The sequence below is a fragment of the Vombatus ursinus genome, unplaced genomic scaffold (assembly GCF_900497805.2).
Source record: "Vombatus ursinus unplaced genomic scaffold, bare-nosed wombat genome assembly UNPS02014821.1, whole genome shotgun sequence".
NCBI lineage: Eukaryota > Metazoa > Chordata > Mammalia > Diprotodontia > Vombatidae > Vombatus > Vombatus ursinus.
The window spans coordinates 607,841-896,198 of NW_020954599.1; the positions used below are offsets into that span (position 1 = coordinate 607,841).

Sequence of the window (288,358 nt, forward strand, 5' to 3'; positions counted from 1 at the left end):
GGCCACATGTGGCCTTCTAGGACCTTGGGTGCGACCTTTAGACTGAGTTCAAGTTTTACAGAACAAATCCGTTTATTAAGAGGATTTGTCCTGTGAAGTTTGGATTCGGTCAAAGGGCTGCACTTGAAGACCTAGAGGGCCACACATGGCCTTCAGGTCGCAGTCCAACCCCTGGGTTGGACTAAATGTCCTCTGAGCTCCCTTCCAGCTCTAATCCTATGATTCATTTACCCGCTGGTTTTTCTCTTGAGAACTGCCTCATCTGGCATCGTTGTCATCTAAGGTGTAGGGATGCAGTCTGTGACTATGAATAGAACAGGACTTAAACTGGGGCAGAAGGCTGGACGGAATAGGATGCTGCCTCGATCCTATTTTGGAGCCCCTTAATTTTTCATTAAACTTTGCAGCAGCTGAAAGGCATTCTCAATCCCTCCTCTCTTTTTCCATTCAAAGTACTGAAGAATGAGAGTAGTTCACATAGAAGGATAGATTTAGAGCTGGAAGAGACCCCATGCAATCCCTCTAATTTACAGATGAGGGAACTAGGCAGAGAGGTAATGACTTGCCTATTTATGGTCACACAGACATTAAGTGCCTCAGGCAGAATTTGAACTCATGTCTTCCTGATTCCAAGTCCAATGCCCTTTTCACCAAGTCATTCGGGCTTTGGTAGGGTTGAGGAGTGGGGTGGGTTGTTTCTTATTTCCTCTCAAGCTTCAGACCCTGGGGCCTTTGGCAACAATACCTTTAAAGGTAGAGAAAGTAGGATCAGTGTTATAAGGGAGGCAATCAATAAGGGACCCCAATCAATTTTCCGCCCACCCTTTCTTTTTCTCTAAGAGAATAAACAACAGCATAGCTCAGGGTTTTGGATGACAAATCAGATTCCTTTAAAGACTGCAATGGAGTCCATTCTCAGAGATGCCTCCCCAAAGTTCAGGGAATAGGCAACTTCCTTTCAAACTACCAGGAATCAGTAAGACATCTGGTGCCCTCTGCAGAATCTTTTGCCCTTATTTATTCTTGCCAATTCTCACCTCCTCCCCACCCTTACTCTGGCCCCCCCATTCCTTCATTGGGCTAGCCTATCCATTTCAGGTGATTGTCCAGGACCTTGATCATTTTTTTTCCAGGTGGTAGCATGAAGTCTCTAGGGAGAAAAGCAGCTGGTTACCTGATTTCCTAACAGGGCAGCTCTCTTCCCTCAAGGAGCCCGCTTTCTTCTCAGAGAAGCAAAAGGTCTTTGTCTCTGATTTTCTCTTTGCCTCTAAGTCTCTCCCTCCCCACCTCATCTTTCTCTTTCACGCAAAGTCCACCCACCCTTAAGGCTCGTGGATTTAGAAGTAGAAGAGACACTTAGTCCTACCCTCTCCTTTTAAGATGAGGAAACTGAGGCCTAGAAGGTTAAACAACTTACTCAAAGTTCCACATCCAGTAAACAGCAGAATGGACATTCGAACCCAGGGCCCCCGATTCTAGAGCTAGCTCTCTGGCTCTGCTTTTCGTCCTCCCGGCCTGGGCTGCCGCCTTGCCACCTTAGTATGCATACGACTCGGGCAGAGGCTATGACCAAGGGTGGGTGGGGGTGTGTGTGTGTGTGTGTGTGTGTGCGTGTGCGTGCGTGTGTGTGTCTGTGTGTGTGTGTGCGTGTGCGCGCACACACACACCATTTGGAAAGGTGACCCGCAGGAGGGGTCCCGAAGGCCACGACTCCTCCCTTGGGCTGTGGTTGGGCGGGATCGCAGATGCTGCTGATTTCCATCACTCAGGCTGCTGGCCTCCGTGGAACTCCCCCGCCCCCCTCGGCTCTCTCACCAGCCCCAATTGCAGGGAGATAGGGTCCGTTCCGCCCCGCCCCAGCCCCACCCCCCTCCTCCGAGGGGGCGGGGAGAAAGGCCGCGGGAGGGAGGGCCCAGGCGGCGGTGGGAGGCCGCAGCTCTGGAGGAGGAGGAGGAGGAGGAGGAGGAGGACACGTTATTGTGTCAAAGGGGCTCGGGTGCTCTCCAGTGCCGGAGTGTGGATGCGTGAGTGTGTGCGCGCCGCGCGTGGGTCTCCGTGCATCCCCTCTGCCGCTCCTCGCGGGGGAAGAGCGAGCGCGGGCCAGCCCCGTCCCCACGCAGCATCCTCTGGCCGCGGGCAGGCAGCAGCAGCGGCCGGCCGGCCGGACACACAGCCGGCGGTGGGACCCGTGCGCTCCTAGCCAGAGGGAGCCTTCGCGGCGGCCGCAGCAGCGGCAGCGGCAGCTGCAGAGCCGGAGGCAGGGGCAGGGGCAGGGGCAGGGGCAGGGGTGCTAGCTCGCTGGGGAGCCTGCGATCCGAGCCCTCTTGTCGGTGCGCTCTGCGGAGGCTCGGCTAGGCAGCCGGGGCCTCGGTGCAGGAGAGAGGCGGGCTGGAGAGGGAGAGAGGCAGCCAGCCCAGAGCGGCGCCGCGCCGCGCTCGGAGTCCGCTCCTCGGCGCCCAGCTCGGCCATCGTCCTCCCGCTGCCGCCGCCTCCTCCTCCTCCTCTCCTTCCTCCTCCTCCTCCTCCTCCTCCTCCTCCTGCGGCAGCAGCTGCTGCTGCTGCTGAGTCCGAGGTGGTCGCGGCGGGGGCTGCACCCGCGCCCCTCGTGGACCTGGGGCTGCCGTGCCGCCTGGTGTGGGAAGGTCGCGGTCGTGTCGGGGTGCTCCGGGGGCTCCTAACTCTGGCTGCCCAGGAAAGTGCCTTCATGAACCCAGAGGATGTCCGGGAAGCATTACAAGGGTCCTGAAGTCAGTTGTTGCATCAAATATTTCATATTCGGCTTCAATGTCATTTTCTGGGTAAGTTGTGTCTTTATTATTCTCGGTGCTTTGGTGTCGGTGATTTATTCACGATCATTCCGTCCCCGGTCGCCCCAAGTGCTTTTTTTACTTTTCGCCAAGCCTCTGGGCTTTTGCCTGCTCTTCCCTGAAGCGAGAAAAGGTGCCTTAGTTTTTGGGGTTTTTTTTTTCCCTTTTTCTTTCTTAATTGCTCGTGGTAAGGGGGCTAAGATTTTAATCCTTTGTAGGTTGGGGGGGGGGAGAACTAAGAAAAACTGAGATTGAAAGGCAGCTCCCAGGCCTCAGATTGTCCCTGGAAAAGGAGAAGAGTGAACTATTGTTGGGATAAAAATGAGATCAAGGCTTTGGCAGTTCGGGACAATGAGCAGCGACATGGAATAGATTTGTTCCCATGGGATATTGATGTTGTGCATAGCGTGGGCAATAATAGGGGAGATTAACCATGCAAAACACCCTGCCGAAGTCCACCTTCGTGAGAAGGATTTGATTGGACATGAGGTTGCCACTGCTCTTACGGCTGTATGTTCCAGGCACAGAGGCTAGCTATCTGCCTTCTCCATCACAGGCTTTTGTGTGTGAATGATGCAGCTTGAATGGTATATGGGGTACCGTATGCAATATGTACATAAATAACACTTCTAGCACATTCTTTCCAAGTCTCGTTCCGAAAAGCATTTTGCATAATGGCTCGTCTGTGGGTGTGGATGGTGGGAAGATTTATTTTTGTATCTGTCATTGGCAGAACAATAACTAGTAACCGTCAACATATATTTCAGTCTAGTTCCTCAATTACTAGCCTCATGTCTTTCTCTAAGTGATGAGTTATAGTGGGGTTTTTTTTTGTTTTTGTTTTTTGTTGTTATTGTTGGATGAAGAAATGCAGACCAGAAGGTGGGCTGGCTAGAAAAATAAAGCAAACGCTTGAATGCCACTCAGAAACGTGTCCTTTGTTTTAAACCTCTGTTAAATAATGGCAATGACTTCTATTTTGTTTTATTACGGTTTTTTTTTTCTGAGCTCACTAATGCTTTTCAGCAATCAGACAGAGTTTCTCCGGACCTGGGAGACACAGGTGTTTCAAAGACCTTGATTTCTTCCTCCCCCTCACCTCCTTTCTTCACATTATCCACTCTCCCACTATGAAAAGTAAAAATGGTGGCTCTTGGGGTTTTCAGGCAGTTACTGCTTAGTGTAAGTTTAAAAGTCCCCCTAAAAAGGAGGGGAAGATGATGTAGAATGATCAAATCAAAAGGTCATTAGTAAGCCCAAAGAATCCAAATGTGAGGTATTCATTCAGTGTCTCTTAAAATTTTTTTACATTCACAGGAGCAAACATCAGTCTCTGAGAAATGTTTTTAGAAGAATTCTTTATTGCTGTTTTTTCTACTATATTTTCTTAATAGGGTTATTTTATTTTCATTTCTTTTTTTTAATGTTTTCTTTTTACATGTGTCGCATTGAGAACACATGTTTTGCAGAATGAAACAGGATTGGAGAACACTTTCCGTACCATCTTGCCATCTGCCCTTAGGACTGATGAATAAGATTAGGAGGATGGGTGAATAAATATAATAAACAGTCCAGTACTGCTTTTGTGGATGATTGATGATACATAACTGGTGTTCTTGTCAAACAATCTTCTATTTTCTGTGACTCCAGCCAAGCTTCCAACTTAAACTTCCAGCTGAAAGCTTCCTTGGGAAGAAATATGTTTTCCTCTGCCTTTCACCCTCTTCTTTTCCCTCACACTATTCAGTTTTCTGTCAAAATTGTGTAAAGTGATTGGTAATGACTTTCTTGGACATAGTTTTAATTGGTGGGGACTGGACTTTAGTGGCTTAAGTACCTACAAGATCCCTGGGCTGGTAGTAGGAGTTGATACTCTTGTTTGAATACAATCAAATATAGTTCAGCTACTAGGAAGCAGGAAGGGTCTATTAGGCCTTTATTTTGGTCTCATAGAAAAGGGTAAAAAGGAAATATTGGGATTTGGAGTCTGTTTTCCAGAGAGAATTTGGGTAGTTTTGTTAACTGGCCTCATCTAATACTATACTTTTAGGAAGCCTCATCAAAGTATTTGGGGAGTGGGGAAGGGAGAGGAGTGGTGTGGCATGGAGGGGGGGAGACCATTAAAAAGATTTAGCTTCCTTGTAGGCTTTAGAGTGAGTAACCGAGAATGGAACCTTTCCTTGTTTTGGACTTTACATGAAGAAACTCATCCCTATGGGGTTGAAATTAAGCTACCCATCTGGACATCAGGCAGACTTGTATATGCGGGTGCAATTTGTTTTGGGTAGCCTTTCTACTTGTTATATCCTGTTTTCCCTCTCCACCCTAATATGCTAGCCTCTGACTGACTAAGGCATCACTTTCCTACCTTCCTCCCCAGCTGGGTTCCTGGTTCCAAAATCACCCTACTCTTCTTTTATTAAAATTCTAGTTTCTTAGTTACTGGATCTCTGCTGGTAGCTGCAAACCTCTGGCTTATCTGATGAAAGTAATTCTTAGATCAGATATTCATAGTGTTGGAGCTAGAAGGGAATCTTAGGTGTGAACGATTCCTGGACTTAACTGTACCTGGGGGTATTTGCATTTTAATAGAGTTAGATAATTGGCAAACTGAGAAATCTTTGTGGGTGGAGTATAGGGTGTAGTAGTGGGAGGAGAGGAGGATGGGCAGATAGATCTTTGGAACCTGTGCCTTCCCTATTCTCTCTTTATTCCTGGTGAGTTACTCTCTGCTTTAGTCTGAGTACTACCATTCCCAAAAGAAGATGGGTCTGTACCTTGTAACCTGAATTTTGAAAAATTGTAACATTCTGCACTTTGAAAAGACCTAGGTTCAAACCTTGCCTCTGACACATACCGGCCATTTGACTTTGGTCAAATCATTTATCCTCTCTGTGATCTAGGCACCTTTCTAAGACTATGAGTTGCAGATAATGTGCTAACCAGCATTGAGATCCATGAACTTGGAAGGGAAGCAAATTATATCTTTATCTTCACTAACCTTTTACTGTAGTTATTTAAAAACGTCATTCTGGGAAGGGGTTTATAGTATCCATCAGATTGTAAAGGCGCCGTTGACTCAGGAACTTCCGGGGTACAGGGAATCTTTTACTGGACAGTTCCCAAAACCAAAGTAATCACAGGTCCCACACCTATTCTATATGCTTTTTATTGATTCAAAGACAACATCTGTTCCTTTTGTGGATGGGAAAGGATGATGAATATAATAGAGGAAACATAATCTTTTACTCTTGTGCTGTTAATACTAAAGTGAATTTGAAATAATGAGAGTTCAGAGATAGTATGATTTCTGACAGATTAAGAAAAATGTGAGGTATAGATGGGCGAATTTTAGTTCTGGCTGAGACACCAACTAGTTGTGTGCCTCTGGACAAGCCAGTTAACCTTTTGGGACCTTGGTTTCCTTACTTTAAAAATGATTAGGTTTGAATACTTGTCTAAAGTCTCTTCCAGCTCTCAAACTTACTCTGGTTTGGGACACGTTAGCAGTGAAAAAGGTTTTCTTTTGACCATTTTTCTGCCAAAGAAGTTGAGAAAGACAGGAACTTATATGAAGTTGTAACCCAAGTCAGTCCCACTAGCTGTGCTGGATCATAACCCTTGGGCTGGTTATACTTGGTGTCCAGAATCCACAAAGAGTGAGCTGGACTGACCCAGAGGTTGTTAGAGTTGGAAGAATCCTTAGAAATAATTTGGTACAACCCTTACCCCTTCATTTTACAAATGAGGAAACCAAGGTTAGGGGAGGTCAAAGAGACTTCCCTAAGGTTACTCTGATCACAAGCACCAGTCAGGAGTTGGACCAAGGTCTTCTGGATCTAGATCCAGTGCTCTCTTCTCATTTCTATGGGTACTCTCCAAGGTGTACGTTTAGTACTACCTGTTTGTACACATGTAAGGTATTGCGGCATCACTGGGTTGACACTCCCATGTCACTACACCCTTTTGCCCTCCCGGGACTTAGGAGAACACCCAGCCTCTCTCTCCTACCAGCTGCAAACTGGGGGAATGGATTCAGGTTTGTACTCTACCCAGTAGATATTATTCTTTCCTTGTAACATCCATAAAACCCATATTGTAAGTTTTACATTTTCCAGAAGGTGTGCTTGTATTTCTCTCTTTTACTTGCCTTTACAGAGGCTGCAAGATTGGCATGATTTAGAGAACAGTTTGTTTCATAGACTGTGAAGAGTTGGAAGGAGACTAGTAGGGAAGGGAATAAGTCTTTATTAAGCACTTACTGCATACAAGGTATTGTGCTAAGTATTTTACAAATATTAGTCTCATTTGATCCAGCAACCCTGGGAGGTAGGTGCTATTATTGTCCTCATTTTACAGTTGAGGAAATTGAGATTAAGTGTCTGAGGTCAGATTTGAATTTAGGTCATCCTAATTCCAGGCTCGGTGCTCTATCTATTATGCTACCACCTAGTTTCCTGTCCCTTTTCTCTTCCCCTCCCCCATTTTGTAAAATCCCAAGGGGCTTAAAGAATTTCAATGACACTTGCCAAGTCCATAGAGCCAGGTAGTGGAAGGACCAGAAGCAGTACCCGGTTCCTCTGAGTCTGAACCAGTGTACTTCCCTCCAATGGTTAGAGACTTTTGCCTAAATTTATTTCTCAATTGTATATACAGATCTCATATTGTGCTTGTAGAATGGAAGTACATAACTTGGTGGAGGTGTCATCTTCTACTCCTTAGTCTTCCAATCTACTGCCAAGTCTGGTCATTTTTACCTCCCAAACATCCCTCTTTTAGCCCTTTTCTCTCCTCTGTCATTGCCACCACCCTGGTACAGGCCCTCGTCATCTCATACTTGGACTTTCTGGTTGCTTTTCCTACCTCAGTTTTTCTCTAATCCACCCTAACTATCAAATTGCAGGTCTGATCATGTCACCCCTCCTAGTCAAGAAACCCCAGTGACTCCTCATTGTCTTCAGGATTCATATAAAATCCACTGTTTGGCTTTTAAAACTCTTCATAATGTGTTCCCCTTCTGCCACTATCCTTACATCATAGTCCCTTTCATGTACTCTTCAACTCAGTGACACTGACCTCCTTGCTGTTCCTCACACAAGACATTCTATCTTCTGACTATCTCTTTTCACTGACTATCCCTCATGTCTGGAACTCTCTTCATCCTCATCTCTGCCTCCTAGCATCCTCCAAATTGTAGAGGTCCTCTTCCAAGGTTATCTCCAGTTTATCCTGACTGTCTTGTTTTGACATAATTGTTTGCATGTTGTCTCCACTTTTAGACTGTGAGTTCCTTGAGGGCAGGAACTGTCTTTTGCCTTTGTATGTCCAAGAGCTTAGTAGCACAGAGCTTAGCACATAGTAGGTGCTTGCTTAATCAAAGCTTATTGACTTTAGAGGGCAGAGTTTATCTTTTCATTTTGTTCTCTGGTACTTAAATTCAGAAAACAGGGAAATTTAGGAAACCTTGGGTATATCATACAGGGATATGATTCTTGTGATTCACAATAAATTGCAAAATGTGTTAGAATGATGATACATCAGCATTTTACATGTCATAATTTTTGCCTTAATTTGCTAGGCATCTGTTAGCTTCAGTGGCAACCATATGGGAGTCTAAACTGCCTTTTGAATTTTTACAGGGAGATAGTAGGAGGAAAGCTAAATATGGTTATGTAAATGTCATATGGGAAAAGTGTAAGGAAGGGATATATGGATTTCTCTGTGGAAAAAGAATTGAATACTACCTCGCCTACCCTAGTTGCATGCATTCTGGGTCACTGAGAAGGTACTGCCATGGTTTTCCTTGAGGATGATGCTTTTAGAAGGTTGAATGGAGCAGAAGAAGAAATGTATGAAAACAAATAATGCAACACCCACAATAAATTGCCAAAGTGAGATCATTTAGATGGACCAGCCCATCTTAATATGTCTGTAATATTTTTTTATTCAGTCATTTTTTAGTCATGCCCTCCTCTTTATTACCCCATTTGGGGTTTTCTTGGTAAAAGGATATTGGAGTAACATTTTGCCATTTCCTTCTCTGGCTCATTTTTACAGATGAAGAACTGAGGTTAGGTGACTTGCCCAGGGTCATACAGCTAGAAAGTAGATTTGAACTCATGAAGATGAGTCTTCCTAATTCCAAGCTCAGTGCTCTATCCACTTCGCCATCTAGCTGCCCTCATAATATTTAGTCCCTGGTAAAAAGTGAAAGTAAACTTCTTTTAGGAAGGATGCTTTGTAATTAAGGGGTCTTCGATCTGAAGATTTCAGAGCACTTTAAAAACATATGATCTTTCCTATCTGACAGCACAAGAAATCTAAGCACTTTGAAAACAAAGTTCTCAAGAACCAAAACTAGGATGCTGGATACTTTAAAAGAAAACACCAAGTAAGCTATTTACATCTGACAATATTCCAAAGGGGATCTTGATTTTGTGGACTTGTTTTATTTAACTTAATACTTTAATCTAGCAGAATGACAAAAGGGAAAAAAAAATCACTACTTTTTTGGGGGAAGAGGGCAGAGGAGAAGAGCCTCCAGATAGTGCCTCTTGATTTTTCCCTGGGTATGGAAGATGCCTTCACAAATCATCTGAAAATTGCAGTCTTAGATAATTGCTTGGATGTACTGAGAGTCACCCATTCAGCATATGCTAGAAGTGAGACTTGATCACCAGTTTCACCCTTATCCATTGTGCTACCTTGCCTCTTGAAGACTACAGCAGGATAATAAACCATCATCTATGATGATCTTTTTAAAATCTCTAAGAGTAAATGTATTTTGGAAAGATTATTTTAGTGAGTCACAGGTATTTTACATGTTACTCCTATGACAAACGTCCTGGTGTCTGAATCCTAGAATGGAGACTGGAGAGATAACTGAGTGTAGGAATCTCAAGAAGCTGTTTGCATCCTCTTAAGGTCAATCTTACCATGTTTTTGTCCCCTATTCCATTCAGATGTGTCTGTGTTTGAAGACTATTATTTTGTCCTTCTGCCCACGATATCTAAGCATTGCTGTTTTCCTAAGCAGCTCCTCTAGACAATGCTTTTTGTCTGTGTTGAATTGCTCTGGATGGATCATGGCATAAAGAAAAATTTCAAGGAAATGGAAATGCTTAGCCTGGAAAAGAGAAGACTTGAGAGATGGAAGGATTTTCTCTTGTGGCCACAACTGTACCCTTGGCTCTGAGAGGGGAAAAAGCTTCATGGGGGGGGGGCTTACATTTTTTTCCCCATAAGAGCTGCTCTTTAATGAATCTTTTCCATCCTATGCTTGTGCTCTTGATATTTTGAAACTAAACAAAGGGCATTATTCCTATAATGTTTCATTTTGTTTTAGCCAAAGACCTTGGATAGTTTTTTTGAACCTTGATTTATCTGAAAGTTTTCAAAATCGTTACTTCTGACTCCGTTTATGAACTTCTTGAAATATTGCAACCGTGAAATGCCTTTCCTGTAATAAAAATAAAAACTATCATTTTATATACCACCTAAAGCTAAATCCTTTACAAACATTGTCTCATTTGATTTAAGATATTTCTGCCATCTTACTGTTGCATGGACAATTGCATAATACTGCATGGAATTTGGGGAGGTCTGTATCTCAATATCCTTTTATTTTTCAGTAACCTCACAGCCTAGGGGGAATACTCTCAGCTACATGTACATTTTTATTCAAAGAAGGGAGAGAATCCCAGGAATTCTGGAAATGGGTTGGAGTAGATTGAAGCTTTTAGTGTCTGGGGCTTCCATAATAATAATGATAATAATGATGATAATGGCTAACAGTTATATTGTGCTGACTATGTGCAAGTCACTATGCTAATCGCTTTACAATTATCTAACTCAATCTTCACAACAACCCTGGGTGGTAGGTTACTGCCATTCTAGTTTCTATGCTCTAACTATTGGGCCACCCAACTGCCCCATTAAACACCTTTTGTTCTCTTGTGTGAGCACCTGGCTTTTGTTTTTTTCTTTTAGTGATTTTTTTTTAACTAGTCAAAAAAAAAAGGCTCATTTATTTATAAGAAAAATAAAAATAAATGAGAATGTGACTGGTATAGGGAGACACTAACTCTGAAATTAATGTGCTAAGAAATAAATCTATTTTGGATGTTAGCTGGTAAATTCTTCAGGCTGGGAAGGAAGACTGACTCTTTGCATTCCTTTCCTCTGATGGGGCTGATTTTCCTGCATAGTCAGAACACTCCATGCTCGTTGCGCATACTTTCAGTTTAGTGGACCAGATTTCACAATGTGCAGAAAGACAGACCCTCCTCTCCTCTCTGCTTTAGTCAAGTTGGTGACCATTTCCTCAGGGTTCTGTTGAGTGAAGGAGATTTTCTCTACCTTGTAGTCTTTCCTTTGGCTTCTGACTCCAGGAACACCTCTTCCTTGGGGATGCTTTCTACCACTGAATCTTTATGGTATGTTTGTCAGATAGATAACACATAATAGGTGCCTAATAAATGCTTGTTTAAACAAATTGAATTCTGCAATAATTCTGTAGATGGCAAATTTCTGGGTGAGTTTGCAATAGTAGATCAAAGAAGTTTGCCGTTTTAATGTGAAGGCAGTACTCTTGTATGGATTGGTTATGTCTGTGGGGGAGGGGGACCCTTATGCTATTATATTAAAGAGGCAGCTAGATGGGTTAGTGAATGGAACACTGAGCCTGGAGTCCAGAAGACCTGAGTTCAAATGAGTGCCCTCAGACACTTAGTAGCTATATGACCTTGGGCAAGTCTCCTAATCTCTAGTTTCCCTAGGAGGCAGCTAGATGGCTCAGTGGATAGAATCTGGAGTCAGGAAGACCTGAGTTCCAGTCTAGCCTCAGACACTTACTAGCTATGTGATCTTGGCCAAGTGGCTTAACCTCTGTTTGCCTTAATCCATTGGAGAAGGAAATGGCAAACGTCTCCAGTATTTTTGCCGAGAACGCCCCCCTGGATGGTGTGGCCCACTGAGCCACAAAGAATCTGGACATGACTGAACAATAAATATCCTAAACAGGATTAGGTTTAGACATAATTTAGCTCAGCCTCTTCACCATACAGATGAAGGAATTGAGGCCAAGAGGAATGAAGTGACCTCTCAGTAAGGTCACACAAGTGGTTAACTCCAAAGTTAAAGTTTTTTTCTGCTATCCCACACTTAATATGATCAGGATTCCCACTCTTATCTAGTACGTCGGGTTATTTTTTGCTCTGGGATTCTATAGTATTTCTGTAAATGTAATAATATCTGTAAAGTCACACTAATATTTATTATTTTGTAAAATAAATAATAATAAAGCTAGCATTTATATAGTGCTTTAAGATTTAGAAAGCACTTTACCAATATCTGATTTACTCTTCACAACCATCTGGGGAGGTAGGTGCTACCACTGTCCTCATTTTATAGATGAGGAAACTGAGACAGACAGAGGTTAAGTGCTTTGCCCAGGATCACACAGCTAGCTTCAGAGGGAAAATTTGAATTATACCACCCAGCTGCTTGTAAATAAATGAAAACATAAATGCTTTCTGAGAGATTTCATTGGCTGTAGTCACCATTATTGTTACCTCTGAAAAAGCAATTCAAGGCACTGCTGACATTGTCGGTATTTATACCATGACCATTTGTACACAAAGGACAGTAGTCCTGAATGTAAATGAGTGATGTCAAGATGATCTTGGTTTAAACTCTCTAGTAAGATGAGATTGAAAAACAGGAGGGCGACTGGCAAACATTTGGTTCCTCGCCTATCAAATGCATTGTAAAATTCTATAGCACATCTAATGACTATTTATTGTTTTGAAAAGCAGTAGAAGGCATAGACTTATTTTTTTTTTTTCTGAAAAATCTTTTCTACATTGTGCTTGGCACTGAGGCTAGAATTTCTAAAAATCTGGAGGGAACAGCTGGTGCTCTAATAAATATTCAGGCCAGCCATTTTAATGCTTTGTACTTAATTAACTAGTCCCAGTAAAAGAGAAATACTTGCCTTCAGCATTTCTCTAAGTGTAATATTTTGCTTCCAACTTACATTTCCCCAAACAGCTTTAAAACTTCATTCTGCCAAGTCAGTAGTTCTAATCAAAGGAGAAATCTTGAATGCCATGAAAGAGATCTCTGGCACAAAATACTTTGATATTGATTGAGGTTTTATACACATTCATGCAAATAACGACTCACTCCCTGTAATTTGTCATAATCCAGAACTTCATTAACTTCGTGTAGAAATTATCTGCAGCAGCAAAATCTGTTAAATTGATTCACATGTAGAATGAATTGTCATTTATTCCTCACCTCTCCATATTTTGATTTAGAAGTTTTCTTTGCTTCCTTCTCTATATATGCATGCATATGTATGTATTATATATATATATATATATATATATGTATATATAAAATAAATTCACATCAAGGCATAAGCTTCTTCTTCTCAACTACAGTCTGCCAGTGAAAGTGCATCTAGTAGGAGCATAGATTTAGGGTATTGGGAGGAGCCTCAAAGGCCACAAAATTCAGTTCCACCATCTTCTGGATGAGGAAACTGGATCCCAGAAAGGTCTCTGTGGCCCCTTTTATGTTATTTGTTCTTCCATTAGAATATAAGCTCCTTGAGGTTAGGGACTTTCTTATTTGAATGTATTTGTATTGTCAATGCTTAGCACTATACCTTGCACATAGCCCTTAATGAATGCTCTCCCTCTCCTTCCCTCCCTCTTCCCCCTCTCTTTCCCCCTCTTCCTTACCCCCTCCTGTCTCCCTTCCTTCCCCTGTCTCCCTTCCTTCCCCTGTCTCCCCTCCTTCCCCTGTCTCCCCTCCTTCCCCTGTCTCCCCTCCTTCCCCCCTCCTGTCTCCCTTCCTTCCCCCCTCCTGTCTCCCTTCCTTCCCCCCTCCTGTCTCCCTTCCTTCCCCTCTCTCCCCTTCCCTCCTCCTCCTCCTCCCATCTCCCTCCTCCTCCATTTCCTCCCTCTCTCCCTCCCTCCTTCTCCCTGAGCCAGCATTTCCCCCACCATACCTTGCTGTTCACACTCTTCTTGTCTTTCTAATGACTGGCACAGCCACAAGGTTGCTATCATGAACACCAAAACATAGATTCCCATCTACTGCTATTTGCTAATTACACTTTTATTGTTTTCCTTTCCCTAATCAAACATAATTCAATTCTTCTGCCGAACTGGAGCGTCAGATTACCACGGGCTGAGAAGCCGGGGCTTCTGGTTTCTTTCTCTCTGGCTGTCTGGATGATGCCAGCACTTCAGTGATCTTTAATCTCTGGGGTGTAGATATTCTTCCCACCAATACAGATCATGACCTCCCTAGGACTTAGTTGAGGTAGAGCTTGGGGTTTTAGCTTGAATTGCCCCTTTAAGTGTTGAAATCTTCTCTTTGAAAATGGCATCTTGGCTGGTGTTCCTGGGCATGCCAAGTCTGTCAGTTTTGCTATCTCCCTCCTTGTGTTTCATAGCGATATGTTTATGTAAACTGAGCAACTTCCTTCTGAAATTGTAGGTAGATTTATTAAGGTCAGGGGACCATTTTGGGCAAATGTAGCTAATACCAGGTACTTGAATTGAGACAAAATCAGCCAAATTTTAATGTAATCTTCTAATTGTTTTCTCTGCCTCAAGTCTCTACTCTGTCCAGTTCATTCTTTACCCACTACCTAAACATCCTAAAGCCTGGATTTGACCATGTTATTCCTTGTTTCCTTGTTATTCAACAAACTACTATGGTTCCCTACTGCGTCTCAAAATAAAATATAGAGCCCTCAAATTGGCCCTTTGCAGCTTGACTCTCACCCCTTTTTCTAGACTTCTTTTTTTTTATTTTTATTTTTTCCTTTCTAGACTTCTGAAACATTACTTCCCTTCATGCACTTTCCGTAGTCCAACCGAGGGCATTGCAATCTTCTCACAGACACTTACCTCCCATCACCATTCTTCTGTACAGGTTATCTTTGAGTCTGAAAATTCACACTCTGAGAAAAGAACAAAAAAAGGGGGGAAAAAAAACACAACAACCCATTTCAGAGCTGACCAACACATGAAAAAGTCTGACTTATCTGTAATGGTCCACACCCATGGTTCTCTACCCTTGCAACCCCTCATAGCCTTCTTTGAAGTCAAATTTAGTTATTATAATTTTCTAGCATTCACATTCATTTATTTTCTTATCTTTTCTACTTACATTGTTATAGTCAGGCACACAATAAGCTCTATATAAATGGGAACCAATATCACTATTATTATTAGTCATTATGTTTACTGTTTTTCTGGTTTTGCTTCCTTTACCATCAGTTCATGTACGTTTTTCCATGCTTTTCTGCAATCATTATATTAATCTTAATATGGCACTGGTATTCATGCCCCGCAACTTATTTAGCCCTTCTCCATTGGTAGACGTTTACTTTCTTTCTGGATTTTTCCTACTACAAGAAAATGCTGCTATATATATATATTTGGGTGGATATGGGCCCTTGTTTTTTGTCATTGACCTACTTGGAGCATATGCCTAGTTGTGGAATCCCTGGGTCAGAGTTGTAAGGACGCTTTCTTTACTTTGTTGGAATAATTCCATATTGGTTTCCAGAATGGTTGGAATCATTCAGAGTTCCACCTTTAATGTATCCACCTTTCTCAACTCCTTTAGTACTGACTTTTCCAGTTTATGTCATCTTTACCAAATTTTCTGGTTGTGAGGTAAAACCTAAAGAGTTATTCTGATCTTAATTTTTCTTGTTGGAGCATTAGAATGTGGAGTCCAAAACTGTCCAATCTCCAAGAAAAACCACTGGGGCAGAGCTCCAAGCCATTAACCATTTATTAAAGGAACTGGGCCCCTTCAGTGAATGGGACCTCAGATCTTCCTCATGGTCTGAGATGCCCCTTTCCCACAGGGCCTCATTTTTCTAGAGCTTGATACCCAGACTCTCAGAAGAGGCAAAGTAAAATACATAATCTTATTGGCTGATAGACTTTGCTCATGACCCTCCGGCAGGGTTAGAAATGATGCACCAAGGGGCAGATAGGTGGTGCAGTGGATAAAGCACCAGCCCTGGATTCAGGAGGACCTGAGGTCAAATCTGGCCTCAGACACATAACACTTACTAGCAGTATGACCCGGGGCAAGTCACTTAATCCCATTGCCTAGCCAAAAAAAAAAAAAAAAAAAGATGTACCAGCATGGGTGGTCACAGGATGGGCAAGGCAAGGGTCATCTCTGCCAAGTGATCATAAGATGGGCTCTCCTCATGTTGGGCAAGAGGGTGATCCAGAGATACAAAAATAAGTAGAGTCCTTCCATATCACGTCAAGACATCCCACCCACACTGGGGTTTGGTCACTCATTCAACACCCAAAAGGGTGGAGGCCTCTAGTCAGCATTCTTGTGGTTTAGGCAAGTGAACTTTATAACAGGTTGGTGAATATTGAACAGTAAACTTATAGCTTGCAATTTAAAGTTTGAGGCCTATTAGAAGAAATACTCTATTTTACCTAATTATCTCTAAATATAATATATGTAAAATATGTATTAATATATGTATTTTTTTTTTTGCGAGTGTGTAGGCAATTGGGGTTAAGTGACTTGCCCAGGCTCACACAGCTAGTAAGTGTCTGAGGCTGGATTTGAACTTGGGTCCTCCTTTCCCCAGGGTTGGAGCTCTATCCATTGTACCACTTAGATGCCCCTATGTAATTCTTATGCTAATGTTAGTTAACCAGACTGACTAACTAGATTGGCTAGTATTTTGCTAGATGAATAGATCATTAATAATTGCTAACAATCATTACCCCTATGCAATCACAGTGAACTGATTAATATTGATTGGAATAAAGTAGGGGTCCAATAAATCATTCCTCTCGAGAGCTATTTGTTCGTAATCTTTGAATAAATGCTCAATTCTCTATTAGTGAATGTTTTTGGTTCTCTATTGGTGAATGGCCTTTGGTCTCATATATGGTATTTCTGTTAGTTGTCTCTATTTCTTGGCTATCAGACCCTTCTTGGAAATAATTGAGCAAAGATTTTTTTCCCCAGCTGACTCCCTTCCTCTCCCCACCTTATCCTAGTTGCATTGATTTTGTTCATTCAAAAGCTTTTCAATTTTATGTAATTAAAATAATCTATTTTGTGCATACCTTGTTTCCCTGGATAAGGTCCTTGAGGACAGGCAGGGATAACTTCATTTCTGTCTTTGGATCCTGGGCACCTAGCCTAGTGCTTTGCACTTACTGAGTATTTAGGGAATGTTTGTTTATCAAGCAGAGGGAAAAAAAGGTAAGTGGGATAATTCCTTTATAAGGAAGAGTTTATCACTGTGGTCGAAAATAGGTATTATGCTTTTAGACCTGCCTAAAAAGGAAATATAGGATAGATAGTGTACCACTCCTCTGCAAACTGAACAAAAGCTTTTTTTTTAGTCACATAGGGAGCCATGGATTTTTTTCCTCCTAATTTTAGTTGGTAAAAAGAGTCCAGTGGCAATTAAGGGTTAATGTGCAGGGGTGGGAGTTGTGCATGGGTCTTCAGTCTTCTAAAAGACTTCATGATAGGGTGTGAATCTCACTGAAGTAGGAACAGCCTTCTTAATGTTCGATACTATAGGTGCCTAGCACAAAGTGGGACCTTCTGGAGGATTGTTCCTTTAGTAAACTAAGGCAGGTAATCCAGTCACCAGTAGATTCAGGGCCTTGAAGTACCAGGGCCTCAGGCAAAATGGCAGTTGTTGAAACTTGCTTTGGGTACTGTCCAGCAGCTGAGCCCTGGTTCCTGGGCCCATTTCGTTTTACTGGGGCACCAGCACCTCCTATTGGAATGGGTCCAGAGGATCTTGGCCTTTAGCCTCAGAGCTTTCACCTTGGATAATTTTTAAGCATTTCCTGAGGCACAGAATCTTCTGGACCGCTTGGACCTGGATCCTGTCTGACCTCCTGGGTTCACAGTTCTGCTGCATTGGATCACTAGTTATTCTTTCTTCCTTCGGCACCCACTGCTGTATCTGTATGTCTGATCCTGGAATACACATTTTCTTTCTAATGCCTTTCTCCTACAAATTTCAGACCAGTGGAGTACAGTTTTCTAGATTTTTTTTTTAAAACAAGGGAAAAGATATACAAATTCCTAAATAGATATACCAAGAAGATGGGCATGGAAAGTATGAACAAAATAAAATGGCCTGGAGGCAGATTAAGATTAGGTGGTGTCTAAGACTGCAGACCTAATCTTTAATCAAAGTTCCCCAGGCCTAGTCTGGTCGTTGAACTGGTCCATGCCATCATTGTAGTGCTGAGTGGTTTTATCACTTTCAGACTTAAGAATGGTTGTCCCTCTCTTACCCTATTCCAGTTCTTCCTTTACCTCCCCCAACACTCACCCACCCTGACACATGTAAACTGCCATAAACACTGATTTTTTGATGGACTTTTCTCAGTACTTCAGATAGGAATTATTGTTTACTCTCATCAAGAGATTTCATAATGTATGGTGATGTCTGTTTTTAGGGTAATGTCTTAGCTAATTAGGTATCTCTCTCTTCTCCCAGGAATGCGGGGGGGGGGGGGGGGGGGGGGGGGGGATAGAAAGAGAACCAGTCCAGACCATTGAGGTTTGTCTGGTCAACTCAAAAATAATACAACAAAGGCCTTTCTTTAATCCTCTCCCACTTCTTGGTACCCTTCTTACACCATCTCCCAAAGTGCCTGGGGGTTGTTCAAAGGATTATCCATTCTATTTTCATAACTCCTTCTAGAAAATATCAACATGTTTCAAAATTGTTTTTCTTCAAATGTAGAGAATTGGAAGGGAAACTATATCTGAAGTTAAGTCCTAGGTTCACATTCTAGTTCTATCACTCATGTAAGTCACTTTCACTTTCTGAGCCTCAGTTTCCTCATCTGTAAGAATGAAAGTGTTGGATAAATTCTCTTCAGACTCTAGATCTTAGGTTAGCTTTCTCATTCCTTTTCCTTACATCAGGATCCCACAACCTAATTCTAGATTATCTGGAGGAAAACAACAGGGCATCATATCCACAGTGCATCACAATTAGATACGAATACTGTAGTTGAGCCCTTCTATGAAGTTAAAAGATGTTTTATTGCTTTTTTCACATCATAGCTACTTACCAATAGTCCTTTCCCCCAAAGAAACCCTCCCTTGTAAGAAAAACAGAACGGGTAAGCAAAACAGATGCACTGTGTGTAACAGTGCACACCCACTATAAACCATCTTTTCTTTTAGGGAGGAGGGGAATAGGGTTCATCATCAATCCTCTGGAATCAGGATTGGCCATTAAAGGAATATGACTTCTGATGTCTTTTAGAGGTATTTGCCTTGATGTTGTTATGGTCATTGGGTATAGCATTCTCTTAATTCTGCTTTGCCTCAGTACTAAGGGGAGATTGCTTGTTAACTCAAATAAATCTATGAATGGTAAAATGTGAGGGGACCGTGTGGGTAGCAGGGGGTGGCTCTTAAGAACCATTTGACTCCTGTCTTTCCTCTCCCCTCTTCCCCATCCAGAAGAAGGTAGACCGGTAAGTTACACTTGTCTTTAGTCTTTGTGTCATTGAATAAACTAGGTCATCCGAAACAGGAAAGATATTTGGGAAAACTGCACTCATTCTTACCTCCAGGGTCCCTGATACAAGTATAAGGGAGACCTTGATTCATGATATTTGGACAGATGGATTGCTTAATAAGTACTTTGAGATCCTTATCTAGAGGTAGAACCATAACTGGGAAGTCTTGGATGAATCCAGTTAAGGGAATCAGGCAGCAGAGGACAATATGCCTTGGGGTATAGACTCCTCCCCCCCAAGACTTTGGAGGCCTGGGTCATTCTGGTTGAGGACCATGAGAGTTGTCAGTTGTATCTCAGGATTAGAACTTGAGTTAAATATTTTTGCTATTTTTTTGTTTGTTTAAACATCTATTTTTACATCACCAGTTTCTTCTTTTAATTAATTGTTATTCTTGGAGGCAACCTATAGAAGAGACGCTCTCTACACAAGTTGTCTTGTGAATGAACTATCAATTTCAGCGAACCAGGAGGAAAAAATCAATACATCTCCTTCAGGCAGCTGGGAATCTCTATACTTTCAAAGAAGGATTCATAATTTCAAATGATGTTTTTTTTTAAACAAGGAGCTTGGGTGGATATGCTTTCCAGCATGACCTTGATTAAGGCACTTAGGTGGTACTGGGCATAGAGCACTGGGCTTAGAATTGGGAAGACTCATTTCCATTAGTTCAAATCCATCCTCAGATACTTACTAGCTGTGGGAACCAAGGCAAGTCATTTCACCCTGTTTGCCTCAGTTTCCTCATCTGTAAAGTGAGCTGGAGAAGGAAATGGCAAACCACTCCAGTATCCTGGCCAAGAAAACCCCCAAATGGGCTCATAAAGTGTGGCACATGACTGAACAGCAATAAATTGCCTTGATTCAGATAGATAGAGATTAGTGACTTCTTGAACACCTATTTTTTTTATTTACTTATATCCTTTATTTTCAAAATCTGTCTTAGCTAGAGGATGGTTCTCGACAACTTATGTGAAAAGGATTAGGTTTCTGTTTTTTATTTAATCTCATAACTTGAAGCTTACAGAGGATTTGTACATACTTTGCATCATTCCTACTTAATTGAACCTTTTTTTGAGAGGAGAATATGAGTAAAGGGAAAAGGTAAGTGAATAAAGTAAATAATCTAATTATTGTCATCATTATTTGTTCTATAGAATTGGCTAATTATTTTCAAAGCATTCTTTTTTTTGAATGTAGGTGATATTTTAAAGTTATCCTCAAAAGAGAAGGAAACAGTTAAAGAAAAGTTTGAAAACAGGATTTTACATAGGTTCTTTTGTAGAGAATTTCCGACAAATGATTATGTTAAAAGGAAGGGAATCACTAAACAGAAAACTGAAAAGCACTTTTAGGGGAGACATATTTTTTACATCAGAACGTTTACTAATGTAATGTTAGAGTATAAGGGATCTAAGCAATCAAGTCCATTTTACAGATGGGAAAACTGAGATCTAGCAACATGAAGTAACTTTTTCAAGGCTATCTAGTCACTTAGTGCTAGAGCTGGGACAAGACTTTTTTTCCACCGCATGAGGTCCTTGGAACTATTTCAAGGTAGATGTGTGCATAGTTTGAAAAAAAAATACGCCTATGGGTATCAGAATCTGTAATATTTCTGTATTCTCTGTTTATATTTAAAAAATAGTATATGCAAGCCTGGGTAGAGGGAAGAGACAAGACAGTGCTCTTCTTTCCTTGCAGAGCTCGGGAACTAAGGATGTGGAACTTTGCATATACTTTCAAACTCTGGAGAAGTATCAGTTGGTTTTTCAGAATGGCTTTGTATGAGATGGTTTGCTGGGATGAGAGTAGGGGCAAGGAATATATTCCAAAATACATGGAAGTGATGTGAAAGCATTTCCATTTTCAATATTTTTTTTTTTTAGGAAATGGTATATTGTAGATGCAATTTGCAATATTTTCTTGTTGTTCAGTTGTGTCCAACTCTTTGTAACCACATTTGGGGTTTTCCTGGCAAAGATACTGGAGTGGTTCACCATTTTCTTCTCCAGCTCATTTTGCAGATGAGGAAACTAAGGCAAATAGGGTTAAGTGACTTGCCCAGGGTCCCACAGTTAGTAAGTGTCTGAGACCAGATTTGAACTCGGGTCCTCCTGATTCCAGGCCTGGAGCTCTATCCACTGTGCCACCCAGCTGCCCAATTTGCAATATACCATTTTGAAATTAACTGCACTGGTGTAGCATTGTTTTTTTTATGGACTCGATGGTATGACATCTCCAAAAGAACATGTCCATCTCCTTGTATATAAAATCAAGTTATACTTTCTATGTAGAAATAAAGACAAAGTTTTCTTTCTTAAGCTGTGAAAGTTTCTCAGAAACGATCTATGTACAGTAGTCAATAAATGTAATTTGTTCTTATAGTAGTAATAAACTATAGAGAAAAGGCAGTTTAAGACTAGCATTGTGGCCTCCGAAGCTTTGAAAATTATTCAGGTTTTAGGGTAGGCTGCCCCATTGATCAGTTTTGTGCTAAGAAGTCTACTCAGACTCTGATTTGAGACCAAGACCCAGCAAGGTTCAATGTCTTGCTCCAGGCCACACAGAGGCAGCCTGGAAAGGAGCAAGGAAATGAAGCCCCGGCCAGTGAGCCTTCCACACTGCTGCTGGGCTGTCCTATTGAAAAGAAGCTTCTTCAGGCTTCCTTCAGGAATGAATCCTTTTAGAATGGATGAAATGAATGAAAGAGCATTTATGCAGCATTTACCATGTGCAGAGTACCCATGCTAAGCTCTGAGTGCACAAATATAATATCAAAGACAGTTTTTTGCCTTTCTTTCTTGTCCTTGAACTTCATCTATTCCTCTTCGCCTCTCATCTTTACATAGCCCAGATCTATATTTCTGGTTCTTAAACTTTCTCTATCTCACTTTCATCACCATTTATGATCCACCTTCTAAATTTAAAGCTCTTTTTGTATGTGAGTTCAGTTATCCCTTCCACATTTGAAACTTTCCCCGTCGAGGTTTTGATACATAGTGGCTCAGCATAAGAAATTAAATAGGAATTTTGGGGGAGTTTTGTGGAAGCCAGAGACAATACGTGAAGGTTAGCAGATGAAACAGAAAAAGGTTAGAAACTCAGAAATGCATAAAATACGTGAATAGCATTGTATAATATCAACTTATTTTATCTTCTAATACCATAAATATATACAATTTCTTTTTTAAAGTTAAAATGAATAAAAAGTTTCTATTTCTTTTTCATACAGTATTTTAATTTAACATTGACCTACATATAGCCTATGACAAAATACTTAACCCAGATCTTACAATAAAGTATTGTAAACACCCCATAAAAGAGAAAGAAAAAGTTCAGACTCTTCCTCTGGTTATTGAGAGAGGGCCAAAATACTTTAGGTAAGTTTTCCATATGGTGGGGGTACCGCACCACCAGCACCCATGACGTGGAAAGGATAACTGCATTCCTTCAGTGAATCTTCTGTCTCTTATTTCCTATCCCCTTTCCCTGTTGCTTCTAATATATCCTACATCAAATTTTTTTTTCTGTTGAACTCTTGTTTGGGTCAGATAATAGTAATTAATCAGTCATTAAGTATTTATTAAGTGCCTTCTTTGTGCTAGGCACTAAGAATACAAGCTTACATTCTTTTTTTTTTTCAGAATCAAAATATCTATTATGTGTTCTTTTGCACATGGCACTGTTAGGCACTCCACAGCAATGTGTAACGTGCTGTGTAACAGCAAAACTGCCCTCAAGGAGGTTACAATCTGAAATGGACAATATCCATGTAGACACACTGAATAAGGCATTTTGTAAAATGAAGAATTGAGCTGCATTTTGAAGAGAGGGATTCTATGAGGGGGAAGTGAGAGGGTACATCCCAAGCATGTGGAATGGCCAGTGCAAAGGCAGGTGATGAAGTAGGCGAGGAAGAAAGACAGCCAACATGGCAGAGTCTTGGGGAAAGAGGAGATGTAATGTCCAAATAGCTGGAAGGATAGGGGTTTTAAAAATTAAAAAGAAGAGTACGTTTGATCCTAGAGATAATAGGGAGTTGGTTGAATATGGAATTACATGGTCAGACCTACACTTAAGGAAAATTATTTGGTATCATTGTGTGGTAGACTGGAGTGGGGAGAGATTTGAAGCAAGGAGCCTAATTAGGAGGCTGTTGCAATAATCTAGGTGAGAGGTGAGCGGAGAGAAGGACTCAGATGCAGGGGACTGGCAAGATTGGGCAAACGATTGGTTTTTTTGTAGTGAGGAAGAGTGAGGAGTCCAGGACAATGTCAAGATCATGAAGCTGGGAGACCGGAAGGATGGAGGCTCCGATGATAGGAGGGAAGTGGAAGACGAGGGGGTCGGGAGAAAGGTGACTTCATTTAAGATGTGCCAGGGACATCCAGTTTGAAATGTCTCACAGGCAATCAGTGCAAAGGAATGAAGTTCAGGGGAGAGACTCTTGGTAGTCTCTTGACCCATAGTGTTTCCTTGTTTCAGTGTTTTCTGCTTAGTCCTATCTCCAGTCTCCATTCCTGGTTTGGGTCTTGGTGTCAGGCTCTGCTTCTACTTACTTCCCTATTTTTGGATGGGTTGGGCAAGCCCCGAGTGGTCCTACCCATTATTTCCTGGGTTCCTCCGGTTGGATTCTACTTCCCCTGAGATATGTGTTCAGTGCCCCAGGGGTGAGATCGGCACTCTTCTGCCAGTTGGGATTCTTTAGTTTTCCAGCAGCATCCTCCCAAGGGCATAGAGATGGGTGCTGGCTTCACTGTATGCCAGTGCCTGCAGCTTCTAGCTTGTTTTTAGTGCAGTCTTGGGCTTTTTTGATCATAATTTCATCTTTGCTAGAGTGTATGCGAGGAGGAGGGCTCCTCTGGGACCTTTAGTTGCCATTTTGACTACAAATCCTGTGTACAGATTCTTGAACGTGTTGCTGAGCATGAGGTGGAGGCTAGGCGGTGCTGGTTTCCGTAGCCTTTAGTGAGTATGGTCCAGCCAGCCGTAGTGAATGAAGTTAAGCAATCTCAAAGCTCTTGGGACGTGTGGGGAAGATTACTCGTTCTCTCTGGGAGAATAGAGTCTGGTGAACTCCCGAGCTTGTTAGACCCTCCACTTTGGACAGCTTTGGCAGACTCTCCTTTTTTTTCTGGCTGAAAGATCTAGCCAAGCTGTTGGAAAAATTCTTCTAGGATCCCAGAGTCCCCTGGGGGTGGGATTCAAATTTAAAAAAATGTTTATGCTTGGGTGCAGAATGTGGTGAAGCCCTGGGGAAGACTCAAGGTTTGGATAAGACACGGCGGGGGCTTTTGTAACAACCCTATAGTCTAATAGTAATTTTTTACTGCCCAGTCCCCAGTGGATCCGCACTTCTTTGGAGCGGCGGGGGGAGCAAGGCATTGGAAGCCTTAGGCTTGTCAGCAGCTTTCTTTGTTCACAGTCTCTTGCTTTTCAGGACAGGGTGTGAGTGATGGTCTGTGTTATCTCTCCAAGGTTGTCTTTGACTTATTTGACTTACTGGAGGCCTCCAAAGATGGACTTCTTACAGTTTCCATTCTCCTCGTGAACACGTTGTCCTTTTCCTTCTGTTCCTGCTCACTGTGATGGTGTGTGCTTTTAGGGAGGCGTGGAGGTTACTGTCTCTCTTTCCCTTCTTGGGTCCTGTGCCACGCCTGCTGCCCTCATATCACACACAGTTCAAAGGCCATGTCATTTGGCCTATGGGACGGGTCGGTGTTTTTTCATTTTGGGATCCTTAGGATCCCAATCTCCTCATAGGGGCAGTTTAATAAATGCTTTGTTTAGTTTAGTAACTAATGGATTAGCTACTGGCACCATCTTTGCAGACATGACACAGTGGACAAAGGGCCAGCCTGGAAGGAAGGAAGAAGGAAGGAAGGGAGGAAAGGAAAGAGGAAGGAAGGAAAAGAAGGAAGAAGGAAGGAGAGAAGGGAGGGAGAGAAGGAAAGAGGAAGGAAGGAAAGGAAGAAGGAAGGAAGGGAGGGAAGGAGAGAGGAAGGAAGGAAAGGAAGGAAGAAGGAAAGAAGGAAGGGAAGGAGGGAAGGAAAGAGGGAGGAAGGAAAGAAGGAAGGTAGGGAAAAGGGAAGGAAGGAGGAAATAAACATTAAGCACTTACTATGTGCCAGACACTGTACTTAGCACTTTATAAATATTATCTCATTTGATACTTACAACAACTCTGAAAGGTCAGTACTATTATGATCTCAATTTTACAGTTGAGGAAACTGAGGCAAACAGAGATTAAGTGACTTGCCTGGGCTAAGTCTAAGGCTGCATTTGAACTCAGTTCTGCCTGAATCCAAGCTCAGTGTTCTATCCATTGTGCCATCTGGGTACAAGTCTTGATACATACTAAAGTGTGAGTCACTTTACCACTCAGGGCCCCAGCAACTTTGCAAGAACAGGTGGTGCAGTGGACAGGATGCTCAGGTGGGAGTCAGAGGACCTTGTTCTGAATTGCAGTCCTGCATGACCTGGAGTAAGTAATTTATCTCTCTGGACCTCAGTTTTCCTCATCCATACAGTGGAACTGCTTAACTCCTGTAGCCAAGCTAAGAATATATATATATATAATATTATATATGTATATATACATATATAATATTATATATACATATATATGTGTGTATATATATATATATTGGTGAGGCAATTGGGGTTAAGTGAAAGAATGGTTTTTTACATTTTTTTAAACACGACTTTATTTTAAAATGTAAAAACTGTTCTTAGCTTGTGCTGGATTTGACACCTCCCACCCCAGTGTGGTTTGCTGACCCCTGCACTAGATGGTTTATAAGGCCCTTCCTTTCCAGCTCTAAATCTATGAACCTTTATGTTACAGGAGGTTTAATGATCTACATCAGTGTAGGTAGTCTCACAAATCAGAGTTCTCTGCACCAGTGAAATTATAGGGCTGGTGTCTTCTCCCATTGCCCCCTCCCACCCCAATTCAGACAAAGGTGAATGCATCCAAATGAGACAATATAACTCCAAATGCCTTTTTGCTCTTGGCCACGTACTGACACACGGACACAAACAGGTGGCTTTCTATAAATACCTCACTCTAGTTTGCTTGTGTAGACCGCCTGTGCTGAAGCAAACAGGTCAAACAGCCTAATCCCCGTGGATGCAAACCAGGGTGTATGTGCTGAGGAGGAAAGAGGAGAAGCATCTGTTTTCCATTTACACATATCATTAAGATGAAATCAGTGTTTTGCCTGTGTTATTGGTAAGATGTGTGCACAATGCATTTATTACCTCTGTCTCCAAGTTACAAAGTGTTCTCTCCCATTTGGTTTTACTAAACAGTTTTGGCTCAGCCACTTTGATTAACATCAATGTTACATATGTTAAATAAGTCCTCTGGATATTTGTTATGTATTACTAGTGTGCTTTGGAATGAATAGCCTTAGAATCTATGCCTCATATGGATTCCATATGTGGCTTTTAAGTTAGCAGAGAACATGAAGGCAATTCAATTAATTTGCACGTAAAAATCGCATATTGGATACATTAAGCTGGATGGTATAGGCATTATTTAAAATTTTCAGTCATCTAAAGTACCCTTCATGTTTAATTTTTAAAACCTGCAATCAAGTTTTAGGAGACTCTGTGGTAATTAACTCAATCTACAAATTCACAGACATCATATTTTGAAAAAAAATGTTATTTAATGCTCACGCCTAGGAATTTCTTGCTGCATTGAGACTCAGGTAATATGAGGAAAGCTAAATGGAGTAAGATATTTATTTATTTTTGTATATATATTTTTTGAGGCAATTACGGTTAAGTGACTTGCCCAGGGTCACACACTGAGTAAGTGTCAGAGGCTGGATTTGAACTCAGGTCCTCCTGACTCCACGGTTGGTGCTCTATCCATTGTGCCACCTAGCTGCCCCTAAGATATTTATTTTTTTATTTCTGGCAATTAATTCATGTTTCATAACCAACTTCAGATTATGAAATCTACTGCATACAGGCATGAGTTAGTTGCTGTCTTTAAGTTGTTGACAATCAATTGGTGACCCACTTTTAGAAAAAAAAAAAGATTAAAGATAGGGTGTTACTAGAACCTCTTTTAGTAGACTTAGTAATAGAAGATATAATCTCAGAAAGGATTATAGAAATTGTTTAATCCACCCCTTTCCTGAAGCATTACTATCCTCTACACGACAGGGAATTTACTACTTGTTTGGGCAAACCTTTTTATATTTGAACAGCTCTATTTAGTATGTTCTTCCTTGTATTAAGTTAAAATCTACTTTCCTCAAGATTCCACTTACTGGTTTTCGTTCTGACCTCTGGGGCCAAGAAGAATAAGTTTAAGCCCTTTCTAGATGAAATCCTTTAAATATTTGAAGACTACAGTCATATACTCAACTCCTCCCCTCCATCTCTTCTCCTGACTCACCCCAGGCTTTTCTTCTCTTGGCTAAATATCTGGGATTGCATGGGTTAGTGTCCTCTCACCTTCATGGGCTCTCCTCCGTGTCGCTCGGAAGCCTGCTGGTTCACCTCTTTTGTTCTAGTCCAGACTCCTCTTAATGCAGCCTAATATCATGGTAGCTGTTTTGGCTGTTGACTCAAATTGACCTTTGACAATACTCTGAGCCTCCCCGGGGCTTTTTCAAGTGAACTCCTGTGTGCCACTCCCTTCCACTTTGTATTCATATGGTAGATTTTTTCCCCTTTACATGAAGGGCTTTATGTCCATTCCCTATTAAAAGTCCTCCATTTGACCCAGGGTTACTTGGCATGTGCTTCCCGGTCTTTTAGGATCTATTTCCATCCTAACTAGAAATGATATAGTGCCAACAAAAAAGAGATTTGGCTTTAAGCCTTGGCTTTGACACTTACTAGCTGTGTGACCTTAGACAAGTTACTTTATCTCTCTGAGCCTCAGTTTCCTTATTTGTAAAATGGAGAAAACATTATACTACCTACTATATACTAGTAGGTTTTCATGAGGAAAGTATAAAAATGCAAGTGATTATTATTAATTATCATCCCTCGTATTAGTCAGCTCTGTTTTGTCCACTGATTTAATAAGCGTGCTATAGGCCTTCATGCTAGCCATTGGAAGTGTTGAAGAGGACAGAGCCCTCCTGTGGCATGCCACTAGAGGACTCCCTCTAGATGCTGATGAATTCACTAATCAACACTCTTTGGGCCCCTATTCTACTAATTGCAACTATGATTAACTGTGCTCTAATCCAACCCACCTCTCTATCTTCTACACTTCATAAAATGCCATGCCGAAATCCATGGAGTCAATGTATAGGACTTTTCCCAATTTGCCAGTCCATTTTTACACGTACTAATGTGTAAGAATAGTTTGCAGAAATATCTTGAACTAAATTTTGGTCTGGGGCACCTATGTGGCTCAGTGGATAGAGCACTGGGTTTGGAACCAGGAAGACTTATCTTTCTGAGTTCAAATGTGGCCTCTGACACTTAGTAGCTGTGTGACCTTGAACAAGTCCCTTAACCCTGTTTGTGTCAGTTCTTCATCTGTAAAATGAGCTGCAGAAGGAAACGGCAGACCACTCCAGTATCTCTGCTAAGAAAACTCCAAATGGGGTCACGAAGAGTTCGACATGACTGAAACAGCTTAATAACACAATTTTGGTCAGCAGAATAATTTTATTTGAAAATATTTTTGTCTAAATTAAAATGCTAGCTCTGTGGGCATTTTCCTATGGTAATGTCGTAGAGCAGGGGTGGGGAACCTGTAGCCTCAAAGTCACATGTGGCCCTCTAGGTCCTCAAGTGTGGTCCTTTGACTGAATCAGAGGATTTGTTTTGTGGAATTTGTATTCAGTCAGAGGGCCACACTTGAGGACCTAGAGGGCCTCATGTGACCTCGAGGCCACAAGTTCCCCATTCCTGGTCATAGAGCCAGGAATCAATAATATGGACCAGGGTTGTTTGAAAAGTCTGTCATCAATACTGTAGTGACCATTACTCCTTTGGAGCAAAACTAACATGGTCTGGTGCAAGACTTTGTAGTTCTGAAGGATATTTGCATCTTTTTGTGTCTGGTTTTCTTTTTTTAACCTTTAAAAAACCAAAGCAAAACAAATTTTTGTTAGTGCTGCTTAAAAAAAAAAAAGCTTTGCTATTATTTTCTGACGACTCCCTTCATTCTGACAGAACCCTTCCAGTAAACGATAGTAAAGCAGTACAACTCAACAACTGATTGGGTCTGTGGGCTTCAGTCTCCCCCATCTGCTCCAAGACGTGCTTCACTAAACCCAGCCCTCCCTCCCTCTGATCGAGCTCTGTGGAGATCAGAGTGTTGAAGACTTTCAGTCTTGTTTTCCTTCCCATTATTGGAGTTGTCGTGAACGTTATTCTTCTGCTTCTGCTTATTTCACTCTGCATCAGTTCAGACTTTCCTGGGTTTGCCTGTGTTCTTCATATCCATCAGTACTGGTGCCCAGTAATCTTCCACTGTATTCATAAACTGCAACTTGTGAAGCCATTTCGAAATCCACTGGCACTCACTCTCCTTCCAGCTAGATATCACTTTCAAAAGTGGAACTGTGAATGTATCTGTATAAATGGGACCTTTCCCTCTGTGTTTGACTTCCTTGGGGTATGTGCCAAGGCATTATTGGATCAAAGTGTTCATCCAGTTTAACTACTTTTCTAGGATAATTGCACATTGTTTTCTAGAAAGGCTGGAGAAGTTCACAGCGTCACCAACATGGCACTATTGTAGATGTGACTGTGTCTTAATACTTGGTATTTCCCTTTTTAAAAGTATTGTTGGAAATCTACACAGCACCACTGTGTCATCGGTACTTCAGTCAGATTGCATTTCACATGTCAGGTAAAATAATAGGATTTCTAAAATTATCTAGTCCAGACCCTTCATTTTACAGGGAGGAAAAGGAGACTGAAGAAGGTTAAGGGACTTGCCCAAGGGCTTTTTTTGGGGGAGGGAGTGAGGCAATCTCGGTTAAATGACTTTGCCCAGGGTCACACAGCTAGTCAGTGTCAAGTGTCTGAGGTTGGATTTGAACTCAGGTCCTCTGATTCCAGAGATGATGCCCTTTCCACTGGATTGTGGGACAGATGATTTGCCTTGAAGATGTATTGCTCAGATTCCCCTGTTTTTAACCACTGAACTACCCGATTACTTTTTGGCCAAGAAATTGCCACATTACTTTAAAGCAAAAAACCTTTCTGATGTCTTGCGGTTAGGTTCTGAGGGCTAAAGCACCAGGGGAGCCCTAATGAATGCATTGTAAGAACAGAAGTGCAGCATTACTTAGTACTTTGCTCGTAATAAACTTTGTTGCAGCTCTGTAAGTTGCTGGAGGGATGGATATGGGAGGGGGCAGATATGTAGATTGCAACCAAGAGATAATTTCAGTGTGTGTGGGGGGGGAAACCTCGTTTTTGATTTCCTGCTGTTAAGATGCCTTCCTGGAATCTAATCTTAAAGCCCCAAAGAATAGAGACGTTTAGTAACATTTATAGACTTTGTTTCCAGGCATTTTCTGTTCATGCTCAGTTTGGGTTCGTAGAATATGGTTAGCCCCCTGGAGGATGGTCACTTGTGTTCTAACTCAGATTGCATTTGTCAGCCTGAAGGCACAGAAGAAAATCTTGTTTCACTCTAATTTTCATATCTACTTGTTTCTCCAGCAGCAGTCATGTCTTTCCCTGGTGTGTGGGGGCCCTGCCTGCTTTTCTTGCTGCAGAGAGACCTGGGGAGTTTTGGGCTGCCCTCTCCTTCCTGCTTACACCTTTGCTCCTATTGTCTTTTACATAGTTAGATCTCCAGAGTTCTGGCTTACTAATTTGCCGGCCCTGCCCTGATCCATGGAACCCATATGCACTTCTCCTTCAGGGCATTTAAAAAAAAAATGACATCAACGAAATGAATTAGACGTACTTGACAACTATTGCACTTGAATAAATGGATTTCGGTTTATGAAATGAGACTGCTGGGTGGCTCTATGGGTAAGAAAGAGCTCTGGACTCAGAATATGAAAGACTGAGTTCAAAACCTTCTCAGATACTTGCTAGCTGTGTGGCACTCTGGGCAAGTCACTGAATTCAGCCTCAGTTTTCCCATTTGTAAAGAGGAAGTAATACTAACACCTACCTTCCAAGGCTTTCACAAAAATCAAATAAGATGACATAAAATGCTTTGCAAACCTTCAAGTCCTATGACAATGCTAGCTACTATTATTATTATTATTGACAATAATAACATATCCATAACAATTCATCAGCTATCAGTGAGGTTTTTAAAAATGCTTTATATTGTGTGTATTACATACACACATATGAGAGACAGCACTAATCCACATAGAGAAACCTATAGATTTAGAACAAACAACAAACACACATTTAAACAGTGTTTAAAAAAAAATCCTAGAAGCTAGCTCAGGTACTCTACACCAACCTCATAGGGAGAACTAGTCCAGGTTCCTTGGGAGCCTGGCACCGTGTGTCCTTTCCTGCAGCTCTTGTGCAAGAGTCTTTGTGTCCCAACACATTGCATTCCATTTTTGTTACTTGGGGCTATCTTTCTGGAAATCCCTCTTCCTTTCCAAAAGGCAACCCTAATGGAGTCTGTCTGTCTGTCTGTCTCTCTCTCTCTCCTTCCTCCTCCCTCTCTCTCTGTCCCTCTGCCTTCCCTTCTCTCTCCCTCCCTCCCTCTCTCTCTCTCTTTCCCCTCCCCCTCCCTTTTCCTTCCTTCCTTTCTTCCTTTCTTCCTTCTTTCCTTCAGTGTATTCCACCTGAGACTTAAGGGGAGGTGGAAAGAGCATTGCCTTTGGAATCAGATGACCTAGTTTCAAATCCCAACTCTGACAATTGCGAGACATGGGGCAAGTCACTTTGTCTTCTTTGGTCTCAGTTTCTTCATCTGTAAAATTGAGGGTGGGGTGTTGCACCAGTTGACCTTTGAACCAACTGTGATCTATAATCTATGATCCCACGTGGGCTGTGTCATGGAGATAGCAGAAGGAAGGCTGGCTAGCCCTGCATCATTCAGCATGTTGACAGAAGGAAGGCTGGCTGTCCCTGTGTCACCTGGCTCTGGGTCTCACACCTGCTTATCTGATGGTGATGGATTTGGATGTGATGACTTCTAAAGTCCTTGAACATTTTGTGATTCTATGCCTATCAAAGTGGTTACAAATACAGAAAGCAAATGAGCCTGGGGGAATCCTTCACTTTCATGGACAACACCTACAGAGACCTGTCCGTATCTCCCTCATGCCCCACAATAGAATGAAAGCTCCATGAGATCAGTGACTGCTTAGTGCATAGTATCTGGTGCCCTGAAGGCACTTAATAAATTTGCTTGTTTATTGAATGAATGAATGGATGGATGCAGAAAATATTTCCAATAAAAAACTGGCAACCTTTTGATTGGAAGAGTATGAGGATATTGTGGAATTTTTCTGGGAAGATCCAGAAGTCCTTTCTGTTATCAGTCTAGCTAGCTGCTTAAAGTTGGAATGTCCAGACCTTCACTTTTCAGTCTTTCTAGAAAACACAAAGAATCCAGTGCTTAGAGGAAGGAAGCAAGAACGGTCTTGTTTCACAAAGAAACTCCAAGGAGGTGTGAGCTGGCCTCAGCTTGACCGTCTATTCAAACATGAAACTAACCTGCCTTGTGGGAAGGTCAGAAAGATTGACTGACTGGGGTTCTCTTTTAGTTGGATGGATATTAGTTGGAGTTGAGCTCTTTGAGATGACAAGTCTTGAAATATCTTTTCTGAGCTTTGGGTTTATTCCATAAACCAAAAAACCTACCGAGAAATTAATAAACTGAATGATGGTGACATGGAGGATTTATTAATTTTTGTAATTGATATAATGGCTATCTTGTGGCTATCCATATCAGTCAGTAAGGTTTGTTTGGATGGACCCCTTCTCTATTAACTCAAGCCTATTGGCAACAGTCTCCTAATCGGTCTCTCTCCTCCCTCCCCCTTCTTACTGCAATTCATCATCCAAGTAGCGGCAAAGTGATTTTCCTTACGTACAGATCTAATCATATCACTCCAGTGACTTGATGTTGCCTCTAAGATCCAATATAAACTCTGACTTTTAAAGTCCTACACAACTTGGCTCCAACAGAATTTTCCAGCTTTCTGTATGCTATTTCTTGTCTTACACTTTGCATTGCAGCCCAAATGAGCTTTCTTTCTGTTCCTGATAAACGGCCCTCCATCATCCTTTCTCTGTGCATTCATACTGGCTATTTCACATCCCTGAAATTCACTCCTTTCTCCCTTCTGTCTCCTATCAGGAGGGGTGGGTAGATGGCACAGTGGATAGAGTACTCTTATCTGTAAAATAGGGATGGTAATAGCACCTACTTCCCAGGGTTGTCGTGAGTATAAAATAAGATAAAATACATAAAGCATCTTCAATGTATAATAATACAACATACAATGTGAGAGAAATGATTCTTAATAGCCAATGATTTGGGGAGATCCCGGGTTCCCCCCTTTTTTTCTGAAGTTCTCCTTTTAAAAGCTCAGTCTCTAAAGGTTGAGGGAGCCATCTCCAGTCATCCTGATCTATATCTTGCTACTGGACCCAGATGGCTCTGGAGGAGAGAGTGAGGCTGGTGGTGACTTTGCACAGCCCTGCCTCACTTAAATCCAATTCACTTGAAAGTCATGGTATCACCTTCCTGATATCATAGTCCTCTTCCAGAACAAAGAACAAACCACAAACTACAACAACAAACAACTCTGAAGGTTGAATTAACTTCCTTCTCAGTCGTGTGGTCAGATCCCACCTAACCTTTCCTACACTGGTTTGGGTAGGGATAAGTTCTTTGAATAAATTGCCCAAGGCTGGGGGTAACTTAGAAGTAAATGATGTAATCAGAGGTCATTAGAATAGGTCCAGCCTTATTATAATATTCATTCTTTCATTAATTGTTAACCAGAGTTGATTGCCACCCTCTGGAACACCCACTTTTCCAAAGGCAAATAAAACATGAGCCTGCTGCCATGATTGTCTTTGGCATTCCAGCATGCCACTGATCTCTTTTATTAATAACATGCTAACCTTATCAATAAAATGACTCAATTACCCAGAAACTATGTCTCTCAAACTTTTAAAATGTCAGTAACCTATTAATAGATTTATATTTAATATAAAATACATAATTATATTATGATAAAATATGTAATATAGAATTATATTTATATAAAATATAATAATCCCTTTCTCCCTTCAAGATACAGCTCAAGTACCAGCCCCTGCAAGAAGTCTTTCCTGACTCCTAAAAGCCCACCTATCTACATAACTTATATTTAACTGCCTTCTACTTACTTTGTATTTTTCTGTATATATCTGTTCTGTACACGCGCACACACACACACACACACACACACACACACACAGAGCAATCTTTCCCAATAGAATGTAAGCTCCTTAAAGGGAGGGATTGTTTTATTTTTATATTTGTATTCACCACCTAGCACAGTGCCTGGTATGGTTTGATATGGTAGGTACTCAGTTGATTGTCCTGTATCAAAAATCTAGACCAATAAAGGACCTCAGAGACCAGGGTCCAACTCCCTCATTTTATATATGAGGAAACTGAGGCCTAAAAAAGTTGTGATTTTTTTTTTTCTAGCTCACATATGTAGGAAGTATCAGATGTCACATTTGAACTCCAGACCTCTGTAGAACCAGTGCTCTGGATAAATGATAAGTAGCATTCTCTTAACGACTAATTCCTGTGAATAGACACAACCTAAATCAATATAGAAATAGCATCTTCTAAATCCACACACCCTGGGTCCAATGGGAGACTAAGGCAGTGGGACTGAGGGGGATTTATTTTTTGGAATTTCTGTCTTTTTTTTCCCATGCTTCCTTGGCATAAAGTTTCATGGAAGCTTAAGAAGATGCATGTATCCCCTTAGACCACTAAATCAGATGGACACGTGGGTAGTACTGACTCAAAATTTTCAGGTCTGAAAATTTATTTTTGGAAGGTCTAATGATTTTGGAAAAATATTTGCAAGGCTGCTGTAATGGTTAAATTGCTAACATATGTTGGAATTGGAGCCTCTGAGAGAAAGGTAAAACCAGGTAATCAGAATTATGTGATTGTTTTCTTCTGGCTTCTTGTGTTCCCTGCCAGCCTCAGAAACATTCCAACAGAGCAATTAAAATGCCCTCTGTCCTCTCAGCTTTCCAGATGGCACCTCCTCAGTCAGGGAGCCAGGGTGGTAATAAGACTAAGCACAAATGACGAAGTTGTTTTCTGTCCTTGGTTTGACCTAATGAACTGGTCCTCCTGATCTGTGCCTAAATATTTGTATCTTCCTGTCTGGGTCTAACTCTCTGCACTTTCTCCACTAACCTCCTTAGTTCTGGAGTGCCTTTGAAAATGACTAAGGTATATCTGAAGCCCAATGTCTTCTTCAGACAGAATCCACCATTCTTTGGTCTAAAAGTTGGGGAATTTCTGATAAAAACTGCCCACTAATTTTAAAATACTTTCTTAGAAGCCTTGAAAAAGTAAGTCAGTGGAGGGAGTTCAGTATGGTGGAAAGTGTTCAGAGTCAGAGGATCTGCATTCAAATACCCCTTCAACCCCCTATGTCCCTTAACCTCTTTTGGTCTCAGTTTCCTTATCTGTAGAAAAAATGATTAGAACTAGGTGGTCTCTGGGGAAGGGAGGAAAAGGAAGGGAATATGCATTTATACAGCACTTACTACTGTGCTAAATGTTTTTAGCACTTTAAGCTCTAGGTCTGTGATTTTTGTGACCTTGGAAGAAGGAAGCCTCATGCAGCTATAGAATCACACGATTCTACATCTTTAGCTTAAGGCTTTGTAAGTGGAGTACTGCCCTAAATAGATGCTTCTACTTTTCTACTATTTATAGAAAAAAAAATCAGGGAAAAACCAGCAGTTTTTAACATTCTAAAATAATTGGTTTTTAAAATGCTTTAGGACAAGGCTGAAGTGCACAAATTTCCAAGGAGACTTTGGATAGATTTGGGGGGGGTGGTCTGTGAACTTTGGGAAGGAGGGAACTACTCTCTCTCCTTTCTTCCCTTTCCCTCTTTCTCTTCCCCTTTCTTCCTTCTCTTCCCCTCTTTTCCTTCTTTCTCCCCTTTCTCATTCTTTTTTTTCCCCTTTCTCATTCTTTACACTCCCCTATGTTACCTCTTTCTCCCTGTTCTTAAGGGGCTAATGGTCTGTTTAGAGAGATAAGTCTTAAGCATCAAACAGCTAAGTAATGAGACAAAAGTCAAGTGCCTGACATATCATTATGACTTAGAACATTTGAGGACAGCAGTTTGGAGGAGAAAGGACATGAACCGAACCTTGAAGGATGGGGAATGTCTGGACTAGTAGAAGGGAAAGAAAGGAACAGGCATTAATGGGCTGGGAAAGAGCAAGAGAAAACATCATTCTTAAATGATCAGCCTCCTCTGACTTCTTTAGTCCACACTCATTTCTGAATTTCAGTTCACTTTAAAGTCAATATTTAGTCATTCTGATTGTTCTTGACTTGGTTGTAAACTATGCAAAAGCAGGGACCACCCTTGTCAATCTTCTGTTTCCCTGGCAGCTCTGGGTGCAATACTGGCTATATAGACAATACTCAGGCAATCACTGTTCATCAGATTATTTTTCCATAATTTTTTTTTTACACGAATGTACTTATGGGGGAAAAACAGTTCAAGGTTGATTGTAAACTGTCTTTTTTTTTTTTCCTTTTAGCAGTGGCTATTCTTCCAAGTTTGGATTGGCTGAAATATTTTGTCATGCCACTGAAGTCATGGTTTGGTCCAACCCAATCACTTTACAAATGAAAGAACCAAGGCTTAGAGGGTAAAGTGCTTCCTAACACAACTAGTTTCTGGCAGAATCTGGATGAAATTCAGGCACTTGATAAAACACTAGGCTTACCCTCCTACAAGGATTTTCTACATGTCAAATTCTGCTTTTTCTCCCCTTTGACTCCTTTGCATTTATTTTTATTTTGAAAAATGCCGTTTTGTTTTTACAGGACAGCCATTCCCCAATATCTCCTTGACTGAATGTAATCCAACAAGTATTTATTAGCTGTGCACTCTGTGCCGGGCATTGTACTAGGTGCAGGTCTTCACAAGGAATCTCCACTGCCACTCCTCTTGACTGACAGAAGGGAGGTGTTTTTACAGCACCTGTCCTCTGATCTTGATTGGATATTACAGTCAGTTACTTTTGGTGCTATCTTGGTTTTAATGACTGCCATCATCACATATTTTATTCTCCTGGTTCTACTGCTTTGCTCAGCATTCACTTTGTTTCTAGTTTATTACTACTACAAAAAAATGCTGCTATTAATATTTTGATGTATATGGGTATCTTCTTTCTGTCTTTGACGGTGTTGAGGGTGCCCACTGGGCATCACTCGTCATCATGCTTCTATGTGGCTAATCTTTTTTTTCTTAAGTAGCTTTAATGGGAATGACCATAAACTACGCAAGAAATCAGCTTATTAATGGTTTCTGAAATTTAACATTAACTAGGGTTAAGACTGGATGGAAAATGCCTTGTGAGGAAGGTCATTAACAGTGTTTCCTTGTTACAAAAACAGAGCCAGACATAAGAGGGTTTCTGTGAAAACAGAATAATAGAAACTATTTAGGGCAATGTATCAGTGTATCAAATGACAGGTACCAACCCATGTTTGAAAGAGTATTTGTTGTTATACATTGAAACTCTCTTTAGAAGCTGAAGAAATTCTGACGAAACACTGAGCAAACAAAATTTGGTGTTTTTTCCTGGGAGTCAGTTTATAGGATTATAATGATTACTTGTTTCAAATAAAGAATGCTTTTTGTAGGTCATCTAATGCTGGAAGGGACATTAAGGGTCAATGAATCCAACCTCCTTCTTTTACAGGTGAGGAAACTGAGGCCTATGGGGGTTAGGTGCTTTGCCCCGGGTCATGCAGTTTCTTAGTGCCTGAGGCAGGATTTAAATCCATATCTTTTATTCATTATACCACTCTGTGGGAATTTCTGATAAGATTTAATTATCTACTCACGTTTGGGAGAGTTCTACAGGTGTCGTTTCTTACAAAAACATGTCTATCTGTGAGCTGGTAAAAGACTTTAAAAAAACATTTTAATTCCCTAATGAAGATCTTTAGTTCAATTCAAGAAACATATATTAAATGCCTACCATGTGAAAGGGAGAAGTAGAAATTTTCAAATGATAGTGCCTGCTCCCAAGATATTTACAGTCTAGACACGTGCAGAAGTAACTCTAACGCAAGTGAGAATGTGATTAAGCACTTTGGAGATGTCAGATAGTGACATGAGAATTTAAGGAGGCATCAGGGAAGGCTTAGGGAAGGATGAGGAAGACTCCTGAGCTGGTGTTGGAAGGAGGATTTCAATAGGTAGAGAGATTTGAGGACATCTGTTCCAAGTTTTATGGGGGATGAATGAGTACATGAGTATGCTGAGCAAATGGCCAAAGGTGGAAATAGTCAGCAAGAGGGACAGCATGAGATGGGAGGATGGGGAGGAAGAGTTTATTTTGGCTGGAATTATAAATGACTCTTTTTGGATTTGCCACTTTGAAAAAAAGAAAACAGATTCTAGCTTTTGTTTTTGTTGCTGTTCCAACCTATGACTTCATCTTTCTAGGGAACTCTTCAGGGGGAAACTCCCTCCATCAAAGTTAACCAGCATTTACAGTCATAGAGTTGAACAGAGATGTGAGAGGTCAAGTGACTCACCCATTCACTACATAGCTAATGAATGTCAGTAGCCAAACATGAACCCAAGTCTTGTCTCCAATGCATATTTGTCTCTCAAGGCTTTATCTTCATCAATTTCCTCTTATTCAGCCCACACCCAGTAGTATTACAGAATTGAGATTCAAACCAGGTCTTTTGACTCCAGATTCAGTAGTGTTCTTTTTTTTAATTTAATTTAATTTTAGTTTTAGTTTTCAACATTTACTTCCACAAGATTTTGAGTTCCAAATTTTCACCCCATCTCTCCCCCCTCCAAGATGGCATGCATTCTGAATACCCCTTCTCCTAGTCTGCTTTCCCTGCTATCTCTCCCCCCCCCTTCCCCTTCTATTTTCCTGTAGGGCAGGATAGATTTCTGTATCCCATTTCCTGTATTTCTTATTTCTTAGTTGCATGTGAAAACATTTTTTTAAACGTGTTTTTTTTAAACTTTGGGTTCCAAATTTTCTCCCTTCCTCCCTCCCCACCCACCTTCATTGAAAAGGCAAGCAACTCAATATAGGCTATACTTGTAAAGTTATGTAAAACACTTCCCTAGTAGACATGCTGTGAAAAGCTAACTCTATTTCCTTTAATCTTATCCCACCCCCCCATTTATTCTATTCTTTCTTTTGACCCTGTCCCTCCTCAGAAGTATTTGCTTCTGATTACCCCCTTTCCCAATCTGCCCTCCTCTCTATCATCCCCCTACTCTCTTGTCCCCTTCCCCTCCTATTTTCCTGTATGGTAAGACAGATTTCCATACCCAATTGAGTGTGTATGTTATACCCTCCTTAAGTCAAATCCTATGAGAATAAGATTGACTCATTTCCTCTCACCTTCCCTCGGTTTCCCTCCACTGTAAGAGCCTTTTCTTTTCTGTTTTTTTTTTTGTGAGATAATTTACCCCGTTCTACCTTTCCCTTTCTCCTTCTCGTAGTATAATCCTCTCTCACCCCTTAATTTTTTTCTCCAGATATGACCCCTTCATCTTCAACTCACCCTGTGCCCTCTATCTATCTATAGCTATCTATCTGTCTGTCTATCTATATACCTATGTACATACATATAATTTTTTTCCCTCCAACTACCCTAATACTGACAAAGTTCTCATGAGTTACAAATATCATCTTTCCATGCAGGAATGTAAACAGTTTAACCTTAATAAGTCTCTTATGATCTCTCTTTCCTGTTTACCTCTTTATGCTTCTCTTGAGTCTTGTATCTGAAAGTTGAATTTTCTGTTCAGGTCTGGTCTTTCCATCAAGAATGCTTCAAAGTCCTCTATTTTACTGAATGACCATTTCTTCCCCTGAAGAATTACACTCAGTTTTGCTGGGTAGGTGATTCTTGGTTGTAATCCTATCTCCTTTGCCCTCTGGAATATTATATTCCATGCCCTGCGGTCCCTTAATGTAGAAGCAGCTAAATCTGGTGTTATCCTGATTGTGTTTCCACGATACTTGAATTGTTTCTTTCTGGCTGCTTGTAATATTTTCTCCTTGGCCTGGGAACTCTGGAATTTGGCTACAATATTCCTAGGAGTTTTCTTTTGGGTACCTCTTTCAGGTGGTGATCAGTGGATTCTTTCCATTTCTATTTTGCCCTCTGGTTCTAAAATATCAGGGCAGTTTTCCTTGATAATTTCTTGAAAGATGATGTCTAGGCTCTTTTTTTGATCATGGCTTTCAGATAGTCCAATAATTTTTAAATTCTCTCTCCTGAATCTATTTTCCAGGTCAGTTGTTTTCCCAATGAGATATTTCACATTGTTTTCTAATTTTTCATTGTTTTGGATTTGTTTTACAGTGTCTTGATTTCTCATAAAGTCACTAGCTTCCAACTGCTCTATACTAATTTTTAAGGAAGTATTTTCTTCAGTAATCTTTTGGACTTCCTTTTCCATTTGTCCAATTTTGCTCTTTAGGGCATTCTTTTCTTCATTGGCTTTTTGGACCTCTTTTGCCATTTGGGTTAGGCTATTTTTTAAGGTGTTATTTTCTTCAGTATTTTTTTGGTCTCCTTTAGCAAGCTGTTGACTTGCTTTTCATGATTTTCTTGCATCACTCTCATTTCTCTCCCCAGTTTTTCCTCTACTTCTCTTACTTGCTTCTCAAAATCCCTTTTGAGCTCTTCCAAGGCCTGGGACTGATTTGTATTTTTCTTGGAAGTTTGGATGTAGGGGCTTTGACTTTGTTTTCTTGTTCTGGTTGTATGTTTTGATCTTCTTTGTCACCAAAGTAAGGTAATATAGTCTGAATCTTTTTGCGCTCCTTGCTCATGATCCTAACCAATTACTTGAGTTTTAAACTCTTTGTTAAGGTAAGAGTCTGTTTCCAATGTGGAGAATGTACTGTCCCAAGCTTTGGGAGTTTGTACAGCTGTTGGGACCTGAAAATTTTCAGTTCTTCCAAGGTGTTATGATAAGGGGCGAGGTATTTTCTCTCCACCGCCACAACAAGCTCCACCACACCAGCGTTCCTCCTCGCCGCAGGACCACCCCTCAGAACTGTGACCCAGATCCAAGCACCGGCAAAGCAAGAGATTCCTGCCTTAGCCCTGGCAAAGAGATCCTTGCAATCCCCCTCTGATCAGCCACTTGATTCCCCCTCAATCTGTGGGCTGAAAGCTCAGAAGCCAGCTGCTGCCCTTGGGGCAGCTGAGATCTAGCTTCATCTCTTACCACAGTAACAGACTTTTCCCACTGACCTTCTAAGTTGTCTTTAGCGTTCGTGGGTTGAGAAGTCTGGAAACCACCACAGCTGCCCGTGATTCAGTCCTCTGAGGCCTGTTCCAGGGTCGCTGTGGCCTGTGTGCCCACGCTGAACTGTGCTCTTCTCCCAGCCCAGCATGATATACCTTTCCGATTAGCCTTCCAGGTTGTCTTGGGCTGGAAATTTGTTTTGATCTGTTTTTTTGTGGGTTCTGCTCCTTTAGAATTTGTTTAGAGCCATTTTTTGTAGGTATTTGGAGGGGTTTGGGGGAGAGCTCTAGCAAGTCACTGCTTTCCCTCCACCATCTTGGCTCCGCCCAGTAGTGTTCTTTTAACTAAGCCACACTTGGTTTGCAAGGACAAGAGAAAGCTGCAAGTTTGGGGATAGAAGGAATTTCCTCAAGAAAGCCAAATCACCAGATGGTCTAATATCAAACCCAAAAATTCATACTAGAAAGGATCTTTGAGAGGCTGTAACTTGGCTGTGTCTTACAATGATTGGTCATTTAACATTCCTATTCATATCTCTCATACTTTCTGTTGGTGGAAAGGGGTGGGACCTTTGATAGCTTTTTTTTTTTTTTTTAAGGCAATTGGGGTTAAGTGACTTGCCCATGGTCACACAGCTAGTAAGTGTCAAGTGTTTGGTCTGAGGCTGGATTTGAACTCGAGTCCTCCTGACTTCAGGGCCAGTGCTCTATCCACTGTGCCACCTAGCTGCCCCTCTTTGATAGCTTTGACACAAAGAACTCCCAGTGAGGATATATTTCCTCTCACAATGCAGACCAACTCCTGCCCTGCAATTCTTTGGCTCAGCTGCCTGGGGAATCAAGAGATCAAGCAACTTGTCCAGCATAGGCAAATGATGATAGCCAGAGTGTTCTAGTCATTCCAAGACCAGTTCAGCAGGTAACAAGCATTTATTAAACACTCTGTGTGTACAAGGCACTCTAACAAGTGCTTGAGATACAAAGATAAAACAGCCCCTGGCCTCAAACGGCTCTCATTGTAACGGGGGAGATAACTACACATATACAAGATCCAGAGCTCTCTAGCCATGCCAATCTGCCCTTTAGAACCTGCCTTCTTTTAGTATTTAAAGCATACATGTTTCTCATTTTCTCAAATGATATTTTCTTGTAGAGATATACCTCATTTAAAAAAGACAGTTGCCTCATTTGTGACAACATAGACAGTGTAGTGGACAGACCGTTGGCTGTACTCAGGAGAATCACAAGAAGATGACCTGAGGAGTCCAGAGAGTGCCTTAGTTTACAAACCTCTGCCTTACTTGCCAAATGGAGGTGGCTGCCAAAAGCAACACTGGGTTAGAATATAAACTTGTTTTTATGAGAGGTATCATCTCATAAGGAGAGAAAAGCGGTGGATGATAAAACCAGCTTAAAGAAAGCTTGGCAAGATATACAACTAAACAAAGTCATCCTAAGGGCATTTAAGGATGAAATTGAAAGGAGAAATATGGAAAAGATTTGTAAAAAGCCACTTCCACAAACTATTTTCTCCAAGGATATCAAGGAACTACCATATTTAGATCCTAATTTTACAGTTCCTAAAGTGCTTATAGAGGTGTTAGAAATGGAACTAAATTAAGGATTCTGTACCAGGGCTCCATGGACTGGTTTATGGATAAACTATTTTTTTTTGGTGGGGGGTTAACTTGGATGAGAAAAAAAAACTTATATTTTTATGTCAATGTAACCCGGGTTCCTTAGAAAGCCTATTTGGGCAGCTAGGTGGTGCAGTGGGCAGAGTTCTGGGCTAGAGTCAGGAAGATTCATTTTCATGAGTTCAAATTCAGCTTCCGATACTTCCTAGCTGTGTGACTCTTGGTAAATCACTTAACTCCATTTGCCTCAGTTTCCTCATCTGTAAAATGAGCTGGAGAAGGAAATGGCAAACCATTCCAGTATCTTTGTCAAGAAAACCCCAAATGGGTCATGAAGAGTCAGACATGACTTGAAAAATGACTGAATAACAACAATAAGCCTATATATTTTATGAGAAGGGGTAAAGGGGTAAAGGGTAGCCTTTACCAGACAGAGTAAAGGTTGAGTTTATTCTTGTGGATGGTGAAGTTCTCCAGATGTAGCTGTTTGGAGCTGATTGTATTGAGTCCCAAGAAATAACAAATCCTCCTGGAGGAAATATATAATGCCTCAGAGCAGTTTAGCCTGTCCATCCACACAGAAAAGCCCAAATGGATGAAAAATGTCTGTTGTTCAGATTTCAGCTGCATTTGGATGGACATCCTATAGAGCTTCCCCAATAGTGTTTATATCTAGAACAGACAATATGTATGGAGGGTATAGTAGTATGGCAACAAGACATAGAATAATACTATTGGAGGAACTGAAAAATGAATATCATCCCAGAGAGGACAATGGAAAGGCATGTGGTGGGAGCGAACAGGCTGCAACATGTAACCAAAGAGGAGCTTAGAAGAACAGAAAACATACTCAATGAATTGTAAGTAATTGACAGTAAGAGAAGATGGGCTAGTAGGCAGTGAGAAGGTACTTAAAGTATACTTTATATTGTACTTAAAGCACTACATAAATATCAGCTACTATTATTTTGTGTAATGAAAGGAACCGCCCCATGTATGAAGTACCTACTTTGTGCCACACACTGCTAAGTACTTTACAAATATCTCATTTCATCCTCAGAAAAACCCTGTGAGTTATTGTCCCCATTTTACAGTTGAAGAACCCGAGTTAGGCAGAGGTTAAGTGACTTCCCCAAGGTCATACAGCCAGGAAGGATCTGTCCAAGGCTAGATCTGATCTTTGATCTTCTTGACTCCTGGCCCACTGCTCTGTCCATTGCACCACATAGCCAACTAATACTAAGGTAGACATGTTTTTGAAAAGTTCCATGTAGATTTTTTTTGGTAATTAAAGCATATTTTAAATGTGCTAGGGGAAATCTTAGGAAACATCATAAGTTTTTTTATTTTTTTTTTTATTATTAGGCAATTGAGGTTAAGTGACTTGCCCAGGGTCACACAGCTAGTAAGTGTCAAGTGTGTGAGGCCAGCTTTGAACTCAGGTCCTCCTGACTCTAAGGCCAGAACTCTATTCACTGTGCCACCTAGCTGCCCCCATAAGTTTTTTTTAATAAGCGAATGATTAACCCATAACACCCACATGCGTGTATATATGTACACATATGTATAGTACACATGCATGTTATATAGATGTGTGCAAGCACACATACGTGTGTGTACACATGCTACCTCTTGTCATTTCATGCCATCCACAACCTTACTTCCTTTCCCCTTTTTAGCCTCCTCTCCCATTTCCCTCAGTTCACTGTGGTCCAGGCATGTGATCCAATCCTGTACATTTGAGGATGCTGTCTTCCATCTTTTCCTTTCCATCCTGTAGAACTCTTATTTTCTTTAAAGGCCTAGCTTAGTCATTTACCTTGATTGCCTCCAAGGGAAGAAAAAAAAAAAGAAAAAAATCTACCTTAGATTTCTCCTCCTCCTGGCAGCCCTCCACGATTCCCTCCAGTTGTTAGTATCCCTTCCCTTATTTTTTCTAAAGGTCTTTCATTTTACTTTTGCTCCTTTCATGCCCTACTTTATAATAAACTTATCTGCATATTTTTTGTGTTCCACCCTTCCCCTGGTAGAATGTAAGCTTTTAGAAGGTACGGATTACTTGATTTTTTTTTTTTTTTTTTGGTCTTTACATCCCCAGCACCCAGCCCAGTGCTCTGTGTAGAGCAAATGCTTAATAATTGTTTGCTGTTGACTGAAAATAAGGTTTGGCTTTTATACCTTAAAGCAAAAGAGCATCTTCACTGAAATCTTGTTGAATGTTGCTAGAATTATGTACACCCTTACCCGGGCTTGGCATACTTTGGGGTCTTGGAGATAGTTTCATTTTCATGTTTTCACTTGGGGGGAATGACGTGGGGTCAGCATTCTTTTCCCGGCAGGATTAGACTCTAGCAGTGGCTACCATAGCTCTCAGCACCTATAAAAGGCCTGCAGTCTCAGAAATCTGTGCTGAGCTATCATTTAATGGCAAGAGACACCAACATGCCACAAGGGGCCACATTTTTATGGCTGATTATTCTTCGTGGCTCATGACAGCATATCCAGACCAAAGATTTATTTATCATATCTCCAGCCCACTCAGTTTTATAAGAGGAATGTCACAAGACAGAGCAATTCTTGAGGATGAAATCTCTATTCCTCAGGGTGAGCAGAGATCATTTCTTACAGCGCTCCTATGGAGACAAATCTTCTAGCCAATGTATTTTGTTGCAATTTTTGTTGTTGTTTAATGGTTTTTCAGCCATGTCTGTCACTTCATGACCCCATTTGGGGTTTTCTTGGCAAAGATACTGAAATGGTTTGCCATTTCCTTCTCCAGCTCATTTTACAGATGAGGAAACTGAGGCAAACAGGGTTAAGTGACTTGTCCAAGTGACTTGTCACATAGCTAGTAAATGTCTGAGGCTAGATTTGAACTCAGGAAGATGAGCCTTCCTGACTCCATCCATTGCCCCACCTAGCTGCTCATTTCATTGTAATACAAAAATTTATTTGTCCCACTTATTTAAAAATGACCATATTTGGATGGAAGTTAGAACTAAGCCTTTTTCTTAGGAGACTGACAAAGGGAGAGGAATGGAATTTATGCAATTGATTTTTTAAATTTCCTTATTGTTCAAGAAGAAGAAGGCGAAAAAGAATCCACTGTCAAAACTTCCACCAGGAGGCTGAGCCCAAACTTAATAATTCCTGAAGAAAGTAGGACCTGATCTTAGCCACTGCATCTAGGACCCAGCAGATCTTGCCCCACGTTAACCAAGTGTAATGATGGGTACAAAGTCCCAATCCAGAAACTTAGGATGGAGATATACCTAAAGAGAACATAATGAAGAAATACTTTGGATTGAGAGAGGTTAAGTCCAGAAGAAAAGAGAACCTTCACAAAAAGTTCAATTATTGACTTACAGAAAAGCTGCCCTGACCTCAAAGAGGCAGTTAGGTTGGAGCCTGAGCTATAATCAGGAAGACGATCTGACTTCGGCTCTGACTTCAGTCTCTTTAATTCTGTCTGCCTCAGTTTCTTTAACTGCAAAATGGGGGAGTATAATAGTACCTACCACCCAGGGTTGTTGTAAGTTATAAATAAGATAAATATTTGTAAAGTGCTTACTAGCTCACTGCCTGACATGCAATAGACACTTAATAAATGTCTGTTCCCCCATGACCCCCCCCCCCAAAAAAAAGATGTCGAGTACCTGGAAAGAATGAAAAAAGAGCTACAAAATAAAATGATAAAGGAAATGCTGGTTAGAGAAGAAAGAGGAGAATTAATAGTTTATAATGGATGGTGGCAAACCTTACATAATAAGAATTGAACTTGAAAATTAGAATAGGTCAAACAAAAAACCCTGTCTCCATGAGACAGTATGACACATTAAAACAAAATCACAGAAAGCAATGTATCAAAAACTGACCTGGAAAACAGGTCAAGGAGAGATAATCTAAGCATTTCTGATTACTTGAAAATCATGACTCCCTCCTCTTCCCCTCTTCCCCAAAGTCTGGGCATTGTATTTCAAGAAAACATAAATGAAGACTGGAAATGTCTGTTAGAACCAGAGGGCAAAGTGAAAATAGGAAGAATCCACCCGTCATTTCATGAAAGAAACCCCAAAATTAAAATACCCAGGAATGTCAGAGCCCAAATCCAGAGATTCTAGGGCATAGACAATTCCCAGGGGCCAGGGGGAGGTGGGAGGCAGGAGATTGGGGGGGCATTCAGAGATTAAGTGACTTGCCCAGGGTCAAAGGCATTACTTGAACCTGTGTCATCCTGACCTTGAGGCTGATTCTATCCACCATCCCAATACTACCTTTTTATGTATTATATTATTTTATTACATCCCTTCAGTATTTTCCTTTATACTATATCTCCTTTTCTTACCATCATCCTAATTTTGAATAATTAATTATATGATTATTTTTTTCCAGATAATTGTTCTTTCTTTCTAGACACAACTGGCCTCTGCAAAAGCTATAAAATTGTTTGCTAAAAGTAAAAGTGTCTTAAGTGGTGTTCACCTTTTTTCATTTGCTTTTACCTAATTGGGAAGAGAGAGTAAGGAGGGCAATTTTATGGTAAAGGAGTGGAGATTATGTTCTATCCAGTCTATAACTAAAACTAAATCTCCTAGCTTCATTTATGAAGGTAGGATGAAATGAGGACAAAATGCTGACATGCCTCACTATTTTAGCATGAAAATATCTGCTGGTAGGGGAAAATCTATGCAAGTTAACATGACTCTTCGAAAACACTATGTTTTCTGTACAGTGAGTAATATTTGGAAAACTGCTTTTGACATCCATTAGGAGAAGTTTTCTCTCTTGTTCCTTTTGCTTTATAAATCTTTCTTGTCAAGTTAAACTAAAATCAGTTACAATAACAATAATAATAATAGCTAGCATTTATATAGAATTTAAGATTTGCCAGATGATATCACATATATAATTGATATCATATTTCTTGCCTTCTCAAGGGGCAGGGCAGGACAGAGGGAGGGAATTTGGGACTCAAAATTAAAAAAAAAAGAATTTTTATTTGTAATTGGGAGATATTTAACAAAATATATTGTGTATATATATGTGTGTGTGTGTGTGTGTGTGTATATATATCAAACAAAAAATGTTTGCTAGACACCTGACAAATATTATCGCATTTTTGTCCTCACAACAACCTGGGAGCCAGGTGCTATTATTGCCCCCCTCCCATTTTACAGATGGGGAAACTGAGGCAGACAGGGGTTAAGTGGCTTGTCTAGGATCACACGACTGGTAAATGTCTGAGTCTGGATTTGAACTTAGGCCTTCCCAGGCCCAGTACTCTATCCACTGAGACACCAGCTGAACTTATTGAGGACCTACCTAAGAGATGTGCGAGGTGACATCCTCTTGATATTCAGTTATTCCTATGTGAAAAGGACATAACTGTAAAGCATGTCTCTTAGCCAAGAGCTCTTTTTTTTTTTTTTATTAATTAAACAGAAGATTTCAGCATTCAGCATTTTCATGATGGTATTTTTCAGAAGGAATGAGTGCACACTGCTAATTGATCTAATAAAGAAACTAATCAGAGAAAAAGTTGGTTTCCTGTTGTTGGCAGGAAGCACCTAGTTTGCTTGGGAGAGAGTTTCTGGTGTTTTCTAAGAGTTGCATTGACAGTACTGATTAACCATTGTCACCTGCAAAGAGGGAGGTGTTACACAAAGGGAGATGGGGAAAGATCAATGATAAAAAGAATGAGAGCAGCTATGGAAAACTTGTAGGTGCCAAAAGGCACTAAGCACTCAAACTACAAAACTAAGGTTTTGTAGATGCCAAGTGACTTGAGTGAAGTCTGGAAGCCATACAGTTTAGAATACTGCTAGATCCCAATTATTGCAAGTAACAGGTCTCCAAAGTGGTCACATGATATGAATTTGTGCATCCTACTTCAATTGGGTTGGAACCAATGACCATTTTGTATAATTATAACTTGAAATAATGGGAATTCAAGTACATGTGACTCAGAAGATTCGTTATTTACACTTATCAGGACCTATTACTAGAAAACTATTTTTATTTTTACCTTACTCAATAGCTTTCCTTTTTTGGTAACTTTTCTCCCTTCTCTGCATGTGGCTTCTTGAGTCTGTAGCCTTTTGTGCTCGGTAGACTACTCCAGAGAGCCATTGGGCAGGGCTGGGTCACTTGTACTGTTAACATTCGGAGAGTGGGGAAATGGGAAGGGAACACCAGTTGATTTTCCGACTGATCCCAAATCTCAGTGTGGCACTTAGCATCACATTAGACTGTGCTTTGCTGATTTCTTGATGAAGTTCATTTAACCCAGGTCAGATGCATTTGGGTGGAATTTTTAAAAATTGCATTTTGCCAAGCAAGGTATATTTCATAATGTTTTAGATTACAGACTTTATGGAAGAGAAGTCATTGAGAAGTTGGGTGTATTTTTTTCTTTTTTTGATGGTGGTCTTAAATTAAAATGGGTTCATCCATATGTCTGTTTAAGGTGAAATTTAGCACTAATTGCTATTTCTATAGGTGGAAGTCTGTCTCTGAAATGTACTTGTAGACATATGTGACATCAGTTAATTTTCTCTATAAGCTGTACAAGAAGTATATGATCATGCTTGCTTCTTGGATTTATGGTGAAGATTAAGGAATAAATGAATGTTTGGAGCTCTACCCAAACTAATTAGAATGCTAAATAGAATTAGTTACTTTTTTTTGGTACCATCTCACAATAATACCAACTTACTTAATACCTTATGCTTGAAACCTCTGAGAATGATTTTCCTCATTTATTTTTGGAAACAATTTTCTAAGACATATACTGTCTCTTTAAGCCAAATATTGAGGCAACTGAGTGGTGCAGTAGATAAAGCACTGGACCTAGATTCAGTAAGACTTCAGTTCAGTGTGACCCTGGGCAAGTTACTTAACTGCTTCCTGCCTCAGTTTACTCAGCTCAAAGAGGGAGGTGTTACACAAAGGGAGTTATTATTCCAAAATGGGAATAATAGCATCTACCTTCCATGGTTTTGGGAAGGATAAAATGAGATAATATTTGTAAAGCATTTTACAAACCATAAAACTACTATGTACATGCTAGCTGCTATTATTATTATTTTATTGATCTCCGAAACTAGGGGAAGGGCGGAGAGGAAAGCCTCTAAGGTTTATTAGTACTATTTGCTTTTAAAGTGCATATTTTTTCTCTTGGAAGAAAATCCATTTTCATTTTTAGGTTTCTTTATCTGTAGTCAGAAACTACAACCATTTCTAAAACCAAGTGGTTGTTGAATTATTCTAAGGTAGTTTTTAAATATACTCAGAAATGAATATCCTTTCTTGCACATCCTGGCCGTGTTTTCTGGACCACATTCCCATTTGGTAGCAAATAACGCGTGTTTGCTGTATAAACCAATAAGAAACAAGTGTGGCTTTAACGGTACAGATATTAATTTTCTACTGAGTTCAGACTTGGCCTCAGGGTCTAGTTTTTCAGGCCTGCAGTGTGATGTTTTGCTTCTGTCAAGTAACATAATTCATTGAGGCTTTACTGTATTCAGAAAAAGTAATATTAGTGTAGATATGCCTTATATAACAATTTATATTTATTTATTCTCTATTGATTACATGTTATAAATGACCAGAAAGGAATCCAAACCTGTATTGTTGTAGTCATTATATAAATTATTATCTGAATTCTGCTCTTCTCTCCCTGAATTAGTCGTTAGAAACCTTCCCATATTTCTCTGAATTTCTCCTATTAGTCATTTCTAACTGAACAGTAGTATTCCATTGCATTCATATACCACAATGTTTTCTCTAGTAGATGGGCATACCCCTGTGTTTCTAGATCTTTGCTACCAGAAGAGTGCTACCGTGAATATTTTGGGAAATGCTGGATGTTTGTTTCTCTTTGTCTTCCTTGGGAGTATGTGGTAGTAGTGGGATTACTGGATTAAAACATATGTACAGTCTAATCACTTTTTTCATAATTATACATTAAATCCAGAATTGTGAGGCTACTTCAAAGTTACACCAATAAATAGTGCCTCAATAACATTGACTTCATATATATAATATTTTTATAATTATATTTTATATATCTATATAATTATAATTTATACTTGTATTTATGTATTTTAAAATCTGTATCCAGATTGGAAAACTATCCAAAAGGCATAGTTTCTCTAAAATACTTTATTTTTAAATTAAACATTTATTTTCTCTTTCCCTCACTCTCCCTCTACTCCCCACTGAAGGAAAAAAAACCCCTCTTATAATGAATATACAAAACAAATTCCCATATTGGCTCTGTTCAAAAATGTATGCTTATGCTGTATTTTGAGTCCATCATCTTTCTATCAGAAGATGGGGAATAGTCTTTGTCTAATGGTTGGTCATTGATTGATCAGAGTTTTTAAATCTCTCATAATTGTTTGTCTTTACTGTGTTGTATAAATTGTTCTCCAGGTTTTGCCCATTGTTTATTGAGCAGATTAATTCTAAAAACAAGGTGCACCATGATATAGTGAAAAACAGCCACCGTGGAGTCAAGAAGACCTAGGTTTAAGTTTGTTTTTGAGACATGCTGGCTGGATGACCCCTGGGCAAGTCAAGGTCTCCGGGAACTCTTCCAGGGATGGGGAACCTGTGACCTCGAGGCCATATGTGGCCTTCTAGGTCCTTGGGTATATCTCTTTGAGTCCAAGTTTTACAGAACAAATCCTTTTGTTAAGGGGATTGGATTCAGTCAAAGGGCCACACTTGAGGACTTAGAGAGCCACATGTGTCCTCGAGGCTGCAGGTTTTCACACCCCTGTAATTTTAGACTCAGGTTGAAGATCTACATTGGTGGAGGGAGTTCACACACCAGGAGTTTTCAATATTGTCAAAATCACATTAAAAAAAACCCAATTAAAATATCGTTGTCCATATAATATTCATTTAGAATTTTATCTTTTCTAATGTGGATTTGAAATGGATACTTAAAGCTAGTTCTATAATTCTAGAAAGAAACAGCTTTTGAGGAATGAAATAATTTAGTCCCAAACTGTAGGACTAGAATTTATTATGACAGATGTTTCCTTACTGTTCTCATCATTTGATAGTGACTCTTTAGTTATTTTCTTTTGAGGAGATGGGACTCTCGCTGAATATCACTGTCTACATAATGCTTATTTTGCTGGTGGGCAGTGTCTTACTTGTTTTTGCCTTAATCTCTTGGGCTTTCTAGGAATACTTTGAAGTGGTGTCCAACTGTTTGCCCTGAAACAATGGAATCTTGTTAGGAACCCTTAGGAATCTTGTTGTCTGTTCAGTGGGATTGTAACAAGTTAGTGTAGCTTGACTGAGGGAAATAAAGCCATCTAGATATAAATGAAAACATTAAAAAAAAGTTTAAAAAGGAGGTAGTTAAGTGACATAGTAGAGAGAGCACTGAACTTGCAATCAGGAAGGCCTGAGTTCAAATCTAGCTTCAGACATTTTTCTAGCTGTGTGACCATGGGCAAGTCACTTAACTATCCAGCCTTAGTTTCTCTATCTGTAAAATGGGGATAACAATAGCATTCACCTCACAGGGTTGTTTCAGGGATATCATGAGATAATATTTGGAAAGCACTTTGAAAACTTTAAATTCTATATAAATATAACTTTATTATTATTATTGATGACGATGACTTATCTCTTTGGTAAAATGATAGTGCCAGATTTTATGGTGTCCTATACCTATTATTTTGACTTGCTAACTCTGTTCCCTCCCCTACACATCTTCTTCCTCTTCTTTTGTTCCGTAGGCAGTTTTTCTTTGCTAAGTCTTGTTTATCACTTTATTACAGAGGAATTAAGGATTGGGGGCAGTTAGCTATCAGAATTGCAGGCACCTAGTAGAGCATTACAGTGGAAAGGGATGAAAGCAATAATAGCTCATATGTATATGCTGCAAAGCATTTTACACATATTGTCTCATTTAATCCTGTCAATTCTGTGAGGTTGGTGCTACTATTATCCCCATTTTACAGATGATGAAACGGAGGCTGATAGGTTCAGTGACTTGCTGGGGGAAGGGAAAAGCAATTATTAAGCACCTACTATGTGCCAGGCAAGGGCAGCTAGGTGGTGCAGTGGATAGAGTGCTGGGCCTGGAGTCACAGATCTACCCTCAGAGACTTACTAGCTGTGTGACCTTGGGAAAGTCACTTACCCCTGTTTGCCTCAGTTTCTTCATCTGTAAAATGAGCTAAGGAAGGAAATGGCAAACCACTCCAGTATCTCTGCCAAGAAAACCTCCAAAAGGAGTCACGAAGAGTCTGACTTGACTGAAACAACTGAACAGCCACCACCTGCTGACTCTAAGTTTAGCATTTTATCCACTACAAGCATCTTAGTCTAAAGGTTTTTAATCCAAGGTCTGTGGACTTGGGTTTTCTTAAAAATATTTTGATAACTTGTATTTTAATATAATTGATTTTCTTTGCAATGCTATGTATTTTCTGCGTTTAGGAATAGTATTCTAAGAAGGGGGGTCCATAGGCTTTGTCATGCAGTCCTCTGATTTTACAGCTGAGTATTTTGAGCTCTGGAAAGATGAAGAGATATGCCCACTTTTACCCAGCATTCAAGGAGAAGAGAAGCTTTTGCAGTTGACATGCCTGTGGTCAAAACTCCAGGGCTACCACTTCATTTTTTCGACCCTTCTGATGCCAGCAGCATATTCATCAGTGGCAAGATTGTAATGATGGTTAATGTGTGGGCACAGAAGTAGTATCACGAATAAAGTACTAGATATGATGTCGGGTGACTGGATTCTGAATTGTGCCTCTGATTTGCTCCTGCTGCTGCTTAGACTGCAAGCTTCTTGAGGGCAGCGATTGTCTTTTGTCTTTCTTTGTATCCCCAGCACTTAGCACCATGCCTGGCAAATGATTCATGCTTGTTGGACAATATAATCCTAAATTCCTGTCAAAAAACAGCAACCATAAGAAGACCAAGGGGAAAATGATCGATTTGAGCCCCCAAAAAAGAAATTGGTGACCAGCCTCCTTGGTCCTCCATGCACAAGACATTCCATCTCCAGACTTGGGGCATTTTCACCGATTGTCTCCTCCCCCACCATGAGTAGAATTGCCTCCTTTCTCACCTCCACCAGGCTTCCCTGGCTTTCCTTGTGTTTCAGTTAAAGTCCCACCTTCTTCAACAAACCTTCCGAAGTCCTCATTTATCTGACTATCTTCCCACCGAGTGCATGTCCTGCCTGTATCTTGTTTGTAGATAGTTATATGCTGTCTCCTCTCATAGATTGTGGGCTCCTTGAGAGCAAGGACTGCTTTTGCCTTTTTTTTTGTGTCCTTAGGACTTCCATAGTAGGTCCATAACAACCACTATACAGTTATACCTTCCACATCTTGGGGGTGAAGGATGCAGCGTCCTGCGATCTGGAAATCTGAGTAAAACTTTTTGGCCCTCCCTTCATACCACAGAAGTCTGAATTATTATGATAATAAAAGATAAAATATGTTGATATTATATAATTCTATACATATATTTTAAGTATTTATGAGTTTCTGAACTTTTCTGTGTCATCTGCTGGCCTTTGTGTGTTGTTTACAGCTTCCACGAAACTCCCCAAAAATTCCCATTTAATTTCTTATGCCCACCCGCTGAAACCACAATGGGGAAAGTTGAGATGTGAAAATGATAACTGTATTAGCATTTATATAGAGTTGTAAGGTTTGCAAAGCACTTTATAAACATTATTTCACTGATCTGCACAAAAACCTTGGAAGGTAGGTGCTGTTATTATGTCCATTTTACAAATGAGGCAAGCAGAGGTCAAGTGTCTTGTCCAGGCTTATACACCTAGTAAAAATATCAGTGGCCAGATTTGAAGTCAGGGCCTCATAACCCCAGGTCCAACATTTTATCTACTGTACCACCTAGCTACCTCTACAGCTAGCTAATGCTAATTAGCATTAATGAAAACTAGTTATCTGACTACTACCACCATCACCACCATCATTATTACTGCTATTGCTACTATTTCAAACTTAGGGAAAGTCGTGTTTCTATCGCTTTAAAAATGTAAAACCTAACAAAATACATCACAATAGAAGTCAAATGTTTGCTAAGTGAGTTCCCACAAGGAGAGAACCAAGATCATATTTTAAAGGTTTAAGCAATATGCCTTTTGGATGGGTGAAGAGAAAGCAGTGATAAATAGAAAGCAGCAGTTGATAGACTTCTCTCTTTAGCCTCCTCTATGATATTAATTGAGCTATATTGGGCTTGATAATGTTCATCTGTCCCTCCATTGTAGTATTTAAAATGGAAGTATTTTCTTCTTCCTTTTCTGCCTCCACTAAAACACACACACACACACACACACACACACACACACGAATAAAAAAACCCCAAATTTAGGGCTAGGAGAGACAAACATATAACCTTGCCAGGGATGTAATTCACTTGAGCCCTTAGGCTTGTGTATAGCTGCTCTGACATCTGTATTACAGACTTGTCAGATGAGTACCAATTTCCCTTCCTTCAGTGTAAATTTCCAGGGCAGTTTTTATGCTGATACCACTTAATGTGCAGGTGGTTTCAGTTCATGAAATTAAAATTCATTTTCAGTTTATTTTTTGCTTCTATACAAAAGATGCAGATGCAGCTTGTTTGAGTTTTATATACATATATATATAGCACAATTGGAGGATAGCTGGTACAGTGTGAGTGAGTGCTGAGGCTCGTTCTGGATTGTGTCAACTCAGAAGCGAGGCTGATTTTGCTACTTCCTGATTTCAGAATGCTGATCTGCTTTTCTTCCTCCATGGTCTTTATGGAATCTGGCTGATTGGGCTTGGAAAGTGCCTATTGTAGAATCAAAGAATAAACATAACAAGGAGAAAGAATGCAGGTCCCTGATTTTGTAAAAAGTACGTGTTATTTTTCTAAAGATGGTAGACAATCATAGTTAATGTGAGGAGACAGAGGATCTTGGACTTCCAATGTGCATGCTTTAAAAGGAGTGATGAATTTTGTCAGGTAGATAATACATATCTCCTTAGTTGTGGGGGTATACTATTTCAAGTGCTGGGCTTGGAGTTAAGAAGACCTCAGTTCAAATTCAGCCTTAGACAGTAACTAGCTGTGTGACCCTGGACAAGTTATTTAACCTCCATCTACCTGATAACATCTGCCTCCCAGAGTTGTGAGGCTGAAATAAGATATTTGTTTAAAGTGTTTAGCACAGTGAATGCCTTGCACATAGTCTATGCTATTAAAATGCTTATTCCCTGATGCAACCTTTTTTTTTTTTTAAATGTGTTGTAGTCTGGTAAAACCTATGAACCTCTTCTCAGAATATTTTCCCCCTAAAAGCATAATTGAAGGAAATGCTAAATTTTAGTTAGAGGTTAGTGAAAATAAAGATGTAATTTTTCCCCCATCCATGTTCATAGACCTCCTTAAAGCTATATAGAGATGCATAAGGGTTTCAGGTTAAGAACTTCTGCTCTAAAGGTATACCCAAGATTCTAACCCAAGAGGGTCTCAGTTTAAGAGGTCTTTGCTCATCCTGATCATTGTGATCATAAAAGGTGGCTAGGGAGGGTCAACAGCTGTCGAAGAGCATAGTTTGTGATGGGGCGAATCCAGAGACAGATGGTTTGTCTGCTATTTGGGACCTGTCCAGTTCAAGGCTTTGAAAATGAGGGCCAGAAACTTGAACTGGCTTTGAGACAACATGGGTAGCCAGAGCAGGAAACAGAGTCCTGGGGATGATGTCTTTTGGGCAGCTGCTACTTCTCAGTTGATAGGTTGGTACATCCCACATTAGCTTTCCCATGGTTTTCTGCAGAAATTCCACTTAGCTCCATTAACTAAAGAAGATTTAGTAGAGAATTATAATGGTTTAAAAGGCGTCAGTAAACATTTAAATTTGCATATTGCCCTGATTATGATGATCCAACTATGTGGTCGTATAGTTTAGCAATACATAGATTTTTTGGACAGGTGCCACAGACATATCAGATGAACTGGGCACAGAATTGTGGGGGGAAGAGGTAGAGTTGAATACATTTGGGAAACTGAACAGTGTTTTTAGTGATCTTTTGCAGCGTATTCTCACAAAAGCCCATCTTTTTAACATTAGTATTCTGCCCATGATGCCTCCTGGTTGAAGGCTATGGAATGTCAGAATCTTCACAGAATCAAAATGATAAGTGCTCAGGTGGGCAATGGAAAACTACGTGATGAGCATTAATGATGATACACACGAGATGGTATAAAATGTGTCATTAGACATTTATTTGATTGAAAAGGCAGCTGTGACAATTGGACAAAGAGCTGACTTTGAAGCCAGGAGGGCTTGGATTCAAGTCCTAAGTCTGACACACATTGGCTTTGTGAACCTCTTTAAGCTGCTGAGAAGGTGCTAACTCATACTGATAAAGGGAGTTCCATAGACTATTGAAACCACAGGACCAGTTCTAGTCTCATCTGAATGGAAATGTGGCAGGATGTCACAAGGAGAGGAGAGGCAGTAGATGGAGAGCCCTACCATTACCCCAGTCTCAACATCTTGGGTTAGCGTTTTGGGAAAATGTGGATGAAAATTGCACAGAACGCGGATTGCAAGAGTTGTATTCTAAATCAGAGGGAAGTATCCAAACGTCATCTGAGTCACAAATCTATTGAAAGAACTAGTCCCACTTAAGGGAACTAGAGAATTTTTAGTAGAAGGCAGACACATTTTATATACATTTGTGTGTATGAAAAAGGCAGACACATTTTTATAGAAATGAGAGGTAAGGAGAAGACATAGTCTACTGAAGACTAATTTGACTTGCTTTTGCCCCTGAATACTTCTGAGGTTTACCTCTTTCCGAACTGTGATATCCTGGGCTGTCCCTCTAGAGTTTGGGTTATAGTCATCTGGTTCAGATGTCCCTTGAAGGCAGGATAATCTCATTTGTTTTCCCCCTCAGTTTGGTACTGAATGAGGATACATACTATTTTGTAGCATCCAGTTCCAAGCCTTTCAGGCTGTCCACAGAGAAGGTACTGGTTGCCATTATAGGAGCCATATAGATTTAGAGGTCACGGAGTCTAACCCCCTTCGTTTATAGATGGGGAAACTGCGGCACAGGGCAGTTAGATAATTTGCTTAAGGTCACATAACTAGTATGTATTAGAGGAAGGTTTCAAACCTATGTCTTCTCTGCTTTAAAATATTATTTTTTAACATTCTCTTCTTTTTAATTTTTGAGTTTCAAATTCTCTCCCTCCCTCCCACTATATATGGGCAATAGGGTTGCCCCCCGTCATCTCTGACCAGTTATCTGAACCTCTTACCATCTCTTGGCGGAGAGCTCCCAAAATTATTGCTATGGCGGCTACCTGTGTTGTCTCCAGACAGGCCTCTACCATGATGCCACAGACTTCTCCTGCCAACTTCTTAAGTTTTCTTAGGCTGGGAAAATGTCTCACCCTCATCTTTTATTGGCTTTGCTGCTCCAAAATTTGATTTGAGGTATCTTATTTTAAAGTTGTTTGGAGGGGAATGTTGGGAGAGTTCAACTGGGTGGCTGCCCCTAATCCTTCATCTGACTCTGCCTCTCAAATCTTTCTAATAACTATATTTGGTCAGGGTACAGAGAAGTGAACACAAGGAAAAAAAATCAATAAAGAATGAGCACATAAAGTCCTCATTGTGGTACCCAGAACACTAAGGGTTAGAGCAATTAAGGCCAAGTACAAAGATGGGGAAAGGGGAGGTTGGAAGCGAGTGTGGGAGGGGATCACACTCACAATCTGGACTTTTCATGCCTGGGCACCCAGTAGTGACTTCTAAACCCACGTGCTCTTGACTCCCAAGTCCAACACCCTATCCACTAGGACAGGCTGCCTCTGTAAGCAGCTCAAACAGAAACAATTCATGTTGGAAATTAAATTTCCCTAGATGAGGATTAACTTTTTAAAATGTCCAGTGAGTTGCCATTAAGTGCCCAAGATCATACAGGTAGTAAGTAGCAGAGTTGAAATTCCAATCTCATCTTCTCTGTCCCTCTAACAAGAAAATTCCTTACCATATCAATCTGTAAGCAGTAATCTTTGGCTTGGTGTAAGTTTCCTAGATAATAGCTAATAGCTAGTATTTTATCTAGCACTTTAAAGTTTGCAAAGCACTATACAGATTTATCTCATTTGATACCCTCCATAGCTCTGGGCCTGTAATGGCCTCTATTTTACAGATGAGGAAGTTGAAGCTGAGAGAGATAAGTGACTTACCTAGCATGTAAGTGTTTGAGACTGGATATAAACTTCAGTCTTCCCGACTTCAAGGGCAGCTCTCCAATCATTACAAATTAAATTAAATGCTAATAAATGAAATTAAATACTTATTGAAACTATGATAAAAGAGGAAGGCAAATGCATAGTAAGTTTATAAGATCTATGGAGGATTTATGCAAGTGAATAATTACAACTTTACAGTTAATTAACTTCCTTGCGTTTCTCTCTTATGGATTATTTGACCACTATCATCTTTGAAAGAAAGCCTGTTGGATGGTGAGCTTATAGGAGGATGTGATTGAGACTCGCATAGGCATGGATGGGTTGGGGAGGAATCATCCACACCAGTTGGTTCACACATCCATTAGAGTTTCACCTAGTCCTTAAGACAGCCTTCTGGATGGTTATCAGTCACCAGACATTTTTAGAACTCCTGGAACAATTTTGTTTACAAGTCAAGATTTGAAGGCTGGTGGAATTACTCGTTTTGGTTATTAGGCTTGCTATCTTTTGATGTAGTGTTGCTTTCTATAAATTATTTAATAGAATTGAATGCTTTATATAAACACTCAAGTGACTCCCTCTTGGAATCCACTTGGCTGCTTTGCCACCAGAACCACTCATTGGAAAAATGGTGCTTTGGGGCAGCTAGGTGGTGCAGTGGATAGATCACTGGCCCTGAAGTCAAGAGGACCTGAGTTCAAATGCGACCTCAGACCAAACACTTGACACTTACTAGCTGTGTGACCCTGGGCAAGTCACTTAACCCCAATTGCCTTTAAAAAAAAAAAGAAAGTAAGCTCTTGGAGGGCAAGCATTATTTAGGGGCAGCTAGGTGGCAGAGTGGATAGAGCACCGGCCTTAAAGACAGGAGGACCTGAGTTCAAATCCGGCCTCAGACCAAACATTTGACACGTTCTAGCTGTGTGACTTTGGGCAAGTCACTTAACCCCGATTGCCTCACTAAAAAAAAAAAAAAAGAAAGAAAAATGGTGCTTTGGGACTTTATTGTGTTAGGTGGGCTCAGTATTGGAGCTAGTTTCGGCATTCTCATTTCATTGTGTGCCACCCCCACCACCCCCAGAAAGGAGAAAGCAAATGTTCATTTGCACTCAAAACGATCACCTGACTCTTATGAACGCATTTAAGCCCTGGGAAGAAGGTTGGCATGGTTTTTCTGATTTGAAGCCTCTGATGCAATATTTTCCATCTTCAAACACATTGTGGAGGTTATATAACATGAAAAGGCAGTTTGTTGAACATCTTCTCACAGTGGGATATGTAAGCAGTAAGAAACACCCCCCCCCAATCCAATGTCAAATATAAACTCAGAACAGGAAAATAAAATTAAAGCCATTGTTTGTACTGGTTTACTTCCCAAAATTACAAAAAATCTGACCAAGTTTCAGTCAGAAGAGGAAAAATGTGAAAGCTTTCAGTAAACTCAATGTTCAATTGAGAGTGATTTTCAACCTGCCACAGTGGATGGATCAGATTGGTTTCTCTATGACCTAGAGAAAATAAGCAATATCCACTACTACTTGTATGACTGCTCAGGTTTATTGCCATATTGTCCCTTATTCTCTGAAGGTAGTTTCCTAACAAAAGGATAAAGATCACAATATGATTGCTGTAGAAGAATGACTGGTTTTTCATCTTCCAGTAAGAATCAGAATGAAGAAAAGAACTAGCGGTGTGTTTAAAAAAAAAAAGAAGCAATTGAAAATCCTTGTCCTGTGGGCTGGAAATACACTAAATATGGAGAACTTGTTCTGCTGTTGGCTAACCAGATTGAAAAAAACATGACAAATGTAACAAGCTTTTCTTCATGATCATGAGATAGCTAGGACAGTCAACAACTTTTCCCACAGTAGTTTCAAGAACATTTAATTTTGGAACAGGTGGCAAATTTGGGGCTTGACTAATTCCCATGCACATTTGAAAACAAGTTCAATAGGTAGGGATGAATGAGAAGGCTAACTGTAGTTTTTATGAATGTACCATGGAATGCAAAAAACAAAAACCCCAGCCCACAATTATATTGCTTGCCATAAAAACTACAGATTAGAGCACAAAAAAGTAATCATTGTGCGCCTGATTATGTACCCTCATCTATGGGTGCAGGTGGAAATTATGATTCTGGCATTGGTTTGCCCAAGAATTTTTTTTAAAAACAATGCCTTTGATGAGTTTATAGCCGTTGCCGACAGAGCTCTTGTCATATTTGTGCTTTTGGATTGCCAGTACATTTCACTCTAGAGAGCATGACAAGAAGGGAAAGATTGGTATAAACAGAGCATTTCAGTAAAATGTGCCTCATTGTTCTTGCAAATCCTATTGGGGTTAGATGTTCTCCATTCTGGTAATTCACTCACAGTCTAACGTCAGCTGCTTGGAGTACTGGGCATTGTGTCTTACCAACTTTCGTTTTTGAATCTTTCCATTCCTTGAGGGCATAGGAAGAGTGTTGCTATTGCTACATGAGGTTGTGATTCTTGTGATGAGACTGCACTCTTGGAATGAAATATGGGCAAGGAGAGAGCTGAGCACATCTGGATAGTGTGTGCTTTCTGGCTTATGTTGTATTGGAATAATGCCCACCAGAAGATGGTTCCAGATAGGAGTTGCTGAAGCAAATGCTGTAGTATTTACGGAGTCTGTCTCTTCCTCCAACCCCTCCATACACTTAGCTACTCATATGGATTGGCTGAGGACCAACTTCTTTTCAAGTCCTCATCATGGTTAAATGGAAGCATGGATAAGGGCGACAAACTAGCATTTGAGTGTGAAAAACTGTATTTCTGTAGTTGAAAATGTTAATATCCCAGTGACCAGTTGGCCAAGATCTGTGAATCTCTGCTCCACTTACATTTCTAATTTACTTGAGATAATACTTTTTAGTTAAATATTTTCTTTTCTTTTTTTTTTTTTTTACAGCATACTGGAGTGAACTTTAAATCTGTTATGTAAATGGACTACTTCTGATGGTGACCATAGAGAGCTGACTGAGTCTTGGGCATTTTCTGGTCAAAAGCTGGGCTAATGGCCATGTAAATTATATAATCCTGTTTGTGTTCAATGCACTACAGTCTTGCCTGGTAAAATGAAGCTCATGGGGTCATCTCATTCAGCATCTGGTTCCTTTTTTTGCTCAATCCTTGTTCATAATATTGGATTCTAAGTTCTCTTTGCCTTTTCTTTCCCTTGCTTTTGACGAGGACCACCTGGAGTTTGTATTGGTTTCCTTAGTGACCAAGAGTTTGGCTTTTATGAAAGCTGGAGTCCTTTTGAATTTCTTAAACCTAGATACACATTGTGTATGCCCTGGCTGTTTAGTAATGGGATGCTGGAACATCAATTTCCTTTTCTGTGTGTGAAATAGTAGTTTTTTTTTCCAATTACATGTAAAGATAGTTTTCAACATTCACTTTTTTATAAGATTTTTGAGTTCCAAATTTTTCTTCTTTCCCTCCCTCCCTTCCCCACTCCCCAAGACAGCAAATAATCTGATACAGGTTATACATATACAATCATGCTAAATTAGATTAGTCATGTTGTGAAAGAAGAAACAGAATGAAAGGGAAAAATCACAAAAACCCCCTAAAAACAAAAATAGTGAAAATAGTATGCTTTGATCTTCATTCAGACTCCATAGTTCTTTCTCTGGATGTAGATAGCATTTTCCAGCATGAGTTTTTTGGAATTATCTTGGATCATTTTTTATTGGCGAGAAGAGCTAAGTCTATCATAGTTGATCATTGCACCATGTTGCTGTTACTGTGTACAATGTGGAACATCAATTTTCAAAACAGAATTATGGAGTTGAGAAGCAGTGTGATGGAAGCTGGAATACTGTGTTGGGGAACCAGGATGACTTGTATTTGTGTCCCATGACTTGCTTCCTTGGAGACTATGGGCAGGCCATTTCACCTTTTTGGGGCCTCAACAAGTGTATCTGGAGAATGTCACTTTCTACACTAGGGGTACTTGACCTTTTTTTGTTTTTTTTTTAATGGTATGGACCACTTTGGTGGTGTGTTGAAGCCTACGGTTCCCTCTTCAGAATAATAGTTTTAAATGCATAAAAACATAAGTTTTCAAGGGAAACCAATTACATTGAAATACAGTAATGTAAATATATGTATATATGTGTATATCTGCATATACATATATATATACATACACACATGTGTATATGTATATATGTATCTATATTAGAAGTTCCCAGATCCCCAGACAACTAAGTTGTTAAGTGAATGGAATGCTGGACCTAGAGTTAGGAAGACCGGAGTTCAAACCCAGTCTCTGAGATGTACTAACTGTGTGACTCTGGGCCAGTCATTTAACCTCTGCCTGACTCAGTTTCCTCATCTGTAGAATGGAAGTAAAAACAACATCTACCACTCAGGTCTGTGGGGAGATAAAATGAGATAATATTTGTAAAGCGCTTTGTAAACCTTACACAACTATACAAATGCTAGCTAGCTAGTATTATCCCAGGCTTAGAACTCCTGCCTAAAAGAAATCACTCTTTGATTTGGTCTGTGTGTCCACCAGGATGGTGGCAAACATCTGGCAAGTTTAGACCTTCCTATTTTATGCTTCCTTGATATTAATCATCAGAGTTCAACTTGCTAACATCTTGAATTATTTTTGCCATAGGCCTGGGAGACAGGTTGTTTGAGAGGGCAAGGGGAGGGGGCATTTCGTTGTGAACAATTTCATGTTTTTTGTTTTTGAAGGGACGGCCAGGGAGGAGCAATTTGATTTGGCCATCAGGCTGGGGCTGCTCAAAAATATCAGTCTGCGTAATTGTCACACTGCACGTACCATTTCCACTCAAGCCCAGATTTTGCCATAGGATAATTTTAAATTGTCATCCTAAGACATAGAGAAATAAAATTCTGAGAACAAGATACTCTTGCTCTATATGTTTTTCAGACTTGGCTGTCTCTGGACTAGAGAACTGTGGAGGTGGGAAGGGAGGTGATTCAGAGAATCTGTTGTGAGCCAGAGCAGTTACTTTGGGAAATCTTAGCCAAAAAGCACATTCTCCATGACTTCGGGAATGCAGGCTATTTATGGAATTCATTTTATTTACTCTTAATTTATTGATGCCTCTTATGAAAGTCATTCCAGGATATCACATCGTCTTCGGAAGTCACCTAGTATAGTCCTGTTATTTTACAGATGAGAAAACTGAGAGATCAAGTCACTTTCCTGAGGCCATAAAGGCTTTGAATAAGAGCCCAGGATCTCTGGTGCCAAATCCATTACACTATGTTGCTGCAATATTTAGTAAAATGAGGGTGCTGGACTAGATGGACCTAAGATAGTCCTCTCTGTGGTTATATGGTGAATTGGTGACACCACTGGGGTTCAAACTCAAATTATATCATGATGCTTTTACTCATTTAATTTCTTATTTCTAATATTGCCAGCATGCTAGGCACCTGATAAATTCTTGTTGAACCAAATGAAATGTGTCTTATAAAAGATGTTACCAAAGGGGTTAGCCTGGCTGAGTCATGCATTGAATCATGTATTGAATTGGCTTCTCTCCACCATCTTGCCTCCAACCCCCCCATGTATTGAATTGGAAAGGAGAGGTATTCTTTTAGAGATGTACCATTATTCAATTATTGTAAAGTAATTATGCACATTCACATAGCACTTTCAAGTTTTAAAAATGCTTTTCTTAAGACAACTCTATGGGATAGATGGGGATAAGGGACTATTGTCTCCATTTTATATTGTAAGGAAATAGAAACTTGAGTGAAATGACTTTCTTAAAATCACACAGCTAGTAAGCATGTGAGCTGAGACCCACTTATTTTACCTAACAATCCCTTGTGTGTATGATATCACATCACAGATATATTCACAGTCCTCTATCTTACCGAGGAAAGGACAGATTTATTTCTTCGTCACTTCTGTGGGGCGAAGATCAGTTAGTCACATGATTCATTTCTGATGGCTATAGAATGTGATAGGTACTACCTCCAGAAAAATTTCAGTTTTTCCTGCAGGCAAGTGGAATTATATCTCTGCCTCTCTCCCTGCGTCTTCTCGTCTCAGATATCTCTGTACCTCTCATTCTAAAAGCACGTTGATTGTCACTTCCCCTTTCTTTTATATCCCCTAGTGTAAGCTACATAGGGTATAGGGGTTGGAGGTCCTACCAGTCGGTTGAATTTTCTTCTTGCGGCTCTGTGGGGAAGACTCTGGTGAATGGGTTCCCAGAGAGATCCTTTTTTTTTTAATTATTAATTTTTTGTTTTTTAGTTTTCAGCATTCACTTTTATAAGATTTTGAGTTCCAAATTTGTTTCTCCCTCCCTCCTTCCCCTCCCCGCTTCCAAAGATGGCAAGTAATCTGATATAGGCTATACATGTACAATCATATTAAATATATTTCCGTATTAGTCATGTTGTGAAATAAGAATCAGAACAAAGGGGAAAACCATGAGAAAGAAAAAAAAAAACAAAAAAAAGTGAAAATAGTATGCTTTGATCTGTATTCAGACTCCATAGTTCTTTCTCTGGATGTGGATAGCATTTTCCATCATGAGTCTTTTGGAATTGTCTTAGATCCCGGAGATATGCTGAAGAATGTTTCAATACTGGCAATGTTATCTTGTAAAACCTGCAGAGTACTCTCTAAAAATACTGATTCATTTTCAGGCATTTATAAGTATACAAATGACTAGCTGGGCACAGTAGTAGATACTCTATTAATGTTTTTGGAATCAATGTTTTAGAATTTTCTAGTGCTTCATTCCTTACTTTTGAGTCATTTAAGCACTTAACACCTTTATTGTTCATTGATTCATTTACTTACACTTAATAGCTTTTAGAACTAGCAGTGACTAGTTAGTTCAATCTCCTTATCTACAGCTGAGGAAACTGAGGTCTAGTGATCTAGAGTGATTACCCAAGGTCGTGTAGATGGCAAATAACCCAGTCGGGATTGGAATCCAGATCTTCTGATGCCCAAGCCATGGCTTTTCCCATGACACCATGCCCTTTCTCAGTCACTGCCAATAAGCATTAACTCATAGCACAGAAGTTTCTTAGTTGAATTTTAGCCTTAAGGCTTTTTCAACATTCAGTTGTTTTCTCTGGCAATAAAAAGGGACTATAAATAATTCATTTCATTTTCTTCCATCTTTTGTAGTAAGTTATTGTAGTTTAGTTACATAAGTTCCTTAGAACATGCTGTCAGTCAGGGTTTACTTTGGGGTGGACAATGAAAAATAAGTATCCCAACTTAGAAAGCATTTAACTCCAAACCTTTTTTTTTTTTAATTTTTTTGGGGAAATGGTATTTTATTTTTTCCAATTACATGTAAAGATAGTTTTCAACATTCATTTTGTAAGATTTTGAGTTCCAAATTTTTTCTCCCTCCCTTCTATCTCCCGTCCCCAAGACAGCAAACGATTTGATATAGGTTATACATGTGCAATCACATAAACATATTTCCACATTAGTCTTGTTGTGAAAGAAGAAACTGAGCAAAAGGGAAAAGCCACACACACACACACACACACACACACACACACAGTGAAAATAGCACGCTTTGATCTGCATTCAGACCCCATAGTTCTTTCTCTGGATCTGGATAGCATTTTCCATCACTAGTCTTTGGAAATTGTCTTGGATCACTGTATTGCTGAGAAGAGCTAAGTCAATCATAGTTGATCATTGCACAGTGTTACAGTTATTGTGCACAATGTTCTTCTGGTTCTGCTTACTTCACTCAGTGTCAGTCCGTGTAAGTCTTTCCAGAGAACCTTTTTGCTTGATGATACCATCATTTATAGTTGTTTTGGGGATGGAGAACATTTAGGAACAGATATTAAGTTGTCTATCTCCCTTTTGGGTAAGTTTTCCATGAAAATAGTCACCTAGAAATGAGGGGACTAGAGAGGGCTATTAATTTAACTTGCTTGAGGAATTTGAGAAACACAATTAAAGTTATCAATTTTGTTCTTGCTATTTTACTATTATTTTTAACTTCCTTTGAAAAAGTTGAGTATTTAATATTTGATAATTAATAATATTAAATAATATTTATATTGTTATTATATTTATTAATTTTATTTTAAATAATTTAATAATATTCCCCCCAATAATATTTATTTTATTGTTTTATTAAATAATTAATATTGAATATTTAACATTGGTATTTATAAAAGAATTTGTCTTGGTGAGTTATTTAGGAATGAATGAATAACAAGCATTTATCGAATGCTTCCTATGTGCCAAATGTTGAGCACTGGGAGATAGAAATACAAAAGGAAGACAGTCCTTTCCCTCATGGAGCTTACATTCTAATGGCAGAGTAGTGGTTTGGAGAGGGGAGTTATGAACTAGAAAGTCACAAAGATGGCAAGTAGAACCAAGAGGCAGTCTGCTGACATGGCCTCTCTGGAAGCCATAGTTCTGTGGTTTGGTTATAGAGTTCTCAGAGCTAGTGAGAGAAAGTGGATAGGTTATAATGAGGGCTGGAGAGTCAGGTGAAATGGTCTCTGGAATGGTCTCTGGTGTTTGACTATGAAGGCTGGAGCAGCCACAGTGGAACCCATAGGAAAGAATATATTTGAAAGTTAAGATGTTTCATATTGGTGCAGCTAGGTGGTGTGTGGATAGAAGACCAACACTGGAGTCAGGAGGACCTGTGTTCAAATCCGGATTCAGATACTTACTAGCTGTGTGAACTTGGACAAGTCACTTAGCCCTGATTGTCTCCAAAAAAAATTTTTTTTTATATCATTTAAAGAAATAAGATAGAAGGTGGTGGGTGACATAACTAACAGGTAAGGTTTAAATGACCATATGCATCTGTTCTTATTTGGAAATCATTAGCTGTTAGACTCTTTAGAGCAGGGATTGTTTTTTTGCCTTTCTTTGTGTCCCCATCGCTCACTATAGTGCCTGACACATAGTAGGCAATTAATAAATGCCAGTTGACTGACATTAAAAATAGATCCTTTGTGACTTGAATAAACTGATGCAGAACTAGGAAAAGAGTATACCTGAAGACTATAATAATGTAAGTGAAATCAACACTAAAAAGCAGCTCAAGTCAAATTAATTCCAATGATCACTCTTACTTACTACTCTTGGTTCTTGAAAACAGATTGTAGGAGCATATATTCAGAACTGGACCATTGAAATCATTGAGTCCAACCCCACAATTTTACAGTTGAGGGTGCTACTGAGCCTCAGAAAGGTTAGTTGACTTGCCCAGGACCACACAGCTAGTAAATGTCTGAGGTAGGATTTGAAGCTAGGTCTGGTCTCACTCCTTATTTTACAGCTGAGGAAACTGAGGCCCAGAGAGATTAAATGATGTTCCCAAGTTTGCCCAGGTAATAAAAGTGGCCCAAGGGAGATTTGAACCTGTGGTTTCTGACTCCAAATCATGTGTTGTTTGTTCGTTTGTTTTTTTTCCAAAGTGCTTCTTGTTAGCTACTCAGCTTTTAAGTCTATTAATTTTCCACTAGATCAGCTTTGCAATTGACAAAAATTATTCAGGCCCTGGAAAAACTCATTACTGACTTCCCTGTCCCCTTAAAAATAGTAAAAACAAAACAAAACAAAATTAAGTTAATAAAAATAAAAATATGCAGAAAATTTTATTTCTTACTTTGGGGGAAATGATTTGATATTAAAGAAATGAATCAACAAGTATGTATTAATGCCTACTATGGTGCTGTAGTAGACAGTGTGCTAGGCCTGGAATCAGGAAGACTCCTCTTCCTGAGTTCAAATTCAGCCTCAGACCCCTACTAGCTGTGTGACCCTGGGTAAGTCACTTAACCCTGTTTGCCTCAGTTTCCTCATTTGTAAAAGGAGCTGGAGAAGGAAATGGCAAACCCCTCCAGTATCTTTGCCAAGAAAACCTCAAATTGGGGTCATGAAGAGTGGGACAGGACTGAAATAACTGAACAACAATGATACTATATGCCTAGCACCGACAAGACAAAGAAAAAACCAAAATGATATATTTTCGAGGAATTTGCATTCTGTAGGAGGAGGAAACAAGATGTAGAGATATCAAGAAAGATGAAATATACTCTTGATCAGTATAAATGAATTCCTGGTAGAACAGGCATTTGGGAGGACAGGATAAAGCTTATCCTATGGAGTGTTTGAAGGCAGCAGGGGATTGGAGGCCAGGCTGATTTAAAAAGTCTGTATCCCATAATTTTATCCACAGAGCCACAGACTTTAGGCTCCCGGTGCATCCTGTAACTAAAGAAGGATGCCTTCTACAAAATACCTGACAAGTGGTCAACTAGCCTTCTTTGGAGAACTCCTGGCAGCCCCTGTGGAAGAGTTGGACAACATTTTGTCGATGAATTATTTGGCAGCCCATTTTTTGGCACTTTATTCAAGTTGTCTGTTAGTACTTGGCACATCCTGTTTTTGATAGCACTGACTCAGTTTCTGCCTGAAGGTAGCTGTGAAAGTATTGGTGTGAGGGCTTCTTTTAAACAACATGCTAACAATACTGTCAAAAGACCTTTCTGAAATTGTTCAATTTGCCCAGTGTTTTGGAAGAGACATTTCTAGCAACCCTGTGCTTATCTGGGCTCTGGGATTTGAGTTATTAACTTTTCCCCAAGGGAAAAAATATCATTTAATGGACAGGATTTCTTGGCTTTTTTGTTTTCTGAACAGAGTATAGAATCTCCCATTTTCTGAAGGGCCTTGTTAGATCACAGGGTGGGAAAAGGCTTCAAGAGATGATTTGCTTGGTAGAATGGCGGAAGGACTCCCCTGGAAACCAGGAAATTGAACTTTCATTTTTGTAACTTATTGTGTGATCTTGGACCTATGTTAAGACCTTCTCATATCTGTTTGAGGAGGAGGTAATCCTATGTTTCTCTTCCTCAAGTAATCACATTTATGAACCACCCCTTATGGTCCAGGCAGTAGGTATACAAAGAAATAAAACTGTCCTTCAAAGACTTTACTGTCTATTAGAGGAAAGCATATATGCAGATATACGTACAAACATGCATAAAATAAATCCAGTGTAATTTTTGGAGGTTGTCACTCGCAGTTCAGAGAAGCATGAAAGGCATTTAGCTGATGAGCTCTAAAGGAACCTCGGTGTTTAAGAGGTGGCAGTATGGAAGGGAATGTAATCCATAAATGGGAGGTAGAACCTCATTTATGAGTCACAGCAAGAAGCACCTTGTGGTGATGTTTTGAGGACAAGCCAGATGATGGATGTAAGATAGTACCCTGCACATTTAGGCAGAAAGGCTCTTTGTAAAACCAAGTTATTTTAATAGCTCTATCTTGGACTTGCTCCAGCTCATCTACCCCCCTTTTGGGAGAGGGAGCCCCAAACCAGACATCTTATTCCAAATAAGATCCTTACTTGCTGCCAAAATTAGATGTGAAGGATTCCTTCAGCATGCTTGCATATCTTACTCCTGTGAATATACCCCAGTGTTACGTAAGACATTTTTATTAACAGTACTTATTACTGATTCACGGTCAACCCATACTCGGTTCTTGAACATCACTGTCAGAGATGTGGAGAGAGTAGTTTAGTCATTTGTATGATGGGATGTTAGTTTCCAGTGTAACAAAACATTCATTTTTGAGGAGAGAAAGGAAATATACTGTCCTGGCTAGGAATCATAGGATCATAGGTTTACAAAGTATTTCAGAGGCCAACATTTTACAGATGAGGAAACTGAGGCCCAGATAGATATAAGTGACTTTTACCAAAGATAACAAGTAGCAGAACTGAGATTTTTGAATCAGAGACATGCCTTTCAAGATTATCTCCTAAATGATTTAGAGGTTAAGTAATAAACAGAGGACCCTGGTTTAAGTATTGGACTTAAGAGTACTGGGAGATTCAGATTCCAATTATAACTGTGCCATCTTGGGCACGTCATTTACTTTTCAGAGCCTCAGTTTCCTCATCAGTAAAATGGGCAAGATAAGGAGACTCTGTCTTTAAAAAAAGAAACAAAGATATCTTTTCTCCATGGATTTGTTTTGTTATCAGCAGTGCAGCCCCTACTTTATCTATCTTGATAAATAGTGCAAGACAAAAACCCACTGCTGCCCTGGTGGGTCAGATACTAGCAACAGCTTTCTTTCACTTTCACCAGCAGGGGCTGATTCACTGATCACACATTTTGGTCACACATGCTGTCTCTGCCCAGATTTTCAAACAGCAAGTGTCTTGACCAGGACAAGTCTTTGAGTTTCGGAAACCTGATCTTTTGCAGAAGAGCCTGTGGCAACTATTTCTCGCCAGAGAACTTATCCGGGAGGTGTAAATAACAGGTTTTTGCATCTGAGGGTGGGTATTGATTCCTGAGGGTGGGTATTGATTCCTTAGGCTGAGAAGATGGAATAAATACAAAGATTGTTTTGCAAGTTAAAGAGGCCGCTGGAGGATTACTTGGAATGCTTTGCTACAGTCCACAGGGGCCTTTGCACAGGCAGCCCTTGGTAGGGCTTTGCTCCTCTTCCAGCATTCTAGAGCATTCTAGAGCCACGCTGGCTGCTGCTAAGAGAGCCCTTCTGACAGAAGGTGGAGCCTCGAGAGAGACTCTGTGCAGTCAGAAATGAAAGAAAGGAAGAAGGTGGGAAGGCAGTGGTGTCTTAAGGGATCTGCTTCTTGGATCAGACTTGTCCCAAATACCTTAACCTATACTGGCTGCATTTTGTCTCTTTCTTTTGTGATATTGCGTGAGGCTCTACCAGGTAAATATGTTGGGTTAATAAGCATTGACTTTTAAAAATGCAAAAATGTCAATCAAAGTTTCTTGAGGGTAGGTCTTGTTTTTGCCTTTCTCTGTATCATCTCTTTTCTTTTTCTTTTTTTTTGGGGGGGGGGCAAGAGAGTTGAGATTAAGTGACTTGCCCAGGGTCACAGAGTTAGTAAGTGTCAAGTGTCTGAGGTCTGATTTGAACTCAGGACCTCTTGACTTCAGGGCAACCTAACTGCTCCACCCTTCAGTGTTTTTTGTTTTTTTTTTTTTTTTAATTTTGGAGGCAATGGGGGTTAAGTGCCCAGGGATACACAGTTAGCTAGTAAGTGTCTGAGGTCACATTTGAACTAATGTCTTCCTGACTGCAGGGCCAGTGCTCTATTCACTTCACCACCTAACTGCCCCTCCCTTTTTTTAAAGAAACAATTAAAAATTTATTGGAGACTAAATAACTTAAACCTAAAGAATGAGTGAGTCAAAGAACAAATCTTAGAAATAATAGATGATGTCATTATAGATCGTCATTGCAATAATGAGACCACATATCAAAATTTTGAGGATGCAGGCAAAGCAGCTATTGCCAGTGCCTGGCCCTTAATAAATCCCTATTCATTTGTACTCTATGGAAATAGTCTCTGCCTTCAAGGAGCTTACATTCTATGGAAGGAACGATGTGTCCACATATATATATATATATAGATATATCTATATCTATATATGCACAATCTAAAAGGTAATTTGGGGAGGGGGAGAAACTAGTTGGGAGATGAGGAAATTATGGAAGGGGGGTGGTATTGAGGCTGACATTGGAGAGAAGCCAGGGTTGTTAGGGAGTTCATTCCAAAGATTAGGTATGTGAGAATTGAGAGATGAATTGGATTTAGATTCAGGGGACTTCTACTCCAATCCAGGCTTTGGTCCTTAGTCCCTGTGTGGGAGATCACTTCTCTGGAGCTAATTTTCCTCCTCTGTAAAAAGGAGGGGTGGGGTTTAGAAGGGTAGGTCCCTTCCAGCTTTTAACCCTGTGAGTTTTGATTAGAGGAAAGGAATTCAAAGGATACCAAAGACGAGTTAGTCGCATGTTTTCAAATTTTGCCAGTCCTGCAATTAGGAAAAGGAAAATAACTTCTCTTTATCCCTTCCTTCTCCCTTTTAAACTGAAACCTTTCCCCCCAGTACCTAAATTTCAAAGTATTGCTATTAATAGATTTCATCTACATTGTGGGTTACATAGCAAATCTAAGGGATCATGAATGGATAGCCTTTACAATTCTAAAGCTATCAAGCTTTAATAGCATACAATGGTGCTAAGACTTTTGGGACACCCTCATTGATATCCGTGTCATGTCAAATAGACCCCTAGCACATTGTAGACACTCCCTGTGGAAGAGATGAGGGAAGACATACATTGCAAGTATTGCATAGGATGAGTTGTGGACTGGTTGTGATCCTGAGATAGATCACATGTGCACTCAAGTATGGGTTAAGTAGGCTTTTGTGGGCTACCTTGGGAATCCATCCAGCATTTATGACATTGTTGCTTTGGGAAAATACTTTGTGATTTCTAAACTACCATTTTGTGAATGGATATTTTTGACGATTAGTGAATTTTGGACATGATATTTTTTTCCCTCCATGTTACATAGATGCCTTACATTCTGAGTCTTTTAAAAAGTTTCACATTAATTTAAATTTTAAATTTAATTTTAAAATCTTATTAAAAAAAACCTGGATTTTTTTAAAGAAGTTCTTCTTTTAACAGGATCCCCCTTCTAGACCTTTGGTACACTTTGCACTAAGTATAAAACAGTAAGATAATTATGTACTGGAAAATTCTTTCCCTTCTGCTCCTTTTATGTTAAGCAACTTTCGAATCCTTGATGGTCCCTTCTGTTTTCCTGAGTTCAAAGTTCATGTTTTTCTGTGCGAGAAATTAAGGGAAGACACTCAACACAGAGTATCTGAGAGGTTAATATGACCAACCTTTCACTTATAAGGGACAACCCAAAAGTCTTCGTGCAGCTTTAGTAGCCTAAAATTGCACTAAAACTTTTGGCATACCCAACATAGTCCTTTATCATTTTCAAAGTAATTTCTTCACAATAATCCTGAGAGTGTTGGCAGAATTAGTATTCTCTTCCTTTTAGAGATGAAAAAAAATCTTAGTCTCGGGTTGGTAAATGACTTATAAATGATTATACAGCTAGTAAGTGTTAGAATTGTGATTCAGACTCAAGACATCTGATTCTGGGAGTCATCACAAAAAGCCTAGCAGTGCCTAATCAAGAATAAGTCATGCTATACTATTACCTTTATGACGGGTATTATATTTATACACCTAGATTTCATAAAAGCGTTGGCAATATATTTCATAATACTCTTGTGGACGAGATGATAAGTTTGGAGCTAGCTAGAGAATAGTAGATGTGAAATTGGTTAAATGGTAGAAATCAAGGTGCCATGATTAATGGATTGGCATCAGGCTAGATGGAAGTCTCTAGAAGTATGCCTATGACACTGTTCTGGCTATCATTTTAATTTGATTTGAATGAAAACATAAGGAGTATGTAGAGAAAACTTGCAGTGATGCAATGGATAGAGTGGAGTCAGGAAGACTTCTCCTCTTGAGTTCGTCTGGCCTCAGACTCTTACTGGTTGGGTGACCCTGACCAAGTCACTCAACTTTGTTTGCCTCAGGTTCTTGTCTGTAAAATGAGCTGGAGAGGGGCAGCTAGGTGGTGCAGTGGATAGAGCACCGGCCCTGGATTCAGGAGGAACTGAGTTCAAATCTGGCCTCAGACACATAATACCTACTAGCTGTGTGACCCTGGGCAAGTCACTTAACCCCATTGCCTAACCAAAAAAAAAAAGTATATTCGAAAATGAGCTGGAGAAGGAAAATGCAAACCACTCCAGTATGTCTGCCAAGAAAACCCCTAATGGGGTTTTGAAGAGTTAGTCACAACTGAATAATGACAACAACAACAAATGTAAAATTTGTAGATGGCATGACATCTTTGGGAAGGACAGTCAATAGGTAGGTTGATGAAATCTGGATCCCTGCTCCATAAAAACTAAATCAAATATCTAAATCTTTTAATTGTCTAGAATTGATGGGGTAAACATAATAAAAATTATTAAGGACAAATGTAAAGTCTTAATCAACTGCACAGATAGAGGAATGGGTCAGGTATGTGGCCAACCTAGGCTTTATATCTAGAAAGGAGCTTAAGAACTGAGCCCTAAAATGTGTAACCTGACTTCAGAATGTCATACAGCTAATACATGCTGCAGTTTGGATTTGGGCCGGTCTCTTGGCTTTAAGTCTAGTGTTCCTTGTTTTAAAAACACCACCACCACCACTGGTAGAACTAGGACTTTTAATGTACTACAATCTCAAAGAGAGCCAAGAGGTGATATGGCAGCCAAAGGAAGCCTTTTATAGAGGTGGAGTGTCCAGAACAAACAAGGTGACAACCCTCTCCTATTGTTCAGTTCTGGGTGTCATTCAGGAAAGACAGCTTCCTTTAAAACAATGGTTCATCCTTTAAGCAGCAGTTATTCCAGTTATACTGTATAGTTATGGGTTATGGAATGTCGGTCTTGTAAACATTAAAGTCAAGGGTCAACCAAAAGGCACCAAAAAGGCACATGGTAGATGTGAATATGCTAAAATACATTACTAACAAAGAGGTGTACAGGGGAAGGTGGTGTAATGGTCGTCACCAAAGAGATATAAAATAGACCGGCTATATTGTGGGAGTACAGGTAACCAATGGATAGCCTGTATGCTCTACTGGTAGCTATGCCATGCCAAGACATGGAGGATCTTGCCTTCAATAGCTAGATGTATCCTATTTGCATGGGAAGGAAAGTCAAGGGTAGTTTGAGATGGGCATCAGTGTAGGGAATAGCCACATTCATTAAACCCCATATCCACTGAAGTATTCAATCATTAACAAAGAGTGTGTACCCAGAGGAGAAAGCCCAGGATAGTGAGAAACCTGGAAACTTTGCCATTGGTAGAGTCAAGTGAAAGAACTGAACATTATTAGCTTAGAAATGTGAAGACTTAGGTGTGGGACATGAAAAATTGTTTTCAAGTATTTGAAGGTCCATCAAGTGGAAGAGGGCTGAGTTACTCTGCTTGGACCTGAACAATTCATGCTGCCCCAAAGTGAATGGACTGCACTAGGATGTCATGAAGGTGTCCTCAAGTGGAGGGAGGCCTGATGGGATCTTTTTGAGAGGAAATTCCTCTTCAGGTGTGGATTGAACTGGAAGACTGCTGAATTTCCTTTTGCCTCTCTGTAGTTTAGTTTGGATATAGAATATGTGAATACTGTGAGTCAGTCATACTTTTCCAACTAATATCTGATTAGTCCAAAAAGAGCACTGAACCTTGGAGTGGCAAGAGATGCCTAAATTCTGTTTCTGACAGACCACATTGCTAGCTTTGTGATGGTAAGTGTCTCTGAGCCTCATTTTTTAAAATTGGTTTTTATTTTCTCAAATAACAAAAATCTGTTTTCATTCCTACCCTATCCTGCCCCATTTGGGAAAGAGAAAAAGAAAACTCTTGCAATAAACATGCGAAACAAATTCCCATATTGGGCATGTCCAAACAAATAAATGTCTCATTCTGCACCTTTCTGTTAGAAGGTAGGTGGTATGCTTCATCAGTCACCTAGAATCCTGGCTGGTCAGGGTTTTGAAGTCTTCTGGTGTTGTTTATTTTGACAGTGTTGTTGTTATTGTATGAATTATTTTCCTCAGTTTTCTATTCCTTACCATGGGGACATTGCTCCTTTCCCTACCCACTGCCTCATAGCGGCTATTGTAAAGAAAGCGAATAGAATTGGATGGCTTCTTATGGATTTAGAGATGGAAAGGAACTTATAGGTCATCTAGTACAGCCCCTTCATTTTACAGATCAGGAAACTGAGGCACAGAGACCTAAAGAGATTTGCCAAAGGTCACAAAACTGGACTTTAAGTCTTCTGGGTTCATTATCTAAGGCTCTTTCTCTTATGCTTCACATAGAGCTTCCCCTTAGTGCCTGATGTTGACTCAAGGTCCTAAGCTGCAGCCTTCTATGGGGACCAGGGTTTCCATCTCTTAGTTGCCCTAGGGGACCGGCATGGCTCACTCTAGGATATATCCCAGGTATAGTTCTGACCTAATCATATCATGGGCAGCTTAATGGATAGAGTATTGGACTTGGACTGAGGAAGAGCTTAGTTCAAATCCTGCCTCAGACACTTAGCTTTGTAACAGTGGGCAAGTGACTTAACTCCCATTAGCCTCAGTTTCCTTGTCCATAAAATGTGAATAGCACCTACTTCACAGGATTATTGTGAAGATCAAATGAAATAACATGTTAAGAGCTTTTTAAACCTTAAAATCCTACGTAAACATTAGCTATCTTTATTATTCTAGGGTGGGGTCATTGCCCTTGCAAATCACTCTAGATTAGACCCTGGTCTCCACATTCCTGCTGTAGTTTCCCACTTTGCTCCCTGCTGTCCTTTGGTCCAGAGACCTCAGGCTAATCACTTAACTTCTAGACCTCAATTTTCTCATCTGTAAAATAAGTCATTTGAACAAACTGATCTCACTTTCACCTCTTAATTCTGTGGTTGCTATTTGAGGACCGACTTTTGACTGTGGTATGTTGTTTGACCTCTCTGGGACTGATTTTCTTTATTTGTAGAGCAGAATAATGATGATCATATTATAGGGATGCTCTGAAGAAAGCATCTGGTTAACCCTAAAGCAGTATATAAATATGAAGTGCTATTATTATTAAGTGTGAGCTCTCAGACTATTCTTCCTAAAGGAGCCCTTTATTTATATAGCTCCCTGCTGCTCACTTTGTCAGGTCCAGAGGCTTCTGCCCTCTCTTCAAGGACCCCTGAAACCTAGCTCCAGCCTCCTGAAGAGACCTTATTTCTCACAATGGTTCTCCACTCCAGTCAAGCAATTTCTGGGCTCTTAGGAAGGGGTCAGTTGGGGATATTAGCCCCTTCCAACACTGGAAGCTACAGGTTTAGAGTGGGAACTTTGAAGCCATCTAGTTCCACCCCCCATTTTACAGAGAAGGAAACTGAGGCCCATTAAATGATGCCCACAGTCACACAGATAGATAATAAGGAAAACAGATTTGGGATTCGGGATTTGATCACAGATCCTTTGACTAACATTCTTTATACCAGAGGTATCAAACACCATCCCTTCCCTGTCTGAACCAAATTAAAATATAACTGGGAAATATTGAACAAAATAAATAGAAATACAATAGAACATAGATATGTTAATATGTATTTTTCTAAATCAGTATGCATCAGCTGGGATCCCCATGTATGAGTGGTCTCTATACATTCTCTCCATTGTATCATGATGCCTCTATGTATAACAGTATTGCTATTTGGGCTTCCCTATCTCTCTTTTTTAAACTCTCCTATGGGCTTAAGCATTTTCTAACTCTATCAGAATTATTGGTGAATTTCTGATCCCTGCCCTTTCCTCCTCCCTAGATAGGTAGGGCAGGGATCAGTTTGAATTACATTTGGGCATAAACATATATGTTGTGGACTAGGATTGTGTGTGTGGTTTGTCCTTCATTCTTGAAGAGGACCATGGCATCAAGAAGATGATGCCATGACTTACAAGTGAATTGGATTTAAGTGAGGGAGGGCTGTGCAAAGTCACCAGCCTCACTTTTTCCTCCGGAGTCATCTGGGTCCAGTGGCTCGACATAGATCAGGATAATTGGAGAGGGCCCAGGATGCAGTGGGAGACTAGGGCCTTTTTAAGCTAAGGTCTTTCTGAGTTCTCACTTTGAGGCAACTCCCATTCAGTGATTAGGGCTGTTTAAGAAGTGAGCCAAGGGATGGCTCCTTTAATGCAACAAAAAAAAAAAAAAAAAAAAATCAAAGTAGGAGGGAAGATCCTTAGGGTTTTTGGCCAAAAGAAGAACAGTTACTATTTACATTCACTCCTCAATTCTTTCCACTTGGGGTATCGTGCCTTTACCGGAGGGTGCTCTGTCCAAAGAAAGTTGAATTGTGATGGCTGAAACCCACCTTGATATCTTGGGTTTTACTGGCTAGATTCCTTTCTTAAAGACCATGCCTTAAACCCAAATCACTCTGGCTCTCACTGATTGGTCAACAATAGGTCTAGGATTGACTTGTGACCTGATTTAACCAGGGTATAAATAAAACTATAGTTTTTCGAGCAGGCAGCTTCTGGGGATGATCGTAGGGGTCATCCACCTCTGTTCTGGCCAGGCAGCCCTGGATTCAGTAATTCTTCATAACTAGGCCTCAGGGTCAGAAAAAAATAGGCCATATATCAGATTGCACGACGTTTTAGGAAGGGGAAGAAAATTTAAAATTCAAAATCTTATGGAAGTGAATGTTGAAAACTAAAAATAAATAAATTCATTAAAAAAAAAAAAGAAAAAAGTAGACCAGACCTTAGTGATAATATGTATATTTACATGTTCAGTAGATAGATACTATGGATAAATTATGTGCCATGTAAAACATAGCTTAACCCACTGGAATCTGTTGAGATGACTTTGAGATGGCATGTTAATTTTCCTGTAAGCCATGGTATCATTAGACATGGAGTCATTTGTGAACTAAATCCCTTCATTTTCCCTCCTGCCTTTTCTTTCCTCTAGAAATGGTGTAACTGAAATGGGACATGAAAGCTAATAATGAATTGGTCAGTAGGCTCTAATGCCTGATTTCTGTCATTACTGAGCAAGGAGAAGAGAAGAAGGAAGTATAACCATGTAAATATGCTATTGAAATAACACAGCTCTCTTGCCTTTTGAAAACACATTCAAAACAAACCCTTCTGGGGACATTTCTGTGATACATTGTTGTGAGTCTGTAATACTGGATGTAGGATTTACTTTATTTTGCTCAAACATTTGGTGAAACTGTAAGTGATCTGATAAAACACCTTTTATTATTTTTTTCTTCAGATGATTGACATTGTGTTTTTAAAAATCTTATTACTGTTGTAGTTTTGAGGCTAGAGGCAATATGAATGTTTAGTTTCTTGGTTATTGTCAAACAATTTTAGCAAGCAGTATGTGGGTTATGTACCAGTGCCAGAACTGGAGAAAGCTAAGTGAATCAGGCCGTTAAAGTACTTTTCTAGTCAGTTTCTATAAAAATATAATGATTTGCAAAAAAGTTCTTTAATTTTTTTGTCCAAATCCATCCATTTTACTATTACTATTATTATTATTATTATTATTATTATTATTATTATTATTATTAATTGTGTGTGATTTCAATGACCATTAGAGGCTTTAAGTGGAAGTCATTAGCCTATATGCTAGTGATCCTCCCATTAAATAAAACAGGTATCTTAATGAAGGTTAAAATGAGAAATGACTTCTGATTTTAGTAGATTACAGAGGAATGGCCACATTTTGAAGTCCTGGTTACAAATTGCTGACTTTTAATCCATTCAATTTTAGACAATTCATTTTGTGCTACAAAAGCCTGGAGGCTAATGGAGACCTTAAAAACAGTATGGATGACAGCAGACCATTTATTTTTCCCTGCTTTCCTTCTAATACTATAGACTCAGAATCATTGAAACTCCAAGTTGAAAGAGACTTCAGAAGCCATCTCCCTCAACCAGGGATGGAGAAACCATGTGGCCCTCTAGGTCCTCAAGTGCAGCCCTTTGACTGAATCCAGGTGTGAAGTTTGGATTCAGCAAAGAGCTGAACTTGAGGACCTAGAGGGTCACATGTGGCTTCGAGGCCACAGGTTCCCCACCCCTGCCTCAACCCTTATTTAAATGGGATTGCCCTCATGTAAGAATCCCTGACCAGGTCATGCAGCCCCTTCTTTAAACCTTAACTGGTAGAGAGATCCCCCTCCTACAGAGACAGTTTATTTCTCTTTCGAAAGCACTCATTGTTTGGATATTTTTCCTTAAATCCAGCCAAAATCTGTTTCTTTATGACCTCCACTTTTTACTTCTTAGAACCACCCTGCTTTCCCTCAAAGCCAAGATTAAGGATATCACTGCTAAGGGAGGCCTTTCCTGATCTCCCTCGCTGCTAGGGCTTTCTTCTTCCCTTCCCCCACTCTCCCACAGTTCTCTTGTTATCGATAGAATGCAGTCCCCTTAAGGTCTGGGGCAGTTTCATTTTATCTTTGTATTCACAGTGCCTAGTACATAGTAGGCATTTAATAAAATACTTATTGATTAATTAAATCCTTCTTCTTCCTTCTGGGCCCCAAAAGAATGCATCTAATCCCTACCCTCCCTGTTAGTCCTTCAAAGTCAAGACAGCTATGGTAAAATGAAGATGAACTAATAATAAAAAAAAAATGACTTGTTGATCTCTTCCGATCTTAGGGAAGTAAAATCAAATACGTCATCTATCATCTTTTTCTCAAGTTTCAGATCAGGGTGTTATTAAGTATGACAAGAAAGCAGATAAGGATGCTCTTACAGAAAATGCCTAGAACTGTTTTCCCAAATGCCAAACATTTTTATCTCTCCAAGAGAGTGCACACAGAAAGTGACATGTCTTAAGTTACTTGGGCAGCTTCATTGGTTTAAAACAGACTCCTGTCCAAAAATGGACCTCTCACAGTGCTGTTGTTGTCCCACTCTTCATAACACCATTTGGGTTTTCTTGGCAAAGAAACTGGAGTGATTTGTCATTTCCTTCTCCAGCTCATTTTATAGATGAGGAAACTGAGGCAAACAGGGTTGAGTGACTTGCCCAGGGTCACACAGATAGTATGTGTCTGAGAACGAATTTGAACTCATGAAGATGAGTTTTCCTGATTCCAAGCCTAATGCTCTATCCACTGGGACTGGGGCACCTAGCTGCTCCTTGCTGATATCAGTGTAAAACGTTTGATCAGCTCTTTCTTTAGTTTACTCTGTTTAACCTGAAATGGTCATTATGTCTAATTCACATCCAGAACACTTCATTCTGTAGAGCAAAGATAACATCATAGACATTCTGTGAAGGTTCATTCCTATTAGAAGATTTTAGGCTTTCTGGCAGCACATGAAGAGTTGTGGGTCCTTTGGTGAATCATGAGGGACAAGCATGCTCCAGTATAAAGAAATCCCTTTGAGTTATATTACTGAAATTACTTGCTTCTTAAAAATCAGCCTTGTGGTGCTTCAAATAATCCTAGCTAGTCAGTCAATAAGCTTAGGGCTTAGCACAATGCCTGGCACATGGTGGGTGTACATGCTGTACACTTTAATGTGTGCCAGGCATTGTGCTAAGCCCTGAGGTTATAAAAAAAGACAAAAGACAGTCCCTGCCCACTAGGAGCTCACAGTCTAATGGAGGGGGGCAGACAACATGCAAACAATGGTCTATAAATAAGTTAAAAACAAGATAAATCTGAGATAATCAACAGAGGAAAGAAACCAGCTTTCCAGGGAATTGGGAAAGGCTGCTGGTATAAGGTGGAATTTAAGGTGGGATTTTAGCTGGGATTTGAAGGAAACCAGCAGAGTACATCATTGGAAATGCCAGTCTGGTAGAATCAAAAACTGGAATTAAGGTTGCCAGGAGAAATATCAACAATCTCAGATATGCAGACAATACCAGTCTGATAACAGAAAGTGAAGAGAAATTAAGAAGCCTCTTGATAAGGGTGAAAGAGGAGAGTATAAAATCTGACTTGAAGCTTAATGTAAAAAAAATAAAACAAACCCCTAAGATCTTGGCAACTGGTCCTATCACTTCCTAGCAAATAGAGGGAGAAGAAATGGAAATAGTGTCAGGTTTTATGTTCTTGGGCTCAAAGATCACTGCAGATGGCGACTCCATCCGTGAAATAAAAGACACTTGCTCCTTGGAAGGAAAGCTATGGCAAATCTGGACAGCATACTAAAAAGCGGAGACATCATCTTGCTGACAAAGGTCGGTATAGTCAAAGCTATGGTTTTTATAGTAGCAATGTTTGGCAGTGAGAGTTGGACTACAAGGAAAGCTGATCACCATAGAATCAAGCCTTTGGAATTGTGGTTCAGAAGAAGACTTTTGAGAGTCCCTTGGACAACAAGGAGATCAAATCAGTCAATACATAAAGAAATTAATTCATTGGAGGATTAAATACTGAAGCTGAAGTTTAAATACTTTGGCCACATAATGAGAAGACAGGACTCATTGGAAGAGACCCTGATGTTGGGAAAGATTGAAAGCAAAAGGAGAAGGGAATGGCAGAGGATGAGATGGATAAATAGTGTCATGGAAACAGTGAACTTGAACTTAAACAGACTTCAGGATATAATGGAAGACAGAAAGGCCTAGCATGCTATGGTCCATGGACTCAAGAAGAGCAGGACAAGGCAGAAAGATGGAACAACAGAGGGAAGTCAGGAGGTGGCTGTCCCTAATTCAGCTGGACATTTGTACAGTGAGAGAGGAAATGAACAAGATTTATGGAGTTGTTATGATCACGTGAAGACCAGAACTGAACTGTAGGTAGGTTAGTCAAAAAACCTGTGGGAAAAGAGAAATTTGGAAACCACAGCTCCAAGCTATAAAAGAAGGGTCTTCCAAAGAAGCAAGAAAGGAGGACAAGCTATTAAAAAAAATCAGTGGTATTTTTCAAAAGCAACAGAATCAGAAAAAAAAAAAGTTGAAAAGCAGAGTCAGTGAATTATTTAAATGGAAATTAATCCTCAACCCTGGCCTTTTTAACTTTGGGAGGAAAGAGGCGGGAGCTACGCTGGAAACAGATCTCAGCAGTTCTGTATAGTTTTTGTTAATGACAATCACCTTGTTTTATGCCAAGTTGGCTCAACTGGGTCTTTAAAAGGCTCTGTGATCTGTTGGAACCCCTAATGCCTCTTTATTAGAATGTTTTCAACCCTCAGGCTATGATGAAATTAATTCCTTTTTAACTTTCTGAGACACAATCACTTTTACAAATAGGAAAATGAAAGGGAGGCCTCTGCAAAACAGCTTACAGATTATTTGGTTTGTAGAGTACACAGTCAAAGGCCTGTGTTTCTTCATAAGGCAGGGTGGGAGCCCTGGGAGTTAAAATTTATTTTATGTTTAGTTTAAGGCATCAAAGTGAAAAGATAAAGGGAAAAATGCTAATTAGACTTGTTATTATTAGAAAATGTAGAATCTGAGTGGACTAATGGATTGTGGGCAAGTCACATCTTTTTCTCTGGCCTCATGGGATCATGGGTCTGTCATTTGTAAATGTGAGAACAATGAACTCGTTGACCTCCAAAGTCACAGATACTCTCTGTCTGACCTGGTCCCAAATATTACCACCTCTTATAATTCTAGCTTGGTCACAGTGCCTTGTTGAAGGCTGATCAGAAAGAATTTATATTTCTGGATTTTCTGCATTTTAATAAATCTGACAAAATAATTTCTATTATTTTAGCTTCCTTCGAAATACAAGCCTTTCTAACTTAGAACGCTGTCCAAACTGACACAATGCCCTCAGATGTTTGGGATCGATATTCTAGGACCGGGTTGGCAAATTAAGGCTGCAGGCTAAGAATGGTTTTTATGTTTTTCACTAAAGTTTTATTTTATTGAAAAATGTAAAAACTATTCACTAAGCAAGAACTGGGAAGGGAGCTGGATTTGGCCCTCAGGCCATAGTTTCACTCCATTGTGGAGCATTGTGGTAGCCTAATCATCTAGGAAAACTATTTGAACCACTCGTTTTAACCTCTCTTCTCTGTGATCAGTTTTCTTAATTCCTTCTGAATAAAACATGGTCACTGCTCCTAGGTAGGTCATAGCCCCTTGGGGAATGGAGGAGGCAAAGAGTTTAACTAGACTACGAGAGTACTTTCTGTTTTAACTTTGGTTTCCATTCCCCCCATTTCCCCAAGGTTTTACCTTTTTGTTCTTGACCTTCGTTCTTCTACACACATTCTGGAAGGGAAAAACGTGGAAAGGATTTTAGACTGGAGTAATACCTATTTTTTAATATTTTCTCTTGAACTAAAAAGGTTTTTAGTCAAAATATAGTTTTACTTTATATTAAATATATTTGAACAATAAATTTCATATTTGTCAAAAAAGATGTTATTTATTTATATATATTCATATATTATATATTTATAACATTTATTAAGAGAAAAATTTGGAAAGGATTTTAGGCTGGAGTAATATCTATTAATATTTTCTCATGAACTAAAAAGGTTTTTAGTCACAATATATTTTTACTTTATACTAATTAAATGTATTTTAACAATAAATTTCATAATTGTTAAAAAAGACAATAAGTGTATACATACATACACACACACATTTATTAAGTACCTCCTGCATCCCAGGCTATCATGTTAATCAAATAAATACAACTGAGGGGGGAAAAAATCTTACCTAAAATCTTAGCCTTTGTAAATGAGACAAAACTAAGAAGTTGAGGCAGTGCTTTTGTTCAGGGTGCCCCGTCAGGCCTGCCCCAAGTTGTTTGTGCCAGGTCAATTTTTAAAGATAGTGTTAAATGTATATTTAAATACACATTTAATACTGTGTCTTGTTGAGAAGGAGGGAAATAGGTCAGGGAGGGTGGGAGAGACTGATAATTGGGTAGCTTTGTAGCCTGTGAGAAGTATTGGCAGCATAAATGCCCATGAAGAGACAATGGGGCTTTGTTTGCAGCTAAGAAGGCTAGAAATCATTGTGTCTCATTACTCCAACATTCCAGAGTTGTCAGGGTGTTTGTTGGACCCATACACGAGCACAGTTTTCTAATTGGAATTGAGCACACAAAAGAGATGATTCTTCCTTATCCCTTTCTCATCTCCTAAATGCACACATTCGTTTTTGTTATTGTATTAGGAATTGACCTACTCCCCTTGTTTTGACTCTGGTTCACTTTTCATGAAGGCAGGGAAGCAGCTACTTTCTGGTTACTGGTGGATAGTGTGCAAAGAGATAATGGTGACTTTTCCATTAGCCTCTCGCTTCTGCCCACTGGTCTTCTCTGCCTCCCAATGGCAGATACACAAGATTCTTTCTCATTTGTCTAAGATGCCAGGATCACATTAGCCCAGCTTTTCTTGGCTTCCCATTGGCTTTAAGAAGCCCAAGTCTCTTCTCTGCCATGTACCATGAGTTTCCTATGTATACCACTGGCTTAGTAGGAGGAGAAATGGGAACTTCAGCTGTTTGTTTTCCTAAGAGTTGGCAAGGGTGGGTGTACTGGGCTATTCTTGGTGCAGACAGTAGCTGTAGAAACACTGCCTAGCAGGGTTTCTTAGCCTTTTCTTGGGTCACAAACCCCTTTGGCAGGCTGGTGAAGCCAATAAACCCTTTCTCAGAATAACATTTTTAAATGGAAAAAATATAATACATAGGATTACAGAGGAAACTGATTATATTGAAATAGTAATCAAAATATTTATTTAAACCCCCTCCCCCCCAATTTATGAATCCTAGATTAAGAACCTCTGCTGTGTAGGATCAGGTCAGGGCTGTCTTCTCCTCTTTCTTCATTTTAACCTTTTCAACATAAACTGATTTTTCACTTCATTAACTGTACCAAACTTTCTTTTGGAATTTATTTTGGTAACCATGTTGCCATAGGAGAATCATTACATGGCTTATAATAGCTCCAAATCAAATTCCACCTATTAACTACAGGAAGAGAAACAGAATGATTTACAGGCTTTCTCTCCTGTTTAGTGAAATATGACTGGTGTGACCTAATTCATTTACATGTTAAATGTGCTAGACATATCTGTGCTTTTTTTACTTGTAACCTAGGAAACCGATACCGTGGTTTATCGAAAAGCAATTGTATAAGGGCCACTGTGTGTATGGTCCATTGTTCTTTTGTGCTTGAGAAAGCAGTAAAAGAGAGTTGTATTTTCCAAAATGTCTCCATTGGTTATCAGAGAGGGGGAGAAAAACAAGGAGGGATATATTTTTCTTGTAAAATGTTCAGAGCTTTGCTTGAAAAAAAAATTAATATAAAACTGTTTTGCCTAAATTTCTTCAGTAATTATAGCAAACATTTGTGTAGTTTTTTAAACTTCAGAACAGCTTGTACGTTAAAAAAAAATTGAGTTAAGTAACTGCTGCATAGTAAAAGAAGAGCTTAATGTTTAGCTCTAGATCAAGTTTATTGACATTGAAATGAAATTATTAGGGTAGCTTACCAACATGTCCTCCATTCACTGAGCTAAAAGTAAGTTTGATTCCACAAGGCAATAGTTTTGACAGGATATTCTTTCTGGATGATCTAGGTAGCTAGCTTGGAAAATTGGGCCAACGAGCAAGAGAGCCCATAACTTTCTTTCCACTTGCATTTGTGGTACGTCCTTGTTTTGTGAGAGTCATAGAAATGCTTTGCACTTCTCCTCCCAGTAGACTCTAGATTCTAGAGGAAGAGAGAATCCTCACTTTAGAGAGTTTCTCTAAATAGAAGCTCTAAACAGAAAGCTTATTTTGAACCACCTTAGAAACAAGAAGAGACGCAGCGTTGAGGTAGCCATAGTTCATCAAAAAGCATTTGTAAGCCAGCTAACTACCAGTATTATGCTAGGTGGTAAGGCTATGAATGGAAAAGTAAGACTATCCCTGCCTTTAAGAAGCTTCCATTTTACTAGAGTTGAGTTCTTAACTTTTTGTCTATGTCATGGAAACCTTTGGTGGTCTGATGGATCCCATGGACCCCTTCTCAGAATAATGTTTTAAATGCATACGATGAAAGACATAGGATTGCGAAGGAAACCAGTTCTATTGAAATAGCTATCAAAATGTTTCCATGTACACCAGGATAAGAACCCCTGTACTAGAACAATGCATACTACATGCTTACAAAAAAGTGAATAAAGGAATTAAAGATTAAAGTCAAGATCATTGACTTGTAGCTCATGGATTCTGTTCTCAGTTTGTTTGTTTGTTTGTTTGTTTTTTTGAAAATTGGAATAACACATACTCTTCTCAAATCCCTTCTTCCAACCTCTTCTATTCTCCGTGAGCTATGAAATATCAGATGATGTTCTGTAATCCCAGCTGTCAGTTCTTTCTGTACACAAGAATATAGTTCATAGTCTAAGTGACTTGAATTTGATAAGGAGGAAGTAGGAAGGATGAGAGAGAGAGAGAGAGAGTGAGTCTCCCCTCAACAGATGTGTCAATAATTGAAGTCATAGGATAATAGATTTAGAGCTGGAAGAGAACAGAGGTCATTAAGTCAAACATTCCTTATTTGATGAGGGAACTGAGTCCCAGAGAAGTTAAATGAATTGCCCAAGGCTACACATCTAGTAGTGTCTGAGGATGGATTTGAACTTTCTCTGACTCCAAATCCACTATTCTTTCCATTGTGCACACTGCCTCTCAAGTCCCTACTTTAACTATCATACCTCTACGCCAGGCTTTTGAAATGTCCCCCGAAAACTCTTATAATAAAAACAAAATGTGTTATAAACGTTATAATCCTTTGATGATTAAAAGCTTTTAAGAAGTTAAGTATATTCTAGCATTATTTTTCATTCCCACTTTACAAATGAGGAAACTGAGGCTCAGAGATAGTGAATGATTACTATGTAGACTACATCTCTAGACTCTTCGGACACTAAAAAAAAAGTAGTGAAAATCATCATTTACCTTTTCTTTTATGAAGGGCAAAATCCCTTTCACTCATTTATTTTTATACTAAATGAAGTGTAAGTAGGGGGTAAAGATGACAGTTTATCCTTTTGGAGAGAAAAAGGAATTAAGTTCTTAGCCCATATTTCCTTCACTTTGCCAGTAGGAGCTGATGTACAGTTTTCTCTATACCACCAGAGGTAGTATGCTTATATGGATCCTCAATAAATGTTGCCTGGGGAAAAAGATCAGATGAGATAATGTATGTAAAGTGCTGGATCAATGCTAGCTGGGTATTATTTCCTCTCTAAAGCCTTACCTAACTACTTAACCTACTCTGCTTGCTTTACTAAAAGCTAGCCCAGAGGTGGGAAACCGGCAGCCTCAAGGTCACACATGGCCTTCTAGGTCCTCAAGTGCAGCCCTTTGACTGAATCTAAACTTCGCAGAACAAATCCCCTTAATAAAAGAATTTGTTCTGTAAAACTTGGACTCAGTCAAAAGGCCACACCCAAGGACCTAGAAGGCCATGTGTGACCTCGAGGCTGCAGATTCCCCACCCCTGATAGCCCCATGCTTACTCTCAGGGAGAGTATAGAGATTGGAATGACCCTCACTGGTATGGGTCGAGTGGCAGCCGACTTGTGAACCACTGCACAAAATCTGCTTGGGCAGCATCTTAGGTGGTCCAGCTCCTCCATTTCCAAACAGGACCATGCAAACAATCTCCTCATTTATTTTTTAGATTAACCATTTTAGTTCTTTTCTTTGCAGTTCAAAGATCGTTCTCCTTTGTCAGAGAAAATAGAAGCAAAATATGAATTAATCAGCTCTTTCTCATCTCTGTTGATTTCACATCCCTATTACCCTGAGTAGTAGCCCTGTCCCTTCTTCCAATCCTCCTAAAATGGGTTCTCCCAAAAAAGAGAGTTTAATCCTAGTTTATAAAGCCTATATCAGACAGGCAGCCTGAGTTCAAGTTCATCTCCAATACTGCACAACCATGTATTGTTTCACCATCTGTAAAACAGGGATAATAATAGGGTGGTCACATGATAATTATATATAGCACTTCAAAAACTTTAAGGTGCAATGTAAATTATTATAACCAGTTCTGCCATTACTGTCAACAAAATTTTAAAATTCAAATTAGATTCATGTTGTTTCAGTTTAAGCCCTTTCTGTTTGTGCTTCAGTTGGAGATGATGAAGATTTGACTATTTTCTAATAGTACACCCTATCTGACTACCATCAATAAACGACAGCTTATTCTTTTTATCCTCAGCCTAAAAAAAAACCAAAAAACCAAATCCCCTACCTAACCCAGTTTCTTTAGCCTTTCATAACCTATTTACTTCAAGAAGCAAACAAATGAATAAACAAACAACTAAAAGCAGAGTTCATAGGTCATTTTTAAGTACTGTAGCCATACATAACCATAGGTTCTATGTGATTTAACTTTCAGGTCAATATCCTCAGTCACATATTTCTTTGAGATAGTTTTAGCAAATAAATTCAAGTCAACAAGCATTTATTAAGGACCTACTATGTGCCTAGCACTGTGCTAAGCACTGAGGAAACATATAGACATGGTACATAAAAGCTCAGTGAATCTGCAGGGGAGAACAGGTGGATAAAGAGAGAAGAAAGAGGACGTTAGCTGAATGAAATAAATTTACATTGGAATTTGACCAAGGACATAGGCTTAATTTTTCTCCTTTTACTTTAAGATAGAACATGCAGTAATTTTAATGACTTCAATTTTCATCCTTATTCTGAATATTGGCTCAAGATTATGTATATGAGTTCATTTTCCCGTAAAGTCGAGAGAAGGCTAAAGTAGATAATGTTTGTTAGAGCTTTGAGACAAGAATGCATAAATCTGGATGTCTATTAGCAAAATGAATTGGAAAGCTAAATAACTGCATAAATAATTTTGCTTTTTTAGTTATCTGGATTTTGAAGGTGAAGAGTTCTAAACTGGCAGGGTTGGGGTCTGCTTGAATTCTCTAGCTTCCTGAAAGAGTACATCCTTTTACTTTGTTAGTTTAGACTTCCCCTAATGTATTTTTTTTTTAAAAGCGTATTGAACTCCTTTCTCAGCTAGAGCACTCAAAGCTATTTGTAATCGGGGGTCCTTTGTGGGTAGTAGGCTAAACGCATAGCTTCATTTAATATTGGGATTCACCAAACATTAAATAACCATGTGAAAAATAGACTAGTGGGAAGATTTCAACTACATTTTCTCTTTGGCCCAAGGAATTCCTCAGAAAACTCTGCACTGTAAAACTGTTTACCCAGGGATTTTTGGCCATTAATAGAATGGCTTCCATCATTAGGAGACCCTGATGGGATTCTAGTCAGATAGCTGTCTAAGGATAAAATGCTTTCCTGTAAAGAAGAAGAGAGATTTCAATGAAAAAATTCTTCCATCTTTTTCATCCTTTTTTTTTTTCTCTTAGTGGTACATATTGTACTTTTGCTTCTTTTCCAAATTTATATGAATTCAGTGCTAGGCAACATTTTTTTTTTTCATACAAATTCAGAACTAGCAGCAAGGGTGGGAATTTCTGTCAGCATATGAGCTTGCTCCCCAAGGGGTCCCTAAGTGACATCAACTTCTTGTGAAATCGACCATAATCTGGTTTGTTTGCAATGTGCCCCTTAAGCCATACTCATATTTTTTTTATAAGCACATTCCCCAGTGCCCAAGTTACTTTGAAAAAAATGTTTCTCCTCCCTCTCCCCCTTCTTTTTGAATCAGGATATCAGTCAAGCTGAGAACAAAAAGAAAGAATCCTTTTCTTTGCTGAGCGTAGGCCAATAGCAAAATGTACAGCAGTCTTAATACAGTTTACAGTGTAGTGGGTTGTTAATGCCACAAATGAGGAGTTAATCCATGCTGGTATTCTTCCTTGTTGGGCCTTGTTTGTAGTGTGATGCAATTTTGACTGGGTAATTATCCCTTCTGAGGGATTAGCAGGAAAGAAAGAGATATGAAAGAGTGAGGCTGGAGGAAGAAAATGAACTGAGAAAGGGAGTTTAGGAAAAAGCTACACAGGGAGAATTTCCCTCAGGGAGATTTTCCTTTTAAAAGTCTCCTTTTTTCAGACTGTGAGTTTTCTCGTATTCATTTTCATTTTCAATAGTGACCAACAATTCAGTGGTTTAAATACTGCAAGAATATTTGTCCAAAGACACCACAAATAGTTTAGATCTGAAATGTAAGCCCTAGAGAAAAGTGCAAGGTTTGGAAGTTGTGATAATGGTCCTGCATATGAACCAGGCAGTGGGGAGGATAGAGCACTGGGCGTGAAGTCAGGAATTTCCATCATGCCTGAGTCTTTGTCACCCCACTTGGGGTTTTCATGACAGAGATACTAGCATGGGTTTCCATTTCTTTCTCTAGCTTATTTTACAGATGAGGAAACTGAGGCAAACAGGGTTAAGTGACTTGCCCAAGGTCACACAGCTAGTAACTGTCTGAGGCTGGATTTGAACTCAGGAAGATGAGTCTTCTTGATTCCAGACCTGGCATTCTATCCACTTTGCCACCTAGCTGCCCCTTAGAGTCAGGAATACACAGCCTCAGACACTATATAATCTAGCTGAGTGACCCTGGGCAAGTCACTTAACCTCTTCCCACCTCAGTTTCCTCAACTGTAAAATGGGGATAATAATAGTATCTACCTGCCAAGGTTGTTGAGAGGATCAAATGAGATAGTATTTGTAAAAATGCTGAGCACAGTGCATGGCACATTGCAGATGCTACATGAATTCTTGTTCCCTTCCCTCAAAAGCTGCCACGTGAAGAGTTGTACTTAGCCAAGGCCGCAGAAAAGTGTTATCCTTTTCTAATCTTGACCTGCTTACGTGGTTTCTATTATTAAAATAATCTCTTTTAGTCATCCTTAATTTTCTATGAGCCTCAAAGAAAGGAAGTGGCTTCCTAAATGACTATCTTGCTTTTATTCAAGAGTATGACCGTCCTTTAACATGGTTGCAGTTTGGTACCTTAGAATGAGACCTATTTGCCCTAATGTCATTTCCCTTTCTTCCTCCCTTTGTCTCTAGAGCCTTAGATGAAACTCAAAGAAAAAAAGTCAATTGCCTCCAGCCTTCAGCTGGTCCCTAAATTGGAAATGGAGTTATTTGAAAGTAAGAGGGGGCGTAGTTGGAAGGAAGCAGAGTCTTGTTTTATATACATACATTAAACTATATATAGTATGTATTTATATATGAATGTAGCAGTTACATATTTATGTATATTTATTCACACATGTATTCATATATACAAATGAATGCAGCCCTTCTTGCGAGCTTTCAGGGTGTGTGTGTGTGTGTGTGTGTGCGTGTGTGTGTGTTGAGCATCACTTTGTTTATGTATGTGTTTCTGTATATTTTTTTTTAAACCAGGCTTGTGATGTCCTCCATGTGGGGAGCTCCAGGTGAGGAACTTTCTCAACCAATTCAGATTTTCATCTTTTCTGCAACATTGCCTCACTGGGGTACTAAGGCACTGAGAAATCAAGTGAACAGACCCTTGTCGGGGAGCTTGCGCTTGAACCTGTGTTTTCTTGGATCTGAGGCGAATTTTCTAACCATGACACCTGTCTTAAGCCTCTCATTCCCATGTACAAGTGCACATTTGGGTGCTGTAACACACACACACACACACACACACACACAAGAAACCAGAGCAGTACTGACCCACTCTGTCAACATCTTCACCACTAGTCCTCATGTTGGTTTTTGTTTTGCGTCTTCATGGCTAAGAGTTGAAACACCGTGTACACTAGGAATAGTTTTTAAAAAGGAGTTTCGAGTTAAATTCTGGCACTCAGATTCACAATGAAATATTTCTATTTTGTATATAAAATAGACTACAAAATACTTTGTAGCTTTAGAAATGATTTATCCAATTTTTTTTTTGCTTTTGCTGTGGTTTAATAAAAAATACTGAATTCTCTTGTAACCAGAGCTCTGTATCCCTCTTTGTACCCCGCCCATCCCTATTTTTTGTTCATATACTTGCCTTTCCTTTCTTTGTTTATTACCAAAAAAACCAAAAAAACAAAAAGAAAGATTGCAGGTCCCTGTCAGGGCATAGCCAGAGTCCAGCTTGGTTTAGAGGTATGAAATTAAGGTGGTTTTACTGCTTACTGATGAGTGGCTCAGTGTATCATGGAAGAGATCAGCTGGAATGGCCTCCCTGGAAGACTGAATAAAGGGATAGATTTCCATGAAATGTTTTTGTTGAATTTAATCTGCTTGGTTTTATGGTCTGGAGAACAATAAGCCAGAGCCTTGAGGGCCATCTACACTTCCTAGGTGTGACAGATGAGTGATAATTCAGCAAAGGAGAGTGAGAAGTGTTCAGCTAAGTAAGAGAATCGGGAGCTGTTATAAATTCCAGGGATAATAGAGTACCCAGGAGGGGGGAGATATGGTGCAGATTCTCCCATCGTACTTCCAACCTTGGGAATCTGGGTTCTGATTAATGAACACTTCTTACCTTGGGCTTACCACACCATTCCAAAGTCATTTTCAAGAATGCCTCTACCCGATTTCCAACTCTTGCTTGGCTAGATGTCTTCTATTAGAATGGAAACTCCTGGAGGGCAGGGACTGTCTCACTTATTTTCAACATAGTGTACAGCACATGGTAAGATCTTAAGGCCTTTTAAGTGCATCAGTGCAGCAGAGAAGTCCCAAAGGAGAAAGGACTAAGAAAAACCCATTAGGTTTGGCAGTAAGAAATCATTTTGTTGGCTTTGGGTAGAGTAGTTTCAATGGGAATATATCAGAAATTGGTTTGCAAACAGTTGAGGAATAGAGTGAAATTATAGGGAAGAGTCATATTATGACTCTATCAGAGCAAGGCACTGATCTTGATTCTCGGACCACAGCAATGAAATAAGACATTTCTACCATGAGTGATGGGTGTTGAGTCAAGGGTATGACCCTCCCTTAGTGTAAACTCCTTGAAAAAGGAGGGAGAAATAACTGGAGTACAGATTACAGGAACAAGGAGTTGGACAAGAGAGTTAATGATGGATCAAAGGAGGCAAGGTTGCTTAGTGATGAACATGCAGGGAAAGTCTGCAGGTGGCACTGAGGAGCCAGGAGCATGCCTATTCTTCCTCCAGGCTTAGTGCTTTAGGGAAATGAGAACACTAGGGATAGGTTCAGGGGAGGGGGGTGGCTAGGATCTCACTCTCTTTTTTAGAGAGAGCCAGGTTTCTGTTAATAAGAAAATGTAAAGAGTATGTATAGCAAAGAGATCTGGGGTAAAGGAGAATTTATTAATGACTGAGGGAGGATATCAGAGGGCTGAGGACGGTATGAACTGGGTAGGGATAGGGTAGAGGTGATTGAAAATAATGATCAGGGAGTGAAGTGGTGCAATAGATAGTGTTAGAAAGGGGAACTTGAGTCAGAAAGACCTGAGTTCAAATCTGGCTATGTACTTACTACACTCCACACTCATACTCACTGTGACCCTGGGCAAATCACATCCTTAGTTTAAGCTCTCATCCTTAGTTCCTCATCTGTTAGGTGGGGATAATAAGAACCTCTATCAGGGTTGCAGTCAGGCTTTGATGAGATATTTGTAAAGCACATTGCAAACCTTAAAGCACTATCTACATACTAGTTATTATTATGATAATTATGATTATCACAATGATTATATTATTATAAGTATATGCTGATTAAATAGAATAATGACATTGTGATAAAATAATGTATTGAGAAAACAATGTAGGGTATAATACTGTATATTATATGCAAATATAATATATATGTAATATATACTTATATTATAATTTAATTATAAATGTGATTGTGTTATGTAATTATATATAATTGTCACAATAATTATAACAATAAAATTATAGTGTCATTATGTCATTAAATATTATAGCTATAATTTAAAATACCATAGATATTAAATGTTAAATATTATTATAATAATTATCATCATAATATCTAGCATTTATATAGTGTTTTAAGGTTTGCAGAGTGCTTTACAAATATTATCTCCTTTTATCCTCACACAACCCTGGGAGGCAGAAGGGTAGATATGAGAGAATGAGGACAGAGAGGCGTTGCTGGAGATAAAAGAACAAGGCCAGAATTTTTTTTCTTGAGCAGGGATTAACTTTGAATCATAAGGATAAGGGCAGCGGCCTTAATCCTCTCTTGGAAGTAGGATTAGGAAAGTTATGTTCATCCTGAATTCTGCCCAACTTTGCATAGTTGACTAAGTGAATTTATTGGAGTCTATTTCACTTCTGGAAACCTCTATAATCGACAAAGTGCCAGAAGACAGTCAACCCATATCTTCTGATCTGGTATGACCAATGACAAGGCATGTGCTTGACCCATTAAAAAGCCATCATTGGAATCTTGAGCCTTGTTTTCCTTCTCTGCCCTGGGATTTGTTCATTCAAAAAAGTTCATCCTGATTTTTGAGCAGGCACTATGGTGCCTGTGTTTGACGCCATCGCTCCTAAATATGCCGTTTATATTATCCTTCATCATAATCTCTTGTATAATACAGAAAAATATGCCTTTGCAATGAGCTTATGAAGTAGGTTGATGAACTGTATAAGATAATATTGAGGTACTCTCATTAAATGATTAGCCTTGAAGATGAGAAATTATATTCTTTTCATTAACTGAGCTTTGCTTTGCATTGGTGAGTATGGATGCTGTTTGATTTTGAAGCAGTCTTTGAGATTTCTTTTGCTTAGACTAGTGGAGTCTCCCAAGTGGGGACCTCAAGAGGTGTGTGACTAACCAATCAGAGGTTGGTCCTGGGCTTATTTCCAATGCACTCTCTTCATCTCTTATATTTCAAAATTCCAGGCACTCACCCAAGGAACATATGAAATCCTCAATCTACCCTGCCTTCATCCCCAGATCCAGCCCTTTTTCACTTCATGACTGATGAGGCACCTTTAGGTGAGAGAACTCTTCTCTAGGGAAGTGGGAGATAAATAACACTTCCCCTCCACACCCATCCCTCCATGCATGGACACACACTTTTTGATGCACCAGCTGAGCTGACATAGATGAATTATGAGCTGCATTGCAGATCTCGTTACATTATCTTCTCCCAAGAAATTGTTCGTCTTTTGAATTTTCTTACCTCCTTTGAGAGCACTGCCATCTTTGTAATTCCATAGGTTCTCACTGTCCTTAACTTCTCACTCAATTGAAATTGCTCTCTCCAAAGTTGCCAGTGATCTTGTATTTATCAATTCTGATGGACATTTTTAAGTCTTGGTGTTCCCAGATCTTTCTGCAGCCTTTGACTCTGTTGACTACCCTCTCCTCCTAGATTTAGTCTCTCTTCTCTGGGTTGCTAAAAATGATATAAATATATCAGCTACAAAACTCTTCCATCTGTACCCTTAAAAAAAATAACTTGAGAACAGAATTTTCTGACATGTTTAAAAAGTCTTTGAAATGAAAGATTTTAGTATATTTTGAATCTATTTGTTAGAAATACTATAATGCAACCCTCTTTGACAAATTTGTAAGAACCACTTATCAACATTAAGGAAGATGCATAACTGTTAGATAACTTTCAACAAGATTTACATAATTGGGGGATGGAATAGACAAAACAAAACAAAACCAAACCAAACCCTAAACTAAAGTATCTTTGTGAGCTTTCTCTTTCTGTTCCCCTCTGCCACTAAAACTTAATATCAAAATAAACTGAACTTACAGTAATTCAGAGGTCTGGCTCTAACACAAAATGTTAAACCAAGATCATAAAAAGTAATGAAGCATACTTTTTCTTAGTGTTTTTGCTAAAAAAAAAAGTTATTAACAATATTTTTAGTGGGAGCAAAACTTTTTTATACTATTGATAAATATTTCAATCATTTTATTTGTGTCTTATTTAAATTACTTTTTTTGTGTTTTATAACGTATGTAAAATTAGTAAAGAAAATATATAATTTATGAAAGAATAAATATACATAAATTGAGGGTGTGTGCTCAAAAATTTCTTACTGGGGATTATATAACCAAAAATTTTTGGAGACTACTGGCTTAGACACCACCATCACTTCCACTTTGCTTTTTCTACTTCCAACTTTCTCTGTGACATATATGGAATTCTGGGTTCCTGGAATGTAATTATTTGATGATTTGGATTTTCATGGTACAGGTTCTGCTATGCATCTTGTTGGCTTCCTTGCTTCCAATCATGTGATGGACTATTTCAGCCCAACCTTAAATGGACTTTGTATAGCTGCATGTCCATAGGTGAAAGCAATTCAGCAGAAAGTTTACTTTATAATCTCAGTAAGGAGTCAAGCCCATGGTGAATTGGTTCTCTAAATTGCCCTAGAAGCAAGCATCAAGTTATCCAAAGAGCCTCTGATACAGGATTGGTCATTTTACCCCCCTTTTCCATGATCAGTCCCATTAGCTGATGGCCATGGAATTGTTGTTTGTTGTTGTTTGGCCTTCATTTTCGAAGAGGGCCAATGACGTCATGAGGTGATGTCTCAGACTCATGCGTAAATTGGATTTAAGGGAGGCAGAGTTGCACAAATTCGTCAGCCTCACTCTTCAAAGTCCAGTGAAAAGACAAAAATTGAGATGACTGGCGATGGCCTGGGATGCAGTGGATAACCTTGGAGTCTTCAATGTCTAACTAAGCTCTAAGCACTCCACAGTGCCTGCTTCAACTACTTCATGCCCATTGGAACAAATTGTTCTCATCTGCTCATTCCACCAGAGGAAGTCTTCACGTGTTTGGGACAGACACTCCTCTAACTCACCAACAGGTTTGAGACCCCTTGGTTACCCTCAACTTGGTTTAGCCCATCTGCCAAGATGGTTTTACTGGGGTGTGTCCCACTGCACATGCTAAAGCTTTTTGGAGCCATAGGTGAGAGTTGAAGATCAGGTAAACACCAAAAGTAGATGAACAGCCCTGAAAAGGGTTTGGCAAGCCCTCATACCAGAGGTCCTAGTCCTACCTGAACACCCCATACATGGAATTAGATCCTTCTTGGATCATTACCCTGTCGTGGCAAGGGTTGTTGTGTAGCTCAATGAAACTATGAACTATGCCATGCAGGGTTACCCAACATGGACAAGTCATAGTGAGGAGTTCTGCAGCATTCCAGAGAAAAGCAAGGAGAGATAAGAAGGTTTGCTTAAATGCACAATACAAAATAGAAGAAAATAATAGAATGGGAGAGATAAGAGATTTCTTCAAGGAAAAAAATAGAGATATCAAGGGAATGTTTCATGCAAAAATAAGCATGATAAAAAACAAAAAATGGTAGAGACTTAGCAGAAGTAGGAGAGATTAAAAAGGGGTGTTGAGAATAGAGAAACTCTGTACGAAAGATCTTAACATTACTGATAACCACAGTACTGTGGTTACTACTGGTCTAGAGCCAGACATCTTGAAGAGTGAAGTCAAGTGGGTCTTAGGAAGTATTGCTAACAATGGCCAGCGGAGGTGATGGAATTCCAGCTGAACTGCTTAAAATCCTAAAAGATGATGCTATTAAAGTGCTGCACTCAATGTACCAGCCAATTTGGAAAACACAACAGTGGCCATTAGATTGGAAAAGATCACAATCCTAAAGAAGGGTAATGCCAAAGAATGTTCAAATTACTGAACAGTTGAGCTCATTTCAAATGCCAGCAAGATTATGCTTAAGATTTTGTGGGCTAGGCTTCAGCTGAACTGAAGATTACCAGAAGAACAGGATAGTTTTCGAAGAGGCTGGGGAACTAGAGACCAAATTGCCAGCATTAGCTGGATTATGGAGGAAGCAAGTGAGTCCTAGAAAAACATCTACTGCTTCATTGCCTACACTAAAGCCTTTAGTCAAAGGTGTGGATCACACCAAAATGTGGCAAGTCCTTAAAGAGATGGGAGTACTAGATCATCTGACTTGTCTCCTGAGGAACCTGTATTCAGTCCAAGAACCAACAGTTAAAATCAAACATGGAACAACTGATTGGTTTAAGATTGGAAAAGGAGTATGATGAGGTTGTATATTATTACCTTATATGCAGAGTACATCATGTGAAATGCCAGGCTAGATGAATCAAAAGCTGGAATTAAGGTTGCTGAGAGAAATATAATTTATGGGACCTTTCCTTTTGTTCTTAGTCCAGGCTATTATCTCCCATCTGAACTAGTTTGATACAGAGGAATAGGCACTAAGCTTTGAGTTCAAGGAAGTGGATTCACAGTCTAGCTACTAGCCACCTGTGTGACCTTAATTAAGCAAGCCACTTTTGTGAATTGTCGTAAGAGAGATTTTTCTATCCCTTTCTAGATTGATAGATAATTGTGTTTATTAAGCACTTACTATGTACTTGTCATTGTGCCAAGCATTTAGAATACAAACGCAAGTAAAAAGATAGTCTACTTTCAAGAAGCTTATATTCTAATTGAGAGAGACAACCTATAAGAAGGAGCTAAAAATGGAGGGGGTGATGATATGTGGGCAGAGATAGGATGTAAAAGTCCAGAGAGTTGGGAGGGTTGGCTGTGACAGAAATTAGGGTGTCTGGCCCCCAGTATTGAGTATCTTCCTCTCCAATCCATCCTCCACAAAGCTGCTAAATTAATATACCTGAAATGCAGATCTGACCATGTCACTTTTCTGCTTATGAAGCTTCAGTGTCTTTCCATTTTCGGATAAAATACAAACTCATCTATTTTAAAATTGAAAGCCCTTCTCAAGCTGCCGCTAGCCTGCCTTTCCTGGTAGGCTACTCCTCATCAAGTAGTTTGTGTTTCAGTCAGATAGGTCTGGCTGTTCCTCACATATAATGTTCCATTTTCCATTTCCATGCCTTTGCAGAAGCTGTCCTCCATGCCTGGAATATTCTCCCTTCTCATCTCTGCCTCTTAGAACTCCCTAACCCCTTTCCAATCTCAGCTCAAGGGCTATAGAGCCTTTAAAAAGCCTTTACTTTAAGAAGCCTATTCTCTTCTCTCCACCCCACCCCCATTATGACTTCCTTTCCTAAGCACCAATTGAGGTGTTATTCTGAACTCTGTGTGTGTGTGTGTGTGTGTGCGTGTCTCTGTGTGTCTGTGTCTGTGTGTGTATACACCTGTTGTGCCACCCAAGATCTTTGTCTTTGCCTCTTGTAACTTTCTTGGCTGGATACCAATCTACAGGAGCCGTCTTCATTTTATATTTGTACACATTATATTTTTATATAATTGTATCTCTAGCTCTTTGAACAGTGCTTGGCACATAGTAAGAACTTAGCCTGTGCTTCTCAGGCATTCATTTGCCGTGAACATGCTGTATTCCCCCAGTAGAATATAAATTCTTGGAGGACAGGATTTTGATTTTTATATATTTTTATGTGTATGTACACATATATATGTGTGTGTATAGATTGTTCAAGGTCTATATTATCTGATTTTATCCTCACAATAATTTTGTGAGTTTGGGGCTATTATTTTCCCCATTTTATACACAAGGAAACTAAATCACAGAGAAGTTAATGGATTGCTTAGGGCTACATGGTTAGTAAATGTTTGAGGCTGAATTTGAACTCGTGTCTTCCTGACTCCAAGTCATCCACTATCTATCCACTGTGCCACCTATCCACCAAGAACTAGCTTAAAGGCAGTTCCTGTTTTCTCCTTAGTTCTGCTCTGAAATCTTAACTATTTTGATTGGTTCTTATGAGTTTTGAGAATGGGAGTGGAAGGTATGGTAAGAGACTGCCACTCTGTATTTATCGCAATATTTCTGTCTTTTGTGTTTAGCTAATTTTCTGTAAGTCATAGAGGAAGATTCTGAGACCATCCAATCTCTCTTCCCTGACTCTCAGCAGACTACTTAATCCATCTGGGACAGATGGCTATCTTTCTTTATTCCAGAGAGGATTTTCATTGTAGCTAACTCCAAATCTTTCCCATTACAATTTCTCCTATTTCCTCTGTCCTACTCCATGTACAGTAGCATTTCAGTTGAGGTGATTTGTGTCGATAGAAAAAAAAAAGAATTACTAAACCCCAGAATCTCAGAGTGGACAACATCTGATAGACCATCTATCTCATTCAAATTTCACTGAGATAAGGATTCCTTTTTCAATATGTCTTACCCTGTGGCAATGCAGCTTTGACTGGTATAGCTCTAATAGTAAAAAAATAAAAATTTTAAAGAAAGCCTTTCTTTCCACAGAACCAAAAACTGTCTCTTTTTGACATCTACCCACTTTTTTCTAGTTGTGTCCTCTGGGATCAAGCAGAACAGGTCTTTCCACATTGTAGCTCTTCAGGTACTTGGAGAGATGGTTAATCACATCTGGTGAATGTTCCAAGTTCCCTTAAACCATCTATGCTTGCACAGCGCATTCTATCGTCCTCTTTAATGAGGAGTCCCTTCTTCTGGATATGCTCATGTTTGTCAGTGTGCTTCCTAAAATGTAATACCCTGTACATAATACAGTACTACAACTGTGGTCTGCCCAAGGCAGAGGAGGACATGATTAAGAGAACTCTTTTCTTCTGGACATCGTGATTCTATTTATTAATATAGCTTAGGGTGACATTCTTTGGACTGTTTTTTGTACTCTTCCCTGCACCATCACTCATCCTGCTAAGAACCCCACTGAACATGTACACATGTTCATAAATAACATAAATAAAATACCTGAATTTCATGTTGGCACTTGGTACCTGGCCAAATCTCTCATACTAATGTGTGTCTGTGTGCACATGCATGTACATGTGTGGCATCTCTCTGATTTGACAATCTATGTTTAAAAAAAAGGAAATATAGTTTGGCATAACTCTTGGAAGTAATTGGAAGGAATTTCAAGTAATACTTGGAAGTAATATTGAATTTTCATGACTGCTTCATTTAAAAAAAGCTATCATTTATGTAACATTTTAAGATTTGAAAATTGCTCTAGAAACATTATCTCATTTTATCCTTTCAGCAACCCTGTGAGGTAGGTGCTGGTATTATTTCCATTTTACAGGTGAGGAGAAAGGCTCAGAGAGCTAAAGTGACTTACCTAGGGTCACACAGCTAGTAATAAGTGTCTGTAGCTGGATGTGAACTCAGGTCTTTCAGACTTCAGATCTAAGTATATCCACTGTGCCACCTAGCTGCCTAAAAGCTCAGAAACCATTCCTTCTAGTCTCTATACAGTCTTAAATTTATCTAGGATTAGAAATTAAGCTCATTGACCTCTTTTTAAAAAAAATTAATCTGTATTACTTATATTTTCTTCATTACTTTCTTTTTTCTTCTTAGTTTTTTTATTATTCATTTATAACGTTCTTTTCTTTTTAAATTTTGAGTTCTAAGTTCTCTCCCTCCCTCCCTCTCAACCCTTCCCCATCTGCTGAGAAGGGAAGCAAAATGATATCAGTTAATTATACATGTGAACTTATACAAAACATATTTCTATATTATCCATGTTGCCAAAAAAAAAGCAAAAAATACTGAAAGCAAGAAAAATGTACTTCAGTTTGCATTTGGAGTTTATCTGTTCTCTCTCTGGAGATGGGCAGCAATTTTTCATCAATAGTCTTTTGGAATTATCTTGGATCACTGTATTGATCAGAGTAGTGAAGTCTTTCACAGTTGATCATCATTACAACACTGCTGTTACTGTGCACAATGATCTCCCAGTTGTCGTTTCACTTTGCAATCAGTTCACATAGGTCTTGCCGTATTTTTTTTTCCGAAACCATCCTCCTTGTCATTTCTTATAGCACAATAGTACTCCATTACAATCATATGCCACAACTTGTTTGGCCATTCTGCAATTGATGAGTATCCCCTCAATATCCAATTCTTTGACACCACAAAAAGATCTGCTACAAATATTTTTGTACATATGGGTCCTTTTCCTTTGATCTCTTTGGGGTGTTGCTGGGTCAAAGGATTTTTATAGCCCTTTGGGTATAGTTCCAGTTTGTTCTCCAGAATGGTCACACTAGTTTACAACTCCACCAATGGTTTATTAATGTACCTATTTTTCCTCATCCCCTCCAACATTTGTCATGAGGTGGTATCTCAAAATTGTTTGAATTTACATTTTTCTAATCAAGAGTGATTTAGAGTATTTTTTTTCATATAACTATAGATGCTTTGATTTCTTCTGAAAACTGCCTGTTCATATCCTTTGACCATTTATCAATTGAGGAATGGCTCTTATTTTTATAAATTTGACTTGGTTCTCTATACATTTGAGAAATAAGGCTTTTATCAGAGAATTTTCCCAGCCTGTTTTTTGACTTTGAATTTTATATTGAAGTTGGCCTTTGCTTACCTGGTAGCGGCGAGGCACTGTCCAAGCTTTAGGACTTTTCACACTGTTGTTTTTAGAGCTAGGTCTGGGGGGTCTGCAAGTTTTTGGTGCTTCCAGGGTGGTGGGATCCCAGGAGAGATGGGGTCACTGCTGTCCTGATCCTCACCCAGGAATGGCCCCTGCTCGGCTGCAGCCATAAATGCTAGTGCTCCTCTCTGCCTTGGAACTGTGACCAGGCTCCCTTGTGACTGATCACAAGCATGCCTCTTCACCCTGAAACTGTGACCTAGAACTGTGTATGGGCAACAGGGTTGCCCATAAGTACCAGGTGCATGCAGTGCCAGCAAAGGGTCCCCTGTAATCTTTTTCTGACAGCTGTCTGACCACCTTACCTCTCTGGTCTGAGAGCGCCTAAAGCTACTTCTGCCTCTGGGCTGCCTTTGCGGCCGTCCAGTGCACTTCATACTGGCCCCCACGCTGATGGCACAGATCTCTCCTACCAACCTCTTCAGTTGTCTTAGGCTTGAAAAATGTCCCACTCTGACGTCTTGTTAGCTCTGCCATTCCAAAATTTGATTTGAGGAGTTATTTTAAGTTATATTAATGTTTAGAGGAGAATCTCATCGACCTTTGAAAACAATTCTTGAGTTGTAGGCATTGAAGATGAATTTGAGGATCCCTTAATCACATGAAATTCAAGGAGTTGATTACCATATAATTATTTTTCCAGTTATTTCAGGGAGCCCATCTTCTGACATGTGATGGGAGGTGTTACTTGTATTTGGGGAAAGTGTGCCCAAATGATTAAGGCATCAATTATCCAAGCAATGAAATTGAGTAACCAACAGATGTTTACAACCCTCCCTACCCCCACCCCTTTCATCTCTGGGCCTTTCATGCTGGGAGATCAGTGTCTTGACCGGCAAATGTCTCAGCTGGTCCTCTATTTCAGTCTGATTGCACCAGCTATGCCTCATTTCACTCCCTAATCCCTTAGCCATCTTTCATGTCCATACCCTCTCTACTCTAACCCCTCCAGTTCTGGAACCAGGATTAAGTCAACTCTGCCCATTGTTCCTGGAAGGGATGTGTCTGTCTACTCCTGTTGTCCCATTCAACTCCTCAGGAAATTACCAGACCACAATGCCCCTCCTTTATGTGAAATGTCTCCCCTATTAGAATATAAACTCTTTCAGGGCAAGAACTATTTTTGCTTTTGTGCTTGTATCTCCATTGCTTATCACAGTTCTGGTCACATAGTAAGTGCTTTATAAATAAATAAATACCTTTCATCAATGCCATTTTGGACTATTTAAAACAACTAGACAGTATAAGGTTGGAATATTGTTGTGGTGTAGGAAATGATGAGTTGATGGACTTGGAAAAATATGGAAAGACTTGGACTTATGAAGGAAAACATTATCCACCCTCAGAGGAACAGAGGAAAAAGAAGTATAGTATGGTCTTACATAGATGCATATGAATGCATATGTCTATGTGAGCACAATTATATATATCTAAGTATATGTATGTGTAAGTGTATGTACAGGTATATGAATGTTTATCTTTGTGTGCATACTTCTATGTATGTATGTATATATGTAGGTATGTGTATACATGTATATGTATATACATATATGTGTGTATGTGTGTGTCTGTATGTGTGTATCCATGCTTAATTGTAGTCTTCTGGGGGGGGAGAAAGAGTGAAAAAAGAACAAAATAAAAAGTACACAGCAGAGAACAAAAGAAAACTTACAAGAAAGCAAAGAAAATATGGACAGCACTGAACACAATGTATAGTATTTATCATATAGGCTTTCTTGAAATGGAAATTGCTGTATATTTTGAATCCTCTCTCACATTTTGCTTCGTACATGGCAATGCTTTTTTTTCTTTTCTCATTTTGCATTATTTTAATTTTAGTATTTAAGTTTGTTTCTGTTTTCTTATTTTGTATTTAAATTCAAAATAAAATATAAAAAATACCCTTTTCATTTATTATTTCTTGTCAAATGGATCTTCATTTAGAGTTGGAAGCATGCCTCCAAATACATCAATGATCCAATCCTCTCATTTCATAGATGAGTAAACTGAGGCTTAGAAAAGTTATTAGCCAAAGGTCATGTACTATTTAGCCCCCCAATGAGAAAAGTTCAGGACAAAAAGCCACTCAGAGCAAAGAGGATATTAACCTGTCCTCTTTGTTAGAACAAATCTCCATCATATGAGCCCAGAATATTCTTATCATTAGCACCACCCCCAAAAGTGCTATTTTACATTTAGTAGTCACTGGACCTCAATGCCACTAGAGCGTTAAAACATCGACAGTTTTGGTGACTAAAGATTAACTTAAAAGTTAATGAATTATTGTCCATGCTTTCCATGTCTACACTACTTCCCAAGTTCTTTGAGACTTGGGTATAGCCCTTTACCCAGATCTAGTATTATGGGATTATGTTTTGTTGTATACTGAGGAGTTGGGACCAGTGCTATTAATTAGCAACATATTATTGTGAGCAGATCATAGATCAGATGAGTCTGTTCACTTCTCAAGGATGTCAGGAGATGGGTGAACAGATTCCTTATTCATTTTGGCAGAAGTGTTAATGACCAGTTTCTATTATGAGTTCATATTGCCTCCTCTTATTTAGATGTTTCTTTTCTTCTTGCCTAAAAGCTTTAAACTCTAGACATATTTCAAAGATTATTTTTTAATGTTTGTCTTTTGGTTAAAAAAAAAATCAGAACGTTTTGTTCTCCTGTTTCTTATTCAGATTGTTTAGTCATTCTTGGGAAGGGTATTTTTGTGAGGGAGAGAATACGTTTGGCAGTTTAGGATTATCTATTGCTCTTAAAAGTCAAAATGGCATTCCGTGTCCATTCCTTTGTTTTCACATGGTTTTACAAGGAAGATTGATGTACACAATTGCAATTGTTATTTATTTTAGAATGCAGTTTCTTTGAAATCTTGGTGATGAATGATATGATAGGCTTACAGATGTTCTAAAGTTGTAGAAATTTGGTGTAAAATACATGTGGAGGATCTTATAGTGTTCAGTTTGACAAATTAAATACCAGCAAAGTGTAGAGAACTGTGCCAAGTAATGTGGGAGGTACAGAGATAAATAAGACATGGTCTCTGACTTCAAAGAATTTTCATTCGCAGGACTGAGATCGGGGTAGGATCACAGTATCTTAAAGTTGGATGGAACTTAAGAGGTCACATTGCAGTTCAAAGGCTACCTGAACTCTCTCCTGTGTGCCTGACAAATAAGCGGTCATACTGACTAGTGGTTTTAAACTCAAATAGAACGAGATCTCTGCACCGGGTATTGACTTAGAAAAACCACAAATTAACATTGTCTGTGTTGTATTGAATTTATTTTTTTAAACATTTCCCACATTTTAATCTGGTCCAGGCTGCACTCAGGCTTGAGACACAGGTTTGATAGCTTTGGTTCAGAGCAATGGTAATGGAGAACCTTCTAAAATTTGAGGTTGCTCTTTTCACTTTTTGCTAGCTCTGATTTGTAGGATTTTTTCCCTTATATTTAATGAAAATTTATTTCTTTGCAACTTCAAGTATTTGTTCATTTCTTCAGCTTCCTGGGGACAAGACTGAAGAAGACTGAGAACCCAGAGGGTAGGGACTGTTTTTGCCTTTCTTTGTATTTCCAGCATTCAGTATGGTGCCTGGTACATAGTAGGCCCTTAATAAAAATGCTTATCAATTGACTGACTACACATTGCCAGTGCCTTTAACTGATCCTCATGTAACATGTTCTCTATTCCTTTGATTGTCCTGGTTAACATCCTCTGTGTGAGCTTTGGTTTGCTTTTGGTTCTTCATTTTAGAGTAAAATGCTCAGTCAGTGCTTGGCACATAGTAGGTGCTATAAAAATGTGAGTTGTTGTTGTTATAACGCAGTCCTCAGAACCCTCAGGAATTTGTAACTTGAAGTGTTATCTAGCCATGTGATATGGTGGATACAGTGTCTCAGAGGTCAGGGAAATCTGGATTCAAATCCTGTTACCAGTTCTTAGCAGCTATGCAACTCCACGGAGAAAGTTATTTAACTTCTCTGGGGCTGTTCCTCATTGGTAAAATGGAAATAATACTGGTTGAATCTCCCTTACAGTTCTAAGGCGGTTGTTCTAAGGCTCAGATCAGATAATAACATGTCAGCTCTTACTTGTACTGTTGAATTTTTGGGTCGTTACAGGACTTTAGCTTTATCCTTATTAAAATTGATTTCACTCAGTTTGACTCATTGTTCTAGCTTGTTGAAATATTTTTGGATCTTACCATCATCCAGTGTGTTACCAATCCTTCCTAATTTTGTGTAATCTGCAAATTTGCTAACCATCCCATCTATACCTTCATTTGAGACATCATTAAAAATGTTTGAAGAGCACAAGGCCAGGGATGAAGTTCCCTTAGGCACTCCGCTAGAAACTGTTCCATGTTGACATTGACCTATTTAATGATTACTCTCAAGGTAATTCAATTCATTCAGTCAGCTTTGAATTCACTTAATTCTGCTATCATTTAGCCCACATCCCTATTATAGGGTGTCCCAAAAGACTTAGTGCAATTTTAAGCTATTATTATTCATAAGCATTGCATAAGAAACTTGTCAGATGCTTTATGGAAGTTTAGTTATATTAAGCATACAGCATTTCCCTTGGTCTAGCAAATTTATCAATAAAGAAAATGCATCTAGTCTGGTATGATTTGTTCTTGATGAAGTTGGCTCTTACTAATCTCTGATATACTCTCTAAATGCTTGACAAACTATACATAAATGTTACAAAATAGGCCAATTTAGAAGTGCTAGGTGAGATCTGAATAATAATAATGACAATAATAGGTAGCATTTAAGGTTTAAAAAGTGCTTTACAAATATTATCTCATTTTATCTTAACAACTTTGGGAGTTAAATGCTAATATTATCCCCATTATACAGATAAGGAAACCAAGACTGAGATAAGTTGACTTGCAGGATCACCCAGAGAGTAAATATCTGAAGCTAGAATTTGAACCTAGGTCTTCCTGTCCAGTGTTTTATCTACTATGGCACCTTGCTGATCTGAAGGAAATATCATTTCTGACCGAGGTACTCAGGAAGACTTTACTGATATGTAATGCATTTGTACTGGGAGTGATGGGTAGAATTTCGGTCAGTTGAGATGAGAGTAGGGGTGTGGAGGTCAAGAGGAGAGAGCAAACAGAAATATGGCAGCAGGAAATTCCATGTTTGGGAGAGTAGTCCAATTGAACTAGATCATAACATAGCTAGGGATAGGGTGGTTTATGAAATAAGGCTGGAGAAAAAAGGAAGGCTTTGAATGTTTGGTTAAGGAGTTTAGACTTTATTTGGCCAAGAAGAGACGTTCTACTTAACTTCTATGAAACTCTCTCTGTTGTCCCAACTTGAAAGTTTAGTCTGAATAAACTTCAAAAATAAATGGCGTAAGTAGTATGTATTTTGGAAATCTTTGCAAAATGTTGGTTACGTGACTATTTTCCTGTGTACTTTTCTGGATTATAAGTGGTAGCAATGTCTAGGGCATATAGCTATTTCTAAGGTTGGGACAAATCAAATCAGAACCTGATTTAAATCCTTGAACAAGAAAAACAAGAAAGTTTGAACCCCTGAATGTGTTGGGAATTGAAGCTACCCAGCATTTATTTCCCACTCTTGCCCTACCCCACCCTCCCCACTACCATCTTGAGAATGTTTGGGGAACAAAATGTGCACATTTGTAGCATTTTCGTTGGACAAGGGGGTATGACTCCTGTTCAGCAGCTGATGAAAACAACATATGGTTTGTTTTATGAGGACTTAGAAACAGATGGTGACCTATAGCCTAATTATGCAGTGGGCAAGGTTCTTTAAACACACCTCTGGGGTTTTCAAGTGGCTCTTCTGCATGAATTAGACGCTCTCTATTTTTTGTTGCCGTGCTACATAAGCATGTTCCAGGTGAGCTCTTAGAAGCACTGATACACCGTGAGGATGTCTTGTGCTGGTTACTCCAGAAGGGCCTAAGGAAAGTGGAGTTGGGTAACCAAGCTAGTCATATGAGTGATAATATACCACTGGCTATCTCAAACTCTACAGAAATGAATCTTCTTTGGGGGAGATAAGTTTTACAGCTAAGCATTTGCCACTTTAAGTACTGAAATGTAAAAAAAAAAAATCTATGAACATCAATTATTGTAAAATGCTGTGACATAGTGATGTCTTCAAATGGTTCCAGATCTGCTTAACTGAGTCCTTGTGTTCACATTTTATAATTATTTTTTATTGACTCTTCTCTTACTTTCAAATGTCACTTCTCTGAGCCTGTGCTTGGATCCTTTAATCCATCCCATTTTCTACTTTGTTAATTTGTTGCTTGACATCTGTTATAGAGACGACGACGACGACGATGATGATGATGATAATGGTAGCATCTGTTTATCACCCTACTATGTTTCAGGCACTGTGCTGAATGCTTTACACTTATTATCTCATTTGATCCTTACAATAACCCTGGGAGGTAGGTGAAATTGTTATCATCATTTTACAGGTGAGGAAACTGAGACAAACAGAGGTTAAATGACTTGCTCAGGGTTACACAGCTAGTAAGTGTCTGAGGTCAAATTTGAACTCGGATCTTCTTGACTCCAGGCCCTATAATTCTAAGAAAGATAGAGAGGAATGAGAAGATTGAGTTTACAGGAAGAGTCATCTGTAGTTCATTGGCTATTTAGTCCAAGTGTGATGGATGGTTCCACTGTCATCACGAGAATAGACTGATAAAGGAATGGTAGGTCTGTTTCTTCCCAGTTAAATCTTTTTAAAGGAATTGCTGACTGAGGCCCTCTAGTGGCTCTTTTGGCTCCATAGATGTGCAGATTTTTCATACCTATTAAATTAATCTAAAAAGAGTTTGTGATCATCGGAGCCAATGTCTTTACTTTTATCCATTTCCCATCTCCCCCCCCCCCCCCCGCTAATGGCTTGTTTAAGTAGTTTGGATTATACTAGTGTAACTGCATTTGTCTTTGTCCACGCTTCTAATCAGTTAAGTTAACCTTTGCTTCAACCTGTGGTGGTGGTAGTGGTTTGTTTATTTCAGTTGTGTCCGACTCTTTGTGAACCCATTTGGGGTTTTCTTGGCAAAGATATTAGAGTAGTTTGCCATTGCCTTCTCTAGCTCATTTTACAGATGAGGGAACTAAGGCAAATAGGGTTAAGTAACTCTCCCAGGGTCACACAGCTAATAAGTGTCTGAGGCTGAACGAACTCAAGTCTTCCTGACTCCAGGGTTGGCAGTCTATCTACTGCACTACTTAGAAGGATCTTACAAACTGCTGATTCTGACATGATTCCCATTAGTGACTAATCATTTCCAACCTCTTCTGTTATAGTCAATATCATATTATCTGATGATGTTTGACATATCATATTAGTAATACAGAGGTATTAGGGTTATGAATCATCTACAAGCCTTTATTATTTTTCACTAATTAATTTGAACCATATTTTTGCATATATTTTTCACTGTCACCCTTGTGCCCACTTTTGCAACAAAGTCACCAAGTTTTGAAGTGTTTAAGACCATTGACTTGGTTTAAGAGAATCAAGTTGACATAAGTTTCTGTGTAACAGATACTGACATTTAAGTTAACTTCAGGATGATCTTTGTGGACATTCAGTATGCACAAGAAGAAACCAATTCTGCCCATTCATTTATTTGCATTTTGGAGGGGAAGTCAAAAGTCAGCTTTCGGTTCAACTCCAACTTCTTGATGTCTTTCCTAGTGAAATATCAATATGGCTGTTCAGATATTGTCATTATTTATCAATTCTTTGGTTGGTGGACAGATATCTCACATTTAGAGGAACAGCAATTAAATTGATGGTTATGGGTGGCCTGAAACCTTTGTGGGATTTTAGTCCTTTTCATGGCTTACCACAGATGAATAATTTGTGATGAGATGCCAATTTGTTAAGGCAGAGTTCTTCCTTCTATCCCCTGCTGCACTGATCACCAAACTCCAGACATAATCTTTTGCTGAAACTATATTTTATGCCTTCTGTCTTTATTTTCCTGGAGAGGTTCCCACCAAAGTTCAATATCTACATTTTGCCGGGATGGTGCTGAAATTGTAATATCTCTTCCAACATCTTCTAGCTTGCCCCTCCTGCAAATTGTCTCGATGGATTAAGGCTGCTAGGTGGTGCAATGGATAGAGTGAAGACCTGAGTTCAAGTTTGGCCTCAAATACTTACTAACCATGTGACAAGTCCCAGGCAAGTCACTTAACCTGTCAATCTCAGTTTCCTTATCTGTAAAACTAGGATGATAACAGCCACTATCTCCCAGAGTTATTGTGAGGATCAAATGAGATTGTATTTGCAAAGGGCCTAACAGAGTGCCTGGCACATAGTAGACACTTAATAAATGCTTGCTAATTTAATATACTGTAGACTCAGTCAGAGAGTGGGCTAGTCCTGAGAAAATCTCTTCTCCTTTATGTTCCCTTCGTATTTATGTCTTTGTACTTTTTATGTCTGTCAGTGATGTCATTCAGAGTCATCAGCTATAATTACTGGTTTCAGAAGAGAGACTCTTTCTTCTTCAGAGGTTTTCCTATTAAGGGGTCCCGGAGTATTTCCTTTGGCTTTTGTACTTGTGGGAAAGTAGCAGCAAGATGGTCAGCCTCCTAAGATTTCTTGCTTTCTCTTCTTTGCTATGCAGGCATATCTCATTTTATTGCGCTTTGCAGATACTGTATTTTTTACACATTGAAGGTTTATGGCAACCCTGCCTTGAGCAAGTCTATTGGTACCATTTTTTTCAACAGCATGTGCTCACATCCTGTCTCTGTGTCACATTTTGGTAATTCTCACAATATTCCAGACTTTTTCATTATCACTACATCTGTTATAGTGATCTGTGATCAGTGATCTTTGATGTTACTATAGTAATTGTTTTGGGGTGTCACAAACCATGCCCATATGAGACCACGGACTTAATGAAAAAAAAATGTCTGTTGTGACTTCTCCACCAACCAATGATTCCCTGACTCTCTCCCTCACCTTGAGCCTCCCTATTCCCTGACACACAATGACATTGAAATTAGACCAATTAATGACTCTACAATGGCCTTTAAGTGTTTAAGTGAAAGGTAGAGTCAATTGATGAGGCAAACTTCATTGTTGCCATATTTTAAGAAATTGCCGCGACCACCCCAACCTTCATCGATAAGTCAGCAGCCATCAACATCAAGACATGAACCTCCACAGCAATAAGATTGCAACTTGATGAAGGCTTGGATGATGGTTAGCATCTGTTAGCAATATTTTAAAATTAGGTTATGTACAGTTTTTTTAGACATAATACTATTACATTCTTAGGCCACAGTACACTGTAAATTGAATTTTTATATGTACTAGGAAACCAAAAAAAGTATTATGAGTCCTTTTATTGTGAAATGAGGTATATCTACTCTGAAACACAGAGATTCAATGATCTCTCTTAAGTATCCATTGAATAGAGAATGAGACTCAGAATTCAGCTGCGGGTGGGGGAGATCTGACACCAGGTGATCAAGCTCTGGTGAGTATTTGATCTTAAAGTCTTTCTAGTGCTTTGCCCAAAGGGGCACCCATCTCTATTAACTGCTTCAAAACATTCTCTTGGATTTCTTGCAGTTTGAGCACCTTGCAGTTATCATTATGTTTTTCAGTTTTCCTACTGTCTTTTTAATTTCTGGGACCAAAGGTAGTAAAATTGGATGTGTTTTTTGATTTCTGATATGATAATGACACATAGGTAAAATTGGCATCATCTTGCACTCAATGGAAAACAAGCAAACATGTGGGTTTTATTTCTTTAAAACATTTTTTTTTAAAACAAAACTCAATCTTTTGCTCTATCAGTTCTATTGCTAGGATATTATCTTAAAAAAGAAAAAGAAGAGAAATCAATAGCGGAATTTACCCAAATACCCCTCCTTACCCATTTTATGTTCAATATCAAAACATTGAATATGTACAGCAATTGGAAAATGGCTGAATAAACTATGGCATATGAATGTAATGGGACAGTATGATGCAGTAAAAATGATATAATAATGGAGATAATGGAATGAGCTATGCAAAGTGATGCAAATGAACAGAGCCAGAATTGTATATACTCTTTGACTACAACTATGGGAAAGGAAAAGGAAATCATAGGAACAGAGATTCAGTGATGGACATTGCCTTAGAAGTCACGTAGTACGCCCTCCTCATTGTATAAATGAATAACCTGAGGCCCAGAGATGTTAAATGATTTGCCCAGAGTCACACAGTGAATAAATGCCCGACAGAGGATTGTAATCCAGCTTTTCCTGGCTTCTAGTTCAGCTCTCTGTTCACTACCTCATATTGCCTTTGCTCTAGGAGGTAATGGGCTGCCCATCACTGGAGGTCTTTAAGCAAAAACTGGATAACCGTTTCTTAGGTATATCGGATAGGTAATTATTTTTCATGTGTGGGTTGGAAGGTTTCCATTCTAATATAGGGAGGAGAAATAGGATCTAAGGTATCTATAACCTCAGATCTGGAAGAGGACCTAGGGCAGAAGCATTTTCTGTGCTTGGGTTTTTTTTGTTTTGTTTTGTTTTGTTTTTGTTTTTTTTTTTTTTTTTTTTACAATTAATCACTTAATAAATATTTAGGATCTCCTATGGAGCAGGCACAGTTCTAGGCACTGGGGATACAATGAATGAAAACAATTCCTGCCTTTATGGAGACACCATGTGCATATTTAGGAAAGATCTCATGTAGGAGGTAATCTGAGCTAAATCTTGAAGGAGGTTGGGGATTCGTAGAAGTGGAGATGAGGAAGAGGGAGTTCATTCAAGGCATGGAAGACAGCCACTTCAAAGTCACAGAAGTGGAGATGGAGTGCCATATATGATTAATAGTAAGGAATCTGGTTTGACTGTATCAGGGAGAGGAGTGTTAGGGTTGTTTTTAATAGTATTTATTTTTTCCAGTTATATGTAAAGACAATTTTCAACATTCATTTTTACAAAATTTTGAGTTCCAAATTTTTCTTCCTCCCTTCCACTCTTGCTAAAACAGTAAGCAATTTGATATAGATTATATATGTGCAATCGTGTAAAACATATTTCTACATTAGTCATATTGTGAAAGAAGAAACAGAACAAAAGGAAAAAAAACTCAGAAAGATTCAACAAGAGTTGGCAGCAGATTGGATATATAGGTTAAGGGATCTATAAAATCTATAAAAAGGTCCTCGACAGAAAGAGGAAAGTTAAAGGGGAGTTTGTTGGGAGCAGGGGAAAGAAAACATTGAGCTCCATTTTGGACACATTTTCTTGGGACAGTAAAGAAACCAACCTATTTAAATAAAGATAGTTATATGTTAAACACTTTCTTGTAAGTAGAATTATTTAATATGATGCTCATCTTAGCACGTTTTTATAGATGAAAAAATTGAAGCTTAAACAATTGATATGACTTGTCTAAGGATACACAATGATTAAGAAATAGGACTAGGAGCAGCTAGGTGGCCCAGTGGATAGAGCCACCCATCTTGGAGTCAGGAGGACCTGAGTTCAAATCTGGCCTGAGACACTTATTAGTTGTATGACCCTTGCCAAGTCACTTAACTCCAATTTCCTCAAAAAAAGAAAGAAAGAAAGAAAAGAAAAGAATTAGGACTAAAACTAGAACCCAAGGATTCTGATTCCTGGCCCTGGACAATTGCCACTATGCTATAATGAGTAATGACAAATGTGCTTGGAAAAGATGGGGGCAGGACATATATAAGAGGAGGAGTTTAATTTCATTCAGGAAAAAATCAAGAAGCCACTGACGGTTTCTGAAAGGAGAATGACATGATTAAAAAAAAGTGATGTTGAGAGAAGAGGAGCATGACCCCAATTAGCATTCGGGACTGATTCTGGTCAAATCAGGAAGCTAAGAGAGGGGCTGTCCTACAGGCTAGGGCGTGTGGTGTAGGTAGTGGAAAATGGAAAAGAAGGTTCCGATAGATGAGTTGTTTTAGAGGAAGAAATCAACAGAATTTGGTGCCCGGGTATGCGACAAAATAGAGGGATGACTTCAAAGGTTCAAACTGGAGTCAGAGGGGGAAGAAACACTTGACAGAAATGGATAATTCAAAAAGAGAGATAACCTTAGGGAATATGATGCGTATAGTTTTGTCTTGGATATGTTGAGATGTAGGTGAAAGTAAGACATCCAGTGGAAAGGCTCAGTAATCAGTGGACTCTGGAAAGATACTAATTTTATTTTCTCTTTTATTGCCAATAGTTGAAGTTAAGCACTCATGAAAAGCCATCAGAAAGGCCCTTTTAAATAGAAGGACACTTAGCAATCTAATAATAGGGACTCTAATGGGAAAAGCAAAAGGGGAGCTACCCTCAACAGATGCACTTAACATTTTTATGCCATTCTTGGTTGTAAACAATTATTATTGTTTTCTTAGTAGAATCGGGAGAATAGACTTTATTTTTTGTAGATATCAATCAACTGATGCTTTTCTTTGGGGAATGTATTATATTGAAAACAAGCTAATAGATGAATAGAAAGGACATGTACACGAAAAGAAGAGGCTGTTGCTATGTATTAGTGGAGAGTTTCAGAGGAAGATAACAACTTTGAACAAGCCATGTCCTGTATCAGGGGGAAATTTTGCAGTAGTTTCTTCACAGAATGCCAAATTACCCCAATCATTTTGATCACAACAGCTATTTGATCTACCCATCTAAAGGTCCTGATACATATCTAAGCTACTTTATACTAATAAAAAGCTCACCCTCAATTATTATGATTAAAATTATTTTAATGGCAATGAGCTTAATAACTCATCAAAAAAAAATTGAGTCCAAATACAAAATAAGGGGTTAAAGTACAATGAGCATTTATTAAGCACCTACTATGTGCCATGCATTAAACTCTTCTATTTGAGGCGTGGCAGGACCCACAAAACTTGAACTCCAATAATATCTGGTCTTTGTAATTTCTATGATGCCTTCTTATTATCTGCATAAAGTTAGAGTTTTGTTTATTAGAATTTTGTAACAGCAAATGCTCTCCATCATGTCTAAAGGCTCTTACCCTGAGGTCCGTGAACTTTGTTTTTAAAAAATATTTTTATTACCATATTACAATATAATTGGTTCCCTTTTTAATCTTCTGTATTTTATTTTTATGGATGTAAAAACATTCTGAGAAAGAGTTTATACATTTCACCAGATTGCCAAGGGGGTCCACAAAGCAAAAAAATTAAAACTCTTATTGCTCATTATAGAATGTATATTTTACAATTTTATACATAGCTACATTAATAAGTAGTCCTTAATCTCCCAAATTGGATCTTTGTGGATGGGAAGTTTATTCTTCCTCCTCTATGGCACCTGAATTAGTATAATGCATATAAAATCCCAAAGGGGGGAAAAATCATACTCCTATTAAATCTCTTTGAGGCCTTTGATTCCTCTCTTGAGAGAATAACACAATAAGGGATCTATAAAATCTATAAAGAGGTCCTCAACAGAAAGAGGAAAGTTAGAAGGGTGTTTGTTGGGGGTAGGGGAAAGAAAACATCGAGTTCCATTTTGGATACATTTTCTTGGGACAATAAAGAAACCAACCTATTTAGAGTAAAGATTGGTTGGTTGTTGTCCTTCGTTGTCAAAGAGGACCAAAATGGCATCACTGTGCTGGAGCGAGTTTCACTGTGTCTGGCTGATCAGACCGGTATGAGCTCAGAATACTCTACCACACAGCAGGCATGAATAGTCCATGGAGTTTCATGTTATACATTTTTTTTTGTAAGTAAAATTATTTAAAATGATGCTCATTTTAGCATCTTTTTAGAGATGAGAAAATTGAAGCTTAAACAGTTGAAGTGAGTTGCTTAAGGTCACAGTAATTAAGAAAAAAGGCTAGGAGCAACTGGGTGGCTAGTTGCTAGGAGCACAGTGTTCCTAGTGTTTCCCAGGTACCTTGCTAGGTAATATATGGTAAATGCCTAGCCATGTTCTTACTATATATTCTGTAATTGCTAATTGCTTTTTATCTAAACCAACCATGAAAATCTTTTTTGCCAAATAATAATTTCATAGATAAGTGTCTATTTAGGCCTAATGGATTCCATAGCACTTGGCATTAGAGATAAGATCCTCCACACAAACCACCCCCCCCAAGTTTGCCGACCTGGAGTAAAGCAGGGAACTTGAGTCTTCATGCCCTCATCCCTCTTAACCAATGATTGTGCAAAAAGATTAAAAAGTATGGATCTGATTAGCACCTTGCTTCCCCACCATCAGCAATCCTTGAATCCCTGAAATGGAGGAAGCATCTTTAGAGATTAGAGATGGGGCTTTTTCTGCATAGAAAGAAAGCCTCAGAAGCCATTTTTTGGAGCTGAGGAAATGCCACACCAAGGGTGGGGGACCTGCAGCCTTGAGATCACAGGAGGCCTTCTAGGTCCTTGGGTGTGGCCTTTTGACTGAGTCCAAGTTTTACAGAACAAATTCTTTTATTGGAGGATTTGTTTTGTGAAGTTTGGATTCAGTCAAAGGGCCGCACCCAAGGACCTAAAAGGCCACATGTGGCCTCGAGGCTACAGGTTCCCCACCCTTGTGCCACATCATCACCTCAGTGCAAATGCAGATTTGGAGGCTTGCAGTATCCCACTTTCATCCCTAGATAATTATAAAGAATATCCTTTCATAAAACTCTTTTGGATACAAAAGTCTTATTGTGGATTTCCTTTTCCCCTCCCTGTGTGGATACTTGAATTATCACATAATCATTCATTTGGAGACGCATTTATTTAGCACCAAATGAAGAAATTCAAATCGATGTCTCCCCATTTTTTAACTTCTTGAACTCAAGGATACTTCATTGTACTTGCTATAAGAAGAGCTCCTCATTTACCAGTGACAACCTATTACCCCTAAGATCTAGTGAAACTTCTTTGTTTAGAATTTAAAGCTCTTCATAGCTTGGCCCAGACTAATTTTTTAAATATAATATTTTATTCCTCCCCCCATCCCAGGTTACCTTGTATCTGTTTTGTATGTATACATGTTGCACTTCCATTGGAACACAAGTTCCTTCAGGGCAAGAGCTGATTCAATTTTGTGTTTGCATTCCAGTGCCTAGCCCACAGTAGGTGCTTAACGAATGCTTGTTGGTTGATTGTTTCTTTCCCTTTGCAGCTTTTCTGTGTGTTTCTGTGTTTATCTGTTTATCATTTTTGTTTCTTAAAGCATGGTGATATTCCATTTCATTCATGTAGCATGATTTGTTTAGCCGTTTACCAATCTCTAGGCATCTACTTTGTTTCTAGTCCTTTGATGTTACAAATATCCGGGTCCATATTCCTAGATAGTAAGTGTGACTTTGTTATCACTCCCTTGCTCAATGAGATTCAGGGGCTCTCTGTTCCTATTAGGATAAAATAGAATCTCTCTTTTTTTTTCTTTTTGGCATCTAAAGCCTATCACAATCTGGTCCCAATTTAGCCATCTAACCTGGTTTCATATTTAGAGTCAGAACACTTGGCTTCAGATGTTTAATTTTGCTACTCACTACATATTGAGGATCTCAGATTTCTCATCTGTAAAATAAGGGACTTGAAGTAAATAGATCATAGTTAAGATCTCTTTCACCTCTCAATCTTGTAACTGAAACCATCCCTTTTCTGAGCTTCTTTCTTACCTCCTACTGCACTTCTGCTAACTAGATGACAAGCTTCCTGGTGTCTTCTTTTTGTCTCCTGCACAACACCAAGAGTGGCACTAAAGATAAAGTAGGAATTGGACAAGATGCTTTTTGATTGATTTCCAACGGTTTGTGGGTTGAATTTCATAGCAATTCTAGCCTTAGTTCTTCAGTGTCTCTTTGTATACAGATGAGTACTTGGATAAGCCTGAGGCAACTCGTTTTCAGAAGTTGTCCTGGAAAGGGTAGCCATGCTGCTGTCTTCCTGAAAACCATCTGAAGGCAACTCCCACATGTGTCCATAAAGACTTACAAAACCATTTCTGGAACAACTTGACCGTTTGGTTTCTGGCCATTAGAAGGTATGGGCACATTTCTTGTCTGGAGGGAGATGTACTGCCCCGATGGCTGATTCTTATCTGCTCTGTTCGAGGATTCAGCTCCATTTTCCTCAGTAGGTTTAGGATTTTGGTTTTTCCTGTGTTTCCATTAGCATAAAAACAGTTTTAGCTTTAAAAGACAACTCAGCTACTCCCCAAACTCCTGCCTACTCCACTAGCTCCGAAATGCCTTGGTTCTTACATCTTCCTGCTGCTGAAACAAGCCCACTGCTTGTGGTATCTTAGCGCTAATTTGTCACCCACTTCAGTCGGCGCTCTGTTCCCCGGCTTCTCGGCTGTATGGTATCTTTCTTTAGTCCAGCTGGTCTCTGGCCCATCACTGGAATCACGTGTTTTGGCTCTAGCTGGATTTGTCTTTGGCATCATTCTGAAGGTTGTCAGAGTACATCTCCACTGCCTTCTCTTTCTAATGCAAAGGCTCTTCCATTAATTGTTAGTGACACCCCTCACCACCTCCACCCCCTCCCCCAGCTGATGCTTTTTGTTTCTCCAGGATTTTTGGCATGCTAAATTGAGGTCCAATTCTCCCTGATTGCAGAGTGATGCTGGGGGCCTACTTTACACTACGCTCAGTGAACACATATAATTCTTGTTCTCTTTGGTTACACCACTTGCCAATTCGTTTCCCTCTGCCTGAGAACCCATTTAGAATTATAAGCACTCTCACTTATTCCAAGAACAGAAGTTGGAATATGTTTTTACCAAGCCCCTAAAAACAGTCATAGGAGACTATTCTCCTTTCCTGCCTTCTCTCTTTTCCTTTCTAAACGTGTTTGGCTTTTAATTGTTCACTTGGCATTTCACCCAGTCTTGTATTAAATTACCTCATAATTTTGTGCTGGGAGATGCCTTGGCATGATTTCACAAGCAGACACAGAGACATTGTTCCTCATCCATGCAATGCTTCACTTCAGGGGGACCTGTGCATGTCGCAGGCAAAAGCTCAGAGCTCAGCTGAAGGATACATTTACTCTAGAACAGGGCCAAGAGTCTGTTTAGTAATAGTTAACATTTATATGGCACTTGAAGGTTTGCAGAGTGCTTTATATACATTATCTTATTTGATACGCACAACTCTGGGAGGTAGGTGCTATTATTCCCCCCCTCCTTTTTACAGACTAGGAAACTGAGACAGAAAGAAATAAAGTGCTTTGGGTTACATAGCTAATAAGTGAGTGTGGTGGGATTTGAACTCGGGTCTACCCGACTCCAGGTTCAGTGCTTTAGTGATTGCACCATCTACCTGCCTTTTCCTTCCTTCATCCGCCACCCCCACCCCCACCCCCAGGTTATTTTTGCCATAGAAATAAGGTTATATTATCATAGACCTGGAGGTAGAAAAAACCTCAGAGGCCATGTAATCCAGCCTCCTAATCTTGCAGAAGAGGAAACTGGGAGTTCATCAACAGTCATTTATTAAACATTTACTATGTGCCTAGCACTGTGGTAAGCGCTGAAGACACAGGGGAGCTTCTAATTTGTTGGGCACTCCTATATATGTACATACATAAGTACGTAGAGAGTATTTACAGAAAAGTCTACACAGAAAAAAAATACAAAGCAGTTAATTAGGGAGAGGCGCTAGGAAAAACTGCTTGAAAAGTTGTTTTTTGATTTTTTTTGCCTTTTTATTTTTTTTTTAAATAAAAGATAGTACTTGAGCTGCTTTTTGGGGAAAACTAAGTGATTCAGTGAATAGAGTCCTGGGCAAATCAGGAAGACCTGAGTTCAAATCTGGTTCAGTCACTTAGCCTCAGAGTTATTTCAACTGTGAAATTGGGATAATAACAGCACCTACCTTACAAGGTTGTTTTGAGTATCAAATGATATATTTATAAAACGCTTAGCAAGCACAGTGCCTAATACATAGTAGGCACTATGTAAATGCTTATTTCCTTTCCTTTCTCCTTTTACTCCTCCCCTCTTTAGAGGAAGAGAGGAATTCTATGAGGAGGGAATTCATTCTTGAAGTGGAGGATGGCCAGTGCAAAAGAACAGAGAGAGGTGGGAGATGGAGTATTGTGTGTGAAGAGCAAAAGACAGTTTGGTCAGAATGGTAGAGTTCAGGAAAGATAGTAAGTAAATTGTGGCTGAAAAGATATATTGGAGCCCAGTGGCAAAGCCAAAGAGTGGAGCGCACATGCTCTTTTAGAGGCAATGGGAAAATAGTGGGAATTCATTGCTCTAGAAGAGTGACATGGTCAGATTTGTCTTTCAAGAGAATCCTTTTGGCAACTTGTGTGTGGTTGTGTGGTTTGTCCTTTGTTCTTGAAGAGGACCATGACATCAGGAAGATGAAGCCATGACTTGCAAGTAAATTGGATTACAGTGAGGGAGAGATGAATGGAGGATGGATGAGATGGAGGAGAAACTTGGATACGCAGGCATTAAGTGTCAGAAGAGGAATCTGGCACAGCTTCAGTCAGGTTTCTCTCGAGCCAGTCCTTCCTGAAGATTCTTATTTATTTTTAATATTCTTATTTATTCTCAATATTTCTTGTACTCTCTTATTCCATTTGGGCTGGTAGTCACTCGTTAAATATTGGATGATTGAATCACCCTTGTCAACTGTATTCACTGTTGTATTTTAATTATGAAGAGATTGTTGAAGCTGATGAGCTATAAACAACTTTTCAACTCACTTAACAAGTGTTTATCCATATTTTAAAGCAACTTCAAGTACTTTTATTTTAAGGCTAATTGAATTAAATACCTATCCTTTTGAAAAAAAAAGTTTTTGGACCAGACCTGTGATTTTATCAGTTATCATCTTATCAGCTCCTGGAAAGGAGCTTCCTTTTCTAAAAGACAGCTTTTTAACTTATTTTCAGAATAACCTGGGCTACTGAGTTGTTAAGTTGTTTGCCCAGGGCCACAAAACCAGTATGTGTCAGATGCAAATCTTTCTCTTGGGTCATTACAGAATTTGGTTTTTTCTTTTGAGTTGTTAAAGTTAACTACTGTGTATCTTGGAGTTTGCAGCATAGTTTTTGTTTTTATTTTTTCTGGGGCTCATCAGTGGATTTTTTTCAATTGGCACTTTGGTTTCAGTGTTTAGAAGATCTCGGTGATTTGCTTGTATTTTTTTTGTTCTTGCGTTCTGATGTTGAGATTTGACGTGTTCTTTTGGAAGATGTGATCTTTGTCTTTATGCATCCTGACTTTAAAATCATTATATTTTGCTTATATAGAGATCATGTTTATTTTAATATGATTGCTTTTTTGCTCTTCTTTCAGATTGTCTTTCACCTCCGTGTATGCATTCCAAACCAATTGTTCTCTCTTCTGTTTCTTTGTTTAGACACACCAACGTGAATACAAGTTTTTTGTATTCTGACAATTATTTCTTCTGTGTGGGTCATACATTCTGCTTTTGTGATTATTTCTCTCTTGATTCATTTGGGAATATCCTGCTACTTACTACATGATCCTTTGGAAATCCACAGTTTTCTGTTTCATTGGGTGTTGATTAATTTCCTTTTATCTTTCAATAGTTATTCAGAGATATTTGGACTCATTTAGCTAGGCTATCTTCCCTTTTGTAATTAGTATCTTCCCTATTGATTTATCTGCTTGTGCTGAAGATTTTTAAACTGAGTTTTCTTTCTCCTGAGTTTTTTTTCTCATTTTAGTCCTTTTTCCTTATATTCTCCTGTTGCTCACTTTCTTTCTCCTTCCCTTTTGATAGCAGATCCCCTTAGGGCTGAACCTCAAAGCTGTCTAAGTCTCCCTCTATGCAGGGGTATTCAATCTTTACCAGCCTCAGCCTCTGCCCTGGAGAGAGAAACAATACTGGCCTCTACTGGATGTCTTTTCCTTCAGGCCTGGTGGAGCTCCTCACAATGCTAGAACCCTGCCCCGAGTACCAGTTTTTCCTTAGTTCTTTGTCTGAGCTTTGCTGCAGCACAAGTGTTGCCACCTCAGGCAGAGTCAGGTTCTGCTATTCTATATCTCCACCCACTCTGCATAAGGGGTGAGAGATGGGGAAAGGGTGTAGATATTAGTTCTGTTGCTTGTTGCAGCATTTCCCACCCAGCTGCACTCCTCTGACTCCATCATGCTCTCCTAGAATGTCATTGTTCTGCAAGATTACATCAGTTCTGAAACTCATGCCTCCTCAGTATCCCCTATCCTTGGGGCCCTTCACCCCCTCCGTTTGGAGAGAGCAGATGGTAGACATTGTAGAGCTTCTCCCAGAGTATTTTGATGTCAGAGATTTCAGCAGCCACAAGGGAATTACTGAGTGGATCCCATAGCACAAGCCTATGGGTTGCCTTTGGGTAGCCCTGACTGAGCTGGGGAGGAGAGGAGTTGCTGAGCCAGCATGTTAGGCTGTGCTCCCTTTGCTACTGATAATTCATCAGATATTGACCTCCTTAGGGTTCTTGGAATCTTAGCCTGTGGAGATTGTTGAAATTAGTGACTTCTTGAACGTGATTATTTTGGAGAGGTTTAAGAGGTCAATAGGATTGGAGAAATGTTTTGTCTCCTATCTTGTTGGTTACATGACATGGGGTGTGTGTGTGTGTGTGTGTGTGTGTGTGTGACAGAGAGAGAGTGTGTGTATGTATGTATGTGTGTGTGTGTGTGTGTGAGAGACAGACAGAACACAGACACATAGAGAGATAAAGAGAAAGAGACACAGAGACAGGGAGGGAGGGGAGAGACAGAGAAACAGAGAGAGACAGGGAGGGAGGGAGAGAGAGAGGGAGAGAGAGAGAGAGAGAGAGAGAGAGAGAGAATATGAATGTGTGTGTGTATGTGTTAGGAATCTAACCCAGCATTGCAACTCAATCTGTCCAACACACTGTGTTGCCTCTCCAAAACATCTATTCTTAATAACACATTAAACACGTTAAGAAAAATATGGCAACATAAACACTAGCTCACTCTAGGGAAATGCCATCTAAATGAATAGAGATAGAATTCTTGGAAGATAGAGAGCAGGTCTTACAGTCCAGAGACTTGAGATGGTAATGTGACTGACTTAGTCACTTAACATAACAATGCCCTGGAGATCTCTCTAAGCTCTTTCTAATAGCAGGACAGTTAATGATCTGCATTGGTGGAGGGAGTTTGCTCACTGGGAGTTCCTTATGCCCATGAAATCATAGGTCCATCCCCTGTTCTGTTATTACTCCAAATGAGATGAAATTGTTCATATCCAATTTCAGGGAGATGAGAACTTTTAAGAGCATTGTACATGGAAAATCATTCAATATTTTCTGTCTGTGTTGCTGTTAGCAATCAACAAAGTTTGTTGTTTTTTTTTTGGCATGTACTAATGATATTCTTTAAGGCACCGAAAATCTGACATCCAATTGAGTTCTTGAACAAAGTGGTTATTAAAGTATTGAAAGTCTGTGTGGAAGATCAGCTCACATGGGAATTCAGTAGAAATGGTGCCACTAACCACAAGAACGCAGAACTGATGGGCATTTTGATGGGACATTAAAATTTGACTGATGTGTAGTGAGAATGATATGTTCCTGAATTCTGTTTTCCTTGCATATGGAAACAGATACAAGCGTCAGATGGAAAACGCTCTTTGCCAACTCCTGAAAACAGTTTCCTGCCATAACTATTCGAAGGTTGTGACAAGTCATTTTGTTCAGAGGAACAAGGTTTGGGGAGAAGCAGGATTGTAAGTGGCAGGTCTGCCCTGTGATTTGCGCTCCATGAAAATTCATTTAGTTGCTCTTGCCCTTCCAGTGTCTCTGATGCTTAACAGAGCCATCGGCTACCAAACGTGGGGACGAAAGCATTTGTTGTTGAGAAGATGCTGACTTACTGGATTGATACTCTCAGTCTCCTTTTCCAATTAAATGGGAATACTATTATGAGTGTGTTTGTGTATTTAATGGCAATCCATTATGTATTGCTAGCCTTTCATGCATTATAATAGAAGAAGGAAGTACAAACTTATTAAAATTAAGAATACCATCAGATTAAGTGGTCAGCAACAAGGCAAAGTTAAGTTGACTTGGTCATTCATGAAATCTACTGTGTTAAGCTCATCTCAACTCTCCTGCATTTGGAAGCAAAATAATGTTCAGATAAGGAAAGGAAATGAGAGTTTTAAAAATCACCCTGAATGAGATTGACTTGATCCACAATTATTTCATTTTAGATTTTAATTCATATTGTTTTTAAAACCTGGCTTCATTTTAGCAGCTTGGAGTTTAATTATATTAGTTTGAACTTATCAAATTCTAGAGACACAATGGTTGCAAGTGTTTTGTGTCAATTTGTGTGTGTGTGTGTGCTTAAGTAGAAGGCCATATTTGACAAGGTTTTTTTTTTTTTAATTTGGATTTAGCAAAATTTCATGTGAACTTTTTTGTGCTTTTATCCTATTTTCTGTGGAATCAGAGTTGTTGGAAAAGAGTTTTTTTTTTTTTAAACATGTGAAATGGTGGATTTGGTGCCTTATTCATGGTTCAGACCTGCCTTTTTCCAGAGACTAAAATTGGATGCGTTTGCAGGCAACTAGTTAGCCTTTGGCAGACATCTAAGGTATTCTCCAAGAAGGTGAGAAAATTAGGCGTGTGTGTGTGTGTGTGTGTGTGTGTGTGTGTGTGTGTATGTATACGTACACAGAAATTTTAGCTCACTACCACCACCTATTGACTTTATTTTTTTAAGTCTACAAAGTCTATTAGAAGTTTTTGGTTTTTCCCTATTCCTTTGCTAGTACACTCTGTATATAATTTTAGATCCACTACTATGATTGCTAGTATTATTTTAAAATGTTTTTATTGATATTTTTAGTTCTTAACATAATTTACATTTCCCCAAATGAGTTACACACTAACCAAGTTCATTATGATGTGAAGTATTCTACACTCCCAGTCCCTGTCATAAAATGCAGGTTTGAAATCAGAACTTTTAATAGGTTTAAATTGCACTAAGACTTTTGGGACACCCATTTGTTCCTACCTCAATCCCCTGCCTCTGCAAAAAAGGAACAGTGATACATCCCCATGCTTCTTCTTTGGGGTCAAACTTAGTGAATATAATTTGACCTAATTCAGTGTTTCCCGTATAAGCTCTTGGTGGTGGGAAGATGGCTGTCATTATTTCAATTCCCACTTGTACTGATGAATCTTCTTTCAGTAATATTCCATTACATTCATTTGCCACAATGTGTTGAGACATTTCCCAGTTGATTGGCACCTACCTTTTCCGTTTCTTTGCTACAATTAAAATATTTCCACTCTAAATGTCTGAGTGTGTTATGAGACCTTTATTTTTACCATTGACCTTCTTGAGATATATATACTCAGCAAAGGAATCTCCGTGTCAGAGGGTATGGGCATTTTAGTAAGGTTCTTAGCATAAGTACAAATTGCTTCCTATAATGAATGCTACCTTTTGGCTGTCAATTTGGATTGACAGCATGAAAAGCTGTGATAACAAGAAGGATAAAATTAAGTGAAATTCTAAACCATTCCATTTCTAGGATAAGGTACAAATAGTTTCCCACCATACATCTGGTTGTGTCCAAGTTTCTCTGAATAAGCAAGCATTTATTCAGTGCCCACCATGTGCTAAGCACTGGGGATACAAAGAAAGGCAAATTCCAGTCCCAGCCCTCAAGGAACTCACAGTCTAATGGGGGAGATAACATGCAAACAACTATGTACACACAAGATAGAAACAGGATAAATTACCCACTGAGGCAATCCCAGTGGGAAGGCACTAAGATTAAGGAGGTATGGGAAAGGCTTCTTGCAGAAGGTGGGATGTTAACTGAGACTTGAAAGAAGCCAGGAAAGCCAGAAGGAGGTGGAGGAGAGGAGAGAGAATATTCTAGGCATGAGGGTCGGAAAAGAAAATGCTGGGAGTCTGGAGATGGGCTGTCTTGTGTTAGGAACAGAAAAAAAGGCTAATGTCACTGCATTATAGAATACTTGGGTGGGGGGGGTGGAGAAAGTGTGATATAAGGAAACTAGAAACTAAGAAAGGTTATAAAGGACTTTAAAAGCCAAACAGACATTTTCATATTTGATCCTGGAGGTGATAGGGAACCACTGAAGCTTATTGAGTAGGGGAGTAACAGTCAGACTTGCTTTTCAGGAAGATCACTTTGACGGCTGAGTGGAAGATGGATTGGGGGAGGGGACTTGAGGCAGAGAGACCAATTAACAAGCTATTTCAAGAGTAAGATGAGGAGGGCCTGTAGCAGGGTGGTGGCAGTATCAGAGGGGGAGGGATATATGAGGAATATTAAGAAGGTACAAATAATAGGACTGGAAACTAACTGGTTGGATAATGAGTGAGGAGTGGAGGACCAGGGTTGGGAGCTTTGGTGAATGGGAGGGTGGTACCCTCTACAGTTAATAGGGAAACTAGGAAGAGGAGAGGATTTGGGGGAAGAGGTAATTAGTTCAGTATTGGACATGTTGACTTTAAGATGTCTATGGGACATCCAATAGGCAGTTGGAGATGCAAGACTGAATGTCTGGAGAGAGGCTTAGGGCTGGGCAAATAGATCTATGAATCATCTGCATAAAGATGGTCTTTGAAACCATGGAAGCTGTTGAGATCACCAAGTAAAATAGTATATTTTAGAGGGAAAGAAGGTATATGAAGAGAATCAATGTATGGTAAAGCTGAGTGGGTAGGTTTGGATATAGGCTGTGATATAAAAGACCACACCAAGGCAACAAGCATTTATTAGGCACTTATTGTGTGCTAGGCACTGTGCTGAGCATTGGAAATACAAATGCAGTAAAGATGAACGAGGCCCCTGCCCTCAAGGAACTAACATTCTAATGGGGAAAGACAATATTGAAAAGGGGTGGGAGGGAAATCAATAAACATTTCTTAACATTTATTCTTGTTATAAAAATTTATTATTAAAATATTTTTATGTTTTACTGCTGGATGATGTAGTGTTTGCTAAGGTCCTCTTAGTGTATTATTATTATTATTATTTTAATATTTATCTAGCACTATGTGCCAGGTACTATGCCACAGTTATTATCTCATTTGATCTTCACAACAACCCTGGGAGGTAGATACTGTTATTATCCCCATTTTGCAGAAGAGGAAATGGAGGCAAACAGGGCCTAAGTGACTTGCCCAGGGTCAACAGCTAGTAAGTGTCTGAGGTTGGATTTGAACTTAGGTCTTCCTGACTCCAGGCTTGGCGCTCCGTCCACCGCGCCACCTAGCTGGCCCTGACATTTATTATTTACAAATGACCAGGACAAGGCATAATGTTGAGATCTGTAGAGCATGGAGTTAAATGAAGGCTGCCAGCCTGGGCCCCTCCCCCAAATTGTGGCGCCAGGAGGAACTCTACAAGGTCCAACAAGGGAGCTGCCGTGACCTTCTAGAGAAGGATGCAAGGTGAGTGAGAGCCAGCTGAGACATTCTGGTGGTAAAGTCTGGGAAACTGGAAGTAGAGCTGGGGTTAGAGGGAAAAATTCAAGCATGATGTGTAAATTATGGCACAGTTTTGACTTCTCTTTCCTTAATTTCAATGTCAAAAAATACTTAAATAATTTCTGAAATTTTATTCCATCCTCATCAATCGTGAACGTCAGCTGTGGGAGACCAAAGCAGGAGAATTGAAAATACTTAATGTACTTTTAAAAATCATCGAGAAAAGGGAGGGAAAAGGCAGCTACACAGCCAACTCAAGCAAGATCGAAGATGTGCCTTTCATGTGTTTGAGAGAGAATGGTCAATGAGAATTATTTTAGTGTAACCCTAATATTCTGCTATGTAAGAATTATTCTTCTGGAACCCTGAAGTGTTCCTATGCATACAATATGATAGAGAGCAGAGATATAGAGGGCACGACACAGTTGAAGAGCAGACTAAAGAAATTCGGATTGTCTTTGATGCATAAAAATGGAAAACTCATTTTGACTAGTGTTCCATAGGTTTAACTCGTTCAGGTCCTCCCCTGTCCCCTTCCACATGAGTTAGAGTGTTCACCAGGAGGAAAGTCCTGATAATCTGGGAAAGTACTTTGCAATCCACCTGAAAGATGGGCTATGGGAGAGTGGGTGATAATGCAGGTTCAGATGGCCAGGCTGATGTTAGCTCTCTTGAGTGCGTTCACCATTGCTAATAATAGCACCACTGGGGGAAGGAAAAAAGCCCACAAACTCGAATAAAAAGGCAGTTATCACTAAAGAGAAAATCAGTTGCTTGTAGGGGCAAGAAGATAATCAAGGGGCTTCCCTTTTGAAAAACTCATTCAAATGAACACTTGCCCAAAGGCCAAACTAAAGGAAGATTCTTTTGAGCAAAGTTTCTTTTTGCCACTGAAGAGGTTTTAATTTAGAAAGAATAAAATTGATTTTCAGGGAATTACTGTTCTTTAAAGTGATAAATTGTTAGGTGAAAGTTTCCCAAGAAAATGACGTCTCAGGAAAGAAAGCCCCTAAACTGTCCTCTGAATGAATACTAAGAGGCAGCTAGGTGGCGCAGTGGATAGCGCACCAGCTCTGGAGTCAGGAGGACCTGAGTTGAAATTTGGCCTCCGACACTTGATACTAGCTGTGTGACCCTGGGCAAGTCACTTAACCCCATTGCCTAGTAAAAACGAAAAAACAAAACAAACAAACAAACGAATGAAAACTAAACAGCCAATCACCTTCTTAGAGGTGGGGATACTAGCCCTTCGGTCTCACATAGACTAGAACAACTCCAATTTTGATGTTTCACAGCTTTAATTTAAGGCTAACATACTACTTGCTTTCAATGTATAAATAGTTTTTAAAAATCAGATAGTATTGGTGAAAGGGATTTAACCATAAATGTTTTATTTGCAAATGTGGACAAAACCCTAAAAGCCTCCTGTCTTAGACCTGTGGTCTTATACAGATTTAAGAATGCTTTGGATACTGAAGCGCAGTACAAGGAAGCACAGAGCACACGACACCCATCTTCCTGAGTTCAAATATGGCCTCAGATACTTCCTAGTTGTGTGACTCTGGGCAAGTCACCTATCCCCATTTGCCTCCATTTCCTCATCTGCAAAATAAGCTGGAGAGGAAATGGCAAACCACTTCAGGATCTCTGCCAAGAAAACCTCAAATGAGGTCATGAAGAGTCAGACATGATTGAAAAATGACTGATTAAAAAAAAGAGTCATAGAAAGTCTTCTATGAAAAAGGCTTAGTTCTAACTTCTGTCAATTTTTAATAAGTAGAACCCCTTGTATTACAATGAAATGGGCAAGTAGGTGGGATAACGAATAGAGTGCCAGGCCTGGAGTCAGGAAGCCTCATATTTCTGAGTTCAAATCTGGCCTTGGACATTTCCTAGTTGTGTGACCCTGGGCAAGTCACTTGACCCTGTTTGCCTCAGTTTCCTCATCTGTAAAATGAGCTGGAGAAGGAAATGGTAAACTGTTCGATATCATTGCCAAGAAAACCCCAAATGGGATCATGAGGAATCAGACGCTACTGAAACAAGTGAACAACAACTTAGAATATGAAAGGCCATGGGGGTTGTAGCAAATAGTAGAAATAGGTCAGGTATGGGTGGAATAGGGTGAACTCTGCTGGGGCCCCAGTGGAAATGGGACATCCCCAACAAGCAAAATTTGTCAGGCTTTTACAGAATTTTTATCTGAGTCGAGCAGGAGCAGGTACTGGGAGAAGTCTGGACCTGGCAGATTGCCATTCCAACTCCCCACTGGTGGGAAAGAGGCTTTGGACCGTGACTGCTGGGCTTTCTCTGACAGGTTAACTCAGAGGTTTTAAGCTTGCCTTGGGGCCTCTTCATTTAGTGGGGTGATCAGGCTCCTGGGGTCGTTTCACCATGCTTGCCAAACACACAGAGGCAAAATCACAGGAAATCACAGGAAAATGTATCTTTCAAGATACGGTTTAAGATTAGGAAGAATGTATACGCAGTACTTTAATGTGTAGGAAACTACTGTGGAGTTCAAAACCTTTTATGGGTATTTTCCATGTCTCTATAAAAAAAGAAAGAAAGAAAAAGAGAAAGAAAGGAAGGAAGAAAGAAAGAAGGAAAGACAATGAAAGAAAAAGAAGCAGTGTGGTATAGTGGTTAATGAGCCTTCCTTGAAACCAAGAAGCCCCATATTGGATATGGGACCCTGGGCAACGATATAATTTTCAATGCCCAATTTTGGGTAGGGGCAAGGGGAAAAGGAAAAGAAAAGGAATAAGCATGTATGTAGAGCCTACTATGTCCCAGGCACTGTACTAAGTAAACATTTTGCAAATATTATCTCATTTGACCCTCACAACACACCCTATGAGGTAGGTGCTGTAATTATCCCCATTTTGCAGTTGAGGAAACTGAGGCAAACAGATTCTGTGACTTGCCCAGGATCACACAGCTAATCTCTGAGGCCAAATTTGAACCCCGATCTTCCTGACTTCAAGCTCAACACTGAATCTGCTGCACCACCTAACTGCCTTTGGAATTATGAATTGCAGAAATGCCAGCCTGAAACATTGCCCCATCTTGGTTTCTATGCCAATGAAGGGCCTATTTTCCATTTTTTCTCATAGGTAATTTTTTTTCTCTGTTGACCTTGCAGGTCTACTTTAAGGTCACAATTTTTAAGGTAGGAATTTTTTTTACTTGGCTTACATGAATTCTAGTGAAGTTTGGTCTACTCTAACAGCCATTGCTTTACTATCTCAGAGTATTTTTGAAGGGTGAGGTGGGGAGAAGGTAAACCTATGCTTTGCACAATTTTATGAACATTATTATATTCTCTCTCAGCAGTGAGCACAGAGGATTGGCAAACTATTAGGGGATACTCTGTAGATATCATACAGACTCCATTGATATCTTGACAATGTCAAGAGAGCTAGAGGAAGTCCCCTAAGATGTTGGATGCACCCCTCTGCCAGATTTTTGGAAGGGTGTGGACAAGAGTCACATGAGATAACCAAATATGGGTTGGAATCCTCATCTTTCAGGAAGAAGCACATACGTATCAGTACAATAATGGAACCATTAAAATCACTGCAGACCCACTTAGCTTTGTATTTAATCCACCACAGAATTTGCTGGTGATTTATCAAATAAAATTTGATTTGATAAGAATATTCTTAATTTTAGTAATTGAGCATGTAGGGGTACTGTTTTGACAGTTTTCCTGATGCATTTGGAATCCTTGACAAATATTCATTTTAGTGTTTCTCTCTTTTCCTCTAAATTTTGAAACTATATTAAGGCAAAGGACATTGTATTCTTGTTGTTAGCTGGGCTGAATGTGATTTTTCTGTTTCCTCTCTTCTTATCATTTCACCCTTAGCTATTAAGGTGATAACCACATTTGCCCTGGGGAATAAAATATCCAGTGATAGTTAGAATTTAGGGGCACATAGTCATGATCCTAAGGAGCCCCAGGACAGGAGAAAGCCTAAACTGAGTGTTTGTACTTAAAAACTGCCCTTCTGAAGCCTTTAAAGGAAAAGCTGTTCCTAAAGTTAGCGGGAAAGACTTCTGTTAATTAAGAGACTGATAGTCTTAGCTGGGGACAGGATGGACTTCAGATATTGTTAAGGGACTGAGTCTAGGTTAATTAGCTTCTAGACGTCTTAAACCTCATTTATTTCTCTTTCATTACTCAAGAACTTTTAAAACTTTCAACTTAGTATTCCAGCCTAAATTCAGGCTAGGCTTGTTCATTATATAGCTAAACTGTCCAGAGGAAGCTGAGATAGTTTTTTAAAAATCAGTAGATTGTCTTATCAAGTGCTTTTTTTTATTTGCCACAATTTTTTACAACCACTTTTAGCTTCTTAGAATTTTAATCAAATGTCATCTAAAAATATCAATCATTTCTCAACAACTCATAAAGATTTCTCCTTTGTACTTAGGTGAAGTTTATATTTTTATAAGACTTAACTATGTTAAAAATTAACAATTTAGAAATCAACCAATTAAACATCCAAAAAGCCTTCTGAGGGAAATTTCGATAGACCAGCTGGTGGTTGGGGGTGGACAGGTTTTGGTAAAGTGGAAGAAGTAATCAAGCAGAACCCCTCCACATGTCTTCCAACTCTGCTGGAGAATGGTGGTATTATTGAATCAATTTATCCCTTGGGTTCGGATTCTGCTTTTATTTCTAGAAAACATTCTGAACATAGCTTCATAGAAATTTAAAGGTAAACTAATCCAACCCCTATATTTTACCGATGAAAGTAGAGGGGAAAAAGATGAATGAATGACAGTTCAAACAGCTAGTACTTGTTGAGCAAGAAATTAAGGTGCCCTGGCCTTCTGATTCCAAAACCGCCTCTCTTTCTGCATCCAAAACACTGCCTCTCTTCAGTGGCCTTTGAAATTCTGATTGATTGTGTCAGAGAATAGACTATTTATTGCCATCTCCCCTTTCCAGCATGGACCATTTCAGTACTCAGAGGGTTATGTAATTAATTCAATTCAACACACGTTTAAGTATCTACTATGTGCAAGGCACTGTTAGATGCTTGGGAAATAAAAATGAAAAATGACATAGGTCCCTTCTTTCAAGACAGCAGAAGGATGAGAGTAATAGAAATATGGATTTATAGTAGAAAGGATCTTAGAAGTCATCTATTCATCATCTTTATTCCACAGATGAGGATGCCCAGAGAAATTAAGTGACTTGTTTATAGTCACACAGGTATACAGGATACAGGCAGACAAGTGTTATACAATGTGGAATATGATAGGGGCCAAAGAGATCAAGGCGAAGTGCTGTAGGATAACTTGTTTCTTTTCTTTTATGAATACCTTTTCAAAAATCAATTTTATTGACACATTTTATTTTTATATAATTTATATTTCTAGCAAATCCTCATTCTACACTCTCCCAGAGAGCTCTCCTATAGTAAAGTAAAAAAAAAAATGAAGAAAAAATAAATTCCATAAAACTAACCAATATATCAAAAAAAGTATGATGTTATATGCAGAATTCTGTCATCACAGGCTCCTACTTCTGCAGACAAGGGTGGGGAAGGTGTACATAGCTCTTCCTTGGGGCTGAACTTGGTCATTATAAGTTTGCAGCATTGAGTTTCGATAGTCTTGTTCTTTCCATTTACATTGTTGTGGTCCTCGTGTATATTGTTTTTCTGAGTCTGTTGATTTATTTGGCATTAGTTTGTGTAAGTGTTTCAGTGCTTCTTTGGATTCACCATCTTTACCATTTCTTACGGCACAGTAATATTCCATTACATTCATGTACGCTAATTTCTTTAGCCATTCCCCAAACGATGGACATCTACTTTCCTGTTCTTTACTAACCCCCCCCCCCCAAAATTGAGGTATATGGGACATTTAAAAAAAATCTTTGATTTTTGTCTTAACATCACATTCATTTCCTAATATATCCTTCTCCTCTCCTACCTAGGGAGCCATCCCTTAAGGACAAAGATTTAAAAAAAATATGTTTTTAAATGCAGCTCAATTAAACCAACATCAGTATTTCATACCATTAGACTCTTACCTCTTCATTGTACAGAGGAAAGCGCCTTTTTTCCAACTCTTCTCTGAGGCCAAGCTTGTTCATTATAATTACACTGTATACCATTTCATTTACTAATTTAGAAACTGAGGCCAGGAGAGGTTAAATATCTTTTCCAAGGTCATATAAGTAGCAAGGAATGGAGCTGGAAGTAGAATAAGGATCCTTGACTTCCAGATCCAGGGCCAGTTCTGTGACAATGTCTTTCTTTCAAGATCATCCACCCCAAACTTTGTTCCTGTTCTTACTTTGATTTTCCTTTAGTATTCAACATAGCTTTATAAAGCACCTTTTGTTATCCTTGGCATTCATGAAAACTCAATTCTCTCTGACTTTCCACTCTTGTATTCATCTTTAGTTACTTGACCTTGCTACCAACTTCTGTGGGTATTTTAAAGGTTGAGTGGTTTGATGAGTTTCCTTCATAGGCATCTCGGGATCTTTGGACTGCCGCTCCTTTTTTTCCTCTATGGAATTGTTTAGGATTCTTCCTATCTTTCCTGTGAACTCTTTGAAATCTGATTTCCTAAAGTGGACATTATTATCAGGCTGTGTGCCCAGCCTTCTTTTTATTACCTATCATGAATTCTAAAATGCCTTAACACTTTCCTTTCATGATTCTTACAATGTAGATTTTGTCAATCACTTCCCTCTTATTGGTTAGAACCAGTTCTCCAATCAGTTTTATTTGTGATTTCCATTTTGCAGGATGAAATAAGGAAGTCAAGTCAGGAATTTTTTAAATACTCTGTTTTCAGCCAAATGAGGCATCCAGTATACCTGTGAACCATGTGAATTTGGACAAGTCATTTAACTTTTCTGTTACTCAGCTTCTTCTTTTGTAAAATGATTATATTATTGAGGAAATGGAAAATTAGCACTTTGCAAACCTTAAAAGCACCGTATAGTTTTTTTTAACCTTCTTTTTTTTGTTTACCTAGTATTTTTCCTCAATTACATGTAAAGACAATTTTTAAGATTTTTTAAAAGATTGAGTTCCAAATTTTCTCCCTCCATCCCTCATTTCCACCCTACCTAAGAAGGTAAGCAATTTAATATAGGTTACATATGTATAATCAAGTAAAACATACTTTCGTATTAGTATTGTTGTGAAAGGAGAAACAGACCAAAAGAAAAAAAAAACATGAAAAAAATAAAATGAAAAATAGTATGCTTTGTTTAACGTGCTATATAAATGCTAGCTATTGTTATTGTTAATCTGTCAAATAAAAAAGGTTAGATTAGATCAGCAGTGTTGTCCAGAGATCCCTAGGGGTCCCCAAGGTCCAAGCTCTTTTTGTAAGAATACAAAGATGTTTTCATTTTTAACATGATAAACATGAATAGATATGACTCATGTAAACAGAAGCTCTTTGGGGTGGGGGATCCTCAATAATTTTTAACAGTGTAAGGGGATCCTAAGGCCCAAAAATTTGAGGATTGCTGAACTAGACAACCTTTAAGGTTCCTTCCAACTTGGGTATTCTATAAAAAAAGAATATTTGACAAATAAGGGGGGGAGGTGGATGTTGGGTTTTTTATGTAAAAGAATAAAGAATGATCTTCCTTTCTCTAATCCCACAGTGTTTTTGGTCTAATTGATATTGTCTTATATTTTATTATGTTAGTTTTCCCTTCTCAACTTTGTATGTATTGAGCATGGACCATGCTTCCTTCCTCTTTGTGTATCTTTCCAACATCTAGTTCCCTGCTTTTCCCATAGTAGGTGCCCCAAAATATCATTAACTGGCCATTTATGGATTTAATAAAGCAGGGGGAAATGTTCAGTGTTTGCATTTTAATGCCTAATTGTAATATATCTTCATCTGACAAATGAGAAGTTTTCTTCCACCTCCTTTCTCTTCATTGAGTAATCACAGTATATCCAGTACCATAAAAGTCAAAGATAGTTGGAGACTGAGACTAAATTAAACAAAAAAAACCAGGGGTGGGGATCTTATGGCCTCAAGGCCACACAAGGCCCTCTAGGTCCTCAAGTGTGTTCCTTTGACTGAATCCAACTTTTGTTCCGTGAGGTTTGGATTCAGTCAAAGGACCACACTTGAGGACCTAGACGGCCGCATTCAGCCTTGAGGTCACAGGTTCCCCACCTCTGAACCATATAGTTCCCACCTTTAAGAGGAATTAAACAATTTGGTATCTATACTCTATTTGGGGGTAAAAAAAAGAAAAGAAAGAAAAAAAGAAAACATAGAAACTTGAGAAGTCTGAAAGGATGAATTTTTGTAACTCTCATGTTAATGATTTGGTCCTGATACAGTTCAGTTAAAGTACAAGAATAAACTTGTAACAAAATGGATCTCCTCAGTTTTATAGTTACTATTGTTATGATTGGAAGTTTTCTGCCAACTAATTTCGGCCCAGTGTCTTGAAGTTAGCTCAAGAATTCTTGTCATTAAGTTTTTTTTTAAAAGGGAAGTGATAAAATGTGAAATGTCACCTTCATTTTACAAGCAACTTTTGATAATTGTTAAAGAAATATTCAGATACTATGGAAAGGGTGGCCAGGAAACCTGGAAATCAGAGTTAATTCTGGAGTCTAAAGTTAGACCTTGGTGGAGAGTTAATTTTTCCTACAGCAAAACCAGAAAACATGAAAGACACTTAATTTAAAAAACCTTTGCTGCCATTTTGGGTATATGTTTTTTTTTTTAAATTTCTTCCCAACTGTATTTTTTTTTTTTAAGCAATTGGGGTTAAGTGACTTGCCCAGGGTCACACAGCTAGTAAATGACAAGTGTTTGGTCTGAGGCCAGATTTGAAATCAGATCCTCCTGACTTTAGGGCCAGTGCTCTATCCACTGCGCCACCTAGCTGCCCCTCCCAACTGTATTTTAAGTCATTCAGGGCATAAGAGTGACTTTTATCTTTTGTGTCAAGCTTCAGATTGTTTTCATGCTCATGGTAGGGAAAATGTTTAACAAAAACTGCTGAATGCTACCGCTTTTACTCTTTCAACCTGGCTCGAGAATAGTTCTAAGTTTTGAGTCATTTCATAAGCGTCAACCATGAAAACAGGATTTTTTTTATTGATAAATTTACCTATGATAGCATACAACTAAATGAAAAGCACAAAGGAATGCAAAATCATTGACCATGTACTGCTGATTACTGGGATACCAGTAGAAAAAAAAATGAGATATTTTCTGCTCTTTGGGGGCTCACACTTTAACTGGGAGACATAATACATAAAAGAAAGTTCAGCTAGTGAGCTAATGGATATGTTCAGAAGTTAGAAGGGTTTAGGCCTCCAATAGCAGCCAGGCCCATAAGTCTTTAGGGGACATCAGTTGGTCAGATGCCAGTACCAGAGTGTGGAGGTTGGACAGATAAGTCCTGGAGGGCCTTAGGAGGAGATAGCGGCAAGGCACATGCTAAGGCCTAGTAGACTTCCATCATTTGGGAAGGCCTAGAGTCAACTCCCATCTCATCTAGCCTGGTGAGCTCACAGGGGAGGAGGAGGCTGAATGTAAAGGGGGAGGGGAGAGCCCTTGTCCCTCTCTCTTCTCTCCAAGGCCCTGTCCTTGGGCCTTATTGTTGCCAGTATGTATTGTTCTTCTGGCTCTTCTTTCCTGACTCTAGGGTTAGGCAGCCCAAGGAAGTAGATAGGTTAGGTGATCTGTAATATTATTTTCTATAGGCAAAATGTGAGGCATGCAGAGGCATGATAGAAAAGGATGAGAGTAGTAGGCTTCAAATTGGTTATCTCTGGTACTTACTTGCTGTGAATCCAGTTGTGAAAAAAGTTCCCCAGGTTATTGAAATGACAAATTATTTGAGTAAATCACTAAATTCAAGCAGTCTCTTTATTCGACTTTATTGTCCTGTTGCTTATTTTCATCCTATCTCTTTCAGCTCCTGCAGCTGGTGGAGGAATTTCTTTCTGTGGGTCTGTAGTTTGCAAACTTTCAGGGTGGCAAACCTGCCTTCTTTGGGGGAAGGGAGGGGAATAAAAACCTATTATGCATCAACTAGGTGCTAGGTTATTCTAAGCACTTTACAAATATTATCCTGACTCTAGACCCAATGCCCAATCCACTTTGTCATCTGGCTGCCTCTGGGCCTTCGACCTTATGAGTGAATAGTGTTAGAGCAGAGCCATGGTAAGTTAACTGCTTTAGGCAGCGTAGGGTAAATGTGCTTTGAAGATGGCGTGGAGCTGGACACTAGTGTTTTAAATTTTCGGCATCTCTCCAAACACTCTTACTTTTCTTCTTTTGTAATTGTTCTCATTACTGAGCCATATTTGTTTGGGTGTAAGTTCTGTTCTTCAAACCAGTGGCACTCAGGTGATCATGAGGAATGGAAGGATTATGCTGCAATGTTAAGTTTATTTTCTACTACTCCCACCCCAGTTTCTTAGGATTATCATGCTACGATGCTTTTGCTGTGTTCATTTACTCATTCATTCATTCGTTCACTCATTCATGCATTCATTCACTAATTCTTTCTTTCTTTCACCTATGATAAACAGAAGACCATAAATATGTTTGAGTTAGATTGTTAAACATGCTTTCCATATTCCAAGGTCATACGATCATAGATTCAGTATTGACAGGGACCTTAGAGGTCATCTTGCCCATCTACCTCATTTTATAAATGAAAAAAGACCTAAAGAGATACAAAGGTGACAGATTGTAAATGTCAGAGTCTGGATTCAAACCCAGATCTTTTGACTCTAAATCCAGGGCACTTTCCAGGCATGCAAATATAAGTAAACAAAACAGTTCCTATCCTTAATATCCTTACATTGTAACAGGGGGAGGACAGAACATAAAAGGAAGCTCAAAGTAGGAAGGTAAAGTCCAGAGAATGAGCGTGTCAAGCCAAGAGTGAAGTGAAGTCCTGAAGCCCCTTTATGGTGATCTGAGCCAGGAACTTGCCAGTCCTGAGAGTGGCCCTTAAGGTAAAAGTATTTCTAGGGCAGCTAGGTGGAGCAATGGATAGAGAGCCAGGCCTGGACTCAGGAGGACCTCAGTTCAAATCCAGCCTCAGACACTTACTAATGGTGTGATTCTGGGCCTCAGTTTCCTTATCTGTAAAATGAACTGGAGAAGGAAAAGGCAAACCACGCCAGTATCTTTATGAAAAAACCCCAAATGGGGTCACAAAGAGTTGGGCATGACTGAACAATGAAAGAAGAGAATTCCAGAGAATATTCCATTACATTAAGGTATCACAACTTGTAAACCATTATTTAATCAATGAACATCTGTGTTTTTTCCAGTTTTTCACTACTACAAAAAGTGTTACTATAATTGTTTTGGTATATATGGATGGGACCTCCTTGGGGTATATGATCAGTGCTGTGATTTCTGGGTCAAAGTTCTATCCACTTCTTATAAGAATTTTGGCAAGTACCTTATCTTGTTTTTGCTGTTGGAATATGTGTTAGAATCAAGTGCATTATATGAAGGGCTTATGCAAACTTTTCTTTTATTCCTTTTGTTTTTAAAAAATGCGTTTTCCTATCCCCACCCTACTTCAGAACATTATTTTCTTGTTAGGGACATCACAGTGAATCTTTAGCAGGTTTATTTCCTTCTCCTTTGACGGTGCCAAGAACTAAGCAAAGATCATTCAATCATAGTCCTCCAAAGTTTCAGGAATCTGAACTCCATTGTATTTGAGTTCTTTCTTTCATCCTTTCTCTGTAGATATGGGAGAGTGATTTGTCAAACTTCATGGGATTAGGTTTTAGATCTTGTGGAATTGAGACTGCTTCTGCAAATGCCTCACTGTACTTACTTTATGTGTGCATATACATGTGACATACCCAGCCGCTACAGATGGGTCAGAAGTCAGTGGGCACTTCTGTCTGAGTCAGGGCAGCAGATGGTGAATTGGGTCTGTCAGAGTTCAAGAGAGATGTCTGTCCAAAGGTAGTCAAGTTACAAATTACAAATTACAGGTCTACTTTTAATAGGTGTTATCTATGTGAACTTGTAACAATCAATTAGAGATAAAGCAAATGCACACAGTTTGTTTCTTTTTTTTTTTGTTACTAATTTTTTAAAGTTTTAAGTTAAGTTTTTAAGTTTATTTTTAATTTATGGAATAAAACAAGCATTTCCATAACAATATAATTTTAAAAAATGATTACACATGAAATTGGAAATCTATTATGTACAACTTGCTATTCCTTTTAAATATATGATAAAGTTATCATGTAAATTTTTTTTCTTTTCTCTCCACTCCACCCCCTGGCCCTAGAAGTGGCTACCATTAGACACAAATATGTATGTGTGTGTACATATATATATGCAGTACACATATATACACACATTTATATATGTAAAATCATTCTATACATACTTCTATTTATCAGTTCCTTCTCTGGGTGCAGATAGTGTCTTTCTTCATATGTCCTTTGTGATTAATTTGGGTATTTGTAATAGTCAAAGTGATTTATTTGCTTAAAGTTGTTCTTAAAACAATATTGATGCTACTGTATACAATGGTCTTCTGGTTCCTCTCATTTCACTTTTCATTATTTCATGCAAGTTTTTCCATGTTTTTCTAAGATAGTTGAGCTCATCATCAGAGTTTGTTTTAACTGTGTGTCCTTGTTGTTAGGCACTATGTGCTTATGCTTGAATTGTGTGTATGTATATGTGTGTGTTCACACGCATGCTCACTCGTAACACACAACATACTTTAAAAGCTTTCATATTCTCAGCATTTCAGTTTGTATGAAGGGTCTTTGAAAAACTCACTGAACATAGACAGCACTGACTGAAAGTCAGAACAAGTCACTGTGGGTAAGTCTCTCGTCCTTTATGAGCCTATGTTTCCATCTCTACAAATTAAAAGTGTTGAATCTGCTGATGTGTAAGGTCCTTCTTAGCTTTAAATGTTCTGAGGCTATGAACCAATTAGGAAGAATAAGACACACCTCTGCATGGCTTTCTGCATTCTGTTAGCATCTGACTCATAAATTTTTTGAGCTGCAAAAGGACATTAAATATATCCAGTTAAGGCCTTCTGTTTGACTGTTGGTGAAACCAAGGACTAGGGAGGCCTTTTGACTTGCTTAAGATCTTGCAGTGGGTTAGTTCTGGAGCCAGGACTAGAAACCATACTTCCCTTCCAGTCTAGAGCTCTTTCCAATATTCCAGATTTGTCAGAGGAACAAGGAGAGAGAACTTGATTGAGTCCTAGTGTTTTTATTGATTTGTTTATTTTTTTTTATATTCTTATTGACAGTGATGTTCACTTAACAGTGCCTGAAATGATAGATTACAGCATGAGACAATAGACTGTTTCAGTCATGTCTGACTTTTCCTGACCCTATTTGGGGTTTTCTTGGCAAAGATACTGGAATGGTTTGTCATTTTTTCCTCCAGCTCATTTTACAGATGAAGAAACTGAGGTAAACAAGGTTAAGTGACTTGCCCAGGGTCATACAGCTAGAAAGCATATGAGGCCAGATTTGAACTCAGGAAGATGAGTCTTCCTCACTGCAGGCCTTGCGTTCTCTTTATCCACCGTGACACCTAGCTGCCCATTGAATCTCATTACTGGCACTAAATGGTGGAGATTCCTAAAGGCAAATGGTAGGAGAAAGAACAGCTTTGTATTGGTTCTTTGTTTAGGCGGTATTAAAAGATAAAATACAAATCCCAAGGCTATTTTACAGAGGGAAGCTTTTTATTGGTGAACAAAAATTTTCTAAATTAAATTTGTCACTGTTTCCAAATAACAAATATCAGTGAGTGTGAACTCTACCTCGTACGCACTTAAGAAATCTTCTCGGAGTGGCTTACATTGAATATACCTTGGGCGTGGGATTATTTTTGATATAAAGAGTTCCATGAGAAGTCAGGCTTGTTCTGAAGTTCAACAGAGATGAGCTTCATTTTTGGAGCAGACCTTGGGATGGACGTTAAAGATCCCTGATTTAGCTAAACCAGGACCCCTCATTATTTAAATCAGCCTTTGGACTGATGTGCTAATAATCCTGAATCTTACTGAAAACATCACTGACCTGCCAGTAATCCCAGATCAGACTGAAAATGTCATTAGAATTTTCTGTGGTGTCCTCATTCTGAAGTTCGAGCTGTGTGCTAGGTCTGAACTGGAACTTAATGGGCTCCTGGGGGTGGGGGGATAGTCTTGCTTATGAGAGATACATAAACACTGAAAACCCAAATATTTCCACACTTGTTCTCGTATTAGATATCTGACAAGTTTCTAATCAATGGCTTTCCCAGAGTACTTTAAAATACCCAACCTGTCCTGAAACTGAGCACTTGATGAATGAGTGAACAGTCTTTTGAACTGAGTGGGGAATTGGTCCACGGAGTATCCTACGCCTTTTTCCACACCCAGGTGTTCAGAGTTGTATCCAGTCGGTTCATTTATTTTCTCTCGACTCCTGCTGACTCTGCAGCAGAGACTTGATTCATAGCATCACGGACCAGGGACCCCTAACTCTTGCCTCCTTTTGTATGTGATTGAAGTCCTGTGCTACAGGCAATACACAGTCCTCTTTGTCATGCTATCAGCTGAAATCACAATGAACAAAGCAGCAGGAACTGAGGAAGGTAAACCAGAACCTCTCCTCCTAGAGAGCTCCAACTCAGATAACAGCACCACCTGATAAGATGGAGAGAAAACAGCTGCTGCTGCCAGTTTTCTAACAGAATAAAAGAATGCGTCTGGTTACTGAAGCGCAGTGTTGGGTTCACAGTGGGAGCTTATCACTGACCCGCAGTGCCTCTCTTTTTTTCCCTCTCACTGGAGAGATCATTGGACTAGGAAGCAGGATGGATATGTGGCATCTTTGTGTGACCCTTCTCATCTGTAAAATGAGAAAGTTTGAGGAATGTTGACAGGCACATTTTTATGACAGTTCAAGTTTGACAGCACTTTCTTCACTAGTCTCCAGCATCAGGCTGAATGCCTCCTTCCCAACTTTTAATTTGGAGCTGTAGGTAGCACACCCATTTCTCAGGACCTTCTCCAGCATAGGCAAGGCACATTTGCTTCTTGACCAGCTCCTGTTCCTCCATCTGCTCCTGCTTGCTGTGAGGTAAGACATACCATCACCATCTGCTACCAGGTTGAAGCTCATGAGGGGCAGGAGTGAGGGGAGAAAGGAAGAAACCTTGAACACATACTTTAATCACATGCCTCTCTCATTGGCCCTCCCTCTCATCTCTGATACTTTGACTGGACTCACATATGAAATGCTATACCTGCTCCGTTTTACATCCCTTGTCCCATTGATTCTAAACCTCTAGCTACCAATGTACAAACACCTTTGCTCATCCCCAGTTCCCTTCCTTATTCCCATGCCCTTTAACTTAAACTACTTCTCCCGTCCTACCTCTGCTCCCCTGCTCCAGATCTGCTTGCCTCATCCGCTGTACTCTTTGGAATGCCTGCTCCATAATTAACAAACATCTTCCCATCTTAAACATATTCCTTTCTTACTACTAACATTCTCTGATCCTTACTGAGCCCTTGGCTCTCTCCTGATGACACCGCTTCTCTTGGTATGCTGGCTTCCCTTTCACATATCTACCCACTTGCTAGTGAAGGTCTGGGAGCCAGAATATTCCATGCTCCCCATTTTGACTTCCAGCCTCTCCTCTTACCACTTTCTAAACAATGTCTCCTCCTTTGAGGTTTATACTCTCCAAATTTATCATCCATTCCAGATGCTGGTAGCTCTTACCTAATGACCCTCCCCTCTTCTTCCTTTCTCAGTGAGTTCAGTCCTGGTTTATCCTTTCTTCTTCCCATTTCCTGCCATCTTATCAGGGTACTTCAATATGCATATTTATTTTCCTGTGAATATCCTAACTTCCCTGTTCATCAGTATATTTCCTTCTTGTAACTTGGCCCTCCACTCCACCACCTCTGCTACACACCAAGGTGGCCATGCCCATGATCTTGCTATCACACACAAGCATTCTACTTCCTTGTTCATAAACTCAGAAATTCCTTTGTTTGAACTTGCCCTATGACTTACCACTCTTAATCCTGATTCTTTTTCCTCTCCTCATGTCCATTGCTGTTACCACTCAGTTCTTTTCCTGACTATTCCCTCAGCCCCAGTTACTTTCTTCCTCTTTCTGCTCATACTTCACCAAACCCCATCCTGAGATACTCCCACACATCTACCTCCTTCACTCCAATTCCCTTGCTGCTAAACAGAGCTGGAGAAAATCACAAAATCAAGGTCACTGTGTCCACTACAACTTTGTTATCTACTATTAACTAGGCTCTCCCCGCATACAGTAAGGCAACCATTCTATGTACTTCCCTAGAGGCAGCTTGGTGGTGCAATAGTGTTGGACCTGGAGTCAGGAAGACCTGAGTTTAAATCTTGCCTTTGACCAGATTTGACTCTGGGCAAATCTCCTCCGGGGCAGAGACTGTCTTTTGTCTTTGTTTTCTCATCTGTAAAATGAGCTAGAGAAGGACATGCAAACCACTCTAGTATCTTTGCCAAGAGAACCCTAGATGGGGTCATGAAGAATCAGATACAACTGAAAAACTACTCAACAACATTATTTATTAAAGAACCTGCTGTATGCCAGGTGCTGTCCTAGGTGCTGAGGACAGTAAAACAAAAGTGAATTAGCCCTTATTTACAGGGGTGGCTAGATAAATACAAAATGGATTGAAGGTGCTCTGGGGGAGTTCTTTCATGTAGAAGGTGGTTCTTCTGGTAGAAGACTAACATATCCTTAGAGGCAGAGGAGTATATTCCAGAGGCTGTGCTCTTTCTTTCTTCTTGAAGAAAGAAGGTGAGTGGCCTTTGCTTTTCATTATTCGAGCCTGGAGAGGTGGGGGAAGGAGTCAGGCCATATAATTGCTCTCTCTTCTAACCCACCACCCTCACCATTCCCATAAGAATAGCACAGAGTTGCCTTCTCCCACCTCATTATATGCTTGTGCCAATTTTTTTTTTCACTTTCTTTGGAAGCTGCTTTGGCTATTTTGGATCTGAAAAGAAACCACAAGGCTCTGGATGAAAATTCTTTGGCTTCTTTAATCATCATGTCTGTTGGCTTGTTTCTTGGTGATTATTTTTCAGCCCCTGCCTCAATTCAGCAACCAGTTCAAGTTTAAGTTAGGTACTTAACGTCACACATTTTTCATCCTTTATGTTGGACAGAGGATCTCCTTTTTTTCTTCAGTTTCTCTCCCATTGAGGACACGTCTTTGTTCTCTCTCTGTGACTGAGGGAACTTCCTTGATTCTTGAGGTGATTCTTGTCTCCAGGAAAATGGAGAAATTATACATTCTCCCCAAATGCCCAAGTAAGGCATTGCTTTGCTATTCTGTTCATCAAAAAACACTCAGAACTTCCCAGTTCCTGTCTTGTTTTTCCTCAGCCTCAATTATTCTGTCATCTATAATTTCCCTTGAAAATTTTTATTTTATGGAGTCAATATTGACACCTTTCTAGCTCCTTTAATAATACCACAACTTTACACAGCATCTTCTAAGCTGCTGTCTTCACAGATTACCACATCAAGCCTCGTGACCATCCCTGAGAGGCAGGCAGGATCAGACAGAGTGTCTGTGTGTGAAAGCACAGGATTGAAACCAAGGAGTCTGAGGAAGGAGCACAGTGAGTCAGCCTTTCTGTCTTTATCAGGGATAGTGAGTCAGGTCTTCATGGTGACAGCTTGTTCTGAATGGGTAGAGTGAGGGGCTGGGAGTCCCAAGGACCTGGGTTTGAATTCTGCCTCAGACACTTACAGACTTTGTTATCCTGGCAAATTGGGACCTTTCTAAGATTCAGTTTCTCCTACCTATGATAAAATAGGCATAAGATCATCTATTCCAAAGGATTGTTGTGAGGATCAAATGAGATAATATATTTAAATCACTTTGAAAACTTTAAAGTGCTGTGTAAATGTCACCGTCAGTTGTTTTCATCTCAGACTTCTCCTGTAGTCATTCTTTTGCATATATGTCCACCTATCTGAGCATTCTCTGACTCTAATTACTGTCTAGGAACTACCATTACTGCTGAATGAAGTAAAAGTGATAATATATGAATTAAAAAGTATTTATTAAGCTTTAACTATGTGTTAACAATAGTAATGTGTGTTGTTGTTGTTCAGTCATGGCCAGCTCTCTGTGACCCCATTTAGGGTTTTTTTGGCAAAGATACTAGAGTGGTTTGCTGTTTCCTTCTCCAGCTCATTTTACAGATGAGGAAACTGAGGCAAACAAGTTAAGAGACTTGCCCAGGGTCACTCAACTAGGAAGTCTCTAAGGCCGGGTTTGAACTCAGGTCTTCCTGACTCTAGGCCCTGTGCTCTCTCTATCCACTGTATCACCCTAGCTGAGTAATGTGTAGCCTGAGAAATAAATCGAGTGTGGAGACTGTTTCCAGCATAATTTAGAGCAGGGGTATTAAAATGGTGTATGTGAACTTTTTTTTAAAAAAAGTTATTTTTTAATATAATTGTTTTCCTTAGGAAGCTTATGTAATTTATGTATTTATAAACATTTTAAACAGGATCCATAGATTTAATTAGACTGCCAAAGGGGAGGTCCTTAGCACAAAAAGGGTAAGAATCTCTGTTTTAGAGATATCAGAAATAATCACTATATTGGGCCCACTAAACTGCAATGGTTTGTGACTACTGGTTTGAGTTTAAAATATAGCTTTGCCTTCCAACTGGAGTATGTTTCAAATCCCATAATATGGAAATGAATAGGAAGGATGGGAGGAAGCAAGTATTTATTAAGCACCTATTATGTTTCCAGGCACTGTGCTAAAGCACTTTACAAAAATCTCTTTGATCCTCCAATAACACTGAACAATAGGTTCAATTCTTATTTTCATCTTACAGTTGAGGAAACTGAGACAGACAGGTTGGTGACTTCCCTAGGGTCCCACAGTCACTAAGTGTCTGAAGTAAGATTTGAACTCAGGTCTTCCTGATTCCAGGCCCTGTGCGCTATCCACTGCAGCACCTAGCATCTTCTATGAATAAACAAAAGGAGACTCTCTTCCATGTGAAGGTTATTGAAATCAGGACTTTAGTTGCTTAATGCTGCCATACGAATCTTTCTAATGTTCACTTGCTCAAAAAATCTCCAATGATTCCCCACTGCTTACTGAATAAAAGCTAACCCTGACATTCCAGGACCAGCCTTCACAATCCTAGCTAATCTTCTATTCCCATTGGCACCAGGCTAGTATATACATTTTTTACCTCCCTGGACTATTTGAGTATTCTTATTGAGTAGTCTTTCTTCCCCACCAATCCACTGAACATTTGGCAGAGTAACATTCTATTTTATATAGTTTTATTACTCAACTTTTTACAAAAATCTGCAATGGTTCCCTATTACCTACTAAATAAAGTTTAAAATCTTCCTGAATCCCCTTCCTGTTTATTAATGAATCAATAAAACCTTCCTCAAAAAATAGCACTTTATAGATTGCTGCATGATTCCTTGTATTGTAGTTATTTGGCGTTCTCCCTCATAACTTTCTGACTTTTCACATTCTGTATAGGAAAAGGAAAGCAATCCCCACCCCCAGTCAAGTATAAATATTAGCTCCCTGGCACAGTGTAGAAATCCTAATTCAAGAAGTAAAAATTTCACAGAAGCAAAACTCACTCTCTGAAATACCCATGAATTAGGTCTTAAAAATGACATTTGTTAGGAAGCATTAATGATAATCAAAGATGCTTGTGCTGAAATCTGGAACATGAAAGAAAAGGCAATCCAAAACACTGGCAGTTTGTTTCAGTCACCTTACAAATCATGTATCACAACTCCCTCTCTTAATTGTATTTTCCATCTTCAGCTGCCTTCTTCTGGCAGATTGGGGTAGTCTTTCCTTTCTTTTTCTTCCCCTTCTCCTTCTCCTTCCACTTTCTCTTCCCTTTCCCTTGCCTCTTTTCCCTTTTTTTTCTTTTTCCCTTTCCCCTTTCCTTTCCTTTCTTTTTTATTAGGGAGTGGGACGTTGTGCACCTAAATGGAGGCAACATAGTTCCTAAGAGCAATAGAAACTGGACAAGCATGTGAAACAAAGCATTATTATGGTCAATGCACAAGCACTGACTCTGTAAGACCAGTGCTTATGATAAATCTTCATGTATTCATGGGATGATTAACTTTTAAAAATGATCTTGATTTCCCAATTTGTAGGAATCCAGGGTCTTAAGAACCTGGTTTCATTTGTAAACTCACGGAATTTCTGGGTCTTATCTATGGAAAAAAACTAATCCTGGGCCATTTCCCAGTGGATTAATGGATAAATGACTTGGTTTTCAAAATAATTGCAACCATAAATAACCATGTGATAATATATTCCAAATCACTCGAGATAAAAAATACAAGTTAAAAAATAATTAGGGTTTACTTCACACTTTACAAATTATCAAAGATGACAGAAGATGGGAACAATTATTGTTGAAAGTGCTCTGGGAAGACAGACCCACTGGTAGAGCTGTAGAGTGAGCCAGTCCTTCTGGATTTCTATTTGTAATTATGCAATGAAATTGACTGAACTATCCATGTCCTTTGACTTGTCGATTCCACTACAATGCATGTAACACAAGAAAGTGAGAGGAAGAAAAGACATAGATATAAATATAGATAGATACAGATATACCAAAATGTTCACAGTAACATTCTTTATGGTAACAAAGACATGGAAACAAAGTGAGTATCCAGTGACTGAGGAATGAAAAAACAGTAGTGTCATATGAATATAATATTATTGGGCAGTAAGAAATGACCAATATCAGGACTTGGAAAATATGAAGATTTATGTGAATTGAGAGAGTAAAATCAGCAGGATCAAGAGAATAGTAAATACAATGATGACAAAAATACAAAATTAAAAATTACTAAAAGGAAGTTGAACTGTGAGTTATTAAAAAACTATTATAGGTCCCAGGCAACAGATAGTAAAACAAATCTCCCCACCTCCTGGTGAACATGTCATGGACCTACAAGGGGAGATTACTGGATGTACTGACAGATGCATTCTTTGCATCAGATTAAAAAAATTATTCTTTGTCACAAGACAGGGTTTGAAATGACTAGTCTTTGGATTAGATCTGAGCATATAAAAGCTCCTTCTGGTTCTTATTTGACACAAAGCTAATGATTGATGAGAGAGAAGAACATTATTAGAATTATGTTTTGTGCTGCTCTAAGTTTACAGAACATTTCCTCCCGCAACAATATTGGAAGGTGGATAGAACAATTACTGTTTGTGTGCACTGATGTAAATTCAGTTCTGTTTTGCACATGATGAATTTGAACTGCCTAAGGGCCATCCAGTCAGAGGTGCAAGAGGAAAGTTCAGGAGAGAGATGCTTATTGATGAGAAAACAGACTCAGAAAAACTAAATGACTTGCCCATGATGGTGTAAGACTCAGGTGAGTCTGATGCTTCAGGTCTAGGATGGAACACAAGAAAGTCATTCATAGGCCATCCAGTGGTTAACAAGCACAGTGGTGCAGTACCTAGAGCTGTCTCTAGAGTCAGAAGCACTGGGTTCAAATTGTGTTTACTACCTTTGTGACCTTGGACAAGTCACCCTCTTTGGGTCATAGTTTCTTCATCTATAAAATAACAAGGTTGATTAGATTGCCTCTGTCTCTTCCAGTTTTAATTATTTGATTTTATGAAAGGATATTAAGGGAAGACATAGCACTAGGTCACGTAAACATACTCTTGTATCCACATGGAAATGTGGCTAGTCAGGAGGGTGTATCGGGTCCGGTGATTTGCACGGCAGATTTTGACCACATCTGAGGGGTACCAACACTGCTCTTTGTATACCAGGAAGCTTAGCAAATGGATCAATTAGCTTTGTGGATCAACTAATTCTTGAGAATAGCTTTCCTGCCTTTTAGGGGGGAAAATCAGCTCAACCTGTATGGCAGATATTGCTCCTACCATATATGGTTAAAGTGTGAGAAGAGGGATTTGAATCCCAGGTGGTTCTATCGATTCCAAGGCCAGTGTTCTTGCTGTGTGATGAAATACTCACTTTTTGATAAACCTTCTATTGGGGCTTCCACTTCAGGTTTGCTTCAATGACTGTTCGTGGTGTGGAGGTGGCCTTGGGCCCTGGAAGGCTGTGCCAGGGTAGTGTACATCAGCTCTGACACATGTGTCATAGTCAAATGGCTTTAAATATGCACCTGATAAGGGACAGCATGTTTGGGGCCAGAAGACCTGCCTAGCCAAATGTCGAGAGGTTAAATTGTTGTTCATCCTAAGTTTTTTGAAGAGGACCAATGACATTATCTGGTGATGTCTTGACTTGTGTGTGAATTGGATTTAGTTGAAGCAGAATTGCACAAAGTCATCAGCCTTGCTCTCTCTTCAGAGTCATCAAAGTCCAGTGACAGGACAAAAGTCAGGATGACTGGTGATGACCTGGGATACAGTGGATGACCTTGGGGTCTTTAATGTCTGACCAAGCTCTAGGTGTTCCATCTACAATGCCTGCTTCAGCCACCTTCCTGGCCTTGGGACAAATTGTTCTCGTCCATTTTGGTGGTGAAAGTCTTCAAGTGCTTGGGGTAGACATCCCCGTAACTCACCGACAGGCTTGAGGCCTGTCAGTTATCCTCAATCTGGTTTAACCCATCTGCTGAGATGGTTCATTGGAGGTGTGACCGCTGCACATGCTACAGCTTCTTGGAGCTGGTGAGAACCAGGTGAAGGTGGATGAGCAGCTCTGGAAAGGGCTCTGCAAGTCCTCACATCGGAGGTGGTTGTCCTTCCTGAACACCCCATATACCCCAAAGGAGTTAAATACCAACTTGGCCACAGAGTCATGACTTTTTTTGGCCGTTGCCACTTAAAGACCATCATCTAAATCTGGGGTTTTTATACTTTTTTGTGTCATAGACACTTCTGGCAGTCTGGTGAAACCAATGGACCCCTTCTCAGGGTAATGATTTTAAATGCATAAGTTAAAACATACAGGGTGACAACCAAAATCATTTATATCAAAATAAAGGTGTTGCTTTTATCCACAGGGTTCTTGGATGCCTTGGAATCTATCCACAGATGACAGGTTCATAAGCGCTATACTAAATTGTATAAGGCTTATGCTCCATTGGTAGATAGCACACTTTCACCTTCAAAATTACAGATCCATTGAGTATCATATTATAATATTTTGATCAATACACAAGATAGTGTTGAAACAGTACAAAATGACATTAAAATGACACCCAGATGTGTATAAATTTGCCTGATTAAGGTACCCACGTCTATTCTTTCTCATCACAAAGACCTCCCCTCCCTTGCTTCCTAGGAAGAGAAGTGGCATTTGAGTCAGAACTTGGGTCCAAATCTGGCCTGTGCCACTTAGGAGCCAGGTAACTTTTGACAAGTTCTTTAGCGTCTTAGGGCCTCAGTTTCTTTGTTTGTAGAATGGGAGAGTTAGCCCCAACGACCTCCTTTCCTGCTTTAAATCTATGATCCTATGAACTTAAAAATGATAAGTTGCATCTTTTGTCCAAGAAATCATCGAGTTGGGTGTCAGGAACGTAGACCATAAGCCCTGGGAGAACAGGGACTGTAAGTTTTCTTGCCTTTTTAAAAATCCCTAGCACTACTCACAATTCCTGGCACAAAGCAGCTGCTTAATAAATGTTTGTTGACTGATTATACTGAGTACTATAAAAGTGCTGTTAAAATAAATAGCAATTGGATTATATTAAGACATTTCATATAGGGCATCAACCTCAGAACATTTTCATACCCTTTGCTTATTCCTTCTTTTTTTTTTTTTTGGCAGTTGGGGTTAAGTGACTTGCCCAGGGTCACACAGCTAGTAAGTGTCAAGAGTTTGGTCTGAGGCCGGATTTGAACTCAGGTCCTCCTGACTTCAGGGCCGGTACTCTATCCACTGCGCCATCTACCTGTCCCTGCTTATTTCTTCTGAGAGTCAGGATGATGGATTTGGAGTCTATAGAAAGCTGGGTTTGACTTTGATTTCTTGTGTCAACTTGGTCAAATCACCTAACCTCTCTGAGCCTCAGTTTTCTCATCTGTAAAACAAGGTTAATAAAACCTGCAGTCCTCAGTTCATCGTGGTGATCAAGTGAGAATGAATGTAAAGCACTTTGTAAATCTCTGAGTGCTTTATCACTATCAGGTACTGGAGCAGCTAGATGGTGCAGTGGATAGAGCACCAGCCCTGGAGTCAGGAGAACCAGAGTTCAAATCCAGCCTCAGAACATTTACTAGCTGTGTGACCCTGGCAAGTCACTTAACCCCAATTGCCCCTCCCAAATAAATAAATAAATACCAGATATCCTTGTTATTTAGTATTTATCTTTTTCTTTATACTGATATTTGTACTTCACAGTGTAACTTGCTGACTCTCCCTCGTTCATCACCTTTCTTTGGGGTCTGCCTGATAAGAGATTTGAGAAGAATTTGCCTTCTCAACCTCTCTCCATTTCCAGCAGTGTTTTCTGGTTTCTGAGGACCCTCGCTTTTTTGGCTGGCCTGAGTCTGAGTCTGATGTTTCCCTCTGTATTATTAATTTTGAGTATGGCACTTTAGGTATCTGAAGACAACTGACAGGGATACCATGGACTTTAGTTTCAGTTTCCATTATTGTCTCCTGTAAAACAAGGGTATTGAATGAAAGGGTTTCTAAGTTTGTTTGTTTCCTCCTTCCCCCCATAGTAAAATTCATTGATCTGTAAATGCCCTTCCCTAATTTTTTTTTTCAAGCCTGGATGGTGAATGCCTATACGACTGGTTTTACTTAATAAGTTCAGAGTATAAGATGAATTTGTACCTGTTTAATATCAGAAAAGACGTTAATATAACCTGTGTATTTGGAGGACTTTTGATGCAATATTTTATTTATTGAAAAAATTGAATAAAAATTGAAAAAATTGGTATTCTTTCTTTGTAATATATATTAGGGATATATATGTATAAGATATATTAGGGAAAAGAACATATATACACATACATATACACACACACACATATATTCACACACACACATATATATACACACACACACACACATATGTATGTATTTATGTATGTATGTATATCCTACAAGTCTCACTCTGGTGAATATTTTGTTTTGAAATCTGTATTAGTGCCAGGATTCTTAAAGGAATGTGATACATTTTCTTTTCGACTTAAACAAACTATCTTCATAAAAGACTAGCTCCAAGGTAACTGATTTGACTTGAGAAATCTGGTTATTTCCTCTCGTCTGCCTCTAAAGTCTCAGTGCACTAGGCCAGGAACAAATGGATAAACAAACCAGGCCAGATATTTAAACATTTATAGGAGTTTAGGCATTGAATACAAAGTATACCTTGAGCAAATCCTTTTGGGATCTTTGCTTTGTTATCTGGAAATGCCTAAAATTAGATGGTTAACTTGATTTTTCTAAGGCACCTTTTATCTCTAACTGTGATAATGACACTAGATTTGAAGCTGGGTAATCTGGGTTAGAGTCTTCCCTTTGAATCTTCCTACCTAAGTGACTGGGCCAGTCTCTTCATTTCCTTAGCCCTTGGGGCCTTCATTTCTAGTTCTTAATCCTATAAGCGTTACCCTAAAGACCCATGGAATCCAAAGAGTAAACACAAGTTTTCTAAATTAAAAAACATTGTGCTTTGGTGGATGTGGGGTCATTCAGTTAACAAGCACCTATTAAGTGCCTACTGTGTGTCAGGCACTGCGCATGTTTCTGGGGATGCAAAGAAAGGCAAAAGACAGTCCTTGTTCTCAAAGAATTCACAGTCTAAGGGAGTCAGATAGACCTGATTATTCTGAAATCACATAAGCTGCTTAATTTCTCTGAGTCTCAGTTTACCTCTCTGTAACGTAAGAGAAATAGAGTAGAATATCTCTAAATCCTCTTCCAGCTTCTAATGTTTTATGATTAAATAATCATGAAAATAACTGATAAACATAGTGATAACTGATAACAGTGAAAACTAGTAAATATTTCTAAGCTGTAGTTTTTAGACTTTTATTTTTAAAATTACTTAAAATATATTATATTGATCTCTTTTGTTTTTTTTACATTACCAGTTTCTCTCCCTCTTGCCCCCTTCCCTCTTCCAAGCCATCACATGTAACAAATAATTTAAAAAGGAAAAGGAAGGGAATAATCAGCACAACTGATCAATACATTGAAAAAAAAATCTGACATCATATGCCCCCTTTATCCAGTCCTCACAAAGTAGTAGAGGGAGAGGAGCAGAAAAGATTATTATTTTTTTTTAATCTGACCTCTGGGTTTTCCATTAAAGCTTGTTGTAGCCATGTCTAAATTAATTTTCACTTTTGAAGCACATTCTTGGAAGATATAATGACAAAAAATAACCCTGTTCATTGACTCTCATAACAAACTTTAGGCAAGGTGGTGAATGGCGAGATGTATGCTCAACAGAAGAACTTGTGATGGAGGAGACCCAACCTAGAGTCCAGACTGAGAGTGGATGTCCCGTAGATGTTGAAGTCTTCCCGGTGCTCCTTTATGTGGATAACACTGTGCTAATTGCAGCAAGACCCAAGACATTGCTCCAAGATCTACCGTCACTTCAAGAAGTCTGACCTGTCCATCCACACAGGGAATATGAAATGTATGAAGAATGTCTATTGCCCAAATTTCAGCTGCATTTGGATGGACTCCATCCAATAGTATTGATATCTGGGAAAACAGTACCATTAGATAATGAGCTGAGCCCAAGGGAAAAGGAGAAGAAAGAAAATTGCAAAGCACTTTTGTTGACCCCAAACTTTCTGTGACAGCAAAAGCCCATCTTTTCAGTATAAGCATTTTACTGATTTTTGATGGAAGGCAGTAAGGCTTGGAATACCATGGAATCCAAAGAACCAAGGATAAGCATCACAGAGGGCAAGGGAAAGGCATTTGGTTGGTTGTTGTGAACAGGCTGCAATATACAGGGTAATATACAATATTCAGTAAGCTTATTAAAGCTTGCAACAACACTAAGACCTTTGGAACACCCTTGGTCATATCCTAGCCTGTGAGGAACTCTGAAGAACACGAGTCATTAAGGAATTGTATAGCAAAAAAGAAAACATAGGCTAGTCCGGAGTAAGGGTGGGCTGTCAAAATGCTCCTTGGGGAACTTTGTGATGGGTCAGTTTTGATTGGCATAATTGGAGGAAACTCCTGAATCAGTGAGATCACGGGTCCATTTGGGTATTCGAGAGTATTCTCTAGGGCACCAAATGATAGGATGCTGACTTTGTTAGAGTTCAATTAACTCTCTTCTCAAAAAATTCTTAGATATGCTTTTAAATTTTAGCTTTCTTTCGTACAGTGTGCCATTTATGAAAGCTAAAGAGTTTGCACAGAAAAGGGGAATTTGTCTTAAAAGAGATTGGAGACTGTCTTTTTTGTTCAATATTTTAAATGCTTGGCAAAGTGGTGTTCCCATATAAGTCATTGAAGATGAGTAAGTTAAAGTCAAACAGCCTGATTTATGTTTCTAACTGAAATGCCCCTGTGATATGAATGAAATGGAACATGAATTCATCACCCAGAGTCTCTCCATCACATGCAATCATATTGCATGGCATTCACGTGCTGGGAATGACTCAAGGGCGAGTGATGAGCCATTTTTCATAAACGTGTTGCTACCACTCTAAATGTATATTAAGGTAATGAATATTGTCAACAATCTACTTGTACTTCTGTCTGGTTCACTGGTGTTAAGTCTAATTCTAAGAGTAGCAAAAAAAGCTCTTCTCCAAGTTGTGTTTTTATTGTTGAATTATTATTATAATATTATTATTGTTATTAGATAAAATCTACTAGACCACTTGATTAGGTAAGTGAGATGACTTGTCCCCTGTCTCACTACTTCTATATTGTAGCATTTATTCATCTGTTGAATATTGAAGAGAGCCCAGGTTAAATTTAAGAAGTGATTTTAAAATATGTATAATTTGAAAGTCTGAACATGTTGTCAGTCCTCTGCTCAAAAATCTTTAGTGGCTCCCTATTGCTTGTGGGATAAAATGTCAGCTTCAGTCTAGTAGTTAAAGCCTTCCTTAGTATGAGTCCCACTTACCTTCCCAGGCATTTTATACTAACCCCCTTCACAAAGTTCACTTTCCAGTCAAGTGGCCTCTGAGCTGTTCATTCCTCAGACTCCACACTTGCTAACTCATCTGAGAGGCTGCCTCCCATGCTTGGAGATGAATTCATCTTTCATCTTTTATCTCTTGGATTTCCTATCTTCCTTCCTACCTTCTTTCACAGCATCTATACAAACTTTCCTGATTCCCCAGCCATTAGTGCTCCTTCCCTCCTGAAAATGCTTTATTTGCTTACGTAGGGACATGCTGTGTACACATCCTTTCCACCGACTCCCACTCTCTCACCTCCCACCAATTTGTTTTCCTTATACCACTGCTCACTCTAGACTCTAGAGCAGATCTGATAGAAAAGGAAAACTGAGAAGTGCCCATTCATGGAGACCATCCAAGATGGTAGCTGCAGGCAAAGGCCTGTTGTATCTCAGAGCACGGAGTGATTTTGGCTGCAGTTTGTTCTATATCCAATTTCCCATGAGTCTTTGTAATAACTAGTTGTATAAAGACAAGTATAAAAGAGTGATTTGTCAGAACCCATTTTCTTTGGTGAACATGCAATGATAGTGGGCACTTACTACTTAGTGGCTCTGTGTACTTCATAGTAGGCAGTTAATGATGTTCTTGGTTGGAAAGAGCCCATTACATTTCTTTTTAGAGTGTCTTGAAAAGTTGGGAAGGAGTGGAAAATGAGCCAGTCAGCCCTACTTAGTACGTATCCTAAACACAGCACACTTAACCTGCATGGTCATTTTTATACTATTTCCTCCCTTCTCCTTGCTTCATTGTGCCAGGGATACAGATCACACATGCTTGTGGATATAAAAACAGCACTTTGCCAAGCATTTAAAATATTTAACAAAAAGACAGTCTCCAATCTCTTTTAAGACAAATTCCCCTTTTCTGTGCAAACTCTTTAGCTTTCATAAATGGCACACTGTACGGAAGAAAGCTAAAATTTAAAAGCATATCTAAGAATTTTTTGAGAAGAGAGTTAATTGAACTCTAACAAAGTCAGCATCCTATCATTTGGTGCCCCAGAGAATACTCTCAAGTACCCAAATGGACCCGTGATCTCACTGATTCAGGAGTTTCCTCCAATGATGCCGATCAAAACTGACCCATGCCTCCCCATCCTGTACAAGTATCATCAATATCCTCCCCAAAATTTGCTAGACAGGGTCTGCCCAATGTTATGAAGGCCTTTCTTGCTTTCTCCTCAAATGATATCTGCCAGGGTTCCCACCTTCGCCAAGGAGAGATTAGTTTTCCCTAAAAGGGGAAAAAGCTTATGTGCCTTCTATGACGAAGGAAAGTCATTGCCTTCAGTCTTTTTTTTCCCCACAAAATTCTTGGGTTTGGATACTCCAGATAGATGTACCCCCGTGTTCTGCTTTTGTTTTCTAGGCTTGCTGTAATAAAGTTAGAAAGGAGATTTCATTCCAGCCAAATAGTGTTAAAAAATTTGATAAATGAGTATACAAAAGTGGAAAAAAGCATGAGATGATATTAACTATTGTTCTCTTGAGACGGTTGATTTAGGAGGAATATTATATGTGTGTGTGTGTGTGTGTGTGTATACAAATAGATATGTGTGTTATATATGTGTATACACATATATATGTGTGTGTTATATATATGAATTATATATGTGATGACTAGCCTTCTGAAGGCCCTATTTTTCTGGAATAATAAGATTGTAACAACACATCATGAATTCATTGACCAAGTGACCACTTGGTCATTGTGGACAGAAATGCATTTGATATTTTTTACATAGGTATGAGGCTTGAAATTTTGATGTTCAAAAGAGGTCATCCTGAGCGTCTTTGCTCTCAGTGTCAGTAGGGAGGTTTCACTGGGGGAAAAAGGTTATTTTGAATACTAAGGAAGAAATTTGTATACATAATCCAGTGCCTGGCTCATAGTAGTAAGCAAAGCATTTAGAATGCTTTGCATTTGTAAATCATGTGGTTTGTTCCTTTGGAATTTTAAAAATATGTTTACATTAAAATGACTGAACAAATTTTATTAACTCCTATGATGGGATTTACCTTTTACCTTTCTGTTGCCCTTTCCTGTGAGGATGACAGCCGTCAGTTTGACATTTTTTGTTTTTGTTTTTGTTGAGGCAGTTGGGGTTAAGTGACTTGCCCAGGGTCACACAGGTAGGTAGTAAGTGTCAAGTGTCTGAGGCTGTATTTGAACTCAGGTCCTCTTGATTCCAAGGCTGGAGCTCTATCCACTGCACCACCTAGCTGCCCCTACTTTGACATTTTTTAAAGCCCTTACCAGTTAGAGTACAATCTACCTTTCCAGGGTGATTTTGCATGACTCTCCTTCATGTATTCAGGATCCCAGGCTTACCTGATCAACATACAACATTCATCTCCCACTTCCATGCCTCTGAACATGCTGTGCTCCCTACCTGTTCGTTCTTTTCGTCTCTACCTTCTGGAATCCCTGACTACATAGCCAAGCTCCAGTTGTTGGAGTCTTTCCCTTATCTCTCCCAAATGTTAGTGCTCGCCTGCCCCAAGTTGCATCATCTATATTTTGTCTTTCTTCCTTTATACCTAGAATTTCTCAGCAGTAGAATGTAAGCCCCTAGGTTACAGAAACATCCTCATTTTTGTCTTAGTATCACCAGTGCCTAGACAGTGCTTCTTGAATGGAATGGATTTGAAAAGTTGCCACCATCTAATAAGCATTGCTCATGTACTCAAAAGGGATTATAATTGCTATTCTCCTTTGTCTTCCTTGTCTGGGCATGTGGATTCCTTTTCTGAATTGATTTGCATTTCTCATCAAAGTTATTTATTTGTGGTGTAGCCTAAGGAATTAGGAATTAGAGTTGGAGTTATATGATGTGAGTTAAAATAATCTCCCAATCTTGTTTCTTTTCTTTTTTTTTTGACAATAGCATTCCTTTCTTTTATTTTGTTTTTTTTTTTATTAATTTAAAAAAATTTTTAACATGTGTTTTTAAAACTTTAGGTTACAAATTTTCTCCCTTCCTCCCTCCCCACCCATCCTCATTGAAAAGGCAAGCATCTCGATACAGGTTATAGATGTGCAGTCATGCAAAACACTTCCATAGTAGTCTTGTTGTGAAGAATTAAGTATATTTCCCTTCATCCTTTCCTACCCCCCATTTATCCTATTCTCTCTTTTGACCCTGTCCCTCCTCAGAAGTGTTCGCTTTTGATTATCCCCTCCCTCAATCTGTCCTCCCCTCTATCAACCCCCTGCTCTCTTGTCCCCTTCTCCCCTTATTTTCCTGTAGAGTAAGATAGATTTCCATACCCCGTTGTGTATGTTATTCCTTCCTTAAGCCAAATCCTATGAGACTAAGATTCACTCATTCCCTCTCACCTTCCCCCATTTCTCCTCCACTGTAAACCTCATTCTACTTCTCCCTTTCTCCTTCTCCCAGTATACTCTTCTCCCACCCCTTAATTTTATTTTCCAGGTATCACCCCTTCATCTTCAACTCACCCTGTGTCCTCTATCTATCTATCTATACAAACATATAATTTTTTCCCTCCCACTACCCTAATACTGACAAAGGACTCATGAGTTACAAATATCATCTTTCCCTGCAGAAATGTAAACAGTTCAACCTTAATAAGTCTCTTATGATTTCTCTTTCCTGTTTACCTCTTACATGTTTCACTTGAGTCTTGTATTTGAAGGTCAGATTTTCTATTCAGCTCTGGTCTTTTCCACTGGAATGCTTGAAAGTCCTCTATTTCACTGAATGACCATTTTTTACTGAGTAGGTGATTCTAGATTGTAGTCCTAATTCCTTTGCCCTCTGGAATATCATACTCCATGCCCTCCGGACCCTTAATGTAGAAACTGCTAAATCTTGTGTTATCTTGATTGTGTTTCCACAATACTTGAATTGCTTCCTTCTTGCTGCTTGCAATATCTTCTCCTTGACCTGGGAATTCTGGAATTTGGCTACAACATTCCTAGGAGTTTTCCTTTGGGGATATCTTTCAGGAGGTGACCGGTGGATTCTTTCAATTTCTATTTTGCCCTCTGGTTCTAAAATATCAGGGCAGTTACCCTTGATAATTTCTTGAAAGATGATGTCTAGGCTCTTTTTTTTTTGATCATGGCTTTCAGATGGTCCAATAATTTTTAAGTTCTCTCTCCTGGATCTATTTTCCAGGTCAGTTGTTTTTCCAGTGAGATATTTCACATTCTCTTCTATTTTTTCATTTCTTTGGATTAGTGTTACAGTGCCTTGATTTCTCAAATTGTCACTAGCTTCCAATTTCTCCATTCTAATTTTTAAAGAAGTATTTTCTTCAGTAAGCTTTTGGACTTCCTTTTCCATTTGGCCAATTTTACTTTTTAGGGCATTCTTCTCCTCATTGACTTTTTGGACCTCTTTTACCATTTGGGTTAGTCTATTTTTCAAGGTGTTATTTTCTTCAGTATTTTTTTGGATCTCCTTTAGGTGCTAGGAATACAAGGGAAACAAAAGTAGTCCTTGTCCTCAAGGAGCACACACTCTACTGGGAAAAATAGCTCAATAGTGTTCCTTTGGTTGAGATAGTAGTAATATTACAGTGACACTGGATATGATGGCACAGGCTTATAATCGCAAGCTACTTTGGAGGCTGAGGTTTAAGCTTGGGAATTCTGAGCTTTCGTGGGCTAAGCCAATCAGGTATTCACACTGAGTCCACCACCAATATGGTGAGCTCTTGGGAGTAGAGAGCCACCAGGCTTCCATAGGAGGAGGTGACCTGACCCAGGTCAGAAAGGGGTCAACATTTCCATGCATGTCAGCAATGGGATTTGCCCGTGTATGGCCCTGCAATTCTTGCCTGGGTGATATAGGGAGATTCAGTCTCAAAAAAAAAAATTTTTTTTTTAACAATGATAATTCTTTTCTTTGGATAGTGCTTTGGTCTGTGCCATATGTATGACAAACATGAATAAACATTTTGATTATGTGTATTAATTTTGTATATATGTATGTGTACATGCTGGCTTCCTGAGTAGAACATAAATGACCTGAGGGCAAAGACTTTCATTTTCACTCGTGTAGCCTCAACACCTAGTGTCTGATACATGATATCATTGTTGATTGGTTTTGTTGTTTGCTTGGTTTATTTTAATTTTAATTTGTTATTTTAATTTGTGAGTACAAATAGCAGTTGTTTCTGTTTTGGCCAGAAACCTTGAGGTCTTCTTCTCCCAGACTGATTTTTTTTCTTCTGGCTAGGTAAAAGAGACCACTTTTTGCCTCATTTCTTACCTAGACTTAATCATTTGATGGGCGTTGTCTCAGACAAACTGAGACCTGGGAAAAACCTTAGCTTAAAAAGGCCAAGGTTTCCCACTGTATCTAGGAGCCACCTCCAATCATCCTGATCTATATCTTGCCACTGGACCCAGATGGCTCTGGATGAGAGAGTGAGGCTGGTGACCTTGCACAGCCCTGCCTCACTTAAATCCAATTCACTTGCAAATCATGATATCACCTTCCTGATGTCATTGGTCCTCTTCAATGAAGGACAAACAACAACAATTTTAATTTGTTATTTAGCATTAAGGAACCCAGTGTGTGTGTATCACTCAGTCAATGAATACTTATTGAGACTTACTATGTGCCAGGCACTGGGTTAAGTGCTATAGATGGAACCATTTCTATATATTTACACTTAAAAATACCTAAGAGTATGACATGACCAAAGAGTAAACAACTAGGTGGCACATTGGATATATTGCCAGGCCTGGAGTCAGGAAGACGTACCTTCATGAATTCAAATCTGACCTCAGACACTTACTAGCCATGTGACCCTGGGCAAGTCACTTAAGCTTGTTTGTCTGTTTCCTCATCTGTAAAAATAAGAGGGATGGGCTAAATAATCTTTAAAGTCCCTATTAGCTGTTGTTCCTGTTAGGTGTTAAAAAGATGTTTTTAAAAAGGATCATGAGATCATAGATTTAGGTCTAGAAGGGACTTGAGACTTTCAGAGGAAGTTTCTTGCACAATTGAATTTCAGCTAGTGAGTTAAGGGACAGAGCTGGGACCCCTGATTCCAGACCCAGGGCTCCTGATTCCATATTTTGCCTACAATATTGTACCTAACTCTAAAGAGTATTATTGTCTCCATGTACCTATAGGTTACTTCTCTTGCCCAAAGCTATATAGTTTATTAATGGTAAGGCTGTGAGCAAGCAATAGGGTTTCTACCTTTGAGCTCATGGAAGACTTTCCAGTGGGCTGCTGACCATAGGCTACCTCCAGTAATGGAAGGAATTAGTGACTATGGCTTTTAATATAACAAATTCACATTCTCCAGAAACTTTGGTTGGTTTGTTTATTTACAAAAGTAGTTAGGACAGGTACTGTGCATACCATGATTTATAGAAAACAATCATTTTTTTAAAAGAATAAAGTGTTATTACAACAGACTAATGTGAAAATATGTTTAATAGGAATGTATATGAAGAGCCTATATCAGATTGCACTCCGTCTTGGGGAGGGAGGTCGGGAGGGAAGGGGAGAAAACTTAAAACTCAAAAGCTTATGGAAGTGAATGTTGAAAACTAAAAATAAATAAATTAATTTTAAAAAACAGTGAAGTGTTAGAAAACAACTAATAATGATTTTATCAGCTATGCAAACTGGCATTTTTCTTTATCTTTCCTCCCTCTTCTTTCCTTTGTGTTTTAAAATCTCTTTTCCTTTTTTTTTTTTTTGTGTTGTCCATATTGGATATCTAAATTTGGGTTAGAAAATTGATTTGCTTCTTTCCCTCATTATATTCACCTTCTACTCCTTTTCTTTTTCTTTTTTGAGGCTATTCATCACTATTGAACAGATGATAGCTTTTTTAGAAATGGGAGTTAAGAGTCTCACTTTTTAAAGTTACTTGTGAAGCAGATGAATATAGCTTGCATAAATGTACATGGCCTCCACAACTTTAATTTTTGTGATTAAAAGTAACTAGTGCCAATAGGTATACAAAGTTATTGAAAGATCATTTTTTAAAGAAGTATTTTGGGTTTTAATATAAAATTTAAATTTGAATCATTTAAATAAGTATTTAATGTGAATATACCAAAATGGTATCATATATGTCTTTATAAAAGTAACTAGTGCCAAAAGGTACATAAGCAATTTAAAGATCATTTTTAAAAGAAGTATTTTGGATTTTAATATAAAATTTAAATTTGAATTATTTAAATAAGTATTTAATGTGAATATACCAAAATGGTATCATATATATCTTTATAAAAGTATTAGTGCCAAAAAGTACATAAGCAGTTGAAAGATCACTTTTTATAAAGAAGTATTTTGGCTGAGATTTGCTTCAAAGAAAAATTGACATGTCATGTCACCTGGAAGATGGAACATGATGACTTGAACTAGCCATGAAAAATTGTTATATAAAGTCCTTTGGATGTCAAAACAGAGAGAGAGAGAGAAAGAGTTCTACAGATAAACTGTCTTTCATTGAATGAGACTTCCTGTTTTGGTAACCATAACTAGCCCTGCCTAGACCCACTAAGATCTAGTGGGGGCTTCATTCTATGCTACTTAGTTCCAGTTTCTGGGCTCCTGGCTGGTTAGTGATCACTCTACCTAGCCCTATAGACCCAGCACCCTGTTCCTGGCAGACTATCTTCATGCCATGCCACCATATTCATAATGTCGCCTTTGGCCCCCAATACACACACACACACACACACACACACACACACACACACACCTGAGTATATACATTTTCCATCTTTAGCTCTGGGAACAGTAATAAAATCAACATCACTCCTTTCGGAATTCCTTTTAAAGGATGTGTACATCAATTGCCTTGACTCCATTCCTCATCTCTCTACCGACCAAGCCACTGCTCCCTGGTCACCACTGTCCTGTGTGTGTTTTATTTCTCTATTTGAATGTAAGCTCCATGCATGCAGGGCCTGTCATGCTTTTCATATTTATATCTCCAATACTTAACACAGTGCCTGGCACATTGTAAGCACTTAATTAAACCATCCTTCTCTTCTTTTTCTCCTTTTCTTCTTTCCCTTTCTCCCTTTTCCTTTCTTCCTGCCCTTTTGTTCTTTCCCTCTTCCCCTCTTAAGTTTTGCATCACTTGCAGTGAACCAGTTTAATCTCATGAGGACCCAGCAGGGAATAGGGTAGGGTGGGATAAAAGGTCTTGCAGTTGTGGGCCCCAGTAGAAAAGAGCAGGTATGGCCCTTCCTTCACCCAAGCTCCGCTTGTTGTATCCTGTGGATGTGTTTTCTTAGACAACTTTTCCCAAATGTCCCCACTCACTGCTGGGGCATGTTCTGTCAGAAGTCAGTATAGGAATTTCGAAAGAATTATTCGTCTCCTCTGTGAGGGAAATGCTTTCTTGACCCTGGGCTGAAAATGACAGTAGCAGTGCTGAGCTCTGGGTCTTGAGTTTGCCTGTCTTGGATAAAATAGACATTTCATTTACCCTGTCTCTGTGAAGTCATTGGGGAATTGCTTCCCAAGGTATTTCAAAGACCTGGAAGAAAATTCAGAACTTGTTCTTATTTTTATTTATTTATTTTTGTGAAGTGATCCAGGTTAAGTGACTTGCCCAGGGTCACACAGCTAGTAACTTGTTATCATTTTTTAAGTGATTAATTTTTATTAACTGCATAGGCAGAGTTTTGACTCTGAAGTCAACCTCCAGTTCAAATCTCCTCCCTGAAGCTTAGTACTCCTGTGATTTCACTCCTTGGGCTAGACACCTAACTACCTTTTCTGGCCTTTAGTATCCTCATTAATGAAACAAAGGAGTTAGATTAGATGATCTCTGAAATCTCATTTAAAGTTATGATCTTATGCTTTGAGAAAGTATATGTTTAATATGCAAAAGGATAATAGCATCAAAAGCTGGGAGAGTCCCTTAAAGATTATCTACCTGCCACACCCTCATTTTTGCAGTGGACAGCAGTCGGGGTTAAAGGCCTTGCCCGGGGTCGCGCAGCTAGCACATGTTTGACGTTGGATTTGAACTCAAGTCCTCTCGACTCTAGGGCTTTGTCTCTATCCACTATGCCACCTAGCTACCTTTAACATCTTCATTTTTACAGATGAAGGAACTGAGGTCCAGAGAGAGGAAGCTACTTACTTGCTCAAAGTTATGGGGGAAGGAAATTGCAAAGCCAAGATTTGAATTCAGTTTCAGGTTTGGAGTCGTATTCTAACAGTCGATTGGTGTTCATTTCACTCTAAAAAGCATCCTCACATACAGCTTCCTCATGATATTTGATTGATAGTTCACATATCATTTAGAAATACCATAGAGTTGTGAAGCACTAGTTTTATGTTTCCTTTGTAAAGGAACTTAATTCCTTTTGTTTGTTGATTCTAAATCTTTGAAACTGTGTTCACTGCAAATTAACCTTCCTGGGTCTCAGGATGAGGTCAATCTTTTCTAGTTTTTCGATGAGCTAAGTGTGCCCCCAACACTATATGTGTTATGTTTTTTTTTTCTTTTGGCCAGGTAAAAGCATTGCTAGGTGTTGAATGTTTTTTCTTTATATTAAACTCAATCTACTTGAAGTCCCTGTGACATTGTGTGGAAAGTGCCATTTTTGAGCCAATGCTGCACACAAACGACCACATTGCCATTTTCTTGGAGTTAATTCATTTTCTTTCTAAATACTAGTGCTCTTTCTTTATTCTCTTACCATTTTGGCAAAACCATTAGTATTCAGGTTGTTTACAGGGTTCTTGAAAGATAATGTTTTCAGGAAAATTATAAACCCAAGCAGAGGCATTGCTAAAACAGGAGAAAGCTCCAGTTGACATCTTACATCATTCTATCTCCATCTCCTTTTGAGGATCCCATCTCTATACCAGGACTGTTAATCCTATACCCAACTTGGATGGAAGAGCACCATTTCTCCATCATCCATTCAAATTCCCTTTGCTGGCTAGGGAAAACCTCAGTGATGCCCCGGCCATGCCTCATGAAATCCAAACTTTTTAGATCCCTGCAACACAGAGGAAATATCCTTGTGCTGCTACCAGGCAGGGGTCCCAAGCATTAAGAACACTAGACAGAAGAAATTCCATTGGGACACATGGCTACATTGCTCTAAACCATTTAAATATGTCTTTTTTTTTTTCCTCCAGTGATGACAGTGATTAAACATTAGAACAGGCTGCCAAAGGCCTGCCCCTTGAGATCTTTGAAAATGGGATAGATAATTAACTGTCTGTATCCACCTTGGATGCTCTCAGCTTTCCTATGTACAACTGGGGACTTGAACTGGATAGTATCATAATTTATATTCTGTCGTAAAATACTTTGTGTCCTTCCTCTCATGAACTCCTCACTGCAACCCTGTGAGATAGGTGTGACAGGTATCATTATCCCCATTTTAAAGATAAGGAAACTGAGGTTGGAGATGGTAAGTGACTTGCCCATGATGGAGGATTCAAGCTTCATCTCTCCTGACTATTCTTTCCACCCCACCCCATCCCTACTTCTCCAGAATACCATCTTCTATTACTGTGGCTCATTCCTAATTCCACATATAAGTGCATGTTTGAAAAGGACAGTGGGACTAGATCTCAGGGACTCAAAGGACCCAGCTTTGAGTTCCAGATTTACCACTTACTGGTCATTTGACTTTGGGCAAATTGCTTAGCCTCCCCTGAGTCTGGTTCTGTTTTTAAAGTAGAGGTCATAAAAGAAAGAAAGAAAGAAAGAAAGAAAGAAAGAAAGAAAAAAACTCCCTCCCCCAAACAACCAGCTTTTAAAATTAAAACACTGTAAATGTGAGTTGGTTAGTAGTCTATTTGTAAATTATTACCTTACTTTACTCCCCATCACATTTGTCAGTAAGCAAGGTAAAAAAATTAAATAGTTCTCTTTTATATTTATTCTATGCTGTAAATAACACATTTTAAATCATTTGACTAGAAAGTAATGTTATTTTAAAAATTAATATTTGAGGGTGTGACAGCCTAAGAGACACCATTGTGTTATAGTTTCAGTGTTTTAAACAATTTTCCTCCTAATGAATCAACAGTTGACTTAACTTGATTAGATATACCAGATTCTATCTTACAGAAACTCATTCCTCTTTATGGGAGGAAACCTTGATTGATAGTTGATCAAAATGTTGTTATTGATAAAGTCTAAAGTGATTAGAGCCCTATATTGGGCTAAATGATTGCCTTGTATGTTGAGGGTGCTATAATTTTGATGTTTGCAGTGACTGAACTGCTGATCACTTTGTAAAGGCCTCATGTAGTGAGTTAGTTAGCATTTGTGTTCCAAGCCCCGTGATAGGTGCTGGAAACCCTACGGGCTTAAAGCTCAAAGTGTTGCCATGGCAAAGCTGAAGTTTTCAGTCTCTAGTCTTTGGAATTTAGGTCAGATTTTGGATTTGGGGGAATTGTTGGGTAGGTCTGTCATTCATCCTCTAACCAAACTTGAACAGAAGAATGACAACTTGTGGCATGGATTCCTTTCTGATGTGATGTATGAGAAATTTATGCTGTAGCCTTTGAAATGGCTCAGTTGGGTGAACTTTGGTTTGGGGATTTTTTTTTAACCCCGACTTTATTCATTATTTATTTATTGAACCTTTTCATTATCTCCATTTGGTCAAAAGGTTATCAAAGTAAGCCCAGACCAGGAATAAGATATGGGACAATTACCTAAGTCTTTTAGAGTCTCTGAAGACCTCCAAATATTTCTAGGAATGCCTCTCACTCCACAGAGGCAGAGGTGGGGGCCATGGATGTGGGCTACTCTGTATGTCAGACTTTTGGGCTTATCTTGATCAGTTTCACTGAACTCTTCTTTCCCTCCTTTTTTCTCCTTTGTTATAAGAGTCTTTGATTGTCTGGTGGGGGGAGTGGGATACATTGGGAAATCCGCATAACCTAAGAAAAGAGGTATCAATAACATTTTTTAAAAAAATAACAGATTGCAAAAATAAATGTTCCGGGATTCTTGTTGCACGTAATCCTTGGACACATTTTACTGAGTGATAATGAGATCATAGGATACAATAGAAAGAGTGTGGGTTTGGAGTCAAAAGACCTGGTTCAAATTCTGACTTTTCATTTGCCTCTAAGACTCTGGACCGTCCCCCTTTTTAGGCATTTGGTTTTGTTTGTTTGTTTGTTTTTTACTTTTTGGTGAGGCAGTTGGGGTTAAGTGACTTGCCCACGGTCACACAGCTAATAAGTGTCAAGTGTCTGAGGCTGAATTTGAACTCAGGTCCTCCTGACTCCAAGGCCAGAGCTCTATCCACTGCACCACCTAGCTGCCCCCTTTGTATTTTTTAATATGTAAAAAGAAGGGGGTTAGTCTCTAGATAGACTTTCAGGTGCCTATTAGCTCTAAATCTAGGATCCTATTATCTCCTATAAGGAGCTGATTGAACAGAGGATGACTTCAGTACATGCTGTTTATAATACACTGAGTCAATTCAAGTCAAAAGGAATTTATTAAGTACCTACTATGTGTCAGGCCTTGTACTAAGTGCAGGGAATAACAAAGAAAGACCAAAGACAGCTCTCACTCTCAAAGAGCTCAGTCTAAAAGGGTAGAGAACATGTAAACAAGTGTGTACAACTATGTACAAAGAAGCTATATACGAGAAAAATTAAAGATAATCAGCAGAGGAAAGAACTAGGATTAAGGGGGAATCAGGAAAGGCTTCTCAAAGACGATGAGATTTTAAGTGGGACTTGAAGGAAGACTGGGAAGCCAGGTGGAGATGAGGAGAGAGTGAATTCCAGGCATGGAGGGCAGACCTTAAATCATGAATGAAGTCACTATAATAGTGAAAACCAACACTGTTGCTTCCAGAATTGTTCTCCTTAATCCAGAACCTAAAGAAATGAAATCATCAGCACACATAGATTAAGGGGGTAGATGAGTGGAAATCATGGCTCCTAAAACCAAACAGTATACTTTATTGCTCTGAATGTAAGCCACACTTTTCTTCCCCCAAATTTGGTTTATGCAAATGCTCTCATTAAGAAAGTTCAGCGAAAGCGACAAAGATGGAGAGAGTAGTTATGATAAAAAATCAATAAAACATCTTACTAATTGAAAGAAACAAGCTTTTTGGGGAAGTACATTTTCAGGCAAAAATCTGATCATTATTCAGTGTTTACATAAGTATATTTATATATCTGTATAATACATGTATGTAATTTCCTTTCAAAGAACTTATATTTTAGGGATACAGCTTGAAGTCAGACCAGTAACTGCAGTTTATAGACCCCTCATTCTGGCATGATTGATGATTTTTGTTACCTATCCATAACTAATAGAATGATGAACCTCCGGATACCTAAATATCCTGAGCCTCCCAAATTGCTTCGTTCAATCCTGGTTAATGGTGAAATGATTTGTGTGATTTCTCTGCCTACGAAAGGCTGAAATTGACATTGTTAAAGAAGTAGATTTTTCAGACAAAGTGAAAAAAGAATTGCTTAAAAAACTGAATTTTCCATTTACGTTCATAAAAACATCATCTGTATACACTGCTCACATGGCTTTATTTGTTTCTTTCAGTTCTTGGGCATAGCGTTTCTTGGAATTGGACTCTGGGCATGGAATGAAAAAGTAAGTTGAATATAATGATATTCCTTCTTTTGGTGGTGGTTACAAATAGTTTGCTGTGTTTCATATTTTCTGTTTTTTCTTGTTAACAGTTGTGTATAAAGAAAGACACTTAATAATAAGTAAATGTTCTCGGAGATAATTTGATTGTATCTTTTTAAAGATTGCCGAAAAAGAAGGTCCCAACAGACAGCTGCACCAAAACAATTATTGGCATAACTAACATATCTTACATATAAATACATGTGTTCACATAAATACACACACATGTACACAGGCATATATATTAAAGTTTTATCTGCACCATAGAAGTAGACCCTATAGATTTCAGAAATAATGATGGAACAACCATGCAAACATTTATGAAACACCTACTAAGTGCTAGGTGGTTAGGATATAAAGATTAAAAAAGAAAAACTCAGCCCTGCTCTCAAAGACCTTAAGAGTGTTCAAAGTATAAAAATGCTTTTGTAGTAGACCATGGTGTTAGATAAATTGAAAGAATTAAAGAAAGGTCTTTGATAGTATTGAAAGCAAGAACTATTATCAGAGATGTATGTATGGTATGGAGCACTTTGTAAATATTAAGGAACCAACATAGTGTGGTGGGAGAAGTTCACATTAATAATTTATATTATGAGTGCTTGGTGCTGACTGTTAAGTATAAAAAATGTTGCTCAGAACTTATATCTAAATCCTGTATAATGAAGGAAAATCTGGAAATATTGAATATTGTAGTTCTAATGAATTCATTCATTTGGTTTGCCATGTAATTGACTTTCGAGAATTCCACCTACTGCTTTCCAGGCCTTTATTTTAGGTCACATCTAGGATTTTATTTTCACACTTTAATCTCTCCTGTAGTGAGCATGGAATCCATAATTAACTATGAGCTCTTTTCTCATAGAAATCTGATAGTACCATGGTATTTCATCTATCCATAAATTTCCCTGATTAACAAATACTATTAAATCTTTATTATTTGCTATACTGGAAGAATGAGAGCTACTAGGTGAACAACTATTCTAGTTAGCTTGATATTAGTTTAAATTTCACTTGGTCAGTCACCTGCCACCTATCCTTCCCCTATTCTCCTTCCTTGACCCATCCTGTGCCCAAATCAAGAACTAAAGAATTTTCTTTTGAGGGCTAACATCTACCTTAAAGAGCATAATCTTATCTAGTGGACTGCTTTCTAATCCAAAGACTCATTGCACTTAAAACTGGAAGATATCTTAGTGATCATCTTGGCCAGTGACTTTTTTACAAAGGAGCAAACTGAAGCTTTAGAAGAGTGAAATGACTCTCTGCCTAAGGTTACATGGAGAGGAAACTGAAGATTCTGGATTGGAAACTCCATCCTGTGACTGTAAATCCAGTGCCCTTTTCTGCTATAGGTGCTCATGAAATGTAATGGGATAATGGATGGATGGAGGGAGGGAAGGGTGGATAGATAGAGCTCATAAGGTAATTAACATATTCCTGGGAACTTCTGAATTCCAGTTTGCTCCAGTAGTGATTTGTCTGTACTAGACTGAAGATTTACCTGGAAGTAACAAAACATATCAGTTTCTCAAGCCTTTGGCTCAGTAAGTGCCACACAACACAACTTAAACTATATGTTTCATTAGCTTTGGGAATCCTCTTATGATAGAATCTAAAAATAATTATAAGGTCTTTTTGCCTTAAGTAATTGGCTATTTTTAAGTGTGTGTGTGTGGGGGGGTGTCTTAATAAGACATATTAAACTGTCTTTTATTTCACCACCTGCTCCAAATGGCTTCTTTGGATATAATTACTATTTCTTCCCATCAGTGATTAAGGTTCAGAGTAAGGGGCATTCCAACTAATGGGGGAAGGACATAAAGTCTTTACAGAGTTGACCACTCTGAGTCAGGTACACTTAGTTTCTTCCTGAACAAGTATCAGATTTAAAACTTATTTTGTTATTGATGTGGAGGGGTAGTCAGGATCTGTGAACTCCTGTTGTGGAAACTCCCTTTACCAACGCAGAGCTACTGCTTGTCTCCGTCTTGTAATCTTAGAGTTACATGGTGCAGTGTGTAGTTAAGTGACTTACCTTAGGGTCACACAACCAGCATATGTTAGAGGGAGAACCTGAACCCAGGTCTTTTGGATTCTCTTCACCCCCATACTGCGCTATCTCCTTCAAATGGTCTTGCTGTTCAGAAAACTTCTCTTCCATCTCTGCCATTTTGCAGGATTTTGAGAACAGATGCCGTGTCTTTTTAATTAACCTATCATATGCAGCACTCAGTTTAGTGGTATTCCTAATTAGTTGGTAAGGATAGTTCTGCCCTCTAAATCAGGAAATGCTTGTTTTTCTCAGCGGGGAAGGGAAAGGTGTTCTACTGGCCCCCTCCTTCCCTTGGTCACTACTGCATCTCTGCAAAAAATCCTAGATCCATCGTGGGGCTAGCTGTATTAAGAAGTGTTACAAAAGTTGTTCTGGGGATAACTCTAAGCATCACGATAGTTCTATGGTCCACTGTGGGTAGAGCTATGTGGGGAGATATGAATTGGTGCAACTGCTCTAGAAAATAATTTTGAATCGTACCTAAAAAGTCACTAAACTATACATACTCTTTGACTCAGTTACAACATGAGGTATAAAAGTCAAGGGAGGTCAAAGAGGAGAAGGTCCCATATATGAAATATATTTATAGCAGCCCTATTTTTGAATACCTGATTTTTTATCAACATCTTTTGTTTTTTTACATTGGGTTCTTAACAAAATATATCCTCTCCCTCTGTCCCTAAGTGAGCCATCCCTTGAAGTAGGGAATAAAGAAGAAAGAGGAGAAAAGAAAAGTCAGTTTAAGAAAACTAACATTTCAGTTTAGTCTGACAACAAATGAAATGTTTCCTTCTCATCATTTCCCCATCTCTGCAAAAAAAAAAAGGGGGGGGAGAAGGTACAAAACCTGAGTTTGACGCTGACTTCAGATACTTACTAGTTGTATGACCCTGAACAAGTCTCTCAACCTCTCAGTCGTAGTTTTCTTATCTGTAAAAAGTAGATAATGATATCAGCTGCCTCACAGTGTTGTTCTGAGACTCACCTGAGAATATATGTAAGTGCTTTGTAAACTTTTAAGCACTATAGCAATTGTTAGATTGTGAAAATTACACACTGTTCAATTTCAATTTCTGTTCATTCCATTTACATTTTTGTAGTTTTATTATGTTATTTTTCCTACTTCTCCTTCACTCCATATCAATTTATATGTCTTCCCATGCTTCTCTGAATTCTTATTCATCTTTTCTTGTAGCCCAGTGATATCTCTTCGTATTCATTTTCATGGTTTGACCATTTCTTCATGGATGGCCCTCTAGTTGTTTCTGTTCTTTGATACTTCAGCAAGTGGACAGCAGCACTTTTTGCAGTAATAAAGAACCAGAAAGGATGTGGGTGCCCATGGATTTGGGAATGGCTGAACAGATTGTGGTACACTATATCAAATTGTTTGCCATCTGAGGGAGGGAGGAAGAAAGGGAGAGAATTTGGAATTCAAAATTTTAAAAAACAAATGTTAAAAATTATTTTTACAAATAATTGGGGAAAACAAAATATTATTTAAATAAGAAATTAAAAAACACAATAAAATTGTGGCACATGAATATAAGGGAATATTACTGTCCCAAAAGAAATAATAAGTATGAGGGATTCAGAGAAACATGGAAAGATTTATGAACTGATACAAAGTAAAGTAAGCAAAGTAAGAAAACAACTTGCATGTTCTCAGAGAAACTTGGAACAATGGGAACTTCAGATGGTAAAGTGTGCCTCAACAGGGAGATGGTAAACTCTTAAGTGTAGAGTGAGTCGTACATTTTTAGATGAGGATAATATGTTGATTTGTTTGGCTTGACTGTATCAAATTACTTCATTAATAAAACATTTTAAGCACAGAATCATATGGTGGCCCCGCCCTTCTCTGGGGTACTGAGTTGGTGGAATGGGGGGTGGGGGGAATGGCAGCCAAGTGCTAGAATGTGGACCTCCCACCTCCACCTCTCTAATTAGAGTAAAATGACCACATGTGAAGCTCTCCTCTCTGCTCCTGTGAAGGGGCACACATGCTGTGGTTCTTATATCAATTCATTCTTTGATCCGTGGGTCTTGGGATCCAGTTTATAGTTTGATGAGCCTGGGAGCCCTGGGGATACTCTAAAGAAGATGCTCTGTGGTTGCCATAGTAACTTCAAAGGACATGTTGTTGAAACCTTTAGGGTTAACTTCTAAAACAGATACAGTTTCTGAGTAGCCAGCTCAGGGTGCTTGGGCAGTATGTCCCCACTGAGCTCAAATACTGCCCAGGAAATCAGTAAATCCCACTGAGTACAATATAGTGACATTTACTTTAGAAGATACCTAAAAGGTAAATCCCTGAATTGGGTCACAGCTGAAAGGATCGGCTTTCCTAATAACTGAGGATTTACCCAATTTTTTTTTTTTATTTATGAGAGCAAGTACAGAGGCATTGAGGGCAGTATTAGTTACCTCTTATTGTTCCTTGGTGCTGGGACCAATATTGGATTCAGCACCTAATAAGTATAATCATTAGGATTTTCATTAAGATACTAAATAAAAAGAGGTTTCAGCCCTACCTAAATCACTTCAACAACCTAAAAATGCCACCTTCCCTACAAGAAGACACAAAGAAACAATAAATGACTTAAATCTCTTAGAGCAGTATGAGGGAGACAGGCACAGCTGGTGCAGATGCTGCAGAGCTGGCATCGCTCCAGTTCATTTCTCTCCCAAAGGCCAAAGACTCCACTCAGGTGCTTTGTGCCCACTTCTGTAGTTCAGGCCGAGCCACGCTGCAGGGCTCTTCTCAGCTCCACAACTCAGAAGCCAATGAGGCTCAGCTCCTCAGTGAATGCTAGATAAAAAGACATATTTGTAAAGTGCTTTGCAAACCTTAAAGCAGTATATATAAATGCTAGCATTTATCAACCTCGTCACTGGACAGCTAGGTTTTTCCCCTAGCCTCTGTGGCAGATTCACTCCTCAGTTTCCCAGCTTATTTCTTTAACTCACCCAAGCTAATCCCTTTCTTCTCATCCAGATCCCAAATCATGGTAACTGAACAACAATCTTTCATTCCCTTCCAGATTTCTGGCCACTAAGAGCTGTCAGTGTATAGGCCCACATCCACAACTGCCTTTGCTAGCAGTTGCCAAAGTAATCTGCACACATTCATAGCACCAACATCTAGGTGCCACCATGGGGTCTACCCACATCTAACCACTGAGGGCCACCAGGTTAACTGTACAAACTCGCAGCTCTTCCACTCCACTGGCCTCTAACAGGTTCCAAATAGACCTCCCACTCTCAGCCTAGGTCTTCTACTGTTACAGCCAGAGCTCACATCTCCAGTTGGGGACAACTCATACCCTCTGTAGCCTCTGCCTTATCCATCCACTCCCTCCCCCCAGTATCATCCTCTGTACAGAAGCCTCTTTAGCTACAACTCCTATCTCCAGCGTGGGTAGGAAATTCTAGCCATTACCTCCAAAGTCAAGATCCATGAAGCTATAGCTCCCACCTAGGTTATCTTTGGAAGGCCTCTTGTCATAGAACCCTTTGAATGGAGATAATGAATAACGAAAAGAAAAATTGTGATATAGTAGGAAATTCTATGATATGAGATGAACCACCACCCCCGCAAAGTTACAACTAGTTGAAAGTGATGCAAAAATGCTGTGGAAAAGTTACAATAAATTGAAATATAAATATGCTCAAGTAATTAAAGAATCAAATTCATCAACAGAAAAATCAATAGAAACATCACAAAGCAGAATAAATGAAAAGATCGACTGGTAATGAAAATAGCTCTGAATGCAACAGAACCTAAAAGACAAGTAGTAGATGTGCTGAACAGAATAACAGACTTGATGAAGCAAGAGATTCAACCCTTAGGTTGAATGGGATTCCAGAAATAGTTTGAAAAAATGAGAACTAGATACCCTACTTGAGGATTTAAGGGAAGAAAATTTTTCCAAGGAGGCAAGGACATTGAACACTTAAAAATGAGAAGAATTCATGGGAGCCTAGCATGAAGAAATCCTATTCACTTGTCCCTGGGTCACTTAGTTGTTCTATTTAGAATTACAAAGTTTTCTTCCATTTCTTGAAAAAACAATTAAATTACCCATAAAAGTACAAATTTGGCCATAATCAGATTGTTTAAAAAGAATACAAAAAAATGATAAAATTGGACAAAAGTATAAAAAATTAAAAGAATAGGATTAGATCTCCAAATTATATATCCTATAGATTATGTAATTTTTATTTTTTTTTTTTGGTGACGCAATCAGGGCTAAGTGACTTGCCCGGGGTCACACAGCTAGTGAGTGTTATGTGTATAAGGCCAGATTTGAGCTCAGGTCCTCCTGACACGAGGGCCAGTGCTCTATCCACTGTACCGCTTAGTTGCCATTCAGATTATGTAATTTGAAAGCAAAAGAATATCTCTCAAAATCATCTCAAAGAATTTATGAACAAAAGTCCACAAATCAACCAATAAACTTTTATGTGCCAGCTACTGTGCTAAGTGCTGGGGATACAAAAAGACACAAAAGACAGTCTCTGTCCTCAACAAGTTTATAAAGAGATACCTACACACAGAAGAAGTACTAGGTTTATTGGCTGAGATTTAGTCATGTATTTTAGTTTAGTTTAATTTAAAAAAATTTTTTTTTTGGTGAGGTAATTGGAGTTAAGTGACTTGCCCAGAGTCACACAGCTAGTGAGAGTTATGTGTCTGAGGCCGGATTTGAACTTAGGTCCTTCTGACTCCAGGGCTGGTCTCTATACTCTGCACCTAGCTGCCCTATAGTCATATATTTTAAACTTATTACTACTTACAGTTAAGATTTAAACAAAATGAGGCATGTATACTTTGGCAACTATAATAGAAATAATAAAATTAGAATTTGTGTCTCAAATGATTGGCACAAAGGGAGAAAATTAAAACACCCATTAGTGGAAAGGTGTCATCAGGAAATACTGCATATAAACTCAACTAGCCTCAGCAAGAACTATGACAAACCATTAGGGAATTAGCCCACAAAATTACCTGTTCCAGGTAAGTTCTTGGGTAAATTTTTTCAAAAGTTTGAAGAACAAATAATCTGTATTATAAATTATTCATAAATATATAGAAAGAACAGAGACTAACCACTTTTCTGAAGCAAATTCAATACTAATTTTAAACATAGCAAAGACACCACCTAAAAAGATAAAACTATAGACTAGTTTAAATGAATACAAATAAAATGGTATTCTTTAAAGGCAGCTAATAAGCAATAGCCATTCATTCAAAAATAAAAATTATTCATTATGACCTGACCAAATAGGATTCTTTACCAAGTATGGCAGGATTGTTTACCATCAGAAAAGCTATCAGTATAATAATTAACCAATCACATGTATTTATTAAGCACATACTATGTTCCAGGTACTGTGTCAGATTAGGTTATAAATATATAGAATGAAATAATTTTTACTCAAGGAGTTTATAGTCTAATAAGGAGTTAAGTATGGACATGTGTGTGTTTGTGTGTGTGTCTGTGTGTCCGTGTCTGTGTGTATACATATATAGTGAACAAATAAAAAAACCCAAAGTAATTAAATACAATGCAAAGTGGTCATATGACTGTCAATAGGCATAGAGTTGGCCTGGAAGAAAACCCAATATTCCTTCATGATAAAAACAGTAAGAATATGTAAAATGGAGAGATTTCTCATTATTATAATTAGATGGAGCTACCTGAAACTAGGAGGCAGCATGAACGGACAAGAAAAATACCCACCAAAATTAGGTACTATTGCAGATGAAAGATGAAATGAATGAGGAAACAAAGGTTCAGTTTGCTGAGCATAACAATTTATTAAGCAATGCATATCCTTGCTCTACTCCTCTATATTGGAAATATTAGAAATAACAATGAAATTACAAAACAATATTAGCAGGACTAACATTATAAATTAAGAAGTCAAAATAGCATTTTCAGATAGCATAATCCTATACCTAGAAGAAATCAGTCTAAACAAAAATAATGTTTCATATAATGAATTTGGCAAGGTTGCTGTTATACAAAATAAACCCTTAAAATTATTTACATTCACATGGTATACTTAAATGTCATGAAAAGAAAATTTAAAAATAAATTCCTTTTATTACAATTAAGAAAAAAAATACTTGTAAATTAACTTACCTACACATACACAATATGGTTATACCATGTCTTTCTATAAGAATAGCTAGTCTCTAAAATCATAGTGGAAAGAATAAAAGAAGGTAAGTGTAACTGGAAGAACATTCAATGTTCATAGCTGGATTGCATGAACATATTAAAATGATGACACTCAAAGTCAATTTATAGATTTAGTACAATCAAAATACTAATGTTTCTTCATGAAACTGTATAAAATAAAACCAAATCTATACACAAAGACTGAGTCGAGAACATCATAACACATTAAAAAAAAAAGCTGATCAGGGTAGAATTACAATTCCAGGCTAATTACAATAATAGTAATAATAGAAATCACTGACATGTTATAGAGCTCTGATGATTACAAACAAGGAATCAAAAGCAGTATATATATTGCCAATTATCCTTGATACTTTTTAAAATATTGACCATGTTCTAGGACATAAAAATCTCATAAATTCAAGAAAAGAACTATTTGACATATGCCTTACTGACCGTAAAGCAATAAAAATCATAATAAAGTAAGTTTGAAAAAATAGTCAAACTCAATTGAAGACTAAATAATTGAATCCTTAAGAATTAATGTGTTGGGGTAGCTAGGTAGCACAGTAGATAAATCACTGGTCCCAGAGTCAGAAGGACTTGAGTTCAAATCTAGCCTCTGACACTTACTAGCTGTGTGACCCTGGTTAAGTCACTTAACCCCAGTTACTTTAAAAAAAAAAAAAGAACTAATGGGTCAAAAATGAATTTTAGAAACACTAATTTCTTAAAAGAAAATGAAAACCATGAGACAATATATTAAAACATTTGACATCCAAGCGGTTCTTAACATAAAATTTATTTTTCCATAATGACTTTCATCAGTAGAGAAAACAGATCAATGAATTAGGACATGCAACTAATAAAAACTGGAAAAGCAACAAATCAACAAAAACACAACTAAACACAAAAATAGAAACTTTGGATGAAGATTTAATAGAAATTTTCCCAATACAGGAATAAAGCAAGGGTGCCTACTTTTCCTACCGTTGTTTGATATAGTTCTGGAAATGCTACCAATAGTAATAAGAGAAGAGAAAGAAATTAAAGTGTAAAGATAGAGGAGGAAATCAAACTATTCCTATTTGCTAATGCCATGATGGTTTGCTTAGGAAATCCTAGGGAATCATTAGAGATGCTTATGAAGACAATAGCTTTAGCTCTCTGAAGTTTGCAAGCCACAAAATAAATTCACAAAGTCAACAGCATTTATTAACAAAATAGGAGGCAGTACTAGAAAGGGAAATCCAATTCAAAATAGCTCCACAATGCACAATATCCATCTACCAAATCACATAAAATACTTGTATATATTCCATTACAAAGTATTCTTTAAAGAAATAAAGAACAACCTAAGTAGCTAGAAACATTCATTGCTCCTTCCTTAGTATAACATATAATAAAAATGACATTAATTTACATGTTTTATGCTGTACCAATCAAATTATCAGAAGAGCTACTTTATAGAATGTGATAAAATAAAAACAAATCATTTAGAGAAGAAAAGTGTAGACTCTCAAGGGAAATAGTGGAAAAAGATCTGGGTGGAAGGGTAATAGCAGTTGCAAACCTCAAAATATATTAGAAAGCAGCAACTGTCAAAACCAAACCAAACCAAACCATTTGGTATTGGTTTCAAAAACAGAGAAGTAGATCCATGGAACAAACTAGACCAGGGAGGATTGAAACACTGGAACTTCAAAATCAAGTGTTTCAATAAACCAGATGATATAAATTACTTAGGAGAGAATTCCCTATTTGATTAAAAAAAAATAAACTGCTAGGAACACTGGAAAGCAGTCTTGCAGAAATTAGCTTAGACCAATACTTTTCACCGTATTCCACAATAAATTCAAAATGTATACTTGATCGTAATACTAAGTTTATACCACAAAAAATTAGAAGAAAAGAAAATCAAGTACTTCTCACAGCTATGGATAAGAGATGCATTTTTTTTTAATTAAAGAGATACATTCTTTTTTTTTAATCTTAAGTTTTAATACTGGTGAGTGCAAGCAGTATAAAATGCACCTTTTTGTTGTTACCCATACTTTCTTCTGCAAACATTTAATACAAGTCCTTGAAGCACCTAAATTATTAATAATCTACCCAAATCATAAAACATCTGCAAAACAAACCCCGGTTCAGCAGGGTAACAACTGTCTTAGCTGCATATGAAAAATGTTTGAGAGCACAGCACACAAAGCTTCAAAGAGCCACTTACTGTATATGCTTAGAAGAACAATGCTATATAGAAAACATGATTTGAACACAAAAATATCAATACTATATCTGTAGGACAATCTTTCAGTGGCAGTTGACATCACATTTTACATATAGAGGCACAGGCGCACACAGACACAGGGCATATTTGTTCACTTCCTTTTACAATAACTTTGGCGACCACGGGAAATGATTGCTTTTCAGCTAAAGGAGTCATCTTTGCGTACTACGTAACCATCTTCAAAGATGAAGCGGCCCTAGTAACCAGAACAACAAGGAAGCCACATAGTAAATATGCTTGTATTACAGAAGGTCAGTTGGTAAATACTATTTGCTACAGTAAACGTAGGGTAACAATTTAGCCACGGGGTTTATTTTTGTCAACAAAAGGGCAACTCAAAGCCCTTGGCACATGCAAGTTGGACACACGACAAAAGACCCCACTCTATTTGGTCTCTGGTTCTGACCTCTTTTTAGAACCTGCGAAAACCGAAACCAAACCAAGACAAATAACTAATATGAGAAGCTAAAACACGGCGCAAGAAACACTGAAGTGCCTTTTCCCCCCCTTCTGACTATTTTGCCAAACAAAGATAAACCACTGAACAGCAGCTTGGGGGCACAGAACTTTCTTCTGCTGGCACTACAGGGTTGACTTGACGCTCTGCTGGAAAACACTAGGAATCAGGCCCTCGGTTCTAGTTGAAATTCTGACATTGTCATTCTGAGTTCCAGCGTCCCCTCAGAGACCCCCCACAGTTTGTGCAATGATGGCGCCTCATGTGGGAGAGAAGAGGCGTAGAGAGGAAGGGAGATGACGTCATACCATCCGTTCCCAAGGTAGCTTCACACCAGTTCTCTCTTCGGCCAATCAGCGTCTTGGCCTCTCCAAATTCCTTTGCCCTGCCCTTCCCCCATCCCCCCCCAGGGGTATGGTAATCATTCTATCTTCTCTTTTTACTGCGTTCTGCAAGCTTGTGGATGACCCTGTGCAGAAGGAATTTTAAAAAACAAAACAAAATGAAGCAAAGCAAAAACAGAAACATTGTTTTGTTCTCCCTATTGCTTGTACTTTCTCAGAATCCCCTTCCTGCACCTAGAGCAGAGGGTTGAATAATTCAAGCATCAAAGCTCTCTGGTGAATGGGTAGGAGAGACAGCCCAACCACCCCCTTCCTTCTCCTTCCCCTCCCCCACCTACTCCCTTCCCTTTATTCCCTCCCTCCCCAGTACTTGGGACAGCAACGATTTGTCCTCCCTCCCCTGATTGCTTCTCCCAGCCTCTTCAGTTCGCCTTGCTTCTGTAACTGACCCCCAGCTCCCTCTTCCTACAGGATGGACGAGCTTTGCTTATTGTCCTTCAGGATGACCGAGGCACAGGTGATATCTGGAGGGGTGCAGAGCACAGACTCGGATACTGGCGAGCTGGCCACCGAGCTGCCCGAGGCCACCAGAGGCGTCGGGGGGCAGGGTGGGGCAGGGGAGGCGTCGGGTCAGTTTGCCTGTGGCTCAGAATCCCCCTCGCTCCTGCTCTTCCTCGTCCGTGTCACCCCTTTGCTCGTATGCTGGAGCTGGAATCGCTCCCTGTCCCTCTCGTCGGCGGGGGCGAGATGGGTTCGATGAAGGTGCCCGGCCGGAGGGGTGGTTCGTGCTGCGGCAGCGGCGGAGGCAGGGGCAGCGGCGGAGGCAGGGGCTGCGACGGAGGCAGGGGCTGCGGTAGCAGCGAGATGGGTTCGTCGATGAAGGCGCTTCAGCTGGAGGGGCAGCGTTTGCTGCGGCAGCGGCGGGCAGAGGTGGCGGCTGTGGGGAGCAGCGAAGGCAGCGGCGGGGGCAAGATGGGTTCGTAGATGGAGGAGCTCAGCTGGAGGGGTAGCTCTTGCGGCAGCGGCGAGATAGGCTAGTGGATGGAGGAGCCCAGCTGGTGGGGTAGCTCTTGCGGCAGCGGCGGACAGAGGCGGAGATAGGGACTGCGGCAGCGGCGAGACAGGCTAGTGGATGGAGGAGCCCAGCTGGTGGGGTAGCTCTCGCTGCGGCAGTGACTAAGACAGAGGCTGCGGCAGAGACGGAGGTGGCGGCTGCGGGGCAGGATGCGGCAGCGGTGGGGGCGGGGACTGCGGCAGCGGTGGAGGTGGAGACTGCGGCGGAGGTGGGGGCTGCGGCGGTGGCGAAGGTGGACAGTGCAGCGGGAGCTGGTAGAGGGGCCACCCGTGGCCCAGCCCCCCAGGGTCCGCCCAAGCCCTGCAGCTGCTCCACAAGCCAGAGCCCCCCTGGCTCTGGAGAGGTTGCGGCGGTGGCCGCGCCGGAACAAGGCGGGGCTCCTGGGAGGGGAGGAGCAGCGGGGGTCAGCGGCGAAGGGCCGCAGGCTGGGCTGAAGCGCCCAGGCGGCTCCCTCTCCTCTTCCTCCGCCCGCTGTTCAGGGTCTTGGTGCTGATTTCCTGGCCTGAGCTTTGGTGACTGTCAGTGAGGGGCTTGAGCACCGCCGGCTGGCTGCTCTTCACTGTACGGACGGATGGTGCCACAGGTGCTGTCCCTTGGGGCACCTCTTCCTCCTGGTGAGGCCAGTGACACAGACTTGCCACTTTTTATGCCTCTCTTGAGTCTTGTGGGAGTGGCCCCTGTCTTTCTCCGCAGAACCCCATCCTCCCTCACGCTATCTTATGCTCTGCTCACGCCCGAAGCTCGTCAATCACCGCTATAGTGGTTTAAGGGACCTTCCCTGAGCACACAAGCGCACTAAGCCCCTCGCACATACGAAATGACCCCCGAATTTGACCGAGAATAACCCAAGCGACGGCGACAGGGTAAAAACACACCTTCTTGGAAGAAGCGACCCCCTTCCTTACCTCCCCGGAAGCCCCCAAAAAGGAATGGGGGGGCGGATTCGAGTTCGTGGCTCTTTTTCTGGGGATGACATCATGCAATTTAAGGCTGGGCTTGATTCCTACTTGGAAAACCCAACAAAGCTTCTACATGAGTTTCTAAAGACTCCCCCACGATTTGACCTCTCATGGCGAGACGTGAATCTCATCCTAGCTCAGTGTTGTTCTCCCGAGGAAAAGCGCCAGATTAGTGTGTGCCCAAGCCTATGGGGACAAAATGGCAGACGGTTCCCTGACGTGTGGGAAACCGAAGTGGTTCCCACTGGAGACCCCGGATGGGATTACTCCGATCCTGGGGACCGGTTTCTTCGGGATCACATGCTTACCTGTGTAGCTGAGGGAATCACCCAGGGTACTTGCAAGCAGGTAAATTAGGATAAATTAGCCGGCGTCCTCCAAGGGTCTGAAGAGAACCCCGCCATTTTTAAGGATAGACTTCGGGACACCTTGGTCAAATACACTGACCTTGACCCTGACTCCTCAGCAGGAACTGCGGTCCTGGCCGTGCATTTTATCTCTAACTGGGCTTTGGACACCCGACCTGGAAAAGGGCCCCCAAACTCCTATTCGGGACTTGTTTGACATCGCCCTCAAGGTCTTTAACGGTAGAGACAGGGCTCAGGCAGAGGAGAAAGACCGGAGGATTAAGCAGAAGGCTCGGGCTCTTGCCCCTGCCTTTGTATCAGCTAACAGGCAGAGCCAGAACTCCCGAACTTCTAATACTTGCTTTAATTGAGAAAAGGCCTGACACTGGTCCTGAGACTGTCCGCTTAAGTCCTCCCATTCTCAACAATCCCCTGGACCCTCCACCCTCTCTAATCAAGAGGGACGTTGGAAAGCGGGGTTGTCCCCAGGGTGGACGTGTGGGACGTTCGAGGCCGGCCACCCAACTCCCCGCCCCCGGAGACCCTCAAGACTTGGCTTGACTGAGCCCTCAGGCAAGCCTGGCTCCCTTCTTCTCTCTCTGGCTGAATTGTGGGTGACCTTGGACATTGAGGGTAAGTCCGTTGTCTTTTTAATTGATACGGGATTCTCTATCCTCACCTCTTTCTCTGGAAAAAGCTGTCCCTCCCCCCAACCTCTTGTGGGCTTGGATGGCAAACCCAGAATCGAGAGACGAGCGGGTCCACTAGCTTGTGCTTATGAGGACTTGCTCTTTACCCACTAATTTTTGGTCTTTTCCGCATGTCTGTATCCTTTGCTCGGCCACGATCTGATGTCTAAATTAGGTTCCACTTTCACGTTGCTCCCCCAGCAAGCCCTCCTCGCCTCCAACCCATCTCTTGCCCTCCCCTTCCAAAACCTAGTGGACCCTAAGGTTTGGGAGAATGGGGTTCCTGGTAGAGCCCTCAGTGCTGTCCCTGTAGTGATACACTTTAAGGACCCCTCGCAGTTCCCCTATCAGAAGCAGTACCCCCTCAAAGCCCAGGCTCGAAATGGCCTGCAGGCCATCATTGACCACTTTCTTCAATGTGACCTTCTAGTTCCCTGTCAGTCTCCCTGTAATACTCCCATGCTTCCTGTTTGTAAGCCCAAGGACCCTTGGCGAATGGTTCAAGACCTCTGAGAAGTGAATAAAACCATTATTCCCATACACTTGGTAGCCCCTAAACTTTACACTCTTCTTGTCCAAATCCCTGGCTCTACCTATTGGTTCGCTGTCATTGCCTTTTTTTGTATCCCTTTAGATGAGGCCTGCCAGTTACCTTTGCTTTCGAATGGGCTTACCCCGATCCCTACTTACCTGTCCAGTACACCTGAATTGTTCTTACCCAGGGTTTTTGGGATAGCCCCCACCTTTTTGGTCAGGCACTCTCCTGAGATCTCCGTTCCTTGGACCTTTCCTTGCACCCGTACAATCCTTATACATGTTGATATGTTGATAACCTCCTGGTGTGTTTCCACTCTGAAGAGGAATGTCTCCAGGCCTCCGCAAAAACCTTGAACCATCTCACCAGATTCGGGTATAAGGCCTCACCCTCTAAAATCCAGGGCCAATCCCAGTCTGTAACATACCTGGGTCATGTCTTGACACCCAGACTATGGTCTTTGGCCCCTTCTAAACTCCAGCTGTAGTCTCTATTCCTCAACCAAATATGAAAAGGCAGCTTTGAACTTTTCTCAGTATTGCAGGATATTGCAGGCTTTGGATTCTGTCATAGCTCAAGGGATGCCCTCCACTCTCCTTGCCAACCCACCTCCCCTCTCCCTCCCATTACCCAAGCTAGGCACTCCTCTCCCTTCCTATACTCAAGAGGAGCACGACGTGGCCCTTTCTAAGGGCTTTCACCTCTCTGACTCTGGTTGGCTGACTGACCCCACAGACCACCTATTTTCCCTAAACCCCTGCAATGGAAATTCTTTCATTCTCTCCATGATACCACTCACTTTGACAGTGAAGCCCTCTCTAACTTTATTAGGCCCCTCTTTGACAGCCACCTACTTTCTAAAACCTTGAAACATGTCTGTCGGTCCTACTCAACTTGCACTAAGGCAAACCCCGAAGGTGCCCTCCGTCCTCAGCCTCTCTTGCAACCCGTCCAGCAACGTGGATCCTTCCCTGGCAAGGACTGGCAGTTAGACTTTACACATATGCCCCTGGTCAGCCACTTCAGATCTCTCCTAGTTCTGGTAGATACCTTCACTAACTGGATAGAAGCCTACCCATGTTCTGAAAAAGCAGAGGAAGTGGTCCACAACCTCCTACAAGAAATCATTCCCAGATTTGGCCTATCCAGATCTTTGCAGAGCGATAAGGACCCCTCTTTTTCTTCCCAGGTTACTTCAGGGACCTCAAAAGCTCTGGGTATCACTTTTCATCTCCATACTGCATAGCACCCCCAGTCCTCAGGGAAGGTTGAGATAGCTAACCAGACTCCCAAACGAACTCTCACCAAAATGAGTCAAGAATCTAAGCAAGATTGGGTTAAACTTCTCTCCATTTGCCTCCTTCAAACCAGAATTGCACCCTCAAAGGATATTAAGTTGAACCCTTTTGAGGTCCTTTATGGATGCCCCTTTCTTACTATGGATCTTCTCCTTGACTCTGATACCTCCTCACTTTCTCAGTATGCCATCCAACTCAAACAGATGAGGGTTGCCCTCCAAGAATATGTTGACTAGGGCAGCTAGGTGGCGCAGTGGATAGAGTTCCAGCCTTGGAGTCAGGAGGACCTGGGTTCAAATTTGACCTTGGACACATGACACAGCCCCACCACAGCATGCCCTTCCCTTGCCCCTTACCAGCCTGAAGTAGCCAATAACAACTCGGGCTTTGGTCCTAAGTCCCTTCTATTCTTCCCACAACACAAAAAGTGGGGAATAGAGTGGCCCTTATCCTTCTCCACAGGACCCTATTCTCCCTCACGTTATTTTATCCTCTCCCCACACCCAGAGCATCATCCATGGCTCATCTAATCATCATTAGCCTTGTGGTTTAAGGGACCTTTCCTGAACACACAAGTGCACCAACCCCCTCACACTGCACAATGACCACAGGATTTGACTGAGAATAACCTGAGTGATGACAACAGGGCAAAAACACATGTCCTTGGAAAAAGCTATCTGCCTCCTTAACTCCCTAGAAGCCCCATAAAAGGAAAACCACACCCCAGTCCTCCTCCAGGGATGGACTTCTTAGAACCTGCCTCAGGTTCCTCAGAAATCCACTGCTCTGGGTCCATATAAACCTAAAGCCTAGGCCCTCTCAGCAACCAACTAGCTTCTTGACACTGCTTGGTTCCATTTGCTTTTTTAAAAATTAATTAATTTATTTTGAATTATCAACAATCCCTTCCATAAGCTTTTGAGTTTTAAATTTTTCTCCCTGTCTCTACCCTCCTTTCTCCCCAAGACAGTGCACAATCTGATGTAGGCTATACATATACATTCCTATCAAACATATTTTCACATTAGTGATGTTGTAAGGAAGAATTAGAACCAATAGGAGGAACCACCAGAAAGAGGAAACAAAATAGAACAGAAGAGAAAAAATAGCAAATAGTATGTTTCAATCTGCATTCAAACTCCATAGTTCTTTCTCCGTATGTGGATAGCATTTTCCATCAGGAGGCCTTTGGAGATGTCTTAGATCCTTATATTGCTGAGAAAAGGGCTAAGTCTATCGATATTAGTCATCGCACAATGTGGCTATTATGGTGTACAACGTTCTCCTGGTTCTGCTCACTTCACTCAGCATGAGACTATACAAGTCTTTCCAGGTTTTTCTGAAGTCAGCCTGTTCAGCATTTCTTTTAGCACAAGTATTTCATTACATTCATATACCATAACCTGCACAGCCATTCCCCAATGGATGGGCATCCTCTCAATTTGCCACCACAAAAAGAGATGCTATATTTTTGTACATGTGGGTCCTTTTCCCATTTGTATGATCTCTTTGGGAGATAGTCCTAGAAGTGCCATTGCTAGGTCAAAGGGTGTGCACATTTTTATAACCCTTTGGGCATAGTTCCAAATTGCTCTCCAAAATGGTTGAATCATTTCACAACTCCACCAAAAATGCAATAGTGTTCCACTTTTCCCACATCTTCTCCAACATTTATCATTTTCCTGTTTTGTCATGTTGGCCAATCTGATAGGTGTGATGTGGCACCTCAGAGTTGTTTTGATTTGCATTTCTCTTATCAATAGTGATTTAGAGCATTTTTTCATATGACTATAGATAGCTTCAATTTCTTCATCTGAGAACTGCCTGTTCATATCCTTTGACCATTGATCAATTGGGGAATGACTTGTATTCTTATAAATTTGACTTAATTCTCTATATATTTTAGAAATGAGGCCCATATCAGAGAGACTGGTTGTAAAAATTCTTTCTCAATTTTCTACTTTTCTTCTAATCTTAGTTGCATTGGCTTTGTTTGTACAAAAACTTTTCAATTTAATGTAATCAAAGTTATCCATTTTGCTTTTTGTAATGCTCTCTATCTCCTGTTTGGTCATGAATTCTTCTAATCTCCATGAATCTGATAGGGTAAACTATTCCTTGCTCTCCCCATTTGCTTATAGTATCAGCCTCTATATCTAAATCATGAACCCATTTTGACTTTATTTTGGTATTTGGTGTGAGATTTTGATCAATGCCTAGTTTCTGCCATACTCTTTTCCAGTTTTCCCAGCAGTTTTTTTCGAAGACTGGGTTCTTATCCCAGAAGCTGGGGTCTTTGGGTTTATCAAATAATAGTTTACTATAGTCATTGACTACTGTGTCTTGCATACTTAACCTATTCCACTGATCCACCACTCTATTTCTTAGCCAGTACCAAACAGTTTTGATGATTGCTGCTTTATGATACAATTTAAGATCTGGAATGACTAGGCCACCTTCCCCTGCATTTCTTTTCATTAGTTCCTTTGATATTCTGAATCTTTTGTTATTCCAAATGAGTCTTGTTATCATTTTTTCTAACTATAAAATAATTTTTTGGTAGTTTGATTGGTATGGCACTGAATAAGTAAATTGTAGAATTGTCATTTTTTCATATTAGCTCGGCCTACTCATGAGTAACTGATGTTTTTCCACTTATTTAGATCTGACTTTATTTGTGTGAAAAGTGTTTTGTAATTGTGTTCATATAGTTCCTGGGTTTGTTTTGGTAGGTAGACTCCTAAATATTTTATAATGTCTACAGTAAATTTAAATGCAATTTCTCTTTCTATCTCTTGTTGTTGGGCTTTGTTGGTAATATATAGAAATGCCAATGATTTATGTGAGTTTATTTTATAGCTTGCAACTTTGCTAAAGTTATTTATTATTTCAAGTAGTTTTTTACCTGATTCTGTAGGATTTTCTAAGTATATCGTGATATCATCTGCAAAGAGCGATAGCTTTGTTTCTTCTTTGCCTGTTCTAATACCTTCAATTTCTTTTTCTTCTCTTATTGCTAAAGCTAATGTTTCCAGTACGATATTGAACAACAGTGGTGATAATGGATATCCTTGTTTCACCCCCGATCTTATTGGAAATATTTCTAGCTTGTCTCCATTACATATGATGCTTGCTGAAGGTTTTAGGTAGATGCTATTTATTATTTTAAGGAAGGCTCCATTTATTCCTATGTTCTCTAGTGTTTTTAATAGGAATGGGTATTGTATTTTGTCAAAAGCTTTTTCTGCATCTATTGAAATGATCATGTGGTTTCTGTTAGTTTTGGTGTTGATATGATCAATCATGCTGATAGTTTTCCTAATATTGAACCAGCCCTGCATTCCTGGTATAAATCCTACCTGGGCATAGTGTATTATTCTTGTAACAATTTGCTGTAATCTATTTGCTAATATTTTATTTAAAATTTTTGCATTTATATTCATTAGGGAAATTGGTCTATAATTTTCTTTCTCTGTTTTGACTCTTCCTGGTTTAGATATCAGCACTATATTTGTTTCATAAAAAGAATTTGGTAAGACTCCTTCTTCACCTATTTTCCCAAATAGTCTATATAGTATTGGAATTAATTGTTCTTTAAATGTTTGGTAGAATTCACTTGTAAATTCATCTGGCCCTGGAGATTTTTTCCTAAGGAGTTCATCAATGGCTTGTTCAATTTCTTTTTCTGAGATGGGGTTATTTAAGTATTTTACTTCCTCTTCTGTTAATCTGGGCAATTTATATTTTTGTAAATATTTATCCATTTCACTAAGATTGTCAAATTTATTGGCATACAGTTGAGCAAAATAGTTCCTAATTGTAGTTTTAATTTCCTCTTCCTCAGTGGTGGCTTTACCCTTTTCATTTTTGATACTGGTAATTTGGTTTCCTTCTTTCTTTTTTTAATTAAATTAACCAAAAGTTTATCTATTTTATTGGGTTTTTTTTTTTCATAAAACCAGCTCTTAGTTTTATTTATTAGTTCAATAGTTTTCTTAGTTTCAATTTATTAATTTTTTCTTTGGTTCCATTTGCTTTTGCAACAATAAAGCTTCACCCATTGAGAAACAAGTCTGTCCTTTGAGTAGTTCTTATCCTCTGAACCTGCTCTCCTATTGCATTGTATTTGAAGATCAAATTTTCTGTTGAAAATGTCTTTTCATCAGGAAGTTTTGGAAGTCCCCTATTTCGTTGAATGTCCATCTCCTCCCCTGAAAGATTATGCTCAGTTTCACTGGGTAGTTGATCCTTGGTTGTAATCCAAGGTACTTTGCCTTAGGGAATGTCGTATTCCACACCCTGTCATCTTTTAATATAGAAGCTAGAAGCTGCAAGGTCTTGTGTAATTCTGACTGTGGTTCCATGATATTTAAATTGTTGCTTTCTGGCTGCTTGCAGTATTTTCTCTTTGACCTGGTAATTTTGGAATTGGGCTACAATATTCCTTGGTGTTTTCAATTTGGGATCTCTTTCAGGAGGTGATTAGTGAATTCCTTCTCTGGCTATTTTACCCCCTAGTTCTAGGACCTCGGGGCAGTTTTCCTTGCTGATTTCCTAAAAGATACTGTCCAGGCTCGTCTTTTCTTCATGGTTTTCAGGTAGACCAATAATTTTAAAATTGTCTCTCTTGGATCTATTTTCCAGGTCAGTTATTTTACCAGTGAGGCATTTTACATTTTCTTCTATTTTTTTCATTGTTTGATTCTTGATATCTCATAGAGTCATTAGCTTCCACTTGCCCAATTCTAATTTGTAAAGAATTGTTTTCTTCTGTTAGATTTTATACCTCCTTTTCCATTTGGCTCCTTTTACTTTTTAAGGAGTTCTTCTCCAGTGAGTTTTTGTGCCTCCTTTTCCATTTGGCCAATTCTACTTTTTACGGAGTTGTTTTCTTTAGTGTACTTTTTTCCATTTGGCCAATTGTATTTTTTAAGGACTTGTTTTCTACAGTTAATTTTTGTCCTTCCTTTTCCACACTATTGACTCTTTCTTGCATACTTCTCACTTCTTTTCCCAATTTTTCTTCTACCTCTCTTATTTGACTTTTAAAATCCTTCTTGAACTCTTCCAAGAAGGCTTTTTGGGCTTGAGACCAGTTCATATTCCCCTTTGATGTTTTGGATGTGGGCATACTGACAATGTTGTCCTCTTCTGAATTTGTGCTTTTATCTTCCCTGTCCTCATAATAAGAATCTATGGTCATTGTCCATTTCTGCTTTTTGCTTATGGTGTTTTCCTATTTCCTGACTTTTAAAAAAAGTTGAGCTCTCCTGCTGGAGAGCAGGGGGCACTGATCTAAGCGTCTTGTGCTGGGAGCCTGCAACCTGGTCGCTGGCTTTGTGTGTTGGGGCCTTAGGTGCTGGCAGTTGGAGGCTGTAGGGTTCTGGCCGCTTGTTTGGTGCTGGGCTAGGGTCAGCAACACTGGAGCTCTCAGGGTGGGGTTGGGGAGTCTGGCCCCTGGAAGACTTCTGCTCACCCAGGCCTTGCACTCGTATGTTTGGCTGCTAGAGGATGTCTGCCAGTCTGGAGCTTTGCCTCCTGAAGTTGTGCTTCCCAGAGTTGTGCCGAGGCACTGGGAGATTTGGCTGCTGGAGAATGCTGTCACACATGGTAGTTTTCCAAGCTGGTGTCTACCAAGAGATATATTCTTAACCAAATAAAAGATAGAAGCAATTACAAAAGATAAAATAGGTAATTTTGATTACTTAACACTAAAAATCCTCCATGAAGATCCACGCCCACCATTTGACTCACCTTTGCCCTCCATTTGATGGTCTTTTTAAAGAGCCTTGTAATTTTCCAAAGACAACATGATAGCTACTTTCCTCTTCCTGTTTAACTCTAGGTCTAACTATATGTGCTGTCTGTCTCCTAAAGACAAATTGATGAGCACATCCAAGCGCATGTCATAATCATAATCATGGCTAATATGATGAATAAAATTGTGACAAAAATTCTATAAGGCTTTGTTAAAAAATATTCAAGGACAACACAGTATTTAATAGATAAAATGTTCAACAGATATGAGCATACTGTTTACATAGAAGAAAACACATATGGTTGATCTCTTGGGGGAAAACGTCCACTCATTTACAAATGTTACATTACAAATGTTAATTAAAATAACTTTGAGGTGCCACCTCACAATCCCCAAATGGACTAACATGATTAAAAGTGTGAACACTCAGTACTAATGAGTTTGTGGGAAAACAGATATACTCATACAGTCCCAGTGAAATTGACCTTGAAATCTTTTTGGGAAAGAAACCTTGCGGTACATTGCAAACATTTTTTTAAAAAATCATACCTTTTGACCCAAAATTGAAAATGTAACCTGAAAGTGTTAATAAAAAGAAATAAAATGCTATCTGTTCACAAACGTTTATATAGGCATTATTTATAATTGGGGGAGGGGAGGGAATCAAACTGGAAATAACCCCAAATTCCAACAATAGAGAGAATTAAATTGTAGTCGTGGAATAGTTTAGATTTATATTTAGATTGATAGCTTTGAAAGACATGAAGAGATCTGGAAAAACTTAGAAAGTAATTGTTTTTTGAAAAAGGCAGAACCAAGAGAACAGAGTACTGACTTGGACCATATGAAATGTATTGAGATGGATGAAAAAAGAAAAATGATGGAGCCTCAGAGGGAGTGACTTACGGACTGTTAGGGGATATTTCATGTATTGGAATTCATTTATTCAAATATAAACAATAATTTTTTTTATAAATTTTGTTGATATTTAAGGTTGTTTATAATTCTTTTTTTTAAAATACAATCACAGTTTTCCATCAGGCCTACATTTTGCCATTGATTGCTGAAAGTGTTGAGTAGGATGAGGGATATAACAGTACAAAGCTACTTCTTTGTTTATGTTTTTCCATTTACCCAATACACTACAGAGAACTTTGGCCAATCTGTTGTTTTTCTAATTATATGAGATATTTTATTGGTTAATGGCAGCCTCAGTGTTCTAGGTCATTCAATTGTGGAGACTGATTGCCTCAAATCTCTTTCCCTCACCACATGACTAGCCCATCTTTGTTAGGAACGCTACAATTCTGAAAAAAAAATGTGGGGTTAGTCCTATAAGACAAAAGATTAGAAGAATGAAATAATTGTTTCCTTTTGATCATTCATCCCTTCCTTTGAGTCCCCCTTTTCATTGCTATAGATAAACCAGTTACAAGTGGAAGTTTCCATTTGGGGTTTAAAAAAAATTAGTCTATCAATTTAATAGGCATGTGTTATCTCTCCCTTTCACTGTCCCCCCATGTAATGTCAACAACAGTAACAAATAAAAACCAAAAGATTAAACTCTCATAACAAATATAATTTTTTAAAAAGTACATATGCTGGCTAAACTAATTTCCACATTGACTATACCCAAGCGAGTATGTACCATTTTGCGTTTTAAATCCATCGCCTCTCTGGCAGCAAATGGGTGGTATGTTTCATCTTCAGTCCTTGGGACTTGTTTGTCTTTGCATTGATTAGAGTTCTAAAGTCTTTCATAGTTGATAGTTTTCTCTATACTATTGTCATTATATAAATTATTTTAGTTCTGCTTACTCTGATTCCTCTGAAATTGTCCATTTAATCATTTCATATGGCATAATAATATTTCATTATGTTAATATACTGTATTTGGTTTAGCCTTCCTTAATAGGTGGGGGTACCTTCTTTGTTTCCCTTTTGGGGCTACTGTGAAAAGATCTGCTATAAATATTTTTGTACAAATAGGTCCTTTTCTTCTTTCTTTGATCTTGTTGAGGTACAAGCCTAATAGTGATATCACTGGGTTCAAAGGGTTTGGACCATTCAGTAATTTCAGGGGCATAGTTCCAAATGCAAGAAACTATTTGTTAAGGAATATCTTATTTACAGATATTGTCATTTCATGAACTGCAGGTTGCTATTGAACTCTGACAGTCTTCTGAGTACTGAAGGATCAAATGAGATAATAATTAAAAATAGTGCTTAGTACAGTGCCTCGCACATAGTAGGTGTAATATAAATGCTTATTCCCTTCCCTCTTCCCTTCCCCAGCTCTCAGCTCAGTGCCTGGCACATAGTAGGTATATACTTATTCTCTCCCTCTTCCTTTCCCCAGCACTCAGCTCAGTTCCTGGCACATAGTAGGTGCTTAATAAATTTTTTAAAAGACTTATTGACTAAAAGTACTAGTCATGTCCATCGCCTAACTGTTACCTTCACCAAGCTTGACTGAGAATGTGAGCATTCAAGGATCATTTTACTCAGTTTAAAAGAAAAATAATATCGTTAGTAAAACATTAATCAGAGTGGGAGAATGTCAATTTTAGCTGTGGGCTGGAAGTTACTTTGGTAAAAGGATTCTTTTTGCTCTCAACTATAACAATAATGGAAGATTATTCTGAAAAATAATATTGAGAATCAGACAGGAACAGTAGGAAAAGCATACACAGAAGGGCTTTAGCTAGGAGATGCCTTTTCTTCTTGGCTTCCTTTGGATGATTATTTTCTTTTCTGAGGCTTTGATTCTGCTATTGTCTGTTACTTTGTTTATGTGGCCTGGAGTTCCTTCCTGTTAAATTCACACAGAAAATATTTGGAATTAGTTTCATGACCAGGAAAATGAAAGCCATCGATATTAAGTGTTTAGTAATTTTATCACAAGAGAAGCTAAGGTTTGTAGGCCACAAACCCGTCTTGGATTCAGAGCTGGCAGTGACCTGAGAAGCTAGCTACTCCAACCTCTTCAGTTATTTAGCAGAACCAAGGCAGAGAGACAGACAAGGCTTTCAGAGGTTAGGTGACTTCCCCATACTGGTGGTAAGTGGAAGAGCTGATTAGAACCCAGAGTCCATGTTTCTTCTACCCTACTTCAACTACCTGTGATTAAAATAGGAGACACTTGAAACAGGGTTCCAGATAACTTGGGCAAAAAGCTGATTTGGCTATTTGAGCTTGGATCAACTCTGTGAGGATGTTCCAAAAATGCCTCTACTAACAAGATATTCTTATATAATGGAAATGAGCAGCTGCTGGCCTGAATGAACCCAATGAGGTTCTCAAATCCTTAGTTTGGGGCATCATGCGTGGATGCCCTAGGGGGCCTTGCTTTTTGTATTTGGGGATTGTCTTCTCACATTAGATTTGCCACATTTTAATAGGAAAAAAATAGCTCTTTGAATCTTAATTGGAAATGAGATTGATTCTATTTTCCCAAGATCCCAAAATTGGTTTTCTTCATTCACTGATTCATCAGTTCCCCTTTCTTATATGAATTTTGTGTCACAGTGTTTGTATATGTTATAATACTTTATCTTATATTATGAGGTTTTAAAGTCTTTGGTTTCTTAATTGTGTATTTGTATCTTGGTGGATTGGTGATCTCATTGGTGTGAATATTCTTTTCCTCAGTGCAGATGGTAACTCACCCATGACTTCTGAACCTTTATCATTCTCATTCATGTTGTGACATAAACCCTTCATCATAAACCCATCATCCCTGCCTGGGAGGGGCGGGAGGAGAGGGCAGAGTTTAAATACTTGGAGGATACTTGTGTAACACTTGGGTTGTTTTATGTTATCTCATGTTTTACAAGTCATATTTGTTGCCTTTTTTTTGGCTCCTTCTTACATGTAAATCTTCATTAGTGATATACAGTAACCTATTTCCTCCATTTTCCATCTTTCCCATCATGCATCTTTTCTTAGTAAAGTCAGTACTCCTCTCCTTCTAAACAATGTGATTAACTCCTGTCCTTCTATTTCTCAATTTCCCAGGCCATCACACTCACTGGGCTTGACTTTCATCTTTTCCCAGGCTTACCCCTACAGTTAATCATTTTCGACTGTTACGCTGTTATCTACCTTGGAATCCATTGGTCCCTTGTCCTGTCTCCATTCATGTGTTGCCAAACCCCAAACCTTGTTTATTTCTACACCTTCCCTTCTTAGTTAACTATCCTTTGCTGCTGAAAATTACTGACTAGATCCACTACCAATTTTATCTAATCCAACCCTTTATTGACAGAAGGCAGTCTTTTCATTCTTGCATGAATTGAATACCTCACAGCCCATAGTACTGTTGTGTATTTTTTCTTCGCTTCCACATTATTCTTATTCCTCTTCCAGCAGAATGCTTTGCTTCCTATCTCATACTTTACTGAGGAACAAGAGGCCACTGGAGTGGGGAAGGCAGAAGCTATTTGCCTTGAGCTCCCTCTTAGAAGGAATCTTTCTCTGATATAAATGAAGAGTTCCTAAGGACTTGAGAGCTATCCCAGAATTTCTTTTCTATGTGGGCTGATAAGGGAAGAAAGCAAAAATTTACAGGCTGCATTAAGATGGCATGAGTGGGCAGCAACTCTATGCTTGCTTGAACTTGAGAAATTGCTACTAAGTCCACAGAGTATAGTGCAACACCATCCGAAGAGCGCTGTTGCTTTGGAGTCAGGCATGGGATTTGGACCAGAGTCAGTCTTGAGCAGCCCACATATTATGAGAGGGATTAAATTCTCTGTTCTCAGGCTCTGGTGCATTCAGTCCCCCATCTAAGAAACTTGGGGACAATTTTACTTATGACTCATGTCTAGGACCTCCCTAATGAGAAGTTAACAAAACAGCACTCAGTGTACAATATGAATTAGAGATGAGATGAGTAATTTATTATTGCACACACATAAAAAAGACTAAAGTTAAAATGACTCCCAAGCACAGAACAAGATTCAGTAACTTAAAACAACTGGTACAATCTGCTGGGAGGCTAATACTCAAGTTTGCCAGAACATAAAGCAGCACTGAAGACTGTTTACATTTACATGTAAAAAGACACTTGACATACCACTTTGACTTGGCACATTTGCTAAATTTGCTAAAATTGCTAGGCTTGAGCTAATTCTTTTGTCAGTTGTCATTCTTTCTGTTTCAGAAGCTTTCTTTGCTTCCATTCCTGAAACCAAATGCTTTGATAATTGGATCCAGAACTTCCAGACCTCTCAAATTTGCAGTCACTTTCAATCCTGGACACATTCATCTAAGGATAAGTACTATTTAACTTTGGATCCAGAAAGAGCAAACAAATAGAGATGCAATTCCAATGTAGGTTTTGGTTTGTCTCAGTAGTCTACATTCTTTAGCTTTCATGTGCCCTTGGCCACTTGGCAGCCAAGCTAGAGAAAGGGCCAGCCATCCCTTCCCACCCCAGTTCTTGGGATACTTCTCAAAACAGTGAAGGATAGACTGCTATCTTCTGTTCATCCACTTAGTTTTCAACTCCTCCAGATCCTTTGCAAATAGGAGACTCTTTGTTACTTCACAGTGCAAGCCCCTCAGCAGTGATTCACACATTGTTAAAAAAAACAGCTCCCAGAACCAAGAAAGGTGACTCTGACTCTTAGCATCTCTGTAGGTTAGGGGGAAGGTCTGGCTCCTGAATCACTAGATAAATCCATTTGTATCTAAGAATTGTAGTTTGTTAGTTTTAAAACCACTTAAATTTTGGTTTTTTAATCTTTATTTGAGAATATAAAATACCCAGGAAAATTGCCTTTTATTTCAAAACTATAATGATGTAGGCCAAACTGTAGAAATAGCTGATTGGTATGGGGGACAGATTCAGCCTTACTGTGGGAATACAAATGCAAAATAGTGTGCCCATCACTGGATAGAGAGGATCCTAAGAAAAATGATAATACAACATGGTCAGAAATTGGATATCCAGATGCGGTTTTGTGCATGTGTTTTGTCATTTAGATGAGGCAGCACTTAGGGTTTGATTTCACCTAGGGCTGCTAATTTTTTAATTCTAAATTGAGTAAACATCAACAAAAATAAACATTATACTGAACAAACAATAAAATAGTATCTCATTACTCCAAATAATTACTTGTTGAAAAATGTGCATATGACAAAATAAGAAAAAAAAATGTCCTGTTTATTTCCACATTCTCTGTGACTTTATTTTCCTTCTGAATATTTTTAAACTTTATTGTTAACATCATTATTATTATAGAGGCAGCTGATGGGTAGAGAAGCATCCTTAGAGTCAGGAAGACCTAGATTCAAGTGTGCCTCTAATGCATATTAGCTGTGTGATCATGAGCAGGTTATTAAACCTCTCAGTGCTTTGGTCAACTCTATTTTGAAAAATTTTTTAATTTTTTTTTTTTTGGTGAGACAATTAGAGTTAAGTGACTTGCCCAGGGTCACACAGCTAGTAAGTATCAAGTCAAGTGTCTGAGGCCGGATTTGAACTCACGTCCTCCTGACTCTAAGGCCTGAGCTCTATCTACTGCACCACCTAGCTGCCCTGAGATATACTATTTATAGTCTTCATTTTTTAAGAGGACCGAAATGATATCACTATGTTAGAATCAAGTTATAATGTGTCCAACTGTGGCTGATCAGACCAATATGAGCTTGGCATGCTCTACCACAGGTCAGGTACAAGTAGTCCACCTGAACATTTGGGGTGGATTCCCTAAATTTATGCATCTCTCATTTCTTTTTTTTTTTTTTTTTTTAGCTAGGCAGTGGGGTTAAGTGACTTGCCCAGGGTCACACAGTTAGTAAGTGTTATGTGTCTGAGGCTGGATTTGAACTCAAGTCCTCCTGAATCCAGGACCAGTGCTCTATCCACTGCACCATCTAGCTGCCTGATCTCTCATTTCTTTTGAGCTATTTCAATTCTGCTTTGCTCATAGAGCTCAGCGCCTTCTCTGATGAGGGCACGCCATGCTGGGCAGTCCTGTGCCAGTGTCTCCTATGTCACACAATAAATTACAAAGTTAAGAGGGCTTATGGAAAATTCTGTCATTAGTATTGTACGTCAGTTTCATGAAGGCATGCTTGCCAAGGTTCTGGATAATGGATGATGCTCTTGTGCTTCCCCAGTCACCAATGGAGTGAAACAAGGCTGTGTGCATGCTCCCATGCTTTTTAGCATGATGTTTTCAGCCATGTTGTCAAACACCTTCAATGGGGACAAACATTTATAGATAACTAGATGAATAGCTATAGCCATCTGTATCTATCTATCTATCTATTTGTATATATTGTATTTTCATTTACATAGTCATAGTCATAAGTATGGTTGTAAGTCTATTTTCTTCACTCTATTACTTCACATAAATGATTCTGAATTTTTTTGTCTTATTCGTATTTCTCATTCCATTCCTATCACACAGTTTGTTCAGTGATGCCTGATCAATGCTTACTATTAGAAATTGCAAGGCTATAATATTTTTACACAGATGAGTCCTATTCACTTTCAGTTAACTATCTAAAGCATAGTCCTGATGGAACAGTGGTTATTCTTTTTAAAATTTATTTCTTTGTATTATTATGAACTTGATAAACTCCAATAAACATTTCCCCATACAATAAAAACAAAAAGAGTACTTCAGATGAAAACTGTGAATCGCCACTATGTATATCTTGCTTTTTTCAAGTACATTTCTAGTTTAATATAATAGCTTCAGTATTGCTCTGTTGTTGGTGATCCCTTATGAATATCCTTCTTCTCTCCTCTGTGTATTTTTAAAAATGATTTTCTTCTTCTTTTTTAACCTTTTTTTCTTTCTTCCTATTCAACATCACTATCCACCACTGCTTATCCTGTTCTGTCCCCCCTTCCTCCAAATAAAGAGCTCTTCTTTGTAATAAGTCAGCATAGTCCTACAAAGCATTCACACAATGGTCATTTCTGAAAATTCATGTCATCTTCTTCACCTGTGGTCTGTTGCCCCTCTGCTAAGAGATGGGAAGCTTCATCAGTTTCCTGGAGCCATGATGGGTTGCATTGATTGCAAGTTTTTAAGTCTTTTACAGTTGTTTTCCTTTACAATGTTGTTCTCCTTGTGTAAATTATTATTTTGGTTCTGCTTACTTCAATCTATATCAGTTCATATAAATAAATCCTCTAAAATTTCTCTGGAGCCCATACTTTTAATATTTTTATAGCATACTAATATTCCATTCCATTTATATACCATAATTTATTCAGCCATTCCCAATTGAAAGGCACCACCTAAGTTTCCTGTCCTTTGTTAAAGCAAAAAAGTATTTTTGACTCTTTTTTTAAAGCAAGTTAGTGCATGTGAGGTGGCATTTTGTCTACAGGTTGGCTAATGTGTAATGAATTTTTTGGCCACTACTACTCTAGATGTCTGTTTACTATGTTTCAGAGAGCTTGCTTGAATTCAGCATTTGTAGAAGGTGTTCCAAACTTGGGAAGCTAGAGGTCTTGAATATTGAAGGAGGTCATGTATTAGAGTTGTTTTAATTTGCATTTCTCTAATAATGAACAAATGAAACTTTTTTTTTGGTGGTGATTTTGAGAATTTTATTTTTTTTCCTTTATGAACTGTCTAATCATATCTTTTGATGATTTATTTGTTAGGAAATAAATCTTTTATAAATATCTGCCTTATAGAATTTGGTCATTTGATTTTTCTCTTTCATTTTAATTAAATTTACTGCCTATCAGGAGGAAATATTGATCTTTTAAAAATAGCTCTTGATTTTCTTTATCATTTCAATGTTTCTTTTATTGTCGTCCCCCCCCCCGCTTTTCCTTTTTAAAGTGTTATTCTTACTTGCTCCTGTTACAATAATGTTGTGGGCAGCTAGGTGGCACAGTGGATAGTGTCAGACCTGAAGCCAGGACAACTTATCTTCCTGAGTTCAAATGTGGCCTTAGCTGTGTGACCCTGGGCAAGTCACTTAATCCTGTTTCCTCATCTGTACAACAAGCTGCATAAGGAAATGGCAAATCACCCCAGTTCTTTGCCAAGAAAACCTCAAATGGGGTCACAAAGAAATGTATACAACTGAACAATATTGTTAATTTTTCTAATTTCATTATCTCCAAACTTGGCTCATTAAACTCTCTCTTTTTCTCTTATGTTAATATATTTTTTCAAGGATATAAATTTTCCTCTGAGTACTGCTTTGGCTGTATCTCATAAACTTTGATATGTTGTATTTATACTGTTGTAGAAGAGGTAAGTTCATTGGTGAAGGAAGTACAAAGCAGAAAGAAATGCCTTATTCTTGTTCCAACATGAGTGAAAACATTCACAAATTGACTCCATGGAAATATTGACTTTTGGCATTGCAAGGGTGGGGAACCTGTAGTCTCAAGGCCACATGTGGCCCTCTAGGTCCTCAAGTGCAGCCCTTTCCTTGAAACCACAGGTTCCCCACCCCTGGATTAGGTAACTGGGTAAATAGAGTTGAAGATTAAATTAAGATTATCTTTCTATCTCAATTTGAATATGAGTGCTATACAAAGTTAACTAGGGATTTGACTTTTCACGCTTTAATTCCTGATATGTTAGCTTGCAGTATATATTTTTCTAGGGCATTTGTTTCTTTGAATTCCCGAGCCTTCAGAAGTCACGAGTGTAGACCTAGATGAAGTTCTTTCATTAGCTACTTTCGTTGTTACAAACCACAAATACAAGAATTGTCAGCAGGCTTTTTCTAACTCTTCACTTTCATCTCTCAAACTCTCAGCAAAATATAAAAGTCCCATGTTGGAGGCTCCTATCCCACAATCCACTGCCCCAGCATGGGCTAATGAGGACAGCTAATTAGCCATCTTGATTATAAAGCCAAAGGCTTTATTAGGAGGAATACATTTAGTTACTGCTCAATCCCGTTTTCTAACCAGAGGCAGGAAAATGCTCTGGGAAGTTTTGTAAAGTTGAAGCAGAGAAGCTGTGAATTTCACCTCCATTTCAGGCAGGGCCAAAGGATAGAAACATTGGCCTGTGATTTTTGACTTCCATACGCAGTTTTCTTAGACTTGACCTAGTTTGAGACCAATTCCTTGCATACCACCCATACCACTCAAGATTGTATTAGGAGAAATTGTTTCTGCCCCTTAAAGAGTTGTCTTTCTCCATGCCTTTGATATGTTGAAATTTTAAATGCTGGAGAAATAGCAGGCGTTAGACCACATTGGCTGCTGTTTCCATGGTAACATGTTGAGTTTCTCTCAATTAAAACTACTCCTGTGGCCTGCTCCAAGAGTAAGTATTCAGAGGAGATTGTTAAAAAGGGACAAATTGTGGAGGGGAAAAAACTATCCTGAAACTTACTGACTACTGAGAACTGACTCTTCTTCTGTAATGTTTTGATGGCTTATCTGAGTGTGGTACAAGGTAGACGTATTTGGTTCGCCCAGATAACTGTTTCCACTCTCCACTAGACTTTAATTTGAAAGGCACAGGCTGTGGAGCAGTCCTTAGGAATTATCTGAACTTGGAACCTGCCTTCGTGAGTCATAAAAGGAAAATCTCCCAAGTGGGGAAGTCACTAGTGAAAAGAATCAGAAAATGTAGCTTTGGGCTGCATCTTTGCCAACGAAGTGGCCTTGGGACACTTGGCCTCTGACGGTTATTTGAAGATAGGGACAGTAAGACCTGCCCAACATGCCCCACTGGATCTGAGGGAGGATCAGATGTGTAAGTGCAATCATTTTATAGCCTGCAATGTCCTGTGCAAGACATTAGAAGGCATTTTGTAACCTGTAATGTGCGGTACAAAACATTATAAAATCTCTTGTTGTTCTTCAAGTTGTTTTTAGGCATGCCTGACTCTTTGTGACTCCGTTTGAGGTTTTCTTGGCAAGGATACTGGAGTGGTGTGCCATTTCCTTCTCCAGTTCGTTTTACAGATGAGGAAACTGAGGCAAATAGGGTGAAGTGACTTGCCCAGGGTCACTCAGCTAGTAAGTGTCTGAAGCTGGATTTGAACTCAGGTCTTCTTGACTCCAGTCCCAGTGTTCTATTCACTGTACCGCCTAGACGCCCAGTATGAAATCTTAGAGGTCACCAAGTCCAATTTTCAACCCAATGCAGGAATCCCTCCAACAATGTCCCTGGTAACTGGTCATCCAGGCACTGCCTTAATACTTCCAGTGATGGAGAGTTCATTCCTTACTGAGGCAGCTTGTTTCATTGTTGCATAGCCTTAACTATTAGAGGCCTGGAGTCAGGAAGACTTATCTTCCTGCATTCAAGCGTGGCCTCAGACACTTACTAGCTGTGTGACCCTGGGCAAGTCACTTCACCCTGTTTGCCTCAGTTCCTCGTCTGTAAGATGAGCTAGAGAAGGAAATGGCAAACCACTGCAGTATCTTTTCGAAGAAAACCCCAAATGGGGTTGTAAAGAGTTGGACACGATGGAACAACAATTATTAGACAATTGTATTTATGTCCCATTCCCAAGAAAGCCTTCATTGAGCCTTCTTCTCTGGTTAGTGTCTGCCAGTCCTAGGGGCAGTGTCTGACTGGGCAGCATGAAGTCTCCTTTGTTCTATAAGACAGTTCAGTTTGATTCAGTTTAATTCAACTAGCATTTTTTTTTTGAAGGTATGTTCTGTAAAAGAAACTATGCTATATAAAACCTGGGGATTCAAAAATGAAACCTAGTTGCAGCCCTCAAGGACCTTACATTTTATTAAGCATACAGCCTGTGACCATAGATTTAGAGCTGGAAGAGACCTTAGAAGACATTGATTATAATCCTTACATTTTACACAATTGGAAACTGAGGCACAAGAGCATTAATTGGTTCACCCTCGGTCACATAGCTACTAAGTGTCAGAGGCAGGCTAAGAAAAGACATGGTAATTTGAAAATGGAGAGAATGCTGACATCTAGGTGGATCAGGAAAAACTTCAGAAAGGTGGTAGGTACATGAACTAATCTTTGAAGGAAGCTAAGAGATGGAGGTAAGGAGAATTGTGTTGCAGACAGACCTGGGGACTACATGTGCAAACACATGGTTGCCAGAGATGGAATGTCCAGTTTTGGGACACAGCAAGCAGGCCAATCTTTTTTTTTTTTTTTTTCCTTTTTGAGGCAATTAGGGTTAAATAACTTGCCCAGGGTCACGCAGCTAGTGAGTGTCTGAGGCTGGATTTGAACTCAGGTCCTCCTGACTCCAGGGCTGGTGCTCTATCCACTGCTCTACCTCGCTGTCACAGTAGGCCACTCTTGATCTCTCTAGTGTTTCATGACACTTCTCCCTCTTTGTTCTTTGTATTAATAACTTTCATTTTACTTATTGATCTGGGTTGTTTTGAAAATACTCTTTAAAAAAACCACCATGATAGAATAATTTTACACACACATACATACACATATACAAACACACACACATACATATATATATGCATAATACATACACATACCTATTTATGTCCAATGGTTGTCATCTCTAGGGTGGGGTGAGGGAAAGGAAGAAAAAAAAAGGAAAAATAAATTTACATGATAACTTTGGTATATATTTGGAGAGAATAGCAAGTTGTACGTGGTAGATTTGCAGTTTCACATGCAATCATCATTTTTATTGTACTGTGTTATAGAAATGCTTGTTTTGTTCCTTGAATTGAAAAAAAATAAATGAAAAACAAAACAAAAACACCGTGGAATCAATAACACACAAAACCAGAATTCAAAAGTTTATCTCAAGAGTATTTTTGTTTGTGTTTCCTTTTCCCTCTTAGGGAGTACTGTCGAATATCTCTTCAATCACAGACTTGGGAGGTTTTGATCCTGTCTGGCTGTTCCTGGTTGTGGGGGGAGTTATGTTCATTTTAGGATTTGCAGGATGTATTGGAGCTCTTCGAGAAAACACTTTCCTTCTCAAGTTTGTAAGTATCCAGCTTCTTTGATCTTCAGTCTTGTGTTTGTGGAGCAGAGGATATAGTGTGGGAAAGACTCTTGCAAACATTTGACCATGGTGATCCCTTTCACTATGAAATTGAAATAAAAGGAAAATTGCCTTTGTGTTCCTTTCTATTAGAGTGGATTTCAGTATTTATAAACTCACTATCGAGTAATTGTTCCCGTTTTCAATTAATTTAAGAGTACCTCAGGACAAAGGCATTAAACGTGGTGACCCACAACACTCTTGAGGGTGGCCAAAACCAAAATAAAATGTAGTTCCTCAAAATCTTATAAAAATGAGTGCTAAAAATTGTCTTTACATATAATTGGGAGAAAAATAAAATACTATTAAAATGGAGTCCCTATCTAAGTTTAATATGTTATGTATTAATAAAAAAGAAATAGATAAATACGTGATTTTCTAAGTTAATGTGCATCCTTCAAGGATTCTCATGTATGGGTTAATGGCCCCTGTTTCTATTTGAGTTTGACACCACCGCCTTAGGAGAGGCTTTGAACATGGCAAAGCATTATGGGAGCTGCTGTTTATTTTATGATTTAAAAAAAAAAAAAAGCACCTGGTACGGATAGTTCCAGATGAGCAATTTCTTCAAAGGTAGCACTTAAATGTCTAAGTTGGCATGTTATCCCTTGGCATTCTAGTAGCAGATGAGTGAATTTGTATAAGGTGATTAAAAAAAAAAAGGTGTTGCTAATGCAAACAGCCTTGCAGCTGTATAGGTATCATCAAAATGAGAGAATTAAATCAGGATGACAAGAGCCATTGCTGTAATCCACTGGGATCCCTGCAAAAGCTAGGGGCAACCTGTTTCTTGTGCCCGTGGGGGGTAGAGGAAGCAAAGCAATGGATTTGTAGTCAGGGGACTTGGAGGACCAATCCCGGAGCTGTCACTGTCTGTGTGACCTAGGGCAAACCACCACTTTAACCACTTTGGGCCTCAGTTTATTCGTCTGTGGAAAGAGAGAGTCCCTTCTAGCTTTAAAACCAACCCTAGACTTGTAAGAAAGAGTAAGTCAGGAGTTATTTCTGCTCATTAAAGACAATCCTGACTCAAACACTTGCACACACCTAGATGTGAAATCAAAGAATAGTTTTATTTAGTGATTTTCTTTCTGACCTTTGAGTATAAAAACTAATTATAAATTCTACATTATTTGAATGAATGTGAATTTATCTGTGGTTCACTTGATGGACAAGTAGCCATTTTTGACAGAGGATGAATGTTGCCTGAGAAACCAGAAACTAATGTTATAACAATATCCCCAAATTAAATCTCCCTCTCCCCCCCAAAATGAGCTCTTAATTGTGCATGTTTTAGAGTAAATCAAATTAATATCCTCAGTCTAGTGCAGGGGTGAGGAACCTGCGGCCTTGAGGCCACATGTGGTTCTCAATCCAAAACTTCACAGAACAAATCCCCTTAATAAAAGGATTTGTTCTGTAAACTTGGACTCAAAAGGCTGCACTTGGATACTAAAACATTCCCTTCCTTGCCAAAAATGAGTGGAGCAAACATGATAGAGAAGGTTATTCTATACTGCAAAGGAACACAAACCAAACATAGAGGGATAGGGAAAAGTCCTGAAAATGATTAGAGAGATCTGGGGCATGCAATTCACTAGGTAAGCAAGATAGCCTTTGATCTCAAATTTTTGTTATCAATTAGAAATGGCCTGGTAAGAGACTGGTGAGAAATATAGGCAAGAAAAAATGATGCCCAGCTCCTGATAGACCAACCAACCAGCAAGCATTTATTAAGTACCTACTACATGCTTAGCACTGAGGATAGAAGGACAAAAACAGATTCAAAATAGAGATATAATAAATACAGCAGAGAGAAATTTGTGTTAAAATTGATTGTCCGAAATAGAAAGGAAACCGAGGACAAAGTTACCGAGTCATCTGTGATTTAATCTGCAAAAGCTGAGATTTACATGTCAAACCAGGTCGCCTGACTCCTCAGAGGTCAGAGACAAGGACTGATTTACAGAGATGGTTTTTAAAACAAAAAAAGAGGAATTGGAAAAATGACAAATTTGTTTTGAACAGAATTCAGTTGGACAAGATAGGTCACCTGACTTCTCCAAAGACTTTCTTAATCCTATGCCAGACATCCTTTCTTCCAGGTGATACCTTTTATAACCAGAAAGTGGACTGGGAAAGAAGAACTTTTAGTGGTCAGTGGTTAGCAGTCACCCCCCTTCTGCCTTAGCAGAATCCATTATTCTACTTAGACTTTAGCTCGAGAAAAAAAGGGAGGAGGCGGGGCTTAACCACTAAGACTGGAAAATATAACAGCCTTTGGCTAACCTTTCTCCAGCTGCCAGAAAGGGGAACTTAGCCTCTGGTCAATCCCACTTTCTGCTAGAAAGGGAAATTTGGCGTTTTGAAAAACCTTATAATCTTATGATTATTTCATTCTTCTAAATTATCTGCTACTGAATGATAAAGTCTTCTGCATCTAGCTGTTCATTAAATCTATAGGTAACCTAGACTTAAGTGACTATTCATGTTAGTCTGGCTTAGTTTAGGGCTAGTTCTTCCTAAAGAAGGGAGTTTGATCTATAATCAAACTAAAGAGAAATTAAGGTAATCGAAACAGTTGATTTCTTTTTCATATGCATAAAGGTGGTGACTATGAAATAAAGAGAAATTATTCTATGTTCTATCCAAAAGTATAATTATGTGTTTAGCTTTTTTCCCCCCTTAGCCTTCTTTTTCTTCATGCCCAACGTTGGGGATATTACCTGGAGTAAAGTTTCCAGTAACCATTAATACTGTAGGAGCAAAGACGTCTTTATATTTCATTGAGATGTGTAACGATTTGAAAGGACTTGTGCCACCAATAAGTATGTCTATGGTATCTTGCTGCCCGTTGACTGAAGCAGTCATGGTATGTCCAGGCACCTGGGTCTCTAAAGCTCTATTCTTAGGAATCCAGACAATAGTCCAGGCACTTAGGAACCTGGAGTGGGGGTGAGTCTTTAGAAAGTCGGGATTTCTAGAAGGTGGTGCTGGATCTGCACTCCTGGGCTGTCTTTTTTAGACCTGAAGGTGCTATGGCTTATGACATACCACATATGGAACATAGTTGGGTAGAGACTGATACTAAATGGGTGTAACATCCACCTAAGTCAAGGGTTCTTACTCTTTTTGTGTGTCATGATCCCCTTTGGCAGTCTGGTCAACCCTATGGACCCCTTCTCCAAGTAATATTGGAATAATGGAAGTTAGAGGCTTATGAAAATCAAGATGTCATTTTACCCCATTCATCATGGAGCCCCTGAAATCTATCAACAAACCCTATGGGCCCCAGGTTAAGAACCCCTGACTTATAGTCACATGAAGAATTACTATATTTATCACACACTTTCCCCTTTCTCAATTTTGTGGAGTAAATGGATGGTTTTCTCTCCCCACCACATCTTGTTGATTCTGTTTGCTGTAAATAAAAGGATAGCTCTTAAGTGTTACTTATGTTTCTTTAAGTTGGCTTTTCCAAGCCTGCTAATTGGTTGGGGGTGCAGTGGTCGAGACCCCACCTGGGCTTGCCTGTCCCTGTTGTTAGAATGGTTGACCTGTGTAATTATACTTCAGTTCCCATTTCCTGTTTCAATAGCTTCAGACCTGCTTAGAGAAGAGGGATGGATGGGTGAGAAGTCCAAAGAAAAGAGGTGGGTGGCTTAGTACAAGATGTGCCACGTACCTTTGGAATTTTCCTCTCAGAAATCATGCAAATTTTCCACTAGGTCCATGGTTTTGAACCTGCTCTCCTACAGAGACTGTAGTCAAAATATACCTAATACTTGCTTTTACTTTACAAAGGCACCTTCTGACTTTAGAATTTAGAAATGATTCTGTTTTGGAAAAGGATGTTAGAAATGTGGCCGGGGGCAAGGCTGTCCCCAAAGGGGAGCCGCAAAGGAACTAAAGCTCCTCAGGTGACCAGGAGGGGTGGGTGGCGGTTTGTGTCACTTTGCTTTTCCTAATGCGGGAAGATTATTTTAATGCCATGCTCCCCCTCACCACCTCTCAGGCTGCGTCATTTTCCTCAGATGAACCCACCTGCTATTTCATCCTGTGCAGCAGGTGCAAGGGGAGGATTAAAAATACATCGGAATCCTCTAAAGGAATATGGAATCCTGACCACCCTTCCAGATGGCAGGAAAACTCCAATATTATGATATTCTCTATTCTTTTTAATATGAGCAGAATGTCTTAGAGGTAAGGAATTGGTCATTATTAAAAGCTCCTGGCAGAAACATCAGTCATGTGAAATGCATTTGGACTTAATTTGGGTATAATGAGTCATTCTTGTTTGCTTATGGGCTTTGCTTAATTACTGACTGAAACACCAGTGCACCTAAAATGTGATTCTGGAATTTTTTTTAATCTTTGCTGAAATGTAATTTTGTATTAATAAATCTCAAGAAACTGATGATCATCTGCTTTAGTGCTGAGTAACATTCTGATATAATGACAAGACTTAAAAAGAGGTAAGAAAGACCCTTTTATTCAAATATGGTGAAAATAGCCGTCATAACCATTCTCTGTGTGTTTTTTGTTTTAGTTTTCTGTCTTCCTGGGAATTATTTTCTTCCTGGAGCTCACTGCTGGAGTTTTGGCATTTGTTTTCAAAGACTGGATCAAAGACCAGCTGTATTTCTTTATAAACAACAACATTAGAGCTTATCGGGATGACATCGATTTACAAAATCTCATAGACTTTACCCAGGAATATGTAAGTTGGAATCCTGTTTCTTTTCAACTCAAGCACCTGTTTGAATGGAGGTGTCTACATAATTGCTTTCTCCCCTGCTTTTTGCGTTGGCCAACAAAGACGTGCCTTCAACGGCCTGGGGTTCTCCTTGTCTTCTCACTTGCCTTTCAGAGGTCTCCAGTAGAATTCTGTGTCGGATGCTTTTTTGTTTGATGTGAAGAGGAAGAAGGTGGGGGAGCTGTATGGAGGCGTGCCTGTAACTAGCTGGTCTTTTTCTATTAGCAGTGAATGACAATCAGCTGCTTGTATTTTTTTAAAGTTCCACCTGGTATCTAAAAATAACTTGTTTTTAACACCTGCTTCCCCTATGCCTCAGCCCATAATTACGCTGTTATATAATTGGAAAGCATTCTGGCTTTGAAGTCAGAGGACCTGGGTTCCAATCCTGGTCTCTACCTTTTTGCTATCTATGCAACTAGCCACGCAAGAGACTTTGGGAGGTCACTTTAACCTTTTTATGTCTTTTGTTATTTTGTCTGTAAAATGAGGCCCTATCTAAAACATAGGGATGTTGTGAGGTTTAACTAAAAGAGAAATGTAGATGACATATTATCTTGCAATATGGTAATAACTTATACGTAATGAAAGATCTGTTGGCATTTGAATAGACCTCTCTCTGTATAAACCATCTGAAACATTTGATCTTGGGCTGTAGACTAATGTCCATTCACTTGTTTTTTGAATACGGTCCTGGGTAGACACCATGGTGTAGTGAGGAGGGAGTCAGGATTCCCTCTTCCTATTGTGACCATTATCTCTTATTCTGGGTCTCCATTACTTCATCAAATGAGATAATATTTGTAAAAAGTGCTTAGCATAGTGCCTGGTACACAGTAGGCGCTACATAAATGCTTCTTCCCTCCCCTCCCTTCTCTCAGACAATGGACGGGTTGATCGACTGAACCTGTAATGCCCTTTCAAGCTTCATGGTTATCAGTAGCGTCTGCTATAACTTCTCTGTGGGTGGCCAAGCCTTAGTTGTGTACCAAAGCTTTCTCTTTCCCATCATCAGATTCCAAAGTTCCCTTTAACTGACTTAGCCTTCCAATTTAAAGTCAATGCTATTTGTAGCTGGATTGCGTGACTGATACAGTGGAGTTCTGTCATCTCCATGATTTGTCCTGATTCGTGTTATCCAGAAGAACCCTTCCCAGTGATCAAGTATGGGTTGCCTTGGCATGACCAACACACCTCTTTGAAATGTTGTTTGCGTTTGGTGAAAATTACATTCTACATGTTTGGCTTGGTTTTGTCTTTTTCCAACCAGGCCGTAAGAGCCACGTGGAGCTGAATGCTTCCAGACGGCTCTGGTCCTGAAAACCTTAGAGCAATCAAATTGTCCTATTGGCTTCCAGGAAGGGTGCAGGCAGTGCTCCTCCCTGAATGATGAAGACAGGCTGTGGGCCAGACACGTTCCTTCCTCCCACACCCAACAGATACAGGCTCCATTTCCAACTGCTCTAAATTAAACCAACCCTGTTAGAAATGTGCCTCCTGGTTCCTTCTTTGCCGTGATGTCACTCTCCATCCTTTAGCAGCTGTAAACCAGTGAACTAATTTTACGAGTAGGGTTTTGAATTCCTTTGGAGGTTTTTTTGATGTGCCGTATAGGTTCTGTTTGACTTGCAAGGGCATTCTGGGGGAGGCAGGAGCGCTGGCAGCTGGCTGGAGCAGAATGTTGTTTCGGTGAAGATGAACGCGAGCAGGGTGATCATCGATGAGTGAAGAGGTTCTAATTTTCTCCTCTTTACTCTAGTGGCAGTGCTGTGGGGCTTTTGGAGCAGATGACTGGAACCTAAATATTTACTTCAATTGCACAGATTCCAATGCAAGTCGAGAACGATGCGGCGTACCGTTTTCGTGTTGTACGAAAGATCCTGCAGTAAGTGAATGAGCAAAGCCCACTTTATCCAAAGGGGGTGGGGTAGGGGTTGAGGGGTTCACGAATCTCTTCTGGCTTGGGCCTCTTGTCCCTCTCTTCCTTGAAGGCAAAACTCGCCTCGTCCCCCCTGGTTCTTCAATTCAGTTCAACTCAGTATATGCTCGTTGAGCACCTACTACATTCAGTGAACCATCCTTGGTCTCTGGGAGATCCAAAGAAGAATCAGAAAGGGCTGTGCCCTCAAAGAGCTTACTGTTTAATGTGGGGGGAGGGGACAAGTGCACAAATAACTAAAATACATGGCAGAATGTGCTAGGTGCTAGGAGAGGGGATCCAAAAGGTGAAATCACATCCAGTTTGAGGGATCAAGGAAGGCTTCTTAAGAGGATGGGCCTCTGTGATTCATTTATGGTGTGTGTGTATGTATATGTATATATACATATGTATATATATATATGTGTATATATGTGTGTGTGTGTGTGTGTGTGTGTGTGTATATATATGTATAGGCAGTCAGTTGGTACAGAGCATAGGACTTGGAGTCAAAAAGACCTGAGTTCAAAATCTACCTTAGACTTATACTAGCTATGTAACTCTGGGAAATCACTTAATCTCTCCCAGCCTCATTTTTTTATCTGTAAAATGAGGATAATAATAGCACCTACCAGTTGTGAGGCTCAACTGAGTACACTCACACCCACCCATACACCCATACACCCACACACCCAGCTTTGCAAACTATAAATGCCCATTGCTTTTACGTTCAGATGTGGCTGGTATCTGTTGCTCTTTCTTTCCCCAAGATGGTGATAAAAGTAGTAGTAGATGGGGTAGTGAGAGAAGTGATTGTATGTGTTGATTGGAAGATGGACAGGTCACTCTTCTGGGCAGTTATGGCCTTAGAGAATGCCAATTTTCATTCTATAAATATACAATAAGATTCTCTTATGAGACGCTTTCCTTTTATTGAAGGTTTTGGACCCTGGGCTCACCGTGCCATGACATGCAGTTTTCCTCATTTTCTTATTATCACAAGGATTCTCTTTTGTCCCCGATGTCTGGTGAAACCACATACAGCAGGGGTGTTTCTTGCTGTGGTGCCCTTTCCCTGTTTCCCATGGATTTTTATCCCTTGCCTTGATTAATTCACAGAATTATGGTTTTTAGAGTCGGAAGGTGGTGTAGTCTAATTGATACTCGAATCAGAATCTCTGATTTGATATAATGTAATAAGTGATCACCTGGCTTGGGCTTTAGCCTTCTAAATAAGGGAGACCCACCTTTTCCAGGGGCGGCCCATCCTTCTTTAGAGCAGTTCAGATTTATTTAAGAGATTTCTCTGGCATTGAGTCCAGGTTGACCTTTTTGCAGGTTCTGTTTATTGTGCTTAGTTTTTCCTCATCTGTCCTTTCACACACCCTGCCCCCAAGTCTCACCTTGGTGTTAATGGGGTGAGAGCAGAGGTGTGCAGGCAGACCTGATTGTTAAATCATCAGTGTGTACGTTTACGTCTCAGAAATAGCTCCACATTTTGACTTATAGTTTAATTTGATTGTTTATGAAAGGGATGGAGAAAAAGTTAATAATGCAAATTAAATGTAAATGTGTATCCCAGACATCAGAGCACTACTTGCTAAATCTTTACCAGATAAATCTTTAGCAGATCCCTGGGTGAAAGGTACTTTTTATCTTCCCTTATGGAAAAAGCCAGCGTGTAGGTAGCTCTGGGGTCAATGGGATGATTTCCCTTCTGGCCCTAATCTTATGTGATCCTAACCAGACTCCCAGCTCACCACAACCAGTGCCTCTATTTGGTAGTGTCCCGGTAGCAAGGACAAACTTTTCTGTTTCCTTTTCCCATCAGGAAGATGTCATCAATACTCAATGTGGATATGATGCCAGGCAAAAACCAGTAAGTAGAATTTCTTGTTGTTCCTGCCTAGCAGTAAGACTTTTTTTTCTTTTTTAAACAACTGGATATTGGAACCATAAGAGTATCTGTGACACTCTTCTTTCCTCATCTTTTGTCAAGGAGGTCGATCAACAGATTGTAATCTACACAAAAGGCTGTGTGCCCCAGTTTGAGAAGTGGCTACAAGACAATTTAACCATAGTGGCTGGTATTTTCATAGGCATTGCATTGCTTCAGGTAAGTAAGACATCGTTAGCCAAGGTTGCCCATCTTGTTGAATTGTTATGAAGCGCTCCAAGTGGAAATGCCCTCCACTGGTCTAGTTATACAGCTCTTCGGGAACTTCTAGATTTGGACAATTGCTTGGGGCACTAGGAAGTTAAGTGACTTGCCCATGCTTGCCTGACTAGTTAGGTGTCAGAGGCTGGATTTGAACCCAGGTCTTTGGATGGATTCCAACCTTCTAGCTCTTTTGAACAATGTTACAAGGGGCCCTCCCATGCAAAGCTAGAAGGAGATAGCTCCTTTAGTCATTTCTGATTTCATTCTTTTAAACTAGAGGCAGGAGATCTAGGGAAGTAGTTGGAGGACATTAATTTTTATATGATTTAACCCTCATTTTTAGAAGATATTGCTTTAGCCTGTTACTTACTGCCAGTGCAGGTATTTTATAAACCTAGGTCTGTCCTGATTTAAGAAAGCTCAAGGGAATGAAAACCCAGACAGATAGAACCACCAGGTGGGCAATTTATTCATATTAAACATGGAATTTATAAAATGATTCCTACTAGGCTTGCTGTAAACATAAAGCTGTCCTCCTAAAATGCAATTCAGTTTACATATATTTTAGGAACTCCTCTTTTGAGTAAAGCAAGGTAAACTAGAACACATATTCTTCCCCCTGACAATTCAAATTTTTTTATTTTGGGGGGGGCAAAAAATGTCTTCAATAATCAGGATCAGATGTGTCAACTTTGAGCTGTTTAGAGGAAGAAAAAAAAGAGAATAAAAGGATGGTAAGTGCTGCCTCATTAAAATAACAGCAGCAAGCCCGGGCATTTTCTCAGTACAAATACTTTGTTTTTATGTTATATGTTTATATGTTATTTGGTACTTGATGTTTTGAGCAATCATTTGGTTCATGTCAATTCAAGAAGCATTTTTCAGGTGCTTTACTATGTACGAAGCATCACTAAGCACTAGGGATACAAAGGCAAAAACCAAATAGTTTTCCTGCCCACCAGGAGCTTACATTCAACTCGAGGGAAACATAGGACTTTACAAATATCTCATTTTATCCACACAACGACCCTGGGAGGTAGGTGGGATTATTTCCTCCATTTTATACATGAGGAAACTAAGGCAGACAGAGATTGAGTGACTTGCCCAGGGTCACATTGCTAGCATGTGCCTGGGGCCAGATTTGAACTCAGGTCTTCATCATTCCATGTGTAGTATCCACTGTGCTTAGCTTGTTGCTTTGAATCAGAAATCAGGTCAGGTCTCATAGGTGAGCGCTTGAGCTGAGCCTTGAAGGGAGTGAGGGATTGCAGAAGCCATAGTCAAGAAGACAGGTGTTGGGGGCACCAACTATGTGAAAGCACAGAGATGAGAGGCAAGTAGGCTAGTATACAAAAGCATGCTGAGGTGGAGGAGAGCCAGAGAGAGAGAGATAGACAGACACAGACGGAGAGAGAGAATATGTTAGAAAGGTAGGTTGGAGCCAGACCCTGTAGGGCCTTCAATGCCAAACAGCAGAGTTTATATTTTATTTATAAGAGGAACTACTTAAACAAGAGAGTGAGTGATTGAGTTGGATCCATGATGTAGAAATATCCATTCAACTGTTATACAACAAACTGTTGAGAGAATGGAGAGAGGGTGACCAGTTAGGAGGTTATTGGAACAGTCCATTATAGGTGCCTAAATTAGGTTAGTTGTGATGTGAGTGGTAAGGAGGGCCTAGATTCAGGAGATGTTGTGGGGGAAGAATCAGTAAGACTACGCATCTGGTTGGGGTGAATAAGATGAAGAGTTGATAAAAAAAATATTCCTAGATTCTTTTCTATGTATATTCTATCTCTTCAAGTAGATTGTAACTTCCTTTGAGGGCAGGGACTTGTTTCGTCTGGGCAGAATTTTTTGACAGTCCAGGGTCACCAGCATACCCCTATAAGGCATTGGAAGAGAACTTTAGTAGAAGTTTTAAGGATGGGCCTAATGAAAACTGTTTGTTATCCTAGGACCAGTCTGAATTTTCTGTGAGTCTTTTCATTGGTTGGTGGGAGGGTGAGTCATATTTGAGTCACAAGAATTGTAGATCCTTGGAATATTGAAGTGTCCCCCTCACCACCCCACTTCTGTCTCCCCACCAGTGCCTGGTCCATCAGAAGTCTTGATACAGTGGGTATAATATGTTGATAGATTCACTACATGCCTTGCCCAAGTTGGAAAGTTAAGTCTTGTTTGGATATTACTTAGTTATATTTGCTGATTAGCTCAAAATATATAAAAAGTACCATGGGAATCCTAATAAGAAATGATAGATTTTGGCATGCATGGCAATAAAAAAAATAGTACATTCACCAAATAATCACTTAAGCTTCAGGCATAAATTAATCGGGATCTATGGAGCAACACTCAGGTGACAATAGAGATGTGATCTGCAAGTTTGCCTGCTTTGCTATAATTATTGCCTATATAGATGATGAAATTTTTCCTAATGATAGAATAGCTAATCAGGCACTTTCGGTATTTGTCTGCTAGTAATGTTAAAATTACCCCCTTTTTAAATTGCAACTTTTAAATTGCAATTTTAAATCAACAACACACATTTCAATGTACTATAGGGTTTTTTGTTTTTTTAAAAATCTATTTTAACAGAATAATGAATAGCACCATTCATTTGTGTCCCCTTATGTATTTTTTTTTTTGGTACCATACATTTTAAGAAAATGGTTTATTAACTGTGCATGCTTTTTGATCCAGCAATACCACTGCTAGGTCTGTATCCCAAAGAGATCATAAAAAAGAAATCCACATGTACAAAAATACTTATAGCAGCTCTTTTTATGGTAGCAAAGAAATGGAAATTGAGAGAATGCCCATCAATTGGGGAATGGCTCAACAAGTTGTGGGATATGAATATAATGGAATACTATTGTTCCATAAGAAATGTTGAGCAGGCAGACTTCAGAAAAACCTGGAAATACATGAACTGATGCTGAGTGAAATGAGCAGAACCAGGAGAACATTGTAAACAGTAACAACAACATCGTGTGATGACTGACTTTGATAGACTTAGCTCTTCTCAGCAATGCAAGGATCTAAGACAACCCCAAAAGACTCATGACAGAAAATGCTATTGACATCCAGAGAAAGAACTATGGAGTTTGAATGCAGATCAAAGCATACTATTTGCTTTTTTTTTTCTTTCTCGTAGTTTTCCCCTTTTGTTCTGCTTCTTTCACAATATGACTGATGTGGAAATATGTTTAAAAAAAAAAGAAAATGGTTTATTAATGATTTTGTGGTCCTGTTTGTCACTACCCACTAGCTTTCCCTTTGCCTGCCATCACCACCCCCTCCTTGTTCCCATGGAAACAAAACAGCACATTGGCCATGTTTGAAAATGCATCATTTTGAATTTCTGTTCAGTTACCTTTCTTTCAAGATGTGAGGTATGTTTTGTCATCAGTCTTTTCAAGTCATTTGTTGCTGCTCTGATGACAGTTCTGAGGCCTTTCTAAGTTGTCTCCCTTCATGAAATTGGTGTCATCATGCAAATTCTTTTTATTTTCTTGCTTATTTCAATCTGCACCAGTTTGTTCTTCTTCCTGCATTCTTCCAGATCCCTCATTCCACTCTTCTTATGTTGTAATAATATTCCATCACATTCCTGTACCATAACTTGTTCAGTGGTTCTGAGGGGCACTGATTTGACTTCTAGTTCTTTGCTGCTACTAACAGTTCTGTTTTAAATATGCTTGTATATATGGGTTCTCCACCACCACCACTCCTTGCCCCCTGTTCTTGATTTCCTTGGAATTTTGGGATACCAAATAGAAGTTTCAATGGCTCCAAAGAGTGTATGCCATTTAGTGGCTTTCTGACTATAGTTCCAAATTATTTTCCAGGAGGGTGGAACCAATCACAACTCCACTAATCATTCATTACTGTATCTGTTCTCCCACAGTCCTTCCAGTGATAGATGTTTACATATTTCGCCATCTTTGCCAATCTTATGGGAATGAGGAAGATGCTAGTAGTTTGTTTTTATAATGGCAAACAGATAAATTCATCTGAAAGCTCATTTTGGGAAAAAAAAAATTAAGCTATGTTGAGAAGAGGAGAGATGCCCCTCTTCCTGGGTTGGATGGGAGGCTAATACCAACTGGCAGGAAGAAGGCAGAGAGCTGCTCAATTCTTTATATTGCTTCCATTTTCTCTGCCAAGGAAGATGATTTTTGGATTGGAAAGTACTGAGGGAAAAGAGCTAATAGAGAGTTGATACATAAATGAGAAAGTACTGAAATGGCACCTCGCTGTTCTTGATGAGTTTATGCTACTGGTCCAGATGAAATGTGTCCTGGGGCACTGAAAGAACTAACAGATGTGAGTGTGGAGCCACTGTCAGTGAGATTTGAAAGGTCCTGAAGAATAAGAGGGATATAGAACATGTTATTAAAGAGATAGTACTGAACATCTCTGAAATGATGATCACAAACATTCCACATGACTTCATCAAAAACTGGTCCAGTCAATCTAAATCCCTTCCTTTCTTCCTTCCTTCTTCCCTTCTTTCAATCCTTCCTTCCTTCCCTCCTTCTTTCCCTCTCTCCCTCCCTCCTTCCCTTTTTCCCCTCTCTCCTTCCCTTCCTCCCTTTCTTTTCCTTTCCTTCCTTCTCTCCTTTTCTCTTTCCTTCCCTCTTCCCTCTTTCCTCCCTCCCTCCCTTCTTTCTCTCCCTTCTTTCAATCCTTCCTTCCTTCCTCCTTCCCTCTTCTCTCTTCCCTCCTTCCTTCCCTCCCTCCCCTTTTCTCTCCTTCCCTCCTTTCCTTTCTTCCCTCCTTTTCTCCTTTTTTCCTCTTCCCTCTTTCCTTCCTTCCTCCCTTCCTCTCTCCATTCCTTCCTTCCTTCTTTCCTTCCTTCCTCTCTTCTTCCCTCCTTCCCTCCCTTCCTTCCCTCCCTCCCTCTCTTCCTTCCTTCCTTCCTTCCCTCCTTCCTTCCTTCCCTCCTTCCTTTCTCCCTCTCTCCCTCTCTCCCTCCTTCTACAGGATTACCAGATTGATAGATTAGGGGAATACAATCTAGCTAACCTAGATTTTAAGAAAGCACTTGATGAAGTCTGTGGCATGATTCCTGTGCACAAGTCGGAGAGCTTTGGACTAGAGGAAAAAACAATTCAGAACTGGCCGAGTAGCTGGGGCCCAGAGCAGAGCCCCGAGTCATTCCTCTCCAGCATGGCAGGGAGGCCTCTAGTGAATTGCCTGATGATCTATGCTAGTCTGACATTTTCACCAATGATTTGGATAAAGCCTGAGCTGGCCGTCCACTCATCACATCTGCAGAGGGCACCAAGCTCTGAGGGATGGCTGCAACCCTCCGTGGCAGGGATGGTGCACCCACAGGCGCTGCAAGAAGTTTATCAAGGGAGTAGCAGCCAGGAGTTATTAACAGCTAGCATTTGTATAGTACTTTAAGGTTTACAAAGGATTTTAGAAATTGTATTTCATTTTATCCTCCCAATGGTCTTCTGAGGTAACTGCCATTATTATCTTTGTTTTATAGATATGGAAACTGAGGCAAACAGAGGTTAAATGATTTGCCCAGGTTCATACAGCTAGTGAGAGTTTGAGGCTGGATTTGAACTCGAGTCTTCTAGCTCCAGGTCTAGCATTCTGTTCACTACACCACTTAACTGCCTGTTTATGGGGAATATTTGGTAAATAGCTGTATTATCCTGTTGAAATTAATTCATCTTTTTATTTGTTCAAAGGCATAGTAAACTGTAGCGTTTTATTTCCTTTCATACTGAGAGATTTATAGGGATTAACCTCTGGTATAGAGGAAGGAGCTCTGGCCTGAGAGTCAGGAAATGGGTTCTAGAACTTTCTCCGCCATCATGGCATCCTAGGCTTAGAGTTGAATGGGATCTGAGGGATTGCTTCACTCTTTTCTTTGTATTCCCCAGCACCTAACACAGTGTCTGGCACATTGTCAGCGATTAATAAATACTGAGTGATTTTTTTTGATGGATCATCAAGTGTGACAGCTTTGTTTGCAGATGAGGAAAATAAGGTGACTGGCCCAAGGTCATACACCTTGTAAGTGTCAAAGCTGAGTCTAACCCAGATCTTCTAACTACATTCTTTCCCATATAATGTAGATAGAAATAGTTGGGCAAGGAGATGAATACAGTCAATCAAGTTAAATTTCACCTGCAAAAGTAGTTAACTAATTGAGCAAATTTACCATGCCTGATGCACAACAATTTGTGTGTATTTTTTTTTTTTTGCTTTGAGCTAAAATCTTCCCCAAATAACTAATGTATATTTTAATTCTGGATATTTGACTGAAATTAATTAATTATTAATTAAAATTTGAGTCCGTTTTCTTTTTTTTTTTGAATTTTTTTTTTTTACTTTTTCTTTGGGTTTTTTTTTTTTTTTGGTGTGTATGTGTGTGGGGCATTTGGGGTTAAGTGACTTGCCCAGAGTCACATAGCTAGTGAGTGTTATGTGTCTGAGGCCGGATTTGAACTCAGGTCCTCCTGACTCCAGGGCTGGTGCTCTTATCCACTGCACCATCTAGCTCCCCACCCCCCCCCTTTTTTTTTTTTGGCTTTTTGGTGAGGCAATTGGGGTTAAGTGACTTGCCCAGGGTCACACAGCTAATAAGTGTTAAATGTCTGAGGCCAGATTTGAACTCTGGTCCTCCTGACTCTAAGGCCAGAGCTCTGTCCACTTTGAGTCCATTTTCAAGGAACCAGCTGGTATTAATGTGAGTTATTCAGTCTAATTTCCCGTAACTCACTGTTGTTAAAGTACAACCTTTCTTAGTTTAAAAGATTCTTGGAACATGGAGGCATCATGGTACCCTGGAAAGAGTGCTGGCTTTGGAATATCAGAGGATCTGGGTTCAAATCATCCTTCTGTGTAACCTTGGCAAATCACTTAACTTCCTTGGGCATCAGTTTCCTCCTTTGTAAAATGAGAAGATTAGGCTAGGTGGCCCCTTAAGCTCTTCCAGCTGTAAAACTCTGATGCCATAAAGGGAAGCTGAGACCCCCAGAAAAGGGTTCGGTAAGGTGTTTCCACAGGTCAAAGAATATTGTCTTTAGTAGTTTGGTACTTTGGACAAATCACTTCCCTCTAGGTCTTGGTTTATTTACCTGAATAACGAAGAGGCTGAAATAGCTGATTTTTTTTCCAGCGATAATGTTCTATAATTCATGATGCTTGAGTTCCTTTGTAGCTCAGGGACTCTTCATTTGTAATCATTAAGCAATTCTGGAAGCATAATAATAATAATAGCATTTATGTAGTACTTTCAGCTCTGCAAAGAGCTTTTATGTGAGGTGACATATGACATGTCATTTGATCCAAAGTTTGAATGAACAGAACACGTGATAGGATATTAGAGCTATTAAAGGTGTTAGAGGGATGTTAAGTCCAATTTCTGTCTCTCTCTCTCTCTCTCTTCGTCTTTCTGTCTCTCTGTATCTCTCTGTCTCCCTCTGTCTCCCTCTCTGACTCTGTCTCTCTCTCTCCCTCTCCCTCACTCTGTCTCTCTCTGTCTGTCTCTCTGTCTCTGTGTGTGTGTGTCTCTCTCTCTCTCTCTCGGATTTGGCTGTGAGAATTGGCATTACCATCCTTTTTGTTTTTATTTTTTTCAATTAGCAAGCATTTTTTTCTTGCCATTCTCCCTCCCCCTCCACTCCTGAAAAGGAAAAAAAAAAATTGTAACAAATATTCATAGTCAAATAAAATAAATTCCCACCTGAGCTGTGTCCAAAAACATGTGTCATCTTCTGCATATTTACTCCATCATTTCTCTGTCTGGAGATGGGTAGTGTTTTTCACTATTGGTCTGATGGCTTTGCTTTCTCTCTATTGAGGGCCTAAAGCTAATATGGGGAGCTCCTGTCTCTAATCCTGGCCATGATAGAGCTGTACTTGACTGAATGTGAGAGGTTTTCCTTTTAAGATGAGTTTTAAATGAAAGGAAATGAAGAAAAGTCCCAGGAAACCCAATCATTCCCTCTGATGCTTTTGCTCTTTCTTCTTTTTCTAGATTTTTGGGATATGCCTAGCTCAGAATTTGGTTAGTGACATTGAAGCTGTCAGGGCCAGCTGGTAGAACTGCTGAATGAACCAACCGCTCTAAGACACTGGACTTCTGAGACCCTCCCCTGCCCCCAGTCTGCTATGCTGATGCCAAGCACCAACTCCACTGATGACGCTTGCAGTCTGCAGTCCCAATGGCTAACATTGCCATGAAATTGCTTCCGTGGGGGTGAACCTAGGGAGGGTTATTAGAACCTGCTGCTCACTGACAGATTTCAATTGAAAACAAAAAATGACCCATTTGAAAGCTGTTGAACCGTGCATCTACTGTAGCCATGGTTTGTGAACAGTTGGACACTTACCAAAAAGAAAACTCAAACAGATGTGCGTAAATTGAAACAGAATTACATTGTGATCTGTGGGAAATGCTGTTTTTTCTCTCCTTGTGTTATTTGAGGACTGTCAGAGGTGGTGAAAGGAGTTTTGTGTCTTCATCATACCCAGAAGGGACAGTCATTTTGTCCTCAGATGAAAGGAACTGCTATCTTTTCTAAAATGAAACCCCTTGACAAGGGGCAGTCTTTTTTTTTTTTTTTTTCATCTCCAACCATAAATATTAAGAAATTCTGAGAACCAAGAAGAAAAGAACTTGGGTCTTTTAAGTGTCCTGCTCCAGAATTGAACAGAGTCTTTAAATAACTTGTGAGAAGCATCACCTGCCGTTCCAGGTTCTTCCCCTTTTGCCAGGGAAGGGAATCAATATGACATCTGCACTGAGCCAATGAGTTGGAAGACTTCAGGGTGCCGTATCTTAGCTGAGCAATGTTCCTAAGCAAGCATGGGGTTTATTTCAAATGGAAATAGGAGAAGAAATTGTGTTAAATGAAATGGTGTTACCTAATGTTCTCCCGCCCCCCCCCCCCAAAAGAAAAATCTGTTGCTGTATTCTTTGGAAATTTCTGGAATACTCTTTATTTGGAGACTGGGGGCTAAGGCTTTGATACAAATCTCTTTTAAGTTTTCCTTTAAAACATTTTTTTTTCAGCTGAAACTTTGACTTTTCCTTTTTAATAATTCTTACCTGCATGAATTGTGACTTGAAATCCACCAGCCATTACTCCCTCCCTAATGTTCCAACACTCCCAGAAATATTTCAAACTGTAATTTGGTCAGAACTGACCCATGTTTTTTTTTTTTTAGTGCATGGCTGTGGGAAGTTCTGGCTCGTTCCCTGCATCCTCAAAGTGAAGGGATCAGCCTTGACACACGAAATGCTTCCAGGAACTCAGCCACACTGTCCCTGGGGTCCTTTCTCATGACCCCCCCCCAACTCCTTCCTTCCTTCCTTCCCCCAAATGCAATTAAATGCCAATGGGAAACAGCCCCAACAGGCTCAAAAGGCTTGTCTTCTTTTTTTTCTAATGGAAAAGAAAGAAATTGTGTGTGTGTGTGTGTGTGTGTGTGTGTGTGTGTGTGTGTGTGGTCTCCAGTTACCTCCGTCCTCTTTCAGGAGACTTAACAGCTAGAATGATAATGAAGCACAAGTGTCAGGAGCCAGGACTGCTGTCCAAGCCTGGAGGAAGAGCCCCATGACATTGTCTTGGTGCTGCCACCCCAACATGACCTAGTGCCAGTAAGAAGGCCAGAGAAAGCCCCCCGGCTTCCATCCAGCAGTGTCTTGTGTAGGTGTCTATCAGGGCATTTCTCCCCCGGCAGCAGGGATGCTGCAGGTGCCAGGGGCCTCTCCTATAGCATGCCGTCATTCCAGATTGCCATTTGGCCAGTGCACTTTGGAGAGAGATTAAGCTTGCGTTTTTTCCATTTTGCACCCTACCCTTCCCCATCCCAGCTTGGGTGTGATCCATTTTTGAAAGAGGAAAAACAATGCTCCATCTACAACCTTCTTCTAAATAGTAATCTATTCCATATTTTGGGTGTGGGTATGATTGTGCATGTGTATGGGTGTCTATCTGTACTTGTATAGTTAGATAGAAAGGTTCATTTCATGTCCTGGTGATATATGATGGCCTTAGCCTATCTCCAGCCCCCAAATTATAATTTAGTGGCATCATCCCCTGGCGGTGAAGACTTGAGCTCTCCAAGTTGCACTTTTGCCTTTTTTCCATTAATTACCTCATGAGCTCCATTTGACCTTTAGACTCCTTGTCAGGCAACGTCCCTACCCTTCAGAGAATGCTGCAAAAGACCAAGCGCAAGTCCACGTGAGCTTCTTTTTTTTAATCACCCATTATTTTTACACTCGGAAAGTGTTTGTAATAAATATCGTCCTTAATAAACCTGGTTCCACCTTTCCACAGTGTTACGTTTTTCTTCATCACATTCCCCTTATGAATCTGCAGTCCTTCCTTCACTTTCCCTAAGGGTGGGCTAGAGGACGAGACAAGACCCCTGTCTTAGTTGTCATTGTTGTGGCTTCCCTGGAGTGAGGTCCAGAACCTGGGAGTTCATCGGAGAAGGGCAATCTAGAACCCAGCATGATTTCACGCATGGGTGGTGCGTGCAAGGACTCTCTTTCACTGAAGCTGGAAAAGAAGTAATTGAAACTGTTCAGAGAGTTTTTGCTTTGTTTTTTTGGAGAGTTGTAAGTATTTTCTTGGGCTCAGTCTTTTACTGCTTTGAGCATCCTGGTTAAAGCAGCCTTTCTTCACCCCACCGGTCCATGGTGCTAAGTGATCCAGCCCCTTACATAAAATGGGATGACTAATCCCACTTCTCTTTCTTTAACTGTCATTGCAGTGCCATGGTTACATTCTTTATACCTACTATTAATTAATGATTATTCTTCAGAGTTCTGGAGAGGCAATGTGATTTAGAGGAGAGAGAGCGGGCCTCCAACCCAGAAATCCCTGGGTTCAAGGCCAACCATGACCTCAAACTGGCCCTGTGACAGTGGCCAAGTGATTTAACACTCCTAGCTACTCTCTTAAGACTAAAAAGGTGATGACCTGCATTTATAAAAGAATCGTGCTCAAAGAGGACCAGTCCCTATTCCTATTTATAGCTCTACTGCCTGTTTTTCCCCTCCTGCAGATTCTAACAATGCTTTCCCAAGAAGTTTCTGAGATGTAGGTCAGCTGACCTTTTCTTGCTATGCAAAATATATACACTTGCATTAGCTGGGGGATGGGATGGAAATATTTTAGGAGTGAGCTTATATTGGCTAGCTTATGCAGATCCACTCAAACCCTGTTTCCAGCCACAGTGAATAGAAGCCCCATGAAATCTATGGCCAAAGACAATGGAAATATTGAATACTGGTGACCTAAAAGGTCCTTCTTAGCTCTTTGTTTTTGGATTTCATTTTGAGGAACGCTTCTCTAGGGAAATGCTGTTTAGACCTCTGAAGAAGACCTGGGCACTTCTCCATGAAAACTGGCCAGTTGAATTTCATTTCTGGCACCCTTCTTTAAGGCAATTGTAGGGTGGTAGTGGTATTTGTTTCCAAGGCCTTTCTTTCTCTGCTGGTGGGAAGCCAAGTACTTTGAGCCCCAAGGGAAGTGCTGTGTGTTGGTCTTTCTGTGTTCATAAGGAGAAAAAAATCCATACACAGTCTACAGGTAACAATAAATGAAGCAGTTGGGTGGAGGATGCAGAGTACTTTAGATGATCGGTGATAGGCAGGCAATAGATTCTTCCAAATCGATAACCATTTTCTAGCTGCCTATCCTTTCCCCCCCTCCCCTTTTTTGGTAGATTTTCTTGCTTGCTATTGTAATGAGACCTTTAGAAAGCCTGATTTAAGGAGTTCATGAAATTAAAGATCACTTAGAGACATTTTATTGTATTAGTTCTTTTATTATAGTCCCTGCTCTGACGTGATGATGATTTCTCGTTTTATTGCTTGTTTAGCATTAAGTGCTTTATGGAAGAAGGCCTTCCTAAGTCAATACATGATGAGCTAGTCCTGAGTGCCCAATACGGGCCATAAACCATACCCCTCAAAGAACCAACATCAGCCATTGAAGTGAATCAGAAGGATGGGCAGGCTAGGCCAGGGGATTTCTCCTCTGTGTCAGTTCACTCTGCAAATAAAATGAGAACTTGCTGCTTCATTGCTCTTCATCCAGCTATGTCCTGGGGAGGCATGGAATTTGGTTTTGTTTTGTTTTTCCCCTGAAATAGGATAAGGTCTTTTCTGAGCTTGAGTTGAAATAAGAATGCTTTATTGCCCTGCCCTCTCGTGTCCACAGTGGAGAATTACATGCGACTGAACTAAAAAGACATTACAGAGGTGTGGAAACAATTCATGGGGTTGGGGATTTGAGTCCTTGACCTCATAAGCTTTGGGAAGCACTAATTTGTATGAGAGGGGGGGGCCTAGATTTTATGTTTGGGAGAAACTCTTTTTCTATTCTACTCTTCGTTGGTGGCTTAGAGTAGATCAAGATGGGCTTCCAGAATCTGTTACCTTTTTTTTTTTTTGTAATGTTGCAATTAAGAGAGCTAATATTTCTTGTTATTGAAAGGTCCAGAGAAAACATCAGCTCTTTTATTGGGTCTTTTGACTTTGCTGTGCTTACACCTGCTGCTGCTGCTGCTGCTGGGACTTCATGAGGTCACTGCCTTTTGTATTTCTCAAAGCCCTCCCTAACCTCCCTCTCCCTCTTCTCCCAATATCCTAATTAGTTGTTGCATTAACTTTTGTAGCACTTTACAAAAGACCTTAGTGGAGGTCCCATTAAGATTCCTTGTAGACATTTGAGTCAAGAGTTTGAGGCTGTGCTGTGGCACAGACTAGCTGTGTAACCTTGGACAGATCACTTTATCTCTCCATCCGTTTTCTCACTTGTAAAAATGAGATAATAGGAAGGACCTACCTCACAGGGTTGTTGTGAGGAAAGAGTTCTCTAAGCCTCCAAGTGCTGTGTAAATTTGAGTGGTTATCTATTGGCTTCTGATGTTTCCTAAGGAAAGACAAAACAATGCATCGACTCACCCAGGGTGTGATGCCTCCACACACCCTGCATCGAACAGTATCAATCCTCCCGCTCAAAAACCACACACACACACATTTTTGTTGGGATTGGTGAATCAGCCTAAGAGGAAGAGACATTTGTGGAAGGGATTGAATGTGCTGGATTAATGCAGATTTTCATCTGGCTCCCTTTCCCAACCAACAATGCTTCTAGAAGAGTGGTGAGCTTCGCCGGGTGCCTTTTGTAGTTTGTTTTTTAAAATGCATTTCCATCACCTACATTTCCCAAGATTCCCTTCCCCTGGGATAGTCATGCCTTCTAAAGAAGAATAAAAACGAGGGGAAAAGAACAACCTGGCAAGTCTAATGCACATGCCAAGAGTGTCTGCCATTTTTTGTGGGTGCTCTTCAGCCAGAGGCTCCCCACACACCCCTGGAAAAAAGACAACATCGTTTTGTACACTAGTACAAGATCTCATCACTTCTTTCCAGGACTTGGTGTAATAGCTTTCTAATTGGTCTCCCTAAATCGAGTCTCTCTCCTCTCTGATACAACCTTCCTGCAGCTGGCAAAATACATTTATTCATGCACGGGTTTGACTGAGTCACTCTCCTGTTTGAAGCTTTCAACGACTGCAGGATTTCCTGGCATCTAAAGCCCTCCCCAGGCTGCCGGCAGCCTTCCTTTTCAATCTCACTCACCATTGCTACCCTTCACAGATTCTTCCTTTTAGCAATGACTGGCAATTCCTCGATATTAGAGGTTGTTCCCTCTGCCTGCAACACACCCCAACCACATTTCTACCTGTTGAAACACTAACCTCTCAAGGTTCAGTTCAGGTGCCACCTTCTCCAGTCAAACTTCCTTGATCTCAGAAAGATCTTTCTTTTCCTTCCTTCCTTCTTTTTCTTTCTCTTCCTTCCTTCTCTCTTTTTCTTTCTTTCTTTCTCTCTTTCTTCCTTCCTTCCTCTCTCTTCTTCTTTCTTTCTCCTTCCTTCCTCTCTTTCTCTTTTCTTCCTTTTAAAAAAATAACTCTTTGTATGAACCTCTTACCCTATTCTTCTGTCTCATATGTACCTGTGCATGTGTCTTCTCCTTTCTATTAGACTATAAACGTGGACAGCAGGGCTGATGTCCTTTTCTTCACTTTTGTATGCCCACTTAATAAATGTGTGTTGAATGCTTTTGAATATGTTGACTATATCCTCCGGTTGTTGCTTTAATTTGTGAATTTGCAAAATGGATCGTAAAAGCAACAAGGCTGTTGGAGGTACTGCTAAAAGTGGATTGCATGTCACTAGAGTGTGTACCTGGAGTCTTGGGAGGCTGACCAGTTGGCTCTCTTCAGTGGAACGCAATGAAAGTAGTGGGAGGGCTAATGACAGACATAGCCCATGGAATAATTAGATTATATGTGGGATTTTGTCCTCTGTGATTTAAATGGATGGAATGGAAGCTTTACATGGAGAAGGCCATGTTCACACTGCTTCTTACTGTTCATTTTAAATGATCAAAAAATGGTCTTAATGCCATTTGTGAGGTTTTTTAATGGGTGACTTTCTAAGGAATGTTTTATTAAATTTATGATGGAAATCATTTGAATAGTTGTGCAGTATTCTGTATTCACTTGAAGTAAATAATTTTATATGCAATTTGTTAGCAACTGAAAATTTTATAAATAAAATGGTCAAATATTCACATGGTGAACGCTTTCTTTTGTACAGTGATATGATGATGCTTCTAGTTCCCATACTATTCTAGGAGCTGTGCAGGATACAGAAGAAAGCTAAGATTTGGTTCCTGCCCTCAAAGAGCTTACATAATTCAATCAAAGAAATAAAACAATGGGTCAGCTAGGTGGCCCAATGGATAGAGCACCAGCCCTGAAGTCAAGAGGACCTGAGTTAAAATGTGACCTCAGACCAAACACTTGACACTTACTACCTGTGTGACCCTGGGCAAGTCACTTAACCATTATTGCCAAAAAGAAAGAAAGAAAGAAAGAAAGAAAACAGACACACATGAAACAGTAGAAAAAATGAGAAAACAGTTCTCAAATGATGCAGTCTGGATTCAAGTTCAAAGAAGGGAGAGATGTGTGGGGACTGGAGTAATACGGGAAGGCTTTATAGAGGAGGTGGATGTGAATTTGACTTCACAAAATATTACTTGGCAGAAGGAAAGAAGACATTTGTCGGGAAGGGGATGGGGTCTGGGGGAAGGGTAGGGGAGAAAAGAACACAGACTGAGCAAAAGCACAGAAGAGAGAATTGGGAGGTGACCAGGAGTAGGCCAGACAGCCTGGAGCTGAGATAGATATGGAGAGTTAGACTATGAAAGGTATAGAAGAAGAAAATTAATTAATTAATCAATGTGGAAGAAGGAAAGGTGGTAGTTTTGAAAGTACAGCAATGACAGAACAAAGACAATGAATATAGCCCTTGTGACACCCTGCTGCTCTCCGGGCATTTTTAATTTATTAGAAATATTTGTCTAAATTGAACATGCAGAAGCAAATTAACATTGTGACTTCTTTCCCTTAATTAAGGTAACAATTTAGAAATCCGCCACAAGCTGTCACCAAGAAAGCCTGTTACGAAGAACAATTTTACACACCAGCAAACCAACAACTTTAGAGTTAATGAAGCCGCAAGAAAGATACTGTCTTCATTTCTGTATAGTTCTTCTTGGATCTTAAGATTTTTGAACAGCAAATACGAATGGTGCTGTTTTGCCTCTTAAAAAAAATTGGAACAAGTGTTTCTCTTGGTCCCAGCTTGCCCTCTTTTAAAATGGGGGAAGGAGGGGTCAATAAAGTCCCTTCCAAGTCTAAATCTCATGATATGCATAATATTTGTGTAGTGCTTTAAATCTTTTTTAATGGTATTTTATTTTTTCCAATTACATGTAAAGACAATTTTTCACATTAATTTTTTGAAAGATTTTGAGTTCCACATTTTTCTTCCTCCCTCTCTTCCTCCTTCCCCAAGATGGCAAACAATCTGATATAGGTTATACACACGCAGTCTTGTAATAGATATTTCCACATTAGTCATGTTGTGAAAGAACAAACAGAACAAAAGAAAAAACCATGAAAACAAAAAAAATGAAAATAATATGCTCCAATCTCTATTCAGACTCCCTCAGTTCTTTCTCTGGATGTGGATAGCATTTTCCATCAGGAGTCTTTTGGAATTGTCTTGGATCACTGTATTGCTGAGAAGAGCTAAGTCAATCATAGTTGAATGTCGTAATGCTTTAAAATCTTACAAAAACTCTGGAGGGTAGGTAATTGTCAACTCCATTTCATAGATAAGGAAATAGTGGCCTGAAATTCACCTGGGTTGTGTTGCTAGGGCTGGGATTTGAACCAAGGTGTTCTAGCTTTAGAATTAATGCTCTGTCCATTACACTGAATTATATGGGAACACAACTGCTTCCTCAGACCAGCATCACCACAATTTTATTTGGTGGGGCTGTCACCCCGTCTTTATTTCACAAAGAGAGAGGGAAGCATTTTGAGATTACGGGATCTAGCAGGCTTGTTTCTGAGAAATCCCTATTTTAGATGGCTCTATTTAGATTTACTTTTTGTTCATTTTTAGTTCTCTCATTTAGACGGCTGTAAGGGCATGCATTAAGGTGTAAGACTGGAAAGGGAAATAGAAGCTCCAGGACTCTCAACTCCTTTTCTCACTGGATAACCTGTGTGTGATGATATGTCCCAGAACTTCTATAGTCAATCCCACGGGGGCAGAAATGGGAGTAGCAGGTGGAGATTGTAAAACAGGAAATTTAGCCTTGATGTCACAAAAGACTAGCTAACACCTGGAGCGGTCCAGAAGTGCAGTGGGCTGCTGGCGAAATGGTGGGATCATCTCCACTAGAAGTCTTCAAAGAAAAGCAACATGTCCACTTGTCAGGTATGTTACAGAAAAAATTCTTGTTGGAGATGGGTTAGGTTAGATGGTCTCTGAGGTCCTTTCCCTCTCTTGAGAGTCTATGATTCAGGAAGATACAATCTATAGGGTCGGATGATTGGGACCAGTATTTCAGTGGCATGGTTTAGCGGTAGGAGCACTAGCTCCTTGCGGGTTATGGAACAGCTAGGTAGTGGAGTGGAGAGTCTGGGCTTGAAGTAGGGATAATCCAAGTTCAAATCCTATCTCAGACACGAAATTATTTTTTCCTGGATGAGTTATTTAGCCTCTCCCAGCTTTCCTTTCCTCATCTATAAATAAGATTACCTACCTCAGAGGGTTGTGGTGAGACTTCTACAAGATGACGTGCCTAGAGCGCTAAAGCACTTTATATAAAAACGCTAGCTATTCTTATTGCTGAGTTATAGAGTCTTAGAGATGATGGGGACTTTGAGCACTGTCCTGTACAACTTCCTTGATTACAGATGAGGAAAATGAAGCTCACAGAGGTTCCAAACCCAGTAGATCTTAGAGCTGAGTCTCTAACCCAAGTCTTCTGGACTGTATTCTATACGTAGAAGTGTTTGGGCAGGCTGTATAAAGGAAGCATGTGCAATCAATCAAGTTAAATTCCTTCTGCTAAGTAGTTATCTGAACTAATTTATCATGACTAATGAACAATAGTATATTTGGGAGGGGGTGCGGTTTGCTCTTGGAGTGAAAATTTCTCCCAAGTAATTAATGTCACTTTAATTCTGCGTACTTGGTAAATGTATACCTAATTTTTTTTTTTTTTTAAGAGGCAATCAAGGTTAAGTGGCTTGCCCAGGCTCACATAGGTAGTAAGTGTCTGAGGCTAGATTTGACTTCAGGGCTGGTGCTCTATGCACTGCACCACCTAGCTGCCCCAATGTATACCTATTTCTTTTTTTCCTTTGGTGAGGCCATTGGGGTTAAGTGACTTGCCCACAGTTACACAGCTAGTGAGTATTATGTGTCTCAGGCCGGATTTGAACTCAGGTCCTCCTGACTTCAGGGCCAGAGTTCTATCCACTGTGCCACCTAGCTGCCCCTGTATACCTATTTTCAAAAAAGGACCTATGGGAGTATAGATTACTCAGTACAATTTGCCAAAACATAATGTTGTTAAAGTGAAAAGTTCCTTAATTCAAGAGATTTTTGGAACATAGACTCAGCAAGGTGCAGTTGAAAGAGCACTGGCTCTAGGCAGAGGATCTGGGTTCAGATTCTGCTTGTGACACAATCTGTGTGACCTTTGGCAAGTCAGCTGACATCCCCAAGTTTATTTCTTCATCTGTAAAAAAAGGGGCTTGGACCAGATGACATCCAAGGTTCTTTTTAGTATGGAACACTATGGAAATCCAATTGTCACAAGTGAGGGTGGGTAGGAATGTTTAGTTTAAATCTGCATCCAGTTTCTTGATTGAAAGCGATTTTTATTTTTTTGCAATGACAAGGTCAACCCACTTCAGTACCTATGAGAGAACCCAACATCCTTTGTTTCTTATTTGTACAATGAAGTCATTGAACTAGGTGACCTCTGAGATGCCCTTCATGAAGTCTGAGGTCTGTGACGGTACAGTCTAAGCCAAATAACCCAAGACAGTATCAGTGATTTGCACAAGGGACAGTGATCCTTTTGAAGGATGGGTTTCAATTTCTAATCTAGCATACTGTTTAATTTGCAAATGCTGCTCATTTCTTGGGATGATAGATGCAATTTCAGCTTATTACCACCTTAAAGAGATGAACTTTGAATTTCACAGAATGGTGGGCAGCATCCTAGTAGTAGTTTTAGCTTAGAGTAGAGCCTAGAAACCAGGGAATGAGACTGCATGTAACACTGCTAGGAACCTTTTACTATAGTATATGATGTGTGTGTGTGTGTGTGTGTGTGTGTGTGTGTGTGTGTGTGTGTGTGTGTGTGTGTTGTATGCCTATGTTTACAACATAGTGAGGGCTCCTTCAACATCTGCTGGTGCTTTCAAGACATCAGAGTCTAATAAAAAGAACCTAGAGAATTTGAGTTCCTTTTTTGGCTCAAATCAAGGGAGTTGAGTAAGGTATCTAATGTAATGGATACAGTGATGGACTCAAGTTGAGAAGACCTCGTCTCTGACTTTGTTTAGCTTTGTGACCATGGACAAGCCACTTAACCCGCCCTCAGTCTATGATTCCTTAACCATAAAGTAAGAGGGCTCGCTGAACTAGATGGACAACCTTGCAGATACCATGTAGTTTTAAATCTATGATTCTATAGCCTCTTTTTGTCTCAGTTTGCCCAGACTCAAAGAAAATAATGAGGTCTCCCACTTGTTCATCTAAAGTGCTGTTGGTGGGTATGTGTAGTGAGCTCTAAGTGCCTTATGGGGGAAATAAATGCAAGGTATGATTTTTTTTTTTAAATTTTTAGGCAATTGGGGTTAAGTGACTTGCCCAGGGTCACACAGCTAGTAAGTGTCATGTGTTTGGTCTGAGGCCAGATTTGAACTCAGGTCCTCCTGATTTCAGGGCAGGTGCTCTATCCAGTGCACCACCTAGCTGCCCCCCAAGGTATGATTTTCATGTAAACTTGGGTAGGTGGGGCAAAATGGCTCCAGAATTAACCCTCGAATTTAAATGAAACAAAATGCCTTTGATGTTCTATGACTTTTGAGTGTGGCATTGCAGGCTACTATTTGGTTCTTTTCTCAGGGTATATTAAGAAGATGACGTGAACTGGGATGTGTACAGTACTCACCTGGAGGTGAGACTTCTTTTTCTTTAATATCAATAAATACTCACATAATGGTAAAATTTTCAGACAAAGCTGCTGAGCAAGAAGCAAAAATAGTCCTTTCTAAATCAAGGGAAACAATGTTGGTAAGAATATTGAAATACAAAATCCTCTGGCATTCAAAACCCTTCATCACCCATTCCCTCTCCTCCACTTTTCTTTTACACCTTAACCTCTCTCTCCACCATGTTCTCTTGGAGCCAGTGATACTGGCCTCCTGGCTGTTCCCTGAACAAGGCGCTCCATCTTCAGACCCTGGGTATTCTTTCTGGCTGTCCTCCACACCTGGGATACTGTTCTTCCTCATCTTCACCTCCTGGGCTTCCCTGAAATTCCGCATTCCATAGAAAGCCTTTCCCACTCCCTTTTAATTCTAGTGTCTTCCCTTGGTCAATTACTTTCTATTCATTTTGTTAATATCTTATGTGTGCATATTTGTTTGCTTAGTTCCCCTATTAAATTATGAGTTCTTCAATGGCAGGATTAATTGTCTTTTGCCTTTCTTGACATCACAGTGACTGGCAGATAGTAGGTACTTAATAAAGGCTTATTGGCTGAATTGAAAAGGTTCAATTTGAAAAGCATTCATAGGAGAATCCAGCTTTTCAGGAATCCTGTCCAGTTTTAGAATTGTGTGTCCATTCCTATGGAGAGAGCAGGAAATAATTTATGTACAATTTGATTGGGGAGTTCATTCTATTTGAGAAGCTGGACCAGAAGCTGGTGCCAGGTGCCTCCAAAACATGTTAGCCTTTTTGAGCCTCCATTTCCTCCTCTGAAAAATAATGGTGATAGGCTATATAACCTTGAAGATGCCTCAAATTCAAAAAACTGTAGTGGGGCCCAGAGTGGGGAGGAAATCCCTTTCCTTATGTGGCCAGATTTAGGAGATTTCCCATGAAAAGGTTTCCCATGAAAAGAGTTACATGGGTTAGCCAACCTCTCTTATAGGCTACTCTTTAGCCTGCTGCTTGACTGTTCTTGTATTTAACCTTACCACCCCTAAATATTTGGGTAATCCAGGGTTATGTTTATTTCCTCATTAATTTATGAAATTTCAACATATCAATCAGTTAAATTCAACTCCCCTTCCCAGTTCACCAAATAGTGTTTAATAAACTGAAGAAGCCTGGCTTTTCAATAATAGTTGCTCATCTCTCTATATTAAATCCCTTCATCTCATCAATTTAAATAAATATTAAAGGAGCAGCTAGCTGGCACAGATAGAGCACCGGCCCTGGAGTCAGGAGGACCTGAGTTCAAATCCAGCCTCGGACACATAACACTTACTCGCTGTGTGACTCTGGGCAAGTCACTCAACCCCAATTGCCTCACCAATAAATAAATAAATATTAAAGTTTCTGAATATACTATTTACTAATAATGAAATTAATAATAAAAGGCAGATAATTATTTCTATTATTTTAGTTGTTAGAATGATCACAACCAGTTACCTGAAACCATCATTGTAACTGCAGTTGGCTTCTTACTTCTGGAAACTCTGTTCCACCATTCAGTTTTCTCAAGGTATATCAAAAGCAAAATCTTAAGAATTTTCTTAATTTTCTCAAGAATTTTTTATTTTAATTTAAAATTTAATTTAAAATTAATTCTTAATTTTTCTTAAGAATTTTCTGGTCCTAACATTCCCATGTCAGCTGGCTAACTGTCTTTAAACAAAAACTACGTTGGGAATATGGCTTATTGATATCTACTTGACTCCACTCGCTGCCAAATGAATAGCCCACTCACCTTAAGGAGAGGTCTCTTTTAGGCCTGATGACAGGCTAGATAGGTTTTTGCAAAATGGTCATTGATTCAAACTGCTTTGTAATTTCTGGGACGTAAGAGAACTGTTTATCGAGGAGTACAAGGTAATGGGGAGATTTCCTCTGAGTTCCTTTCCAATTTGTGATTCTGTGATTCAAGGCAAAGGGTGCATGGTCCCTTTCAAGGGCTGCCATAGCAGAGTATGGGCTGGACTACACAGCTTCTGAGAACCTTCTAATGAAAATTCTGCGTTAGGGAGTGGGTACAAGGGGCGATTTCTGTACAATATTTTCTTCCGGTTTCAGAGGGCTCTGTTTTGGGGCTTCAGCTACAGTGCCTTTCACCAGGATTAATAAGGTAACAAAAAGAAACATATTTTTCTGAAGTCTTCTGAAGTATGTGGTTCAATCAATCATTCAATCAATCACCATAGTCTGTAAAGGCAGGCTCGATATAGCAGCAAGCCCTAGAAGTCACAAAACCTGGTGCAAGTCTTACCTTGTCACTTAGTCACCATGTGAACCTGAGCTAATGATTTCTCTTTAAGCTTGTTTTCCTTCAGAAAGAAGGAAACAAGCACTTATTAAGTGCCTACTGTGTGCCGGGCACTGTGTTAAGCACTTTACGGGTATTATCTCACTTGATCCTCACAACCACCCCAGCAGGTGTTAGCATTCCCATTTTGCAATTGAGGAAATTGAGACCGACAAAAGCTAAGCAACCAGGGTCACACAGCTAGGAAGTGTCTGAGGTCACATTTGTCTCGGGTCTTCCTGATTCCAAGTCCAGAGTTTTATTTACTTGTACCACCAAACCATTTGATGACCTCTCATAAGTCCTTCCAGTTTCTACATAATTTGATTCTATGACTCAATGAAATTAGTAAGAGATATAAATAGCTTATTAGTAAGATGTATAAGTAGCTTATATAAGTGGATAGGCAATGTATAGGGCAGGGAGGGCCAATTTCCTGAATGAGTGTCTCAAGTTATGCTAATCCAGTATGGTATCAGTAGAACATTGATACATTATCAGTATAATATAATTCATATGTTGCTATAATCAGCCTTCAAAGCATGAACTTTTTTTTTTTTTTTTTGGTGAGGCAATTGGGGTTAAGTGACTTGCCTCGGGTCACACAGTTACTAAGTGTCAAGACTGGATTTGAACTCAGGTCCTCATGACTCCAAGGCTGGAGCTCTATCCGCTGCGCCACCTAGCTGCCCCCAAAGCAGGAATTCTTAACCAGGGGTCTGTGAATTTGTTTTTAAAAATATTTTGATAACTATTGAAATAGGATTGGTTTCCTTTTTAATCCTTTATATTTTATTTTATGCATTTAAAAATGTTATTCTGAGAAGGTCCAAAGCAAAAAGATGAAGGACCCCCTGCTGTATACCAACATCATTAATACCTTCCCAGAATGACAACAAAGGCTGATATTGTTGTCCAACACAAGGGAAGGAAATAAACCAACTTCCTCCAGAAGCCACCCCTGTGGACATCAAAGATGTCTGTGAACGGCCAAGGGGCTTTTCCATCTCGTGCCGGACTTAACTTCTTTGAATTATGTTTGTTTCAGAGTCAGAAGGCAAGGACTGCCCCTAAGTCCTCCGAGAGAGAAGAGTGCGTCCCATGCTCACTGTGTGCTCTCTTACCTCCCTTGACAGCCCCTTCGGGGGCTTTACGACCACTTCTGGGAAAAGCTAATCCTCAGGTTTGACCTTTGTATTTTCCAACCTATAGGCAGGTATTGGGGAAGAAGGAGCCGGCTGGAATCAAGAGGGAAAAAGAGACTCACCAGCATGTGTTTGAGTGACTTGCAAGGGTCCCAAAGTCATCTGTTGGTGAGAAGGGTGGAGAGTGAATAGAAGGAAAGAAATCACTAGGGGTGCGGGTCTGCATAGTACGTGCATTCCCTTTTCATTGCAGCTGAGGAAGCAGGTTGCTGCACTGCTTACAAAATGAACTGTGGACTGGCTGCTGTTCTCACACCTGAACACTGTCCTCACTCCTACCCAGGCCGCCCCTTGCTCAGCCTTTACTCTTAATCCTGTCAAATCCTGTTACGAGGGTAGACAGAAGGATTTGAGATTCTACGAATATATGAATAGCTCAGTGATGATAAAGATCAACATAGGATGTTGTTCTACATCAAAAACTGTTCTAATCAGCTTCGTCGTGTGAAAAGAAGAGCCCCTCTCCGTGTCAGTGTGAAAGCCACCCAGGTATGAAGCATCAGGCCATTGCTGACCCGATCAGTTAGTGCGGCCTGAATCCCGCAGGGAGCCTTGCCAAGTCTGTGCCATTTGGGGATTCTGCGCAGTTAAGAATACAAGCCACAGGGTCAAGTGGACAGCGCTGGGATTTTATTTGTTAGCTCTAGGTACCATGACTTTGACATTAATAGGCAAAACCAGTGAATGAGCAGCAACACGTTTCTTTTGTCATTGTGCTTTCAAAGCACCAAAAATGGAGCTATTTTATTATTATTATTATTATTATTTTTACTATTTCATCCTATCTTCCACACACTAGACAGATCTTGCTGTATATTGGATTGTTTCTAATTTATCAGTAAATTATTACGCAGTTTATGGGGGGTGAGGGGGCTGTCATGTAGTACCACATTTACATCATCAGAGGATTACAACATGCACATTCTACTGATGGGACTCAAGCCACAAGAATACGAGTGGAACGGTTATGGGCAGAGACTGGTCTGGACGGGTTCACGTTCACACCAACTATGGGCTGAGAAACCTCATTAGGAAGGTACCGATAGCAGTTCTTCCCTTGGTGTGGGAACATTACACGCATGCACAAGTGATGCAGTGGAGGACGTGGCAGGAGCGGCGGCTGCACGGAGGACAGAGGTGAAGGATGGGATGCCGGGCGGCAGGCGAGGGCTGGTCTCAGCTGTCCACAGCGAGCCTCTGCTCTGTGAGGGAGGCCTGCTGGGCGACCGTCTTGTTCTCATGGCTGCGGAGTTTGGATACAACTTCTAGAAAGGCCAAGCTCTGCATCTCCTTGTGAAGGGTTTCTAGAAGAGAGAAGTAAGATGGCTTAGAAATGCCTCTCCATTGGCTGCTGGGACTACAAGGCATCATCTACCCCCAGTATACACGGGTTCTTTGACGGAGACGGCGCCCTTTCAGGGCTCAGAGGTGGTAGTCATGAAAGAGGCCAGCCCCAGAGCAGCACAGGATGGCGTCCTATAGCTTTCTTTGGAAGGGTGATCTATGGGCAGATCCCATCGATGCTGATCACAGATCACTCCATGCCTTACTCAGTCGATCATTTCATGAGTTTCTGCAGTCAAAACGATCCTCATGTGATGTCCAGTTCTCTGGTGATGAGATTCCTTCACGTCCCAGCAAAAGACCCACCTTCTCTAGGAAGCCCTTCTCATTCCCCTTCCATTCTAGTGCCTTTCCTCTAGTGATTAGTCTCTCCACTTGATCCTGTCTAGGGCTTGCCCCTCTCCCGCCACCCCCAGACTGGGAAGGCCTTGAGAGAAGGACTGGCTTTGTATCCTCAGAGTTCAGCACAGTGCCTGGCACACACGAGGAGCTGACTGATGAGCTAGCGTGGGTTTCAAGCGACAAAGAACCCTTTGGACCTAACTTTTCCAGCTTGGTAGGCCCTGGCTGAGGCTGAAAATTCAGGGCCACCTCCACACCACTGTGAGTCGATGGAGGGATCTGCCATAATAAGGTTGGTGTCCAAAACCTTAGGATCACAGGGCAGAGGGTCTCTAGGGTTCTTAACATTTACTGTGTCGTGGGCCTTTTTTGCAGTCTGGTGAAGATCCCTTTCTCAGAAAAACCATTTTAAAATATCTGAATAAATGTTAATTTCCAATTCAAGGCTAGTGAAAATAAAGATACACTTTTTTCCCTTCATCCAAGTTTATGGACCGCAGGTGAAGACCCTCTGATCTAGTCATACACCCCTTTAGGGATAAAAGCAGATATTGATAATGGCAGCTCCCTGGTACAGTGGATAGAGTGCTGGACTGGAAGTCAGGAAGACCTGCATTCAATTCCTGCCTAAGACACTTGAGTGTCCAGTGGCCACTCTGTGGCCCTGGACAACTCACTTAAATTCTGCCTGCCTCAGTTTCCCCATCTGTAAAGTGAAACTGATACAACGCAGGTTATTTCATTCAATCCTCATCACAATCCTGTGTGGTGCTCATATTATTACTCCTGTTTTACAGTTTAGACGAAGGACTTGTCCAAGGTCACACATCTCCTAAATGGAAGCCTGGATGTGCACCTAGATTTTCCGACGCCAAATTTGGCATCCTTTTCACTATTACACACTGTCTCCCCTCCACAATGAATGAGTAAAAGACCCAGAAGTGCCCTTTGGTCACCACATCCCCAGTCATCGTTAGATAGCTGAGGTTAAGCAGGAGCCACAGTATGTGTAAGGGGCTCCCTCCACAAATGACCAGGCCCAGTAAAGCGTGAGCAGAGAAGGTGGCCTTGCATTCTTGAAGGTTATACGGGCAGAATGCCATTTCTTGCAAGTTCTCTAGGAAGCCAAGATGGTTGAGTATGGGGTTGGCTAATGTGTTTGATGTTTGAGGCCCAGCTTCATGAAACAGAGAGATTCTCCAGCAGCTTGGCTGCTAGGAGTTGAATTCTTTGACTATAGCAACACGTCAAACAGACACAAATGCAAAATGTCAATCACTCCTGGCTGGCTACCTTCCATTTCTGCAATAATGGGGTAGAGAGGTACGAAAAGGAATAGAGGCTGTTAAAAGTCATACATTTTTGATTCCACTAGTAGGCATATACCTCAAGGGGGCTGCTGATAAGGAAGTCCCCAAAGATACCAAAATATTCATAGCAGCACTTTTGTGGTAACAAAGAATTGGAAACAAAGTGGATGCCCATTGATTCGGGGAATGGCTAAACAAATTGTGGTGCATTAATATAATGGAATATTACTGAACTGTAAGAAAAGAATAGAGAGAAGCATGTAAAGATCTGCACAATGTGGTACAGAGTGAATTAAGCCAAGAAATCAATACATACCGGGACTACAACAATGTAAATTAAAAGAGCTACATAACAATCACAAGTGACTGTTTTGAAAACACAAAGAAAAAGCATGGCTCCAAAGAAATGACATGAGAAGGCACCTCCAATGTCCATGGATGTGATGTGGTACATTGCCCATATTTTCAGACCTTTTGGATGTAGTGAGCAGTTTAGTGATTTATACAGATTTTAGGCCACATACAAAAACCAAATTGTGGCTTGTCTAAAGGTAAGCACTTTGTCCAATGACATCAACAGCTGATATACTAGCAGAGGCACCAAACCACAGCCAAAGAAATATTACTTCTATAAATGGAATGCAAAGACAGAAAGAAACTTCAGTTGGATGGAAATACAGAGAGCTCACAAGTTCTCCTCAGAAATATCAAGGTTTTACATGCACCCAAACACAACAACCAAAAAAAATTCCATTTCATGCAGTAGTCTCATGTGTGTCTATCGTTAATATTTTCTTCAAGAAAAATATTAGAAGGCACTGGATGTGACAAGGAACAGAAATTACAAAACAAATCTGAAAATGAATTTATCATATCAGATAAGAAACGGGGGGTTACTAACATGGAAGACATTTCAGAATTAACTATCTGCAATCAGATTGGTGACTGGTTAAAGCAGAAGTCAACATGAACACCAAATACAAAACATAAAGATAAGAAAAAGACACTGTATTTATACCAGTATAAACCCAATCTATTTAAGTTATTAATGCTGAAAAATGGGAAACAGATAAAAGTACAGACGCTAACAGTCACCACTTTTTAGAGACCTTAACTACTGCAAAACAGTTATCAGGATAAGGAGGCCTGAAGAACACAGAAACTGCCTTAGGTGACAAACATATTAACACCTTAACAAGTGGAGAGACAAGGGAGTCAATAGCAACACCAGTTTAGAACCTAATTTGTAAAAAATATTACACAAGAAAATGACAAAGAGTTGAGAGCATTATTACTTCCCAAAACAGTAAAAAACAGGGAAAATAAACCTAACTAAAACAGATCCGTCAGTGTTGTTGCAGTATATAATCATTTATTAGTGATGAAGGAGATGTTACATTTGGATTCTACTGGAGCTCCTTAGCTCCTGATAGAGTAGATGCAGAAGTAGATCCGGGCTTAAAAAGATGAAGCTTAACCTGGACCTAACCTAGCACTCATAGAAGAAATAGCTGCTGGAAAAGGCACAATATTAAAAGTATTCAGAGATCAATTTTCTTTTTTTTTTATTTCTTTTTTTAATTTTTAATTTTTTTAGGCAATTGGGGTTAAGTGACTTGCCCTGGGTCACACAGCTAGTAAGTGTCAAGTGTTTGGTCTCAGGCCGGATTTGAACTCAGGTACTCCTGACTTCAGGGCCGGTGCTCTATCTATCTACTGTGCCACCTAGTTCGCCCCTAGAGATCAATTTTCAAACTATCTTAAAGAGGAGAAAGATTCAGAAGGATGGAAAAGATCACAGATGGTCTTATTATCCCTAGAAAGGTGACAGATACATATCTACATTTTAAAAATCTTCATAAAATCTTTGCCATGGCAAACCGTGAAACAAAGAAAAATTTAAAAAATGGCCCTCAGTACTATGTGACCCCATTCTGTTACTGGGATGATAGCTGCAAGCAGAGGGGCAGAGGGCATTAAGAATCACACTGTTTTTAGACCATCAGCAAGCTTTGATTTGCCTTCTGGTACTTCAAATGGGCTATCTTTATTCAAATACCAATGAGCAGACACATTGCTGGAGGAGCTGAATCTTATCAATCTTGACATTCTTACTATAAACAAAACCGGAAGAAGGGAGCTACAGGGAAATGGAAGGATTGCTTACAGGCACTTCTGAGAGAAGCGAAGGAAGGAGTGGCAGAGAGGGCTTTACTGTATGCCCCAAAGCCATAAGAAATAATATTTCTTGATTTATTTGGTCATCATATAGTGTATTACCAATGATAAGCATTCGTAAAAAGACCTTCATGTAAATAATTGCCACGTATATACAAATTGCTGTGGATGAATGGATAGAGAAATTCCACAAAGAACTTGGTAAGACTTTCCAAAACAAATCAATATGCAGCATGATACTTGCTGACTTCAATGCAAAGGAATGGAGAGAAATATACAGGCAAGTTATGGTTCAGATAAAAGAAATGAGAGAAACCAAGGACTTGTCAATCATACAAAAGTCTCATACTGCTACAGCATGAGCATTTAGGAAAAAAAAAAGAAACAAAAGAGCGAAGTGGACAGAGTAATCAGTAACACCACAAAGAATGAAAATGAATATACTTTAACATTCTTATGGACATGCAAGTTATCACTGAGTCAGCTGTCTGAACGGTCAACCCATCAACTCATCCTAGCTAAGAATTAATTTACAATAAACAAGTAGAAACAATAGTAATGAGAAAAAACAGGGTATATAATTAAGAAGATTTAACTCTGAATTACACTGGCTATTGAAAGTAAAAAAAAAAAAGGAAATGTACAACAGAAATGACATTGACACTCACAATTTTATCCATATAGTAAACTACATATGAATTAGTAGCTACAATAAAGAGACCCAAAGATCTCAGAAAGCAAACAGTCAGCACACATTTAACTTACTTGCCAAATGGAGAAAGCTGGCTGTCAAAGGGAATACAGAAATGCTAATTCCTCTATAAAATCTTACAAAGAAGGATGATGGAAGATTATAAGCAATCTTGTCTCATAAATCAAAAAGCAGATTAAAGAAGCTTAGCAAGATAATGCAATATGCAATGTGATCTCCAGAGCATCTCCAAGATGAAAAAAAGAAAAAGGAATTCAAACAGAAGAAAAATGAAAAAAGATTTTGCAAAAACTTTTTCAACAAACTTGCTTTTCTATCAAGGATAGTGGAATCACCACTTGGACCCCAATTTCACAGTCCCTGAAGTAGAGGAAGTCAAAATGGCACCAAAGAACAAAGATGGGGAAACCAGCCAGATTGGATCAAGTGTAAATAAAGGAGATACTTCCTGGAAGCAATACAGCTATGAGGGCACTAAGGGACTGATATACAAGGTATCTGAAGGTCTCAAACCTTGTTAATATCCAAGAAAAAGTGACTGAGAAAATACCAGCCAATACCATTCTATATACCTATTCTCCCAGCTACTCAGAATCTTTATAAAGGTCATGTTCACAAGTATTGAAGGCAACATCAATAAGGTTATCAGAAGAGAGCAAGTAGGATTTTTTTGGGGGGGGGGAGCGAGGCAATGGGGTTAAGTGACTTGCCCAGGGTCATATAGCTAGTAAGTGTTATGTGTCTGAGTCCGCATTTGAACTCAGGTCCTCCTGAATCCAGGGCCAGTGCTCTATCCACTGCACCACCTAGCTGCCCCGCAAGTGGAATTTTGCAAGTGATATTCAATAATGGATCACACGTGAACCATCTCATAATTGACTAAGAGATGTAGAAAATATCAGTTAGCACTGTGCTTCTTGTTTGTTGATTATGAAAAAGCATTTGACTTAGTAGGACAAAATGCTACCTTCAGGCTCTTTTAAAACAAAGTACCTTCCAACCATATAGCAAGATCATTCAAGATTCCTCGGAAGATGTAACAACAGAAATAACCTTCTTAATAACTGTGTGACAACACACATTGGGAGAGGCACAAAACAGGAAGATGTATGATTGTCAAAAGAACTTGCCTCTGTTCTGGAGGACACCTAGCTAGAGGCTAGGCCAAGGAAGATTCCCTACGGATGTGAACTCCTCCAGATGCTCCCATTTGTACATAACATTGGTACCATCAAGTACCAAGACATGGCAGAGCCTCATGAATGAGATCTGTAATCACTCAAGAGTTTAGCCTATCCATTCATACGTGAAAGACAAAATGGATGAAGGATGTCTATTACCTGGTTTCAGCAAGCATTTGGATGTACCTCCTATAGAGCTTGTCCAAGAGTATGTATGCCTGAGACCAATAATACAGCTGGGCTCTGAATTGAGGAGGAAGAAAGGGGCTGGCTGGATGCTTCTCAGAAACTGCAAAACACTTACTGTCCCCAAGTTTCCCATAATAACAAAGGCCCAACTTATACAAATGTTTTAGTGGAACTGTATGGCAGTGAGACTTGGGACGCCACCGACTCTGAAGAACTAAAGATGAGCATTGTATAGAGGGCAATGGAAGGTGGGAAGGAGCAGACTGCAACATTTTTAAAAAAGGAACTCCTCAGAAGTACAGGAGTAAAGAAGGGAATGACAGAGGAGATGGGCTGGTCATGTGACAAGTGCAAGAGATGCCAGGTGGATGGCTAGAATGCCCCATTGGCAGGAGATACTGTAAGGAAGTAAGAAAGGCCTCCAGTGGAGGTGGACCCCACATGGTGAACTTTGGGGGGGATGTGAATGAAAATTGCACAGGTAGGCAGGAATGAATAGGCTGAGATCTGCATTTTTGGAGGTAGCTCCAAAATCAGTGAAATCACAGATCCACTGGAGTACTGAGTATAAAACTTAGATGACTTTGAGGATATCCTTCATGAAAACATGAGAAGGAACAAGCAGGCTTCCATAGATGGTTTTCTGCAGCAGATCCTCTATGGAATATTTATGGGAGGACACGGACAGGAATGTTAGAAGCTGAGAATGAGATGTTGGGATGTGCATCAACGGGAGAAGAGGCAACCCAGAGGAGATGGCAGAGACACGAAGCATTATTACAAGCTTCAGTTAGATCTCACTTATCTCAGGCAAAAATGGAGAATCTTGTAGATTTCAAGAATATATTATCATGATGCAGGGGTGGCAAAGAGATCATAAAAAAGGGAAAAGGACCTACATGTGCAAAAATATTTATAGCAGCCCTATTCATGGTGGTAAAATATTGGAAACTGAGGGGATGCTCATCAATCAGGGAATGGCTGAACAAGCTGTGGCATATGAATTAATGGAATACTATTGTGCAATAAGAAATGATGAACAGGCAGATTTCAGAAAAACCTGGAAAGACTTGTATGAACTGATGCAAAGTGAAATGAGCAGAACGAGGAAAACACTGTACAGAGTATCAGCAACATTGTGTTGATGACCAACTATGAATGACTCAGCTCTTCTCAGCAACACAATGATTCAAGACAAGTACAAAGGACTCACAAAGGAAAATGCTATCAGCATCCAGATAAAGAACTGAAAGACTCTGAATGCAGATCAGAGCTTACTTTATTCTTTTTTGTGGGTTTTTCCTTTTGATCTGTTTCTTCTTTCACAACTGTGACTAATACGGAAATATGGTTTACACGGCAGCAGATGTATAACCTATATCAAACTGCCTAACCATTTTAGGAAGAGGGGAAGGGAGAGAGGGAGGAAGAAAAATTTGGAACTCAGAATCTTGGAAAAATGACTGCTAAAAATTGTCTTGACATGTAATTGGAAAAAAATAAAATACTATCAAAAAAAGAATACAGGGGTGGTGTAACATAAGGAAAACTATTAACATAATTGATTACATCAGTAATAAAAGTTAAAAAAATATGATTATATCAATAGGTGCAGAAAAAGCTTTTGATAAAGTACAAAACGCATTTCTATTAAAACACTAGAAAGTATTGGTATAAATGGATTTTTCCTTGAATTAATAAAAAGTATTCACCTAAAACCATCAGCAAGCATTACTTGTAATGGGGATTAGCTAGAAGAAATCTGAGTCTGTTTCAGATTAACTACATAATAACTAAACGTTTCTATTTCATTTCATTACTGCATTTTGGGGTGACATTGATTTCCCTTCTAGGTTTCTCACTCCTTTTTTCCAGTTTTTCTGTTTTGTTTTAACTCTCACTATTTATAAACAAAAAAATGAAGCTGTGGATCCTCGGCCTATTCTATCTTAGGGCGATGGAACAGAGTAAAGTGAGCAGGGGTCAAAATTCAGGAAATCTGTATCCCTTTTTGCTACACACTGACTAGATGACTTTTCCTGTCTGGGCTCAATGCCCTCCTCCTCCTTTGTAAGATAAAGCGACTGGACCTGCTATCTCTAGAATCCCTTTCAGGTCCAAATCTTATCCTTGGACAGCCTAGATTCTGAAAGCTGATGTGTCAAGCAGCTACTGGCCTGGTATGCACAGGACAGGTTAGACGACAGCCACTCATCACAGGATTTAAGTGTGGGTTCTCATCTGCATCAGTGGGAGAAATCCACACAGGGGACATGCCAGCTTTCCACAACTTGGATTTCTTCCCCTTCCAATTAAATTCACTGAGCTTTTCCTAAGTGTCTACTCTGTTCACTGGGCCATGTGAGGCACTGAGGATGTGGAGATGAAATGAGGCACGGTCTCTGCCCTTACATGGCTGCCAATTTAGTACAGAGTATAATACAAATACATAACTAACTGTAACACGAGTAAAATACACGGGAAGAAGAAGAAGTCCAAATAGAATGGTAAGAAGTTCAAGAAAGGACAGAGCTGGGAGGACTTCACAGAGGAGGCAGCTCACATCTGGTGTTTCCAAGAGCTACATTTACTGGCTGCCAGGAACCAGCCGCCTACATGGAGGGAGATATCCACCTCCATGATCTAAAGAGGCAATGGACGTAGGAAGCACTGTGGGAGTCCAGGTGCTAAAAAAGGAACTCAGTGGCTGTAAATTCGAATCCTGGCCCTGCCGGCATCTCCCTGGACGGAAGCCACCTCGACATCTTCCTGCGCACCCATTTGGCCCCGTGTAAGTAGGCCAAATGTCCTTAGAGGGAAGCTCTGGACAAAAGTGACTGCAAATTACGGTAAATGTAGAAACGCCCATTGTGATTTCCAGTACAGTATTCTCCCTGGATAATGGTACTTTGGGCAAGCACTGAACATTGTTTTTAAATCAGAGAAACACACACTGGAGGCTAGGCTGTGGTAGAGAAAAAGCTGCTCATTATTTTTACTCAGCATTGATTTTACATGGCTTTGGCTAGTTGTGAGCCATTTTCACAGCCTTCAAAAATCACATTAAAAGTGTTTTGAGGACATTACCATAACAAAAGCTATCCCATGTCATGCTCAAACTGCTGTCTAATGGATTTTTAAATCCAAAGTCACTGCTCGCTCTTCTGTGTTTTATGCTTAATTGTTACCACAAATCCAATGGTAGAGAAAACACTTACCAGATCCCAGGAGAGCACAGATCAAGACCATGGAGTTATATTTTATTTCAGGAGCACTTCTCTCATCTGCTAACAGTCTGTGTAGAATCTGGACAAGCTTTGCATTTTCTAGATCCTTCTCAGCAGTGACTAGAATAGAAGACAATTTATGTGTTAAGTCACATCCTTTAAATGTCTTTTGCCCAACCTCGCTAAGCATTTTTCTTCCTCTTTTAGAGAGCGGCTTTATGAAACCTCCCAACATGATATGACAAATAGCAAGGTGATGGATAATAGGGTATTCATCTCAGACTCAGTGAACAGAGGAGGATTGGCATAAACAGGTACCTCAGGAGCTTAGTTTTAGGATTCAGCATCAAAACAGCACAATCTGAAGACAAAATGCTCCTTTATGTGAAATACTATTTTGAAAGACAAAGTATCTCCTTGGTTAAGATCATCAACTCCATTTGAAAATAGAGGTCAAGTAGAAGACAACCATCTTATGAGGAAAAAAGGCTTTCTTGATGAATTTGGACATTTTAAAAATTAAAAAAGGAGTTTTAAAATTTAATATATGAATAAAGAAAAAAGAATGGCTCCAAATTTAGCCTGGTTTTAGGATTCTTGGAATTTCTCTGTATAGAAAAACATGATGTAGGTCCAAACACTGAATCATGAAAGTAAAGTCCCTCAAGCTTTATAGGTCTGGCTAAATGTTCAAGTTGGTGGTCACTAATAAGTGTTGGAGACAGGTACTGCAAGCATCAATATCTCCATTTTTTAGATGAGAAAAGTGAGACTCACAGAGGGTGAATGATTTGGTTGTGGCACAGTAGATACAGCACTGGTCCAGGTACCAAGAAGACCCAAGTTCAAATCCAGTCTCAGACACTTACTAGTCATTTAACCTCTGTTTGTCTGGATTTCCCCATCTGTAAAGTGGGGATAACAATAGCACCTACCTTCCAAGGTTGCTGTGAGGATAAAATGAGATTTATATATAAATATATACTATTTCTATAGTAACTGTAAGACTTTGCAAACCCTACAGCACTATATAAATGCTAGTTAGTTACAATCCTATGTACTGTGTTTTTTGCATTTAAAAATATTCTGAGAATGAGACACTTATTGGACATGGCTAATGTGGGAATTTCTTTTGCTGGAACATGTGTTTATTCATATTTCTTAGGAAGGTTTTGTTTTCTTTTTTTTTTTTTCAAAGGGGGATAGGGAAAAAGAGAAAATAGACTTTTGTTAATTGAAAAAAAAAATTTAAAAAGAGGGTTAGAAGTCTTTACCAGATTGCCAAAGGGCTCCCTGACAAAAAGGAGCAAGAAGCATGGTACAATGAACACTGGACTTGAAGTCAGGAGACCTGAGTTTGAACATGAGTTCTAATACTGTCACTTGTCTGATTATGATCAAATAATTTAACACCTCTGAGCCTGTTTTCTTGTTTAAAAAATGGGGGTGGTAATACTTGTCCTACTTATTTCACAGGGTTAAAAGTCTATCATCTTTTATGTGGACCAAAATGATGGTATCTGAGATTGGAATTTGAATTTCTGAACTAGAGATTAAAATAAAAGCATGGGAGAGAATGCCTAATAAGGGCTAGAAAAGATGCATTTCACTGGATTCTTAGGAATCTGATCTAGAGGATGGTAAACTAAAATGGGGAGGGAGAGGTAAGACAATTGCTCAGCTATATCCAACCCTGGTAGGTTACCCTTAAGGGGTGGCCATTATAATACGGCAAGAAGCGTAACCATAGAGATGCTCAATAATTTATAGGAGAAAAAAATCCAAGAAAAAAGCCAGCAATAAAATTCATGGCTTTAGATGTTTATATAGAGATGTATGATATGAGTAATAAGCAAGGCAAACCACAGATCCTAATACAAGAAGGCAAATGTGATCTCCCGGCTATCGCTGAGACTCAGCCAGAATACAAATTTGCAAGGGCAGAGGTTATTCAAAATGGACAGAATAAAGTCAGGGCTAGAACAGAAGTGGTACTATATCCTGAAAAGATTTATTTAAGAACCAGAGGGGAGAAACAGTATGAAGAGTATTTGCCTGAAGATCAAAGGGGGAAGAAATGAAAGTAATGTTGACTGAACGTGTGATAGAGCATCAACTGAAGAGTTCAGAAAACATCACAAATCAGCGACGGCAGAATGATCCAGGAGGAATGAGGAGGCTTCAAGTATTCAGACATCTCCCAGCGCTTTCTCTCTTTCCAGTGCTGAGTAACTAACAAATCTCTAGCTGGATTCAATGGTAAATCCTTCAAAAGGAGGAAGAGCTAATGAGAAGGGCTGCCATTCTGGTCCTAATTTGCATCCATAAGGAGGAGCTGGTTGTTGAAGGGAAACTGATGAGAGCCTTGGGGGAAAGGAAATATTTCCCTTTTAGAATTTGTTCTAAAGAAGAAGATGGATAAAGTCTGACATGCACCTTGGGTTTTTGGACAACAGCTTCCAAGGGTTCAGAGAGAAGGGACAGGGGCTGAATTCTACAGGGAACTAAGGAGAGGAGGGAGGGATGGGAAACCTTCAAGAATAAAATTCTGAAGATGCAAACAGAAACAATTCTAATGAAAACAAACAAGGGAAAGTGAAAAGACTGACATGGATGGTCAACACACAGATCTGAAGTTTTTTGGTTGTTTTGTCTTTGTTTCCAGGTTTTCTGTTTCTTTTTTTATGCATGGGACCTTTCTGCCTTCAGTCTTCTTGGGGTACATGACCAGCATGGGTATTGCTGGGTCAATGATACAGTAACAAAGTTGAATGACTTTTCTGATAAAATTTTTCATTGTTTTTGGGATGTTTGGACCTAACAGCTTCACCTCCAGCATGGTCAGTCTTCCCACAGTCTTTCTGGCCTTCATTGTTTCTGTCACTTGTCACCTCAGAGTTGTTTTCCTTTGCATTTCTCTTTTTATTATTCATGACATGAAACAATCTTTCACATGGTGATGGATAGTTTGTGATTCTTTTGAAAATTGTTCATGTGCTTTGAGCTTTTATTAGGGAATGGTTTTTTAGAGACAGCTAGGTCGCTCAGTGGATAGAGCTGGGCCTGGAGTCTGGAAGACCTGAATTCAAATCCAGCCTCACACAACTTAGTAGCTGTGTGATCCTGGGCAAGTCATACCTTAATCCATTGTCTCCAGTGGCAAATGGCAAACCACTCCAGCATCTTTGCCAAGAAAACCCCATGGACAGTATGGTCCATGGGATCATGAAAAATTAGACACAACTGAACAACAGGGGGCACCCCAGTGCACAGAGCACCAGCTTGAGTAGGAAGACCTGAATTCAAATTCGCTTCAGACGCTTACTAGCTATGTCACTGAATCTCTGTTTGCCTTAGTTTCCTCTACTGTAAAATGGGGATTATAACAACACCTACCTCCCAAGGTTACTGAGAAATTAAGTGAGATATTTGTAAGTGCTTAACACCATATCTGGTATGTAGTAGGTTCTATATAAATGATGATGATGATGAATGGTCTTATCTATTTGTGTTAATTGCATGTATATCATAGAAATAAAACTTTTGTCAGAATGATATGATGCAAAGATTTTTTCCCCCAATTGACAGCTTATCAATTCTTATCATTCCTGCAGCAGTTTTATTATTCAAAAGCTTTAAAATTTTATGTATTTGAAACTTTAAAAAAAAAAAAGAGATTTCTTCTTTCCCTTGTTTAGTTAGGAATTCTCCCTCCAACCATAGTTAGGGAAGATAGATTCTTACACTGTCTTCTAATTTTTTAAAAAAAAAATGATTTGGCCTTTTATATTCAGGTCACATATTCATTTGGAACAGATTATGGTACATGGTACAAGCAGATGGTCATAACTTATCTTATGCCATTCCTTTCCAGTTTTCCCAGAGCTTGTTGAAAAGGGATTCTTTCTCCAGTTTTACATTCCTGAGCTTATCACAACACAGAGGACCTAGTTAAACTGCTTGCTGATTCTTGCTTAGCTAGTCTGTTGAACTAATATATTTTAGCCAGCACTAAGCAGTTTTGATAATTGCTGCTTTATAATATAGTTGGAGGTCGGAAAATGCTGTTTAAATCCTTCAGTCATTTAAAAACAACCATTTTCCTCGAGATTTTAGACCTCTTGGCAATTAGATAGATAAAGTGCTGCACTTGGATTTAGGAAGACTTGAGTTTGAATCCTGCCTCAGACATTTACTAGTTTTGTGATTCAGGGAAAGCCATCCAACCTTTCTCAGACTCAGTTTCCTTATCTATAAAATGGGAACCTCAGATGGTTGTTGCAATGATAAAATGAGATGATATACAGAAAATGCTTTTGCAAGCCTCAACACACTGTATAAATATTAAATATTACTAGCTATTATTATTTTGATCCTTCAAATGTATTTTTTTTTGTCTAACTCTATCAGTTGTGAATCTGATTAAGAGAGCTTTAAGTTAAAAGGGCAGGAAAGAAATGTTTATATGTGTGTGTGTATGCATGCATGTGTATCTCCCCTCCCCCCCCATCCCGACCCTAACTAAATCTGCCTCTTTGTACCTTTCACCCTTGTTCCTAGTTCTGTACTCTGTGCACATGGAGAACAAGTCTGGTCCCAATATGACAAAGCTTTAAATGGTTAAATCCTTCTTTGGGTGAAAAAACCTTCTCCAAAAGGTTTGGAGCTCTCTAAAAGCTCCAGAGCTTTTCCTCATCTCATCCTCCACAAAAGGCCCAGGGTGACATTCCCAAAGCAGAGATGTGCCTACATCACTCCCCTCCTCCAGGAGCTCTAGCGGCTCCTTGCCATCGCAAGCCTGTGGTCTTCTCAGAACACAGCTGGCCCGCCATGTATGCCTTTGGAGTGAGGGTGGGGGTGAGAAAGTAGTCTCAGCCAATGGGCTATACCTCAATGCTTGCCTTTGGGGGGAAAAGCATTTCTTTTATATACTTAAAATGTCTACACAGACTACTTGCCATGGAGAAGAAAGTAAAGCAGTTGGGGCAGCTATCTGCTAAAGGTCTCTGCATCCCTCTCCCCCTTTCAAAAACAAAAAGGATTTATTTGCTTCAGTTCATCTTTGTTGTATAGATTGTAAATGGTTTTAATAAAGTTGTATATATCGTGTGCAGAACAATAAGAAAGCTCATTGGTGCGGACAGGTAGTTGGGAGCCCTGATCATGCCAGGACAGGGTGAGAAGGCAGAGAGATCAAAGGAGTGATGGAGACACAGTTTACTTAGACTTCAGCCATCTGACAACATCTCTTACACATTCTAGCGAAGAAGATGAGAAATGGAGGAGCGTGGGATTGGTGGGATGACTGACCTCACAAAGCAGTCGTTAATGCCTCAAGGTCAACCTTTTCTTAAACACAGACATCCTGGTTCAGACGTGTCAGCAAAGGTCCTGCCTTTAGTCCACCCCTGATTTGAGAAATAGATGGAAGAAAAGAAGAACTTGCCGCTAGTGTACTTACCTAATTCTAAAGCTGCTATTAGCGCCAACGCAACAAGGGCTTCATTCTGCATTATTACATGTTCACTAGTTGCCATGGTTACGAGATGCTTTACGCCACCATTCTGCACAATGGTTTTAATTACATCCTAAAATTAAAAAAAAGAAAGCCACAGAAATATTAAAAAGATTTACATCAAGAAGAAATAAATTACATTATAATCAGTCAATTTATTGTTTAGTTGAATGGTTCTTTGACAGGGTCCAGTATGAATCACTACATTTAACCATTTTAAAAAAAATTACTGGGGGAAAGGAAAAGGTTTTTTAAGCTATAAATAAATTTATCAAATATGACAACTTAAATTACTTAAATGGAAAAGTAAAATCTTACTTCAGGACCATTTATGTCAAGCATCCATTTTAAGCAACAGACATGTCCAAAATACCAAGCCAATAAATAAATATGGCTGCTGATCCAAACTTTGATTTTCTTTTTGATCAACCATGGAAAGAACTATGGAACAAAAGACTCACTATTCATTAAATTAGTAGCTTTATTTCACCTAGCTTTATTTCAAGTGATTCTGGGTAAATGGTCTCTTATTTAGTGACTTTTACTGAGTGACTCCTTGACTAGAATGCCATAAAGCAAATCATGTGTATCTGAAATATAACTATGTACTTGAACTAAAACACACCCAACTTTTCTACTTCTCCTGGGGCTACAAATATATGAAACCCACAACATAGCATGACAGAGGGGCCATATTTGTTTCTTCTACTACTCATTATTTTACCCTCAACTCAGAGATTTTCAGGGTTTTATTTGTTTATTAGAGAAAAACTACCAATTGGAGGTAAATGTGACTCAGTAAAAAAGTCTAAATTATAGAATAAATGGAAAGATATGAAGTATTACTTTCAAATATTTTTAATTAATTAAAATAATTATGAATGCCTTCCAATAGGCTTATTTAATGACAAGACTTATGGTTCATAACAAAAAGAATCACAAGATCACAGTTTTGGAGGCAGAAGGGGTCTAAGAGGTCATTGAGGCCAGACCCCTCATTTTACAGATAAGAAAACTGAGGCTGAGGGCTGTGAAGTGATCTGGCCAAGGTCATATAGTTAACAAATAATAAAGATGGGCTCTGAACCCACATCCTCTGATTTCAAACCCAACAATCTTTCTACTGCAGCATCCTGCTGCCTACCCTCACCTGTACTAATGTTCTAAAAACAGTTAGTTCTTTGGTCATTTAAATACATCACCATTTTATTTACGCTACTTAATGAGGAAATCCGCTCTTCCTAAATAAAAGATAAACTCCAGTCCAACGTGCATGCACGGCAAAAGGTCCCAACTTCCAAATTGGAAGAGTCCAAATTCAAAAGGTTCTGTTGCAGTTCTATTCGAACACCTAAGGGTGGCAGCACAAGCCAAGGCCTATCTTAGTCACGTTTCTAGAGAGACTGACATTACTGCAAATGCCTCGACTGAGTATTGCTACTATGAAGAAACCACAGAGAAATGTGTTCCTATGAGAAAGGAGAAAGGATATCCCTGGAGAAGCCAATGAAAAGCACCTGCCCTGCTTGCAATGCTGGGTCACAGAATATTCTAATCACACTTTGGTCCTCTGTGTCCTGCTAACCATAATCCTTCATCTACTTCCTAACTCTGTACTTCCCGATCCCTGCATTGTATCACCGCCTATTCATTGTTCGACTCTGCATCACTCTGAACTTATCCTTTGTCTTCTCAATCCAGAGGTAAGTCTATGAAGTGGCCAGCTATATTCCATTTGGGAGGACTGGAGGGGGAGAACACCACGACTGTAAAGCCTTCTGATACACCCACAATCTGATTTTCCCCTAGTGCACATAAAAATGCCTTGGCTAAGCCTGAAAAATCCCAGTATTGAAATAATTCTTCCACATTAAGTCTTTCCCCTTGTCAGCCTCTTTGGAAAGCTAAGAAAATGTTCAATTCTGATGAAAAGAAAGTATCCCAAGGTACTATATCATCAGTGACAAGTTCATTTAGTTGAACCCATGATAGTGAAATCTTCAAATTTGTAAGTAAAGCATGGGAATTATAAAGGAAGTCAGTGAAAAAGAAAATCAAGACAAAGACAACTATCAGAAGTTCTACCTGCAAATTATCTGTGAAAGGTGCTTGGGCCCACGTCTCATAATCCAAGTTGTGGTATGTCCTGTAATGTCCTTGGGGCAGGGGAAAGGAGAAAGAATCTACAAAGGGGCCTTATAGGTTTGGAAACAGTAGTGCCTTGGAGATTATTGGAAAACACACACCCAAGCAAGATTAGTTTCCTGACTCCTCTCTTTGGGCTGGAGAAGGTAATCGGTATGTGTTGTTAGTATTTTTAAAAAATTAACCTTTAAAATTTTCATTAAAAAAATCTTAACATGCATTCGTTGTCTTTCCTTCCCACTTCCTACCTTTCCCTTGGGGGGGGGGGGGGGAAAGAAAAACAAAGCCCTTACAACAAATCTGCACAGTAAAAACCTTCCCTCCCTTTTCTTTTCTCATTCCTCTACAATTTCATTAGCAAGTACTTACTGTGCATGGCACTGTCCTGGGTGCTATGACGGATACACAGACATAGAAGATTTTCCCTCAGAGAACTTACAATCCTGTAGAGTTTTACATTGTACCACAGGGTAAGGAAGGTAAACCACAAACCAAGTGTATTATTGTTAAGTCTGCTGTGAATTTTCATACTATGTGCGATATAGCTGCAAGAGTCTAGCCCAGTATAGACAGACAGGCAACCCCAAGGAAAACTAAAAACTTTTACATTAAATAGCACATACACTGACAAAGTAAACTGTATAAGGCATGGTATCTCTGTCTCCAGCCTACAGAGCCATAGCATACGTACAATACCTGCAAAATTATGTGAGTATCTTCCTCCATGATTTCCCCACTCTGATAACTTGCAAGACTAATCACAAGCTGAGTTAGCTCCCTTTTCACTTTTTCACTTAATGACGATGCCCAGAGTTTTAAGGCTAAGATCTTGAAAGTAAGGTAATGAAGATAATACCTCAGAGCTACTCATGCAATATAATATTCTCAGCATTGCCTGACACAGCACTGGGAGACATGGCCCCTGGAAAAGTCAAACAAGTCACTATTAATCAGAGAAATACAAATTAAAGCCATCCTGAGATTCTACCACACACTCACCGGAGTGGAAAAAACAACAAACAAGGAACATGGAAAGTGCTGAAGGCTACAGTAAACGTGATTAGATAAATAAGAAACTGAAAGCAAGAATTGCTGTAAATCAGCCCAAATGGAGGTGATCTACATGCAGATAACGGAAAGCTGGCTGACTGCACATATAAACAACTCCCTAGTTCTTGGGATGTACACAATTTAATAGAGCTTAGCTATTATCGGAACTTAACTACTATGGGAAAACAGGCACATGGGAAAACCAACCATTCTGGAAAGCAATCTGGAATCATACACAAAAAGTGATTAAACTGTGTTTGTCCTTTGACCCAGCTATACCACTGTTAAGCCTATATACCTAAAAGGAATCAGAGAAAAGAGAAGGTCTTTTCTGTACAAAAATATTTCTAGCAGCTCCTTTTGTGGCAACAAAATACTGGAAACTAATGGAATGTCCTTCAATGGAGGAATGGCTGAATAAGCTGAGGTATGTGAATGTGATGGGGTAGAATTGTGCTATAAAAAATGAGGAGATAGATGATTTAAAAAAGACGTGGAAAGACTCATATGAACCGATGCACAGTGAAGGGAGGAAAACCAGGAGAACAATTTCTACAACACCACCTTAAAAATAAACAACTTTGAAAGCTTTAAGAATGATGATCAGTACAATGACCAGGATTCCAGAAGATCGATGATGAAATAAACATGCAATTCACTTCTGGGAGGTGACAGATTCAGGGGGTGGAATGAGATGCATATTTTTGCACAAAGCCACTGAGGGAATTTGTTTTGTTTGATTATGCATATTTCTTATGAGCAATTTCTTTCTTTTTTTCTTCTCAACAGCATACAGCACTACACATGGGGAGAGAAAATAGACTTCTGATATTATTTTTTTAAAAAAGAGAGGTGGGGGGCAGTGCTACAGGTGTAAAATGCTGCCAGCACGATCAGATGAGGTCATAGTATTATTAGTTTTACTTTGTTACAAGAGGTCTCTCACAAAGTGAGAATAATCTGTAAATATTTGTAATGGAAAAACAAAACATCAATAAAATTTAAAGACACAAACTGGGGGATGAGAAGGACCCCTATCTCATCTTAGAATAATGGCCATGTATCCTTGTGGTTATCACTAAATAACAGTGGAACCGAAGACGCTGGAGTATGTGTTACTTTATTTCCCTGCAAAGGGAGCAGAGTTTTTTTCACAGCCATACAGTCTTTGGAGGTGGGAGGGTCTGATCATCCCCCACACCTTGGCAGGAGAGCTCAGCACATACACACAAGGGTACCTTTCCTCTGGTGCAGGCCAATAACCACTTGCTAGACCAAAACATCTATGCAACTCTTGCTGGGCTACAGTAAATGTGATTAGATAAATAAGAAATTGAAAGCAAGAACATCTGTAAATCAGCCCAAATGTAGGTGATCTGCATGCAGACAATGGAAAGCTGGCTGACTGCACATATAAACAATTCACTAGTTCTTGGGATGTACATAATTTAACAGGGCTTGAGTATTAAAGCTTGAGAGTTTGATTTCTGTTACTCATGCCTTTTCAGTAAAATATGGTGCTATGACAGGCAGAGACAAATAAAGATGAAGGGGAAAGCATTTCTATTCTTAATACATATCATAACTCATTAGAAGAGACAAAAGTTCAGGACAACCAATCTTCAAAAGCTTCAGAATGGTATTAAGCAGTACACCGTGGGCAGAGGAAGAAAACCTAACAAATCCTGACTGATTCTGGAACCCTGAAACCTTTCTGGGTAACCACACACTTGCTGATACACACAACTGAATGGAAATGAAGTCTCACTGACACACTGCAGCTGAACAGGGACTCTGCAGGCCAAAAAACATTTTGAATTTAATTAGAAACAGGAACTTGAAAACGAGTAATCATTTTTTAGGTTTGTGGCATCAGACCTATTTTATTGAATCATATTCCTTTATTATTGTGGAACCCTGCGTAAAGCAAATGAGAAAATGGACCTTTCTAAGGCCTGGTGATCATTCAGGAGCACGTATTCTATGGGGAGGAGGATACTAACCTCTCAGAGGTAATAGATGAGTTACCTAAATGAGGAAAGGAGCCAGGCATATGTTGGCTTCCTTTGGCCAGTTCTGGAAAGTGCTCAGTTATTTCCACTTCACTGTCAGTTGTATCATTGTAGGAAAATGAAAGGGAGACAATGTCCATCAACTTAATTCCATATACAGGCTCACTTAGAGAGGAGTGCAAACATTTCTTTCTTTAACGACGGGCATTAGTGATAATGAGAGTCACTGCAGCGCAGTGGACAGAGGTCTGCTTTGGCATCAAGAGGAGCTGGGTTTAGGCCTTGCCTCTGATACATGCTGGACTGTGACCCTGGGCAAGACACTTAGGTCTCAGTGCCTGGGCAATTCAGAATTTTCCACACTGGTGGTTGCATATAAAATTGCACATCATTCTCCCTACCAAATCTCCCCCCGCCCCTAATTTTTTCTCCATTTCTGTGAATGGTACCACCATCTTCTTAGTCATGCAGACTCATGGCACTGGAGTCATCTTTGACTCTTTCTTCTCCCTCACTCTCTATATCCAATCAGTTATGAAGACCTGTCAATTCTATCCCCATATTTCTCACATTCATCCCTTTTCCACCCCAAACACTATTGCCCTCACCTACCTACCTCATTACCTACGTCCTGCCTGCCCTATTGGCCTAACATCTCCCTCAGTGGTCTCCCTCCCCCTGGTCTGTCCTTCAAGCTTCTGCCCAAGTAACACTTCTAATGTGCTACACTTTCATGGGCTTTCTATGGCCTACCACGTGCGGTTAAAAACTTTTCCTTGGCAATCAAAGACCTTCACAGCCTAGCTCTAACCTTCCTTTCCAGCACAATATAGCACATAGTCTAAGTTCTAGCAAAGCTGGCCTACTCCCATCTTCAGTTCTCAGCCTGCCTTCTCCCATCTGTGCACCTTTGCTCACATCTCCTCTCCCCACGAATCCCAGCCAAGCATTATCATCTTTCCTTTCACCCAATCCATCATCTTCCTGAAATTCTTCAAGGGCTGACCCTGGTGCTGCCTCCTCTATTAAGCCTTCCTTGAAACCCCAGTTGAAAGCAACCCCTCCCTTCTCAAAATTCCTCACCATATTCTGAAATTCTCCTTTGTACTTAGGATACTCTTTCTTCTAAAGGCACCCAGGAGATAGCACGGACAGAACACTGGACCTGGAGTCAGGAAGAGGTGAGGTCAAGTCACTCGATCTCTCTTTGCTTTGGATGTCTCTTCTGTAAAATGGGGGAGCTGGATTCAATGGCCTCAGGAGTCCCTTTCAGCTCTAAATCTATGATGTTATGATTCTTCCACCAGTTGGTTCCACCGGCTGGAGGGAGACTGCAAAAGGACTGAGGGGAAGACCTCACTTCCTGAGGGAACTCAGTTTAACCTTTATCTAGTTAATACACGAGAAGAGACTAGAATTGGGATCCTGAGTGAAATGAAGGTTAAGACTTTTAAGAAGTGAGAAGTCAAGAGAAGTGATGATTAGAACTGACTCTTCCGGTTATCTTTTTCACAGCTAAAATATTGTAAATAATTATGGTTATGAACTTTTTCCTCCAAAGAAGGGTGGCACCTTCTTTCTAACTTATAATCTTAGAAAATGGCCTTGTGCACCTAGAGATCACGTTCCCTTCCTGGGGTCACTAAGCTGATTTAACCGGATACACAGAGTGCAGAGGTTTAGAACCGACCACACTCATTCTTGGCCTAGATGGATGGGGTGGTCACTCCATGTCCTAACTCGATTCCTCATCTAGAGTTCTGAGGTGTATACACAGACATGATTGCTGAAGCTATGGAAAAGGATAAGATGGTTAAGGAACAGAGTACAGAGAGAACACAGGACTGAAGACAGAACCACAGGGAAGACAGAGGTAAGAGGAATCAGGAGAATAGGTTGCCATGGAAGCCACAAGAGAAGAAAACACCAAGGAAAAAGGGGTTGGTCAAAAGGCTAGGGGTGGTGAAGCCCGAGAGGTGTTTTTGTAAATATTCATGGCAGCTCTTTCTGTGGTGGCTAAGAATTGGAAGATGAGAGGATGGCCTTCAATTGGGGAATGGCTGAACAAGTTGTGGTATGTGACTGTAATGGAATACTACTGTGCTATAAGAAATGACGAGCAGGATGATTTCAGAAAAACCTGGAAAGACTGATATGAACTGATGTAGAGTGAAGTGAGTAGAACCAGGAGAACATTGTACACAGTAACAGCAATTTGATAAGCAACTGTGAATGACTTAGCTATTCTCAGCAATACAATGATCCAAGACAATTCTGAAAGGATCATGATGAAAATGCTATCCACCTCCAGAGAAAGAACTGATGGAGTCTGAATACAGACCAAAGCATACTATTTTTCACTTTCTTTCCTTTTTTTTTTTTTTTGGCTGGAGTTTTATTCCACAAAATGACTAATATGGAAATATGTTTTACATGATTGCACATGTATAACCTATATTAGATTGCTTACTATCTCAGGGAGTGGGGAGAGAGAAGAAGGAGGAAGGGATAGAATTTGAACTTAAAACTTAAAAATAAATAATGTTAAAATTGTTTTTACATGTGATTAAGGAAAAAAATAAAAATATTATTTAAAAAAGTGTTTTTGTAAAAGAGTGGGGATCAATAAAAAAAACAGTGCTGGAGTTAGATAAGAGATACAGAAGTGGTGGTATCACATAAATGATCAAGTGTTTTTGGACTGATGATCATTATCATCAGATCTAGACTACTTTATTTTTTTTTTAATCTTTTTTTTTTTAGGCAATTGGGATTAAGTGACTTGCCCAGGGTCACACAGCTAGTAAGTGTCAAGTGTTTGGTCTGAGGATGGATTTGAACTCAGGTCCTACTGATTCCAGGGCCAGTGCTTTATCCACTGCATCACCTAGCTGCCCCAGATCTAGACTACTTTATTTGGCAATGAAAGGAGAAGGAGGACAGAGTGGTCACCAGGAGGTTTATTATGCTCTTGGTAAGGTATAGCTATGTAGTTACTTTCTCTGTTCTCTACTAAATGAGGCAGAGACAGAACTGAATTTCCTAACTAATTAGGCATACTCAAAAGGCAAATTAAGTCTCTTCCTTTAATTTATTCTAATAGTTTAAGTACAGTGTATAGGCTGTCTGTGGCTGAGACAGAGAGAAACCATAACAGATGGGAGACAATGATATCAAACAATCTTGAAACTTGGTGAACTTGAGTCTGGCTTCAAGATAGGATTCAAAATGAGGTAGAAAGGAACAGTTGAGTGTAAGTCTAGGAGGAAAACAAACACTATTGGCAAGCTATGACCAATAACAAGGATGGGTGAGAAAGGTACCCATTTGGATCTGGAGTATTTATTTCCTTGAAGAGTTTCCTCCACATGAATTTACTGGTCAATATTTATTTGCTATATTTAGTGATAAGTAAAAAAAAAATGGATAAATTAGAATGAAAATATTTGTTAAGTACTTAAATCAGAAAGACAGCCTACAAAAGTCTTGTTCATCTTAGGGAAACCTCTTGAACACAGACTATGAATATTAAGGCATCTGCCACTCAGTGGCAACACATATTAATTACAAACACACACACACACAGACACACACACACACACGGGTGAAAACCAGCTTGGATGTTGCATCTTTCAAACTTAATGTTACCAAGTGATAGCAAAGTCCCAATAATTCATTTTCATGGGCTTTTTTCTAGATGCTCCCTATAGTTCCTTTATCCCTCAATGGGGCTACCTGGAATCATGTTGAATTTCTTGCATCCCCCATGCACCAGCACATTAGTAAGTACATGGCTGATTGACAGAATGAAAGATAAGATTCACTGATGTGCCCCAAACCGCAAATCAGCCTTTAGTTTCAACATCCTTTGCTGACTCTTTTCCTAGAGCGCTGACAAGTAACAACACTTGCTGGATTTGAGTTGAGACTATCTTTCTTCGCTTGCCTTTATTCTAGAAAGTGCTAACAGCAAGGAAAGAACCAAAAAAAGGAGGATTCAGAAAGCGTGTGAAACAAAAAAGAAAGAACTAAGAAACCCACATGGAATGGCCAATCCTCTTTTGCCTGCATTTCGCTATTTCCATATGTGTCTACAATGATCAAATGTTTGCCAGTCCCCCACCTTTAATACTGCTTTTTGGTTTGTGTGAGGGAAATTATAATAAATCACGGCACACAATGACGACATGTAAGGTAATATGCACAGTGCCTTGCCAGCTGCCATTTTTTTTTTAAACTGAGACCCAAAGAAAGGTATTGGGATGACAGCATTAGACACCTGACAGATGAAATACTGAAGCCATTCTGTCACAGAATGATCAGAAAGAGGCTCATTCTTTCATCTTTTTGTCTGGAGCAGAAGTAGTTACGAATGACCATTTAAACCTTAGGCATTTGACAAATGTCAAGAACTGAATTCTGCCTTCTCTGACACTGCCTGTGCGGAATAGGCTGATCTGGCATGTACTGGACTCCCCCAAAGTCTTCGCAGCCCCTACTTGCAAACTTACTTTCGATTTGCTGTGTCGGATGAGGGCAGAGAGGAGTCTGTTTGACTCTCCCATGACGCCGGCATGATCTTTGGCTTCACACCATTCCACCAAACGCTGGACTAATTTTACGTTCTTCCCCAACTGTTCAGCAGCTTCTACTATAGGGGAAAAAAGGCAGAGTACAAAGGGCAGAAGAGCATCAGGGATTCAGCTGAAGCAATCCGCAAATATTATGAGGCTGGAAGAAAGTGCAGACTTAATGCAAAAACATTCCATGCAAATGAGACCTCAGAACACTTTGCCCAACTGGGTTATTTGGTCTGCTCCAAAACAGCATACCCTATAATGCAAATGATTAACAACTGATACCTTCATCCTCTTCTGGGTAAAATTCGTGGCCCTTTAGTACCTGGGCACCCTGGTATTGAGGGAGGCAAAAGGCACTCTATTTAAGGAAATGTTTCATTAATTTAATTCTACATTCCAAAGTATTACAGGCAATGTACATCACTGAGGAGTGCACCAAGGCTGGGCTTTGCAAAAAGAAAGCTGTTTGTTGTGTTTTCAATAAGAGTTTAATAATTTTATCAAGCTTAGCCTATTTAGTGGAGGTAGAAAGGAAAACAACATAAAAAATGACATGGAAATGAATAAAAAAGATGGGCATTTTCCTGACTCGCTTATAATGAATATCTGATGGATTAATGGCTACATAAAGGAATTAAGTATAATACTGAATAGAGCTTGATTTTAATAGCTCAGTATAATTGTTGGGAATGTCCAAGGCAAAGCAACTTATATTCAAGCATGTTGAATTGATTTAAGATAACTGTCTTTATATTTCATTTGACACATTTACCTCAATTCTTTTTATAAGTGTGAATACAGAATAAAATTCATTTTTCAATTAGAAGCCATAGTAAGAGATCACTAGGCCACAAAGAGCTATTTAGGTTGAAAATTATTTTTACCTTGTGCATCTATTAACATTCTTAATGTTCCCAGGAGTTTGAACTGCACAGGAGGCATCTCAGATTTGAGGAATTTCAGTACTGCTTCGGCAACACCAGCTGACAACATCTTATCTTTATTTACAACTAGAAAGAGAAAAAACCAAACAAAACAAAAACACTCCTTTTAATAAAAACGGAATTTGGATTTTACATGACTAGTATATTATCATACTTTCACTTCCAGAGATAGTCTGGGTGCTTTTCCATGATTTAAAATAATAAAGCATACTTTAAAAAAAAAGTATTTTGGGCAAATCACTTAACCTCTCAGTCCCCCAAGAAACTCTCCACGACTATAAATTGTCTGTAGAACAGCTGCTACTATTACCAAGGATGAAACATGCTTTTTGCTTCTTGGCAGAGACAACAGACTAGAAAGGCAAATCAAGACCTACCTTTTCAGACACGGAGAATATTGTTTGCTGGACTATAATTATCTGTTACAGGGGAAGGCTTCTAGCTGATGGGGAATGACTTAGTGGAAAATGAGCAGAGAAGCAGAGAAAGAAAAGCCTCAATGTAACACTAGAAAATACATAGAAGAAAAGTTCAGAAGGAGATACTAACTGGGCAATTTTGTTACTGTTTGAATTAATACGTACTTTAAAAAAATATGCACCTAACAGAAGCTCATGGGTTTATACATAATCCTCTTTTTTTGGTTCTTTGTTTTTTTTGGAATGTTTCTGTTTGTTAATGATTAAGTTCATAACAAGAATGAAAATTAAAGTTTTAAAAAAAGAACAGTTGTCAATTTGCATTGGTGGAGGGAGTTTCCTCACCAGGAGGCACCAATGAAATCAACCATATGTGTGTATACACACACACACACACACACACACACACACACACACACACACACACCAACAACAACAACAAACCTTGTACAAACCAAAGTTATAGAACTGCAAATTCATGTGGACTCATTCACATCCAGATTAATCCATGCAGAAGTTTAAAAGCAAATAAATTTAAAACTCAAACTTGGTAGCTAGAAATCCTTTAATTCCAAAGGATAGCTCTGTAGTGATTTTTTTCTCCTTGATTTCTTGTTTTTTTTCTTGAGATTAGGTCTTCCTATCTAGCCCAGGTTGGAAGGACAGAGGCCACTCCTAGACCCAACCCCTCCAATGATGAACACAGGTGCTTCACGTCCCCCATTATCATCCTCCTTGGGCCAGTTTGCCCCTCCCTAGGCAGCCTGATGGCTCCTTGCTCTCAAGGACTCATGGGGATTTTCAAAGGCTGGGTGCCAATTATGTAAAAAGTTTTCTTCTATTTTTTTTCTTCTTCTATTTTTCTTCAGTTAAGGATGCTATCAAAGAATAAACCCTGCAGGAAAGGAATATGGCCTTCCCCTGGCTCCTGTCTCTGTGTGATGCTACCCTCGCTTATAACAAAGGACGATAATGGGGTAAAGCATTTGTATGATTCAACTCAACATGCATTTATCAAGTGGGTACAAAGAGAAAACCAAAATAGGCCATGCCCTGAAGGAGCTCACATCTTCCTGGGACAGAGATGGCATGGACACAGAGAAGTAAATGCAAGGTGATGAGAAGAAGCATTAACAACTGGGGTGAATCACGAGGCCTCTCACTGGCACTTGGCCTGTGCCTTGAAGGAAACGAAGGATCCTAAAGAGTCAGAGGTGAAGAGGGCAGACAACCTGTGGGCAGGCATGGGTGCGGGGGGGTGGAAGGCTGATTCAAGGGGCTAGCTACAGGAAGCATGTTTAGCTGGCATGTAGGGTGTGAGAAGGGGAGTATTATAAAATATTATTATATTATATTATAAAGTATTGATTCAAAGTATTATATTATAAAGTATTAAAAAATTATTATTCTAAGTATTATAAAATAAAGCTGAAAAGGTAGGTGAGGACTAGACTATGAAGGGCTTTAAATAAGAGGTTCTACTTTATCCTGTAGGACAGGGGCCACCAAAGATTAAGCAGTCAGGGCTCTGCTCCAGGAAGATTATTTTGGGAGCAATGTGGAGGAGAGACCGAAAAGAAGAGAAACAGGAAGCAGGGAGACCATTAGGAGGTGAGGAGGAAGGACAGTGACTAAACTAGCGGTCATGTAAGTGGGCCGAAGGGATGCTGTGGAGCTAGAACCAACACCAGTGGACATCTGATTGTGTGGGGTGGGAAGAGTCAAGGCTGACGCAAGATGGCGGACTGAGGTCCTTGGAGGGATAGATTCCCTGGGAGGAGGGATGGAGATTGCAACAGAAGCCTGGTCAGCACACATCCTTGTGTTCCATGGTTTGAGGGAAGTCCCTTGACATTACTGCTTAGCTTCCTTGTGCACATAGTAAGAATAGCAATAAGCATGTTCTCTAGGTAGGTGCATCAATCAATCACAAACAGCAATTTCTTTGCAAAGATATTCTTAAACCTGTTGCTTACCTGGTATTGCCAGGTTTCGGAGGGCACTCAGGGCTGCATGCTGAACAGTGACATTTCCATCTTCCACATGCCTGTCCAACAAGTCCATAAGTTTTTGCACAATTCCGTTGTCTACCATGTGGATGCAATTTCCATCTGAAGAAAATTAAAGTGTTATACTGTTTCCTATCTCAGGGGAGTTCCTATAACGTGCTATTAAGAGCATATTTACAATCAAAGTTTCCCCCAAAAGTAGGGAAGTAAAAATGGAATATATCACCTATCACTTATCATACCACTTACCTGGAATAAAACCAGCAGTGAACCTCCCCGCTCCCCCCGAATTTCCTAAATACAGTATAAAAAAAAACCAGACTTATGACAAGTCTAACAGGTCCTTGGGCAGCTAGCTGATCCAGTCAACAGAATGCTAGATTTGGAGTCAGAAAGACCAAGTTCAAAGCTGCCTTGGATACTGAGGAAAAATGTGGTCCTAGGCAAGTTATTTAACCTGTCTACCCCAGCTTCCTCATCTGTAAGATAATAGCATCTACTTCCCAGGGTTGTTGTGAGGATAAAATGAGACAGTATTTTTAAGTGCTTTGCAATCCTTAAAGCACTATATAAATGTTAGCTATTATTATTATTAATCTTAGAAATAAGCATAAATATCTGGTGCCTCTAAGCTACTGTTAAATACTACCCAAGCCAGAGAACTGGCTTGTAGGTCCAAGAAAAGGAACTGAGTTATATACATGGAACACAATACTCAGATTCAGGTGATTTGTAAATCTGGGAGTTTAATATCTGAAAGATGACTCCACTCTGAGTATTGGGGATCCCAAATCTGAATGAAAAGCATAAGCCAAAGGAGTATTTCCCCTAAATCAGACAGTCTCTTATGGTGAAAAAGGCAAACCATCTATCTAGCGTGTCCTTGGGATATGGAGGAGTCTGCTTAACATCCTCGCTCCCCAGGGAAAGTCAGGGATTTTCAAACAATGGATAGAAATGTTGGGTCCTTCCTGAAAATTGTCAAATTTCATGTCAACAAGTGGGAGTTTTAAAAAAAAAAAGTATCGAACCACTCACCATTCCTGGCAAAATTCGCAATAGCCAAAGCTCCTGCAAGCTGTAACTGATGGTTATTGGAAGGAACCCAAGACAGGACCCTTTGGAACACGTTGCCTTTTCCTCCTTCAAACAACTTCTGCATGGACTCATCTGCATACACACAATTGAACAAGCGGAAAGCAGTTAGTTTTAATGGATATCTCAGAGACTATCAAAACTTCTGCAGAGCCCAGGACGAGCAGATGGATGTTTAATAAATACCGTTGGAGGAAAAGCAAGCAAAGTGATCAGAAGAATGTGCCTTCTCTGGAGGGCATGGAAAGCATGTCTGTGCCACTTACCTCCGAGAAGGAGTAGAACCATCAGATCAGAGGCCGTCTTGAGCTCAGCGATATCCTCTTCTCTCTCACTGTCCACGGTCTGCTGAACGATCTCCAGGAGGCACTCTACTAGGCCTGCGTCGACCAGCTGCAACTTAATAGCATCTGAGGAACATTATGAGTCCATCAGTTAATCCACAAGTGCCTATGGCAGCCAGCTAGTGAAGGAGTACAGTGGATAGAGTGCTGGACTTGGAGTCAGGAAGACTTGAGTTCAAATTCTGTCTCAGACACTAACTAGCTGTGTCATCCTGGGCAGGGCGCTTAGCCTCTCTGTGCCTTGGTTTCCTCATTTGTAAGATGGGGCTAATAACAGCCCCTACCTCAGAGGGCTGTGGGAAGGCTCAAATGAGGTAACATATGAAATAATTTGCAACACTCAGAGCACGCATACAAGCCAGGTCCTACATGCCAGGTGCTATGAGAGGGGTTGGGGGTGTGAAGCTACCTTCAAGAAGCTTACATTCTAATGGGGAAGCGAACACGGACTTATGTCGGTAGATAGTAGAAATACACGAATCCAACTCTGGGTAGCTTTGGCAAGGGGGCTGGGGCGAGCCACCCGCAGATGGCGGGGGAAAGAGTAGAGGCCTCACACGGAAGAGGGCATAAGCCAAGTCTGACGGAGACCAGACACTTCAAAGGTGGAGGTGGGGAGCGTTACACCTCTGAGGTTGAGATGAAGTAAGAGCCCTAACATAAGCAATCATTTAAAAATAACAGCTAGCATTTATATGGCACTTTAAGGTTTGCTTTACACATATTATCTCATTTTATCCTCACAACAACCTTGGGTGGCAGGTGCTATTATTATCATCTTCATTTTACAGATGAGGAAACTGAGGCAGACAGAGGCTAGAGTGACTTGCCCAGGGTCACACAGCTGATGAGTGTCTGAGGCTGAATTTGAACTTGGGTCTTCCTGACTCCAGGTCCAGAGCTCTATCCACTGTGCCACCTAGCTGCCTTAGGAAGAAAAAGGAAAGTCTAGCAATTATGTCTTTGATGATGAGCCTATTTAATAGAGTTAAAGACTCCAAGAAGAGCAGAAAACAACAGCAAAACTCCGTGAACATTTTTCCCTTTAAAAATGCGTGTACATTTCTATCTCACCTCAATGTGACTCAGTATTCCTAATCCACCTCTTTTTCAGGGTCGGATACATGTAATGATTTACCTCTATTATTCAGAGATTATGACACAGGTTAAAAACACTCATGGTTTTCAAAAGGACAATTTAATTCCTTAAAATCATTTTATGTAAAGTAGAATAACAAAGAACACACATTAAAGTAGCTATCGAATACAATTCTGCACTTTTTAATCTGTTTTAAAGAAACTATGAAAGGGAAACCAGCTATCTGTAAAATTCAATTTAGAGCAACTCACACAATCCCAATAAACATCCACATAGCACCTCGTGTGTGCCACGCCTGTGCTAGGCCATAGGCATATAAATATACAAGCCACACGGTCAACGGACATAGGAGGGCCTTCCCTCCAGTTTATCCCATCTGTGGTCTGTCTGCACATAGCTGTGGGTATATTGTCTCCTCCATTAGACAGTGAGCTCTCTGAGAGCCCATACTTGTCTTTTGCCTTTCTTTGTATCTTTAGTGTCTAACACAATGCCTGGCGCAGAGGATGGGGCTTAATGAATGTTTACTGACTGACATTTGACTGGTGGGAGGGTGAGACACAACACATTCACAGATAAGTAAATACAAGATACATAAAAAATTCAAAGCGACTTCAGGTTAGGCATTTACCACTGTGGGCAGTCAGAGAAGGCGTCTTAAGCTGAGCCTGGAAAGCTGGAACGTGTCCCAAGAGTCAGAGGTGAGGAGGGAGAGTGTTTTAGACATGGGGGCCCGGCAGGGACAGAGGTGGGATGTTGTGTATGGACCAGAGGGTGCATCAGCCTAGAAAAGTTACAACCAGATTGTAAAGGGCTCAAGGGGAGTTTGAATTTTACTCTAGAGACAAAATAAAACCCCTGAAGGAGAATGACATCGTCAGAGATGTGCCCTCAGGATGATTACTTGGGTAGTGGAAGATGGATTGGGGCAGTGATAGAACGTCTGTTGGAGCCCCTTGGAGATGGGGGATGGGCCACTTTTTTCTTCTGAAAAGACACTGAAGCTCTCCTCCAGATTTAACAGGCTCCAGGGACTTGGGCCACTGAGTACAAAAAGCCATGAGGAGTCCCTGCTGGGCCCTGAGGCTTGAATGGCAGACCAGTGGGCAGGCAGGGAAGCCTCTGCTCAGCCAGTCCAAGACTACATGAAAGGCCTTTCTCTCCTATGGCTAAGTAAGCCTCCTTTTTGTTAACCGTGATATGGACTCCAAGTGTCTCCTTTATTATAAGAAGAATGAGCCTGTCCTGGTCAGCTCTAGCCTGTTACCATCAGAGAAGAAAGAGGAAGAGAGAGTAGAGTCGAGAATAGCTATGCTGGGGAATGCAGGTGTGAGAGACAAAAGGCTGACTGTGCAGCAGTGAGCACTCACTAGGTGTTCAATCACACACATTTTTAGTGTATCAAGTCAATGATGTTCCAAATTTCTTCCAGTTTTATTCAGCTACTCAGGAACAGGGCCAGAGAAAGAGGTGAGGGAAAGGAGAAGTGGGGAAGGATGCCTGCTGGCTTCCAAGGATCATTCTGGGAGGATGGAGCCAGGGGGAGGAGAAATGGGGGAAGGCAAGGCGTCAAGCTTGCCCCCATAACTGCGGGTCTTCTGCCACTGAGTTGGTCGGGACTAGTTTTAAGTGGAACTGGAAGGAAGGGAAGAAGGAAACTGTGGAAAATTATGGTCAGAAAGGAGAATTTCAACATTCAGGATCTTAGAACAGGTCTTTTCTCTTCTGCCCTTCCTCTCTCCTCCTCCTTCTCCTCTTCTTCTCTCTCTCTCTCTCTTGCACTTATTTATTTATATGTTGAATCCCCTCAGCAGACTTGAACTGCTCTCCATTTCTGTCTTGCACATGATAGGTGATTTAATAAATAATGACTGAATTAAACTTGCTGAATGCTTCTCCCCAACCCCAACAAGGCACTAAGCACTGAGAGCAGAGACGCTTTGTCCTTTCCAATCTTTAAATCCTTTGCTCCTGCATAAAGTCAGCCCTTAACAAACATTTGTTGAATCGAATGCTATTAATCCTACAATGTCTGTGTTTGTCTTTTGTAAGTGAATTAATCATTCACTCACGATACTCAATTCGACCTACAGATCACCTTTGTTGCATCCGTTCAAAAGAAACACCAGTACTTCTATTGATTTTGCTAAGAGTTCCTCAAGTAACTGGAGTTAGCCGGACAGGCAGGTCTTTAGAAAGGAAGAACAGGGCTACTTCATTGGGCTGAGCAATTCTGATCTCCCTCCTCAGCGTCCTCTTCCCTAGCGTAACGACCATGACTAAGGAAATCATGAACAATTATTAATGCTTTTCATGGTCACCTACCTGGTTAGTTGCTGGTGCAAAATTTCTTTTTTTCTCCCTTGCCCCTAAATCACTGACCCCACAAAGTTCATGTAAGAATACAGAGAATGTTCAACCAGGATAATTTTTAAATAGGTGCATTTGCACTGAGGAACACTGAAAGTAGGGCGTTTCCTTGGTTACAGAATACTGGACTGTAAATGTGCTCTGACTCGAATTAAAAATTGTGATGGAAGAGGTCTTTCTGGAATAAAATCCAGAATACATAGGTTGAACACATGATTATTTAGAATGGTGGTTGCACCACCTTCTGCCATACTCAGATACTGAAGGACTGCAGGTAGAGCTGGCTGTAACACAAGGAATAACATGTTATAGGTGCCTAGATATGTAGGCAGCATCCCTAATGAGTTGACAAAGTCTGCAGCTCATTGCAGAGTTGTAAAACAGGCCAGGGGACGATGATGACAAAGAGGTGAAAATGTCACAATTCTGAAATATTCTAGGAAACATTAGACATAGTGCTTGTATGTGAAACTCAAATCCAAGGGGCAGCTAGGTGGTGCAGTGGATAGAGTACCGGCCCTGAAGTCAGGAGGACCTGAGTTCAAATCCGGCCTCAGACCAAACACTTGACACTTACTAGCTGTGTGACTCTGGGCAAGTCACTTAACCCCAACTGCCTAAAAATTAAAAAAAAAAAATTCAAATCCAGGAAAAAAATTATGTATCATAAGGCCATCACTAGCACTTAGCAAGAAAGTCTAACAAGAAAAAGAGAACTGTCATGCAATTAAAAAATATCAATCACATTTTTTTAAGCACATACATAATGAAGAAAAACTTGATTTGGTTATGAGTGAGGGGATTAGTAAGGGATTATAATGGTGAAGATGTTAAAGTGAAAATTATCCTCCTTCATCTTGCCTAAGAATTTTAGTCCTAATCAACATTTCAGGTCTTTTTTTTGAGGAAAGAGCATTTTTCTTTGCAAGTATTCTTTTCTTGTGCTCTTCTTTCATAGGTCAAACCCAATAAAGAAACTAATTTTCACTTGCAATGACAACAGAGTTGTTTCTGGGGCTGAAGGGTCCCTAACCCGTTCTATACTAACAAAGCAAACTTTTTGTGAATGGGAATAATCACGGAAAAGATCAGAGTATTCTTGACAGAAAGAATTAGAAAAGAACCACAAGAAAGTTCTGAACCCCTTGTCACAAGTTTAATTCACTGAATAGTTACTATTTGCCTAGTAGGTGCATGGTGCTGTGCAAAGTGCTGGAAGAAAGAAGCAAAAAAGAAACAGTACTTGCCCTTAAGAAGCACATATTCTACTAGAGGATCAATTGTTACGGATAAACTAAAAATGATTAACCTGATGGTCCGCTGACCATCATGCACTATGCCATCGGTGTGACCGTGGGCATGTTCAATCTCTCTGGGCCTGAGTCTCCTCATCTATAAAATGAGGGAGCTGGATCAGATGAAATCCAAGGTGTCTTCCAGCTCTGGATGACCTTGCAAATTCTTCTTACTCTCTTCAGCATTAAGTATTTACTACATGACCATGCAAAGTACAGATGTGTGCGCCACAGATTCTAAGACACATGGGACATAAGGCTGGTGAAAAAGGTCTAAATTGTCTGCTCTGTACATTCAGGGTACACAGAGCTCCAAAATAGCTAATACAGACCACCTCAGAGGTAGAGGGCAAGTCGTATACAGAGTAGAAAAGGCCTTGCATTTAGTGCCAGAGGACTTGGGTTTGAATCCTAGCTCTGCTGATTTGCAAGTTTGACCTTGAACAAGTAGCTTAGTCTTTGCAATCCCCAGGTGTCTGACCTACAAAATGACAGTCTGGATCCCAATATGTCCAATATCACTTTCTAATTCTAAATTGACGGTAATATGGTAGGTGTGCATAGAAAGCCTTAAAAAGGCCTTCAGGTACTGCTTTAAAAATCAGAATTTAGCAGAGGCTGAAAAAGACTCAGGGGTGGGGAACCTGCGGCCTCAAGGCCACATGTGGCCCCCTAGGTCCTCAAGTGCTGCCCTTTGATTGAAATCAAATCCCCAGAACAAATCCCCTTAAATAAAAGGATTTGTTCTGTGAAGTCTGGATTCAGGCCGCAGGTTCCCCACCCTGGCATGATCACCGAGGAAGGTCCATCTATTTCCTCACCATTTTCCGCCAAAGGAGCCAAAACTTCAAAAATCATCTCCTTTTTATCATGTTCTATCTGCTTCTTGAAGAGTTTTACCAACTCTTCTGCAACATTTGTATATGCAAACTGCTCTTTACTCGACTCTGCAAAATAAGAAGAGAATTGAAAAATACAGTTAATAAGCAAAGTTCTGAAATTGTTTTCTATTTCATTCATTCATTCATTCCATGGTCACTCTGTACTATGAGTCAGATGCACATACTCTTTAAAAGACAGGAACAATTCAGTCAAAACTTAATGCTGCCTGAGTGAAAGGGAAGTCATCTGAGGCTTAGGGAAAAATGTGCTGACCTGGATCATCATCCTCAAGGCTTTAAACCTCTATAGTCGAATAATGTATAGGTTGTCATAGCAACAGTGAAACTATAAAGTTATACATCTAGACTTTCAAGGCTTTCCATCAAAGAGGAAAAAATAAGCCATGCCTGACTTCATTTTGCTTTGCTAAGATACAAGGCTAACACTCTTATCTCTGGTGTCATTACCACCGGTAGGCCTGACGAGGCACGCTCATACGGATTCTGACCTCTTACCTTCTGGGAACCCATTCCTCCATGGCAGAAGGTCCAGGGAAAGAAGATATAGCTCTACAGCATGTTAAAAAGTACCACTAGAAACAGGAATCAACCAATCAACCAGCATTCATTAAGTACTTACTTTTACCAGGTACTGTGGATACCAAGAAGGAACAAAAATCCTCAAGGAGATTACAATCTAATGGGGAGACATGCTAAAACACACACAAACACACATACACACACAGACATACACACATACACAAAAGATACACCCGAGGTAACCCTGGGGTGGGGTGGGGTGTGGACAGAGAGAAGAGACCAAGAAAAGTTTCCTGCACAAGAAGGCCTTTGAACTGAGTCTCAAAGGAAGCCAGGAATTTCTAAGAGGTGGAGGCCAAAGAGGAGTGCTCTCCAGGTATGAGGAACAACAGCGAAAACTGACTGTTGGGAACAGGTCTGAGCCTAACCATGCTCTGCTGCTTTTAGTAAGCTGAAGTGCTTGGCAGAAAAGTGCCAATGTGATGAAAACTAGCTCCACAGTGTGCGTGTGCCTGTGCATGTGTGGGTGTGCGGGTGTGTGTGTGTGTGTGTGTGTGTGTGTGTGTGTGTGTGTGTGTGTGTTGGATTCCTCTTATTTTCACAAAGTGGGGGGAGGGACAAGGTCGAAGGTGGCGCCTTTTCAATAAATTCTGCCAACCCCCCGGGGGTTGAAGCTCTGCAAGAACCATGATTCCTCCAAAGGAGACAGTTTGCCCCAGATGAGGATGATGTGAAGCCTACGTATTGTCTACCGTTACTCTGTTCCTGGCAACTGCTGAAATGAAATTAATTTCAGAAGCATGAAATCAATTCGGACATGGCTGAAGTAGTCTTGTATCCAGTGATGGGCTTTCATTTCTCTATCAAAACATGGTATTAACATCCCTGCATTCTCACTTTTCCAATCCATATCCCAGTGCCCAAAACATTTATCAAACTGAAACCAACATAAAACCTCCACAATCGCCCCAGGGATTGTACTTAGCTTGTGTCTGACAGCACAGAGCCACAATGTACTGCTATTTAATATGGGAGTTAAAGGGTTTCATCTCCAACTGATCCTTCAGGGGAAATTCAGGTGGGCAGAGTGATATGACCAGCATGGAACACGGCCAGGACACGCTGACATTTGAATAAAATGTCACTAGATTTTCACCAGCCCTTCAGCAAGAAGCTTCATTTCTAATACGATGTGAGGGCTGAATTTAAAATAAAGCATTTTTAAGGTGACTCTCTTGGCAAGAGAAAAAAACTCTGGTTTCTAGGACTGTACAACATTGTATTTTCTTCAAATAATCATTTCTTAGCCTTAAAATATTATAGTTAAAAACCTATTTTGCAACACATATGTATATATAACATATAAATATAAAATTATATAAACTTATATAAAACATAAATCATCTGAGATGACATGACAACACCGTTTCTTTTTCATTATCTACAATTTTAAATAAAAATTGACATCATTTTGACCAAAAGTAACTCCACTGTTCAGGGACCTGTCAAGATCCATTTTATCTACCCGGTATGTAGAAGAGAGGCAGTAGAATCACCAGTGAGGCATGTATGGACAGACACATATTCAGACTGAAAAGGGAGCTGACCCAATAAATAAATATCTTGCTGATACAGCTTGTTTCAAGCTCGAGTTCTACTACAATCTGCCCTCCCCTTGAGTGACTTATCATCTCTGTAGTGCGGTGTAAAGGGCAATGAACTGAAAAGTCACTGGCCCTGGGTCTGAAGCCTGGTCCTGACACTTACTATCTGTGCAACTTCAGGCAAATCACTTAACCCCTCTGGTCCCTGGTTTCCACACCCAAAGGAGTGGCCCCTGGGGTGCTTCCAAGGGCTAGAGTTCATGAAACCCTTTGATTCTCCCTCTCTTCCCCATTTCTGGAAAGAACGGTTCTATTACTTGGTCTCACTCACTCCTCAGCACCCTCTAATTCGGCTTCCATTCAGATGGCCACCCCCGACCTCCTCACCGCCACACGACACAGCTTTTCCTCAGGCTCGTTACTTTACTTACTCCTCAGAGTAAGTAAATGACTTTAATTATTCCTTAGAGCAGCTGCCCCTCATTCTTAATGCTCTTTCCTTGGCTACTGTGCCACAGATCATAGATTTGGAGCTGGAAGTCCAACATCTTCACTTTAAAGATGAGGAAACTGAAACCCAGGGCTAACTACACAGGTAATAAACCTCAGTGGGAGGATCTGAATCCAGATCCTCTAACGTAAGAACCAATGCTTCTGCTGTAACACGCTGCCTCCGAGGGTATGCACCTGGGTTCTTCTATCTCTGGCTGCTCTTTCTTCTCTCATCACCATAAAGCAAGCATTTCTCAATTGTTAGCCTCCAGGGGTGGGGAACTTGTGGCCTTGAGTCACATGTGGCCCTCTAGGTCCTCAAGTGTGGCCCTTGGACTAAATCCAAACTTCACAGAACAAATCTTCTTAACAAAGGTATCTGTTCTGTAAAACCTGGACTCAGTCAAAAGGCCACACCCAAGTGCCTAGAAGGCTACACGTGGCCTCAAGGCCGCAGGTTCCCCACCCTGGCCTATACCCATCATGGACTCCCAAGGTTTCAACCCTTACCTCTATGGGAATGACTCCCAACCCTATATGGCCAGCCTTTTCTCCAGTGAGCTCCTGATCTGTTTTTCCAAAGGCCTTTGGGTTATCTCCTCCATCTAGACATCCCATTGGCACCTCAAACTCAACATACACTGAATCCACTATCTCTCCATCTCCAAAATCTATTACTCCTCCTGAATTCCTTTTTCTGTCAATGGTAGTACAATTCTCCACGCTCAGATTAGGAGTTTTCCCTATACCCCTGTCCCTTTCCTCACACAAACAATTGTTACCCCCAAGCCCTAGCAAGCACACCTACTGTGATTGTAATCTCCTTCTGGGGCCTCCACCAATTCTGATCATCACAATAACTGGTCTCCTTGACTCTAGTCTACTGTATTCTCTAACCCATTTCATACTTCACAGCTTTCATTAACCTTTCTCGAGAACATCTGCCATTATATCATTACTTAGTCAAAGACCTTAAATAGGTTCCCCATTCTCTGATGAATACAATGCAAACTGCTTGGTTTAATAATCAAGGTCCTACATAGTCTGTCTTCATTCTCCCTTTTCCAGACGTATCTTATTGCTTCCCTCAAGTACCCTATGTCCCAGATCAAATCACAATGACTTTCTACAAAGACATCTCTCTCCCTTTATTTCTCTATTTTAATTCAACAAATCTGTACTAGGTACTGGGCCAGGGGCAGGAGGGAGAGAGAAGACAGCTCCTTCTCCAAAGGAGCCCTTAATCTACTAAGGGAAACACAAACTATGTAAAGAGATGAGTAAATACAAATGAATTTAAGGATGGAGAAAGAATTAATAACTAAGGAATCAGAGAAGGCACAAAGGAAGTAATGTCTGACCTTGGTCTGGAAGAAACCAAAATATTCTGAGGAGAGATGAGACAAGAGTACATTCTAAGCACAGGGGGATAGCTGGTACAAACAGGAGCTTGAATATGAAGTTCTAGAAAGAACTAGCAGTTCATCCAATTCAGCTGGAATGTGAAATGCATATGTGTAAGGAATGTGAGAAAATGTTGGAAAGGCAGGTCAAGGCCAGAAAGTGGAGGTCCTAAGACACCAGGATGAGGTATTCATATTTTATCCTAAGGCAATACAGGGCCATTGAAAGTTCTTCTTCTTTTTTTTTTTTTTTTTGGGTGAGGCAACTGGGGCTAAGTGACTTGCCCAGGGTCACACAACTAGTAAGGGTTGCTACTTAGCTGCCCCTATCATTGAAGGGTCTTAAACAAGAAAGTGACATCTTCAAGGCTTAGGAAGATTATTTTAGCAGTAGTGTGTGCAATGAATTAGAGAGGGAAGAGAAAGAAAGTAGGGAGCAGTTTGCATAGAGACCACAAATGAGTCCATGAGACCACATAAGATTCATTGGTGAATGGAGAGCAGAAAGAACAGAGTCTTGAGGGGAGCAGGAGATAGAGGATAAATCAGCAAAGGAGAAGGAACAGGAATGGTCAGATGGGCAGGAGAAGAATGAGGTGAAGGTGATGTCATGGAAGCTAAGTGATAAAAGAGCATTCAGAAAGAGATAGTTAAAAGGATGAATTACTTCAGAAGGATCAAGAAGCATGAGAACTGAGAAAAGTTCACAGCAACTAAGAAGAGACAATTGGTAACTTCAATGATTTGTTCTGACAGAGGGATGAGAACAGATACAACCCTGGATCGTAACAGCATTTCAGGTGAGTTGTGGAGTCAGAAGTCTAACTGATTATAAGGATTAAGAAAGTGGAGGCAGGAGGAATAGATAACCTGAGGAGACGTAGAATATAATGGCTTGAGAGGATTTGGGGTCCTCACTGAAGGTTTTTTTTAATGAGGAGTCAGATTTGGCATATTTATAGGCAGTAAGGAAGGAGCCAGTGGCTAGGAAAGACTGAAGATGAGACAAGAAATGACCAAGGGGGCAAGATGCTGCAGAAGATGCGATCAAGGGGTTAGCCATAACGTAGAGAAGGGCCACCTCTTCCTCAAAGACAGCAGCAAAGGAATGGAGGCTAGGTGAAGATGTACAGGGGTTTTAGAGGATGCAGTCAGGTAAGTTGAGAGAGCTCTCTCTGGGTGACCTTCTTTTTCTGAGAAGGCGCAAGACTGAAGAGAGGTTCTGTGACGCCTGAGGAAAGGTGAGAGAATGTGGAAACAGAGAGGGATAGAGGGGCTGGAGGTCATGGTGATGACAAGAACAGAATCAGAAATAGTAAGGCAGAGGCAGGAATGGAAAAACACGAGATTTTAATAAGGGGTAACTACAGAGTTTCTATCATTGCTATTGCATAGTTATGGATAATGGTAGTTAGATGGCATAGTACACAAAGCAGCAGGCCTGGAGCCAGGAAGACATGTTCAAATCTTGCTTCACACACTTACTAGCTGTCACTTGGCCTCTATTTGCCTCATTTTACTCATCTGTAAAATGGGGATAATAACAACAGCTACCTCTCCCAGAGTTGTTATGAGGATAAAATGAGATAATATTTGTAAAGAACTTTGCAAACCTTAAGGCACTATATAAATCTATATAGATCTAAGGCATGAGGGCCCCTGTGGATATATGAGGTGGAATGATGAAGATTTTTAAGTCATGGGATTTAGTGAGGCTGGTGAGTTAGGAGGCCAAGGGTTCATGAACACATACTGTGAAGTCCCTGTGTGTGTGCCCAAGAGAGGAAGAGCAGGTGGAGACAACAACCCAGGACTGAGCTTGTTGAAAGAGTCCTTGAGTAACTGGAAGCCATTCTATTATGTGGAAGCAGCAGAGGTCAGGCTGATTCGTCCTGGCCTAGCACGTCTGGGGACATGAGAAGGAACAGTTCACAGTCAAGAAGGGGTCCAGGGATGCCACGTCTTTCAGAAAGAGCCAGATTTTTTGTGAGTAAGGGAAAGAACGGGTGATAAAAACATCTAGGATGAAAGGAGTTTGTTAAAAAGAAAGCAGGCACTCCAGCTAATTGAGGACCACCCCAACTATTAGATAAGTAGAGCAGACCTCCAGTCCTCTTTGGAGTCAAGCTCTAGAGGTCCTGGGGGATTGTGTTAGGGCCGGTTTTAGGCCCAGGCACTTGCTTACTGGCCCACATCATGGATGCAAGACACTCTAATGTAGGAGGTACTAAATAAAAGGCTCTGAGTATGTTTCAGGTTAAATCCAAAGTTCAGGCCATGCACTTGGATACCTTTATTCTTTCTATGAGCTCATGACTACTGGTGCTGGGGAGGGCTTCTCAAAACCCAGGCAAAGCCATGAAAAACAGACTCGTTCTGAGGATAGGTTCACAGTCATCCATGGGATGAGTGAGACCCTCCCCATAGCCCCCTCTTTCTCTTTTTACCCCATTAACCAATTGCAGTGCTCAAAAATCCAAACGGTAGATCTGGAAATGATGGTTCCCCATCAGTCATCACCCTCCTCCCCCAGAGACCTGGAAAAGTGAAGAAGGATCCCTAATACACATTGGAAACAGGACTTTCCCTGTACAAGAGGACAAAGGTAGGGAGTCATATTCGGGGCTGCCACACTACTATTGTAATCTGGACACTTCTGGAGGATCACAGCAGCCCCTCCTGCCCCCCATTACCAGCTCTTCAGAGGCCTGGACTGGCTGGGTGCACAGAACATCCTTTTAAAAAATCTCATTTAGATGCTAAAACTGCACACGTGTGTGTATTTTTTTTCCTTCCCCCCACAGACCTTGATTTACCATAAAAACATTCACTTACAGAGGCTTTTGCTATCAAATGTAGAACTTGAAGTGTGCAAGCAAAACTGACAGACTGAGTCTTTTCATTTTAAAATGCCTAAAACTCACTGAAAATCACCTTCATTGAAATTGCTACAATAGGTGGTCCTAATTTAGGAATGGGGAAATCCTTGAATACTGTAACCAATAATTAAGGAAAAAAAAAGACAGTATGTGTGTCTGGAGGAGGGGAGGTACACGTGCACATTTTATGTACTTCCTCCTCTTCTATCACCCTGACCCAGGCACCCCTCCCCCAGGCAGGGAAGGGTGAGAACAGAGGAGTCACTGGTCTGAGCTGCATATCTCAGCACTGGACTTTCTGGTCCAGTCGCTTGACTTCTCTGCACCTCGATTTCCTCATTTTCACTTTCACTCTTGTCCAGAGCTTCCAGTGACAGACCCCTGCACACCATAGACATCTGGTATCCTTTTCTGCCCCTAGTAGAAATAGCTACTGCTTGTACATGGCAGACAGAATACATGGATTGGCCTAGAGGACTCTGGTTTTGTGTCTTTCCCTGAACCTAGGTGACCAATCCTGAGCCGGACATTCAAAGTCTCAGTGGCAGGCCTTGTGAGATCAGAATGGCAGAAGTTCTGGAGTCCTCTGAGCCAACTGGCAGCAGGAAGATTACCACTAACAGGAAGGGGAACTAAGGCCCTGGTATGATTGCCCAGAATTGCCAAATTCGTCCAGAACGGCAGTTTCTAACATCACCAACTATGGTGGACCAGGCAGGGGCAGGGACACTCTAGATAGCCAGGCCCAGGACAGGATAGCAGAGTTAGGGCCCAGAAGTAGCATCACCTGCAGGCTCCTGTCAAGCACAGGAGGACAGTGAGGCAGGCTGACAGCAATTCCTTGCACAGAAAAGAAAGATTAGGGCATAGGCAGACGGTGGAAGAATCAAACCCAAGCAATGCAACAGAGTTCAGGCTTAAGATAATACTCTGTCTTAGCAGAGAGAAAGAGAGTCAGATCCCTACAACAGAGAAGCAATGCTGTAGCTAGCACAGATAGGGGAGGAGAACTCAAGTCCCAGGAATGGCAGCTATCCTGCGCTGGCAGAAAGGGGCAACATCTGGGGCAAATAGGTGGCGCAGTGGATACAGCATGGCCTTGGAGTCAGGAGGACCTGAGTTCAAATCTAGTCTCTGACCAGACACTTGACACTTACTGGCTGTGTGACTCTGGGCAAGTCACTTAACCCCAGCTGCCTTGTCAAAAAAAAATAAAAATAAAAAGGGGGGGGCAACGTCAGCACTCTAGACAGCACTCAAGACCCTGGCAAAAGGGGGTAGCAGCTGATCCTGGCAGGGTAGGGCATGGTATGGGCCCCAGTGGCAGCAGACTGGGGTTGGCTAGAGGTAGAAGAGCAGGCACCATGATGGGGCATGGCAAAGGCAGGGCCACAGCTTATTATAATCTAGGCTCCTGTACAACTACTCCCCATGGAGGGCTTTAAGCACCAGAGGGGGATGCTGTTGGGAGATGGCAGTGCTTTTCTGCAATGAGAAGGGAGGGTGGATCCTCAGAGATCCCTCGTGGGGTAAACACTTTGTGTCTTCCATCGTCTCTCTATCTGAGAAGGTCCTGGCTGGAAGGCCAGGGAGTGAGTGGTGGAATAGGGCAATGCTCTCAGCTTTCTGCTGAGGATGGGTGCAGCAAAAGTTATCATTTCTGCTGCAGCCCTTCTGTTCTTGATGCTGCTCATGGTCACCCCTTTACAATGATAGGGTATACTAATACAAAGACCTGGCATCACCCCATTAAGACCCAGGCCTTGTTCCAGGGGGACAAAGGGAGCTGAGGTGCAAAGACCGGGATTTCTAGTCTTTGTTCTTCCATATTCAGTCACTCATCAGAAAGCCAATAAATGTTTTTGCTGTGCTCCTATTATAGTTTTTCTTTCCCTCCTTCAATGCTGCCTGTACTGGGCCTCTTGAACACTTGTGGTCAGGGTTGACTAGTAACAGTCCTGAAGTTATTTAAGTGATAGAAGGTGCTCTAGTACACTAGTGTCAAACTCAAGGTCCTCTGCTGCATATTGACTTAGAAAACCACAAGTTAACATTCTCTACATCATATCCTACTTTTATATATTTTGCAAAACATTTTCCAATTACATTTTAATACGGTTTGGTTGTGAGTTTTGGGGCACAGTTGGACACCTATGCCCTAGAGGACCTTAAGGACTAAGGCGTAGTGTGTAGGCAATATCCTAGCCCCTGCTCTCATACAAGTGAGGCTTAAAAGCTAATGAAACCGTCTGGAGAAACCTGATTGACTCAGGCTGCTGATATCAATTCTTGGTTTCCTTAATCCATTTGAGGTGTGGCTAACAGACCATAAAGAGCAACTCAGGCAAGGGAGCTTTGTTTAGCTGAATCATCTCAGCGCTTATCCACTGGCTATCCCATTGGTAGAGCTAAGTAAATCCCTCTTTGTTAACTGATGAATGACCCATAAGTGTCTCATTTTGTTCCAATAAACTACCAGCCTGGAATACCTGGGCTGAATTGGGGAGTGTTAGATTTCTGCTTTCCAAATGAATGCTGATGTATCAACTCAGGCAACACCTAAGGGGAGCACAGGAGATGATTTCCATTAGCACAGCAGCTACCATTAAGGCCCCAGATAAAACTGCAAAGTGGCCAAAGTTTATTTATAGTATTCTCCTATTTCCTTTTCCCTGCCCCCAAGTACCCAGAATCCTCATACCGCTTTCTGGCTAGTCATCCATCCTACCCTGAAGTACCCCCCAAATTATCCTTTGTAGCCCAATCAGAACTCCTATTACTTAGTTCTTATTGATCTAATTTACCTACCTGACCATCCATTCATTTACTTAATGACTGACTGCCTATGTTTAAAGCACTGTTTGAGGGATTTAAAAAAGAAATAATGAACCAAAAATAAAAAAAAACATGGAAAATATTTCATAAAAAGTTGTGATTGGTCAAAGGATATGAACAGGCAGTTTTCAGATGAGGAAACCAAAGCTATCTATAGTCATATGAAAAAATGCTCTAAATCATTACTGATTATGAAAATGCAAATTAAAATAACTCTGAGGTACCACCTTGCACCTATCAGATTGGCTACCATGACAGAAAAAGAAAATGGCAAATGTTGGAGAGGATATGGGAAAACTGGGACACTAACGCACTGTTGGTAGAGTTGTAAACTGATCCAGCCATTCTGGAGAACAATTTGGAACTACACCCAAAGGGCTATAAAACTGCATACCCTCTGATCCAGCAATACCACTACCAGGTCTCCCAAAGAGATTAAAGAAAAAGGAAAAGGACCTATATGTACAAAAAATATTTATAGCAGCTCTTTTTCTGGTGGCAAAGAATTGGAAACTGGGTAATGCCCATCACTTGGGGAATGGCTGAACAAATTATGGAACATGAATGTGATGGAGTATTATTGTGCTATGAGCAGAATGGTTTCAGAAAAACCTGGAAAGACTTATATGAAGTCATGCAAAATGAAATGAACAGAACCAGGAGAACAATGCACACAGTAATAGCAATATTGTATGATGGTCAGCTATGAAAGACTTAGCTCTTCTCAGCAATACAATGATCCAAGACATTTTTGAAGGATTTATGGTGAAAAAAGCTATCCACCTCCAGAGAAAGAACTTATGGAGTCTGAATTCAGATTGAAGCATAATTTTTTAACTTTATTTTTCTAGCCTTTTTTGGGGGGAAGGCAGTGACAACTTGGCTAATATGGAAATATGTTTTGCATGATTTCACACGTGTAACAGATACCACATTTCTTGCCTTCTCAATGGGTGAGGAAGTGGTTTGAGAGAGGGAGAGAATTCAGAACTCAAAATTAAAAAAAAAAAGAATGCTAAAAATAAATAAATTATAAAAAAAGAAAGAGTAGAACTGACCAATAGGTTTAATCTATTGGAGGGTAATATAATATAAAGAACATTGCATTTGGGAATCAGAAAACTGAGTCTGCCACTTATTATCTGTGTGACCTCGGGCAAATTATACAACCTTTCACTCACAGTTTCTTCATCTGTAAAATAAGAATAAGAATACTTTCTCAAGGGGGAATACTGTTAGGATCAAGTGAGACATATGATAATGCAGGCAAAGTTCTTCATTACCATAAAGCCCTATTCAAATGTACAAATAAATGTTTGCTGTACTAAATCATTACTACTACTATTATTAATCATCATCAGGATAATATTACTTGAAAGATCCTTGATTAAATGGTGGGAGTACTACTGCAGACTGTTGGTCTACCCTTCAAGAACTTAGGGTCATCACAAAGAGACAGAGGATTTTAGAGACCGAGACCACCACCACCACCACCACCACTCTCTAGGTTAGGGGTAAGGGTTGTTGTGTTTGCATTTAAAGGAAGTTTTTTTTTTTAAAACTAAATGATTCTTAAATGCCCTCTACTCTCCCTACAATGTACCAGGCAATAAAATACACAGAATCAGCCTGTAGTCACACATCATTCTTTCCACTTCCAACCCATTGTTTGGGCCACTCTGCAGTAGTCAGCGCATACTTGAACAAGACGTCTGGTTTTTGTTTTGTTTTTTGTAGGCTATCCCAGAATGCATTACAAATATCATAAAGCACAAGTCACAAATCTCTGATTGGGTGTGGCCTCTTTTATTATTGGGCTATCTTCTAGGCAAAGACAGACTCCTGACAATATAAGTAGTCAAATACTATATGTGAATTAATGAAACTCCTTGTCACCTCTAATAGAATTTTTAAGTGCTGCATTCTTTTAAGTCAGTGGTGAAGACAAAAATATTTGGCTCTAAATTTTAGTTATACTCACAACAGAGAGGTACTCTATATAGTGAATAAGAATACAATCACATAAACAAGTAAAAAAGAAACAAAAAATATCATTAAGGATCTCTTATTTAGATATGTGGGGGAAAAAATCTATGTTTAAGAAAAGATAATAAACTCTTAATATACTGAGAATTTTCTGTAATTTCCCCAGATGCTGGCTTGAAACTTTGGCATTCCAGCCCCATTCTCCCATTCTTCATATCCAGTTAATTACCCTGCTCTCTCACTGCTGCAACACTGGGTTAGGCTCTCCTTATCTCATTATCTCAAACCTGGACCATTAAAACAGTCTTCTAATAAGCCTCTCAACCTAAAGTTTCTTCCCTGATTTCCCCTGGTAGAAGTGACTTTTCCCATCTCACAATTTTAATATCACTGTTTCAGTCTCTCTAACGTACTTACCGTCAGTTGTGTTCTGTGTATATATTTCCTTTATTCATCCTCCCTCCCCAAAACTGGACGGTTGGTTCCATGAGAGGAGAGGTATGTCTTGTTTCATGTTTGTAACTCTGGCACCTAAAATTCTGCATTTCTTCTGTAAGGTGACTGAATTGAATTTGAAATTATTTTCCACAGAGTGGACAAGTCCTGTGACGAATGTGAATTAATAACTCACATATTTTTATAATCCGGTAGCAACTGCTCAATGAATCAATTGATTTGACTGATCTCAGGGCTATCAATAAATGAGAGCAGTTTAATTCATTATCAGTCCAGATCATTTATTAATTCACCGGATATTCTAGTTACTAGAAATAGTTAACTCTCTTCTCAAACTTCTCTCCCAGGAAGCAGCTCATCTGCTTTAGCAACCATATGTTTTCGGATGTAAAATGAAGTCTGCTTTTAATGACTTTCTGAAAAAAATGTCTCGTCAAACTGTGTGTCAGGTAATTTTTAGTTGGGAATCCAGTTGCCACATGTACGGCTTTGCCTCACTGATTACAGGTTTGGACTGACCATGTAGAACTAGAAAGTGCTCATCAGGGAAAAGGGAGCTTCTGGAAGACCTGGGACCTTTCTATGAAGGGGGAAGGGTCCCTCCAGTCAAACCCCCTTAGGCCCAAATTCCTTTTTACGCTGGTTTTGGATGAGGTCCACCTTACTTTAATGCATAGCACTAGTTCTTTTCCCTGGATTCTTAAACAAGTGTGAACTGGGATGAGATGCACCTGCAGCTAGACTGGAGTGGGCTGGGGGAGGAGGTGTCACCAAGTGCCAGGAGCAGCTTTTGAACCTGGAGTTTCTGCGTCACACATGGTGAAAAGAAAGCTCAGTGTGCAGCTGGAGACATAAGCTCTTAGGCATCACTGCTTTTCCAAGGGATTACTGTTACTTCCCTTCTTACAGCTTATATTTTTAAGGTGAAGTGAGAGCAACTTAGCTTATTCTGTTCTGTCCTATAATTTTGGAAAAAAAAAAGCCATCCTGAAGAATAAAAAAGGATATGGTTCCTGCTTTGTGGGTTGGTGACAGAGGCAGAGGGAGGTGGCTGAACAGAGAGAGAGACTGGAACATGTCAGCCTTGTTTTTCTTACAAAGACTCAAGCCTTGGTGTGGGAACTTGGCTTCATTTCTACTTCATTCTAATTGACTATACTGGGATACAAAGTCCCCCTTCCTAC

The 288,358-nt window shown here is 39.8% G+C and overlaps 2 protein-coding genes across 6 annotated transcripts in view; one reads left to right on the forward strand and one right to left on the reverse strand.

Moving 5' to 3' along the window:
- Positions 1-2,627: 2,627 nt before the first annotated feature.
- Positions 2,628-231,320, forward strand: TSPAN5 (tetraspanin 5). Of its 2 annotated transcripts, none has more exons than XM_027837605.1 (8): positions 2,628-2,798; positions 171,691-171,741; positions 206,531-206,677; positions 211,286-211,456; positions 213,252-213,377; positions 215,242-215,289; positions 215,410-215,526; positions 231,061-231,320. In XM_027837605.1, exons 1-8 carry the CDS (start codon positions 2,718-2,720, stop codon positions 231,070-231,072), a joined length of 753 nt encoding a protein of 250 aa, XP_027693406.1. In that variant the 5' UTR covers positions 2,628-2,717; the 3' UTR covers positions 231,073-231,320. The 2 variants fall into 2 exon arrangements, with proteins under 2 accessions (XP_027693406.1, XP_027693405.1); XM_027837604.1 differs by lacking the exon at positions 231,061-231,320 and adding an exon at positions 223,583-225,887.
- An 8,026-nt stretch (positions 231,321-239,346) lies between these two features.
- The window catches only part of RAP1GDS1 (Rap1 GTPase-GDP dissociation stimulator 1), a 214,008-nt gene continuing 164,996 nt past the window's right edge, over positions 239,347-288,358 (reverse strand). For 2 of the 4 annotated variants that reach the window (XM_027837596.1, XM_027837594.1), the window contains 9 exons: positions 274,920-275,045; positions 269,257-269,400; positions 268,934-269,065; positions 267,863-267,997; positions 265,408-265,533; positions 264,455-264,591; positions 254,683-254,809; positions 249,213-249,341; positions 239,347-240,042 (listed from right to left, as the gene is read on the reverse strand). In XM_027837596.1, the coding sequence (XP_027693397.1) occupies positions 239,915-240,042; positions 249,213-249,341; positions 254,683-254,809; positions 264,455-264,591; positions 265,408-265,533; positions 267,863-267,997; positions 268,934-269,065; positions 269,257-269,400; positions 274,920-275,045 (1,184 nt within the window). In that variant the 3' untranslated portion in view covers positions 239,347-239,914. Of the gene's footprint in view, positions 240,043-249,212; positions 249,342-254,682; positions 254,810-264,454; positions 264,595-265,407; positions 265,534-267,862; positions 267,998-268,933; positions 269,066-269,256; positions 269,401-274,919; positions 275,046-288,358 lie in introns of all 4 variants that reach the window. The other 2 variants (XM_027837595.1, XM_027837593.1) reach the window with 1 other exon arrangement.

Excerpts from the sequence above, each read along its gene's own strand:
- TSPAN5 (XM_027837604.1), top strand. The coding sequence starts at position 2,718 with ATGTCCGGGAAGCATTACAAGGGTCCTGAAGTCAGTTGTTGCATCAAA. Across the intron at positions 171,742-206,530 it reads TCTGGGCATGGAATGAAAAA|GGAGTACTGTCGAATATCTC; the intron begins GTAAGTTGAATA and ends TTTCCCTCTTAG. Across the intron at positions 211,457-213,251 it reads TAGACTTTACCCAGGAATAT|TGGCAGTGCTGTGGGGCTTT; the intron begins GTAAGTTGGAAT and ends TCTTTACTCTAG.